The sequence below is a fragment of the Pleurodeles waltl genome, chromosome 10 (genome assembly GCF_031143425.1).
Source record: "Pleurodeles waltl isolate 20211129_DDA chromosome 10, aPleWal1.hap1.20221129, whole genome shotgun sequence".
Lineage (NCBI taxonomy): Eukaryota > Metazoa > Chordata > Amphibia > Caudata > Salamandridae > Pleurodeles > Pleurodeles waltl.
Genome location: NC_090449.1, coordinates 81,755,150 through 82,013,713, shown reverse-complemented (window position 1 = coordinate 82,013,713; position 258,564 = coordinate 81,755,150). Strand labels below are relative to the sequence as shown.

Below are 258,564 nucleotides of genomic sequence, written 5' to 3'. Positions count from 1 at the left end.
GGGCCTCTATACCTGTACTTTGCAGTATACTGCGGTGGGGTAGAGTGCTAAATGGCCTGCATTACAGAGACAGCCCTCCTACCACACCAAGACCCCTCCACTGCGCGCAAACTCCGCAGAATGAGGTAGTACTCACCCCCTTGTGTCTGCTGTGATGCCCTCAAGCGCCCATCCAACTCAGGGAAGGCCACCGCCAGGATCCGGAACATCAGGAGGGTCATGGTGCGACAGGCACCCCTCCCACGTTGGGAGGCCATCCCCAGCTGAGCCTCCACCGTCTTCTTGCTGCAGCGGCGAATGTCCTCCCATCTCTTCCGGCAGTGGGTGCCCCGTCTCTGGTGGGCCCCCAGGGTCTGGACGTCCTTGGCGATGGCACGCCAAATGTCCTTCTTCTGGTGGGCGCTGACCTACATGACAGGCACAAGGGAAGAAGAGAAGCCATTACCAACTGCACCATAGATGTAAGTGTCCACCCTCCCTACCCTTGCCATTTGGCACATGCAATCATGTTCCCTGAACTCTGCCCCCTTCCTTCTTACAACCAGCCCTCTCCACCCAGGCCTAGCCCATACAACGTGCTCCCTGTGTACTTACCTGTTGGTCTGGAGGACCGTAGAGTAGCGTGTACTGGGGGAGGACCCCGTCTACTAGTTTCTCCAACTCCTGAGCAGTGAAGGCAGCGGCCCTTTCCCCAGACGCAGCAGCCATCGTCGCTTCCAGACCGAGGTCACAGCAGCACTTGCAGTGTAGGTCCTCTCCTGTCGAAGGTCAGGTATCTAGTGATTGAACAGATAGAAAATGGCGGTGACGTCCGCGGCGGTGCGTATCATCACCGCCGGCGCACTTGTTCATTGGCTCCTGGGACCCATAGGGTCCGATGTTAACCAATGCAGCATTGCGCTCCGGTCTACGACCGCCTACCGTGACGGTGTGCAACGCCAACGCAGTTACCCCACAATCCCATTGTCCCAGTGTAGAGGTCAGGCATCCGCCATTTCAGGGGCCCACATGGGTTCATTTACTTCTGCGTCACACATAGCTAGGCCTACACTCAACACACATGCAGGAAGGGTTTTGTGTTTGGTGTCGTCTTCTGTGTAACTGTGGGTACATACCTTGCTAAAATTTGACTCGGTCGTCGCTGTTGTCCTTCCTAGGCACCGTCAGCGGGGACATTTGAGAATATGGCGGAATCCTCCGGTGTACCGATCGCTGGTGGACCTGTTGACAATGGAGGAGCGACATGTCATCGTCACCTACCGGTTTGACCGTGCCACAATCCAGGAACTATGTACCCAGTTGGAGCCAGACCTGATGTCACCAATCCGCCATCCCACTGGAATCCCCCCTGACGTGCAGGTGCTGTCAGTGCTCCATTTCCTTGCAAGTGAGTCTTTTCAGACAACAGTGGCCATGGCATCAGGGATGTCCCAGCCTATGTTTTCAAACGTCCTGTCCAGAGTATTGTCTGCCCTGCTGAAACACGTAAGGAGATACATCATTTTCCCTGAGGTGGAAGATTTAGCTACAGTGAAAGGTGACTTCTATGCCCTTGGACATATCCCCAACATCATAGGTGCAATTGATGGGACCCATGTAGCTCTGGTCCCCCCCCACAGGAGTGAACAGGTGTACAGGAACAGGAAGAGTTATCATTCTATGAATGTAAAGATGGTCTGTTTGGCAGACCAGTACATCTCCCAGGTTAATGCTATGTTCCCTGGTTCAGTGCATGACGCCTACATCCTGCGGAATAGCAGCATCCCTGATATGATGGGTCAACTCCAGAGGCACCGTGTGTGACTATTAGGGGACTCTGATTACCCCAACCTGTCCTGGCTATTTACCCCAGTGAGGAATCCCAGGACCAGGGCAGAGGAACGGTACAATGAGGCCCATGGGCGGACTAGGAGGGTGATCGAACGCACCTTCGGCCTCCTGAAGGCCAGGTTCAGGTGCCTCCATATGACAGGTGGTTCCCGATTCTACTCACCGAAGAAGGTGTGCCAGATCATCATCGCCTGCTCGATGCTTCACAATCTTGCATTGCGACGCCAGGTGCCTTTTCTGCAGGAGGATGGTCCAGATGACGGTGTTGTGGCAGCTGTAGAGCCTGTGGAGCCTGTGGACAGTGATGAGGAGGAAGCTGAGGAAGAAGACAACGACAACAGGGAGTCAGTCATCCAGCAATATTTCCAGTGACACACAGGTGAGAACATTTATATTTTTAGCATTACATTCACTGTCACACGTCTTCCTCTATCCTGTGTGTAATTTCATAGCATTATTTGGTAACTGAGTTTTTCCTTTCCATTACGGTTTCACAGGTGTGGTTACCAACGTGTGTCATCTGCATGCATCCTTCAAGGACTTGTGATGTGTGACATAGGTATGTTGCCTTTAGAAATAGAAACGCTTTTTTACACTGTCATTGATAATACATATTACCAAATCATAGACTGACTCCAGATTGTTTTGTGGTTCAAGGGTGTTTATTGAAGTGCTCAAAAATGGAGGGGGGTTGTAAAAGGGTGATGGGTGATGGTGGAGGAATGTCCATGGTGGAGTCCAGTCTAATAGTCTCATAGGTACACTGCCCATCTGGGCATAGGAAGCGGAGCTGGGGCAGTTTAAGTATGGACAGGGTAACAAAGTGGGACAGTGGGAGGACAATCAGGGTGGTCTCATTTCCTGGCGGGGGTCTTGCCATCTTGCTCTGTTCTGTTCCTGGATCTCAGGGCCCGCTTGCGTGGTGGTTGTCCGTCTGCAGGGGGTGGGGTGCTGGTGTGGTGGTCCTGTGGCGGGGCGTCCTGTCCACTAGCGCCGGCGGAGGTGGAGGGCAGTTCTTCGTCCTGGCTAGTGTCAGGGGCCCTTTGGAGTGCCACGGTGTCCCTCAAGGTCTGCTGTATGTCCTTCAGCACCCCTTCGATGGTGCCCAAGGCGGAGCTGATGGTCCTGAGCTCCTCCCTGAACCCCAAATACGGGTCCTCCTGCAGGCGCTGGGTCTCCTGAAACTTGACCAGGACCATCGCCATCGTCTCCTGGGAGTGGTGGTATGCTCCCATGATGGAGGAGAGGGCCTCGTGGAGAGTGGGTTCCCTTGGCCTGTCCGCCCCCTGTCGCACAGCAGCCCTCCCAGTTCCCCTGTGTTCCTGTGCCTCCGTCCCCTGCACCGTGTGCCCACTACCACTGCCCCCAGGCCCTGTTTTTGTTGGGGTGGTGGGTTTTCCTGGGTTCCCTGTAGTGATGGACACACCGCTGATTGACCTGTCCTGGGTACGGAGGTTTGGGCCCGCTGGATGGGTGCTGTGCTGGTGTTACCAGAGGGTGGAAGGTCAGTGTTGGGCTGTGCCTGTGCAAGGGGGACCGACTGTCCCGAAGCCCACAATGGTCCGGGCTGGTCATCAGGATCCAGTAGGGCAGAGCTGCTATCGTCACTGTGGGCCTCTTCTGTGGGTGGAGTGGAGTTGTCTGGACCCTCCGGGGTGGTGGCGGTCCGTCGTGATCCTGCAGGGGCATAAGGGCATGATTATTGCATGTGTGTGTGTCATGGTGTGCAATTGGTGGCTCACCGTGTACCCCAGTGCAAGCATTCCTGTGTGAGGGCTTGTGTGATGATGGTTGGGGGGGGGTTCTGGGTATGTGCAGTGAGCATGCTTTAGTGATGGGTGTCCATGCTTAGTTGTGTCATGCAGGGCTTGGTGTTGGTATGGGTGGTTTGTGTTATGCGTACATTAGTGAAGATTTGGAGTGACAGGGGAGGGGGTGAGGGTGGGGATGTGTGATAGCATGCAGGTAGGGTGGGAGATATGAAAGTTAAGAATTGACCTACCAGTGTCCATTCCTCCACCGACTCCTCCGAGGCCCTCTGGATGCATGATGGTCAAGACTTGCTCCTCCCATGTTGTTAGTTGTGGGGGAGGAGGTGGGGGTCCGCCGCCAGTCCGCTGAACCGCAATGTTGTGCCTGGAGACCACTGAACGCACCTTCCCCCGTAGGTCGTTCCACCTCTTCCTGATGTCCTCCCGATTTCTTGGATGCTGTCCCACAGCGTTGACCCTGTCGACTATTCTGCACCATAACTCCATCTTCCTGGCTATAGATGTGTGCTGCACCTGTGAGCCAAACAGCTGCGGCTCTACCTGTAGGATTTCCTCCACCATGACCCGGAGCTCCTCCTCGGAAAAGCGGGGGTGTCTTTGGCGTGACATGGGGTGGTGTGGGTAATGTGTGGGGTGGTGTATGTGTTGATGAGTGTGGTGATGTGTGGTGGTGTGTGGTGTTTTGTGTGTGGAAGTAGTGTGGTTGATGGTGTTGTGTGCCTCTGTGTGGTGGGATTGTCTAATCTGTGCTATCTCTCTGGCCTTCGTCTCAGATTTTTGGTCTTAGGCGTTTGTGGGTGATGTGGGTGTGTGTTTTATATTGTGTTGGGTGTGTGGGAGTGGTGTTTGTATGTGTATCAGGTGTGTGTATTTGGAATTGTCCAATGTGGCTGTGTTTTGGAGATGTGTGTGTATTTTGAGCGCGGCGGTGTGTACCGCCAATGGAATACCGCGGTTGAAAGACCGCCGCGTGGATTCGTGGGTCGTAATAGCATGGGCGTGTTTCTGTTGGCGTGGAGGTGGAGGTTTTGTTTTCACCAGTTTATCACTGACCTTTTGTGTGGCGGACTTGTGTGGGTGTCTGAATTTCGGCGGATTCCAAGATGTGGGTCATAATAGCTGTGGCGGAATTCCGCAGCGGTGTATCGGCGGTTTTCAGCACGGCGGTAAGCGGCTTTTACCGCCACTGTTGTAATGACCCCCTAAGTTTGGCTTTGGTATAATCCTAGACTGAATGTCCTTATTAATAACAAAGAATATATCCTCCCAAAGTTGCGAGAGTTTGGTACATAAATAAAAAATATGCACCCAAACACCCACTTCATGCTGATAACATCGAAAGCATTAATCCAGAACTGCGGGAAAAATCCTATGAAGTGCTTGAGAAGTGTAATATGCGATCCATCTCAACAAAAATAATATTCCTTTGTAGTTGGCTGCCCTCAAGGATTTAAGACCTAACTTGGAAATAAGCTGACATTCAACTTCTGAGATCCTATAATGAGTTTTTTCATTCAGTTTATCGAGAAATTCAGTTTTTAAATCCTGGGATGAATACTTATGCAACACCTTATACCAGTTGCCAGTGCCCGAGAGTTTGCTTTTAACTAAGGACTGAATAACTAATTGGGCTGCTTCTGCCTCCTCCTGAAGATTACCTGTTATATTTGCATGTTGTTAAGAAAAACTGCTTGCATTGTGCCCCGCATCACAATGTAAGCTCTTCCCATTTAATAACACTATGTCCTAAAAATAAATCCCTAATCAGAATGAAACCTTTTGTTGAAACACTATGACCTAAAAATAAATCCCTAATCAGAATGAAACCTTTTGAATTCCAGAATCTGACTGTTGCCCTCGACAAACTCAGCCCAAAAAATCTAGAATCTGTATTTTCATATAACTATGCCAATCTGGAATCTGATACCTTTTAAACAGGGCCACAATTCAACTTTGTAGCTCCTGCACTGTCTTATACTTGGTTTTCTTGGGAAGCTTCACTGATTTTATAAAGACCGGCAAATCTATGGCAGAGTCCTGCAACATGGTTCTCAATAAAAAATCATCCAGGACTACCTTGCCATATTGTCATGCAATGCTGCCTGGTAATATGACTGAAAATGAGGCAATGCTAAGCCACTCTGAACCTTATCGAGCTGGAGAATAGAATATTTCACTCTCGGATGTTTCTTATTCCACACAAAGGCTCTAATCAGGGCATCCAGTGCTTTGAAATGAGAGCTGTTAATTTTTTAAGGTAAATTACTAAACAAAAATAAAAGAGTGGTAAAACGGACATATTGATGAGCGTGACCCTGCCTATCAGCGTCAGTGGCAACAGAGATCATCTTTTTAAAAGACCTTGAACCTTCGTAAGCATTGTCGCATGATTTAATTGAAAAAGCTGAAATTAACTGTCAGTAACAAAAATACCTAAATATTATTTTGTGTTAGACTACTTGGGGCCACAATAAATAATAACAATTCAGTTTTCCCTTGATTAATCTGTAAATGCTTGGATTAAATCCAAGCTACGTATCCTCTCAGCTAAGGGTTCAATAAAAAATGTAAATAAAATAGGCGCCAATGGGCAACCCTGCCTGGTGTCTCTATTGATATTCAGAGACCCATAAACGTAATCATTAATTATGATCCTCGCCTGCACATGCTGATACTTATTTCTGAGCATTGTTATAAATGGTACAGGAAACCTAAATTTAGGCAAACTATAAAAGTCAAATGCCTTCTTGGGATCCCTCATAACAATTGCAGCACTTATTTGATTGTTTGTAAAATAATCCATTGCCTGAATTAAATAATTAGTATTTTCTGCCATAAGCCTTTCTGAAATAAACCCATTCTGATCCTTATGAATTCGAATTTGACCAGCTGGGATAATGTGGGCAGCCCAAACTTTTGTTAAAAGATTATGGTATGCCTTTAATAGGCTTTTCAGCAATATGGGTTGACATTTGTAGGAGCTTTATCTTTTTTTTTTAAAACTGACTATAATAGATTCTTTAAAAAAAAGTTGATCGAATCTCACCTCCTTCCCTAATTAAACTGAACTGCTCTACTAAAAGCAGGATCAACTCTTTTGCAAAACCTTTAAAATATTCACAATGAATGCCACCATTTCTGCATGCTTTAGCATTGGGCATCTTTTGAAGCACCTCTGTGACCTTTCGGGGTATTATTTTAGCTAAAATGATATGCTTTAGGGTATCTGACATTTGAGATTAATGAATTCAACTATAATGCTGTTCAATACTAGAGAAAGGGACCGTTTAAGTGTCATCGTATAGATTTTTATAATGTTGCAAAAAGACTTGGGCAACCTCCTCATCTTTGGTCACTGGCTCCTGAGTGACAGGGTTAACAATTTGATTGACCCTATGTTTAATACGAGTTGACCGGGCTAAAAATGTCCCTATCTGCTGATTTCCCTCGTACATCCGTTGCTCAGTTCTGATGACGCAGAAAAAGAAGGTCCGACATATATTCATACATACCGTGTAATCAATACATATAATGAAGTGTGATTTTAGTAAAGAAATTAATGTACGAGGGAAATTGTGCCCTCGGGGTAGTTCGTCATCATTGTAAACGAGCTTTATTAATCATGAAGTATTGAAAATGTAGTAATCCGTCATAGTCGCAAATGTATGCCATGATTTCTTGTTTGAAAAACTGTTTTGCTTAGCTTAAATTTAGTACAGGCTTTGGCCTAGTTGCCTGGTTTCAAATTCTAACTGCGTGGTTTGTTTTTTTCCTTGAACTAATGAAACGTATATTCTTGCTTGAAGTTGTATTTTTCCAGTAGAGCTGACTGGTACACTTATCTCCAAGGTTTCGTGCTAGGCCGGTTTCATCCCCTTTGATACAAGGTCAGTCTCTGCAGGTGCGGACAATGAAGGTACAGATAGTAAAATAATTGGCAAACCATGATAAAATTTGTTTTCCAAGGCTCCAAGGACAGTGTATGCATAAATGAGCGCTAGTAAAAGACAATTTTTGATTGGACAATTTGAAGCCAACCTATGAACCCTCCAATGGAAGACCCTGCAGAATTTGGAATGTTTCTTACTTAAACCCACCGGACAAAGAGAAGTCAGCCATTTTCCTCGATGCCAGTTTGAAGCCTGATGCCAGACTCCATTTTGGACGACACCCTGATGCCCTTTTCTCTATCTGAGAGAAAGAGACTTTAAGAATTGTCACCCTAGAGACTTTAACTTTGATTTGCCCCCGTCTTGCCCATGCAGTAACTTTGCTACATTCTCCTTGCCGCTGCAAGGAAGCTTGCCCTTAACTTTGCCCCTTTGAAACTTGCCCCATGCTGATCAACCGGTACCTGAAGGACGAAGACTTTTCTTGAATGCTGATTGTATTTGGTAAATATGAAAGGATAAATGTATTATGCATTGTGTTTTTCCTTTTAGGTACCAACTGCTAATTTTGATAGGGTCCTAGCTAGAAGTTTTCCAAATTTGTGTTGACTAAATTCGTTTTGCATGAAGCCCCACATGCCGATGCTAATTAGAGGTTAGTCGAGGTATTCATTCAATGTATCATGCTAAATTGAAATCTTGTTATGCTGACCAATGTATGCAATTAGTCAAATACAGTTAGTCATATTGGTGATTTGCATTGCGATAACTGAGTGTATCATTATTCAGATTTTACGTAGATTGCGTTTCTTCCGTCGTTATGGACAGCTAGTAATGTTCATATACATATATAAATTGGTTTTGAGACATATATATATCGTGCTAGCTTTGTTAATATAGGGAAATAAATTCACTAACTTTTAATAAACTGGTGTGGTTATTCATGACTTTAAGGTCATGGTGCGCCGAAATCCCAACTGTTATTGATTTCTGATGTGCTCTATTGATCTATTAATTGAGTATTGATTACCGATTACAGTAGTCATTGATTATTGATCTGAGTGACTCGACTATTTTAGGATGAGGAGAGCCCGACTCGGTTAAAAGATTCACCGACCTCCAACGTGTCCAGGTACAGGTAATTTATAAGGGCTGGACGCGTTATCAGTTCTCAAATTATTTATTTCTTCCAGAATGGAAAAGTCCCTAAGATTCTGCTTTACCTCCTGCAACTGCTTCCCGGGAACATGCCCTGCTTCCTGTTTCTAGGATGGCACCCAAGGCCACATTTACTGCCTGTTGTAATACTTCAATTCTAGAAGTATGCAGCTTGCTCTTACTTGCCTTATAAGCTCTGATATTACCCCGCAATGTCGCCTTCAAACACTGAGTTATAAATATCCTGGTTTCCTCAAGCCAGTTCTCATCCATCAGAGATCTATTGAATTGCCACTGGGCCTCTCTCTAATAGAGATTTCCAACACAACCGAATGGTCTGAAAAGGCATTTCCCCAAATAACCAAGTCCTCACACCTGATTGCCCTAGAAGTGTTAAACAATCCAGCTGTGATTCAGTCGTAAAACTAGATCCTAGATGCAGCCTCTTTTAACCTAATAGGCAGTTGTGACATATTTTCCTCAATTTTCATCAACTTCTAACAAAGGACTGCAATCTCTTGTACTTCTGAGAGCTTAAACTCCCAAAGTTCTCGGAGGATGGTTTCTAGAATGTCTTTGACTGACTCTGACTCTGAACAAGTGTCTGTGGGCCGCTGAGAACAAACCTGCCCCAGTTCAATTCCAAGTTGCTCAGAAGTAATCGAATCACTGCGTGCCTCTGTTAGAGGACCGAAATTGCCCCATCAGCTGCTCTGAAAGCATGCAGTAGACTCTCTTGCAGTAGCGAGGTGGAAAACTCAGTTGCGAGCACAGCGGCAGGCAGAGACACTGAGCGTGCACTCCCGTTTCAGTACCTGGTGATTGTGTCAGTATCTAGTCCGGGTTTTGCAAACTTTAAGAACAAAGGATACTCTTTCTGCCTTCTCTCACACATTGCTCCATTCGTAGGCTTGGTGCAACCTCTGCGCTGGTGCCCAACTACTCCATTCGTTACCCTGCCAAATTATGAACCGATGGTGTAGGAGTTTGCCCTTGCAGAACACCAACTGCAGACACATTTAGTCCTTCATGTTTACTCTCCCTCTCACTCCCTCTTGCCCTACTGACATATGCCGGTGGTACAATTTGGGAATCCATTCTAGTGTGTCGAGACCAGCTAGCATGGACGGCTTCTGACCTTGCCTGTAAATCACACTTTTTCGCTCGCAGGAAGGAGAGCGGCGAAGCACTAGAAGCAGTAGAACCCTTGACATGCAGCTGTCCCCTTTTCCCAGTTAAGCTCATTTATTGTTGTACTAAGAACTTCTAGGAGTTAGCAATGCGATGGCAGTTTGCACTCGTCTCCCAATCTTCATGGAGCCGCCTGCCAAGTTCTGTAGCTTTAGGTATCCCCAGGGGCCAGCTCTGAGAAATCTGCAACTTCGAACAGCAAGGGAGAGTGAGCCCGACTGACTCCTCGCAACAAGGATGTACTCACCTCCAGACACGGAGCAAATTTTGCTTGCCCGCTGACCAGGAGATTTAGAAAGAGTGGAGACCGAATTATGGAACGCCCTCTCTGACTGACCACAGCTGCTGTTCTGCTGGCATCCACAGCTATGGGGCTGACCTTCTAAAAAACCGCCCTTCTGAGTGGGAGACAGGGAGGAACATGAGCGTGACACAGGCCTACAGCCACTTTAACCAAGCACATATTGCTTTTGACAAAATTAGCCATCCCACAAAGATCTATTTAATCCAGACGAGAGGGGCACAGGCTTCTCTAAGTTTATCTTTAAAAATTGATAGTCCACTGTTGAATGGTGAAGAGGTAGTGACTAAGGTTTGGAGTTGATTTATTGGACTCTTCCTCCTCCTAAACTGCAGTCTTCATGTTGTCTGTGTGACGGAAGCACAAGAGCACATAGACATGTTGAAAAGAATCAGGGAGCAATAAAATCCCAGTGGAGCAGTATAGAAAATAGGGTCTCTAGTTGGAAGTGGTTTGCACCCTGTCCAAGTAGGAACCCTCACTCTAGTCAGGGTAAGAGAGTTACACAGCTAAGATAACCTATGCTCACCCCCTTGGTAGCTCGGCAGGAGCACTCTGGCTTATCTCAGATGCAATGTATAAAGTATTTGCACAACTCACACACATACAATAACACAGTGAAAACATTACAAAAGAACTCTACACCAGTTTAGAAAAATAGCCAATATTTATCAAGGCAAACCAAGACCAAAACTGCAAAAATCCAACATACACAAGTCAAAATATCTCTTTTTAAAAGTTTAAGCAAGTCTTAATCCATGGGAATCAATGGATGTATCTCTTTAGCACAAAGTACCTCTGAAGCATCAAAAACAAAGACAATGTGGGCCACAGGAGAGGTGAGGTGCCGGAAAAGCTATGTGATGCGTTGGTTCCTTACCGCACAAGGAAGGTGATATGTTGATTCTTTCTTCGCAGGTGAGATGAGGAGTCGGTTCCTTACTGGTAAGGGAGGTGATGCATCAATTTGTTTCTCCCAGGAAATGCGATGCATCAATTTCCAGAAACACGGACTCTGTTCCTTACTGCAGTGCGGGGTAGATGAAATATTTGTGCTCAGGGACGATGCTTGGAAAATCCAGACCCACTATGTTGATGGGACCATGGTGAAACAGGCATTGTGTTGATTCTGCAGCCACAAGACAGGCCCTGCGTCAATTCTCCAGCTGTGGAGCAGGCGCTGCGTCGATTCTTCAACCACGAGACAGGCGCTGCATCGATATTTCCAGCGCAGACCGTGCAGACCCCCAGCTTGATCTTCCAAGGGTCCAGAGACTGGAGTTGGCACCACTTGGCAAGTTAGGACTCTCAGCAGAAGAGCCCAGGCATTGGCAGAGGAAGCCTTTGATGTCCCTAAGACTTAACAGGAAGGAATTTCAGTCCAAGCCCTTAGATAACCTTTGGAAGCAGGATGTAGAAAGCCAATTCCAACCTTTCACTCTCAGGACAGAAGCAGTGAACAGCATTCCGGCACAACAAAGCAACAGGCAAAGTGGCAGTCCCTCCTACAGCATCCAGCTCTTCTTTCTGGCAGAGTTTCCTCAGTCCAAAAGATTTCCAACTATGTGGTCTCAGATGTCCAGTACTTATACCCATTTCTGTCTTTTAATTAGTGCGAAAGACCTTGCATTAACCTGCCCTGGCCCCAGATACACTCCAGGGGCTTGGACGCTACTTTGTGTGAGGACAGACACAGGCCTGTTCAGGTGCAAGTGTCAGCTCCTTCAACTACTCTAGTTCAGGAAGACCCATCAGCCTAGTGATGGGCCATCAGGATATACATGGCACACCTCATCTCCCTTTGTGTGACTGTCTAGAGTGAAGGCACAAACAGTTCAACTATCATCCTGACCCAGACATGTATTCAGCAGACGGGCAGCGGCACAGAATGGTTAAGCAAGAAAATGTCAACTTTTGAAAAGTGGCATTTTCAAACTTACGATTCAAAAAACAACTTCACCAACAGATGTATTATTAAATTTTGAGTTTAGAGACCACAAACTCCAGATCTCTATCTGCTCCCAATGAAAAATTACACTTAAAATATATTTCAAGGCAAACCACGTTACCCTGTGGGAGAGATAGGCCTTGCAATAGGGAAAACCGAAAACAGCAGAATCTCACAATGAGGACATGTCCTACCTTATAAATACACTGTACCCTGTCCATTGTGCTACCTGGGGTCTACCTTAGGGGTGACTTACAGGTAATAAAAGGGAAGGTTTGGGCTTTTAAAACTTCACACACAGACAGTGCTGCAGGCCCAATGGTAACATTTGATTTACAGTGCCTGGGTACCCCTGGTGGACTGTAGTAAGGTCTTACTGGTAAATCAGATATGCCAATCATGAAGAAACCAATCACCAATACGATTTACACAGGGAGAACTTCCACTTTAGCACTTGTCAGCAGTGGTAACTTGCCCAGAGTCCTAAAGCCAGCAAAAAATGAAATTCAGCAGAGGATCAAAAACAGGAGGTAAAAAGCACAAAACAGAGGGCACCACACCAAGAACTGCCAGGTCTGACATGAACCATGAAAACTCTTAGAGTAGTACGGTAGCAGAGAAAGTGGTTTTTGGTGAACTTTTAAAAAAGATACAAACCAAAAAAGGGACACCAATAGAGGATAACTTTCAGTCAAAATAGACTGGTCTGTTTCATCAAATGTTGTAGAGAAATCAAAATGAATCAACTTCGAGAAAGCCAGAGGGTTTACCCCACTGAGTTCCCAGAGTCCTGGATCACTCTAAGTTTGTCAGCCACAGCAGCAAGATCATACTCCAGGCCCCTGGCAGAATAGAATCCATTCTGATAAAAGTCCAAAACACTGCAGCTTTCCAAATAATAAGTGAGTAGTCGAGTTTAAAATTCCTCTGCACTTTTTCCTACAGCTTGCAAGTGGGTTGTAGAATGCTAACTATTCAGATACCTAGAGCCTATATTTCTGTTTTAATAATAGGCAAGGCTTTCAGGACCTGTGACACCTGAACAGCAGAAAAGAAGCCATTTACCATGGGAGTAATACCAGTCATTATTTCTGGTGCCAAGGCATAAGAAGTGGCACAGAACACCGATCATCCAGGGAACTTGATTTGTTCATCACCTACCAGTAACAAGGATACTAAGGAACTATGGCCTACATTATGACTTTGACAGTAAGTAGCGCCTACCGCCGCGGCGACGGCCGCCATAATACCGTCGCTGTGGCTAACATCCATCTGCCAAATTATGACCACAACCAGATTTCCGCCACAAGAAGTGCAGAAATCCAGCTGTGGCCATGATGGCGGATGGTGTTAAGGTGCCGCTGCTACCACCAGCAACACCACACCAGTAGACCGCCGTCAGCCCCGGCGGTGTTCCCCAGGCGGGCACTGCTGGCGATAGCAGCGCCCCGCCCCGTCCCCTGCCGGAAGACCCCCTGGATTCAGGTAAGTTGGTTTTCCGACAGGGAAGGGGGGTGGGGGTGTTGTGTGTGTGTGGGTGTGTGCATGAGTGTGTGAGTGTGTGCGTGAATGCGAATGTATGTGTAGTGTTGTTTGCGTGCATGTATGCATGTGTGAGAATGCGTGTAAGTATGGATATGTGAATGCGTGACTGCGTGTCAGTGTGAATGTGGTGCAGATTTGTGCATGAATGAATGGATGCATGCGTTTATGAATGCGTGTATGCCTGTGTGAGTAGGTGTGTGTGTATGCGTGGTGTGTGTCTGTGTGTGTGTGTGTGTGTAGGGAGGGATTGGAAGGGGGAGTGTGTATGGAGGGGGTTGGGGGGCGTCTCGGGAGTTGTTGGGGGGAGGGGGCCTCCTATCATTGACAGAGAAGGAGTTCCCTGTCACTGATAGGGCCTACACCACGAAAACCATGGTGGTAGGCAGGGTCAAAATGCCTGAGGCGGTACAATAGTGGCCGCCGGGCTGGAGATTCTTATCTCCAGCCTGGTGGCTGCTACCGCCAAGGCGGTCAGAGTGGTACATTGGCGGTATGTACCACCAGCCTGTTTCGGTACCACAGTCACATTACCTCCGACCGCCGGGGTCAAAATGACCTCATATCTCTAAATGTGGCCACATTGGAGCTCTGCTGCACCTTAAAGCCTAAATGCATTTTACTGAGTTTCTGAATACAAGTTAAAGCAAGGTGAGTATGTGATAAGTGGACAGAAAAGACCATAACACACTGAAAAGGGTGATCACGAGCACTTCTTTCCTTAGCACCCTTTCACATGTCTCTTTGAAGCAACCATATAAGTATGTAACGTGCCTATGTTTGGTGTTTTTCAAAGTATACAAAAAATTGATATATTCAAAATGTGTCTCTTGAGTTTGATGTTATAAGTTGACAATAATATGAACAAACTGTCCCGTATTGTTAGAAAGAATATCCACTGGTTTCGTGGTAAGGTTTCAAAAGAAGCCTTTGGGATACGTTTATTCATTTGAACTTTACCTGCATAGTGGATCTTTCCGTGTGAATCACTGTTGTTATCTACTTTCAGAAAGTGGGCATTTTTCTGCTCTAACTGCTCTGTGGGCCTTGCAGCCTGTCTCCAATACATGTCTGGGGTAGGAGACAGCTACGCTTTGTGCATCCCCCCTAGACAGCCACAAACATAGGAAGGTTAGGTGTGTCTGAGCACTCATCTGAATCCATATTCATCTTGATGGGCCTTCCTGTGCAGGAAGGGTAGAGGAGAGCTGGCACACATCAATAGGGAAGTGCCTGCTCTCACACAAAGGGGTGATTACTGCCTATTGATAGTCTGGAGCTAGGGCTGGGGAAAAAAGGGGAACCTGTGCAATTCAAAGAGCTGCTTTGAAGTCACTCCTACTTCAAAGGCACATTTGGGAATGAGATGATGCTCTGCACAGCTTGATGACGACGCATTGCAGTAGTTTGACGCCAGTGCAGGACCCAACTGTGAGACTTGACGATGACACTTCTTCCGACTGCGTGGATTGGAATCGATGCATCACCTTTGCCTTTGCTCCTGGACGCTTACTCCATCAAATTTATTTTTTCACTGAACCCTGTGTGGGTTGTGTAGCAGGCCTACTCTCCATCGTGGTCAGTCTGTACTTTGGATTTGCACCGGTTCCTAACGACCTCAAGTAACCTTTTGACCGCTAGTGACTTCAAAGCACTATTTTTAGTTTACTGTTTAAAAATTCATATCTCGAATTCTACTGATTGGATTTTTGTTGTTTTGGTCTTGTTTTACCCTGATAAATATTCCCTATTATTCTAAGCCTGTTTGGAGTATTTTTGTAGTGTTCTCATCGTGTTAATGTGTGCGTGTATGTTTGTGTGTTTGAGTGTGTGTGTGTGTTACAAAAATACTTTACATATTGCCTCTTTAGATAAGCCTGCCTGCTCTGTGCCAAGATACCTGATAGTGAGCACAGGTTATGGCTAAATGTGTATTTAACTTACCCTGACTAGAATTGGAGGTTCCTGCTCGTACATGGTGCATACTCTGACAACCCAGAAACACCAGTTCTGCCAGAGCCTCTGGCATTTAAACATAAAATATGTAGCAGGAGTCAATATTTCTCTGTTGCTGCGCTCCCAAAATGTGGAACCACTATCCCACCTACTCTACGAATCAATCGCTCCCCTTCTGTGGTCAGGAATTACGCCAAACCTTTCCATTTACCCAGAAATTCCAATAATCTGTACTATTACATTTTGTGTCAGCTACTCAGGAGTGTCTATCTTTCAACAGGACTTTCCATCATGCTCTTACCTGCTTGTTTACTGGATTCATTTACAGTGGCGGCTGGTGTTCAAGGGATAAGGGGCTGCACCCCTAGCCTTTTCTGGCCTCTCTAGTGAAGCACACATTTAATTACATGATGAAAGTAAAACATTTTCTGCACAACATTTTCAGAGTGAAAGTTGTGCACTTTGAAAAGCCCCACTGCGCCTGCGTCAGTATGTGGCTGAAAGCTGCACAGTAGGGCTGACAGGGCTTGCCAACGCAAAGCCCTTACGTTTTCTCAAAACGCAGTGACGTCCCTGGCTTATCTCCTCCTCCACCAGAAGCCCTGATAGTAAACAGCCTGGAGCGTTTTTTGTTCAGCCCGGCTTTCTCAAAACTTCATGTCACTCCAATATTATTCTCCACCCTTTCCTATTTACTCAAAGGGTGGGGTGTGATCAGAAGGGTCTACGTACCAGAGTTCACATTTTATTAAAAGAATGTGGCATTGCGCAAAGAAAATCCCAGTCTGTGGCAGAGAAATGGAATAAATACAATAAATAACTCCATCCAGGGCTCTCTGGGAGACAGGAGTGTGACCTGAAGACCTCAAGTCATAAATATGCCAAAGACAACCCTGCACACAAGTAAGTTGCAGCTCTATCTTTTTTTACAGACAATAAGAAAAGAATCTGTTCTCTCAGCTCTCCTCTCCCTTCACTGCCTCTGTAGGTGATTTTGTCTCTCAAAGGCAGTAATGGTTCCAGTAATTTATCATGGCTAGTTATTGTTTTATTTCTTCTTCAGACTAATGACGTGATATGTCATATTAAACATGTAATCTGCAGCTCAAATAAACGTGTACCTTTTATCACTGAAACTGCTGGATACTGGATGGGTGAGGCAATGTGTGTTTGTTTGAATGTGTTTGCAGGGCTTGAGTGGCTGAGAAAATGTGGGTGTCTGTGTATTAGAGTTGTGTGAATGGCAGTGGATGACAATGTGGATGAGTAAATGAGTAGGTGACAAAAGGCAGTGGGTGAGTAGGTGAATGGAAATACGTTGGTAGTGAGGCTTTCTCACAAGGTGCAATTCCGTCTTGTATTTGTGCCCCACCACTGCTTTCAGTCACCAGCCACCACTGTTCATTTATGTAGTCTAACTGCCAAGGTGATCCTCAAACTACTGATATTTGTAAACATTGTGCCTTACACCAATACGTAATAAATGATTTACTGATTTTACTTTCCATCTATGTTGTATTTTAGTAATATTGTTTGCTTTCTATATTTTCTTTTGTAACCCAATGTTTTATGATTTTGTTGGGGTATGAAGTGATCTGACATCCCCTTAGACAATAAAATCATGTTCTGAGGTTGTATAAACACATTTTAACAAAGGTCCCTTTTTCAAAATGAGAAAAAGGTCAGGTTACTTAGAGAACATTAAAAATACGAATAAAGCAGACCATTTGAGTCGTACTAGAGGTAAGAGGGATACTACCTAATCAGATGATGCCTTTTGGTGTCTTGAGTCCATAGAGTCCCATTTTTAATATACACCACTCATGAGTCGAATGGTTTCCCTGAAGTCGGGCTGAGGCCTAGATTGTACCGTGGTAGCGGAGGTAGGACCAAGCTCCCTGTTTTTTTTCATATGTTTTTGCAACAACTAACAGCGAGGTTTTATTTACACAGGTTTGCAAATTAGTATACTAATGAATTTTTGCGATTACACACTTCCAGCTGTTATGCTACACTTAAAGCAAAATGGTTAATGTTTATTTAGAGCAAGAAAGTTATGTTTCTCATGAGATGTCTAGGTTGTGCTTGAGTGTTTGTGATCAATGTTGAGAAGGCAAAATCTGAGCCGAATCATATATGTACTTAACCATGTAAATTGACTAGTAGGCTAAAAACCATCTTCAAACTCCCCTTTTGCAGCTGAAAAATACTTAGATCGCTTGAGACTGGTAAGGGTCTTCTGTTCAATAGCATACCTCTAATTATGGAACTATTCCCTATCTATGAACCTATTTCATCAGTCAGAACAATGCAAAAACATAACAACATTTTCACATTAGTGATACATTCATAATTCACATATTTTTCAGTTCTTTACTGATTTTGCTGAAATATTGAGACAACATACAATATCAGTGAAGGCTGTGTTGCAAAGTTCTTGTTCATATAGGGTCCACATATTTGCAAGCAGATACTACAGATCTGTATCAGTCTGTATTTCTTGATAAAGCCATGGATATTTGGTAAGCACTCTGTGAGCTCACCATTAGTCCAGCCTTTTTAATATGGCTGACAATGAATGTTTTAAAGAAACATTTACTGGTAAAGAGTTACCATGCAACAAACAAAGATACAGATTGCAGATCTCCTGCACAGTAAACCAATTCTCATGTAACAATCAAAAACTTTTATTTGGCATACAGCTTTGACAGACGGGAACACCAATCAACAGTGCACATGTCTATAGGCACATTTATGTGATTTTGTTGGACATTAGCTACATTTTCTGAGTATTTGAACACATTACAACATTGTCAAAGTCATTATGGAGCAGCCTACAGATGCTAATCATCTGTTAACCATTTGCTCTACATTGCCCACCCCATGCATATAATCAAAAAAGATGAGTAGAAATGAGCATGCCTGCTCTACCACACTTTGTTTTCTCTGTCCCTTTGTGTTCTCTGGCTCATACTTGGTCAGCAGCAAGAACTGCCAATCTGAATGAAAAAAGGGGTTCCAGTACCCTTTGTGTTGGCTGACTAAGAATGAGGATCATGGGGGTTGTGGCCTTAATAAAACCATCATATTCTTGCAACTGTCTTACTTCCTCTTCCTCTTTCATTAAAGACAGATGGTGCTAGAGCTCCCTTGTGGCTCGGTGGCTGGATGTCCTTCTCATCTAAGTTATGGGTCAAAATCTTCACATAAAAAGACAATAGTTGTGGCTGCTTAGCATGGTCAGCCAACTCAATTTCTCCAGATTCTAAGGAGACTCCTTGAGCAGTAGCATCCTGTCAAGAATGAGTGGTTCAGCTTTTGATATATTTTGTAGAATCATGTACCCCTTTTACCACCTGAGACCAGACCCAATTAAGCTATGCTGTGTCTACGAAGTTTTGAATTTAGGGCCATTTGGACTGAGATAATTCAGAAATATTCTAAGGACCTTATGTCATGTAGGTTTAATGTTTTTTTGTTTGTTCTGTCTGCTGTAAATTAAAGTTTATTAAAAATAATAAGAATTTCATGCACCAGAGGAACATACAAATGAGGTCTTTCATTTTCAAAATAAAAGTTAAAAAAAAATATTATTAATATCCCTTTAAGTTTTGGATTTCTTTTTAAGGTGGTGCAAAGTCAACCCACACACTTTCTGTAGATATGTTCATAGAAGGTGACCTGGTTTAGTCTGTGATGACATTAATTTGCAAATACATAGGCTTTAAAGGTAGTTACAGTGATGGTCCTGTGAGTATTTTTATGGTTTGGCAATGCATTGTATAGGTACAAGATGTGAATGGAGGGTGTTTTGGTTCTTCTATTAGTTTAACCATATTTAACATATTAGTCTTTTTTGCTTTCAATAGACCAACTATAGATGTCGGGTGGATCCAGCCATTATGTCCCCAATAAACACTCCACTGTCATGTTGGTGTGTTAAAGAGCCAACATAACACAACTCAATACACATAATGCAACCTAACTTCAGCGCAATCCTCCTTAAAACTTTACAATTCACACTTCTCCCTCTTCCCCCAGCAATACAGTGGCAACAAGAATCTGTGTAGGTATGGGTTAAAAAGTACAAATAACTTGTGACATATGATTATGTGAAATAAGAAACCTTTGCACAGTGCTTAGCTTTTCCCAGTTTCATCTATGAATTAAAAAAGTTGCCACTCCATACAAGAGAAATATAAAATAAGAGAGGTTCCATGATTTAAAAAATAACTTATATAAAATTCATGACACTGTATGTTAACTACATTCAATAATGTTATACCACAGTTAAAACCCCAGTACAAGGCAGTGTTGTGCTCTGAAAGCTGAATGTTTACAGCCTCTTATATTTCACAAATGCTAGGTATAAAATATAATGGGGCCTCTTATTTCATGATGCATGAGTGATTAAGAATATTGTGAGGGCAGAGCAGAATACATTTTTTCCCCATAATTTAGTATTTACAACTAGAATGACTGAGTTTGTTTACTGTTGTGAGTTACCATACAAAGTACTTGTACTGGGTTGTATTCCTTTGAGGAGCATGGTACATTTGTTATTAGATGTGTCAAAAGAAGGCACTTAGTCCTTGCTTTAAACTTAATGTTGTCTGCAAGCATGTGACAATTCTGTACCAAAGATGCTCATTTAGCATTAGTTCATGCCCCCAATAATTATCACATAAAGAATCCCTTTTCAACTCTCTCAGATATTTCTAGCATAAACTCAGAACCTACACTAGTATATCTCCCTGAGACTAGACTGTAAAAGATGGGTGTATTGTCCAAGACCCATTATAAGAAGGGGCTTACCCTCTGCGTAAATGATCACAACTTAGAGTTCATGAGGCAAATATCAAAAGAGAATGAAATAGAAGAGATAAATGTGAAGAGGAACAAAAAAGAGAAGATAGAGGAGGAAACATTAAATATAATTTGGAAAAAATGACTGCGTAAATGAAAGTGCGCATAGAAACAGTTATGACCTGTTCTTGTTGCATGGACTGTTTTGTATACTCCATGTATGAAGTTGCACCACCTTTCCCCTCTCAGTGACTCCTCTCCCTCCTTCATGTCCATCCCTGAAACTTCACTAACATGCCCACTGGGACCTTTTTCCAAATTTCCATGCTTTCAAAATAATAGTTTTTAGAACTTGGAATGCATACAAAAGCCTGCTGGCTGATTTAATATTAAAACAATAAACTCATGCCAGGATTAACAATCTCCTCTTCCTGCCAGCAATTAACTCTCACTGAGTACCAAAAAGTTGGATTGATGTGCAGTTCCGGACAACAGAGATCAGACCTCAAATGGCTGAGAAGACAGTGAACCTGTGAGAAGAATTTACCATTCAGCTAATTAGGGGGAAGTGCACGGAATGCCCTGCTAGGCACATGCCCCTGAGGCTATCCTTCCATTCATGGGTAAGTGACACCACCAACGGAGGATGAATTCAGCTATTGATATAGCATTTCAGAAGCACTGCAGATGGTTAATTCCTGAGATCCAACAGTGCAATCTCGGATAGGTTGAATGGTAATACTGAGGTCCGTCCCCTGGCATCAAATGCCTACAATATGATTGGGAGCCTGAAGCAAAATGAAGACTTTGATTAGCTAAGTAAACCCATTAGCTCAGTATCAAGCAATTCTACACCATACTAGCCCTTTGTCATTTTTTGACGTACCCTGCGGTTGTACACCGGCAGGAAGGTTAATAGACTACTCAATAAAAAATAAATCACATATGACCAAGTGTGGCAGTACTTTGTCTGGAAATGCTTCTAGTAGTTTGGTGCAATAGTGGCATCCATTAATTTGTTCTAAGAATAGAATCAGAATGTTATCAAGCAGCATTCAACAAATTCTGAATCAATGTGGAGAAGTAGAAGTGAACTGGCATGCTGAATACTGTTAGACCCATCATGATGGAATTACAAAGATGAGTGCCACTTCCTGTAGGTTTTTCTGTGACTCCTGCAATGAGAAATAGTTCCAATTGTTTTTTTTCTAGAAGGAAAGTCTTTTAGTGCAGCAGTGTCATCCCCAATATGGTCTCTGAGTTTTCTAAATCAATAACGTCAGGAGAGAGCTGATGAGGAGAATGTGCAGGAGCTGCAGACAGCCGTAAATGGATCCTGTAAAACCAAAGCAGAAAGTACAGAGATGAGACCTTGTCAACTGCTGGTATTATCTATAGGCATTACCAATCTTTGCAAGGACAAGTGTGAAGTCTTATAATTAAAATCATTAGTTTCCGTTCACCTCCTGTTGCAGTATTATTACCCCACATGCCTTGGAATCATTATTTTCTGTTGTCCACCTGGCGCAGAGTATGATCTCAGTCCTTTTTGTTATCTACATTTTCCCCCATCACCTTTTCAATGACTTGGTGATAATGCAGTACCACCATACCATGGTCATTGAGGCCTGTTAGTTGACTGACTTCAGATGAGGCCTTCTACATTGAATAGTTTGAGTGAAACTACAAGGTAATGAGAAGCTATCTGTTGATTCTTGGTTCACCATAGTTGAGAAGCAGAGCTCTAATACAATACAGGCCTCAGTGGTTTTGATATCACCATGTGCAGCACATTGATTATCTCAAAAATCCAATGCAGTAATGCACTAGAATTAGATCACACGCATATTCTCTCACAGACATGCAAGCATAGATGCCTATGCACACAGAGACAAATATTCGAAACTGCATAAAGTCATGATGCTGTGATCAGTGACACTATGAGAAGGTCTAGTGATTTCTGTTATATCCATTCATCCTTTGGTCATTCGTGGATTAAAACATCCAATATCACAGATGGCAACCAATGTTAGGGCCAGCAAACAAGAGCACTTTAATAAAGTGATTATAGAGGTTGCTGAGAAAATCAGTTCAATAAAACTAATAGTACAGAATAATGATAATAATAATCATGGTTTCTAGAAACTATATAAAGAGCAGAAGATTCTGAGAGTGCTTGAATATTTTTGGTGCCAAATCCCTTATGAGGGAATCCTAAAATTCTATGAAAGAAGCACAAAGGCTACAAAAGCACATCTTCAAGACTAAAATGACGTGCTTCAGCATGGTGACCAACCAAGCAACAATTGCCAGAAGAAGCTTTTGAAGATCGTTAAAAAGTTCACTAATCCTCCAACATTCCCATGCACTATTAATAATAAAGAGAATTGTGAGTTATTCACATATTTCTTAGATGCCAAAATAAAAAATACTGAAGCTGTTCTAACTACCACAAATAAGCAAATATTAAGACAAAGATCTTATGTACTGCAAACCTGTAGAGATTTGGGAACAGATGTATCATTTTTTCAAGTAGCGATTACCTAATTGTGATTATCTGCGAATCGCAATTATGTAATCGCTATTTGAATGTATGAAACGCCAGGAGTTTCATTTAGTGATTCCCAATGGCTTGCAAATCAACCTACCTCATTAATATTCAGGAGGAAGGTTGCAATGTGCGACCCATTGTGAATGGCGATAATCACAGGGATGGTGGCCTGCTGGGCTCAGCAGACCACCATGTCTGTGATTGCTTTTAAATAAAGCAATCTATTTTTTTTTTAAATGCAGCCTGTTTTTCGTAAAGGAAAATGGGATGCGTTTAAAAAAGAAAAATGGAAGCTTTTCTTTTAATTTTTTAAGAGCAGGCAGTGGTCTGTGTGATATCTGCCTGCTCTTAAAAATTGTTTTCGCATGCATTGAAGTAGGGGGTAAAAAGCAAATGCTTTGCGACAGCATTTGGGTCACAAAACATTCCTACATACCGCTGCGATTCAGTATTAGGAAGGGACGCCCTTGACACGTCCCTTCTTAATACCAAATCAGTATGTAGTTGCAATTCCAATTTGCGATTCGGTAACAAGTTACTGAATCGCAAATTGGAATTCATACATACCAAAATACATTTTTGCGATCGCAAACAGCATGATACATCTGGCCCTTGGTTTTCTGTAAAAGAAACATCACAAACTGATCTGGTTAAGATTATACAGATATTAGGTATTCCACTCATCTATTCCTGCCAAGATTGTTAAAGATATAAGCTTTAACATCATCTCTGACTTGACTAATGAGTCAACGTCTCCCACCTGCAAGGTATAGTAGTTCTTAACAGATGTGTTTCAATGGCGCAGTTCTGAGTTGGTTTTCATTTTCTCTGAATACCTAGTCTCAGCAAATTAAATTATCAAATTCTCTAGCCCTTTGCCACTTCATCAAAGAGTTCTTCAAGGCTCCATACCTTCCTCAATGCTTTTTAGTTTGTATATGGAGCCCCTCATTTCCATTCTGAGACAGTCAAATAAATCCTTTCATCCCAACTCTGATGAAACTTGGCTACATTTGACAGTCTCCTTTATGGAAGATACTGAGGACCTCTCAAAAGCCCTAAGGGACCTCCAGCCTGGCATGACAATACATCATCTTAAAATAAACCAGGAGAAAGCTGAAATCCTTCCACCATGTCCTCTTCAATGCTCCAGTCTGGTGCAGCCATAGCCAGATGGAACAAACCCTCAGTTTGTAAACCTTTTATCAAAATGGCACTGGGACCAGTGCCCATTTTCTCTCTTTGACCCCACCCCTCCCCAGATAGGAAATAATAACCATAGTTGCCTGTGAATCCTGGGAAGGAGGTTGCCGGTATCATTTCCCTACCACCATGACCTCTTCAATGCTCGAGTGTGGTAAAGTCATAGCCAGATGCAACAAACCCGCTGGATTGCAAGCCGTTTTGTAAAAATGCCACTGGGACTAGTGCCTATTTTCTTTCTTTGACCCCACCCCTCCCCAGATAGGGAATAATCTCCATAGTTGCCTGAGAATCCTCGGAGAGAGTTAGCGGTACCATTTCCCTACTGGGCACCAATAGTCCTCTGATTGAGGAGACAGAGGGGCTAAGGACTGGTATTACTACCTCTAGCTCCTTCCTCGCCAATCCTACCAGCCTAAATCAACAGTTCCTAGCCCCTCTATTTCCAGCCCCCACTCCTGAGTCAATTTAACACAACTCCTTCATTCCACAATGCTTCTCTGTTTAATAGAAGACAGTGAAACTGCCTCTGGCTTTGCGCTCAGGCACAGACACAGACACAAGTCTGTACCCCAGAGAGGTACCAACTTGGCATTAGAAAAAATCCAAAGAAAGTCTGGATTCTTGCTTGCTCATACATACACACATCTATGCATAAGCAAGGAGCTGAGCAATGTCTGAATTTTTGGTTTGCCTAGGTAAAAAATCAAAACGTTGTACTGCTCCATGTTGGGGTATGAACACACACATTGGTGCCACAGCGAGATGCCAGAAGCTGTTTGCCTTTTTGTTTAGCTTAATGAAAAGCACAGAAGGCATCTCACTGTACCCTGGAAAGAAGCCAAAAAATGTTTGGATTTGTTTCTTACACTACTAAAAAAATCCAGTAAGTACCTTACTTGTTGCTGTCACACAGAATTGTGTATTGCAAACATGTATAGTATTTGTAGTTTGTTCAAAATCTCACAATACCCAAAGTCAACAGTCCAGCTGTGGTTTACACAGTTTTTCCATTACATACTGACCATTTTTACTTTGATAATGAAAACTCTAATGAATACAAATTTGTGGTGAATACAAAGTATGTATTTTTTAATTGTTCCCAATAATCTAAGATTAGGAATTGTGTGTCTTTGAACCATTTTACATTCTGGATTACTCTACTAATTCTGAGGTAGTTTATTCAGTTTTTGTACACAATCGTATAATCGGAAGCCAAAATATAGTGAAATTAAATAGATAGTAGCAAGTTTCATATCTTTCTGTGTTCCAGCACTTCTCTCAATTAAAATGATACACAACAAATGTGAGTTGGTCTATTACACTGTACAAGAAAAGGCCAAGAACGGAACTGTTAGAAATGACCATCTTTTGCGGGGTCTTCCCCTCAGATTTTTGTATTCTGTAGCTGAACCCGTTTTTTGGCATAAAGACTGTTAACTAGTGGTAGAGAACTTGTGCCCTCCATTTTAAACATGGTAAAATTGGCAAAGTACCTATTGGAACATTTAATTTGCTTATAAGTCCCTAGTATATGGTATGGTATGGCATGGCATGATATGGTATGGTATGGTATAGCATACCAAAGGCCTGTAAATGAAATGCTACTCAACACTCAACTCACAATGTACCACCCACTAAAGTAGCACTGAAACACATTACTCATACCTGCCACTGCATCCTGTAGTTCAGTTTTAAAATGCCATTTCAACCTGGCAAAGAAAATCTTTTGTCAGGCTCAAACCTTCTTTTTAAAATATTTTTAAGTCACTCCTAGGGTCTAAATGCCCTCAGGGCAGAGTGCACTATATTTAAAAAGTAGGACAATGGTATATAAGTTTTACATGTCCAGGCAGTGAAAAGCCTCGAAAGTTGCTTGCTGTTGTGGCAAGGCCGGCTCTCCCATAGAAAAGCACTGGGTTACATTATAACTCCTTATGATGCATAACCTCAGATTGGAACTGCAAAGAAAATCATTCAATGATTCATTGAAATGAGAATTTAAAATCAAACCTAATGGTCAAGTCAGATTTTAAATTGCTATTTGGAAAATGCCACTTTTAGAAAGTTGTTTGCTGTCAGGACTTTGTTTCTCTTGACCTCTCCTTTGGCATTATGCACACACACCTTCGGTATCTAGCAGCTCCCTAACCCCAACAGTTAAATCATGCTATTGGAAAAACAGGATTAAGGTCTAAAATAACTTAGTTCACATTTTGTAGTTTAGAGGGTGACCTTTATGCCTGCATGCATGGTAGCTAGTTTAGAGGGGGGCCTTTACGCATGCACGCTTGGTAGTTATTGCTTTACTGCTTCACTTGACTCCTGCCACAGATCTTGCTGCCAGTCCTGGGAGGGAGCCTCAAAGCTGGTGAGATTCCCAACCAGACATGAGGCAGCCGAGCGAAATCTCAGGGGACTTCAAAGTCTCAGTGGCCATTTTGGAGCCTCGGAACTATAACTAGCCTGGTTCCTGAACATTTAATGCTTTACACTGAGGAATCCTCAATGCACCTCTTCTTTCAGGCTCCAGATTCTGGAATGGACGTCTTCTTCTGATAAGTACTCAAGTTTGAGCACTTCCCACTTCAGTAGTAGGCCAGTTGCTGCAGTCCCGTTGGGGAGGGGCTTTTACTACGATTGCTTAGGCAACCGGTTGCAAATCTGAAGCTCCGAACCAAAGGTTTCACCTGAAGAGCCCCACAGAACGTGGCAGAGATGTTCAGCTCTGAGCCCAAGGCCTGACTGGAACCGACGCTGAGTGAGGCAGAGCCCTGCAAAGTAGTGCCATGCATCTCCAAATTGAAAGCTATGCCGGATTTGAAGCAGAGCAATACAGAGCCTTGGAGAGCTCCACCACACAGGTCCTCACAGAAGGAGGGATACTATTATCAAAAAGACGGGTACCCCAAACTGGTGTTTCAGCTTCAGGCACACCCTCAGTTTTTCAAAAGCAGCGCACCAAGTTCATCACCACAACTAGCATGATAACCCAGTACTCAAAAGAGATGCACTAAAACACAGATGTGGGAAGGATCATGGCAGGGATATGCTCCTGCACAAGGAACAGTGAAGGGAATTACCCTTTGTTTAAAAAAAAAAAAGAAAGTTCATCATGTTATACATGCAACCAGTCAGCTAGGCAGGTCAAGGGAGATATGGCGTGCACCAGCAAATTCTGTAGGTATAATGGAATTTAAAAAAAAAATATATATATATATATATATATATTTTTTTTTGTACTTTAGATATAGATTGACATAGGTTGACAAATGAACAGTGCCACAACTTTGTGATCTGTGCTAATATCACATAATTGAAAGTGCGGACTACATTCCCTAAGAAAACCCGTACATGTTTGGTTCTGTGCAATGTTTCTTCCGGAAGCATTCCAGAGCTCATTTTTGTCCATTTGAAAATGCAACAAACTACTGCAAATGAGTTGAAAATGAAAATATTGGCACATTTTTAGCTATATCTTAAGCTGCAAAGAGATATGAATTAAGTGTTTGAACTAATACATTGCCATGAAGGTGCCACAGTACATTCTGATTGGTTCACGAAGAGACCAAAGAGATGAGCTTGCAAAACCCAATGCAGATATTTTGAAAGCAATGATCCAGCACAGGGGTATGCTAACACCTGACAGTGAAATGGTTTAAGACAACCTTCAGTGCTGCAGCTCATCCAGTATACAGCCACGAAATATCAGCCTGCATAATCCCTATTATAATCACTCCTAATTTGCTTCCGATAGAAGCAGGAAGTTCAATAAGTTTGGGACATACATTACACTAGTCTCTGCATAAGGAGTGAGCAAAATACCTAAGACGTACATTGGTCACATTAGGAGGTTCCCACTCTCTCCAACACAAAGACTCCCTCAGCATGGCAAGTCCAGTTTTAAAAAAAAAGCATGCATAACCTCAGATTGGAACTGCAAAGAAAATCATTCAATGATTCATTGAAATGAGAATTTAAAATCAAACCTAATGGTCAAGTCAGATTTTAAATTGTTATTTGGAAAATGCCACTTTTAGAAAGTTGTTTGCTGTCAGGACTTTGTTTCTCTTGACCTCTCCTTTGGCATTATGCACCCACACCTTCGGTATCTAGCAGCTCCCTAACCCCAACAGTTAAATCATGCTATTGGAAAAACAGGATTAAGGTCTAAAATAACTTAGTTCACATTTTGTAGTTTAGAGGGTGACCTTTATGCCTGCATGCATGGTAGCTAGTTTAGAGGGGGGCCTTTACGCATGCACGCTTGGTAGTTATTGCTTTACTGCTTCACTTGACTCCTGCCACAGATCTTGCTGCCAGTCCTGGGAGGGAGCCTCAAAGCTGGTGAGATTCCCAACCAGACATGAGGCAGCCGAGCGAAATCTCAGGGGACTTCAAAGTCTCAGTGGCCATTTTGGAGCCTCGGAACTATAACTAGCCTGGTTCCTGAACATTTAATGCTTTACACTGAGGAATCCTCAATGCACCTCTTCTTGCAGGCTCCAGATTCTGGAATGGACGTCTTCTTCTGATAAGTACTCAAGTTTGAGCACTTCCCACTTCAGTAGTAGGCCAGTTGCTGCAGTCCCCTTGGGGAGGGGCTTTTACTACGATTGCTTAGGCAACCGGTTGCAAACTCCTGGCCTAAAGAAACATTGTATCTCTTGTCACCTGTGAGAGACCCTGGTGTGAAACACTGTTGATGGACTTTCTAGACAGCAATACTAGGTTTTGTTTGAAGCTATGCAGCAAAGCTAGGTTATTTTAAGTGTGTATCGTATATTTTCTTCTCCTCAAAAGCTATAGGAGCTCTTGATTTTTGTGCAACTTGTGTGTTATTGTGTGATGGGAAACACTAAGGCCAGTATTTATACTTTTTTAGCTCTGTATTTGCGCCACTTTTTGATGCAAAAGCGGCGCAAACTTACAAAATGCAATTGAATTTTGCAAGTTTGTGCCGCTTTTACGTAACAAAATGACACAAATGCAGCGCTAAAAATGTATAAATACGGGCCTAAACGTTTGTGCGCACTATTCCAGTGTACTAGTGGAGATCACGCATTCTACATAACATGTGTTGAGTTGTGATATGTAATGTGTGTTCAGATTACGCTCTGTGATAATCATTTCATGTTTATACCATAGTGTGGTCAAGAGTCTGATGCCCTAACACAAGAGTGCTCTGTATTTTAGGTGCTGTAACCTGTTTGTACCCTTGAGAAGTAGCTGAGCTTCCCAGTAAGGTAGCGTCAGTGATGAACTGTCCTGCCATTTGTGCTAATACTTTACCATATTCATTAGTCCTTCTGTATGACCCGTCAGAACCTCTGAAGGATAGGTGCTCAGCACATTTATTATTTTGGTAATTTATTTGGGCTTTTTTTTTAGCTCCTTTTAGTTTGTTGTTAGTTCCCAAACCTCTTTCCAATGCATTCATCCCGACGCCATCACGTTCTATTGTTTCCAGTGGGGGTGTGGTAGATGCAGGGGAGGGTTGCTGCATGCTGCTTCTGCAACAGTTGGGCTCGGATCTCGTGGTTACTCGTGGATAGTGGCCTAAAATGCAACACGCTCTGACAACCAGTTTAGAGTTAGCCAAAGGGTGTATCCCACCCACTGGCTGGCAGCCGATGAAAAAGTGACTTCACCAGAATCTAAAATCAGAACATTCCTGGATCTATGAAGTTCAGAAGAAAGACTGTCTAGCTGTCTGAAAATCCTGAAGGAAGACTTGACCTTCTTGCCTTAAACCCAGGGCACCAAAACTGACCCAAAGGGTCAATTGGCTGACCGCCTGTTTGAGGTACAGGGACACATCAACCTTCCAGTGGCTTTTCCTGCTTTTCAGCTGACCAAACTGAAGTTGACCTGGTCTTCTGTTGACCTCTGTAGGAGTGACTCTTAACTCCAAAGTACTGTCCTCAAGGTCCTCGATCTTTGGCTGGAGTCAGAGTGTATTTCACCCTGCTCAGCTGAAGGTTTTGACAGATCTGAAGCTCCGAACCAAAGGTTTCACCTGAAGAGCCCCACAGAACGTGGCAGAGATGTTCAGCTCTGAGCCCAAGGCCTGACTGGAACCGACGCTGAGTGAGGCAGAGCCCTGCAAAGTAGTGCCATGCATCTCCAAATTGAAAGCTATGCCGGATTTGAAGCAGAGCAATACAGAGCCTTGGAGAGCTCCACCACACAGGTCCTCACAGAAGGAGGGATACTATTATCAAAAAGACGGGTACCCCAAACTGGTGTTTCAGCTTCAGGCACACCCTCAGTTTTTCAAAAGCAGCGCACCAAGTTCATCACCACAACTAGCATGATAACCCAGTACTCAAAAGAGATGCACTAAAACACAGATGTGGGAAGGATCATGGCAGGGATATGCTCCTGCACAAGGAACAGTGAAGGGAATTACCATTTGTTTAAAAAAAAAAAAGAAAGTTCATCATGTTATACATGCAACCAGTCAGCTAGGCAGGTCAAGGGAGATATGGCGTGCACCAGCAAATTCTGTAGGTATAATGGAATTAAAAAAAAAATATATATATATATATATACAGGGAGTGCAGAATTATTAGGCAAGTTGTATTTTTGAGGATTAATTTTATTATTGAACAACAACCATGTTGTCAATGAACCCAAAAAACTCATTAATATCAAAGCTGAATATTTTTGGAAGTAGTTTTTAGTTTGTTTTTAGTTTTAGCTATGTTAGGGGGATATCTGTGTGTGCAGGTGACTATTACTGTGCATAATTATTAGGCAACTTAACAAAAAATATATATATACCCATTTCAATTATTTATTATTACCAGTGAAACCAATATAACATCTCAACATTCACAAATATACATTTCTGACATTCAAAAACAAAACAAAAACAAATCAGTGACCAATATAGCCACCTTTCTTTGCAAGGACACTCAAAAGCCTGCCATCCATGGATTCTGTCAGTGTTTTGATCTGTTCACCATCAACAATGCGTGCAGCAGCAACCACAGCCTCCCAGACACTGTTCAGAGAGGTGTACTGTTTTCCCTCCTTGTAAATCTCACATTTGATGATGGACCACAGGTTCTCAATGGGGTTCAGATCAGGTGAACAAGGAGGCCATGTCATTAGATTTCCTTCTTTTATACCCTTTCTTGCCAGCCACGCTGTGGAGTTCTTGGACGCGTGTGATGGAGCATTGCCCTGCATGAAAATCATGTTTTTCTTGAAGGATGCAGACTTCTTCCTGTACCACTGCTTGAAGAAGGTGTCTTCCAGGAACTGGCAGTAGGACTGGGAGTTGAGCTTGACTCCATCCTCAACCCGAAAAGGCCCCACAAGCTCATCTTTGATGATACCAGCCCAAACCAGTACTCCACCTCCACCTTGCTGGCGTCTGAGTCGGACTGGAGCTCTCTGCCCTTTACCAATCCAGCCACGGGCCCATCCATCTGGCCCATCAAGACTCACTCTCATTCCATCAGTCCATAAAACCTTAGAAAAATCAGTCTTGAGATATTTCTTGACCCAGTCTTGACGTTTCAGCTTGTGTGTCTTGTTCAGTGGTGGTCGTCTTTCAGCCTTTCTTACCTTGGCCATGTCTCTGAGTATTGCACACCTTGTGCTTTTGGGCACTCCAGTGATGTTGTAGCTCTGAAATATGGCCAAACTGGTGGCAAGTGGCATCGTGGCAGCTGCACGCTTGACTTTTCTCAGTTCATGGGCAGTTATTTTGCGCCTTGGTTTTTCCACACGCTTCTTGCGACCCTGTTGACTATTTTGAATGAAACGCTTGATTGTTCGATGATCACGCTTCAGAAGCTTTGCAATTTTAAGAGTCCTGCATCCCTCTGCAAGATATCTCACTATTTTTGACTTTTCTGAGCCTGTCAAGTCCTTCTTTTGACCCATTTTGCCAAAGGAAAGGAAGTTGCCTTATAATTATGCACACCTGATATAGGGTGTTGATGTCATTAGACCACACCCCTTCTCATTACAGAGATGCACATCACCTAATATGCTTAATTGGTAGTAGGCTTTCGAGCCTATACAGCTTGGAGTAAGACAACATGCATAAAGAGGATGATGTGGTCAAAATACTCATTTGCCTAATAATTCTGCACTCCCTGTATATATATATTTTTTTTTTTGTACTTTAGATATAGATTGACATAGGTTGACAAATGAACAGTGCCACAACTTTGTGATCTGTGCTAATATCACATAATTGAAAGTGCGGACTACATTCCCTAAGAAAACCCATACATGTTTGGTTCTGTGCAATGTTTCTTCCGGAAGCATTCCAGAGCTCATTTTTGTCCATTTGAAAATGCAACAAACTACTGCAAATGAGTTGAAAATGAAAATATTGGCCCATTTTTAGCTATATCTTAAGCTGCAAAGAGATATGAATTAAGTGTTTGAACTAATACATTGCCATGAAGGTGCCACAGTACATTCTGATTGGTTCACGAAGAGACCAAAGAGATGAGCTTGCAAAACCCAATGCAGATATTTTGAAAGCAATGATCCAGCACAGGGGTATGCTAACACCTGACAGTGAAATGGTTTAAGACAACCTTCAGTGCTGCAGCTCATCCAGTATACAGCCACGAAATATCAGCCTGCATAATCCCTATTATAATCACTCCTAATTTGCTTCCGATAGAAGCAGGAAGTTCAATAAGTTTGGGACATACATTACACTAGTCTCTGCATAAGGAGTGAGCAAAATACCTAAGACGTACATTGGTCACATTAGGAGGTTCCCACTCTCTCCAACACAAAGACTCCCTCAGCATGGCAAGTCCAGTTTTAAAAAAAAAGCAAGGCTTTGAAACTAGATGTTAAGGGAGTGTTCCTCAGGTATTGTACACCAGTCCAGCAACTATCAGAACAAACACCTCAGAAAACACCTTCATATAAGCATTTATAGTACTGATCTTCCAAAGACCCTGCCAGCTGTGATTGCCCTCATTGTTATCACGAACTGACCTGATAGATGAAAAAGTGAACCAATACTTCTGCAGTTCACTTTGGGGTATGATTCCTTCATTTTAATGTGAATACCATATATTGTTTGTAAGGAAACAGGCTTTTTGCAGGTTCCCCCCACTTTTTTGCCTCGATTGTTACTACTAGGTACTGGTGTAATGTTTCTGCAGAGCTGAGAGCCCTGCTAAACAGGACCCACCCATCTGCTCTGGCACTTAAAATAGGGTATGCTTAATTGGCGTACCCCCAACAAGTACCTAGTATATGGTACTAGGGGTACAAGGGGCCTGTAAGTTAGAGTTCCCCTCAGGAACTGCAGCACTTGTTGCGCCACCATGAGCACAAGGTGATGATAAATTCCATTATTTCAGCTTCAACGAGCCATTAAAGGTACAATAAATAAAAACACAGTTATTGAGCAGAAGGTAAAACATGGCTCCCTGTCTGCCGCTGCAGACTGGAAGGACAGTTTAAAACTGCAAACTCGACTTTGTTGTTTAAGGTAATGGCAAAGCCTAAACCCCTCTTTTTAATATATGTAAGTCACCCCTAAGGTATGCCTACCAAGCCCTTAATCAAAGTGGAACATGTACTTTTTCAGCAGGAAAGACCCTAAACTGTTGTACTTATTGTAAGAAGGCTAATAGCCTCATTGGCAAGAACAGACTTACAGGCTGGCATCTCAGCTTTTGCTTCCTTCTGAATGGGACAGGTATCAAAAGAAGTAGTGCAATAAATCCCAATTAATAATTACCATAATTTAATGGTTGCATAAAATTTAATGTCACTGGTAGGCAAAGTGCAACTTTAGAAGTTACCACTTTAGTTGCCTAAAAGCTTTCAGTGCCAGTTTACTGATGAACACGTCAGTCTGTCATGCAGACAGCTTTCTGCACTCCTGTGGGGATGCGCTAACAGCTGCCATGAAAGGAGACAATTGACGCTTGCCTTTGCAGCAGGTGTTACCGCCCCAAGGCAGGAAGCCACATGGGTATTAGCCCAAAAGGTGAGCTTCAAAGGAGAAGCTGCTTTTGAAGGGAAAAGAGGGAACACTTGGGAGAGGGGCAGCTCCATTGTTTAGGCAGATTAGCTGGTACCCAAGAAGGAGAGGTGAACCTGGTCAGAACCAATGGGAAGGCTAGATTCAATATTCCCATGGTCAGAGCCAATGGGAAGGCTAGATGCATTACACCCTTAGTCAGAGCCAATGGGAAGGCTAGATAGAATACTGTTAAAGAAATCTGAGAAATTGTTGATTGCAAAAATAAACAGAGATTGGCTGAAAGTGTGAAATGGAATTTAGTTACTTAAGATGTAAACCAGGTAGCTGAGGAATGTAGGGGTAAGGATTGGAAGATGGTGAGTAAACTAGTTTTCCTGGAGGTGTAGCCCAGATTGGTAGCCCAGTCTCTGGGTTGGGGGAGGGAGCTCTGGATGATGATAAAAGGGTACTGCTAACTTGGGAGTGGACAGAATGGTGCAACTTGGGATAGCCACATGCAAAACGTCCTAGGAAGGGTTGTCAGGAGGGAGGGAGCCTGGAAGCCCGTTGGTTACCAACCACATCCTATCCTTAGATCATTTTCTGAGCATAAAGGGGTCACCCTGGCACCCAGAACTAAGATCTCGTCTGAACCGGGAGAAGGACCAAAGAAGGACTGCCCTGCTGCACCATAAAGAGAGGCTACACTGGCGTGAACTGAACCTGCTGAACCTGGTTGCTAGCAAAGTAGGGGCTGTGCCTACAGTGTTCTGCTTGTGACCCCAGCCAAAACGGAGACATCCTCCAAGGGTTGGTGGGCTGACCTCCTGTTCACAGCACAGGGCCAAAACAGCTGAAAAGCCAACTGGGGCAAGTTGGTAGTCCAGGATCTTCAGACCACCACCATGCAGCACCACAGACCAGGAGCTGACACTCAAAGTCGCATTTAAGTTTGATGAGCCTGGGAGAGTTGTCAGAGTCCAGCCTGGTCACCCAGAAACCAAGTTATCGCCCATGGAAGGGTTTGACTGTGACTGTGATACTGGGCGAATGGTAGCTTAGGGGCAACTGGACTTCTAGCAGCACCAAGAGGACTTTGAGAGATGTCGACCCTGTGACCAAGACTGCCCTACCCCCTTTGTGCATTGAGGAGTAACTGCAGTAGGACCCCCTTCAACCACATTGCATCCACAGCATCCTTGAGCATCGTCAGCATTCTTCATCCCTTGCATCACAACCACTTCCATTGGAAACCACTGCAATGGATAAAAGTGCCTGAAGCTGACTGAGGACTGCTTCACCTGCTGAAGTAACTGTTTCTGAGGACCTTGTTGTCCCCTTGACTGTCTCCCTACTGGTTTTGGTCACCTAAAGTGACTCTGGGTGACCGCAATAAAACTAGCCCAACTTTTTGCTGAAATAGTTTCAAAGTGTCAAATTTGTTACATTTTCCAATGCCTATTCCTGGGTGAGTGAAATGCTTTGATTTACTCTACCTTGTAAATTCTATACATCGTAAACCCTCTTTTTCGTTGTGGTGTCTAAAATACGTAAAAATGTATTCTGTTTTTATAAATTGGTGTCTGATTTCTTGACTGTCTCGTTAATTCCTTCTTTAATTGATTTGGTGCTTAACACTTGTTCCTTTGTGTAAGCCTTGCTGCTCAAAGCCACAGCTATCCAGGGTTGAGCTGAAGGTTCCACAAACGAAACCTACTGTTCCTAAAGGGGTTGATAAGTGTGTAGTACATGATAAGGTTGCACAACCACACCATATAATACACCCTATTTCCTCACACTGTTTATCTCCATGCTCCACTTTCAGGTGTTATACACCCTTTATCTTTAACCTCTGTGTACCATATTTACTCTTGCTCTTATGTATAGTGTTCTTCTACTCTGGAGGGTCTTGTTTGTCCTATATAAAATTACATATTAGTACATATAAATAAATCCACCTATTCATCCCTTCTTGTTTGAGCAATGGAGAGCAACATGTTGTTTTCTTACTTTGCCTTCTGAGAAGGTAAGGGAGATAGATTTGCTACAAGTAAATTCGAACAAAAACAGGGAGATGTTTTCAAGCTCTGCAATGGATACCAAGGAAGAGCTGGACAGGAAATACCAGGGAATGGTCCTGCAAGTAAATACTGCAGTGACAGTCAAAAGAACAAGATCAGACTTAACTCTTCAATTAAAAAGGTGGCAACATAATCCCACAAAAGAAATGGTAATGTGATGTAACCCATATGTATCATTTCTATAAAAGGATTCCCTTTTTGTTGAAGCAATTACTACTCGCATTTTGAAGCATGGAGATGGTGGGACCTCTAATGATTCATCTGTGATTCACAAGAATATCTTAAGTAAAAATAATCTGATTCTCCCTAGAAAAACATTCAGCCATCCAATTTGGGATTATTGAGGCCAGACTTCTAGGTCATCTCGATCTGCTCCAATACAAAACGCTTACGTACTAAATTAAAGGTGGGAAATGTCATAACTGAACACCCTTTCGACAATAACTGGGTGCTACTTTGTGCAGGATACACCATCTACACTGTTCTTTCCGCATGCAAAACAGGCTAGGAAAATAATCTGCATTCATGGAATTCTGCAATGACCCAGGAATCCTTGCGGAGGTAAACTTGCTTACCGTCTTCTAATCTTTACCCCTACTTTCCTCAGCTACCTCATTTACATCTTCAGTAACTGAATGTAATTCCACACTTTGAGCCAATCTCTCTTTATCCTTGCATTCAACATTTCCTCAGATTTCTTTAACAGTATTCTATCTAGCCTTCTTATTGGCTCTGACTAAGGACGTAGTGAATCTAGACTTCCCATTGGCTCTGACCAAGGGCGTAATGAATCTAGCCTTCCCATTTGCTCTGACCAAGGGCATAGTGAATCCCCGCTGTATCAGCTTAAGCGCCGTTGGCAGTGGAGCAGACTGAATTGTCTCCTTCCATTTCTTAACTTTGATCTATAGCTCCCAGGTTGATCAAAACAGAAGAACAAACTCATAAAAGCTACAAGAATACATTTCCATGCCACGATGGTGGAGTGGGGACACATGATGCCAAAGAAGCCAAGAACGGTGACAGAGAGAAAGATAAATCATCCAAATGACTAAAAATGGGTTAGAGGCAAATAAAGTGAGATGGAAAAGGGTACAAAAGAAGAATGGAAAAAATAAAACTGGAAAAGAAGACAAAGGAATGAGGAAGAAAATAAAGCAAAACGAAGAATGGAAAGAAGGGCAGCAAGAAAAAAGATGAAAGCGCAAAAAAAAAAGAAAAGAAAATTTGAAAATGGAAAGAAAGAAATCAGGTAAAGAGTTACTTAATGAAAAGAAGAAATGATTAATAGAAAGAAGAAAAGCAAGAATAAAATGATGGAATCAATACAAAAAAGTGTGGAAAAATGAGAGGAAGGACAAGAGGACTCTAAGAAAAGAAGGAACAAGCAAGTAATATAAGAATGGGAAGACAGAATTAAAGAAGGAAAGAAAAGGAAAAGGAAATATAACAAAGTACAAAAAGCTAGAAAGAAATAGACACGCTGAAAGAAAACTGCGCAGACGAAAAGAAAGAAGGAATGAAAGGAAACTGGAAAGAAGTAAAGACAAAATAATGGAAAGAAAAAAGACAAAGGAAAGAAGAACAAAAGAAACTAGATAAAAAATACATGAAATATATGTTGATAATGCAAGATATGCAGTTTTTATTCGAATTCTTTTACAATCATGATGTGAAAAGCACGATGTTGCACTATTTTTCTGAAACTTTCTTTGAGGGATCATTTCCCACTGGCCTTCGTAGGATAGGTCAGGGCCACTTGCTTTGCTGCAATACGGCTCAAAGGGATATTTAATTTTTCTGGCTACTCCCTCAGCTCTGACCTTGAAGATCATGCTCTTTTTCGCCCCCAGTGGTCTTTTGGAGAATCCACCTGGTGAGTTTCTGACTAACCACAAAGCAAAACAGCACTGATCAAGAAAATGGGCAACTTCCAGTGTCTCTAAACTTAGTGAAATAGCTGAAACAATATTTGACGTCTGCTCAGGTTGGGAAATATAAACTACAACAGATGTGAATGTTTGTCTTACCTGGGTGTGGTGAGACAATGGAGAAACCACGGTTTGTAGATCCTTGATCATTTGTGCTTTTAGTTGTACTTGCTGTCCCTCCGGTCACAATCGTACTCATAGTAGAATTAGTAGTAACATTAGTAGCAGATTTAGTAGTAGTAATAGTAGTAGGCCAAGTGCTGGTCACATTGCCTGATGTGCCTCCTTGGAGCCCAATACCCAGCTTGTCCAGGTCTGACTGCTTCTGCGCTGTTATCCAGTTGCTCACAACTGGATTATTTTGTTCATCCTTCAAATCGCCAACGTTTGGACCAAGCAAATGTTTCACATCTTCAACTGTAAGATTCTAGAAGATGAAAAATGATGTGTCACTTTAGAATATTATGGAATCCACTAATTACTACACTTTTAAAGCACACTGTAATTACAGTAACAGACTCTTGGTTTAAGAAATGTCCCCGTAGTTTGGTAATATCAATGACCACAATACAACAGAAATATTGACATATCTTTCAGACTACCACATATCCTACGTGCGATTTGGGCCCCTTCTGACACTGACCACTCCCCTGAAATGTTTCCTCAGCCCTGAAGTGGTCATTCTTCCATAAACCTTCAGCAAAAGGACATGTTAAGAGAAATATCCCCTGACTTTCCTAAGATTAGGAGAACATTTGATACGATACACATATAGCTACTCAAAGGTGGTTTCTCAAATCCTCCTGATGTAACATGTCCTAAAAGCAGCTACACTGAATACCATAAGTGATCCATCAAAATTGCTGACTCTGCTGCCCCGTTCCATAGTCTTAAAAACAGCAAGCACTTGGACCACACTCAGTGGTTCAATGACAATATCTGTACCCTGAAACTTACACTAAGACAGGTGGAACGGAAGTGACATATTTGCTATGATTCCTAGGGTGAAACTATTTATAAGTAAAAAATATGAATCTAAAAGAAGGCCATTACTGAAACTCAAAAGCATAACTACTAAGATTGTATTATAAATGCAACCAAGAACCAGAGACTATCTCTTCCAATCTTTCTGTGATAAACTAGCTGAATTTGTTGATCAAATGTTCACCTTAATTTGCACCTCATAAACTAGATCAGTATCAAATTTCGTATCTTCCAAAGAAGAGGGGAATATCAGAATTAAATATGAATAATGTATGTTCTCCTCCAACTCCTTAACTCAATAATTTTAAATGTCTACCCATTGACGAATTATCTCAGTACATAACATCTTGTATGGTAGTCTCCTCAGGAGATGCAATTCCCACAAATATTCTTCATAACAATGTTCCAGAAATCACCACAACAATTTACAAGATTATTTTGTCACTACAATTTGGAATTGTACTAAAGACTTAAAGCAACATTACTCACGGCTGACACAAAAATCCTTGACAAAAATAGAGGCTAATCGCCTGTGCAACTATTTGAAGATCAATTCACTCCTGGATGACTCACAACTAGGTTTCAGTCCTTACCTCACTGAAGTACAAAATACGGATTAAGTACTGTTCTGAATGGTCTCTTGTTGCCTGCCCACAATAGTTCCACAAATGTCCTATTTTATTTGCACTGTCTGCAGTTTTCAACACCGTAAGCAATAATCTTCAAATGTTCTGACTGTCTAAACGCAGGATAATGGACACTGCCTCTACATGGCTTAATGGCTTAAATCTTAGTAGCTAATCACTCACAAAAGGTTATGTTAAGCAACTTTATTTTCTCTCTTGCAACTACAAACTATAGTACACAAGGGATTTCTTTTTCACCCTATTTATACCTTATTTATGTTACATCTCTCCTAAGTATTATCAGAAATTTTGGATGCTCGCTATAACCTTATGTTGACAAAGCACGTCAGATTGTCTGTGTAGCTGGATCAGTGCATTCTATTGCAGCATTTTCAGACATTTGAAAAACATTACATAGTGGATGAATTCCAATTGGCTCTAAGTAAACATGGACAAAATAGAGATTTGTGTATTAGGCAAGGACAATGCATCATGGCTTGCTATCCTTTGGCCTACTGGATTAGGCCCTTGCTCTGAGGCCATACCCTATGTAGAATGCCTTGGCATTAAACATTATTGTAAAGTGAAAATTAATGTCCAAACCTATTCAGATGTGTCACTATGCTCTTTGCTTTCCCATAAACTCATACAACTGTCCCCACTATTATCAGTTGATACTAGAAAAACAATTATGGCCACCACAAAAGTTGATATTGTAACTTGCTGAAGAGTGCCATCTGTAAACAGAAACTAATGAGACTTCATTATATTCAGAGTGAGGCAACTATACCCATCATTCAAACCTCATTACACATGTCAGCTAAACCTATCCTTTATAAAATCCATTGCCTCCCCATCTATAAGAAAATTGCTTTCAAGTCTCTCTGCCTTGTTCATAAATGCCTACGTGATTGTGTACTCAAATTTCTCAAAAATAGATTAAATCTGTACAAACCTACTCACCACCTCCATTTCTCTCAAGCAACTTTGTACCTGGTAACCTGAGGTAGAAAAACGTTAACTGCTGACAGATCCTTTTCCGGTATAAAAAAGCTTTAGTAACCTCCCTTCGAACTGAGATCCATATCCTCCCACTTTTGTTTTAAGAAAACAACTAAAAACCTATCTGTACTCCTTATTATTCTGTTAGTTGCTCTCTGTCAAAGGAATTTCAGCGCCGCAAGATCCTTGGGTGGACACAGTGCTTAACAAATAGTCATACCATGACATAAAGTTGTAGCAAGATTGGTGCTGTTCATAAATTGTGTGTGGATCATGGAATTATTCTTTTTTTAATCCAAATGTTATATTGGTGATTTAATTATCTATTCAGGGGATGTTGAAATCTTGTTGCAACCTATTCCCCTTATTCATAAGGAGGCAGTATTGGTGTCTGACTATAACGTTAAATCTTTGAAATGTGAATTCATGCATTTGAGAAGTTTACTTAAGATTTTACTTTAGATCAACCTTGAAAAATCAAGTGTCTCAGGACACTGGACAGAGCATGTTTCATTCTCCTCTGCTCTTAGAATAATGGGGCACTGTATGCTTCATTGGTTTTGCATTGGCCTTCCTACATAGTTCACTCACTGCCTGCACTACTTCACCGCTCTTGAGATGGACGTAGCTAGTCGCTTGCATAAGCTTTCTCTCTCTCAATCCATCACTGCTCTCTGCCCTCTCCTGTTGACACTGACAACTTTTCTTTTAATCTATCTTTATTGTTTACAAATCAACAATAACAACCGTTGCAGAGCTCTATGCCGTGGAGAGATGGGAGGAAAGGAACGGGTGAGAGGTTTGGGGGGTGAGAGACAAGGGACAAAAGGCAGCATAGGGTCAACATATAGAAAATGATCAACAATCTTGGTGCAGTCAGAATCATATACACATTATATCATTGAAAATTGTGTTTAGAACAGATAATTGTATATGATGTACAATTGCCCCGGTGTTGGGGCTAAGGGGGTAGGATGATGGGAGGCCTGGGGAGTGGGCTGTACACTATAAGAGAAATAGTCGAGCCTTGGAGCACATTTAACTTGGGAGGTGAAGCCATGGTGGTTAGTGGCATCATGTGGTAATATGTCAAGGTGGTTACATGTTGAGGGGACCAGGGATGTACTACACTGGAGTGATATGTGCAATGGGTTGTGGCGCATGGTTGATGTATTGTATTCGGTTGGGGAGATCATGTGTAAAGGAAGTAACCTTGTAGTCTCCCTCACAGTGGCGGACATTGTTTTTGGCTTCTATGTTAATGACAAAGGCATCCCAGATCTCGCAGCCGCCTTGAGCCAGGCCCCTATCTCTCAGAGAGCGCAGCACGTGTCTCAGCTCGTGCCCATTGCAGCACGTTGTCGTCCGGGGTAGTAAGCGCCTTCCACTAAGTTCGCTATAAGGCCCATATTTATACTTTTCTTTTGTGCCGCATTTGCGTACTTTTTTGATGCAAAAGCGGCGCAAACTTACAAAATATAATTGTAATTTGTAAGATTGCGCTGCTAAATGATGCAAATGTGGCACAAAAAGTATAAAGATGGGCCTAAGTTGTTTAAATAGTACAAAAGCCAGGTCGATAAACCTATGAAGGTGTTTGGCCCCCTTATCCTTAGTGCAAAGTACTAGGAGGCAGTTTGCAAGGGTAGGGAATAGTGTGTGTCCGGCTAGATCTCCTGTTATTGTAGTGATCTCATGCCAGATACGCTGCAGGGGGGGAAGTCCCACACCATGTGCTAGAATTTCACCTCCATTGCCCCACAGCGTGTGCATTCCGGAGCGGTCAGCGGGAACATGCTTTTGATGCGTTGGGGGACAGATGTGATTGATGGCGGCAATTAAATTGGGTGAAGCTGAACCTGGGGTTACGGGAGATGCTCTTCACGTTTTGAAATGTCCTAGACTATGATTTTAGGGTAAACAGGTCAGGGAGAACAGCGTTCCAGCGGGCCTGTGCACTCGTCATGCCAGTCTCTGTGCTTGTAGTGAAAGTGTTGTATATTATGGAGGTCACGTTCCTGGGGCCTATTCCCAATATTAGGATGTGGAGGACAGGCAACGTTGGGGGCTCAGTAACAGCTTCCAGCCATGTGTCATGTATGAGCTGCTGTGTGGTGCAGTATGTTAAGAACTGTCCTGGACTGACATGTAGTTCCCCATTATGTCATTATAGAATAAAAGGGAGCCTTCTTGTTAGACCTGACAGCCTTAGGGTGGTCACCCCTAACTTTTTGCCTGCTTCCCTCCACTTTTTAGATACTGTTTTTGCTGGTTTTAAGACTCTGCACACTTTACTACTGCTAACCAGTGCTAAAGGGCATATGCTCTCTCCCTTTAAACATGGTAACATTGGATCATACCCAATTGGACTATTTAATTTACTTATAAGCCCCCATTAGAGTGCACTATATGTGTCCAGGGCATGTAGATTAAATGCTACTAGTGGGCCTGCAGCACTGATTGTGCCACCCACTTAAGTAGCCCCTTATCCTTGTCTCAGGCCTGCCTTTGCAAGGCCTGTGTGTGCAGTTTCACTGCCAATTCGACGTGGCATTTAAAAGTACTTGCCAAGCCTAAAACCCCCCTTTTTCTACATATAAGACACCCCTAAGGTATGCCCTAGGTAACCCATAGGGCAGGGTGCTATGTTGGCAAAAGGTAGGACATATACCTGTGTAGTTTACGTGTTCTGGTAGTGCAAATCTCCTAAATTCGTTTTTACACTGCTGTGAGGCCTGCTCCCTTCATAGGCCAACTTTGGGGCTGCCCTCATACAGTGTTTGAGTGGTAGCTGCTGATCTGAAAGGAGTAGGAAGGTCATATTTAGTATGGCCAGAATGGTGATACAAAATCCTGCTGACTGGTGAAGGTGGATTTAATATTACTATTTTAGAAATGCCACTTTTAGAAAGTGAGCATTACTCTGCACTTAAATCTTTCTGTGCCTTACAATCCACATCTGGCTGGGTTTAGTTGACAGCTCCTTGTGCATTAACTCAGACACACCCCAAACACAGGATACTCAGCCTCACTTGCATATATCTGCAGTTTGAATGGGTCTTCCTGGGCTGGGAGGGTGGAGGGCCTGCCCTCACACAAAAGACTGCCACACCCCCTACTGGGACCCTGGCAGACAGGATTGAACTGAAAGGGTACCTGGTGCACTTTTAAGCCACTCTTTGAAGTCTCCACCACTTCAAAGGCACATTTGGGTATATAAACAGGACCTCTGCCCCTACCAACTCAGACACTTCCTGGAGAAGAAACTGGAACCAGAACCTGCATCCTGCCAAGAAGAACTGCCTGGCTGCCCAAAGGACTCACCTGTCTGCTTTCTGTGAAGGACTGCTGCCTTGCTGCTCTCTGGCTGTGGTGAAGAAGTGCTCTCCAAGGGCTTGGATAGAGGTTGCCTCCTGTTCACTGAAGTCTCAGGACCAAAAAGACTTCATCTCTACAAGAAGGACTCCTTGTGCGGTGAAATTTGACGCACAGCCTGCCAGAAACGATGCACAGCCTGCACCGCAGTGAAAATTTCACTGCACGCCGATCTGGAACGACGCAGCCCGACTTCGCAACGAGAAGATCAATGCAGCACCAGCGTAGCGACCAGAAATCCAGAGAGGAATCGTCACAGCGCCTGCCGTGGGGGAGAAAATTCAACGCAACGCTCACCGAATTGATGCAGCTCCTGTGGCTTTGTCCTGCCAGTGCAGGAAATCCACGCATCGTCCCCAGGGCATCTGAAAACCCCGCAACCGGAAGAGGATCCACGGCTGAGTGCCGGAGATCTCCGCACAGCCGTCCCTACATGAAAACTAAATCATGCATCGTAGTGTGCGGCCCGAAAAATCAACGCACACCCCTTTGTTTCCCACGCTTCTCCTCCTCTGTGGTTCTTTGCGGAGATTTTTCACGCGAACAAGGTACTTTGTGCTTGAAAGAGACTTTACTTGCTTTTAAAAGACTTAAGACACTTTATATCACTTTTCAGTGATATCTCAATATTTACTTATTGCATCTTTAATCGTTTTGACCTGCATTTATCAAGATAAAGATTATATATTTTTTTTAACACTGTGTGGTGTATTTGTGTGGTGCTATATGGTGTTAGTGTATGATTTATTGCAAAAATACTTTACACATTGCCTTCTAAGTTAAGCCTGACTGCTCAGTGCCAAGCTACCAGGGGGTGGGCACAGGATAATTTGGATTGTGTGTGACTTAGCCTGACTATAGTGGGGGTCCTTGTTTGGACAGAGTGTAACCTGACTGCCAACCAAAAACCCCATTTCTAACACTTCTCTAAAGAAGTCTCCCACTGTTGTGAGTTCTGCTGTTGCCCATGGAGTCATATCTTGATGTGTGTAAAAGTTGCGTGCGCTCGGTATGTGAAGCACTGGGATCTGTGGTGAGTAAGGTAGTGTGGGATACGTTAGCAACATAAAAGGATGATGGATGGAGTGCTGAACAATGCAAGCACTCACTCGCAGTCACAGATCTGGGTTTAATCCATCGTTCTTTTCCTCACAATGCCACCCCTTTTTGGACCAGCCAGTTATGGGCTACTTGTCATGCACAAATCAGTCCCTAGAGACGTGGGCTACGTCCATCACATTGGTGCCGTGTGATGGTGGACACATGCAATCTGTTAACCACGTAAATACATTGATCCAGCCTAGTCTGTTGAGTACTGATGCTCTCTCCGGCGTGGGAGAATTATGTAACCAGCGCAGAGATCATTGCAATTACGTGGCTGCATAATACAGCTCAAAATCACCCATGGCAAGCAGGTGTTGCATTGCGGATAGGGCAACACAACGTTGATCCTGTTGACACTGACTACTAATTGCTCGCCTCTTTAAAGAACACAAACATTGCATATTTAACAGTGACCACCAGTGAACAACTCATCACACCCAGCAAACTCTCCCTGCAAAAGTCCCTCTCCTACCGTCACTGTGTCAGGATTTAACTTCGTGAAGGTGTGTATGTCCATGTTCACATTTTGTAGAGCCAGAGCCTTGATGACACCAGCAGGAGCACCACCTGAGAAGCAATTATTAGCATGGATTTAGTAGAGGAAAAAACATATATAACAAAAACATTCAAATACGTTATTAACGAACATATAGCATCATATGATAAGGTGGCCCTTCTAAGGTGTACTGTACAATTCCACCCTGCTTCTTGCAGCAACGTAAAGGATCTCACATAAAACAGATGTATACATCTGTTATTAAACTTCTCAGGGAGTTCCAGCGGATTCTTCCAGTGATGCCTGGACTCTACTTCCATCGGTGGTGACTTTACTACATTTTAACAGGGCTCTAGTCTCTGAGACTAACTTTGAATTCCTATGACAAGTATATTGGTAGAAGAAACTCCCACCTCCCTTCGTGGTCACTCAAAATACAGTGGCAACATACAGCTTTTGTTGGAAAACCCTAAGATCGGAGTTTGTTGTGGAACACAATTAAAAAGTTATAGAAGCTGAAGTTCACCTTAACATGCACCTATCTATAGACCAGCGGAATTTTAGCTTTTTGCTCCAACCGGTAACCAGGGCATATTATTTTATTTCTAATGTGTATACACATTACCTTGAAGTACCACAAAGACCCTTTCAAAGCCTTTGGGTTACAAAAAAGCTAGCTGACAGCAACAACAAATGTGCATCACAATGATTTGAACGACACCTAAACTACTGATAGCACAAGCAACAGAAAACATCATATTTCACACTGTATTTCCCCTTCGAGTGGCAAGACCGTGGAGTGGTGCTATGTAATTTCTACATTTAGGTGCAATTGTATTTATCCGTTTGTTTATTTAGGTGTTTTTTTTTATAAGTTCCTTCGTAACTTTCTTCCTTTCTCCCTTCCTTTCTTTTTTTCTCTTTTTCTTTCTTCTTTTCTTGATTTAGTTTCACCATAGACATACCCATATTTACACATTAATACCTAAAGAATCTGGGTTTGTTCCTGCCACATACAGGTTGGCAGGTGGTTCCAACTCTTAGGGCCTATGACAGCAAACAATCTATAACAGCAGGATTTAGCAAACAATCTATATCAGCAGGATTTGAACTTGGGGTATGGCCCACAGAGTAACTGATGGTTGGTACTTACCGATGCTTGGTTTTATAAGGTTATAGTAAGCTGGGTTCTGGTTCTGTAAATCTTCAAAAGCGGCTGCAGCTTTATTGTAAAGCAGCATCTTTACAGACGCATTGCAGGCGGAAGTGTCCAGGGCCATGGCATACCTGTAACAAGACATGAAAGGGCCATGACAGAAGGAAAATTAGATAAATCATATTCCAATTTTGAACCCCATCATCTCCTGCTGCTTCTCTCACTTTCTTGCCTTACACCACCAAACTTCTGGTGGGAGCACTAGATTTCATGCTACTACTGAAGACAATGGACCATCTAATCTCTCACCACAGGTGGGAGGAGGTCAGTGATCTGCAACTAGAAAGCCAAAAACTGCTTTCTGGAGGGATATTCAGGGGACTGGTTGTGTTTATTTGCTGTACCATCAAAGCACACAATGATTGGTTTGTCTACTAAGTATTACTAAATAAAGCCAGTGACTTTTGGATGTATGTCAGTCCACCCTTGGAAGACGTAGTCTGACCATAAGCAGTGCTGTATTTTAGGGGGGCTCATATTTTAGGTTTGTGTTGACTTTGGTTGGCTTAGATAACATTTTTATACACCAAATGGTACAGGCGGGGGAGAAACTAGCAAAGGGGTAGAGAGAGGAGAAAAAATGGAAAAAAGGCAGGTATAAGAAGTAGAAACAATCATAGGGAGAAACAACCAAAAGAGAGAGAGGACAGAAATAAATATGAGGCAACAGAAAAAGAGAATTTCTAATGGGCAAAAATGTGTTCGCCTCATGCCTTGAAATGAAGGTGAGTTAAAAATTCCTGGTGAATTTATTTTGTAAGGCATGAGATTTTTTCGAGGTATATGTGTAATAAGAGATGCTTTGTTTTAATGTACATAATCTTATGAATTGACACAAGCTCCTGTCTGCAGTACAGACATGCTCTAGGGGATGTATGATATTATGAACATGCCTGGTCTTAAGGAGATGAACAAGCAGATGTCCAATCTTATCATATGTCAATGCTTGGCAAGACATGGCACCACATGCTATGGCATGGAATGTGTAGGGTAGATTGTGTACGCTGAAAATAACATTTAGATGCCAGAATAGCAGGGGCAAAAATATTGTGAAATTTTGTGCAGACAAAATATTGAGGCCCAAATATCGAAGACCACAATACCATCAAAGTAAGTGCATATACCTAACATTATTCTTAACTCATAGTGCAGAGCAGAGGGTTCTAAGGGAACACTATAAAGAGTTCACTTAAATAAAGAACCCAAAAAAGGTTTACACCTTAAAAACACAATGCTGACAAACAGATTTAAGCGCCAGGTTTTATCTGATAAATCTATTTTTGATGGGAGTCAATTACTGACTCACAGACATTCAATTTGGCGAATCATTTGCCCTGAATCCTATAAATACACTAGATGGCCATGAAGATGCATTCAGGTATCTCAGTTCTGTTCCCTTTCAGTTGCAGGCTACATAAGCACATCCAGTATTAATTGGTTATTCACCAACAGCGTGGAATGAAAGTTAGGGTCAGCACCACCCGAATCCCGCTACAGGGTGCCATCTGCATACATGTATACGCAATAACTAAAGTATTAGATTAGTGCTCCCAAAAGTAAAAAATAAAGGTTGCTAAGCAATGGTAATAGTGCACACCCATGATGCACAGGAAGTGATTGTTTTGGAGGTTCATGTGGCACTAAAGCCACCATTTGTGAACTATAAGGGACAACCCACTCATTGACTTTCCTCAGTTACCAATCTCCAGGCCTTGAGAAATGGACCAATATAAGCAGATGCTCCATTTTACAGTTACAGACATATCAGATACAGACTTGCAAAGTAACACAAGGGTGATGCAAACTCTAGATGAGGTTTTCCAAGGCACGCAGGGCCACCTTCCGTGGCCCTGCAGTACATGGTAATTATGGAGTAACCCGAGACACTGCAAGTCGTTGTCTTGCTTACTCTGCCCCAGGGAGATGTTGCATGGGTGCAGTGTAGGTGTTTCCGTGATTTTTCATGTGGGGTTGACCTCAAATTGTGTCAAAATGTTATGCCCTCCCAGGCGAGGCATAATGAAGAGAAATATCTTAATTTCTTCTAATTTGTTCCTCTCTCTACTTGTGCTACATTCTGCAGCACACTTAGAAAGAGGAAAAAGCCTCAAAGAATTGTTTTTTTGAAGGAAAGTGTCCCTTCCTGCACAAAAACAATCCTACCTGCAATGCAGGCAACCTTGCACCATGGCGCAAGTATGCCTGCGTTGGCGCTAAGCCGCCAAAGTGCGCCAGCGCCGAGGACAGAGCAGGAATACACTATGGGGGTTATTACAACTTTGGAGGAGGTGTTAATCCGTCCCAAAAGTGACGGTAAAGTGACGGACATACCACCAGCCGTATTACGAGTCCATTATATCCTATGGAACTCGTAATACGGCTGGTGGTATATCCGTCACTTTACCGTCACTTTTGGGACGGATTAACACCTCCTCCAAAGTTGTAATAACCCCCTATATCTTGATAGACATGGCACATTCCTGCCCTTTCCCTTTCACGCAGCTCAGCGCAGCAAAGTTGTGTTCCAAGAAAACATCATAAATATGGCCCTCAATATCTCGTTGATCAGTACATCCAACAGCCCAATCGTAATATGTAATCCTGGATGATGAGTCATGCCATAGCATAAAAATGGATGTTCGACCCTATGATTGTACATAAATATACACTCTGTGTAAAAGGCATTTACAACCCAGTTTTTTAGGATATGGTTGCACTTCTATATCATAAGCATCTCTTTAGGTCTTGTCTTCAGACAACTTTTAGCTGTCTGTTGTCAATGAGCTATTGTGGGCAATACTAATACTTAGGCCCATTTTTATACTTTTTTAGCGCCTCATTTGCACAGCTTTTTAATGCAAAAACAAAATACAATTGTATTTTGTAAGTTTGCGCCGTTTTTGCGTCAAAAAATGACGCAAATGCGGCGCTAAAAAAGTATAAATGTGGACCTTAGGGTCACTTTGGGTCAGCCCAGTGCAAACTCATTGATTAGCTTTCTCATCAGGCCCCTTTGCTTCCTTCCTCTTCAATGGCTTTCCTTACTCTTTGTGTGTCTTTTCTCTCCCCTGGAGCACAGTTTCTTTACCACAGTTACATTCTGACCACCACACTGTGAAATCGCATCCAAAGATCAGAGGTTTCAAATATGGGTATATAATATGAAGCAACAAACCTGATGGCTCCGGGTTTGATACCGTTGAGCTGAGCATCATTTAGAAGACACACGTAATCATTGCCGATCGCATTCAGGTAGGATGAGTTCAATGGGTTTCCGGAACTAGTGTATTTGGCAATAATTGCTGAAGCCTAAAAAACACAATAGTATAATTCTGCAGTTCTTGATACTTTCAGTGTTCTTTCTAACACTGCAAGGTGCTGTATTAAGCACTGAGAACAATTACATTGATAAATATACCGCGTTAGATGCACTGCAAGCCACGTTGGCGCAAACTCCCTTGACACTTTCAGAAGATTGATCAGTTACCAGCCGCATCAGAATTATGGCATTTGGGGAACTCCTTGGATCTGCTTACTTTCACCAGGAGAATTTTGCCCCGGAAAGCAGCTGAAATCTCCGGTTGGAAATGAATTACCAGGGGAACTGAATCTTAATTTTTAACTCATCTGCTAATTCCTCATTTCTGAGGGGATCTTCAGCCTGTAATCCACTGTTGATTTCAACTTTCTAACACCCCCGGGGGTTGGACAGAACTGGCCCAAAATCAGGGACATAGCAGCGAACCCGTCAGATTGTTCAGCTTCTTTTAGTCTGAGCAGGATCTTATGCAAATCTTTTGTATTTCATTTACCATTCTTTAATGTCTCTCGGCCATGTTAGAATGGTAAATTAAAGTACAAAATGCCCGTGTTGTGTCAGAATGCATGCAAATGCATACGCATGCATGGGGTGTGAATTTATTTTGAACTCATTTTGTTTTGACAGATTGATCCGGAAGTGCTTAAAGAAAAATCACAGTAGGCACAGTTGCTCGTAAAGATTATTTGGAATGGCAGTCACCAGCCCCTCCAACGCCTACACTCTTTGCCCTATAGTGTATCCCCAAACATTAGGTGAAGAGACAGCTAAGGGTGAGCATGCGCAAGCGATAAACCAAGGGGGTAAACAAAACAGAAAGAATACTGACCTTACCCTGCCCTCTTGCATGGTGGGTAGCTACAATTCCAACATTAGGCATGCACCTCTATTCTTTTGGGAGAGAGTACAGAAGATCAGAGTTGTAGTTGAATTGAGGTTGCACCTTATGTCTGGAACATCTAATTAATTGGTGGCTTCTCTGATGAATAAGACAAAATTGTAATGGCATAATGCACCGCTTGTATGGGTACACACATCCCATCACAACACTATAATGGAATATCCTGGAGTTTCCCCCATTCACAACTCACTTTTTGTACCATTCTGTTTAGAGAGTATTTAGTAAACCTTACTAGGGGCCTGATTACAACTTTGGAGGAGGTGTTAATCCGCCCCAAAAGTGACGGTAAAGTGACGGATATACCACCAGCCGTATTACGAGTTCCATAGGATATAATGGACTCGTAATACGGCAGGTGGTATATCCGTCACTTTACCGTCACTTTTGGGACGGATTAACACCTCCTCCAAAGTTGTAATCAGGCCCTAGGTCTATCACTGTTTTCACAGTCCTTGTACCCTGCCCAGGTATGCATGTGCATCCTGACTTTTCCTTTCTCAGTCCTTAAATGTCATGGATACATCTACCCTGATACATTTGTTTTCTTAGTTCTTCTAGCAATCCAGTCACATATCTTCACTTTCATTCCCCTTCTTCTGTGCGGAGAAAGTCTCCAGGAGCAAGCCTCCGATGTTCTGTACACCTATTATATATTTACATGTTTAATGAAAATTACCACATTGTGAGGAGGTGCTGTCCTCAATAAACCTTCGAGAGTTTCCACCGATGAGATGTTCCATTTCTTAACGTCATTTTCATTGCACCTAGAGGTGACAGCTCCTAGGCTGGGCAGCAGGTTTTTCGGATATCCAGCAGGATACATCTGGAGATAGTATTACAGTAAGCAGTAAGTTAGCATGTGTCATTTTGGATTATGACAAAATTGTCAATCTGTCCACTGTATGTGGCCCCAACATTGAGGAGACATCCTTGTTCTACCTAAATATTTGTGCAAAGAAAGGATGTTGGAAACTAGACATGGACATAAGACATCAAATGACCCGGAGGGAAGATCAGCAACCAATTGTTGCCCATAACCGAATATAAAGGTTAGAGAAAACCATAAACTAGTGTCCTTAATATGAACACAATGTAAAATTTCAATTTCTCTTGAATTTCAGTCCCTTTGTTTTGCCTTAAGATTACCCATTTTACAATGAATTTGAGAATTATATACAAATCTAAAACTTGTTATCAAACACTAATAGGGGCTTTCTGATGTTTTGCTTATCTACAAATAGTAGAAGCTCACCAAGTGAACATGTTTTAAATCAATTGACTTTACGTGATGGGAGGCCCAGCTTCTACAGTATATTCCTCCCCATTCTAGATGTGCTCAATGACTCATTTGAATTGGTTCTACATACAGCGGAAGGATCTCTAAGCACATCTCCACTTTGCCACCGTCTTCACTGTCACTACTGAAAGTGACATGACGGTTCTTTTACATGAATATGATATTTCTTAGGGAGCAGTACCTATACGCCTTGCCTTCCTTTATGTTCATGATCCTGTGGGTGGGTTGTCACTTACTCTTCATTAGCTCTGTACCTAAACAGAATCTGCAGAAAGCTGCGAAGTACAAGTTGGGACTGACCAATTGTGGTGCCCACTTAAAAGGAAGCTATGGTCTGACTCATCTTTAAACGGAGAAGACACGGGTGATGGTAGTATTCAGAATTTTTATAACATTTTTGCATCAGACAAGTGGTAAACATTAGCCAGAGGGTAATACAACAGCTTGAACTATTACATGCAGTTGGTGATCTTACCTTTCAGTTTTGCACATATGCACCCACATGCTAGTTATGGTATAATACGTTCTGGTGGCACCTGCAGCAGATAATAGGTGTTTGGGACTTATCTGAACAGTATTCACTTGAGGGATACATTTTCTTGTTTTATTTTGCTAAAATTGTTCTAATTCTCCATGGCTGTTGGTTGGTGCTACTGGTTACTGCATGACAAAGATGGTATTATTTTATACTGGTCAGTGATTGATGCATATTTAATGTATTACCTAGAAATTATTATAATGGGATCAGGAACTCTGTAGTAAGTGGGAATATTTTATGGTTTAGATTTAATGCTAATTGCTCAATGTAATTGATGTATATCATATTGGTATGTATCTTCAAATAAGAACTGAAACAAAAAGCAGTATTGCCTATATGACTGTCGCCTTGTAAAAACCCACTGCTTGCCTGGATGAAAAATATATTGGCTGTATGAGAAGTAACATGGAAGGAAATAAATCACTGACGTACGTGCAGCTGTTAGTGAGCTTTATTATGTTTACTATTAAGGTGGCCATTTGTCGTTCATGATAGTAAGAATTACTGTAAGGAATAGGGTTAGAGCTAGGAACAGTGTTGAAGCATTTGAGGTAATGGTGTATGTTAAGGTGACTGGTCAATTTAATGTAACGTTTATGGAGTTGAGGAGTTAGTAGTTCAAGGTGGAGGTTTCAATGTGAGTTATTTGTCATAGTGAAAGTCAATGTGTTGACCTATGTCCGTAGAGGCATTTTACTTCCTTCTTCCTCGTATAGGTTTTCCACTGCATTTGTAGACTTTGTCCCAGTGTCCATAGTAAAGATTGCATTTGTGTAGTGAGTAGGGTGGGAGCTGAGCTTACCTTATCCAGCTTTCCTTTCACCACGGCCAGTTGTTCATCTGTAAAGCTCATTTTAGTGAGGTCCGACAAGTAATTCAGCATAGTTGCATTGTCTAGGCAGGCATCAAACTCTTGTGAGGTGTAGTACGTAGAGAGGAATGGATCTTGCACGTTGTCTGCGGTGATCTTCTTGTCCTTAGGACAAACTGCTGAAATATGCAAGGAAAATAGAGGGTTAGAATACTTTTTAAACAGTGAACATATGTAAAAGAGGGTTTTCAGTGTGCAATATCTTTACTATTTTTAATACAGTACACCCCACAGAACATTTTGAACAATTTACATGAAGACATATAAAAGAAACATGTACCTTCGGTCTGAAGGATACAGCAGTGCCTTGGGAACAAATAAAATCTGTGACAGATTTGTTTCAGAGTCCTTTTGAACTGTAGTCACAAAGGTTCACATTTTACTGCCCACAATGCTAGTCAGTACTTAATCTACATGTTAAGGTTCTAATCTTTTATTGGCCAACCTAATATTTCATGCTTCTGAGGTTAATAAAGGAATACCACTGAATTGTATAACAATGACATCCATCAATCAAGAAACTATTCACTTTGTGCTGTATGTCATATAAATGGTCAATTTAATTAGAATAAAAAAATACCAACTCAGTTACAGAGGAATTCAGTGATGGAAAATTTGAAGTAAGCAAAAAAACACTCACTTTGATGCATGCTTGAGTATCTTGGTAGTCATTAAACATAGCAATAACTGTTCATCCAAAGTGATATTCATCTAGCACCTCCCATCAAACATCACATTATTTCATTACCTCACGCCAGTCTCATGGACAGCACGGATAGGGACTCTATGGAGCACATCACGTTTACACAGGCTCCACAAAACAAAAACCTATCAAAAGAAAACCATTCAGCCTCACACAAAGTAGTCAAAAGTCGCAAGAAGAAACCTGGGAACAATAAAAACTCTAGTGCAAATCTCAATTCACCTTGGCCTGCATCGATGCTAGAAACAAAAACAAAATCACTCCAGCTTCTGTAGAACTGATGCAAAGTAAGCCAGTCAAAACAAACAACTTTTGAAAGCTATCCTAGTTTTACATCAGTCCTATACTAGCTTCCTCCACCCAATTAGCCAGAAAAATACAGAACCATTGCAAGACTGTCCAGCTTTCCAATATTCTTTTCAATCCATCTTGAAAATTCCATGAATAAAACAGCTTTAGTTTGGAAACCATCAATAAAATCTCCAGTGTATTGACCACTAACTGAAACCACCTGCAAAGACAACATTCTCCCCACTTATATAAAGCCCTATCCATTGAGAACCCCTCATCCCCACAATTCATAATTAAGACCTTCTTAGCTGCAGAATATTTACTCTCTGCCATAAAAGCAAATCAACCAAATATTGCTGTATCTCTAAATATTCTCAGTTCAGCAAAGCTGATCTAACTGTGCCATTTAGAGGCTGGAAGATTCAGAAGCTCCATTACCCAACCCCATACCTCTCTGCCCCTGTTCAAGTTGGGAAAACCATGGGCTTTCTGACAGCAGAACCTCCACTGGCTCTCCAAATGGAAACCTGTGACCCGACAGACAGTCCGGAGGCTGCACTAATAGATCACAGTGGCATTCGCCGTCGTGAGTGTGTGCCATGGTGGACCATGCTAGTGAAAACTTACAATCTCTCCCACGCAAAGGAGGAAATTGACTCCCTGACTTTTCTTTCAGCAAATCAGTGCTGACTTTTATGGTTTAGCTTGACAGCCCAGCTGTCGCAGGGCTATTATGTGAGCATCACTAGAGAAAGGCTTTGGCTCCGCCCACATGGTGGGAGCCAGGATTGCATTTTTGATTGGGCAGAAGCTCTGCATTTGCACAAAAAAGTGCATGCACTCCACCAGCTGTGATGATTTATGCAGCTGCCTAAGTTTGAACTTTCAGGGACACACGCATGACTTTGGAATACCAACAAAGTGTCCATTATAACTATATAATTTATGTTGTTTATCTCTAGTAGCAACACAGATGGGAGGGGGGCAGTCATTAACCTATATGTATTTTTAGGTCTGGCTTGAAGTACAACTGCCACTTGACCTTTTAAGCTACACCAATATTATTTTACAGTTCTTTTCTTCCGCACATATATATATTTATTCACATGCTATTTACTTGTAATGTTTCACATTACCACACAAAATTGGTTTTAGGTCCAACCTATTAGCATTGCTAGTGCTTGTTGCCAAACTGTAGCACATGGCAGAGTGAGCTTTGTTTTACAGTAAGGTACCTTTGTGAGGCATACTGCAGTAAAACCTTGGTGGAAAATATACAGAAACTTTGGCTGAATTCATTAAGTGACTTTCACCAATTACTGATAAATCTACCCATAAAAAATGCTAGAACCTCCATTTGGGGGAAGGGGAAAGGGGTGGCTGAATAATAACAAGAAAATGTTGCCTTCTTGCTTTAAGGATTGCCATCAGTCAGATGGGGAAGAGTGTCTCCATCTTAATCTCTAGACCTGAGAGCTGTTTGAGGGCATAAAGAAGCGAGGCTCTTGCTGTGTTATTCTTTTTAAATAACAATAACTGTTAAAAAATATTGTATTTTGAACACATTCCCAGGATCTTTGCTTTATTTAATTTCCAAAACAAATGCACTGCTGCCCATAACAATTATTTTTTCAGAACCATAATCACTACATTGTTTTGCTTCCTTTTAAATTCCAGATGGCTTTATGCTTCAAAAAGCTTTCCAAGTTGCTTCTTTAATAGCTTCTGAGCTCTTATTTATGTATCATGTTTATCAATAAATTATTCTCTCTTTACCTAAATTTCTTTGTGAATGTGTACTTTCGTATTCTATAACTGTAATGTCTTGGTGTTACTGTCCATGTACTCTATCATGGTTTCTCAGAGGAAGGTCTTTCTGCTTGTGGTATAGCTACCATGTGTACGCTGGTAATGCCTCAGAGGACCTCTTTGCTTCTTGAAGATCTGGATCGCGTAGAATTTGTAGGAGCTTTGCACATCTCACAGTGAGACTGCTGCCTCTCTCCCCAATCCAGCTGGCTGCAGGTGCATTTTCACCCCCAAAAGTCCGAGGTGTGGTGGGTCATTTAACCCTGATTTACACATTGGAAAGAACTAGCAAACTGTTGCCTTCATGCAAACCTTATCAAAACCTGATCTGTCTCTGTTCACACCCTTTATGTTTATTTGTATTTATTTATTTTTAAGCTTTTTCCCAGAGCCAACGTGCAGCCTTTGAAAAACTCAAGAATGCCATGCAGTAAAGTAGAAAATAGTTGTGCTGGATATAGTGTGCTAGTTACAAGTGTGTAGTGAGGTTGAATATTATAGACATGGAATGCATTTGCAACACACTAGAATGTAGTCTCCTCCTTTGGGCCAAGGGCCACTGTAATAGAGATGTAATGAACAACAGCATGATTAAAAATCCCCACCAGCTGTTTCTTTAGACCCTGCTGAAAAGCACTATAGACCCTTCATTGTGACATCTACAGATTAATTTCACCAAAATGGGATGGGCTGCAGCAGTGACATCACATTCTCTTTGACCTCCAATGACATCAAAGGCAAAAGCAGTGACATGAAAGGCTTTTGTCACCAAGAGTGGCTATTGTACTCGTTAGAAAACAATTGCAAACAATTGTATTGAAAGTGCAGGGATCCATCAGGGCACTAAACGTGTGATGCTAAGTGACAGAACCATGCAGCTGCTAAAATTAGCAAGAGATGATGTCATGCTTGCAAATAATCAGTAGTCAGGTTAGCTAAATCATGGAGGTAGAACAAGTTACAAGAAAGGCAAGCAACAACCAACAGGATTACAATTTCCTACTTTGTGTTACCCTAAAAACACTCAATGGCTGCTTGCATTTAATAGACATCAGGAAATATTATTTATCATCTAAAATATATCAGCTATTGTGTGCCACAAGGATGCTTTAAGATGTTCTAAATTGTTAATCATATGTATGCTGCATTCAATGAGTCCTGTAATGCTCTAGATTCCTTTGAAATCAGTTCAAAGTACTCTCAGAGACTATAAGTGACAGGTGCACACAACCCCTTCATTATGAAGACAGAGGTTTGTACGCTCCTTGGTACTCTCCTAAAAAAAATCCCACCTCCATATCATTAATCTCAGGCCACACTTACCAGTGCTGCTTCCCGTGTGGTTTGAAGGCGCTAGGCTCTTTATAATTTTGGCCACCTGATCATGTGATAGGCCTGAACTCCGTGCTGTATTTGTTAACCAAGGAAGTAAGGTTGCCTGAAAATCAAAAAAAAAGGAAACTCGAAGATTAGATTGCTGATGGTCATTGGCTGATACCTCATTCATTTGCTTTAGTAATGATGTGAACTCATGATTCTTTTTGCGGTTGAATCATCACTTCCAAACCTGAAGAGTATTACCATTCTTGTTCTGCCTTCTACACTCAAACAACATCTGCAGACTGTGTTAATTGAATCATTTAAAAACGTAGGGACTGATTCACAAAGGTAAACTTGCACTTTTGTGTAAGTTTACATTTTGTTTGGTATTCACAAACTATGAGTTAATAGTAAGTTCACAACCGCAGACAGGCCTATCTTTTTATGTGCAGAGTTCTCCTCCCCGACTGAGGAGACTCCACAGTCATAAACATACTATTAACTCGTAGTTTGAGAATAACTAAAACCACATAAACTTACACAACAGTGTAAGCTTACCTTCAAGAATCAGGTGACTTGTATTAATATTTGGTGACGCTGTTGGATAGCGATTTGAAAACAGGAAAAGAAAGAGAGGTGTGTGTTGCTGAAATATAGTATAGCTCCCACACTTGTGGCACTTAGCACAAATACACTTCTGCCAGGAGATGTGACACACTCCTGACATTCTTATGAATGTCCTTGAGTAAGTTACACCTACTACTGGGGAAAGGTTTTGTGAGTCAGACTCTTGATCACTTTGTGTTTCCGCCCTTACCTCTGACCAAGGACTTACTATGAGCAGTTTTCACAGTCAAACACAAAGAAATTAAACAAAAGCAGTGTAGTTAGTAGCCTTTTTCAGGTTTATTTGCTTAAAATGCTACGTCTGTTGCCAGTAGTAATCTTGTAACGGGGAAGTGCATCCAAATTTGTGCTGATTGGGAGTCTGATTTTTCATCATCAGACCTTGAGCCAGAGAAAGAGAGGCAAACATGGAAAAGGGAGAAAGAAGAAGTAAGCGAAAGATTAAAAAATGGTGACAGGGAAAACAGTTATGGACAAAGACCTCCAACAGTGAGATGAAGGGATAGGAAGTGCAGAAGGGGTGGGAGAAAGAGGCATGTGGTGGAATCCAGGCTAGGCATATTTTTATCGTCAATAAGCATATATGCTTTGTGCTTGGAAAATAAAGCTGGAACTGTCCTATCCGCATTTAAATCCAGCCTATTTTGTCAAAATATTATGATGTAATTAAGCAGTGCCAAATTACTTGACAGTGCATAAAGAACCATTTAAGAAAAGAAAACAGATATTTCATCTCTGGCACCTCTTTACATTCTATTGAAAAAATTAAAGCTCAACATACATTCCCACTGCTAGTTAGCACATTAGGCCCCTCATTACAGCCCTGGTAGTCTTCAGACTGCCAGGGCTGCGGTGGAGGTCTGACTGATGCCAAAGTGGTAGTCCGACCACTTTGGCGGTGGTCAGACCGCCACATTATGACTGTGGTGGCTGGGCCATAGTCAGACCACCAGCATCGTCAGTTTCCCTCCACTGGAGGGGCAGGTGGTGCTAGCGGTCCTAATTCGCAAGGACAGCGCTGCATGCAGTGCCGCCCTGGGGATTACGACCCCCCTGTCCACCAGCTTTTCCTTGGCGGTTGCACTGCCATGTAAAAGCTAGCGGAGACAGGGTGATGGGGCCCCATGGTGGCCCCTGCACTGCCATGGACAGCCCCGTCACGCTTTACACTGTTTGCATTACAGTGAAAAAGCATGACAGGTGCTGTTGCACCCTACGCACCACAACATTGCTGCCGGCTCAATTATGAGCTGGTGTCAATGTTGAGGGCTGAACCCAGCTGGGCCAGCGGGCAGAAACACACTGACCCAATGGGGAACTTGTAATGGGGCCCGCAGAAAGGCGGCCGCACTGGCGGCAACCTGACCGCAGAAGTTTGACGGGTAGCCTTTTCCACCCGCCAAACTTGTAATGACCCCCTATATTATTTGTAGATATATAACCAGCACTAGACATTAACTAAAGCTATATCATTTTATAAACTGTCATTCTTTTAGATATTTAATGTGGACAAGCAGTTATTGTGAATAACATATTTTTTAATTTATTTAATTATAGGCTCTACATTGTTTTTTTGTACTGGAAGTGTCAATTGTAAGTTTATTAGCTGTAAATCACTATTTAAAAGCTCATGCACGCATGTTAATAGCTAATAAAAAATAGTTTACAATTGACTCCATTTTCCTTTCTGTAATTGCACAGTCAAGTATGATTGTTTCAATATTTAAAATTAAAGAAAAAGTTATAATTGTTTTGTTTTGGACATGCACAATTACTAAAAACAATTACCATTGTATTTTGTGTTATTTGTTTGGAATTAAATGAATTACTCAAAATAACAGTAAATTCCAGAAATGGATCAGGGTACCTGTGTCTGCTCTTTTAAGCTCATTAAGCCTAATTATTATTCTATTACACATATTATAATTATATTACACGCATAATAGAGGTCTACATCATAAAACATTTTCCATCACTAGGTGTGACATCCTCATGAAAATCCAGGAATCAAGGAGAAAGTTAGGAGTAATACAAGCCTACTCACAGAAAAATATTTGAGATTCATGCCTACATTATGTGTCTTTTAGTGTCTAATGATTTTGCGTTCCTTTTCTGGCCCTGATTACCTCTATGAGGCTAATTGCATATTGGATGGTTAAATCCTGGTTGAAGAATTCCAACCTGGGCAGTACTTACACATGAATTTGTTATTGGCCCATGTAAAAAATGTGGATAGTGGACCATGTGAATTTCCTGCTCCAAAGCACGCAAATTGGAATTTTAGGCTATTTGCCACCACTATCCTCACCAGATCTCACCTACCGCTAACTATTTTCCAATAGTGTGGATTCTGCGGTTTGCACATGGCTACATATCACCCAAAATGGAATCTTGTTTTAGGTGCAAAGAGGAGTTTGTAGCAAAAACTGATTTAGCATTGCGAGAAATTGGGTTGTTGGTTGACTGGAGTGTGAGCCCTGGTCAAGCATAAACCACTGTCCTTGTCAGGGTAAGGCAGAAGCCAACTCCAAATGAACCTGACCCCCACACTCTGTTAGTTTGCACAGAGTAGGAAGGCCTAACTTAGAGGCAATATGTATAGTGTTTGCGCAACACTTCAAATAGTCAAACAGTGAAAAAAACACACATAAAGATCTCACACTAAGTTAGAAAAATAGATCGGAATTTAATAAACAAAGCAAGACCAAAATGGCAATAATCTAATTACAAGAAATGGAGTTACGAATTTTTAAAGGATAAGGTGTAAAATAGCATCTAAAAGCATAAAGCGCCAACCGAGGCTATCTGCCTGCGCTGGATCTGGTCATAGTCAAAATTTCAGGCCAACCATGATGGAGAGCAGGTCTGATACAGTCCCTGATTAGTACTGCTTAAGTTTTAACTTCTTAAGTGTTGTGGCAAGAGTATTGTTTGTGTTGGAGAGGGTCGCAGGGAGCATGGAGAGTGTTGCGGACAGTTGTAGGTGTGGCATGAGATGTCGATGCTGTTGTGTGAAGAGATGAGCTTGCGGTGGCTCGTTCTGGATTTTGGTGCGAGCAGCATGGTCTTGGTGCAAAGAGGCCTGTTTGCAGTTGTGAAGAATCCAAAAGCTTGATTTAATAGCCCATAAGCCACACCAAGGGTCCAGGACCTGAAAGGCACACTTGAGAGTCAGGAATTCACTGCAGCTGGGTCCAGGAACTAGTTGAAGAGCCTTTTATGTCCCTGAGGCCCAGATCAGGAGGCCAACAGACTAGCCCTCGATGTCACTCTGGAGTCCTTGGTTCAAGATGAAGTTGCAGGTGCAGTCCCTCTTCCCCAGGCAAGAGAGCAGCAGGCAGCAGGTCAGTACAGCAGGGCAGCAGTTCCTTTAGAGAAGCCGTCCCATGGAGTGGTAGGACTTGTAGCAGCTCAGCAGTCCTTCTGCTTGGCAGAGTATCCACAGGTTAAGAAGTGCACTGAAGAGTTGGTGTCTTAGGTCGAGTATTTTTACACAGTTGTGCCTTTGAAATGGTAAGAAGCTTCTACAGGGATACCTTTGTAGTGCAAAGATGCCCTGCCTCCCTGGCGCCAGACTAAGTGCAGACGCTATGTGGCCCTTGTGTGGAGGCAGGACACTGCCTATACATGTGTAAGTTGGGCTGAGCCCAGCTCCTCCATCAAATCCTGCCAGTGATGTCCCATCCCGTCTCACCTAAGTTCCCATTGTGTCTGGCGGTCTAGGAGGAATACACAAAGCCCAATTGTCATCCACTCTCATTCATGCGACCCAGAGACAAGCTGCAGGTACCACATGGCTAATGCAAGGAAAGACAAGTTTCTAAAAGTGGCAGTTTCAGAATTGTAATTTAAATTATAACCTCACTCTAAGTTAGAATTTTAAATTGAAAAGTGATAACCAGTTCATGTTTGATGTCCAGAGACACCAAACATTAACTAATTATCTCTTTCAATTTGGAAATTAGACTTATAAAATGTAATAAGGTAACTCCAATATTATCCTATGGGGGAGATAGGCCTTGCAGTACTGAAAAATTGAATTTAAGAGTCGTTCACTTCCAAGACATGTAAATCTTAAAAGTGCATGTCCAACAATTTAAATACACTGCACTCCGCCCTTTGGGCTGTCCAGGGCCTACCCTAGGGGTGCCTTATATGTATTAAAAAGGAAGGTTTGTGCCTGGCAAAGGGTTTATTTTGCATGGCCAAATGGGCAATATTAACTGTACAGACAAAGGCTTCAATGCCATGCCTGAGACCTGTTTAAAGTGCTACTTAAGTGGCTGGCACCATCAGTGCTGCAGGCCCACTAGTAGCATTTAGTTTACAGAGCTTGGGCACATGTTGTGCACTTTACTAGGGACATATATGTAAATTAAATGTGCCAAATGGGCCAATGCCAATTTGACCATATTTTGAGTAAAGAGCACAAGCGGTTTAGTACTGGTTATCAGAGGAAAGTGCACACAGGCAAAAAAAAAAGAAATTAAGCAAAATGCAGGCAGAGGCATGTAAAATGTTTGGGGATGACCCTGCGGGAGAGACAACTCCAACAAGCATCATCAGGGCCATTTTTAACTTTTTCTGATACAGCCAAGATGTGATGGCTGACGTATTACTATTGACTTAAAATGAATGTGACTATGTCCAAATTGTCTTAATCTGTCAAACCTGTAGTAGTAAAACTCTGCTCTTAATATGAATATCAATATGTGGTTGATCAAACTATTATTTTATTATCATAATATAAGAGGGCATTCTGATTGCTTTAGCAGTACACACTTGAACCAGATTCTATCAGCAAATGATAATATTTGCAAGGAAGAAAATCTGAAATCATGGCTTTTATCAGTGTTTCCTTCTGCTAATGATTACCTTTTAGAATGCCACACAGACAGTTTTGCTGACCAAGTCATCCTCTGTACTAGTAGTAGACATGACATACCCCAACAGCAAGTCATTATTGCATGGTGCGCCCCATCTAAAACATCACACCAGGTAATATGCAATGGTTAAAAGTGTAAATTCTGTACCTTCGGGATTTGTTTGAGGGTGTCTGGGCTGAGCAAGCTCACAAGAGGCCCCAGATTCTGAAGTGTGGACGTCGACCACTGTGAAGGGGATCTGAAAGACAGAAGAGAAGTCAGTGAACACAGCGTCCGATACACCTTACAATCTACAACATTTCACTAAAGCAAATCATTTCTCAGTTTCAGGGGGCCTTTTTGTCCATTTTTTAGTGATCGCCATTTTAAAGCTGCATTCAAAACCTCTGGCCATCTTTAATCAAGAACCACATGAATTAATGTAGTTTATAATTAATGAAGATTACCAAAGCATAATAAGGATCAGAAACCTTCCAAGAGTTGCTGCCTCTAACACAAAACGTTTGTACCTTAAATTATCTTTTCATAAAGAGATACATCCTACCTTCTAAGAGTTGCTCTGACTGATTTCAATACATACTGCCTGATTAATAGCTTGGAAGATGGGTTACTCTGTCACAAACGTTTCAGACATCCAGACTGCTTCATACAAGTGTATTATATTCTATGGCACTTGCAAAAATGCAGATGAAATATCTGTAATGTTTTTGACAGAGTATCCGTATGGTAAACCTTAAATCAGGCCACAGTTTCATATAGTTTACCCCATCGCAAAATGAGGTTATGCACACCTTCCAGGTGATGCCTGTCTGGTATTAAAATATTATTTCTCAAATAGTTACCCATCATAAGCTAAAGGTTCCAATTTATGTGACTATGTTGCTTTTTAACTTATCCTTAGACCTATAAAGTGAGGTTTGTCACACTTTGACATTTGACCCATCTCACAAAAATATATTTCTTCTTTAATGAGCATAACTATTGTAAAATAAGGCTTGACACACTGTTTGAACATAACCCAACATTACATGGATAGATTGCTTCCAGGAGCAGCAGCATCTGATCAAGATATAGTGGGAGGGATTAAAAATGCTGATTAAGTCTGATTTACTTATAAAAACTCAGGAGTGAAGGTCACATGTAAAAACATTTGTAGTAATTGGTCCATTATTTCGTAAAGGTATTCAAGAACCATCGCCATAAGATGAGGTTCAGAACACACTGCATGCACTCCTCTCTAGATTTGAGAATCCTCTTTCTAAAATCATCTTAACCTTTGTGGGATGCAACTTGGCAACATTACAAAGGGTGAACGGTAATTGAAAAATTAAGAAATAGAGTAAGTGATGCACAGAGAGAGAGTTTTTAAGAATGGCATCTATTACGTTCAATTGATACATTTGTTTGCATAAAATGAAAGATAAAATGAGAGAAAGGCACATTTGTTGCAGGGAGGTATGCCATAAAAAATATGAAAACACACGAAGAAACCATAGTGGGGTAATGTGCGAGAATTGAACAATACACATTATAATTCCAAAGCTTTTTCTTGACTTCCACATTTAAATATATGAGACACATAAATAGATCTCAATTCAAATTCAGAGAAAGAAATAGAGGTCCTGTAAGTGAGAGAGAGCGAGATCTAAAGAATAGATGAAAGCGGAGACAGAAGGTGAGACAAATAGAAAGAAAGTACATGTGTGAATGCACAAATGGATGTAACTATTTGGCATCAATAGTGCCAGAGGCTATGTAAGTGTCATAGGTGGGAAGAAACAAGGAGTGAAAAAAATGAACTTTTTCTCACTTAGAATCTGGCATGTTTCCATAAGAAGTGGAAAGGTAATAAAGATTGTGCAATTAGTTGCACAAGGAAAGAACAACAAATAGCTAACTAACCCGAACTGGGTGTTTCCAGAGACAACCGCTTGCTGAATAGCCCTGCCTTGATCCTCTGTTAGGGATTTGCAATTCTTTAACTTTGGCAGCAAATTCTTGGCAGAGGCTTCAATGTAGGATGCATTGAGGTCACACACCAAGCGGCCAAGTACTTGAGCATTTTCCATCGACACATTTGTGCTGGAGATGTTCTACAATGAGGAAGAAATGCAGTTAGTGAAAGGATAAGAACATTTTCCCTGTTCAATTTTCAGCATTTTTCCCAGACAGCATTAGAATCAGCCCCTAATCCCGAAACTTGCAAGTGCAGGTTACACCCCCCCCCTAACTACGGTAAAACGGGTAAAATGCCTCTACCATACCCCATCAGGGGATCCAGGAAGCCACAAGGAACCTGTTCACATTCCTGGTCTGGGGTAGAGTAACCATCTTATTAAAGAAAAGATTTGTCTTCTGTTCAAGTTTCAGGCCTGTGGAGATACCAGATAGTGTGTCAAGGGCACACATGTCAAGGTCTACATAATCTTGCTCTGGAACTTTAGAAAGTTGTACTCTCCTAGAATATCTTCCCCACTTGTAGTATATATTATCAAAATTTTGAAATAGAAACTATAGTGACTTTTGCTGATGACCACCTCTGTTTCCATTACCCTCCTTGTAGAAAATGCAGGCAATATTCGCCTAACAGGTTAAAGACTTAAAACTACTTCTACTGGTCGTGCCCAGTTAAGTCTACATTGAGAAATCTAGTCCAACTAAGCACATTTCAGAAAAATTCCATGAATGGAAAGTTTATTTGATATAATTTGATACACTTTCGAAGGGCTTTTGATACACTTTGCCTTGAAATGCACATTTAATTGAAAATTATTTTACTTAGAAATTACTTTTTTGTTGAAAATTGTGTTAATATTCAACGAATTGCCCCTTGTTTTGCAGTGATACTTTTTTATATAGCCTCAACATTAATCATTAGCTTATTGCCAACTCTAACCTTACCTTAAGGCCTAATTTATTAGCGTTTACCAGAGGGAATAGTCTCTGTTGGCATGGAAGAGGACATTACCACTGCAATCTCTGACAGCCGACCACCAGATCTTTGACATTGTTTTTTTCCTTACGAGAAACAAACTCCCAAACTGGGGGTTTCTTTCTGAAAAACAAAGCACTTAATGAACTCCATACCCTCAGAGTTTTCTCTGAGGATGTGGGCATCATTATTGTTTTTTTCATGCCCCTCATTGCCAAGTGCTCCCTACTGGTGACGGACAGAAAAAAAACAGCATAACCCATCCTAAAGAAGATAGTGTATTGTCCTTCCTCCAACAGTCCCTGCTCATTGGCCGGCTGAAATAAGTATTTAGTCAAAGGACCCCTTGAGAAGGTCCATCAACGGAATACCTAACTTCTGCCTGCCTTTATACAAGTCAGATGGACCAAGGGTTTGGCAGTAGGGTACTCTGCTATGTTTGTGACAGAATACCCTGTATTTGCGACAGAAAACCGTGTCCACCATAGTCTGAATCTAGTCCTTTGGCTCTTACCTTTTCCCTTCTGTTATCTAACTTTAACTGTGTCCTGAACCTTAAATCTGACCATGACTTGGAACCCTAACCTTGTCAATAACTTCAATTTTGGACAATTGGAAATGTTTCCAATAAAGAATGTAATGAAATGACAAGAACCTAGGTAATCATACAAACCACTAGACAGACCAGAATGCCTTCATTTTGAAACTAGTCAGTAGGTCCCTCAAATCATGTAACTTCAAATTTCTCTGTTGTTCACACCATCCACTCTATATAATTTTGCCACTTTGAATTGGAAGCTATTATTTCTTAGGAGTTTGGGGTTGTGCTATATATGCCCAAACCAATCTTGCTAAACACTGGATGACTGTCCTCTTCTTACCAGGCATGATAAGGCTTCAGACAGGAGGCGCCTACGCTGATGAGACTTAGGACGCAGGATCTCGAAGTCAGCTGTACCAGCTCTTCTGAAGTACTCTTTGCAGTTCCCAAAGGCTGAATAGTTTGAGGAGCTACAGGCATAAGATAAACAACTTTTAAGACGGAAGGAAAACCAACTCCACAACTGATTCCTAAGTGTACTGTATTTTCTGAACATCTGTATCCATAAGCCAAGGATGGGAAAGCCTGTTAAAATAAAATCAGTGCTTATTCCTGGAACCATGAGGTAGACATTAATGGCCATGGGCCTACATGGATTCTATTGTGTCACTCATGAGTTTAAACACCAGCCACTTCTAAACTAATATGCTTTAGCATAAACCTGTGACTTTTTACCTGAGAAAAAGCAACATCTCTGGTGGATAATTTTCAAAACCATTGAGGGTTCCATTGCTTGCCACCTTCTTGGTTAAGCAGGATAACTGAAATTAGAAGAGGCGGGCATTTTATTGTTAGCATTGAAGGTGAAGATTGTGAGGTTGGAAAGAAGATAGATGTCTGTGACAAGACCAACCTGATCTTCATCCAATTGGGCATTCGTATCCTTCATGGCCTTTGCCAGCTGCCGGCAGGTATTTAGGTCCATATTGTTGGATGCTGCGCAGGTGAAGCCTTGCAGGACATAAGGCGATAAACTGAAAGTCAGAAGAGAATGTTTTATTTAAATGACTAAAGGTGACATGTTTAAATGTAGTTCAGATAGAAAATATGGCAAGAGACAAAGAGAGCAAGTGTCCACCTGTGTTTCTTTTCATGTATTTTGTAGGACCACTAGTCCTACCAAAGAACACTGGTATGGTTTCCAGGAAAGGAACTAACTTGATTTAGAGAACATAACACATGTCATTGCTGCACCAATATGTTATCAGTTGTGGAAGTCACAGAACACAACATGTAGCCTATGATGTTCCGCTCTGGTGAAATGCAATGTGCCAGAAAGAACTGTGGAAAACTGGCCATTGCTACAGTTAAAGTGGTTTTTGTTGGACCACCTATATACTTATTTTATTAGTGAATAGAAAGATCAGTTCCTTACCTTTGAAGGCTAGCTCCTGATTTTATCACTTCTGGAAAAAACATGGAAGCCTGAAGAAGAAAGCAAAGTAAAAACCAATAAATGTCACTTCAGTGGGTGACTTTGCTTGCTGCAGTGACTTCGACATGTTGAGGTCTTCAGATGCACCTCCTGGGCAGACTCAAGCTACTACTTGAGTTCATATATTTCTTGAGATACTGCTGCCCATGCTACACAAACTCTCTCCCTCACACAAAAAGCCTCATTACGAGTCTGGCAGTCAACAGACCACGAGATTTGGGGTGGCGGTCATGTACGCCACTGGTTTGGCAGTCCAACTGCCAAATTAAGAGTTGGTCGGACCGCCGTCTCCACCGGGAACAATGTTCCCGATGGGCTGATGGTGGTGCAGGTCGTAATCACCAAGGACCTGCTGATTATGACCTGGTTCTCTGCCAGACTTTTCATGGCAGTTTGACCTCCATGAAGAGGCTGGTGGAGAACAGGTGCAGAGGGCCTCAGAGGGTCTGTGCACTGCCCATGCCTACGGCATGCCGAGGTCGCCCTACCCAGCAGCCTTGTAATGTGCACTTTCTGCTGTGCAGTGCACATTTCGAGGGTGCTGGTGCCCCCTCCGGGAGGAGCATTGCCTCAGGCTTGATTATGAGCCAGCGACAATGCCGCTGCCACTTTCCTGCTGGGCTGATGGGCGGAAACCTTGGTTTCCACCCATCAGCCCAGTGGGAAAGTCGTGTTAGGGCCAGCGGGGAGGTCGCCAGTAAGGTCGCAATCTCCCCGTTGGAATTTCGGTGGATGGGTCTTCACATCCGCCAAACTCGTAAGCGGGCCCTATTTTCTTAAATTGCTCACTCTGGGGGTCATTCTGACCTTGGCGGTCTTTTCGCAAGACCGCCGAGTTACCGCCGCGGTGAAGACCGCCGACCGCGGCGGTATGCCGCTGTGCGCATTCTGACCGCTGGGAGCGTTCCGCCGGAAAACCGCCAGCAGCCACACTGGCGGTCGGCGGGAAAGTGGAGACTGGTCAACCTCCACCGCCACGCCAGCAGAACACCGCCCACAGAATTACGACCCACATTTCTGTGTGGCGGTCTTCTGTTGGCGGTCTTCTGTTGGCGGTCACCTCCCCATGGCTCCTGTCACCTCCCGGAGGACCAACGCACAAGGTAAGTTGATCGTCCGTGAGGGGAGGGGGTGGGGGGGTGTTGTGTGATGTGTGCGTGCATGGGGGTGTGCGTGTGAGTGTGTAGAGGGGGTGTGTGAGTGCGTGCATGCGGGCGGGGAGTGCTGCTGTGCCTATGGGCAATGTGTGTAGTTCGGCGGGTGCGCATGTCGGCATGTATGTGTGCGGGTATGTGTCCCCGTTGTGTATGTGTGTGTGTAGGGGGTGTGTATATGTGCATGTTGGGGGTGTGTGCATGTCGGGGTGCGTGTATGTGCATGTCGGGGTGGGGGTGGGGAGGGGGTTCGTACCACCTCTGGGGGGTGGCAGGGGGGTGGAGGGTGTGGGGGGAGGACTCGGGGGGCAGTGGAGGGTGGGGGAGACCCCTATCAGTGCCAGGGAAGGAATTCCCTGGCCCCGATAGTGCCTACCGCCATGGTTCGCATGGCGGTTCCCGACCGCCAGAAACCGCGGCGGTAAGCAGGGTCATGATACCGTTGGCGGTCTTGGGTCGACCGCCGGACCGGAGTGCGCAGACTCCAGCCCGTCGGTCATGACCGCCGTGGCTGTCGGAGTGGGGAAGTGGCGGTCGGTCGCGGCGGTGACCGCCGCGGTCAGAATGCCATTTTTTATACCGCCGGTCTGTTCGCGGTCCGACCGCCGCCTCTCCGCCGACCGCCAAGGTCAGAATGAGGGCCTCTGTGACTTAATACAGAAGCTGATCTACAATTGCCTGCTCGTCAAAACGATATGTTTTATCTCATTGGGTCAACATTTTTTGTAACCATCTTAACGCAGTCAAATTTGACAAAATTTAGAAGCAGTGAATGAACTGCCATGTCAAACTTCGGAAGCACTCCCTTTTCAGCTTCCACTGATTACTTATTTGGGTTCTGATCCTATAGCTGTGCACTCTTCTCTACACCGATGGTGATTGCACTTACTTGATCTCTGCACCATTGCTTAGAGTTGAGATCCTTGACATTGGGTATTTCGGTTTCGAAGATTAGGCTCACTTTTGGAATTCTGCATACAAGGCTATTGTCGATATTTCTGATCAAGTCCCCAGGGCCGGAAACAACGGATGCAATCTAAAATAGAAAGTGGCACACAAAAATTGAAAGCTATAATTCTGCCAGTATTACCAAACAAATTACAGTACTGTCGAAAAACTGGGTTCAAAAATCTATTTATAGGATATTTACTTCTGGGGTTTATTGGGGTTAAATCTGAGGTGAAGGAATATTATTGATCTTAACATTTTATCAGGAGATGGATACCTTCAGATTAGAACTATTAAGAGAATGAACTTAAAGATGATAAACCCTCACAACAAAACCTGGATTGTTTTTTGTTCCCAGCTGAATTGGAATTACTTCCCAACTCAGAATGAGTTATTATTGTATTAAACATCATGGATTTTACTACGACAATAACAATATTTTACCATTTGAACGATTGTATCCTGTACAGGGAGTGGTGCATGGGGCAACTGGCTTGTAACCAATGGATTCTTCATGTCTTCAAGGAGGCGGTCCACAGGCAGGTCCTGCAGCTGACTTATGGAAACACCACTCACGAGACTTCCTATTTCCCCAAGGTTGTTGAACTGAAATAGGAAACAAAGTAAAGAGCGAGTTCCCCAACTCTAGTGTGTGCACACAAATTATGAGTAGGGAAGAGAGAATGAGACAGAAAGAGTTCTTGTATGAACGTGTTCGACACACATGTGTCTATGTTTTATGAAATACGGGAAGTTAGGAACGAAGATGTGCCAGAGCATGGAGCTCTTACGGACACAGAAGCAGAAATTATGTTTGTCTACTGAACACTGAGGGCCTGATTCTCAAAGGCAAGCTTATACTTTTGTGTAGGTTTACGACTGTCTGCGATTCACAAAGGTAATTTGCAAGTATTATCTTTATGACTGTGGAGTCTCCACACATAAAAACAGGACTGTCCTCTTTTTATGTGAAGAGATTCCGTCTCATTACCGGTTGTCTTAAAATGGAATGTCACCAAAAAATACCATGTTTTTGCTGTATTCGGAAATTACGCAATGAGCTTTGTAGACCCAATTTTTTTAGACTCCTCTCAAATATGCGGCTGCTGCAATTAAATGTGCGAGCACGGAATACTGAGGCAGAATAATACTGAAGCCATCTCAGGCCTCTTCAATCAATTTACAGCCACTCCCTGCCACTTCAGCTCACTCTTTCAGCTTTCTACTTTTTCCCTTTGTGACGCTTTTCCGTTTTACTCTTCCTCCGTCTTTCCCATATGTGTCTTTAGCTCGCAGCAAATGCTTGAGGCAGAAGGTTAAGCCCCGGCCCTCAAAAATAAGTGCCGCTGCTCAGCACCGGAAACAACAAGCACAAATTAAGCACTGAACGTTTCTACTGATTTTATCAGATCATCTGACATGTTATTTGGTTGGCAGCTATGGTAAAGTCACTGTTAAGCTCCATGATCTTTAGTGTTTTAAATTCGTAATGGGAACTTTATGTTTTCAAAATAATATGTATTTATGATACTTGTTGTTACTGAAGGCAGGACAGGCCGTACCGGGCATCGGATGTTTCCCCCGGGAGGCTGGAAGGGTGGAGGGCTGCTTTTGCTGCTGAGGGCCAGTTTTATAGCCGTGCAGCAGTTCTATAAGCACTGCAGAGTTCCTTGTATACCGTGCAGTTTTCAGGCAACAATAAAAGTGCCAAGGTAACTCTGGTGATTAATGTACCTCCTGGAGAGAGATGGGGTTTTTGTCTAGTGGCAGTTTTGACTCATCAGCACAGAGTGTTAATGTGCCTGCTGCAAACAGCATGCACTATGCAGATCACAAAACAGTATTTTACGGGCATAGCTCAGTGGGAAACTGCTTTTGTCACAGAGATCCTTTTGTTACTGTGCAGTTTATAAGTTACAATAATAATCTAGCACAGTGAGCTAGGAACTGCCATCAAAGAGCTGCATGCAACAGGTTAGAAATGTATGTTTTTTATCAAGTCTTTTCTTATCCTAATTTTACTAAAAAGGGTTTGATTGTGTAGAAAGAAATTATTAGTAAAGTCAACCCTAACCACTGTGTTTATGTTCTGAATCCTGAGTTTATGCTTCCTTAGACCACGCACTCCTAAAAAATGCCTTCGAGTATTGATGGCATGTTAATCCTTCACCTTGTAGTTCAGTTTTCTATACACTGATATATTTATGTCAAAACATCCGATCCACAGGATCTGATGTGCTGTTACTATATCAGAGTGGAGTATCTGGGCTGCTGGATTTTTCCACTTTCAACAGTGAATGGATTTGTTCACTGTGGATCTCACGGATCCATGGTCCAACCACAAATGTCTCTGCTACAAGAAGGTGTGACATACTCCCGGATATCCAAGAGTTAGTTAAGATTAAGGCCAATATATAGTCCAGTTATGGCTGGTGACTGAACAAAATAGCAGGGCGAACACAAAAAAAAAAATATTTTTTTTTTAAACGTACCTTGAACGAACCGCCGCTCTCCACTGCACTGCAGGCTGCCCTGCGGCCAATCCTGACACTACTCAGGGCAGCGCTATGATTGGCTGGAGTGCCCTGGCTGGGAGCTCCGAGGCAGAGTGAGAGCCTCTGCCTGCTATCTCCAACCTGGCAACAGTGCCACATTGGAGAGAGCCCTGTACGCATGTGTGTTTGGCCAGCCCAAGATAGCCGGCCAAACATACATGCAAACTGAGGGGGAGTACTGAGCACTCCCCCTCCGTACCTGTCATTCCACATGGCCCGCTCCTTTGAAAATAAAATGATAATAAACATAGTTTGTTATCGTTTTATTTTTTAAGGTTTGCAGCTGCTGCTGTTGGTAGGGGGGGATGCTCTTCCCCCATAGTGGAGGAGATGCCCCTGATATAGTCACTCTAAATTGACTGCCAAATGTTTTAATCCATCATAAACTTGGAAGGAGAGTGTGTACAGAAAAAGAGAAGCAAAACTTTCGGGCTCACAATATCAACATTTCACACACAGAATGGAAGTTTGCAGAAAAAGGGCGGTTCACAATAACTAAAAAAGGGTGCTAAATGGAGAACAAAAATATACATTATTATTTCCATGTAAAGTGTTTGGTGATAATGCATCTGTGAATGAGATTCAAAAGAAAGGAAAACAACTGCATGCCTCATTACCTGGTGGCCAGCTTTGGCCAGTTTGCTCATGATGCCAGTTGACTGTCTGGGGCTCCAGCCTTGAACTCTGCTGAGGGTTGGAAGGCAAGCCTCCAGGTCTTTATCACTGATGCCATCGATTTGGGATGGAGAAAGTCCCACAGCCACAGGCCCCAAAGCTTTGATGGTGTCCACAGAAATGTTGTTGAGTTTGTTCACCAGTGAAATGGCAATCTGACAAGGGCCAGGAAAAACAAGAAAACATGTTATGTCTATAAAATTTGAAGCTCAGCACCAGAGTTCCACATTTCACAAAATCAAAGGAAAGCCGTGAAGTTTTTAGCAGCGTAGACAGGGAATGTTGTGTGTAGTTCCTGACTTTGACATCTCATACCTAACAGAAATGTGACTGAAGCAGTCCAAAGCAGCAACTCTTAGGCGAGCTTTAGAGACATTCATGGCAATCAAACCCCTTTCAAAAACAAAAAAATAAAATATTTCAAAAATTTTGGGCTGCAGCATGCAAAACAAAGAAGCATGTTTGGAGATGCCACTCTAGCTGAATTAGTCACACATCCCAATATTTCGCTGGATAGCTAGCATCCAGAACTAAAAGCTAATTCTATATTAAAGGAATTCTTTAGGTGAGGGGACTTCTCCTGGTTCCACCCTCCTAGCTATTGATCCTTGGCAGCTGTCCCTCCTCTGCAGTCTCATAGCAGGAGAGTGCCTGTGATCTCTGCGCTAGTACCCTCTCTTCTCCTTACTTTCTGTTCCAATAACTCTTCAGCTATTGCGATCACCTTCCCGATGGATGGGAACATGGAGGTGTCCAGTACACCTCCATTAACATCTCCCCTCAATCTAATGGCTCTGATCCCTACTTCCCGAGATACAGCAAGAATCATTCAAACAAATCAATGAAGTATATGAGAAGTGCAACCTGCAAGAGGGGACATTACTAGCACTGCAAACATCTCTTCTCTGGTGATGACTAGTGGCGGAAGAGATGTTTAAGACTGCCTCTTAGGATAACAGCTCATGCCAGCATGTGTTTTCCAAGATGGGTGAGAGATGCTCTTAGAAGAAGAAGACCTGTTGTAGGAGGGGAATACATTTCAAGGCTGATGGGAGAGCCTTTTATAACAATAGATCCCAATTCCATGTTTTGTGAAACAAGCTGAGATAGGAAGCATTCACTTGGCTTTAATGATTATGATTCATTTTGATTCTTACCTACATTTCCTCACACATCTCATCAGCTCACATAATTATTCCCTTTCTGAGGTGAGTCAAAGAAATCTGATATCATATTAATCTAAAGTTAATTGCATTCCTTTCTGCAGATATATTAGTGAATCAAAAGAATCAGAAACACCATGCTTTCAGAACACAAGAGGCTGCAATAATCATGTAGGGTTTGTAGGCGATGACCTCAGATCTCGAATGCTCCAATCAAACATTTATCAGTTTTGGGCAGGGTACTAATTATCACCATAAAAAGTCTCCCATCTCTGAACGTTCAAGTCGCTCCTGCCTTCGGGAGCACGTTAGCACCACAAGAGCGTTACCTGTGTCACTTGTGGTGTTGGCAATGGTGCGGGTCCAGTTGCGTTGGTGCTGGCGTTTCTCTGGCCTGACAGGCAGTTCTCACTCAGTCTCTTGGCCAGAAGTAGGGCTTCTTGTGCACTGACGTTCTTTAAGCTTGAGGGGCTGAGGAAGCACATGTACTTGCCAGGAATACTACCATGTGGGAGGTATGCAAGGGGAAAGGGTTAAGATGCATCTGCATTCTCCACCTGTCTGCCAGCATGTAAAATAAACAACAAATCACAGCTCATGACTCTTGTCCTCAAGTTCAGACTATTTATGGACCTATTCACTAATGAGCCCCACTGCCCTATTCCACGAGCAAAACACTGATTCAAGACATAGCACATGCATTCACAGGGTAGCGCCAACATGTTCCACTGATACATCAATTAGGAATTAGAATATCCATGATGCCACTAGATTATGGAAAGTAAAAGCAACATTTCAAGGAAAAGGGATGGGAAAATCCACAGCAAATGTCTATTATCTGTTGGTTGCAAAAGTCAATGTTTTCTACTAAACTCTGTACCAGAGTGATGTTTGCATCACTACTGATTGAAGTCTGGCATGGAAACTGCAACAATCCTTGGCAAAGCCAATATGTCTTAGCTTTAAAACAAAAAAGAATAACAACTGTGGGAGAAGGACAAATGAGGAAATGAGTGGCCCAGCAGCGCTTTGCAACTGCCGGGCCTCAAAAATAATAATGACAATAAATAAAAAATACAATAATAATCATGTGACGCCAGGGCGAGAGGGGCAGCAGGGCGAGAGGCATTTGGGTCATGGGTGTCATTTAGGGGACGTCATTTAGGCGTTGCTAGTGGACGCAGCTGTGGCCCTTAGCTTTCCCTTTCCGACCTTGGGTGCCAGCATTGCGGCCTGTGGTCCAGGGATCGCAGGGCAGCATCGGCAGAGTGTATCCAGCGCTTGCAAAGAACGCTCTTTACTTTTAGGATATGACTTTAAAAGGGAAGGCCGCCCGGTTGTGTGAATTCATTAGACCAGGGTTGCATGCCGCTAATGAGACTCCCTGGATGTCTGCATCGCTTGCACGATAGCTTTTGTGTAGGAAGGTGGACCATAGTGTATTGAAAACATCCAGAGAGGGATTCTCCGGCCTTTCCATGTGTGCTGCAGAATGTAGCACATATGGAAAGAGGAATAAACGAGGAGATATAAAATATTTCTCCTCCTCGTTATGCCTCCCCAGGGGGGGCATAAGGTTTTGGCGCATACCCAGGTTTACATGATTAAGTAAATCTGGGGCAGTGTCAAAATCCATGGGTGTTGCGTGGGAAAACCCACGCAATGCCCGTGGAACACTTCCCTGGCGCCTCCCTGCTGCAGAGTAAGGCAACTTGTGGTGCTTTGTCTTACTCCATATCTGTGAGGCCATTCAAAGCCACACAAAGATGTAGATTTTACTTGTTTTGTGTTTAAACAAAGTACGTTTCAAATACGCAAGACATCATAAACAGTAAATAAACATCATAAAATCATAGCCAGAATCCATCTTCCCTGACATGTTTCAATCGCACTGCAGCTTTTATAAAACATGCAACACTAAAAATAATATTTTCAGAAAGCACTTGTAAAAACAGGAGAGCAGGTCGAAGTTGAGTGCCTTAAACAGAGCAGCAATATAAAAAGTTCCTAGGTCCGGCATAAATCTATGAAACATTAGAAAGTGGTTTGTGCCCTTTGGAAAGACCTGGTGGCAGCCACAGGGTCCTAATAAGTAATCCTCTTTCCAGCGACGTGGAGAGGCTAGCAGCTGATGCAACAGGTTAAACCTTGATCTAGTGAGCTAAAAATGGTTACAAATCTGAGATAGGGCTCCATTAATTTGGACTGTTTTCAGCATAATGTATCCACACACAGTGGGTTTCTGTAATACCTCGTGTTCTGCGTCCATTAACCTACATCTCTTAAAATTCTCTCTCATCCATTTTGTGATCTGTCTTTACCATTGTCTCTGGATTACTGAACAACTCATCCTTCCATATATAACGCATCGATTCCTTGATAAATTTGAGCCAAGGAATGGGGAGGGCATGATCAAGGGAGAGGCAGTCATTCAAGATCCCCTTATTCAGCTTAGTTTCCTCTCTAGTCCAAATGTCAGCCTAGCGTACAAGTGGGCGAAGATCCAGGGTCTCAGAAAGATAACTAACCCCCATTTCCTTGTGCATAATGAAAGAGGGGGTACTTTGAGGGATACAGAGAAGACGCCTTAAAATGTATTGCCAACAATCTTTAGTTGATTAAGGGGGTCATTACAACCTCGGCGGTCTGCATGGCAGACCACTGAGGTTGCAGGCGTCAGAATACCGCCATTGCTGGCGGTATTGCTGGCTCCCTATTTTGACATTTCCGCTGGGCCAGCGGACGGTAACATAGCTACGGTCCGCTGGCCCAGCGGAAATGTCACATCAACATTGCCGCCGGCTCGTAATTGAGCCGGCGGCAATGCTGATGTGCAGCGGGTGCAGTAGCACCCATCGCGCATTTCACTGCCTGAAATTCAGGCAATGAAATGCGCGACGGGGCTCTGCCTGGGGGCCCTGCACTGCCCATGCCAAGTGCATGGGCAGTGCAGGGCCCCCAGGGGCCCCCTGAGTCCCCTTACCGCCAGCCTCTTCCTGGCGGTGCAAACCGCCAGAAACAGGCTGGCGGGAGGGGCAAGCAGCGCTGCCCTGGTGGATTAGCACTGCCGGGGCTAAAATGGCGGTATACCGCCGGCCCCGGCAGTGCGACCGCGGCTCTACCGCCGCGGTCCAAATACGCAGGGAGGCACCGCCAGCCTGTTGGCGGTGCTCTCGTCGTTTTAGCCCTGGCGGTCATAATACCGCCAGGGTCATAATGACCCCCTAAGTCTAGAATACCCCCAAATGCCATTCCCATCTAAAACCTAAGAGGTGCATTTGGCCTGGTTAACCTGGATTAGTGCCCTAATCAATCTTCTACCCAATCTGGAGGCAAAGCTGAATAACTCTGCATTGACCTTTGTGAATTCTGTTTATTTTCCCTCGTAACAGGGGATTTTAGCTCAAATCTGAGTCAAACAGAATACCCAAATATGAGAGGGCCGTCACCTTAGATAATATGTGAGTCCACACATTAAAGTTAATAGATTTGGTTGAGCAGGGTCATGCCAGTATTACAGCAGATTTACCGATATTGATTGTTAAGACAAGCTCATCCATGAACGTCACAAAAGTGTCCAGAAGGATTTGCAGCCCCCTTGCTCTCTGCATAAAGCAGAAGTGGAAGGGAGTGTGTTCATATCTGTGTAGCCTGTCTCAGGTGTAGATAGGGCTGATGGAAGGGCAGTGGTAGCCTAGGAACAGGGACGTGAAGTCCCTGGGATTGAATGCCAATGATGTGCTTGGTGGCGAGACTAGACAGAGGATGGGTAAACAAGATGGATGGGAGAGTTGAATAACTAGATTGATTTTAGATCAACCTGGAGTGAAATGTGTCTATTTTGTTGATACTTGGAATTAATTTTGATTCAGGAGTCCTTGTTCAGCAAGTAGTAAAGCATCGGCTATGACTATCATAATTCTGGAAAACAAGGAATAATGCAGTACACTCTCATATATGGACACTTTCACTTGCTGGCTGACTATTGGACCGCACTACAGAAGGAAGCTCCTGGCCTATATTGATTTATGTGGCTGTGTACTACACACATCATTTACTGAGACTAATTACTGAAGAGCTAAGTAACTTATAGACTTGTCATCCTTGTCAGTCGACTTCCCCTACACATTTTGTCTTTACCCACCACTTTTTGTTGACTCTAGGGCCCATATTTATACTTTTTAGCGCTGCATTTGTATCACGCATTGACGCAAAAGCAGCGTAAACTTACAAAATAAAATTATATTTTGTAAGTTTGCGCCACTTTTGCAATAAAAAAATGACGCAAATACGGCGCAAAAAAAGTATAAATATGGGCCTAGGACTTTGTGCACTTTATCAATGCTAACCAGTGCCAAAGCACTTGTGCTCTCTCCTTTAAACATGGTAAAATTGACTTACACTGTATTGGCATATTTAATTTAACCCTGTAGAGTGGTATATCATATACCCAGACCATGTTACTTAAACACTACAAGTGGGCATGCAGCAGCTATTGTGCCACCCACAAAAGCAGCCCCTTAAAATATGCCCCAGGTCTGCCAGCTCAGCCTCAACGCAGTTACAAACTACCAGTTTGCCTTGGTAACATAACCCCATGCCAAGTCTTAAACTCCCCTTTTATTGCATATGTCACCCCTAAGTCAGGCCCTAGGTAGCCCATAGAGAAGGGTGCAATATAACTAAAAGGTTGGACATGTACTCTTAAGTTTTACATATCCTGCTAGATAAAAAATCTTAAATTCATTTTTCACTATGGTGAGTCCTATCTCTCCCATAGGATAACATTGGATTGCCTTATTACATTTAATAAGTGCTAACGTTTGATTGGGAACAGGTAAACATTTTGTGTTTGGTGTCTGAGAAATTGTACTTTAAAACCCTCTTTAATGGTAAAGTCAGATTTTATGTTACAATTTTCAAAGGGCCTCTTTAGAAAGTTGGTGTTTTCCTGCCCTATTTGGTACCTGCAATGTGTTCTTGAGTCACATGACTGGGTATAGTTGTCAGTTGAAATGTGTTTATTCCTCACAGACAGCCGCACAATAGAGGGATTGGGTGTGCCTGGATGGGCCATCACTGTCAGGGTGAAGGGGGCAGTGCTGGGCACAGCCCCACTTGCAACTGAATAGGCTGGACCCTGCCTTCACACAAAGGACTTGTCAACCCTGCAGACAACCAAATGCCAGGACAGGAGAAGCAGGAAGCTTCAATCCCTTCAAAGGGAATTTTCTAGAAACGTCTGCTTCAAAGAAGGCAGCAGGTATTAAAATAGACCCATCTGACCCACTCTTCAGTTGCCTTTTTGGACCTGTGTAAGGACTTTCAGAGGACTGCCTGCTGCTGGGGCCTGCTGTCTACTCCACAAGATGGCTTTGCTACACCTGGAAGGACTTGGAAGGACCTCATTATTGCCTGAAGCCTGCCTTGAACCCTTAGAGGCCTGCCCTACTACTTGAGTGCTGAGTGACTTTTGAACCCAAGACGACCACAGTGACTCCAAGGGCTAGTTGGCTGGCCTCCTGATCAGAGTCAGAAAATGTTCCAACCATCTTGAACCAGCACCTGGACCCAGCCTGGCTGATTCCTAACTCCCAAGTGGTGCCCCTCCAGTCCTAGGCCCTTGGTGATGGTGTGAAACGTTCCAAGATCGCCAAAGCCAAACATGGGATGTTTGGCAAATTTTTGTTGCATGTGGCACACCACACAGAATAACTCCTTCAGTGGCCTGGGGTAATTCTGTTTGTTAAGGAGAGATCAAAGGAAAACTGTGTTCATTCATTGGGGCTACATGTACCAGGTACCTACCACATACATATGTATGTTTGATGTATCTATTAAAGCAGTATTCGGAAATTACTTAATTAATATCATATTTATTTTACTCTTATTTCTGTGCAGCTTACTCTTACTGCTGCTGCCCTTGTTGTACCTATTCTGTGTTTTATAAATGTTTACAATAATTATTCCTCCTCTCCACTTGAGGCTGTACATAGGTACCAAGGGTTGTGCATGGTACTGGGATTGGGACTGTGCACTGGGGCTGTGTTTGGTCATTGAGGGCTGTGTCTGACCACATGGGGCTGTATCAAGACATTTTAAACTGTGCCCTGTGCCTTGGTATGTAAGGCTGTGTCTAGTTGATTAGTGTTGTGTATCGATGTTTGATGCTGCCCTATTGTGCAAGATGACTGCTGTGTGCTGGCATTCAGTAGATTTGTATAGTTATGAAAGGGCTTTAACTCTGACCTTTCAAGGCTGCACCCATGTCACATTTCTGCTGCGCCCTAGTTGATATGTGGGTGGTAGCTCAAATTGTTCTTTATCTGTGCTATCATCAACTAATTTAGCTATTTTCTTAACATTGCCCCTTTTATTTAATCTTACACTTGTTGTTTTTTTTAACTTTAGTTCTGTTACTTTCTGTTATTTCATTAAGCTAAAGGTCACTTGTCCACGTTCATGTGATTTTTCTTCTTGGGACGTCAGTTGGTGTTCAAAAAAGTGTATTGTCCCTTCCGCTCCCTCTGGTATTTTGGTGATGCAACGTTCATTAAATGGACCAGATAGTAATGGGAAGGTTGAGGCAAACAAAATAAGAGGTGAGAGCAACTAATTAGGCGAAGGGAGGAATCAGGACGATAAACACATAAAGATCTATGAATACTAGAAAGATAAGAGGTCCACATGAAGCACATACATGTGTACAAAATGTGGGTTAGAAAGAATAGGTGGGAATTGTCTGGATGCAAATTACATTGTCTTTTCCAGGCATTTACAGCAGAATACAAAAGTAAAGTCAGAATATATTTATTGATAAAATATTCTTGACAATGTTCAAGCAGGGTGCAGTAAAAGAAGAACAGTATATACAGAAAATTATTTCACACCCTATTAAATTTCAAGAAAAATTTAGACAATTACACAAGAATGTAATCTTATCTATTTGTAAAACATGTACAACCATGTTAACGTCTCAAGATAATCGGAATCACACAGCTCAGGGGCGGCTCCTTCGTTATGGCAAAGGAGTGTCGCCCCCCTGGCCAACAGCCAGGAGATGAAAAATAAAACAATAGTTTTCTTTCGTTTCATTTTTCATCCACTGGCTCAGCCAGCAGTGCAGGGGAGAGGCGGGCTGGGCCATGGGAGGTGGAGGGGAGAGTGCACTAAGTGCACATGTGTGTTTAGCCGGCTGTCTGAGACCCGCCAAACAGACATGTGCACTTACGTTTCTCCAACCCGGCTGTACATACAGCCGGGCTGGAGAAGAAGCACAGACCCCAGGCTTGTGTCTGAGCGGCAGTGATGGCCACTCAAACCAATCCTGACACTGCTTACATGCTAATTTTAGCATGTAAACAGTGCCAGGATTGCTGGGGAGCCTGTGCTGGTGTCCTAGTGAATGCTGGGACATCACATGGAAAGAAGAGGCGCGCGAGGTGGCAGGAGACAGAGACGGCGTTTTATTTTAAAAAAATAATTTATTTCCCCCCCTCCGACACCGTCCCTTCCCCCCTCACCTCCGTGCCCCCCCACCCCTCCCCTTGAGATTTGCGGCAGCCACCACTGACACAGCTACTGTTTTCACACAGCCATGATAGTTCTACACCACATATTATGTATAGATATGCAAATGTTGTCAGCCTCAACATCCGGTTTTGGGAAGTGATTACACTCAGAAGTCAGAATAGTTTAGGTTGCTCTCTCACTCTAAAGTTACTTAATACTATATAAATAATTAATTTTTAAAACATTGACATTTTATTAGTAGGTGTTATTGGAAGGCTATGTTTTCAACTCAATCATAATTTATTTCCATTACGTACACGCTATTGCTAATTGTAATATTATTTTTATGTTATGCTCCTGGAACCTGGCCATCGGGGGCAAAAGAAAGCAAGAGTGGGAGCCCACTCTTGCTTTTTCTTTTTTTTAAAGCATGGCAAAATTTGCAGATTTGCCACGATTTTTGCAGTGATTGGAAAAATATATATACTTTTAAGCCTTTCAACAAGGCAAGAGGGTTAGGGTAACGGTAGTCTGCCCCCTTTGATTTTTTTGTGTGTAATTCGGTTCAGCAACTTGGGCTGTAGTTGTGTCTAAAATCCTTATAGGAATTAAAATGGGAAACACACTTTTTTGACCCCTCCCCTTTTTTTCTCTGCCTGACGGATCTACCAAACTTCCCATGCACAACAACATTCTCAGGTACACTTGTTTTTTGAAACTTTTGTGAAGGTTCATCAAACGGGGACAAAGATATAGGCAAGTCCAAAAACACTTTTTCTATAGAAACTAGGTCCTAACTATAACTACCTACTGGCGACCGTCAGTAGGTAATCTATATACAGACACACACACACATATCACACAGTGGCGGTTGCCACTGTGTACTTATAGTTAGTATCGGGTTTCTACAGGGAATTTGTTTTGATTTGCTAATACCTTTGGTATACTTTCAACAAAAACAGTACTCAAATTAGCTCTACCCTGGAAAATTTTAAGGTCATCCGTCAAGCGGGGACTGAGAAAAAGTGAGGTCCCAAAACATGCTTTCACTTTGCAATTTTCCATATGAATATTGAATAACAATATCACAGAAACAGCTATATGGAATTACACCACATTTTGCAGAAAACTAGAGCTTTACCCAAAAGCATGTTTAATACAATTTGGAGTAAATCAGTTTAGTAATGTTTGAGAAATTAAGGTTCAAAATGTATGTGTCTATATAGACACTGTAGTCCCTTGGGAGTGGCAGATCAGAAAATTAGATATGACTGGCAGCCTGACATCAGCAAAGATGTTTCACAACCACTTTAGGACTCTGTGGCTCAGTCCCTGAGGCTTGAAAAACAAAATAACATATTGGGGGCTGGGAAGGCATTCCATGACCCCTTGGCTTTGTAGGGAGGGTCTCGTAGGGGACCCTACCTGCGGGAAAAAGTAACCCCACCCCCAACAGGACCCTATCCCGGGGACACTGTGTTCCCTATCTGGGAGGGCACAGGCAAGGAGCTTAAATGTAACTGCCTGCCTACACTTTCCCAGGCAACACAGGTATGCTCACGCTCTGCAGAAACAAAATGTGCTCCAGCAGGACAGGAGAAAACTAATAAAGCCAGCTCTTGCGGCACCTAGGAGAGGTGCTGGCAGGGGAGAGAATAGGACTATGGTGACCATGGGCGTCCCCCAGTAGCCACTCAGGGCTCTCAGTGTTTTGAATGCCACAGGTGGGATGGAGAATTGCTGTCATCCAGGATGGGTGTTGGCTGGGGAGCTTGCGTGGCTGCATAGGCCATGATCCTGTCAGCAACCCCCCTATGTCCCTCCAGGGGGGAAGAAAAGGCCTTAAAATAAATGACCCCCTGTGGAGCGACCCTTGCTCAATGGGTCGCTCCCCTCATAAGAAAATATATATATTTTTTTTAACTCCCTGGTGTCTAGTGGGTATTTCTGCAGCCCGACCGCTTTACGACAGAGACATGAAAGGGAAGGAAAGGCCTTTCCTTTCCTTTCATGCTTCTGCCTGCCCCACTTCCCGGTCGGAAGAGAACTAAATTCTTTGCATGGAAGGTTCATTCCACTTCATTGTCATTGGCCCGTTTCATGTATCACCTACTCAACATAGTTGCCTAAAGTTATTCTATATGAAGGTCATTTGTAAGCATTGCAGATTGTTGACCTCTTCCACGACCCACAGCTCGGATGACCGATAAGCATATTGGCTTACCCTTACTACTGTATTGCCCTGACTGTGCGAGCCCCCAGTGCATAAACCCCTCAGTTTTTTAACGTTGTATCAGAAAATTTAACATACAGAATAAAGATTTCTTGGAATTAGCGAGGAGGGATGATCACACATTCCTAAGTGTTCAATTTGTCCATGAAGAGTGGAAAATTTGTTGTACTGGTGTTTTTCTAGTCCAGTCTTTGACCATTTGGAATGCAGATGAAAGTCTTGCCTTCTGGAGACTCATAGCTTCATGACATATTTGTCTTTGCCCACTTCTCATGGTCAGGGCATTGAGATCTTAACTCATACATTGTCTAATTCCTGGAGTCAATGCAGTGGAAGCCACAACAATTTGAGCAGTGGGGATCTTTATGGAGGGATTTAGAGAGCACGAGTGGGCTCAAATGTCTTTCTTAAGTCCTTCAAATAATTCAACTGAAAAAATTGCATTTTCCGAAAAACAAAACGAGATGGCTAAGGGAATCGTGAATGGTAATTATTTGCAAAAAATATTTAGCAAAGCACTTTCTTAGGTCTATGGGTCTGTGTTTGTTCATGTAGAATAATTATTGCTTTGACTGTGTAAATAGTAAATGCTTCTGTTCTCATCATAAAATTAACATTACAATTAATTTTAGAAACTGCTTCTTAAACACACCGGAACCTCCTCTCATTTAAAATATGTCAATTATCCACAGTATTTCAAATATCCTCTGCTATCCTAGTAGGCGTAGTTATGGTAATAGATGCAACCATGTGTGGTACCTGGATAGGTTAACGCCGGGAGCAGAGGTTAGCAGTTTGGTGTAATAGGTGTCCAGATCGTTGGATAGATTGAGGCTGCTGAAGAGCTGCATGTTGGCGGGATCTCTGGCCAGAACTTGAAGCTGATGGAGAGACACAAGGAACAATGAATAGACTTTCATAAAGTTTTGGGTCGGCTAATTGCACATGGCTCAGCTAATTCTACGGGGCCATTATACAGCTGAGAACTGAATAGAATGAGGAGTGATTCTGCCCCCCACCAACAGCCACCCACTTCACGCATGCATTACCACTAATTACCCCATCTTAAATGCCCCCTGCAAGGCCAGAAAATCGGTTGTATTTTGGCCTTCAAGCTGCATTCTCTGCAGTGTCGCCATTGCTCAATGGTGTGAAATAAACAGAAACATGTGAACATATGTGCTGATGCCCCTGAAACCTTTAATCCTAAAGGACTGTTGCTGTTATCACTTTCTCTAACATGTTCCCCCACATGCTCCTTTGCAGGCACCTGCTTTGTACAAACACAGACCCATGGGTCTTGAAATATTTGCCTCCTATTGCCTAAATCAGGAGTGTGATTAATGTTGGGAATGGCAGATGTACATTCAACCCACAGCATCTTCATGTTAGCAGAAACACAAAGCCATAAGACAAGCTTAAAGTAAAAAATAAAAATCTCCTCCCTAACTTCTTGTAATTAAGGGCCTGATTTTGACTTTGGCGGTGGGATTTACTCTGTCAGAATGATAGAATAAAGTACTCCATCGCCCTAACAGAGTAGCAGCTTGCCAAATTGAAAAATGTCTGCTGTATCAGTGGACACTTCTTGCATTGGCAGGACCCGCTTTCATGAAGGCTCCTGTCAACGCATTGACCGTTTGAAGGATGGCTCTGTTAACTTGACAGAGCTACAGGGCAAACTTTCAATGTTTTTTTCTATTTTCAAAAACAAAATCCCAAAACCGGAATTATGTTTTTGAAAATTAAAAAAAAAGCAATGATGCCTCGAAATGGGAATTTTCTCCCATGGAACGGGGGTCATTCTGCAGTTTTCACTGCCGCATACAGCACATATTTTGCCTGATGATGAGGGAGTATGAAAACTTGCCATTTGTTCATCCACTGTAGATGTACACAAATGGCAAAACCTCCTTTGGCCTTCAACTCTGTTGGGCCATCAGAGTTGAATGTTGGCATCAGACCTGGAGAAGTCTCAAACTACTGCGGGCTTTCAGTTTGCCTGTTGCATCAGAGTACCATCTCCGCCAAACTCTAAATTGGGCCCTAAGTAATTATTTAAATCTTGTTTTTTTCTATTTTGTTCTCCTTTACTTCCTTACAAATGTTATTCGGCATTCTGCAGAATAAAACAGTTTTAAATGTCCCCTTTACTTTTCACAGCTGTGGTTTTGTCTGTGGTTTTGTGCAGAGCTGGTAATGTTCTATTAAAGAAAATAAAAGTTTGAAGATAATAAAAACCAAAATCTTAGTTGAAGATGTAACTTATTGAGTCCAATTTTTGTTTCTTTCTGTGGGCTGCACTTACATCAGACTCGTTGGCAAACAGAGCCAAGTCTTCCACGCTGGAGCATGTCAAGAACGAACCCATGGAAGTCACAAACCAGTCGGTGGAGTTCTGGGAAGGGCGCGACACGTTGAGGCATCTTGGTTTGAAACCTGCAAAACCACCACGCCAGAGCGTGGGCAAAGACAAAGAATAAATTATTCTTCTGGCTGCTACAGAACTTAAATTGACTCAAAGTTTAGGGCATGGGCTCGGGAATACCACGATTATTTTGTTCTACTTTTAAAGACCAATTTGTAAAGTTATTTGCCTTGCATTATACATATTTCTGGTTTTGACTTTGCATTGCAGTTGAAAGAATGAACCCCCAGAACTTTCCAGCCACCCCCATCTCTGCTAGCTGTGATTGGCTCTTGAGTGATCAAGTGATTGAGGCGCCATGCAGTCTTCCATGTGGATAAAGGGCATCTTTTTGAAAGATATTTTCAAAGAACAAGGATAAAGTATCTTCTTAAACCTGTTGGATGCTGGGCGGGAGAGATATTGGGATAATTATTTTGACTATTTTAGGGGCATGTGGGAAAATAATATTACCACTCCTACACTGTGGTACATATTTGATGTGTACAGCCCCAACAGAAGTTCAAAATAATAATTAACTGATGAAGAGGTTACTCAAGTGAAATCAGTAGAAGCACGGCGAGTAAAGCTACTATCACGCCCACTGACACCTTAATTACCAGGTGGATATTGCTACGGGCTACTCCATCCTGGTCGCTGTATCCGGGCCAGGAATTACCTGGTGAGCGAACTCCAGACTCTGTGACATTGAGCCCGGAGACATCGGACCCAACCCGGAGGTTTGTGAGATGTTGAGGTGGATGCAGACACCAACTGCTTCCGACAACCACCCACTCCCCCCCTACACTGCAGGGGAAGCTGCAGATGGTTCCCCATCTCTCCATTCACCAGGAATGTCTTCCCAACTGTCTCCTACAGTATGGGCTTCAAATATCCTCAGAGCACTCCTGGAATTGTTTTTCCCCTGTGAAGGGGAAAAACAAGTGGAACTGAACTCTGCATTTCTGGATCCATGTGCTATTCTCATTTGCGGGAAATAATTCAGGGATTTAGTTGGGGAAATTTATGAACCTTTGAAACTTTTTCATGTCATGCAGAGACAGGGCCGGAGGCTTTCTATTCCACAGGGCATTTTCCCGGTGAGCTAGAGGCATTGGCCGACTGTTTTGAAAACCCAGAGGCACCTGGTGCGTCTTTCACCAGTGCTGTTAAAAAGGCTCCCGCAGCCCCTGCGGTGCGGTGGGGGAGAGGCTCCAGGGGTCCCCCTCAGCACAGTACTCTCGCCTCGGAGCTCCTGCATGAGTCCAGAGGGGTGGCCCCACCATGTACGGTGCAGAGAGGCCCCCTCCTGTTTCGTTACGCCACTGTCTTTCAGTTTCCCCCGCTTCCCAGAAGTTAACTGCAGCAGGCACAGGGACATAAAATAAAAATCTGTCATCTGCAGATGCTTTTCAGGAGACACACTAACCCTCTATGCTACTTTTATTAAAAACTGAGACTAGAGAAAATACAGGTCTCTCCAGCAGATGTGTTACCCTCCAAAGTTATTTTACCATTTTTATTGTTCTCTGAGATTAACTGGGCACACAAATATCTCGACAGCAGTGGCCTTAACCCCAAATATATTTTAAAATGCAGAGTTTGCAACCATTAAGCAGACAAGATTTACTGCTAGGTTTCTCCTTGTTGTGAACCTCTTTGTGGCAGTTTAAAAAAAAAAAAATGTTTAAATTGAGGGCCAGATTTTGTGTTGGATTGCATCATGATTTTGGCACAAACCATACACAAAATCTCATTTGTTATATCTCATAATGTGCTCAAATGTACTCATGATAGACCTGCAAAACGTGTGTGAAGAGTTAAGATCTGATGTCACTTCCTGTGATGTCACTTCCTGTGAGGTCATGGTTTGCGATATCATTTCCTGTGATGGTGTGGTATCGGGCTGTGATGTCACGCACCATGATGTCACTTGCATACTGCCTAACTTGGTTAGTCCCCCCACTTCTTTTTTTAGGTTTAGGACTTGTGACCTTGTTGAATGGATGGGTGAAGCGCAGATGTGAGGAAGAAAGGACAGACAGATGGATACAATGGTGAACAAAACTGTTGTAGGACGGTTAGGACTTAATCGTATCGCCCACTTGGCGATCTTAGACGTTTAGTTCAAAGTGGGGAGTATTTTCATTTTCTGGCTTCTCCCTTGTTTATGCATGTGTAAATACTAACACATGTGATCATTCTTGTAACGCTTCAACTATCTCCACTTCTAACGGGAACTCCGTCAATTGTTTGAGAATTCCAAAATATCTGCAACTTAACTACGTTGGTAGATTTAAACATTTCCTTTGCAAACCTGGCCTCCCCCTGTCATTTCATTGTTCCCCCTAATAATCATGTACGTTCTACACTTTTTCATATCACAGACTTAGGGACATATTTATGGAAAAGTGGTGCATCATTCATTCATGATGCACCACTTTTCTAGGTCCCGATTGCATCCCCCTAACAGCACTATGTGTGCGCCATATTTACAATACAGCACACCATGGCGGTCATGTCCACATTACAGTCATAATTTATGGCGCTATTGTGGCACTTTGCTGGATTGGTGCCAGAAATTATGGCCCTAATGCAGCAAAGCATTCAGAGGCCTATTGTTTTCAAAGGGATCGTCATCTTAACGCCTGGCTTAGGTAGGCGTTAATAAAGACGCAAAAAATGGCATATTGAAATCTAGTATATTTCACTGCACCATTTTTCTGGGCCTCCCTATGTAGGAACCCTCCCTTGCATACATTATACCTGGCACAGGCATAACGTTAGAACTCCACCCTTGCATAAGTTATGACTGGCACAGGCATAATGTGGTGCAAGGGTTTACAAGACGGAACAATGCTTGCATTGGGCCACTTTGTAAATATGGCATGTGGGAAATCCCCGCCACATTTAGGTAAAGTAAATGACGCAAATGTGGTGCAAAGTAGCGCTAGGAGCATCATAAATATGCCCCTTAAAATTCTTGCCTGTCTGCAACAGGCTGCCGAGCACACCCTCCTTACCATCCCGAGAGAGGTAGGGCTTGATCACAGCTCCATAAAACGTGGTCCGTTTTTCAGAAGTGAGATTAGCATAGTCCGCATTTACAACTTTGACGCTGTCAGAGAAAACAAAAAAATATAGTTCAAGTTAGTGAGTTAAGGTTCTAGTTCACAAACATAGCAGAGGAAGCAGAACAGATGTTTAACTAGAAGTTTCCAGCTAAGGAGACAGGAACGGGAAAATTCCAGTCTCTTCATTGAGGTCTATCATCTTAGTTGCAAGTGAGGGTTCTTAGAGTACTCACTGGGATTAGCATTACCCCGGAGTTATGTTTACTTAAATTTAATATTCGTTTGGTTCTAAATAATGCTCTTCTAGGTTGACCCTGCTACCCAGTCGTTTTACTGCAAAACGAACAATTGGAGCAGTCTAATACACCATATGTGGTATAGGTTGATTGAAGTAATAATGTTGTTTTCTTTATATTCTTTTCATTAATGTCAACATCCAGCTGGCACATGTTTCGCTCTGACCAGTAACCTGTCCAGCTTTATCAAGGTAGGTGGAAAAATAAAGAGTGCTGCCTAACCACACATAGTTTTGTACAGACTAAGAAGGTGCCACCATCACAACACCTACAGTGTAAATGTCACTTGTTTCACATTTAAAACATTTGATTTATATTCATAGATAAAGCAGGGAATAGACCCTTATTTTATGAAGTAGTGCGAAAGTTTGAAGAGCATGATGTTTTTCTGCCTACAGGGCAGCAGTGATGCTCGCGGACCGCCCTCCTGGAGGACTCGATCAGGCGTTTCTGTAGTTGTTAGTATAATAATATGTAATGCGTTATATAGGTGATAGAAGTAGTACTTCTCGAGGACCGCCCTCCTGGAGGACTCTATAAGGCATTTCCGTAGTTAGTCAAATGATATGTAATGCGGTATACAGGTGATGGAAGTAGTGATTCACGAGGATCTCTCTCCTGGAGGACTCTATGAGGCAGTTCCTTCGTTGTTGGTATAATAATATGTCATGTGTTATACTGGTGACATAAGCAGTGCTTTTCGAGGACCGCCTTCCTAGTGGACTCCATGAAGCAGTTCTGTAGTTGCTGGTATTATAATATGTAATGTGTTATACTGGTGATAGAAGTAGTGCTTCTTGAGGATGGCCCTCCTGGAGGACACTATGAGGCAGTTATTTAGTTGTTGGTATGATAATATGTAATGTGTTATACTGGTGATATAAGTAGTGCTGTTTGAGGACTGCCCTTCTGGAGGACTCTATGAGGCAGTTTGGTAGTCGCTGGTATAATAATAATGTATTACACAGGTGATATAAGTAGTGCTTCTCGAAGACTGCTGTCCTGGAGGACTCTATGAGGCAGTTCGGTAGTAGTTGGTAGAATATGTAATGTATGGTATAATAATATGCAATGTATTATACAGGCGATCTAAGTAGTGCTTCTCGAGGACTGCTCTTCTGGAGGATGCTATGAGGCTGTTCGGTAGTTGTTGATTCAATAATATGTCATGAGTTATACTGGTGATATAAGTAGTTCTTCTCAAGGACCGCCTTCCTGGAGGACTCTATGAGGCAGTTCGGTAGTTGTAGGTATAATAATATGTAATGCGTTATACAGGTGATATAAGTAGTGCTGTTCAAGGTCTGCCCTTCTGGAGGACTCTATGAGGCAGTTCTGTATTTGTAGATTCAATAATATGTAATGAGTTATACTGGTGATATAAGTAGTGTTGCTAAAGGACGGCCCTCCTGGAGGACTGTTTGAGGCAGTTCAGTAGTTGTAGGTATAATAATATGTAATGCGTTATACAGGTGATATAAGTAGTACTGCTCAAGGTCTGCCCTTCTGGAGGACTCTATGAGTCAGTTCGGTAGTTGTTGGTATTATAAGATGTAATGAACCATACAGGTGATCTGACCACTGATGAGATTTGTTGCTAAGAATATTATAATAAAAAAATGGTAAGGATGCAAGGATTGTGATGTCTATACTACGCAAATACCAGATATTCCAAATTCTTCCCTAGGGAATTTGTTGCATTGGGAGGTAACGCAAACCATGCAATGGAGTCTGAAATTATTGAATTGCCATTTATAGCACTTAAAATATGCACAATATTTGTCAAACAATGAATCTATATATGTAAAATGTGTTTTGCCAGAATAAGTGGGCGAACGAGGCAAGTGTTTCAATTTCATGGTGAGACTTGTTGAGCTGCTGCTCTTTACCAACTGCAGTATTTGCCCTCCTCTACCGATTTGCCTTTTGACTTTTGCCTATTGAATTACTTGGTTACTATTTGCTCTCTTCTTCACAACATCCCAGACCCTCCCCCTGCCTATTGCTAGCTCAGAAAATTATTGACATTATTTTATCCATTATTTGTTCAACCTTTGCCTTTGTCTTCTTAGCCTATTAGTTGCAAAGTTATTAGTTATGATATATTGGATAGTTCTGAGTACTTTTAGTGCTTTAACCTCACATGTGCCTATTGCACTGCCTGCTCTGCTCTCTTTGGGATTCCACCCTGCCTGCTCTGCTCTCTTTGGGACTCCACCCTGCCTGCTCTGCTCTCTGGGATTCCACCCTGCCTGCTCTGCTCTCTGGGATTCCACCCTGCCTGCTCTGCTCTCTTTGGGATTCCACCCTGCCTAGTCTCTGCAGGTCAAGTGCAGAACTCTACCTCACACCAAGGAAGGTCAAAATGTAGCAAAATGTTTATTTGAATTTACCTTCATTTAATTTAACTTAATATTGCTTTTGAATTTTATTCAATTATGAGGAGAGGATACAATTTAATTTAACTTAATATTGCTTTTGAATTTTATTCAATTATGAGGAGAGGATACAATTTATTACAAAGTAGTGTATTGTGACAGGAAGGCAACATGTTGGCATAATATAAATCTCCAATATTAAATCATGATTCGTACATTAAGAAATACTTTTCCACGCGTCGCTAGAGGAGTCCCTCTTTGGGGTCCTCTGGCCTAGGAAAGGGGGGTACTTGTCATATAAATCTGTAAAATGTTTTTTCTTGTATGGTGGGTAGGACCCATCAAGGGTACTGAAACATGAGATAAAAGGGTTCAACTAATACATTCTAATACATAACAAGTAAGTAAATACCCTTAAAAAGAATGGGCGCTCTATATTAAATTCTTTTAATTCTGCAATTCAGATCATCATCAGATCTTCCAGTTTACCACTGATGCCATTCTGACTGATGACAACGTTTGGTATCTAGGTGTGTAATGCAATTGATCAAAATTAATCAGTTCCCTTAGCACTGGCTTATAGGCAGAAACAAGACTATGGACATCATTTAGAGTTTGGTGAGAGCCTACTATCCTGCAAGGTGCGGGAGGTCATAACCTTTGCCATCCTTGCTGACTACTGACACCTTATTTAGAGGTCTCTTCCACCCTGGCATATTCTCCAAGGATTTGAGGGTCATTTTTCCTGTGAAAGACCACCAGGCTCCCCCAGCCATTCGAGAAAAGGGAAATGTTCCATGAGACCATCCACCTTAAATACGACAGCTGGTCTGATGTATTTACACAAATGGCCATATGTCCATTGGGCCATCAATGTGAGGTTTCAGCTGGTGGAGCCAGTGGATGAACCATTGGCAAAAATATGGTAGTCTTCTAGACTGTAACAGAGTGAGCAGACTGTCAGTTTAGCAGGCAGATACTCTGACCATGAGTGACATAAGTGAATTTACATCAGAATAATTGGACAAGTAAGAATGAAAGTCAAACAGCAGTTCAAGGAACACTTAAATAAAGGACAGCCATAGTTCCACAGGGGTATTCCTGGAAGACATTTGTGAATTCCAAAAAAGTCAGAAATATATTCGAGAAATTGGTGTAAACCCACAGAAGTGAATATCCTCCAGAACATCTCTCACAGTTTTTTAATACATTTACTAGAGCTTACAACCAAAGAGAACATGCTTTAAAAAATGAAAAGGAACTCACATTGCTTGATATGATTCACATGTGATATTTTTGGGAATCAAGGAGAGATGCGATGCGCTGACATTATTGATCGCCATATTCCATGGGCCCCGGAACAGATCAGTCCAGTTTGAGGGACCATAGAAAGGAAACTGAGTCGAAAGAAGTTGGGTGCTTCTGTTATTCAACAAGGTCTCAACCTCCGGGCTGAGTGTGCGGTTGCGCTGCAAAAATTGACAACAGAATAAAATGTAATGAAGAGTAAAATGAGTGTTTAGCTCCTGGGTAAATATAATGCAATGATCTACCTTGGACAATACTTTGAATTATGTGACTTCAGGTGGATTGTAGTAAGGGCGTCTAATTAGTCAACATTCAAAAAATAAAAGCTCTCTATTTTAAATTCAAGTCTCAGAAGGGTTACACACATGAAAACAAACAGCTGTATGAAATGGAGCTTGGAGATGACTCACAATTTGACATTTTTTAATTAGCTGATTGAATATTTTGTTGTGATCCAGGAATTATTGTATTCCAAAAACATATATATATATCTTGGAGTATGTGGATGATTGTGGCATTTTCTGCTTTTGCACTTTAAAGACATATGATTATTTAACATACATTACCAATTATTCTGTGTAAATGTTATCAGGAATATTCATGTAAAAATATTCTAAATTCCTCATTTGTTTTTGGTGCACGAAGGCCTGACCTGGCCATAGCTCTTTGGATTTTGCTATCCACAGTGGTTGGGGGTTGTGCCTTTTTTGTAAACCAAATGAATGAATACCCACTTCTGTCAGCCTTCCTCTTTTGGAACTTGATTACCAAAAGCTGCAGTAAGTAATATTAACCCTACTCTAGTTCACACTAGACAACTTATGGAACATGTAATTCGGTGAAAGCTGAATTTAGTAAAAGTTTGTCTACTTTCAATTCTGTTACATTTGTACTAACAACAAAAAGAGTAAGTACATTTTTTCACTTTACGAAAATCTTTAAAAAAATGTTTATTATTTTATCAAAAAGTGAGTCGAGAGCAACGTGCATCATGAATCTGAGAATTCTTAATGGCATTTTGAGTTGGTGCCCATACCTTTCAATGAAGAACCTTCACATTTTGTGATATATGAACCAACTTAGTCTTAGTATTGTTAGAGCTATCCGTGCAGACAACAGGAAGATTTGTTAGAAAAGAGAGATTAGCACTATTTTTAGTGAGCAAGAAGCCACTATTTCTAGAGACAAGGCTCCTTTATCTTTAAATCTCCTTTGTCAGTGACTTCTAGAATGCTTGCTAAGTAATCAGTAATCATTAATAGCTCACCTTCATCAAGGCAGCCTGCAGACTAGCCCGGTATTCCTCCATGTCCATTGGGCTCTGAAGCTGGTCGCAGATGCTGCCCATGAGTGTTGTGTCATTCAAGGCCCCCGAATCAATGGTGAAGCCTACTAGCTGTTGTACTGAGAGGGTAACCAAGATGTCATCCTGGAAAGACAATGTAGATAATTAGAAAATGTCACATGCTGTTAATAGTTATAGCTGTGAATCCAGCCTTTGCATTTCTTTGATGACTAGGGCCCTCATATATCATGCTATTTAATGGTCTGTGAAGCTCCAGTTCGTAAAATCAGAGTCTTTCTGACAGCAAAATGGCATTTTTAAATTCCCCAAACCCAATTAGCGATTCAGTAACATGCTATCAAATCTTACCGAATTGCTAATTGGATTTGGGAATAGGTACAGAATCTGACTTTGGAAGGGGCATGATGAAGGCGTCCCTTCCAAATACTGATTCCTTTAGGGATGTATTAATGTTTTTTAACCGAAATACAGTCGCAAAACATTTGTTTTCTACCACCTCCTCGATGGTAAGCCATTTGCAAATAGGAAGGGGGTACCAGGGGACTCCTTCCCCTTTGTGAATTGTCCCGAAAATATTTTTTACGAGCAGGCAGTGGTCCATGAAATCGCTGCCTGCTTATCAAAAGGTTTGTGTCAGTTTTCTTTTTCGAACCATTCAGTTTTAAGGAAAATTAAATGGGCTGCATTTAAAAAAAGACTACCTTATTTAAAAGCAATCACAGACATTGTGGTCTGCTGACCCAAGCAGGCCACCATGTTTTTGAATGCAGCCAATCTTACCAGGTGACAATGTATGACCTACTTCATGCAAATGAATGATGTAGGTTGTAGTGTGACCCACTATGAATTGGTAATTTGAGAACCAACCTATTAAAACATAGGCCGGTTCTTCAAATACCAGTGAATTCATTAGAATGTGCTATGCAAATTGCCACCACTTCTAACAAATCCATTTTGTACATTCCATTTATTTGCCGCAATTTACTATTCCTTGAATTGAATCTTTGTGCATGAGGGTCTTAGTTTCTTTGGTGGTACAAACTCTTTCTATGGACCTCCTATAAGATTCAATAAAATTCATTCAAGAAGACTGAAGCCATGACACCTCCAAGGCTGAGCAACTAACTGCCAATCTAAGTCCAAGATGAACAGCGAACAGTAACCGTTGTTCTCTGTCTCATACCCTCTTCCTCCACACCTTATATAAAAACACAACTACATCTCCTGTGTGGAACAGCATGGCATCCTCTAGTTCTCAGGCACAATAATGTTCATTTATTTACTCACCACAGTCAAGTTCTTGTTGAGCGCCATTAAATCTTGGATCTGGAAACAACTTGAGAAATGCCCAAAGCTTTCATTTAGCCAAAGACTGCCACTGCCTCCCTTAAGGCAAGCAGAACCTAAACACAAATGGAAAAAGGCTGATTTCATGATCCAGATGTCTTTCAATAGAAAACAACGCAAGCAGACTTTTACAGGTGTAGCAGGATATTGGAGAGCCTCCTAATAGAACTGTTACAATGACAGGAGGTGAAGTCAGTTTGCCCATGAAAAGAGAATCCTAGTAAGGCAAACATAGATGCAAAAGGTCACAAAAACACTTTTGTGCAGCATCATAACTTTTCTTTTATGGCTACTATAAAGGTATTAAAAATACTCATGGTCTATATAAGGAGCTAAATAGTGTGTCACAATTCGATGTGTGGCTATCGGCAGTGCTTTAAATGGTCCGGTACTGTCCGGTACTGAGTACCGGCACTTTTTTATTTTGAGAGGGAGAGTACCGGCACATCTCAAGAAAAACGTAATTCTTTTAATTGGAGAGTACCAGCACTTTAAAATAACACCTGCATATAAAGAAATGTATTAATAAAATCTACCATTCATGACTGCCAACAGTTTTAGGTCATTTTAATATAGTAGAATCTCAAACTTGGCATACTGAGTCCAGTGTTGCACTGCTGAAGTGAGAGTAGAACTGATAAAGCAATAATATTTTTTTTGGGACTAGTTGGAAATCATGTATTCATGTATAATTTATAATGCACAACAAGTACCAAGGATGCAGCGACTAGGTGCAATTTACATCAATAACTAAGTAAAGATGCAACAGTCAAAGGCAGTCATGGAAATCCATCATACTGGAGAAGGGAACAAACTGCACTGAGGAATTTAACAAACAGAAGTACGTATTATAAAACCTTTGAAAAGAAAAGAGAAGCAGGACAGACAACAATGTAGAGAGAGTTCAAAAGGAGGAAGATGGGAAGTGTGGAAAGGAGAACTTGAGGGTAGGGTGCTGTGGAGAGGAGGAGAGACTTGAAGTAGATAATGTATAAAGGAAATTGGCAAGGTAAAGTACTTATTTTACTGAGCTGTCCTCTTAGCATTTTAGAGGATCCAATTGGACTTTATTACGGTTTATACTGTAATAATACTATTTATGAATATATTTGGCCAGGCGAAATCATACTACTTGACGCCCATATCGTCTCACCAGATCCTAAAATTGGTTTAATAATCTCTCTCTTGTCTGATCTACAAATGGCCGTAAAACAAAAAATCTTCAGACCCCTCATCCACCCACCCACTGCACCCCCGCAACCCAGGGCTGATCTTGGGAGCAGACGGGGAAAACCCTTCTCACCTGTTGCATTCTTCTTCAGCCTTAAGAAGGAGAGTATACTGGTGCAAATATCAGACTGTCTTTGATGGTCCATCTGATTGTGCTTCATGTCTAATCCTTTCACACTATCCAGAGTTGGTATAAACAACAAAAACAAACATACACGTGAGACTAACATATTTCTTTTGGATTATACATAAAGTCATCTTCTGCACAGAAAACAGGGAAACTAACAGAGTAAATACTTGAATGGCAATTTTATATGTTTGTTTGCACCTCCCATATGAATCCACACTTATATACAACATCCAATGCTAAATGCAAACATGGTCAGCATAAGCTTTTAAATGGTAATAGCAACTGGAGAGAATTAAAGTGATTTTAAGCCTTTGCATCTCTGAGGCCAGTTGTTTTCGTGTGATCAAAATCAACAAATTTAAAACCACTCAGAATATAACACTATATTTGTCCATATCATTTCATTGCCCAAATTTCACTAAAATTACTTTTTGTTGTGTGATTACATTGTATGACATTTCTTCTATAGTTTCCTCTTTACATGGCCTGTTCACTTTTCTAGTATGCTTTTCATATAATTCAGAATCACCTAACATTTCCATAAGAATTTTCAACACTCATTAGTTTCATCACTCAACCTTCACCGATTAACAACGTGGTCTTCATTCATTTATAGATCTGGTAGCAAATAGTTTATCTCATGGAATGACTTTCTCAATTACCATTTTAAATTACATTTATGCTTTCATAAGTAGTATCCATCAAATTTTGGACAGTCTATAATTCTTCCACTTTCTAGATTATTTTAATTGTTTATGCCACACACTGGTTCATATTACAAATAAACATTCTTTAGTAACTGTATACAGCAGAATTGTCCTTCCCCCAAAACATCCTTATCCTAGATTGGGGAGGACCTTGTGTTATAACCAGTTTGTATGGCTACTAGCAGTCTTCTTTTAGCTGTGCCATACTCTGAACTGATTATGGCAACAACGTTGTTATTCAGTGCATGTACCGGTTTTACATGATTTTGAGTTTGACATGAATTTGCCACACTGAATTTTGCATTTAAATATTTTTTAATTTACTTTATGCGATCAGAACAGTCTTACACCCGATTCTTGTAGGTGCTTGGGGAAGGGAGGAAATCAATCATATTTCTTCCCCTCCCCTCTGATATGTGACACATTCAACAAAAAACATACAAGCACACACCCACACATGGCCATAATAAAGCATGTGTTTACTATGATGACTTTGATTCTGGAGTAAGTTGTTTAGAGGATCAAAGCAAATGTCTATGATTTGATAATTATCCCGTCCTTTTCCAGTCCAACAGAAATCAGGGCCTTAATTAGCAGCCTCTTTGATTTCCCTGCAATACTCACACTTCGCGAAATCCCGGACAGGTCACATTGTTAAACAGAAGGCATTTCAAGCTGGTTGTGTTGATGGCAGTGAGGAAAGGCTGGAGTGTTGTTTGGAAGAGTCTCCCCAGGGCAGAGTTGTTAGTAATATCCGTTCTCTGGAGCTCTCTTGCCCACAGTCCATTGAGAATAAATTCGTTCCATTTTGACTTGTGTTTGTGAAACTGTCCAGAATATAAGAAACACAGATTTAGATACTGAAATGCTCATCGATAGGAAAGTAGGCAGTAACACACTTTAGAAAAACTGACTAACTGGGGCACTGCTCCATTGCTCTCAAAGACATCTTTATGTAGTGAGCCCTCGGTGTGAGTAAAGTTATGCCTCAGTACACAGCTCTCCAAAAGGATTTGTACTAACAAAGGACTGAAGCAGGGCTGTGTTCTTGTGCCTTATGTATTCTTTTTAAATACTGGTGAAATGTGTCAGGTGGTAAGCAGTGGCCTAAATAAACTGGAGGGGGGCCCCTCTGCAAAGATGGTTGAGTGGGCCCTCCCCCGGACTCACACAGGCCAGGTGCTGTGATGAGGGACCCCCCCCAACTGTAGGGGCTGCGGGGGGCCTTTGTTAGCCAAACGTCCTGTCAAAGTAATTTTATGTGCAAAATATATATTATTTGATTATGCTGATGGAGGTCTACAGACCTCTTAAAATAAATGATTCTATACTTGTGCCACCATCAGCATATAATTAAGCCAGAGCCTAGCGCACAATAGTTTGCCAGTGAATGGGGTAGGTTGCATAACAGAACATCAATAACAAAAATATCCTATGGCATATCCTGATCTAAATGTTGTTTACAAAAATATTGCTACGTTGGATGTACATTTTCTGAACTAAAATGGAGTGATAGTTTTGTAGACGATATTGAGGAAATTACTCGCTTGCATATGATATTTAGGAGGCAATATTTTTGTAAAATGATAATTAGGTCACAATATTATGGTACCACGCTGAAGTGGAAAACTTGCTACTTCAACAATAACTCCATTGCGTAATGTGATTTCAATTACATTTCTCAGTTCATGAACGTATAGTTCATAGGTGTTCACAGACAGACTTAGATTTTTCCTTTCATGTAGAGTACATCGAACTATCCAGAAAGTCTGCAAAGCCACATCTGTATAGAGTTTAGGATAATGTCACTGGCCACTGAATCAATTACACCATATTTGAAATATACATTCTGACTGTGATCTGCATTGGATTCCGTATTTGAGGCGCTTGTTTGGAAAGAGATTGAAAAAATCATACTAACTTGAATTCAAATTATTTATATGACAACTTGACACAATATCTAATTTTTGTATAACCACCTTCTCGTTTTCTGATTCTAAGCAGGTCTCTATTGATAACCTTTACTTGCACCTTCGTCACACATATGATGAACTTAGGCCCTCCAAGCAAGACTGGGGCAATTGATGGAAAAATAAAATTCTTGGTGGGGTGGGCGGATGTGCCATTGACTTCTCCTCCCCGTGGCCCATTGTAAGCCAAATAACGACACTGTGGTTCTTGAGGGCTCTCGGTTTCCCAGGTGGTTGTCTCTTTCTGGGAGGCTTTTCAGGGGTGTGGCTAGAGGGGAGATTGACCTCTTGGTGATCCTAAATTCCTAGCTCTACCTCAGGTTCCCTGGAGAACAGCCAAGAGTCATACTGACCAATACGCTATGAGGTCTCTGGTGGTGCCAGGGGTGTTTAAAATGTAACTTCATCATCTGGTCTTTCTGCACTATGCTGACCCCATAGGAATTGTAAATAGGATACGTGCAATTTTAATTTATCAAGTTCACATTTGCTGTGTATTTTCCTCTATTGTGCGTGGTGCAATATTATTGTTCTGCAGTGGTTGTTATGTCACCTTATTTGATGTGAGGTGATTTTGCTTCGTCCCACCCCAAAAGTGGAGTCCATTACCTTTGAGAGTGGAGGTGGCGGGAAGCATTTTGAGCCCTATCACCATTGTACGAGTGTGCAAACTAGCAGCTCTCTAATGGAACTTTCATTGCGCCTTCTTCACACTTGGTATGAAATGAGGCCACAATCCTCCTCGTTGAATCTCCCAAGTATTTTAGACCTCTTGTGTCATCGGATTCTTGGCCTTCCTCTGGGCCCTTTGTGATTGCTGACAACTTTTACAGAGCCTTGTTTGCAATATTGAACAGGGGCCCCTAAATGCTTATATTGTGCTTTATTAGTTATTATAAACGAATAATATTATTTTTATTGTTGAAGATTTATTATTTGTATTATCAATACCTTATAATTCATACTTTAATCATATTTGTATTTAAATATTGATGAAAATATATTAAAGGTATATGTTTTTAATATGATTTGTAAAGTATTTTATGGATGGCTATATGCTTTTTTATAGCATATATTTTTAATCTATTATATTCTTAAATGTAACTTTTTATATATTACAATATTGTTAGTCACAAATGAATACATATACTTACTTATATCAGCTCAATATTCTGGACTACAAAGTTTTGGGAGTGTTATTTTTGAACGTGGCATTATATGTTTGTATAGTTTATATTTTTGTTGTTGATATTTTGGCAGTGATATTTTTGATCCACAATATTTTCGTGGTTGCTATTTTGCCATGCAGCTGTCATCCCTGGCCCTCGTTGGCCTGTACTATTTTTTGGTCCTAGGAGGGCACTCGACAGCTGCCCAGAGCACTGTTTTTAATTGTGAAAGGAAAGTAGGTCAGCTGGTCCTGGCATCCTTCATCCACGAAAAATATGCTGAAGGAGACCCGGGACAGCTAACAGCAATCCCTACTCCTTGTTTACAACAGCCAACAAGGCACGGGGACAGCTGTCAGCAGCCCTGGTCTATCTTGGCCCATGACATTTTGTGATTCAAGTTTCTTGGAACAGGTGACGGTTCTTCTTTGTAATTGCAGCATGTTATTACAAGTGGTGCATTTTTCTGCGGAGTCAGGTATGGTGCATATCATTCCCCATTCCAAATTAAAATGTGTAACTGCATAGGGATGGAGGGGTAATACCACATAGAAATAGTAATTTTGGGCACAGTTTACCGCCTCACCATTACTGTAAGGCTCAGATTGGATGATAAATGCCAGCTCCACAACCACACCGCACCAATCAGGGGTACTGTGAGAAAGTAGCCTCTTTCTAGCCTTGTTACCCCCACTTTTGGCCTGTTTGTGAGTGTATGTCAGGGTGTTTTTACTGTCTCACTGGGATCCTGCCAGCCAGGGCCCAGTGTTCATAGTGAAAACCCTATGTTTTCAGTATGTTTGTTATGTGTCACTGGGACCCTGCTAGCCAGGACCCCAGTGCTCATAAGTTTGTGGCCTATATGTGTGTGTTCCCTGTGTGATGCCTAACTGTCTCACTGAGGCTCTGCTATCCAGAACCTCAGTGGTTATGCTCTCTCATTTCTTTCAAATTGTCACTAACAGGCTAGTGACCAATTTTACCAATTTACATTGGCTACTGGAACACCCTTATAATTCCCTAGTATATGGTACTGAGGTACCCAGGGTATTGGGGTTCCAGGAGATCCCTATGGGCTGCAGCATTTCTTTTGCCACCCATAGGGAGCTCTGACAATTCTTACACAGGCCTGCCACTGCAGCCTGAGTGAAATAACGTCCACGTTATTTCACAGCCATTTTACACTGCACTTAAGTAACTTATAAGTCGCCTATATGTCTAACCTTTACCTGGTAAAGGTTAGGTGCAAAGTTACTTAGTGTGAGGGCACCCTGGCACTAGCCAAGGTGCCCCCACATTGTTCAGGGCCAATTCCCTGAACTTTGTGAGTGCGGGGACACCATTACACGCGTGCACTACATATAGGTCAATACCTATATGTAGCTTCACAATGGTAACTCCGAATATGGCCATGTAACATGTCTAAGATCATGGAATTGCCCCCTCTATTCCATCCTGGCATTGTTGGCACAATTCCATGACCCCAGTGGTCTGTAGCACAGACCCTGGTACTGCCAAACTGCCTTTCCTGGGGTTTCACTGCAGCTGCTGCTGCTGCCAACCCCTCAGACAGGTTTCTGCCCCCCTGGGGTCAAGCCAGGCTTGTCCCAGGATGGCAGAACAAAGGACTTCCTCTGAGAGAGGGTGTTACACCCTCTCCCTTTGGAAAATGGTGTGAAGGCAGGGGAGGAGTAGCCTCCCCCAGCCTCTGGAAATGCTTTCTTGGGCACAGATGTGCCCAATTCTGCATAAGCCAGTCTACACCGGTTCAGGGGACCCCTTAGCCCTGCTCTGGCGCAAAACTGGACAAAGGAAAGGGGAGTGACCACTCCCCTGACCTGCACCTCCCCTGGGAGGTGTCCAGAGCTCCTCCAGTGTGCTCCAGACCTCTGCCATCTTGGAAACAGAGGTGCTGCTGGCACACTGGACTGCTCTGAGTGGCCAGTGCCACCAGGTGACGTCAGAGACTCCTTCTGATAGGCTCCTTCAGGTGTTAGTAGCCTATCCTCTCTCCTAGGTAGCCAAACCCTCTTTTCTGGCTATTTAGGGTCTCTGTCTCTGGGGAAACTTTAGATAACGAATGCAAGAGCTCATCCGAGTTCCTCTGCATCTCTCTCTTCACCTTCTGCCAAGGAATCGACTGCTGACCGCGCTGGAAGCCTGCAAAACTGCAACAAAGTAGCTAAGACGACTACTGCAACACTGTAACGCTGATCCTGCCGCCTTCTCGACTGTTTTCCTGGTGGTGCATGCTGTGGGGGTAGTCTGCCTCCTCTCTGCACTAGAAGCTCCGAAGAAATCTCCCGTGGGTCGACGGAATCTTCCCCCTGCAACCGCAGGCACCAAAAAGCTGGATTACCGGTCCCTTGGGTCTCCTCTCAGCACAACGAGCGAGGTCCCTCGAATCCAGCAACTCTGTCCAAGTGACCCCCACAGTCCAGTGACTCTTCAGTCCAAGTTTGGTGGAGGTAAGTCCTTGCCTCACCTCGCTAGACTGCATTCCTGGGAACCGCGACTTTTGCAGCTACTCCGGCCTCCGTGCACTTCCGGCGGAAATCCTTTGTGCACAGTCCAGCCTGGGTCCACGGCACTCTAACCTGCATTGCACGACTTTCTAAGTTGGTCTCCGGCGACGTGGGACTCCTTTGTGTAACTTCGGGTGAGCACTGTTTCACGCATCCTTGTAGTGCCAGTTTCTGGCACTTCTCCGGGTGCTACCTGCTGCTAAGAGGGCTCTTTGTCTTGCTCGATGTCCCCTCTACCTCCTGGTCCAATTTGCGACCTCCTGGTCCTTCCAGGGCCACAGCAGCGTCCAAAAACGCTAACCGCATGATTTGCAGCTAGCAAGGCTTGTTGGCGTTCTTTTGGCGGGAAAACACTTCTGCACGACTCTCCACGGCAAGAGGGATCCGTCCACCAAAGGGGAAGTCTCTAGCCCTTTTCGTTCTTGCAGAAACCTCAGCTTCTTCTGTCCAGTAGAAGCTTCTTTTCACCCACAGCTGGCATTTCCTGGGCATCTGCCCATCTCCGACTTGCTTGTGACTTTTGGACTTGGTCCCCTTGTTCCACAGGTACCCTCGACTGGAAATCCATTGTTGTTGCGTTGTTGGTTTGTGTCTTTCCTGCATTATTCCTCTATCACGACTTCTTTGTCCTTAGGGGAACTTTAGTGCACTTTGCACTCACTTTTCAGGGTCTTGGGGTGGGCTATTTTTCTAACCCTCACTATTTTCTAATAGTCCCAGCGACCCTCTACAAGGTCACATAGGTTTGGGGTCCATTCGTGGTTCGCATTCCACTTTTGGAGTATATGGTTTGTGTTGCCCCTATCCCTATGTGTCCCCATTGCATCCTATTGTAACTATACATTGTTTGCACTGTTTTCTAAGACTATACTGCATATTTTTGGTATTGTGTACATATATCTTGTGTATATTTTCTATCCTCTCACTGACGGTACACTCTAAGATACTTTGGCATATTGTCATAAAAATAAAGTACCTTTATTTTTAGTATAACTGTGTATTGTGTTTTCTTATGATATTGTGCATATGACACTAAGTGGTACTGTAGGAGCTTCACTCGTCTCCTAGTTCAGCCTAAGCTGCTCTGCTAAGCTACCATTATCTATCAGCCTAAGCTGCTAGACACCCTATACACTAATAAGGGATAACTGGGCCTGGTGCAAGGTGCAAGTACCCCTTGGTACTCACTACAAGCCAGTCCAGCCTCCTACATTGGTTGTGCAGCGGTGGGATAAGTGCTTTGAGACTACTTACCACTCTTGTCATTGTACTTTTTATAAGAGAAAAATCTACAAAACAAGTTCAGTGTGTGTACACATTGCTAAAAAGTTTTGCATTTCCTCTTTTCACTCTTTTCTAAAGTGCTGAAAAGTACTTCTAAACTTACAAAAAGTTCTTAAAAGTTTAAAAAGTTTTTTTTCTGTCTTTCTAAAAAGTTCTGAAAACTTTTTTCTCTTTTTATTTCTATCACTTAACTCTCTCTAAAAATTTCTGGCACAGGCCAAAATGTTGACCTGTCTAAGATTGCATATGATCACCTTAGCTGGAAAGGAGCAAGGAGTCTCTGCATAGAGAGAGGTTTGAGTGTAGGGAAGATTCCTTCCTTGGAATTGTTACTTAACATGCTTAGAGAACAAGATAAGGCTAAAAGTGCCCCATCTGTTGAAAAGGTAGCTAATGGTTCCCAATCTGATCCAGGGACTCCCCCAGGAAAAGATTCAGGAAAGAAACTTCTTAGCCTGCCCATTACTAGACAGTCTAGCATAGTTGGTAATGATGAAGAGCCACACCATACAAATAGTGTTGTCTCACATCATAGCAAGAGCATTTATTCTCACCACAGTAGAAGTGATGTTTCTGTTAGCCAAGCTGCTAGGGTGCCCTCTGTAAGGGACAGGTCTCCTTCTGTTCATTCCCATCATACCTCTGTGTCTAGGAATGTCCCTCCCACCAACCCTGATGACAGATTGTTAGAAAGGGAACTCAATAAGTTGAGGGTGGAACAAACCAGACTGAAGCTTAAAAAGCAACAGCTGGATTTGGATAGACAGTCTTTAGAATTAGAGAATGAAAGACAGAAGTTGGGTTTAGAAACCCATGGTGGCAGCAGCAGTATTCCCCATAGTCATCCTGTAAAAGAGCATGATTCCAGGAATCTGCACAAGATAGTTCCCCCTTATAAGGAGGGGGATGACATTAACAAGTGGTTTGCTGCACTTGAGAGGGCCTGTGTTGTACAGGATGTCCCTCAAAGGCAGTGGGCTGCTATCCTATGGCTATCATTTAGTGGAAAAGGTAGGGATAGGCTCCTTACTGTGAAAGAAAGTGATGCCAATAATTTTACAGTACTTAAGAATGCACTCCTGGATGGTTATGGCTTAACCACTGAACAATACAGGATAAAGTTCAGAGAGACCAAAAAGGAGTCTTCACAAGACTGGGTTGATTTCTTTGACCATTCAGTGAAGGCCTTGGAGGGGTGGTTACATGGCAGTAAGGTTACTGATTATGACAGCCTGTATAACTTGATCCTGAGAGAGCATATTCTTAATAATTGTGTGTCTGATTTGTTGCACCAGTATTTGGTGGACTCTGATCTGACCTCTCCCCAAGAATTGGGAAAGAAGGCAGACAAATGGGTCAGAACAAGGGTGAACAGAAAAGTTCATACAGGGGGTGACAAAGAGAACAATAAGAAGAAAGATGGTGAAAAATCTCAAGATAAGCATGGGGATAAGGGTAAAACCAAAGATTCCACTTCAAATCTTAAACACTCTTCAGGGGGTGGGGATAAAACAAATTCTTCCTCTTCTTCTCAACCTACACAATTCAAAAAGCCTTGGTGCTTTGTGTGTAAAAACAGAGGCCATAGGCCAGGGGATAAGTCCTGTCCAGGTAAACCCCCTGAGCCTACCACCACGAATACATCAAGCTCTAGTGCCCCTAGCAGTAGTGGTACTAGTGGTGGGACTGCTGGCAACAGTCAAGTTAAGGGTGTAGTTGGGTTCACTTATGGGTCCATAGTAGAAACTGGGGTAGTCAATCCCAAGACAGTTTCTGTCACACCTAGTGGCATTGGCCTTGCCACACTGGCTGCTTGTCCCCTTACAATGGATAAGTACAGGCAGACAGTTTCAATAAATGGTGTTGAGGCCTTGGCCTACAGGGACACAGGTGCCAGTATCACTTTGGTGACTGAAAACCTAGTGCACCCTGATCAACACATCATTGGACAACAGTATAAGATTATTGATGTCCATAACTCCACTAAGTTTCTTCCCTTAGCTATAATTCAGTTTAGTTGGGGTGGAGTTACTGGCCCTAAGCAGGTGGTGGTATCACCTAGCTTACCTGTAGACTGTCTCTTAGGTAATGACCTAGAGGCCTCAGGTTGGGCTGATGTAGAGTTTTATGCCCATGCAGCCATGCTGGGCATCCCTGAGGAATTGTTCCCTCTCATTTCTACTGAAATGAAAAAGCAAAGGAGAGAAGGCCTGAAAACTCAGGATCCCTCTCCATCAACAGGTAAAAAGGGTATCACAGTATCCCCTAACCACCCTACCATTCAGGATACCATTCCTGTGGTGGGAGAAACCTCTCCTGGGGTGGCACCTGTTCCAAGGGAATCATCAGCTGGCAAAGCTGGACTCCCTGAGGTAGAAGTACCTCTCTGTGGGATAACTAACATTGGTGACAAAAAGAGCACCATTTTAGTTAACATGGAGCATCCCCCCAACCCTCCCAGAGAAACTTTAGTGCAGAAACCCTGCACTGCCTCACAACACTTAGGACAGCATCCCTGCCCTAGTGAGGAGCTCATAGGACAGCATCCCTGCCCTGCTCCAACTCAAGAGAAACAGCATCCCTGTTCTCTCTTCCAGCCATATGGACAAAGTTTTTGCCCAGCTATGGCTTTTCTGAGACAGCATCCCTGTCTGGCATTTCCATCACTACAAATAGGTTCAGTGGACAATTCCCACTGCTCTAAACTAAAACTTACTGATAGAAACTCTGAAAATACATCTTCACATTGTTGCTTAGCTAAAAAACTTCAAACAGGGTGGTTTACATCCCCAAAGGGAAGTAACCATATAGTGGACGATAAAGGGAGTAACCAGTCTATTGCAGAGCTACTCTCTACTTATCACCACTTAGACAATAAAGTCTCAACTGGCCAAGGTTAGCCTTATTGTCCTTCGTTTGGGGGGGGGGGTTGTGTGAGAAAGTAGCCTCTTTCTAGCCTTGTTACTCCCACTTTTGGCCTGTTTGTGAGTGTATGTCAGGGTGTTTTTACTGTCTCACTGGGATCCTGCAAGCCAGGGCCCAGTGTTCATAGTGAAAACCCTATGTTTTCAGTATGTTTGTTATGTGTCACTGGGACCCTGCTAGCCAGGACCCCAGTGCTCATAAGTTTGTGGCCTATATGTGTGTGTTCCCTGAGTGATGCCTAACTGTCTCACTGAGGCTCTGCTATCCAGAACCTCAGTGGTTATGCTCTCTCATTTCTTTCAAATTGTCACTAACAGGCTAGTGACCAATTTTACCAATTTACATTGGCTACTGGAACACCCTTATAATTCCCTAGTATATGGTACTGAGGTACCCAGGGTATTGGGGTTCCAGGAGATCCCTATGGGCTGCAGCATTTCTTTTGCCACCCATAGGGAGCTCTGACAATTCTTACACAGGCCTGCCACTGCAGCCTGAGTGAAATAACGTCCACGTTATTTCACAGCCATTTTACACTGCACTTAAGTAACTTATAAGTCACCTATATGTCTAACCTTTACCTGGTAAAGGTTAGGTGCAAAGTTACTTAGTGTGAGGGCACCCTGGCACTAGCCAAGGTGCCCCCACATTGTTCAGGGCCAATTCCCTGAACTTTGTGAGTGCGGGGACACCATTACACACGTGCACTACATATAGGTCAATACCTATATGTAGCTTCACAATGGTAACTCCGAATATGGCCATGTAACATGTCTAAGATCATGGAATTGCCCCCTCTATGCCATCCTGGCATTGTTGGCACAATTCCATGACCCCAGTGGTCTGTAGCACAGACCCTGGTACTGCCAAACTGCCTTTCCTGGGGTTTCACTGCAGCTGCTGCTGCTGCCAACCCCTCAGACAGGTTTCTGCCCCCCTGGGGTCAAGCCAGGCTTGTCCCAGGATGGCAGAACAAAGGACTTCCTCTGAGAGAGGGTGTTACACCCTCTCCCTTTGGAAAATGGTGTGAAGGCAGGGGAGGAGTAGCCTCCCCCAGCCTCTGGAAATGCTTTCTTGGGCACAGATGTGCCCAATTCTGCATAAGCCAGTCTACACCGGTTCAGGGGACCCCTTAGCCCTGCTCTGGCGCAAAACTGGACAAAGGAAAGGGGAGTGACCACTCCCCTGACCTGCACCTCCCCTGGGAGGTGTCCAGAGCTCCTCCAGTGTGCTCCAGACCTCTGCCATCTTGGAAACAGAGGTGCTGCTGGCACACTGGACTGCTCTGAGTGGCCAGTGCCACCAGGTGACGTCAGAGACTCCTTCTGATAGGCTCCTTCAGGTGTTAGTAGCCTATCCTCTCTCCTAGGTAGCCAAACCCTCTTTTCTGGCTATTTAGGGTCTCTGTCTCTGGGGAAACTTTAGATAACGAATGCAAGAGCTCATCCGAGTTCCTCTGCATCTCTCTCTTCACCTTCTGCCAAGGAATCGACTGCTGACCGCGCTGGAAGCCTGCAAAACTGCAACAAAGTAGCTAAGACGACTACTGCAACACTGTAACGCTGATCCTGCCGCCTTCTCGACTGTTTTCCTGGTGGTGCATGCTGTGGGGGTAGTCTGCCTCCTCTCTGCACTAGAAGCTCCGAAGAAATCTCCCGTGGGTCGACGGAATCTTCCCCCTGCAACCGCAGGCACCAAAAAGCTGCATTACCGGTCCCTTGGGTCTCCTCTCAGCACAACGAGCGAGGTCCCTCGAATCCAGCAACTCTGTCCAAGTGACCCCCACAGTCCAGTGACTCTTCAGTCCAAGTTTGGTGGAGGTAAGTCCTTGCCTCACCTCGCTAGACTGCATTCCTGGGAACCGCGACTTTTGCAGCTACTCCGGCCTCCGTGCACTTCCGGCGGAAATCCTTTGTGCACAGTCCAGCCTGGGTCCACGGCACTCTAACCTGCATTGCACGACTTTCTAAGTTGGTCTCCGGCGACGTGGGACTCCTTTGTGTAACTTCGGGTGAGCACTGTTTCACGCATCCTCGTAGTGCCTCTTTCTGGCACTTCTCTGGGTGCTACCTGCTGCTAAGAGGGCTCTTTGTCTTGCTCGACGTCCCCTCTACCTCCTGGTCCAATGTGCGACCTCCTGGTCCTTCCTGGGCCACAGCAGCGTCCAAAAACGCTAACCGCACGATTTGCAGCTAGCAAGGCTTGTTGGCGTTCTTTCGGCGGGAAAACACTTTTGCACAACTCTCCACGGCGAGAGAGATCCGTCCACCAAAGGGGAAGTCTCTAGCCCTTTTCGTTCCTGCAGAAACCTCAGCTTCTTCTGTCCAGTAGAAGCTCTTTGCACCCACAGCTGGCATTTCCTGGGCATCTGCCCATCTCCGACTTGCTTGTGACTTTTGGACTTGGTCCCCTTGTTCCACAGGTACCCTCGACTGGAAATCCATTGTTGTTGCGTTGTTGGTTTGTGTCTTTCCTGCATTATTCCTCTATCACAACTTCTTTGTCCTTAGGGGAACTTTAGTGCACTTTGCACTCACTTTTCAGGGTCTTGGGGTGGGCTATTTTTCTAACCCTCACTATTTTCTAATAGTCCCAGCGACCCTCTACAAGGTCACATAGGTTTGGGGTCCATTCGTGGTTCGCATTCCACTTTTGGAGTATATGGTTTGTGTTGCCCCTATCCCTATGTGTCCCCATTGCATCCTATTGTAACTATACATTGTTTGCACTGTTTTCTAAGACTATACTGCATATTTTTGGTATTGTGTACATATATCTTGTGTATATTTTCTATCCTCTCACTGAGGGTACACTCTAAGATACTTTGGCATATTGTCATAAAAATAAAGTACCTTTATTTTTAGTATAACTGTGTATTGTGTTTTCTTATGATATTGTGCATATGACACTAAGTGGTACTGTAGGAGCTTCACTCGTCTCCTAGTTCAGCCTAAGCTGCTCTGCTAAGCTACCATTATCTATCAGCCTAAGCTGCTAGACACCCTATACACTAATAAGGGATAACTGGGCCTGGTGCAAGGTGCAAGTACCCCTTGGTACTCACTACAAGCCAGTCCAGCCTCCTACAGGTACCAAAGAGAGAATCCTGTCAGGCAAACATCATTCCTTGGTGACATCAGCTTGACATTGTAGTATTTGGGCACAAGCAGTTAGTTATTGGTAATTTTAAAGTCTGGTCTTAAGACCAAAAAATCGTCTTAGTTCAGTTACCCTAAATTTAATTTAATTTAATCTGGTATCTTCAGCAGTCTTTTCAGCTCCAGCCTTTCCTTCGGTGCTCTGATGACACACAGCTGTCCTGCTGCCTCGTGCTAAAACAACAGGAGGCAGAACCGCTAACAGTGATGAGGCCTGCTTGGTACTGCACACAGCTCTAGCATGTTTCAATGCCTTTCATGTTGCCATTAACTACATCAGGCTTGTTGACTGAGATCGTAAATGTAGATTCTAACACACTGTACTTCCCGTCCTGTCCTTTCTCTTCTCCAAACACCTTTGTTAGTCACTCTTGACTACCAAATCAGTTTGCATGGGTAGAGTGATGCTCACTACTGAGATCACGTGCACAAATTAGCAAGCCAGGAACCTCTTCTCATTCCTTTCTTCGCAGAGTGTTCGTTATCCAGCCCAGTGCCCGCTCACATATTTCGTCCGTGTTGAGCACATATTAAGTAAACCTGCACGGGTGCAAGGATTATATTTAAAGTCGAACTCTCTAACCACGCTAAAACATCTTTACCACACCCCAAGGGGATGCTTAAGGAAGCTATCCATCTCCCACAAAGTCTTCCACAACTGACAGCCTTCCACTGGCAAGTTCGGATTAACAGCTATATTGCTGTAGTTCAATCAAACATTTACTTAGTTCTTTTGAATTTGTTATGTGAATTTTGGGCAGGTGAGGCCTGCCAATCAGTTCAGGTTCCATATTATCAAACTCAATTAAATCAGTTTTGTGGTTGCCTTGACATATTTGACACTTTAGTACATCTTAATGTGCATAAATGTTTGCCAAAGCAGCAATCTCATTCTTAGGCTGGACATCTTTTTCACACTTACATCTACAAAAAGGTGTTGGTGCCTGTTGCACCAACATAAGTTTTAACAACATATGTTGGTGCAAGAGGCTGCAGGCCTATATTTATAAGACACTAAGGGGGTGATTCTAACTCTGGCGGGCGGCGGAGGCCGCCCGCCAGAGTTCCCCCGCCAGAATACCGCACCGCGGTCATTAGACCGCTGTGGGTATTCTGGGTTTTACACTGGGCTGGCGGGCGACCGCCAAAAGGCCGCCCGCCAGCCCAGTGTAAAACTACCTTCCCACGAGGACGCCGGCTCTGAATGGAGCCGGCGGAGTGGGAAGGTGCGACGGGTGCAGTGGCACCCGTCGCGAATTTCACTGTCTGCAATGCAGACAGTGAAATTCATTGTGGGGCCCTCTTACGGGGGCCCCTGCAGTACCCATGCCATTGGCATGGGCACTGCAGGGGCCCCCAGGGGCCCCACGACACCCCATACCGCCATCCTGTTCCTGGCGGGCGAACCGCCAGGAACAGGATGGCGGTATGGGGTGTCTGAATCCCCATGGCGGCGCAGCGCGCTGCGCCGCCTTGGCGGATTCAAAAGGGCAGCGGAAAACCGGCGGGAGACCGCCGGTTTTCCACTTCTGACCGCGGCCAACCCGCCGCGGTCAGAATGCCCTGCGGGGCACCGCCAGCCTGTTGGCGGTGCCCCCGTCATTTTAGCCCTGGCGGTCGACGACCGCCAGGGTTAGAATGACCCCCTAAAACCATTATTATAAAGAAGTGTTAGATGTGAAAATGTGGTAAGCTGTAAATGTGCACAAATGTTTAACAGCTGTATAGTATTCAAATCTGAAATGTATTAATGATGTTTTTCCATATGGGCTGACCTCTGACCTTGGGCAGGGTGTGGAGAGAACTCGAGGGGACTATGGGTGACGTATGAGGCTCCCATTATGTTTTGCTGCAGCACACATGAGCTAGAAATAGCTTTTAAAGTGGAGGTCCTTTCTGAATCAGAAACAGAGTGATAATTGTTATGAACATTAGGAGTGGAAAGTACAAAAACTTTAGTGTAATTGTTTTAAAGGATTGTAACCACTCACGGCTGAGTTCACCTTTACAACAGCTACTCGAAGGACACTCCAAGGGAGAGAGCTTATTCCAACTAAAGAAGAGAAGATACCTGTTTGCTGCAAGCATTTAGAACTCCATGATAGGAGAGTTTGGAGAATGCTATGTATCCCACATTAACTTCAATATCTTGGACTAGAAAGTTGCTCCTACCACTAAAGATGACACACAGGTGCTGGCACACAAGGACATATGGGTACGGGTGCTGCCCTTTGGGGTGGGGCCTGCTACCATGTAGAACTTCTCTGCTGAATGGGGAGTCTGCAGAAGGCCCTGAGGCAGAGAACACTGCATCTACCTGGAAGATAACAGGTGACCAGCGGGCACTAGGCAGCTCTGTACCCAGTCCTTGTTAAACGTCTCCCCTGTATATGGAGAGTGAAGAAAGCCCTGCAAGCTGGGGAGGTTGGAGCTGCTGCACAGGAGATCCTGTATCCATTGCACCTGGATGGTTAGCTGTGGATCTAAGTGGGAGTTTGTGGGAGCCTTCTCCTACATTGAGCCTGTGGCTAGGTACTTTGGAAGACTGTCCTGAACATTTAGAGATTTTTGCAACATGAGGAACAAAGTTAGAGAACTTTTCAAGGACTGCCCAAAAGATTATAAATCTTACAATACAGTTTGAAGGTTTTTCCTAAACAGAGCATTAGACTGCACAGTTTGAAATGACTAAGGGGACGTGAAAAAGTGTTTGGCCTTGAGGAGCCCAAGGAGCCCTGTTTGGCTATTTCCAGCCTTGCCTAGTATCTACATTCGATTTTCTTCATTTTGCTTTCATTTTAATCGTCACATTTCTTTCTCTTTGAATCATTTGTTATATATTTGTAATGTTGTGTTCATTTTTCTGCACATCTAACACGTGCATTTTTCTCTGACAAAGACCTTGCTGCATGTGCTAAGCTAACCTAGGTGAGCCAAGGATTCTTCACAGAATTCTGTTTACCTAATAGGAAATATATTGTTTACGCTTTGTGGGACTGTAGCCTCTTTCACCCTTAGTTTAAAATCCGGCTTCTCACACCAGAAAGCTCCTCTCTGCAATCTCTGTGGTCTTCTCTCTTCCTAGATAATCCGAGCACTGAGTAACTCTGCAACTCAGTGGAGAAAGATTCACTGGCTCAATCACCCGAACATCACTTCCTCAAGTCACTTAGGAAGAGAAAACAACACCTCTGGTTCGATGCTTAAATTGAAAACTCACTTGGTCAATATGGCTTTCTGAATATTCGATCGTAATGCCATTATACCATATTCTTCTTCAACCTATCACCTTGGTCTTCATCCTTCCCTCGAAAATTCTTACTCATCATAAATATAATCCCACTCTCCATGTCCCAGTCCAGTCCTAGAGTTCAGTGGCAAATTAATTGCATCCGTTTGTTGTAAATGTACAATATATAAATACATGATTAGAATAAGGTAGGGATGTGCTGGGTGAGTTACTCGTTACCCGGGCCAGCTCCCCTTGTGGCAGTCTCCTGACCAATTTGCCTGCAGCCACTCTCTGCTGCCTTGGTTTGTGCCACTCTTCTGCTCCTTTCTCCCTCTCTTCTGCTAACTTTTCTGCTCTCTTCTGCAGGTTTTTCTGCTCCCTTCTCCCTCTCTTCTACTCGTTTTTCTGCTCGTTTTTCTCTCTCTTCTTCTCGTTTTTCTCCTCGTTTTTCTCTCTCTTCTGCAGGATTTTCTGCTCCTTTCTCGCTCTCTTCTGCTCATTTTTCTGCTCCTTTTTCCCTGTCTTCTGCTAATTTTTCTGCTCCTTTCTCCCTCTCTTCTGCAAATTTTTCTGCTTGTTTTTCTCTCCTCTGCTCATTTTTCAGCTTGTTTTTCTTTATCTCCTGCTCCTTTCTCCCTCCCTTTTGCTCGTTTTTCTGCCCCTTTGTCTCTTCTGCTAATTTTTCTGCTCCTTTCTCCCTCTCTTCTGCTTGTTGCAGCCACAGCGGTGGTCGCTTCGTCTCCTACATTACCACCAAGACCTGGGACGACCGCCCCCCCCCCACCTCTGAACAGCCCCCTCCATGGCAGACTTCAAAAATAAACTTAAGACCTGGCTGTTCGATGTAGACTTGGCACCCTCAGCGCCTAGATACCCCTAGGGGTGACAGTGCTTTACAAATTCCGATTGATTAATTGATTGATTCTCACGTTTTCAGAATGACCAACAATCATGAGCTAATTCCCACTGAAATTATTTCTAGTTAAACTGTTCTCACTGATGTTCATTGTGGATGTAGTAGAAACCTGCTTGGATTTTACTTAACGGTGCCTTGACAATCCCAGAGAGTTTGACTGGTGTCTTTACAATCCCTTCCCTAACAGCAGCTGTGCTGGCATTACTACAGAGCAGTTTCAGATCATCAGTTGCCACATTGCAGCATCCCAGACATCATGAAATCACTGACCTTGCATGATGTTTACATGGGATTTCGGGACGTGTGTTGCTGATCTATCTCAGGAGGTGCAATCTCATCCCTGGGTCAATGAAGGCTGGCTATGAACTTTACTTGCAGTATCGATTTCCCTCTGAACTTGAAGCTATCTATTGCACTCAGCTACTGACGTGCTGACCATGGACATTACATTTGAAATGAAAAGAGGTGTCTACAACATCAGAGACAGAACCTTAGAGCTGTTTCATTGTGATCATAGGACAGAAAAAGTAATGAAGCTGTAATTGGTTCTGTAACACCTATAACTGGTAGAATACATTTATGTATTCATTGCCAAATTCTTTCACTGACTCCTATAAAACACATCTAAATCCTCCCCACTCCCACCAGCTATCTTAACATTTTTTCATGTCTGAACCTCCAAATGTTGGGCTTGGTCAGATTATCTCCCGCATAAGAACCTGTTTTCAAGCATTCCTTCTATTTAACATACTTCAGACTTCTGAGTTTGGGTCATTATAGACAAGTCTCTGAACATATCAGTCACACAGACTATGATAAGATCCCACTCATTGCATGGACGTGACTCTCACATCCAGCTGCGGTTTCTCCACAAGGGCAGGGAAGCATCACCCCCGCCCGCTGCCAGCCGAGCGTAAAAAAAATAAAATGGCAGTGAAATGATTTCTTTGCCATTTTTTTTTTACCAATATGCGGACCACAGCCACCAGTCTGCCCCGGGTGCCCCGAGCCGAGAGACATGGCTGGATGCTCCAAAGTGTGCAAGTCAGTTTGGCCGGCTCTTTTGCTATGGCCAGCCTGACGTGCACTTTGAACCTCTCCATCCCAAGCTGTCTTATACAGCTGGGTGGAGAGCACACACAGGCTCCAGGGCATGAAGGAGCTTCCGGCTAACCCGCTCCATCCAATCCTGGCACCTCTCTCATGTTGGTTAATAGCACCCGGGCAGCATCTAGATTTATTACGGGGGCTCTTCCACCCGTGCCACAGCAGACTACAGTTTCAGAACACCGAGGAGGATGTGCAGCAGTGGGCATGTACATTTTATTTGTATTTTATTTATTGAAATGTTAGTGTAGTTGTTGTACTATGGGCTTTTGGAGGGCGGTGGTGTTTTATTTTGGGGCTTTGGAGAGAGGGGCTGTTTTATTTTGGGCTTTTGAAGGGAGGGGGGGTATATTTTGTTGTTTGGGAGGCGGTGGGGCACTTCGCTCGCATACCACTTTCAAAGGTTACTAGCCACCCTTCCTCACATCTATTCTTAGAGCAACAGTTATCCTCACTAGTTCTTCATACTCTGGAAGCTAGTCTCAGGTTTTGCCAATCTTAAGAACCACATAGACTTTAAAACAGTGTCAGTGGCATAAAGGCACTCTCACACAAAACCAGCCAGTGACACTGTACATTTCTACAGAGTCCCCATTGTGGCAATCAGCATGCTTACCTTAAAAACATTTACTAGCTGTCCAAACCTCCATTAACTGCTTTGACCGTGAAGCCTACCTCTGATTTGAAGCTGGGTAGAGTTAGGTCAAACTGAGAACTGTCGAATCTTGAAAACATCAGGACTGACATTTGGGGATCCAGATGCAGCACCGTCTCATTGTCGTAACAGGATTCTAGTCGAATCACGAACTGTCCATTCAAACTGGCAATCACAGCATTCTGGAAATACAAAAAGAAACGGCTTATAAAAAACTTGGAGTTTATAAATGGTGTAGAACTCTCAGGCTTCACATGTGTCCAATATCCAGGGGTCCCAGCCAATGGCAATGAATTGTTGCAGGTCCTGCATCAAACGTCAAAGAGGTTGCTGACATTAATAAAGATATTTGATATCAAGAATGCTGAAATCCGTAAATACAGCAACATCTGAAAATGTTTATAAATATCTAAATAATAAATATCTAAAGATAAATATAAATCTTGGTGCTTAATGATGCATGTATTTGGGTCAACAAACAGTGCAATAACGGTATCCTGTCAGAATATCGTAGCCCAATAGTATGTTTGACAACAGTATCATCACTTTAGTACTGTTTTCAAAAATATCGGCCCACTGGAATAAGTCATTGGTAATCAACACCCAATGGAGCAATATCCTTGTAAAACATATTTAGGACATAAAATGCCTGTCATGTGATATATTTGCTATTGTGGAAAAATATAAAAGACTACAATTTCGGCAGATAAGTGCTTACAGAAGAATAATAGATGTACTATTCCTAACTCCACATCTATATACCTTGAAGATATATATATATTTATATATATATATATATATGCATATATACATATATATATATGCATATATATATATATATATATATATATATATATATCCAAGAAAGAAGTGACTCAAACAGATGATCTCATTAAAGAACAAAAATATATTTCTACTACAACGTTTTTTTTTACAAGCTGAAACGTTGTAGTAGAAATATATTTTTGTTCTTTAATGAGATCATCTGTTTGAGTCACTTCTTTCTTGGATATTACATTTTCTTGTGGCTCTTTGTATCCTTTGGGATCCAGATTTTTGCCCTGGTTGACTGTTGTTTTCTTGTGATCCTGCATCTTCTAGTATATATGTATATATATATATATATATATATATATATATATATATATATATATAGTCAAAGTACCTGTCTGTGGAGTTAGGTATAGAAATTCTATACTTACTTACCATCAAATATTTCAGTTTTGATAGTTTATCCTCGATTTTCCCATACCATGATATTCTGTCCTTGATAGTCAAGGGGCACACCCAACCTGCAAAAGGCATCAAGTCAACCATGTTGTCCATTCAGTAGTTTAATGGATGACGGGATGCTTAAAGTGCACACTTGGAATGCTAGGAAGTTGTGCAGACTGGGGGATTGTGTGAAGTGACTGCCTTCTATTGCCTATGCAGTGTAGAGAGAAAAACAGTTCTCTTTACCTAGTCCTACATTTGTAACAATCACCAACAATAGACATTCTACAAAGTTGCTTTGATTGATGATGTCACTTGGGATTTTGAGATCTATTATGACATCATTTACTGGATGACACCATTAAATATGCCAAAGCTTTCCCATTTTCATATTAAATTTGTTGTAAATTCTAGTGGGATTTTTCAATATTTTCAAAAATTGTAAAAGTCAGTATTTTTCACTGTGTACCCCTTTACGGTCCGTAAAAGGGACAGGCATTGTGCTTTTTCTGTGCTTATGAATAATTTTGCTTTTGTTTCCTTCCTTTTGTTCATTACTATAGTAAATTCTACCACCAGTTCTCACATAAGTCATACTCCCTTTCTTTGTACCCTTTCCTTGAATTTCCTCTTTAAAGTAATGTTTCATTATTTTCCCTACCTCTATCACACTTTCATTTTCCAGCACTCAAACTCCTCTTCACAGCAGTCCAGTCGGACCTCAGATAAAGGATGTCAATACAAGGATATGTTTGCATTTCATTAAGATGTGATTATTTGTTTCTCAGTGTACTGTGCACAGCTCAAAGATTAACTCCTAGATTTTCTGGGCTAATGTAGGCATTGCAGTAGGCAGAATTTCAGATTGACCCCTTCTAGGTGCATGAATAATGCAAATGTTGATAATAACCACTGTTCGTTTGGTAAGAGTGGATGTGGCTCCTAGAAGCATGGTTTTAGACCATCATGATGTAAAAATAAGCACAAGAATGCTAGCTGCAATACATTATGGAAGGACCGTGATTCAGCAGGTATCTGTATGCACAGTGAGCTTCCTTGCCTCAATCCTGATACCTGATCATTCGAAAAGAAAAGCTTCTTCCTTCTCTCACTGAAGATAGATGGAAACATGCTTGTGCTTCTTACCCTTAACTAACACCATACTCAGAGTTGGCTGTTACATAGCAATGCACAGCGTGCCAAAGTCATAAGAGAAAAGCAGTGTTCTAAAAAATGGAGTGGACCTAGGTCTTGGGACCTAGTGGATTGTCACAAAGGCATATTAGGGACTTACTATGACCAGAGTGGGTCACAGTGTGAGCATCAATGACAGGACAGTGCTCAGAGGTAGAGGCTGCACTTGGACTGCTTTGACACCAGAGGTCACCAAAGCAGTAGGAATGCAGGAAAATCTCGTGTTTTCCTATTTCCACTGAAAAGCAAATACTCAGAGAGGACCCACAGGCTACATAGAGCTCCCGTCATGCTCTGCGGCTGAGGTACATCTGTTATTCAACAGCGTCCGACAGCATCCAAGATGGCGGACGAGGCGTTCAGCGGCTCTGCACGAGCTTCCTGACCGTTGCCAAAAATTTCTCCCTAAGAGCGCATAGCTCCAATATTAACAGCCCCACTTGTTGGAGAGATGGAGGCCGGGTGCATGAGATGGGCTGTGCCAAAGTGATAAGGAAAGGGGAGAGCCAGCAAAGATGTAGGCTGGCAGTGTGGCATGCGGCTTGATTCCTCCTCCTCTCGCTTACCAGCCTGCAAGGACCTGTGTCAGAATTCTCAGCTTGCTTATAGGTGAGGGAGTTCTCCATGGTGGTGAGTCTCTAGCGGAGTGCGTGGGATGGACGAGATATCTGCATGGACACAATATTTTTGATAAAACTTGGGAAGAGAAAGCACTTACCCGTGCGGCCACTTTAAGGAGAAAAGAATCTTTGCAACTTCATCATTACTATTGAACTGTTCATAGGCATAGTAAGACTTGGGTAGCTATCTACAAATATTGGTGTTCCTGAGGAGGAGGAGATGGAAGGAGAGTGTAAAGACGCTTTATGTCCTGAAGGAGGGGGGGCTTAAAATCCTCTAGGAGCTACAAGCACCTAGAAGGTCTGTCTGTAACACCAGTAGCGTCAGCACCTACGAAATAAAAGCAGTCTTACAGTACTGCATGTCAAAGACCTGGTGGGGGTGGGTGGAAGCGCAACACAGAGTCATGCACTAGGCACCCCTCAGGGCAGAGCAATACCCTGGAGTTGTTGCGGAAGAAGCTCCTGTAGCTCGAGCACTGGCGCTTACCTACGGCAACCAATGAATCAGTTCTCAAGAGACTCGCTATCGAAGAATCAAGCCACCCGCAAACCTTTGTGCACCGCAAAACATCATAGCCATGCCTCAGGAACAAAAGGTAGCTGGCTTAGGACCCTGGGGTTGGACCCTTTAAACATCTCACCGATCATTCTCCTGATAACATAGTGCGCAAAGATATAGATGGACCCCTCCTATGTACCCTCGAAATTAGCCCATTTCAGGAAGAGAATTGGAGACTCTCATGACAGCTGAGGAAAACGGCTTTAGATCCAGAAGCTTCACAATCCACAGTCATGAAGAAAAGCGAGGAGAGAGGGGGAAAATAGCAGAAAAGTCCTTGGACCCCTGATACAGATGGAAGTGCTTTGAGTCTTCTACCTAGTGGTGCATCCAGAACGGGGTCCCAAGGCACTGCGCAAGGAAAAGAGCATGGGGTTGAGACATAAGGCATTCAGTCCTGAATGGGGGACGGAACAGGCAAACTACCATGCCACTCCTGGTTCAGCATGCCAACCACAAGCAATCTTCACTTTTCCCCAGTCGGCCTTGAGTTCAGCTTCTGGGTACCTTTCGCAGGCCACTAGTGCACAAGAGATCAATGGGTGAGCTCTACAAGCAATATCTCATCCCCCCAAATTGGGATCTACAAGTAGGGAAGTAGCATCCCAAGTGGTGGAGTTGGGCAACACACAAGATTTATCATCAGACGCTAATAGTGTCCTTCTCCAGATCTTGGGTGAACTAAGGGTAATAAAAATCTCCCAGGAAGAAGAACAAAAGAACAGGTCAGCAACTTTGTCAAATCCACACTACTGTGCAAGAGCTTACAGTGCGAATATCAGAAGTGAAGCAGTGGGTCTCAGACCTGGAAGGTGTATATGCTGGTGGTGTTCGCTTGGCGCAGCAAGGAATTTAAAAACATGATCCGCAGCTTCCAGAACACTGGCTCAGGTTGATTGGGGCTCAAGTAATACTGCTTCAGGAGACACATCTGGAAGCTTCTGCCAACCTACAGATTTTCCTCCTATGCTTTTTATGCGTCTGTAAATGTGGCAGTCGGGGCGGGGGGGTGGAGATTCTTTTGGCTCAAAACTTCCCAGGTGAGGTGATTCAGGTTGTGTGGGACCCTAAAGTCAGGTGGATTTTGATTACTTTATGGGTCTATCATCAAGTAATCCGCCTGGTCAGCTTTAATGGGCCCATAGTTAAATGAAACGACCCCCTCAGAAGAGGTTTACAATGATCTGATACCTCTTAAGGGTTTTGTTTTAATTGAGGATGAATTTAATATTATTCAAGATGTAACCTGGAATTGCTTGCTCCTGCATATTTATCGGAATAGGCCAAAAATCAGCTTGGTTTTTTGCCAAGCTATCAAGAGAGCTAGGTTTGGTAAATCCTTGGTGGCTTGATCACCCTACAGAGTGAGAACTCACATGCTACTCTAAACGTTTTAATTCTGTCTTGCATATCAACTTATTTTTAACCTCTAGAACTGGCATGCTTTCAAACCCCTATTCCGACCACTCCATTACCTTTGTAGAGCTTAAGATGCAGGCTCTTGCAAGGGCGACCACAGTTATAACTTGATAAATCTTTATTAACTGAGGAAAACTGTGTGGCAGCCATGCAGGTGAGGCTTGAACAGTTTCTGAAGTGGAATGAGGACACAGCGTCTACTGCTGCCTTGTGGGGGGCATGCACGCCCTTTATTTGAGGAGAAGCAATCTCCAATCTAGCTCGAATTAATAATTTGCGTTTAGAGGCAATCTCTTCCCTACAATATGAGTTAGAGAAAGGTTGCAAAGCAGGTACTTTTCTTCATACAATTAATTCCAAAGCGAACTTGGATGGTGCAGGTCAAAGATTTATGCAATTCTTTATCTCTAAGGAATGAATTAATCAAAACATATGTTTTCAGCAGCCCTATGAGGAAAGTGAATATACAGGATGCTTTCTAGCTGCAAAGGGTCATTAAATCTATTTTTGATGCTAAACAGAACCACATTGTCACAGAGCCTGTGCAGACTAACAAAGTTTTCTTAGATCACTATGCAGATCTTTACACCTCTACTCTCAATCCGTTGACTGGAGCAATTGATGACTTTTTGCATCCAGTAGAATTACGGGTATTAAATAGGGAACTAGAAGATATGATAAGGGGCTCCGACTACAATCACAGAAACTAAGAATGCCATCAATCTCCTGCCTAATGCTAAGGCATGTGGTACTGTTGGCCTGCAAACCAAATTTTATACGGTATTCTCCGTCCAGCTGGTGAAGCTTTTAACAAAGCTATTCTATGCGTTTCTAGAAGGAGGGAAAATGCATAGTGAGTTCACTGAGGTGGTTATTGTAAGCTTTCTGAAGAAGGACAAGCCTCCTACAGACCCTGGCTCACATCGCCTCATCAGTCTGTTAAATTGTGATTATAAATTATTCGCTAAAATGTTGGCGTTAAGAATTGCATCCACCAAGCTATCAGTGGTACATGGCGACCAAAATGTTTTTTTGCCAGGCAGATCAATGACAATCAATACAAACTTTCTTATTCAAGCAATTGACTATTATTCTAGGAATAAGATCGAGGCCGCAGTCATCATGCTAGATGCTCAGAAGGCTTTCGACTGTGTCCAGTGAGATGTTCTGTTTGCCATTTTGCTTTGCTTTGGGTATCCCCCCAAGGTAGTTCAACTGTTGAAAAATCTATATGTCAAGGCGGTGGCTAAAGTTATGATTAATGCACTGGCGGTAGGGCTTATTCCAATAAAAAGGGGTACCAGAGAAGGATGCCCTAAGTTTCCAGTTCTTTTTGCTTTGTTTTTAGAAACCTTGGCCATGGCCCTTAGGCTAGACCCTCAGATTCGGCCCCTGCTTCCTGGAACCTCAAAACTAAAACTGTTTGCCGACTATGGGCCAGATGTAGCAAATAAAAAATTAGCGAGTTGCAAAGTGCGAGTCCATGCGACTCGCAATTTGCAACTCGCAAATTGGTATGCAGTACGGTGTCTCAGACACCGACTGCAACTCGCTATGGGGTCGCAATGACCCACCTCATCAATATTCATGAGGTGGGTCGCAAATTGCGGCCCCATAGCGAGTATAGGCACTCGCAAACATGGAGGCCTGCTGTCGTCAGCAGACCTCCATGTTCGTGACTGCTTTCAATAAAGCAGTTTTTTTTTTTTAAGTGTAGCCCGTTTTCCTTAAAGGAAAACGAGCTGCACTTTAAAAAAAAAACTAAACCTTTCGTTTCGGTTTTTTTTCCGGCCAGGTAGTGGTCCCTTGGACCGCTACCTACCCTGAAAAAATATTTTTGGGTCCATTCACAAAGTGGAAGGGGTCCCATGGGGACCCCTTCCAATTTGCGAGTGGGTTACCATCCACTTGAAGTGGATGGTAACTGCGACACCATTTGCGACCGCGTGCATACCACTCAGACTCGCAAATAGGAAGGGAACACCCCTTCCTATTTGCGATTCTGAAATGCATATTGCGAGTTGGTACCGACTCGCAATATGCATTTCTGCATTGGGAAACGCGTTTAGCGACTCGCAAACGGCAATTTTTGCCGTTTGCGAGTCGCTAAACGTTTCCTACATCTGGCCCCAAGTGATTTTTTTACTTAGCAAGTAATGCTCACAATATTTTTGAATACCTTTAGTAAAATGAACACCTTTTCTGATATCAGAAGCTACAAGATTACCCAGAATAGGTCTGAGTTTCTTCTTTTTCATTGTTTACCTTCGAATTTGCACATTGTCATGCAAGAGCACTTTTTGGCTACTAGATCAATGAGGTATCTGGGCATTTTCAGTTACCATAAATTGTTGGATTTATACAAACTAAACTATGTCTCCATATTAAATACAGTGAATGCATTACTAACTAATTGGCATACTCTACCTCTAACATTCATAGGATGCTATTGCTTAGTAAAATATCAGTTCTTCCCTTGTTCACCTTTATATTTTTGAATGTGGTGGTTGAAGTCTGTCAATCTTTTTTAAAAAAATCATCCAAATCATATGCTACTTCCTATGGCAGGGGAAAAGGGAACGTATTAAATTATCTACAATTCAGCTCAACACAGAGGGCTAGTCTTCCACATACGCGAAAGTATTGCCAAGCAACTTTCCTGGACTGGCTGAGCCGCGCCACGCCACATGTGAAAATAGCTCAAGAAATTGTTTTTATTTGTAATGTATGCTCAAAGAAGTTGGCGTTCAGCTCTCCCCTTGTCTAAAAATTCCAAAGCTTCTCAAACGCTCTTGATATAAGATACCGCACATTTTCACTGGAAATGTAGCCAGCTCCAGAATGAATATCGTTTCCCCCGCTGCACCCCCTAATGTTACTAAGGGAATGTTGGCTGACTGGATTACCTTTCAAACAGTGTATTGTTTGTGGTCAAAACAGTATACATGAATTTTAAAGTACTGACTAACTACTTTTCTGAACAACCCTGTGCATAACAGATCAGACGCCATGAGATATCAGAAAGGGAAAAATAAGAGGAGGGTACAATGATCTCGTGAGAAAAATTGATTCATCTTTCCAGATACAATAAACTGCCTTTTGAAATTCACAAAAAAGTCACAATCAAGTTTGGTTTCTCACACTCTTCTTTGACATTGCATCCATATGTGATTGATGGTGTCCACGATTACAGCTTTTAGACAAAGGCAATGGCACAAAGAACATGGGTGTGTGTACAGCCTGAATGTACCGAGATACATGTCCCGGGATACAGCTAGAGAGACAGTTTTCCCAGGTGGCGGTCATATTTTGCATGACAGAAACCTAGACCACCAACTAAAATGAATACAGTAATATTGGAGTCAAAGTTATAAAGTAATTGATTAAGATTGTGTATAATACAGAAATGAGTAATTACCATCGGGCCTATATCACAACCATTGCTAAGAAACTGGATAACATAAAAGTAACAGTCTACAAGGTGAAGTATCAATTCCACCATATTTCACGTGGGGGACAATACTCTGGTAGGAAAAGTGTCAAGGCCGAGATTGTCGCAAAGTTGTAGGTGCCGATTTACTAAGGTTTTGCATCAGGGTTGCGTCACTTTTGTGTTACAGCCTGGACGCAAAATACTTTTGGGCATTTAATAAGCTACACAGAGTCACTGGGTTACCTTGCATTGGGAAGGCATTACATGGCTGGAGCATGGGGTTCCCAAGCATCCACCCATGTATTTCGCATTTTGGAGCAATCCCAGATTTAATAAAGCAAGTGAACCTGGGAGTGCGTCAAAATGCTAGCCTTCCTCAGTGAGGAGTAACAAAAAAATATATATTTATGTCTATGTCTGCAGCATTCCCCAGCACACAACAAGGAGAAATATGCCTCTGCGGATTATTTTTGTGCATGAAACTATCCCTTTCTGCACAAAACGATTCTGCCCATAACACAGGCACCCTTGCACCATGGCGTAAGGGATGCCTGCATTGGTACTAGGCAGCCTCGTGTGCGCCAGCACAGGGAAAGACCTAAAGAGTGTCATATCTTAGTAGATATGTCGCTTTCCAGCTCTCTGTTTTCCAATAGCACTAGTCCTATTCTAGGATGGCCGCTTACCCTTTGTTACCCCCCTGGCACCACCTGTTGTTCTCAGTAGGCTTCTTAGTTTAATTCTTGAATCCAAACTCATTCAGCATGATGTGTAAATCATAAAATTTCCTTTGAATAGATTTTGGATTTCTGTAATTCACACTGGCTGTTTGGAATGCACTTTTGGATGTGTTTATAATGAATTCCTGAGAATAGAAACATGGAATAAATAACATTTGGGAACTCAGTTGACTGAATTGATTATACATTGATTACAAATTGTTTACGCCTTAAGATGAATGAGCTTGGATTTATGGGTCAAACTAGGAAACCCACTGGGGACAGGAATAGTGCTATTAGGACACTGCAAATTTAATTTACACCTAAGATCAGAAGGTGACACCCCATGACTACACCATTTATGTTATGTTTGAAACAGTGTGAGTGATTTTACCTCAATAAGAGTGTGCTGATTCTCACTTTTAAGCTTCTCATTTCTCTCCCATTCAGGCACCTCAGTACAGCAGCATGCCTAGTTACACTGCTTTGAATACATTATAAGTAAATCTGCCTGTATCTTTTAGAGATAAGCAGAAAATTAAGAGAAACATCATATGATGGGCTTCCTTCTAAGGTGAATATCGGAGGCAATAAATACTAAATTGGACCCTGCCCCATACTTAAACTGAGCACACAGTCTCAGCATTAAAATCTGAGATGCGTAAGACCTGAGAACCCTTTTCTGCGACTAGTAAATGAAAAGTCTCCTGGAAACAGCAAAAAAGAAGGTTGCTCATTCCATTACATAGCCCAAAATGCGTGTTTTAGCCTACTACTCTGAGTAGACCCTAACAAGAGAAAAAGATAGGACACCACAAAGCTGGGGACACAAAGGACCAATACCTGTAAAGGATGGGTGTGGAAATCGGACAGGGGTAGTGAACCTGGAGTAAGGAACTTTATTTCTGTTTTTGTTTAACTTTTTTTCCTGTTCTTCCATCAGGAAGTTACTTAATGTGGTGCACTTACCTGTCTTTTCATTACCAAATAAAAAAAACACAAACTCTGGCTGCTCGCAAAGCTAAGTAGTTTCTAATATCACCCAAGCTCACAAGCATGCTGCCCTTGTCAACATTACAAAGACACACACGATTGTGACACCTGCTCAGGAAGGGGGTTTTGGTGGTGGTATTACTCACAACATCATACCCACCTCTAACATAAGACTGAGTACTTAGCGTTCCTATTATTTTCTTGTCTTTGGTTCTAGAAATGTGAAGAAGACCTATCGGAAACCACCAGACAGTGTCCCCATTTTCCCACTTCCAGAACTTGTGCCCACCTCAAGGTGGTTTAGGTTATCCTTGGGGATGACACATTGCAGGGTGAGTTGGATCTATCCCGTTACTGTAAGTATTGCTACATCTACATTGTGTAGATTAGTGTATTGATACTAGGGGAGCAAGAAACCAAAGGGAGAAATCCAAATCCGGCCATGACCAGGGTCTCCAATTGAGCAGCGTGTAAGAGGGGGATACTAATAGTGCTTGGATACAGGAGGGATGAAGTTGAGGTTTCCCCATATGTACGTCCCCCCTAAGGGTTCTGGATTCTTCATAATATTAACTCATAGTCAGACCAGCTATCTCCCAGTCCCTGTATTCCCCTGCAGGACTATCGCTCACTCTCTGATGAAGAAACACTTCTTTGTGTCCACCTTCCCCGGGCGAAGCCACTTCCTGCAGCCCAGCCCATGATCAGTAAGTGCAACGTCTGAATAAAGGACTGCATGCAATGACATTGCCATTTTGCATACCTGCACAAAAGAGGTCGACTGTCATCCTATTCACAGCATCCTATGTCCTGACCTGCTAAAGAGGCAAGAGCTCAGCTACAACCTATAGTTGTCCATAGACCCTCTGGGTTTAATCTGCTAAACCACCTGGTCATTAAGGGATACCTGCTGCTCTCAAGGACACCATAGTCAGAAAAGAGGATAATTTTTGTATGTTGAAAATACACCTTTTGACTCCTAAGAGGCTCTCTACACCTGTTCAGAAGACGAAGCTCTTGCCAGAAGCAAGATACCTGGGCTGTCTCACGTAAAGCTACAGAGAAAATAATTCAGCTGAACCCAAGGCACTATCTAGAGTTACCTGCAGTGAATGCAGAGGACGTGCAGTAGGTGTTGGTGTTGAAGACACACAGGTTTACTACACAGGTCCACTCTAGAAGTCTTCTGCTCTCGGTGCCTTACCAGGAGTGTGACGGAAAACAGGTGAGACATATGTCTCTGTCTGTGCACTGTGATGCAGAATAATACGATTTTTATAAAATGTAAAACATAGTATAATAATATTAACAGATTCAACAACTTTTTAATTTGCAGTACTACTGAATTCTGCACATGTTAATGAATGCGGGTCGGAAGTAGGAATTCTGTGCCAGGAAAATGAGTTTTCATAACTGTCCTTCTTTTTGGTTGAATTATCAATCATCCACTTTTCTTACACACACACAGTAAGATGGATAACTCACCTCTGAGCAGGCGTATTCAGCAAAACTAAACTTGCAGGAAGACTCCCCACTGAGAAACAACTGCACAAGGTTTTGTAATGTGACGCTGGAAAGAGAAAGCAGGTGGAAATCATAAACTCATGGAGCAACATGTCTGTGAACAATTATCAGTGTTTCCTCAAGATCTGATAAGTCCCAGTTCTCTCATTCATACTCAATGTTGTTAATTTGTATGTTACTGTTGAAAGATACTAAGCTGAAGACAAATACTAATAGAACATGTAAGGTTACCAGAAATCAAGGTCAAACAAAACCATACATACAGTGTTCTTCCTGGAACAAATACTCACAATACAAAGCTACCCACAAGTACTCAGCGCACCAAAATTTATGCAGAGTTTGATGGTCCAATTAGATTTAGAGGAACTCCTGAGCATTCATTGAGAAGACTATGGCTACTGTTGGCCACATCTTGCAAACCCGCGAGGCTGTCTCCGTGAAAGTCACATGTAACTAAATTCACCAAGAGTCACTATTATACTCTTTGTCCACAAAAAAATCGTTGTTCTGCAAGGTCTGGTTTTACACCATAAAACCATAAAAAATATAAGCACTTCAATAAGACAAACTATATTAATTCACAGAGACAACAAAACATATTAAAAATGTATAACCCCAAAAACACATTTACAATAAATACTATAGACATTAAAATACATTTAAAAATAAAAACAAATTCTATAAAATATAAAAAATAAATTCATGCTATGAAATCTATTTAATCAATATTATGAAAACTATTGGAATTTAAGCATATTAAATATACTATTCCCATTCCTGCTCTAGGTCATACAACAGGAGTCTACAGTCACTGCGATAGTAGGGAAAGTGTTGGACTTCGGAGGGCTTAGATTTACTAATCCTTCTCCAATCTGTGCAACAATAGGTAAAGTGTTGGACTTCTGAGGGGTTAAACTTACTATTCCCACTCCAGTCTAAGCAAAAGTAGGGAAAGCGCTGGATTTCAGAGGGGTGAAAGTTACTATTCCCATTCCAAGCAGTGCAACAATAGGGAAAATGTTAGACTTCAGTTAATTTTACTATTCCTATTGCAGGCTAAGCAAAAGTAGGGACAGTACTTCACTTAAAAAATATTACATATAGAAACATATTAAACTCCTAATATAAAATTATTAATTAGCATGAAAAATATATATATGTTTGTTAATACTATTCAATAAGTATCAATTAATAAATGATTGTTATTCAATTATCAATTAATTAACTTCCCACTGTATAGCCCTCTAAACCCAGCAGCCCACACCTAACATATAACTAAAATCAAGTAAATATTTAATTAATAATACATTCCCACCCTAGACCCTTTGCAAACCTAGTAGCCTGCAACTAAAATAACTAAAATAAATCAGTATCCCATAATTTACCTATTTAAAATTCAATTAAATAATAATGTTTAAATAATAATTAATAATGTTTAATTATCAATTAAATAACTTCCTATCTACTGAATACCCCTATAAATCTAGCATCCAGAATATAAAATCTATGTATAATAAATTAGTATTCCATATTTTACATCATTTAAAATAAATTAATTAATAATTAATAGCAAATTGTAAATTAGTTATTACTTAACTTCCCACCCAGGCCCCCTAAAATATAATATGCATATTTAAACCTCATTTAAATATTTAACAATAATAATTAATTGTTAATTAGTTACTACTTAATTAACTTATCACCCTATGCCCTACAAACCTAATAGCCCACGTTACATATAACAAAAATAAATCAGTATTATGTAATTTACATAATACATTTCAATCCTGTAATTAAATAAAATGTATTAAATAATTCATAATTAATTATTACCAAAGTAATGTCCCATCCTATCCCCTACAAAGCCAACAACCTGATACAACACCATAAATTACTATCACAAATTAAATAAAAATGAATCTAAATTACTAAAAATGATGTGCTGTATCTTGAAATAAATAACATTGATATAAAAAATTGTAACACATAAAATTATTCTATCAGCTAAAACACATTAAAATAATTAAAAAACAACTATACTACTGAAAACGACAGTAAAACATTGATTTTATTAAAAATTATATTACTTATCTAAAAAAAACGATATTCTTGTCAGCGATATTCTTGCATCATGATATTTATGTTACACAATATTTTGTTTCCAGTATTTCTGTTTCCCTATATTTACAACTCGATACTATCTCTGCTCAGTTTCCAATGATAAAGTGTCACATTGGAATGTTAAGATGTTATGGTATTCAGTTTTAATTGAAGTGTTAAATGCAGTGTGCCTCCAATTCCTTCCACTCTGGAGAACTCAGAATCCTCTAGTTTCTAGAGGAAACTCTAAATAAAGTGCAGAATTCAACAGCTGAATTTCCTTCACTATAACATCCCTGTGGAAGAGGACATTCTGACAGTAGATTCCACTCCATATTTAAAGTTTCCTTCAAAAATTGGGGGATATTCATTCCCTACAGCTATAAGGCGCTTAGGTCTTCGAGATGGGTGGCTTGATAGGAATGTGGCATCATGAGCTTGCACCACACCTGTCAGGAGTGGATGGTGTGATCTGTTATATATGTTTACCCTGTTATGGTGCCCTGCATCTTGATCTAAGTTGTTTATTGTGACTTTCTTCTAAAAGGTGTTAAATTTGTCTTTCACTTCACCTAACCCATGTGACAGTGATGGTAGGTATCCCTTAGAAGGGCTTAATAGATGGGCTGTATCTTGCAACATACTGTCTGAGCTTTGGCTTTGTTGTCACAAATGGCAAATGTCCCAGTTCCAATCTGTCTCTATCTCATATTGCCTTAACATAGTGTCCATTGTCCTCCCTGTCCATATATCTTTCTGTTTTACTCCTCTCCTATCCCAATGTCATCATGTCCGTGTGCATTCCAGTTCCTGTATTTCTCTGTATTCATCTTCCTCTGTCTCCCTTCCTAGTGCATCCCACTTTCTCTATGTTTTATTCATACATATCTGAGACAGTGCTCTGCACAAGCTACCTATCTAGTCAGCAGCTGGGGAGGTGCTAAAGAGTTATGAAAAGAAAAGGGAAATGGGGTGGGAAGGAAAGAAGGAGTATAAAAAATGTGAGGAGAGATGTAAGGGGAGAAGGAGATTGGGTTAAAGCTTGAGGTCCTAGTAATGAAGTGAGGGAAGTAGTCTGTGGGCAGGGAGCAAGTGTGGACAGAAAGGGTAGATAGGCAATAGCTAATATGTCAAGATGTTACGAAGTAGGTATTATCTACCGGAAGTTTGCAATACAATGTGTTAAGGAGCACTGGGAGGAAGAGAAAGAAGGTATGGATTGGGAGGTGTTCTACTACAGATCGAGTTTTATTTATCATCCTGCCAAAATATTGCATCCAGAATATTCAATGCCATAATGCTAACAGTAAGTTGATATAAGTAAAAATAGGTTTACTATACTCAACTCTGCATCTATGTACATTGATGATTTAAGAAATTGGATTAATATTTGGTGGGGTGACTACCCGACTCATGGAACAATCACAACCATTGTCAGGGTGTATCCTTAAAGTCAGTAAGTTAACCTGCGCTCAACCCCCTGGAAGCTATGGCACAGAGCAGACAGGTGTGAGTCACAGCAATGCGTAAAGTATTTAGAAGTACCAAAACAGTAATAAAGTCGAAATGCAAAACAATAAAAATCCCAAACCGAATTAGAATAGGATTTAATTTAGAGCAGTTTAATAAACAAAATGGCATGAAAATTACAAAAAACTAAGTGGAACCAAAGATATGATTTTTAAATGTTTTAAGTAGGAATAGCACCAGGAAGCAATTTTCAGCAATGAAAGTCAATGGCTGCAGTAGTCCAGGACTTACGAGCAATTTGACTCAAACCATAATGAAACGTGAGTCGTATTCACCTATCAGGATTGTCTTATTAAAAATGTTACCTGCTAGCTTTTGTATTTTAAGTCCCAATCCACCCCAGGAGTACTCTTCTAAAGCCCCCAAGGCAATCACTGTGGGCCTTAGAGACCCAAAGGGCATTTGGTAAAGACCAAAAAGGAGGGTCCAGTCTTGGTCCCATTGCCTCTGGTCAGCTAAGCAGTTGCAGCAAAAAGCCTCTTGTAGTTTGTTGAGTCCTTATAGCTTTAATAGAATGTCAGCCCTATGACTCTTAGGCCCATATTTATACTTTTTAAGTGCAGCATTTGCTCCACTTTGTGATGCAAAAACGGCGCAAACTTCCAAAATACAATTGTATTTTGCAAGTTTGCGCTGCTTTTGCGTCACAAAATGATGCAAATGCAGCGCTAAAAAAGTATAAATATGGGCCCTAGAGTCCACTTTGTGGTCCTCGGCATGAGAAAGCAGGTTTAGACTTTTCAGGGCTTGTCTCAGGTCACAGACAGCTGGCTCAGTCCTCTTCTAATCTTTCTCAGGTTCAGCGGTGTTCTGAAGTGGGTTCCTGGGGGAGCAACATTTATGCCTGGCACAAGTTGGTGGCTGGGAAATTGCTTCTGGGAAAGCCCTAACCAATGGCCCAAATGGTTCCAGCACTAACCCTACCCTTTTTGGACATTTTCAAGTTTGTTTAAAAATGTCCATTTTGACGAGTTTCCTGACCTGCAGGAAATTGGATTCAAGTGTAGGAGAGGCCTGACGATGTAATTCACCAGTTAAAGCAAAATGTTGGGGTAGATGCAATCTCTTGTATCAATTTCAGTTCATAGTTCTATTACTATTATTAATTCATTTGCTGCTTCCTGTGTTTGAATGTATATTCCTGGGCAACTGAGTGATAGGAGGAGTAAATATGCATGTTTGCATTCTGTTTGTTAATATATATTATAAACTCATTTTAATTTAAAAAAAGAAGTGGAGCTTCTTCCTGCCTTTAGCCAGTAACAGTAGGTGGCGCTCTGTTGACGACTTGTTGTGGTGCATTGTGGGAGGCAGATTAGCTTTTCCAAAATAACCATGTCGCCCCCATACACCTAGCACAAACTTTATTTTAATTATAAATATGTAATCATAGCATTGTGATATCATGATATATCTAACAGCCTTGGCGAGATCAGAACTACATTGCTCAATTACTACAACTTCGGTTTTAGCTCGGTGACAAGTCCCATCTTATTCAATCTTCAGCCTCATGACACATTGGATTTAGGACTACTTCACACTATCTGGAGGATAAGCATATTTTGCATAATTTTAGGTACATCAACAGGTCCTATTATAAGCATAGGCCAAGTCCACACTCACCTTGTTATGTTTGTACACATAGAGGTTACTGTTAAGGACAAAGAAGTACAAAAAAGGTTAAAAACTGTACATTAACACGTATTTAAGATTCTTTTCTGGTTGTGTTAGTTGTTTTCTAGAGCATTAATCATCTCACCTCTCTAGTGAATATTGTTTGTTAAAATGAATGTGTATTGAGGGACTCAAATCCCACAGGCACAGTTACTATATTGAACATTTGCGGGTTCATTACGCTTTGATACCATTTAATATCCACACAGTCTATTTGGGTGACTTTGCAGTATTCCCATGGACCCTGGTGAGGTTTTGCAGCATCTCTGCAGAAGAGTTCCCACTCCCATCCCTCCCCAATACTGCCCCTGCTAACTGAAGTCCGGCTGCTCTTGTGGTTGTTCAAAGCTCCCTACAAGTCTCATCCCAGTGCCCTCTTCCTTCATGGTAAGGAGGCCATTATGACTTGGCAGACGGAAAAGGCTGCACGGCAAACTCCAACAGTCAGGTTACCACCAGTTCAGTCCCATTCCCACGGGCCCCATTAAGAGTTTCCGGTTGGGTCAGCGGGTGGAAACAGAGTTTCCACATGATGGTCCAGCAGGAAACGGTCTACAACACTGATGCAAGCTCATAATAGAGTCTGCGGCAATGCTGTAGTGCGTAGGGTGCACAAGCACCCGTCACGATTTTCACTGTCTGCTATTGCGACGAGGCTGGCCACAGGGGCCCCTGCACCCCGTCCCCACCAGCCTTTACATGGCAGGGCTACCGCTGTGTAATCGTCGGTGGAGAAGAGACTCATAATCCCCAGGGCGGCGCTGCTTGCAACCCTGCCCTGGCGAATTAGTACGACCAGCACTGCCAGCCCCTCCGGTGGAGGAGGGCTGGCAGTGCTGGCAGTCCGACAGTGGCGCAACTGCCACAGTTGTAATGTGGCTGTCGGACCGCCACATTGGCTGCGGTCCGACTGCCACCGTGGCAGAGTCATAATGAGGCCCTAAATCTTTAACCCTGATGCAGTATCTCTCTTGCCGCAACTCCCTACTCCTTGTAAAATTACCTTCATGTACATTGATGAGTTGTTTTGTAGTTGGTTTTGCACTTATAAGTCACAAAGATACCGGCATACATATGTATACTATTTTATGTTGAATGTACTATATAATCTGAACCACGGACTAGTATTTTGCTTGGCTTTCTTCCAAAATGATAAGTATTTTTATATCGATCTGCACTTACATCAACTCCACAATACTGAATACCACTATATTGTAAAGGTAAGTAGATCTGAAGTTAAGAATAGTAAATCTGTACTCCCTTATGTATGCTTACCTTAACAGTATGTCAGTAGTTGATATTCTTGAGTTGGTATGTGTGCCAGCTTACAGTGTTAAACTCACTAGTCTGCCATACAACCATCACATTTTTGGATTGATTGCTACAAATCTTGGCCACTGACAGACTAACATCATTCGTTGACCACATTCATGCACTCCTGTCCAAATTGCTGAGGCAGCACAGCTACTTCACCTCATTCCTGGCTAGCACAAAGACTCAACATTCTATGAAGAGTTGATTTTTTTGCTCATGGCACTAGGAGATGACCACAACCATTGACAATGAGTTAAAATGTTATATGTTTAATGCCACTGTACCAGCCACAAAAGACAAACAGTCTTCTCATATGTGGAATGGGAGGGTGCTGCTCCATTTGGAAGAGGCAAAGGGGGGCATTAGGACTTTGGCGGTTGGAAAAGGCCGCCCGCCAAACTCCAGCGGTCAGGTTGGCGCCAGTGCGGCTGCCTTGCAGAGGGCCCCATTAGGAGTTCCCCGCTGGCCTAGTGGGGAACAGCCCACAACATTGACGCCAACTCATAATTGAGCTGGTGACAATGTTGCAGTGGGTAGGGCGCAATAGCACCCGTCGCACTTCCACTGTCTGCAATGCAGACTATGAAAAGTGCAATGGGGCTGTCCATGGGGTACACTGCACTGCCCATGTCAAATGCATGGGCAGAGCAAGGGGCCCCCATGGGGCCCCCTGCACCCTGTCTCCACCAGCTTTTAACTGCCATGTAAAAGCTGGAGGAGAGGGGGGTCGTAATCTCCAGGGCGATGCTACCATGGTGGATTAGGACCGCCAGCACAGCCAGTCCCTCCAGTGGAGGGAAAATGGCAGTGTTGGCGGTCCGACTGTGGCCCAAATGCCACGGTCATAATGTGGCGGTTTGACCTCCGCGAAAGAGGTCGGACCACTGCTTTGGTGGCGGTCAGACCATCACTGTGGCCCTGAATTAGGGTTGTTAAAGGGGCCAAAATGTTTAGTCCCCATCTGTTAAAGGATATCAACTATTTTCCAGATGTAATCTGTCTACTTCCTTCAATTAGCGGGACAATGCATCTTTGGAAATACACAATAAGTGTAGTGTTTGGGTATTAGAAAACACAGCCATATGAAACAGATAATTAGTCCAGTCTTGTCTGCGAAATGGCCTCTTTACATGAGATGTTCAACTTTGTTCTTATTTTTGAGGTCAATACAACTTATAGAGATACAAGTTGTCAAGTTGTTGAATGTCGGAGGGAGCCACACTAGTCCGAAGTAGCGATCCATTTAGTTTTTGTCTGCAGGATCACATCAATTGTTTTTGTCTAGTCTGTAATACTAGTACTATCCTGTATTTATCAACAGTCAGTACAGCACAGTTGCTATTTCTAAGTTCTCTAAATAACATGCATTACTACTATGTAATTCAATGGTACTCATTCAACCTCGTAAAACTATTAGTTTGAGATGGCCTTGCCGTGGTTCAAATTTTTGAACCTCAGACCGTGCCTGCCAGATGTAGCGAGCACCACATTCAAAGGGCCATCCTACTGGGTAAGGACTCAAGAACATGTGAATGCGGCATCAGTTTAGTTTTCTTTGTAAGTGAGCACCACAACAACTAGGAAAGAGGAGACAATGCATGACCTACACAGGTCCATGCCTTCTGCAGGTTGCACTGTGTTTCGTGTGTAGCCAGTGGAGTGAGGGTGGGCAGATTCTTATTGTTTTTGTGCCTCAAATGGAATTCAAGAAGGCCTTAACGGAAGTTCAGGATTTATTTTCTGAAATCGGTGAAACAAGTGGGAAACATTTTCAGAAACAAATTGACGAAAAATGGCTACATTAATCTGGAGGAGGGTGTTGCTTGTTCCTAACCAACCTATTCACACTGAAAATGATATGTGACACCCAGGGTATCTCTTACCCCAGAAGAGCAAGCAATTGTAGCTAATTTTGCAAGTGTTACTACAAGTGATACATGACCGAATCTGCATGGACACCCTTCCTCTGATGAGCACAATTCTAGTCATATCACAAAAATGTAAATTTGTAGGAAGCAAGATGTGCTGGGTAAAAGTTCAGGCTTCCTCTCATCAGGGAAAGAAGCATACAAACTGCACAAAACAAACTTTCCTAAAGCAGGTCACTTAATTCAGAGGAACAAAAAATCATGATGGAGCTTTACTAATAACATACCTGAAAATGCAAGCGACCACTCCTAATCCTATAACTACGAGGTCCTACCACCACCTGCCTCACTAGTACCCTGCAGCCTCCAATGCAAATGGTGTAGTAGAGGAAACCAGATCATTACCATAAAACAAAGGGCCAAAGGCTTATGTGCCTCTGTTTCATGCATCCCTCAGTTTACGGGCATTCACAACATCCTTTTTACCAATGTTCCAAGAAGCTATGGACACAAACTCGGGAAGCCTACGGAAAACACATTTAACCAAGAGACAAGATGTACTAGGACTGATACAGTTACATGACCTAAAGAGTACTAGAAAAGGGCACTTCAACGAGGAAGACCAAACCCTCTATTGTAAAATCAGTGGATCCGGGCACGACATCCACTAGAAACTCTTCGAAGAAGAGACAACAAGGTTCTAATTTGAATTTAGTTATTTCATAATTTTCTCCCAGTTTTACCCTTAGTGGTATTTTCACTTTCGTCCCGTAATACCAATGGCGCTTTATCCCTTTTCCCATTTTTTATTCAGTTTTTCATTGGCAGGGTTTCATCCATATATCTTCTCGCATACACTTACATATCATTTTCATTTCCTGGTCTTTCCCATTCCATAATATCTAAGACCATTCCAAATAATAGTTTTCATCCTTTGTCTGTTTTTAATGCTTTTAAATGTCTCTCATTTTTCTCTGTGCGAAGTATGGTCATAGTTTTTTCTGATGCCCTAGAGACCTCAAAATCTAAAGGTTTTTAATAAAACAAAACTTGGCAACCTCAATGGCAACTTTAAAGTTTGTAAAAATGTGCATCATAAGTATTTAATGTTGCCAGGGTGAAGTGTTAATGAAAAGATTGTAACAAAGAATCAGAGACTTACCACTCACAGGTGTCACAGTGCACTAGAAGGAGACAAAATGAAAAACATTATTAGACCACCCATTAACCTCTGACTTTTCAGGAGCGACATCAGCAAATGTTAAGAGTGGCCAAGCTTTACCACTGAGATACATTGTAGTTGGATGCTCAAATAGTGAAACATGGGGGTGTGTCGTACTTGCACAGTTAACAATGTATTAGGAGGCAAGATAAAATGCAGGCAAATAATCTATCTCCGACCCACCCAGATTACCGCCTAGACATTACTCCACCCATATATGCTAATCAGGTATCGGTCCTGTATGATACTCACATCTCCACTTTGCAATGCATGTATCTAGTGTAATCCTTCAAGCTTTTGATCTATCAACCACACAGTTTGACATCAGATCATTCAAATTGTGGTCCATGCATCCGTCCTGTTTATCCTTGAGGTTCCAGTTTGTCATCAACTCAACTACATTATCCAATGTGACATCATCTGCCTAGTTTCTCAACCATCCATCGATTTATCACCATGTGCATTTGAAATCCATCCTTCCACGCATTCATACATTCACATCCCTCCATTCATCCATCCATACATGCAGTTTGTCTTCTATTGATTGATCCTCCTAGTATTTATCCACCCTAACATACAGTGATCAAGGTCATACACACACAGCTATATATATATATATATATATATATATCCATGTATAATATATCAAACTTTACCGGTAAAATAACAATGTAATTGTAGTAATTGTACTCCTGATCTAATTCCACGTGATGTAATGCTCTACACCTGCCACTCCACCTTTGTTCAGTTGTTTGTACATACAGAGACGCTCTACTTGAGCCAAGCCACAGAGAGCCGCCAGATGACATTGAAATCAATGTGTTGGTTAGTTTTGTTTATTCTTCCAAACATCATCCTGTAGGTGTAAAGCCTCTCCCCACACTTACCTAGGAGTGGTTGGATTACACCTTAAATGTTAATGTCAGTACGCATTTAATCTGGTTGCATTTTATTATTAATTGTGGCCTCTCAGATGCAAATGACACTACAGGATGCACAAATAAAACTCTATATTGTGAACTAATGGCTGCCACCTGCTCAGGTTTGTTGTCTGGGTTGTACTCTGATAAATGCTGTTAGACCATAGTTGGTGTGGTACTCCCCCATACTTTTTGCCTTCATCCCTCCTGTTTTCTGTGTTAGATTTTATTTCCATTTAAACTTTGTGCACTTTAGCTTGGCTAACCAGTGCTAAGGTGCTTGTGCTCTTGCCCTAAATATCGTAAAATTGGCCTACACCAGAGTGGCACATTTGATTTACTTTTAAGTCCATAGTATGTGCTACTAAATGTACCCAGGACCTGTAAAGTAAATTCTATTAGTGGGCCTGCAGCATTTATTGTGCCACCCACTAAAGTAGCAATTAATACAAGTCTAAGGCCTACCAGTGCAGCCTGAAGTGCATTTTCAGACTGCCATTTCAACCTGACAAAATAAGCCTTTTGGCAAGCCAAAATATTCAATTTTAGTATATATAAGTCACCCCTAATATAGGCCTTAAAAGCCCAAAGGTTAGTGTGCATGGTATTTCAAAAGTAGGACATATGGGTAACATTTTAAATGCCTTACTAGTGAAAAGATCCTAAAGTAGTTTTTCACTACTGTAAATTCTATCTCTTTCTCTTGACTAACACTGGGCGACCTTTTTACATTTAATAAGTGCTAACTCTGGTTTGGGACTACCAATCTCCACAACAGGGAAGAATTTGAGGCATAGATTTGCTTTGCTGGGACTGGTGTTAGCAAGGCAACATATGGCAATCCAATGCACTAGTCTTGAGATGTCCCCACTTCACAAATGGTTGCAGGCTTGTGGGAGTGGGCTGTAGCTGAGGAAAGCAGCCTGAAAGGGGAGAGAACTGTGGAGAATGTGATCTGGAGTTGTGGGGAGAGATAGTAGAACGGTTGGAGTAGGAGGAGTGGGAGGACAATGATCTCCACCCAGAGCCCTATGGTGCTAACTAGGGGACCCCCTAAATGGTAGAAGGTCCTCTGAGAAGCACTGAGATGCAGCAAGAGTGTGGTGGCTGCTAGTGGCGACGGTCGCTGGGGTCATCTGCTGGGCCTGTGCTCCTGGACTGAGCTGGTGTATGTTATTGGTTATATCAATGTACTATGAGCAAATGTTACCTCCCTGTGCTGCTTGGTGTGGGTTTTATGAGAACTGTGTATTACATGTGTGGAAAAATGCTAAAATGTTACACTGTTTGAATGTTATTGTTGCACATGCCTTTATTATGGAAACCTGAAATAAAAACAATATAAAAAAACGTTGGTTTGGAAGCAGATAGATATATGCTGTTTAGACTCAAATGGATTGTAATGTAAAATCTTCTTTAATGGTAAAGTTGGATTTTAAGTCACTGTTGTGAAAATGCCACTTTTCTAAAGTTGGCATTTTCTTGTTCTAACCATTTGTGCCAGTGTCCTGGGTCACATGACTGGGAATGGCTCTGCTGTGGGGTTTGTGTATTCCTCCCAAACACAAAGGAGATCAGATGTGGGCAAGATGGGCCATCCTGCCAGAATGTCAGGGGGCGGAATTGTGCCCTGCCCCACTTAGATTTCAAAGGGCTTGCGTCCAGCACACACAAAGGAACCTGACACCAGCCTGTTGTCGCCCCAAACAGATTGGAGCTTTGACAGGGAAAGGGAAGAGCTTTTCAAAACCAGATGCGGGAGTAGGACAGGGTTCTCCCTCCAACACATAATAAGGCTGGGACCAGGTATAAATACTGGACCCTCAGAACAACTCCTCTGTATACTCCTCGTCCTGCGGAAAATTCAGAATGACTGCCCTACTGCCAGAAGGACTGCCTTGCTGCTTGAAAAACTGCCTTGATGTTTGAAGGACTGCCTCACTGTTTGAAGGAGAAATGGACCTGATCCTTGAACCAAGGACCACCAATGTGGCTCCAAGAGCTAGTTGACTGGCCTCCTGTGTGAACCACATTGACATTATAAGTTCCTGAGGCCTTGCATCCTGCTCCTTGCCTCTGCTGAAGTGAGTCCAACCCCCATCCCCAGGTTGTACCCAACATGTCCTCGGCTCTTGGAAATGGTGTTACTGGTACTGCTCCTGTCTAACCCTAGAAGCTGGGACATAGAACATTTTTAAAGAAAACCTTCCAGTAGAACTGACAGAAGATTGACCTGCTAGCTGATCCTCCCAAGGTGCATCGCTGGTCTGCCTCATTCCACGGTAGCTCCTGCTACATTCTTCTCTGCAATAGCAACTCCTGTCCACCAGGACCTCAAGGTGAAGGTATCTGACCTTGTGGAACCCACGTTGGCTACAGTCTGCAGCTTTATCTCACTGGAGGAATTTGCCTCATTTAAGTCAGCAGGAAAAATTCTTCAACGCAACCTTGTCCAGTGACTCCCTGACAACAACGTCCCCTCCTTGGACACCCCCTCCTGCCTAGCCCAACTGAATACCCTCTACAAGACTTTTGAAGACATGTTTCTATATCCACAGGTAAGTTGAGACGGGCCCAATCCACCCTTTGTATCCGACCCATGCTCCATTGGAGTCGGCCATAATTTTGTACTTTTATCCATTCTCATGTGACCAGATACCTGCAGTTAGCACGTCAATCTTTTGGGTGTTATTTTACACTAAAATTTAAAAAGTTAATAACTCTGGTTCTACTGATTGGATTTAATTCATTTTGGCGTCATCTGATTTATTAAACTTTACTATAGTTTGCTAAATTGGTCTTGGATTTTTCTTGAGCTGTGTTTTACTTTATTACTGTTTGTGTGCCGCATAAATGCGTTGGCATATGAACAAGACAGAAACTGCACCTCTTTTCTGTAAAATCGTGAGTGGGATGTACAGATATTTCATTAGGAATGCAAAGGCGATGTCATCAATTGCTGACAGTTTTTCCCTTTGATTTTTTCGACTTCACCAATTTCTAAAACAGAATATTTCTGGAACTGAAAAAAGTGCCACAGCCTGATATATTGAGCAATTCCTGACTGCTAGAAAGAGTTCAACCCTGGTTTGTCTGGAACTTCTGCTCAAACATTTTATTCCAACACTGGTAGTGCCGGATCTTGCTGACTCATGGACCTAAAGTAGCCTGCATGACCACTGTGAGTAGAGGGTGCAGGAAGTGCTAACTTATAGAAAGTTTTTGCTTACCTTTAAGATTTCTCAGTAGACCAGCTGAAACTGGATGTTTGTTGTGGACCTGATAGCAGAAATATGGAAATTGTCATGCAAGTTGGAAAATTGAACTGCTGTCTAAGAAGCCAGTTCTGAAGATATGCTAGTCTTTCGCTCAAGTTAGAAGCCCGACTTACACAAAATGTTTTCACTTGGAAGGAATCTCACTACAGGGACACCAGGACAATATTCCAAGCCTACAAGAAAATGAAATCATTGGTTTCAACAGAGCACCTTTTCCTGCTCTGGGCTTTTTAGTGTGAAGTTTGAAGATACACTAAGAATGTTTAATAAAGGTATATAAAATTATTGGGCATTTCAAGGCTACAAGTTCCATGTCAATGCCATTGAAATTCTTCCAAAAAGGGTCTGAGGTCAAAGGTGATAACTTTCAGTGGGATAAACCATACATTTTCTGTGCACTTTTCATTAGGATTAGTTTTGAACACATTTTCCAGTCATTTTTCTACAATACTGCTTCTGTTTTCCTATGAAACCATAGACACCTGATCCCTTTATTCAATTTTCTTCTTTTGCGCAACATTTTTTATATCTAATTTTTGTTTTTTAACTAACTTGTCCTGCCCACTTTGAGCTCTTTATTTCTTAATTCTATAATTGTTTGGCATGGTGTTTGTTGAAAATGGCCTTTTTTGCAGGCTAATCCCCAAAATGTTTGCCTCGGACCTCCTGTTTTTGACTTTGTGCTACATTTTGTTTTAGCTGACTTTAGGACTCTGGGCACTTTACCACTGCTGCCAAGTGCTAAAGTGCAAGTGCTCCCTGTTTTAAGTAGTATTGGTGATTAGTTTATCCATGATTGGCATATTTGATTTACAAGTACGGTACGTCCCTAGTAAAGTTCCCTATGTGTGCCCGGGGCCTATAAATCAAATGCTACTAGTGGGCCTGCAGCACTGATTGTGCCACCAACATCAGTCGGCCTGTAAACATGTCTCAGACTTGCTTTTGCAGTGTCTGGGTGTGCAGCGTAAAGCGGCAATTTCTACCTGGCAAGTGCACCCACTTGCCAGGCCAAGCCTTCCCCTTTACTACTTCTGAGTCACCCCTAAAGTAGGCCCAAGGCAGCTCCATGGACAAGGTGCAGTGTATTTAAAAGGTAAGACATGTACTGGTGTGTTTTACATGTCCCGATTGTGAAATACTGCTAAATTTGTTGTTCACTATCTCTCCCATAGGGTAACTTGGGGATTGCCTTGCAATATCTTTTAAGTGTAATTTCCCATTAGGAGCAGATAGATATATGGACATTTGGGTCTCTAAACTCACAATTTACCTAAATACATCTTTTGGTGAAGTTGTTTTTTAAATTGTAAGTTTGAAAATGCCACTTTTAGAAAATGGGCATTTTCTTCAACCATTCTGTGCCTCTGCCTGTCTGCAGAATACACCTTTGTGTCAAGATGACAGTTGGGCTATTTGAGTATTCACTCTAGACAGTCACGCAAAGGGGCTGAGGTGTGCCCTTCATACCCTGATGGGTCTTCCTGGGCTAAAGTGGTAGGAGAAGCTAACAGTTGCACCTGAATAGGGCTGTGTCTGTCCTTACACAAAGCAGTCTCCAACCACCTGGAGTGTGGCTGGGGCCAGGGCAGGAAAGGCAGGGTCTTGTGCACTACAAAGACTTTTCTTTGATGTGTGCCTACTTCAAAGACACAAATGGGTATAGGTTCTGGACCTCTGACCGCGCAAAGTCAGAATCGTTTTGGACTGAGGCCATTCTGCCAGGAAGAAGAGCTGGATGCTGTAGGAGGGACTGCAACTCTGCCTGTTGCTTTGCTGCACCGGCCTTCTGCTTGCTGCTTCTGTCCTGGGAGTGAAAGGACTGGACTTGGCTTTCTACATCCTTCTTTCCAAGGTTCTCCAAGGGCTTGTACTGAGCTTGCCTCCTATTAAGACGTCTCAGGGTCATCAAAGACTTCCACTGCCAGCGCCTGGGCTCTCTTTCTGAGAGACCTGACTTGCCCACTGGTGACAAATCCAGTTCCTGGGACCTTAGGAGTGAGTTCTGGTGTACCCAAGAAGAAACAAGCACATCGACTCCAGAGCGACTTCAGAATTGGCACCGCTGTCTGACTCTGTGCTGCTGCCGTGGTCCCTGCTGAGTTTAACCACCAAAACCGACGTCGCAGGCCTGATGCTGCTGCAGCGCCTCCGATGTCCCACTGCAGCATGTGTCCCGAAAGCTATCACTAATGTCCATGACACCTGACTGCCAGAGCAACTGTGACCCCATGGTGAGCTCGCAACACCGCAAAGTTGATTTCTTGTGTCTTGACCTGCTGGATGCATTGACCACGCTGGATCATATTGAACCAACGCCCCGCCACCAACTCCGCATCACCTCCCCTGCAACCATAAGGAACCCAAGCCTCACCTCACCTCACCTCCCCTGCCTCCCAGTAAGGAACCAACATCTCACCTCTCTAGTAGCAGTAAGGAACTGATGTCTCACCGGCTCCAGTGACGCCTCACCATCCCTACTCTGTGCAACGTCTTTGTTTCCTTGTTTTTCAAGATATTGTACCTGGGCTCCATGCGACATCATGACCACCCAGCACTCCCTTACAAGTGGTGTCAGACTGATGGAAACGACTCCGTCAAGACATGGTGGTAGAATTTTCACAAAGATTTTATCTTTGAAAATTTGTATCTTTACTTGTGAATGTCGGATTTTTGTTGTTTTGGTCTTGTTTTACTCAGATAAATATTGGCTATTTTCCTAAACTGGTGTGGAGTACTTTGTGGTATTTTCACTGTGTTACTGTGTGTGAGTGCAAATACTTTACACCTTGCCTCTGAGATAAGCCTGACTGCTCATGCCAAGCTACCAAGGTGGTGAGGAGGGGCTATCTTAGCTGTGTGGCTCTTTTACCCTGACTAGAGAGAGGGTACCTACTTGGGAGCAAACCAATGTCAACTACAGACCCCATTTCTAACAGTGTTGCACCCATACAGCAGATTCCTTAATGAAATAGAATTTCCTTTGTGGCCCAGATTGATTGGGTCTTGTGAAAGCGGAGTCTCTTTAAGGCTCTGGTCTACTCCTGTACAGCCTAACACTCAGTATTTCTATAATAGCAACCTTAATTTCTTTGGAAGAACTTGTCAAGCTCCTTATTTTATAAGGCGAAACAAAATCTGGACCACCATTCAAAAACAACTAGCCTCTTCTCGTGGTGTTATTCTAAACCAGGACCAGAACAACTTTCTTCTGTTAATGCCCCCAGAAAAACCTCAAGATTCCTACTTCACTAAATTTCTGAGGGAACCTGCTGCTTGCATCTCCAAATGCCTTCTTCATCTAGTCAATTGTTCACTTTCCAGGGGACTGTCTGTGATAACCTGTAAAAAACGATGTGGATGCACCACTGCTAAATGAAAACTGCTCTGTGTCCTAAGGATTCGGGCAATGGTTGCTCAATGTCTCAACTTTCCCATCCTGCCAAATTGTTGAAGAGCAATCACAGGTCTGTTTCAGGGATATGCATGGTAAATGACATCCTTCTCTCCTTTCAATGAGCCTTTCACCCAGGCGTGGCCACCTCATTCTGGCTCTATCCATATTGAAGGATCCATGGATGGACCTCGGTGGTGGTGTTTGGGGTTCGAGACTGCTGATCACCATCTCCTCCTCAGTCTTTTAAGCCAGTTCTTGACACTAAACTATTGGAGATGCTTTCAAACAAGTGGTCTGCAATCAGACATTTTCAAGCTAAATAATCATCATGTGGACCACTGAAACAGAGTATGCTTTCTGGGTCTACATAAACAAAATGTAAATTTTTTCTTGATATTCCAAAGTGAGAGTGCCAGGAAATCTATTATTTTGTCAGCCTGTGCCTTTCTAAGATCAGAAGAATGTCCACCAGTTTTCTAAAACTCACCTCAAATAAGATGGTCGTCTTATGAACAAATTCTTCGCTTTTCTTTGTATCTCCAGACTTTGGCCACAATTGATGGACAAATGCCAAATGCCTTCCTTGGTAGAGAGATTTGTTGTATTTGTATTACTATTATTATTATTAGTAGTAGTAGTAGTAGTATTTGTAGTAGTAGTAGTAATAATAGTAGTAGTAGTAGTAATAGTATTATGAATATTTGCTGAAATGTCACGTTAAGGCAGTCTCTTGGAGGTTATCCTAGCAAATTAGACTATTAAATGTTTTCTTCCATTTTTCTCCCTAGCTGTCCACACTGATGTGGCAAATACTTTCAGTCCACTGCAGCTATAATATGGAAACAGTATGTAACTCTGCTCGCATGCTAGGACCCTATCCAGACTCAGGCTGAATGCCACACATATTACCCCAATCCAAGCTTCCTGTCCATTGGTTGCCTCCAAAGGAAATAATTATTATTAAAACAATTTTGTGGACATAGAGAATCTTCAACAAATCAACTGTTAGAAATTGGGTGTCTAGCTGGCAGAGGTATACAACTTTGTCCAAGAAGGGACCACAATCCTAGTCAGAGTAAGTCACACACAATCCAAATTATCCTGTGCCCACCCTCTGGTAGCTTAGCACTGAGCAGTCAGGCTTAACTTAGAAGGCAATGTGTAAAGTATTTGTGCAATAAATCATACAGTAACATAGTGCAAACACCACAAAGATACACCACACAGGTTTAGACACATAGATAATATTTAGCTGAATAAAATAAGGTCAAAATGACAAAGATCCAATAATCAAAAGTTGAAATATTACTTTTAAAACCACTCTTTGGAGTGGTTTTAAAAGGGATATTTAAAAGAGTCTTAATCCTTAGAAATGAACAGTTGTCTCTTTGTAACACACATTACCTGTCAGGCATCAAAAAGTATCATGCAAGGAGACCACCGAGGAGGAGATGCGTGGAAAAATAGGGTGTTGCGTCGGATTTTCCGATGCAGCACAGACAATATATTGTCTCTTTCCATGCTGCAAGGGGTTTGCGTCGTTTTTCGGCAAGCAATCTTGGTTCCTCGCTGCAATACAGAGATCTTTTGACGCCCAGGGATGATTCAGGGAAAATCCTTGACGCACTGAAAGTAGACACGGGCGCTGCGTCCAACCTGTCAGGGATGCGTCAAATTTTCCACTGCAAGGCAGGCGCTGCGTTGAATTTCTGGTTGGGAAGTCAGGGCTGTGTTGTTGTGATCGACTGTGCAGGCTTTGCATGGATTCCAGCAGGCGGTGCATCAATTTTCGATGCACAAGGAATTTCCTAAAGAGACAAAGCCTTTTTGGCCTTATGACTTCAGAAAACAGGAGGCAATCTCAATCCAAGCCCTTGGAGAGAACTTTTGGGGAAGGCAGAGGCCTTCTCACCCCAGTCAGAGGTCAGTGTCTGAGTTTGTGGGGACAGAGACCCAGTTTATATACCCAAAAATGCTTTTGAAGTGGGGAGACTTCAAAGAGTGGTTTTGAAGTTCACAACTTCCCCTTTCAGTACAGTCCTGTCTGCCAGAGTCTCAGTAGGGGGTTTGGCAGTCCATTGTGTAAGGGCAGGCCACTAGCCTTTGGAATGTAATTGTCATGCCCTCCACCCTTCCAGCCCAGGAAGACCCATTCAATATGCGGATGAGTGCAGGTGTGGCTGAGTGTCCTGTGTTTGTGGTTTTCTGTGTGAAATGCACCAGGGAGTTGTCAACAAGCCCAGCCCAGACACTGATTGGAGACAGGATTTAAGGCACAGATGGTTTTTAAGTGCAGAGAAATGCTCACTTTCTAAAAGCGGCATTTCTAAAATAGAAATATAAAATCCAACCTCACCAATAAGCAGGATTTTCTATTACCATTCTGGCCATACTAAATATGACCTGGTTACTCCTTTCAGATGAGAATCTACCACTCAAAAAATATATGAGGGCAGTCCTTATGTTAGCCTTTAAAAGGTGCAGGCCTCACAGTAGTGTAAGATGAATTTAGAAGTTTTTCACTACCCGGACATATAAAACACATATGTACATATGTATATTTCCTGCCATTTACCTACATAGCATCCTGCCCTACGGGTTACCTAGGGCCTACCTTAGGGGTGACTTATATGTAGAAAAGGGGAAGTTTAAGGCTTGGCAAGTACTTTTAAATGCCAAGTCGAAGTAGCAGTGAAACTGCACACAAAGGCCTTGCAATAGCAGGCCTAAGACATGGTTATGGGGCTACTTATGTGGGTGGCACAATCAGTGCTGCCGGCCCACTAGTAGCTTTTAATTTACAGGCCCTGGCACATGTAGTGCACTTTACTCGGGACTTATAAGTAAACCAAATAGGCCAATTGGGAGCAAACCAATGTTACCATGTTTAAGGGAGAGAGGATATGCACTTTAGCACTGGTTAGCAGTGGTAAAGTGTGCAGAGTTCTAAAAACAGCAAAAAGAGTGTCACAAAAGTGGAAGGAGGCAGGCAAAAAGTTGGCCCACCCTAAGGCTGTCAGGTCTAAATCAACCCTCTGTTTACAGGGCACAGATTTCAGGAAATCAGAGAAAACATGGATCCTTGGTCTGCAGGTAATCAAGGTATGAGAGCAGTTTTTGCCATCAACCCTTCTTTCCCATTACAACCATGAAATTTTGTTGTACCTGACCTAAATAAATGATAATGTTAACACTAACAAAGTGCTTCACCTCCTACAAAACAAGCTGCGGCAATGCCACACAGCAGTAAATCTATGCTACAATACACAATGCATCAAAAAGAAATTAACAGACTAGAAGTACAATCTCTATTGTTCATCAAGCACGATGTCAAAATGCACATTAATTACACTATTGTGATAACCAGAATCTCTAAATACAAGCAATCCAACCCTCTATCACCCAACCATCACAATACACACCAACCTACACATCACTAAAATATATTGACAAGGCAACATGCTGCTGGAGATCAGTATGAAACGCAGAATGCAGTATGAAATATTGTCATCACAGTGCCGTCAACAAAAACACTTAGGTGCTTACTTCTCACCCTATCCAATGCATCAAAGCACGCTAGAAATAACCATTCCCTTCCACAACTAGACAACATCCTCTAGGAAACCACTGATCTATCAGGCATTGTGCAACTCAAATCTGATATACCCTGCATTTGTCAACAGTCACCCTAAGGAATGTAAAACCAAAAACCAAAACCGTCCACCTCTTACTACGCAGTAACACAGATGCAGGCACAAACACCACACTCATAGACACTGAAGGCATAAAGCACACAAAAATAATTAAGATATAGTGAAGGTGCCAATTGAACTATAAGCCTGCCCATTGACTTCTCTGCAGACAGTCACCTCAGGTGGTGGATCACCCTAGGTTAGAACAACCAGCACACCCAAAGACAAATAACTTCACAGCACATTAAGTACAGTAAGTCTCTTCAAAAGTAGGTTCTATGTCAGGACCAGAGGCTTCGGATTATGCTAATCTCTTATCTTTACTGCAACACTCAGCAGCCAATAACAACAGTAAAACATGAAAAACCTCATTTCTTATAAACATGAGCCTCGTAATGACCCTCCAATCAGGCTGCACTATCGCCTATACAGTACAAAGCAAGCAAAGTCCGTCCTCTTTCTGTGCTGCTTCTCACAAGAGATAAGTGCCTCGTTTTTCTTGCTGTGTATTTTTACGTTTAAACTGTGATATTTTCACAAATGTTTAATTATGTCCTTCAACAAGGGCGGCAATTGCCTTCAAGCGGTGTTTAACGTTCCGTTTAGCAGCTTTGCCGCGTTGCTAGGAAATGATCTTTCACGTTGTTTACTTCCGAACAGCCAGTTGGGGGCCTTGGTGGAAACACGGCCTTTTCGGATTAGTCAGCTTTCTGTGATGGCGCTTGCGCGTGCGCAAACCTTGAATCCCTCGGGTTTGCAAACATGCGATCGGCAGTCACTGGAAGTCTTCTGACTCCATGCTCCCCTCATACACCCGTTGGGGCCTTGCTTGAGGGGATTAGGTGCCAGGCCCCCTCAGTTTCCCTCATTTCCCTTGAATATTATTGCTAGTATTACTTTCTTTCACCGGCAAAGGTCTGTTTCACCTTCTTGGCATGAGGGCTTTCCCCCCCTTGCTGATTTTTACAGCATTACATTTGGGACCTCTAATTGTTATTCCTCCAGACTGCCAGCATGGCTCAACAAGATGATTATTATGGGGAGTATACTGAAGGACATCGCATGGAGGAACGCCTGGTTGAGGATCTTGACTACCATGTGCAAGACTCTGTAAATAAGGCTTTGGTGAAGGCTTTACGCCCTTTTGCTCAGCCTATATTTAATTTTGGCTGCAGGTGATTTGGCGCAGGCTCGGGGAACCCCACCCCAAATGAAGTCGAAATAAATTAGCCTGGCCGGTCTGATTTGGACCCCCTTTGAGCATACCATTAACTCTGTATTAAATGATCACGAATACCGCACCTTTTTCGATCAGGGAACTGATCCAATGACACAGTCAGGACACAACTCCTCAGACACCTCTTCCACATCCGATTCTGAAGATAAGTCCTCCTCAGACAAGCGCAAAGGCAAATGCAAATGCAAAAAGTGCCACTACGACAACTCTGATCTTTCTCCCTGTTGTATTTCAATAGCGATTAGATTAAGCATTAGCAGAACACATCTTGTATTTAGCAACTATTGTGAACATTTGGCAGAATCCATTTTGTATTCATGGCAGCCATTTTCTCAGCCATGTGCTCGCCATGTGCTCTGTCCTACCTTTCTGTTAACTACTCTTGAAAATCTGTCTAGTGACAAGTTATATTTAGCATCTCCCACTTTCGCACATGCCCAGTAAGATCTGCAGCTGTTAGTAATCAGTAACAGACAGTAATGTTTCAACTAGTCCTTGAAACTGTTAGCCCCTCCTACCTGTCGACTGTGCATTTCCATATGACCTTACATGTATGTAAGTCTTGCTTCTATAATTGTACCACCTTCTTTTAGCCCCTGCGTAGGTATAAAAGGACCATGCTCTCTTAGTTCAGTGTGCTACTTCAAACATTACCGAAGGGTGCTGTTGGAACTGTAGTACCACCTCATGAGGTTTAATAAACTTTGGGGGTCATTCTAACTCTGGCGGGCGGCGGAGGCCGCCCGCCAGAGTTCCCCCGCCAGAACACCGCTGCGCGGTCCGAAGACCGCCGCGGTGATTCTGTGTTTCCCGCTGGGCTGGCGGGCGACCGCCAGAAGGCCGCCTGCCAGCCCAGCGGGAAACCCCTTCCCACGAGGATGCCGGCTCCGAATGGAGCCGGCGGAGTGGGAAGGGTGCGACGGGTGCAGTTGCACCCGTCGCGAATTTCAGTGTCTGCTAAGCAGACACTGAAATTCTTTGTGGGGCCCTCTTACGGGGGCCCCTGCAGTGCCCATGCCATTGGCATGGGCACTGCAGGGGCCCCCAGGGGACCCACGACACCCCATACCGCCATCCTGTTCCTGGCGGCCGAACCGCCAGGAACAGGATGGCGGTATGGGGTGTCGGAATCCCCATGGCGGCGCAGCAAGCTGCGCCGCTATGGAGGATTCCTGAGGGCAGCGGAAAACCGGCGGGAGACCGCCGGTTTTCCCTTTCTGACCGCGGCCAAACCGCCGCGGTCAGAATGCCCTTGAGAGCACCGCCAGCCTGTTGGCGGTGCCCTCGCGGTCGATGACCCTGGCGGTCAACGACCGCCAGGGTCAGAATGACCCCCTTTGTCTTTTATTTCAGTTTCTGTGCCAACTTCTTCCTATATGATCTGAGGACTTTGTGCAGAGAAGGGCGAACCCCTTGCACTAGTAGGCCTTGCTGGGGCTTACTTCAACATCCCCCTCCGGCGAGAACTTGCTCTTCGATCCTGACAATATCATTCACCCCAAATCAACTGAATGGACTCTGTGTCCGGAAGTGGCTGCTTATGTAAAGTCCAAACTCAGGAAGAGTTTTGAAAAAGACATTCGTAGTACTCTACGTTCGGAGTGCCCTCGACCGGCTCTCGAGGGAAAGGTAGCAGAGACTCCCGAATTAGACCCACACATGATTACTTTTCTTAAGAAGTTCTCCAAAGACCCAAATAAGGGTATTGATAGAGCTTGGCGGGGTTGCCAAGATGAACTTCTGGATATTTCAGGTCCTCTAACCAAAATCTTGGACCTAGCAATCCAAGCCAAAAAATCGCAAGAGCCCATTGACCCGGACACTTTGCTGGAATGGGCACAGAGGCCCATTTGCCTGCTGGGTAACGGTAATTGTTCAATGTCCACCGAATGCAGGAAATCCTTTTTTGCTCCACATCGACCCAAAGCTGACAGAATTGGCTTCAGCGGATGCTGGACCGGCTGCCAAAGGCCTTTTGTTTGGCGATAGGTTCATCAAGGATCTTGCCAAATACGTTGCTACTTTTTCAGCGTTAGACAAGGCCCAGACTTCTATTAAAAAAGTGTTTAACAGTGGCCTTTTTCATAGGGCCGGGCGTTTCAGAGGTCAATCGTCAGGCCGCTTCTCCTCCCAGAACTCTCACCCCTATCAAAGAAACTGTGGAGAATCCACTTATCAGTCCAATCCCAACTTCTATCCAAACAGAAGTCGCAGCTACAAGGGTCGTAATCCCAGAGGACCTCGCAGAGGAGGATACTACGGACAAAACACCCCTCAAGCAGGTAAGTCTAATATCTTACACAGAGGTTGTTTTGGGGAGAAGAGTGAGTCAGTTTGTTCAAAATTGGCTTTTGATTACTCAGGACACTTGGGTGTTGGACACGATTTAAGGCTACCATCTAGTGTTTTATTCCGAACCCCATCAATCCTAGACTCCACTTCCTCTCCATTTTTCCCAACAAGAGATTTTTATAGATCAAGAGTTAAGGACTCTGTTATAAAAAGGTGCGATTGTCGAATCGGATCCTCACCCAAGAGGTTTTATAAGTACAAATTTTCTGGTTCACAAAAAGGGAGGGGGTTCTAGTTTAGTCCTCAATCTGAAACATTTCAATACCTGGATAGTGTATCGACATTTCAAGATGGAAGATATCCATCTTCTCAGAGACCTTTTACAGGAAGGAGATTGGATGGTCTGTCTGGATCTCAAAGACACGTATTTGACCATCCCGATATTTGCTCCACATCGCAGATTTCTTCAATTCCTTTGGAGAAACCGATGTTACGAATTTTCAGCCCTCCCTTTCGGTCTTTCTTCGCCTCCTTGGTGCTTCACAAAAGTAATGCGACCGGTGATGCAGTGGTTACGGGAAAAAGGGGATCGTCTGATGATTTATCTAGACGACATTCTCATTATGGCCCAAGAAGAACGTCTTACTCGTCTCCATTTCTCATGGGCGATGCCGCTCCTTCAAGATGTCGGCTTCATAATAAATGTGGAGAAGTCTCAACTTCAACCAGTTCAGAACATAGAATTCTTAGGGTTCAGGATAGATTCCATTGCAGCTCTGTTGAAATTGCCATTGACCAAAAGACTTGCTATAAAGAAAGAGTTGAAGAAAGCTTTGTTGGCTCTTTTGATTTCCTTGAGGGTACTTGCATATCTGGTGGGCCTCCTAGCATCATCTGTTCAGGCCATTTTCCCGGGACCCCTTCACTATCGTGCCCTACAAAAGCTGAAGATTCTTCATCTTCGGAAGGGCTTGACGTACTCCGAGTCGATTGTTCTGTCTCACGAAGCCCGGACGGAGCTTCAATGGTGGCTGAATCATATGGACGCTTGGAATGGCAGAGCAATTTTCGCCTCGGTTCCAGAAGTGGTCATAGAGTCAGATGCCAGCAGATGGGGCTGGGGTGCCAGGTGTGGCCAGATAGAGACGGGGGGTCCTTGGTCTCCGGAGGAGCTTCAACTGCATATCAATTGCCTAGAGCTCCTGGTGGGATCTTTTGCAGTGAAGACTTTGTCCCCTTCCAAATCGAAATGTTGTATTCTCCTGAAAATGGACAATATTTCAGCAGTTCATTATATATCAGCAAACTTGGGGGAACCCGGTCCAAGATGTTGGCAAAAATTGCCAAAGACTTCTGGCATTTATGCCTAGCTCATCAGATTTCTGTGTCAGCGGAATATATTCTAGGGAAAGTGAATATAGTGGCGGACTGGAATTCCAGGCATCTGAGAGAAGCCAGCGATTCGCATCTCCATTCCAGGATATTTCAATTCCTGAATCATCTCTGGGGCCCATGCAAGATAGATCTTTTTGCCTCCCGTTTGAATATGCATCTCCTGCTCTTCTTCAGTTGGAGACCGGATGCGAGTGCCCTCAGCTCAGATGCTTTTCTCCAGAACTGGAAAGGGGACGTGCTCTTTGCCTTTCCCCCGTTTTCCATGATCCATCGAGTTCTCTTGCAAGTCATTCAGCAGGAAGAGGAGTTGATTCTGGTAACACCGTGTTGGAAGGCACAGGCTTTGTTCCCGATGGCACTGACCTTGTGCTGTGCCGCCCCAATTCGAATCCTCCCGTCATGGGACCTATTATTGGATCCAATGGGGAATCCTCATCAACTGATTCTAGAGAATAAATTGTTTCTCATGGCCTGGAGAATATCGGGGGACCCTCTCACGGTCCAGGAATTTCAGAAGACACTAGATTCTTCCTTTCCCAATCCTTGGCACCTAGTACGCATAAAAGATATGCCTCCACCTGGAGGAGATGGTTGGATTGGTGCGGTCAAAGGAATGTGGATCCCGTGGGGTCCTCAGTGCAAATGATAGCAAACTTTTTGTCTCACGTTGCAGCAAAGGGACTTGCATAAAGGAAAGTGAATAATTTTAGGTCTGCCATTTCAGCTAAGCATCCTCATTTTGAGGGTAAACCGGTAGGGGAACATCCACTAATTTGTAAGCCATTGCGCGGTGTTCGTATGCTTCACCCTCCTCTCCCAAGATATTCATCTCTTTAGGATGACAATGTCATTTTAAGATTCTTGGTTGCTTGGCCGGCCAATAAAGGTCTTTCAAGAAAATAATTATCAGCAAAATTGACTATGCTGCTTTGTTTAATTTCATGCAGAAGAGTTTCGGATGTCAAAGCCTTGGACATTACAGGTAGAGTTTTTACTCCTACGGGGGTATCTTTTCGCATCTCTAAATGTACAAAATCAAATTCTACATGTATTAACTATCCAGCTTTTAGAGATAACTCCAAACTTTGTGTGGTAAATTGTTTAAAAACGTATGAAGACGTTACTAGAGAGTTGAGAAGAGAAGTAAATGGGCAATTGTTAATTTCCTTGCAGAAGCCTTTTAGCCCAGTTTCCTCGGCGACACTCACAAGATGGGTCAGATGGTTGTTGCAAGAAGCAGGAATAGATGTTTCCATTTTTGGAGCTCATTCTGTTTGGGGAGCTATGGCTTCTAAGGCTTTCAATTCAGGTTCCAGATTGGAAGATATAATAACAGCAGTTGATTGGTCATCAGATTCCCCGTTTAAATTGTTCTATCATAAGCCAACTGTTGATGTTGTTTCTCTTGTGATCGCTCAGTTTTAAACTAGCATAATCCAAAGCCTCCGGTCCTGACATAGAATCAAAACATTTCTAGCTTACGCAACAAGAATTTTCAATTCTATTAAGGACACGGAGGCGAGGATTATCCCACCCAGGAGCATTTGATTATTATCATATATAAATTCAAAGTATTTAGTCCCACCCTGTATGGATTATAATATGTATTCAGTATTATTTTACAGTAGATTGTTCAAGTATATAGAATGTTATACAATATCAGGATGTTATCGTTCTCCTTTCTTCTTTATAGATGAGAAACCGACCTGATAGATGTTGGAACACTCTGCTAAGAATTGGAAGAGTTAGTGTATTCCTGCACCGTTATGCAAGACCTTCTAGGTTCCTGTTTGGGAATATGTTGTTGTTGGACTCAATTCTCGAGGACAAGTTGGTTCAGGTTCTCTTGCCATGGACGTGCAAAGAAAGAGGACGGACTTTGCTTGCCTTGTACTATATAGGAGATAGTGCAGCCTGATTGAAGGGTCATTACGAGGCTCATGTTTATGGGAAATGTAGTTTTTCATGTTTTACTGTTGTTATTGGATGCGGTGTGTTGCAGTAAAGATAAGAGATTAGCATAATCCTCGCCTCCCTGTCTGTAATAGAATTGAAAATTCTTGTCGCGTAAGCTAGAAATTTTTTGAGCGTGTCTGGACAAAATATCTCACATGCAAAAACACACAGGCATGTAGATATGCAGTAAAAGAATATCTGTTCCTAGGATTACCTCAGCTGAAAATTGGTACTTTGAATTCAAATGTGCCAGCATGATATGCAGGATTTGCTCTTGCAAGAGGTAAGCCTTCCATTACAAGAGACAGCTTCTACTGCACTGACACAGAGGTCTGACGTGCTCAACCAGCTGAATGTCAGTATTCCCAGCCTCTCTGCACCTTTTTTACTGCCATTTTAATGTTTAATACCTTTTAAATCCTAACGCAATATGGGGTTTGGCCATTTTAGATCTGTATTATTCAACTTGTTGAATTGCTTTTACAGTTGCGGGGAGCTTTAGGCAAAAAGGGGGAAGATAAAGCTAAAGAACTTGAAGGTTGTGAGAGGCATTTTTGACTAAGAGTGGTTAGCGCTCTAGTTTTGGTTACCTGCCAATAACCAGGTTGGGCCTGCCTACTTAAGTGCGGCTCTGGCACAGGCAATTTGGAGGTATTTCGGTATTTCCTGCCTCTCTGCACCTTTTTTACTGGCATTTTAATGTTTAATACATTTTAAATTATAATGCAACATCTTGTTTGGGCATTTTAGATCTGTGTTATTCAAATTGTTGAGTTGTTTTTACTGCTGCAGGGAACATTAGGCAAAAAGGGGGCAAGATAAAGCTAAAGAACTCAAAGGTTATGACGCCCATTTGTTTTCTAAGAGCAGTTAGCACTCTAGCTTTTTTTGCCAGCCAAGTGCAGTTGTGAAACGGGTGCACCTAAGGCAAGTCTGTCTGTGCCCGTCTGTACGCGAACGGGCACAGGGGCCAGGGAGGCTGCTTCTCAGCCAGTAGGTAAGCATGACTACTCAGCCTCCGCCCCGTATGTCCTATGCCCGTGATGTCAGAAAACCGCAGACACTCAAGGCTTCAGAAGGTCTGGATAAATGTGTACATTGTCCCTTCAGTTTTCTGTCTCAAGTCCCACACGTCCAGTTTCTACCAACACTCCTGTGAGTTTAAATTAAGATACTGATTGTACTTCGTATAACCAGTGGAAAACAATAAATTTATCTAAAACTGGTGACTGCTAATTTTTTCATTGTCTGTTCTCTGGGTAAACACCAACAGGAATTGATTGATTTTTTAACTGATCAAAATCCAGCTGTCAAGTTTCTTACAGAAACCTGGTTAAATGGAAACTCTGGTACGGGCTTGGTTGCAGCCTTGCCGGCTTGTTATTGAATTGCTCATATAGACCGCACAGACTTGAAAGGGGTGGGATTGCAGTTATATGTAAGATCGAGAAACTGATTATTTCTGGATTTGAGGCTTTGATGTTTTCTACCGTTTTCACAAACAAACTTACCATGTCAGGAACATTAGTCTATGGGCGTCTGGGTCCGGTCGGTAAATGGTGTTCGGATCTTGTGGAAGGGCTAGCCCCTGATATCTTGAAACATGCTAATTTTACTGTCTTGGGAGATTTGAATATACATCTAGAGGATAATTCTCACACTGCAGCTATATCTCTAATCGATGAGCTGCTGACATTAGACATGAAGTTAATAACTAAGTTCTCCACAGATAAGGCAGGTCATCTATACAAACCTTGTAATTACACTGGCTGACATGCCTCTGCCTCTGCTCTGGTCTGATCATTTTGCAGTTCCTTGCTGATGCTGGACAAAACTTGATATCCCTAAATAGAATGCAATTTTGAAGGATAACCCTCCTTCACTATGCAATTTGGTGGAACTAGGCGCCCCGATGATTGATAATTGTCTAAGGACTTCTTTAGACATTATAGTACCCATGACTATCAAGAGGCATTGTAGGTCTTTGCCACCAGCACCATGGTATGATGATTCTTCTACAAGGAGAATAAATATTTCAAAAAGGTAGAAAGAACATGGCGTGAAACCTATAGCCAGGAGGATAGGACAACCTATAAGAATGCCCTAAAATCCTATCATGAAGCCTGTAGGAAAGCTAAAGCTTCTTATTTTACAAATAAAATCACTGCAACACAAAACTGTTCTAAAATGTTATTTAAAGTGGTGTCATCTCTGTCAAATCAAACTAAGGTGGTTCCAATCATCCTGCTTTCCCTTATACAGTGTGATGAAGTTGCTGAATTCTTCATTAAACAAGTAGAGGAAATTAAGGCTACGTTTTCCAAAACAACTGTGGCTACCTTCCAGACAAGTTTTCCCAAAGTTAACACTATTTTGAGAAATTTCAACCCCTGGACACACTGCCTGTCAGGACCATTCTTTCCTCTATCAAATCAGGTTCCCCATTAGATCTGTGTCCTCCAGATATTCTCAGTACGCTTTCTGAGCAAGGCCTGGAGCAGATAGGCCTGCTACTGAATCAATCACTGGCAGAAGTGATAGTCCCCAAAATTTGGAAGACGACCTTAGTTACCCATTTAAAAAAAAGTCTAATGCTGACCCCCGTATATGGACCAACTATTGACCTATATCTCTTTTACCCACCCTTTCTAAAGTGCTTGAAAAAGATGTGAATGTACTATTGACAAAACACTTTGAGCTGAATGACCTACTCAATCCATCTCGAGCAGGTCACAGTACGGAATCTGCGCTTCTCTGTGTTTTGGAATATCTAAGACATCAATTGGAGCTGCTACACTGCTTTTTGTTAGATCTCAGTGCAGCATTCAATTCTGCTAACCATAATACACTTCTGCAAAGACTGGAAGGAATGGGAATATAGGACATTGCATTAGATTGGATAAAAATTTCCGAGATAATCGCTCCTTCCAGATGCATTCCAATCAGCACAGATCAAAGCCACACATTTTAACGTCAGGTTTGCCACATGGCTCCCATTGCTTTTTAATGTATATGTGAGACCTTTGGCAGACATTGTAGAGAACTGTGGCCTTTCCCTTTTCTCATATGCAGACAATACACAGGTCAGGTAAAAGACTGGTATCAAGAATTTAATAAGACGAGGGTGCGGCAGGAACTTAGGCCCCATTCAAATACAAGTTATTACTTTAACAATGCCTGTAAGGAAATGCCTCCTTGGCATGGTTGCCCCCTGACTTTTTGCCTTTGCTGATGCTATGTTTACAATTGAAAGTGTGCTGAGGCCTGCTAACCAGGCCCCAGCACCAGTGTTCTTTCCCTAACCTGTACTTTTGTATCCACAATTGGCAGACCCTGGCATCCAGATAAGTCCCTTGTAACTGGTACTTCTGGTACCAAGGGCCCTGATGCCAAGGAAGGTCTCTAAGGGCTGCAGCATGTCTTATGCCACCCTGGAGACCTCTCACTCAGCACAGACACACTGCTTGCCAGCTTGTGTGTGCTAGTGAGGACAAAACGAGTAAGTCGACATGGCACTCCCCTCAGGGTGCCATGCCAGCCTCTCACTGCCTATGCAGTATAGGTAAGACACCCCTCTAGCAGGCCTTACAGCCCTAAGGCAGGGTGCACTATACCATAGGTGAGGGTACCAGTGCATGAGCATGGTACCCCTACAGTGTCTAAACAAAACCTTAGACATTGTAAGTGCAGGGTAGCCATAAGAGTATATGGTCTGGGAGTTTGTCAAACACGAACTCCACAGCACCATAATGGCTACACTGAAAACTGGGGAGTTTGGTATCAAACTTCTCAGCACAATAAATGCACACTGATGCCAGTGTACATTTTATTGTAAAATACACCACAGAGGGCACCTTAGAGGTGCCCCCTGAAAGTTAACCGACTATCTGTGTAGGCTGACTAGTTTTAGCAGCCTGCCACAAACCGAGACATGTTGCTGGCCCCATGGGGAGAGTGCCTTTGTCACTCTGAGGCCAGTAACAAAGCCTGCACTGGGTGGAGATGCTAACACCTCTCCCAGGCAGGAATTGTCACACCTGGCGGTGAGCCTCAAAGGCTCACCTCCTTTGTGCCAACCCAGCAGGACACTCCAGCTAGTGGAGTTGCCCGCCCCCTCCGGCCAGGCCCCACTTTTGGCGGCAAGGCCGGAGAAAATAATGAGAAAAACAAGGAGGAGTCACTGGCCAGTCAGGACAGCCCCTAAGGTGTCCTGAGCTGAAGTGACTCTAACTTTTAGAAATCCTCCATCTTGCAGATGGAGGATTCCCCCAATAGGGTTAGGATTGTGACCCCCTCCCCTTGGGAGGAGGCACAAAGAGGGTGTACCCACCCTCAGGGCTAGTAGCCATTGGCTACTAACCCCCCAGACCTAAACACGCCCTTAAATTTAGTATTTAAGGGCTACCCTGAACCCTAGAAAATTAGATTCCTGCAACTACAAGAAGAAGGACTGCCTAGCTGAAAACCCCTGCAGAGGAAGACCAGAAGACGACAACTGCCTTGGCTCCAGAAACTCACCGGCCTGTCTCCTGCCTTCCAAAGATCCTGCTCCAGCGACGCCTTCCGAAGGGACCAGCGACCTCGACATCCTCTGAGGACTGCCCCTGCTTCGAAAAGACAAGAAACTCCCGAGGACAGCGGACCTGCTCCAAGAAAAGCTGCAACTTTGTTTCCAGCAGCTTTAAAGATCCCTGCAAGCTCCCCGCAAGAAGCGTGAGACTTGCAACACTGCACCCGGCGACCCCGACTCGGCTGGTGGCGATCCAACACCTCAGGAGGGACCCCAGGACTACTCTGATACTGTGAGTACCAAAACCTGTCCCCCCTGAGCCCCCACAGCGCCGCCTGCAGAGGGAATCCCGAGGCTTCCCCTGACCGCGACTCTTTGAACCTAAAGTCCCGACACCTGGGAGAGACCCTGCACCCGCAGCCCCCAGGACCTGAAGGACCGGACTTTCACTGGAGAAGTGACCCCCAGGAGTCCCTCTCCCTTGCCCAAGTGGAGGTTTCCCCGAGGAACCCCCCCCTTGCCTGCCTGCAGCGCTGAAGAGATCCCGAGATCTCTCATAGACTAACATTGCGAACCCGACGCTTGTTTCTACACTGCACCCGGCCGCCCCCGCGCCGCTGAGGGTGAAATTTCTGTGTGGACTTGTGTCCCCCCCGGTGCCCTACAAAACCCCCCTGGTCTGCCCTCCGAAGACGCGGGTACTTACCTGCAAGCAGACCGGAACCGGGGCACCCCCTTCTCTCCATTCTAGCCTATGCGTTTTGGGCACCACTTTGAACTCTGCACTTGACCGGCCCTGAGCTGCTGGTGTGGTGACTTTGGGGTTGCTCTGAACCCCCAACGGTGGGCTACCTTGGACCCAGAACTGAACCCTGTAAGTGTCTTACTTACCTGGTAAAACTAACAAAAACTTACCTCCCCTAGGAACTGTGAAAATTGCACTAAGTGTCCACTTTTAAAACAGCTAATTGTCAATAACTTGAAAAGTATACATGCAATTTTTATGATTTAAAGTTCCTAAAGTACTTACCTGCAATACCTTTCGAATGAGATATTACATGTAGAATTTGAACCTGTGGTTCTTAAAATAAACTAAGAAAAGATATTTTTCTATATAAAAACCTATTGGCTGGATTTGTCTCTGAGTGTGTGTACCTCATTTATTGTCTATGTGTATGTGCAACAAATGCTTAACACTACTCCTTGGATAAGCCTACTGCTCGACCACACTACCACAAAATAGAGCATTAGTATTATCTATTTTTACCACTATTTTACCTCTAAGGGGAACCCTTGGACTCTGTGCATGCTATTCCTTACTTTGAAATAGCACATACAGAGCCAACTTCCTACATTGGTGGATCAGCGGTGGGGTACAAGACTTTGCATTTGCTGGACTACTCAGCCAATACCTGATCACACGACAAATTCCAAAATTGTCATTAGAAATTGATTTTTGCAATTTGAAATTTTTCTAAATTCTTAAAAGACCTGCTAGGGCCTTGTGTTAGATCCTGTTTAGCATTTCTTTTTAGAGTTTAAAAGTTTGTAAAAGTTTGAATTAGATTCTAGAACCAGTTGTAGATTCTTAAAAAGTATTCCAACTTTTAGAAGCAAAATGTCTAGCACAGATGTGACTGTGGTGGAACTCGACACCACACCTTACCTCCATCTTAAGATGAGGGAGCTAAGGTCACTCTGTAAAATAAAGAAAATAACAATGGGCCCCAAACCTACCAAAATACAGCTCCAGGAGCTTTTGGCAGAGTTTGAAAAGGCCAACCCCTCTGAGGGTGGCAACTCAGAGGAAGAGGATAGTGACTTGGAGGACAATTCCCCCCTACCAGTCCTATCTAGGGAGAACAGGGTCCCTCAAACCCTGACTCCAAAAATAATAGTCAGAGATGCTGGTTCCCTCACAGGAGAGACCAACACCTCTGAAATCACTGAGGATAGCCCCAGTGAAGAGGACATCCAGTTAGCCAGGATGGCCAAAAGATTGGCTTTGGAAAGACAGATCCTAGCCATAGAGAGGGAAAGACAAGAGATGGGCCTAGGACCCATCAATGGTGGCAGCAACATAAATAGGGTCAGAGATTCTCCTGACATGTTGAAAATCCCTAAAGGGATTGTAACTAAATATGAAGATGGTGATGACATCACCAAATGGTTCACAGCTTTTGAGAGGGCTTGTGTAACCAGAAAAGTGAACAGATCTCACTGGGGTGCTCTCCTTTGGGAAATGTTCACAGGAAAGTGTAGGGATAGACTCCTCACACTCTCTGGACAAGATGCAGAATCTTATGACCTCATGAAGGGTACCCTGATTGAGGGCTTTGGATTCTCCACTGAGGAGTACAGGATTAGGTTCAGGGGGGCTCAAAAATCCTCGAGCCAGACCTGGGTTGACTTTGTTGACTACTCAGTGAAAACACTAGATGGTTGGATTCAAGGCAGTGGTGTAAGTAATTATGATGGGCTGTACAATTTATTTGTGAAAGAACACCTGTTAAGTAATTGTTTCAATGATAAACTGCATCAGCATCTGGTAGACCTAGGACCAATTTCTCCCCAAGAATTGGGAAAGAAGGCGGACCATTGGGTCAAGACAAGGGTGTCCAAGACTTCAACAGGGGGTGACCAAAAGAAAGGGGTCACAAAGACTCCCCAGCAGAAGGGTGATGAGACAACCAAAACTAAAAATAGTAAAGAGTCTTCTACAGGCCCCCAAAAACCTGCACAGGAGGGTGGGCCCAGAGCCTCTTCACAAAACAATGGGTACAAGGGTAAAAACTTTGATCCCAAAAAGGCCTGGTGTCATAGCTGTAAACAGCATGGACACCAAACTGGAGACAAGGCCTGTCCCAAGAAAGGTTCCACTCCAAACTCCCATCCAGGTAACACTGGTATGGCTAGTCTCCAAGTGGGATCAACAGTGTGCCCAGAGCAAATCAGGGTCCACACTGAAGCTACTCTAGTTTCTGAGGGTGGGGTGGATTTAGCCACACTAGCTGTCTGGCCGCCTAACATGCAAAAATACAGACAGCAACTCTTAATTAATGGGACTAGAATAGAGGGCCTGAGGGATACAGGTGCCAGTGTCACCATGGTGACAGAGAAACTGGTTTCCCCTGGCCAATACCTGACTGGAAAAACTTACACAGTCACCAACGCTGACAATCAGAGAAAAGTACATCCCATGGCAATGGTTACTTTAGAATGGGGAGGGGTCAATGGCCTGAAACAGGTGGTGGTCTCCTCAAATATCCCAGTGGACTGTCTGCTTGGAAATGACCTGGAGTCCTCAGCATGGGCTGAGGTAGAACTAAAAACCCATGCAGCAATGCTGGGTATCCCTGAACTGGTGTGTGTGAAAACCAGAGCACAGTGCAAGGCACAGGGTGAACAAGTGGAGCTGGAGTCTGGAAGAATGGCCCAGCCTACCAAGAGAAAAGGAAAGTCAGTTGGGAAACCAACTGCAACACAGCAAAAGAAAGGGAACCTCTCTTCTCAGGAAGAAGTTCTGCCCTCTGAGGGAACTGAGCCTTTGGAGCTTGAACCTTATCAGGTTGAGCTCTTGGGCCCAGGGGGACCCTCAAGGGAAGAGCTGTGTAAGGGACAAGAAACCTGTCCCTCTCTTGAAGGCCTTAGGCAGCAAGCTGCTGAAGAGTCCAAAGGCAAGAAAAATGGAACACATAGGGTCTATTGGGAAGATGGGCTCCTGTACACTGAGGCCAGAGACCCCAAACCTGGTGCCACTAGGAGAGTGGTAGTGCCTCAGCTGTTCAGAGAGTTCATCCTAACATTGGCCCATGACATTCCCCTTGCTGGACATTTGGGACAAACCAAGACGTGGGAGAGGTTAGTCAACCACTTCTACTGGCCCAATATGTCCAACATGGTTAAGGAGTTTTGCCTCTCCTGCCCCACCTGTCAAGCCAGTGGTAAGACAGGTGGGCATCCAAAGGCCCCCCTCATTCCACTTCCTGTGGTGGGGGTGCCCTTTGAAAGAGTGGGTGTGGACATAGTTGGTCCACTAGAACCTCCCACAGCCTCAGGAAATATGTACATCCTGGTAGTAGTGGATCATGCTACCAGGTATCCTGAAGCTATTCCCCTTAGGTCGACTACTGCCCCTGCAGTAGCCAAGGCCCTCATTGGTATCTTTACCAGAGTGGGTTTCCCTAAGGAGGTGGTGTCTGACAGAGGTACCAACTTCATGTCAGCATACCTAAAGCACATGTGGAATGAGTGTGGAGTGACTTATAAATTCACTACACCCTACCATCCACAAACTAATGGCTTAGTTGAGAGATTCAACAAGACATTAAAAGGCATGATCATGGGGCTCCCAGAAAAACTCAAAAGGAGATGGGATGTCCTCTTGCCATGTCTGCTTTTCGCTTACAGAGAGGTGCCACAGAAGGGAGTAGGATTCTCACCCTTTGAACTTCTGTTTGGTCATCCTGTAAGGGGACCACTTGCCCTTGTTAAAGAAGGCTGGGAGAGACCTCTCCATGAGCCTAAACAGGACATAGTGGACTATGTACTTGGCCTTCGCTCTAGAATGGCAGAGTACATGGAAAAGGCAACCAAAAACCTTGAGGCCAGCCAACAACTCCAGAAGTTTTGGTATGACCAAAAGGCTGCACTGGTTGAGTTCCAACCAGGGCAGAAAGTCTGGGTTCTGGAGCCTGTGGCTCCCAGGGCACTCCAGGACAAATGGAGTGGCCCTTACCCAGTGCTAGAGAGGAAGAGTCAGGTCACCTACCTGGTGGACCTGGGCACAAGCAGGAGCCCCAAGAGGGTGATCCATGTGAACCGCCTTAAGCTCTTCCATGACAGGGCTGATGTGAATCTGTTAATGGTAACAGATGAGGATCAGGAGGCAGAGAGTGAACCTCTCCCTGATCTTCTGTCATCAGACCCAAAAGATGGCACAGTAGATGGAGTGATCTACTCAGACACCCTCTCTGGCCAACAGCAGGCTGATTGTAGGAGAGTCCTACAACAGTTTCCTGAGCTTTTCTCCCTAACCCCTGGTCAGACACACCTGTGTACCCATGATGTGGACACAGGAGACAGCATGCCTGTCAAGAACAAAATCTTCAGACAGTCTGACCATGTTAAGGAAAGCATCAAGGTGGAAGTCCACAAGATGCTGGAATTGGGAGTAATTGAGCGCTCTGACAGCCCCTGGGCTAGCCCAGTGGTCTTAGTCCCCAAACCTCACACCACAGATGGAAAGAAAGAGATGAGGTTTTGTGTGGACTACAGAGGGCTCAATTCTGTCACCAAGACAGATGCCCATCCAATTCCAAGAGCTGATGAGCTCATTGATAAATTAGGTGCTGCCAAATTTCTAAGTACCTTTGACTTGACAGCAGGGTACTGGCAAATAAAAATGGCACCTGGAGCAAAAGAAAAGACAGCATTCTCCACACCTGATGGGCATTATCAGTTTACTGTTATGCCCTTTGGTTTAAAGAATGCCCCTGCCACCTTCCAAAGGTTGGTGAATCAAGTCCTTGCTGGCTTGGAGTCCTTTAGCACAGCTTATCTTGATGATATTGCTGTCTTTAGCTCCACCTGGCAGGATCACCTGGTCCACCTGAGGAAGGTTTTGAAGGCTCTGCAATCTGCAGGCCTCTCTATCAAGGCATCCAAATGCCAGATAGGGCAGGGAACTGTGGTTTACTTGGGACACCTTGTAGGTGGAGGCCAAGTTCAGCCACTCCAACCCAAGATCCAGACTATTCTGGACTGGGTAGCTCCAAAAACCCAGACTCAAGTCAGGGCATTCCTTGGCTTGACTGGGTACTACAGGAGGTTTGTGAAGGGATATGGATCCATTGTGACAGCCCTCACTGAACTCACCTCCAAGAAAATGCCCAAGAAAGTAAACTGGACTGTGGAATGCCAACAGGCCTTTGACACCCTGAAACAGGCAATGTGCTCAGCACCAGTTCTCAAAGCTCCAGATTATTCTAAGCAGTTCATTGTGCAGACTGATGCCTCTGAACATGGGATAGGGGCAGTTTTGTCCCAAACAAATGATGATGGCCTTGACCAGCCTGTTGCTTTCATTAGCAGGGGGTTACTCCCCAGGGAGCAGCGTTGGAGTGCCATTGAGAGGGAGGCCTTTGCTGTGGTTTGGTCCCTGAAGAAGCTGAGACCATACCTCTTTGGGACTCACTTCCTAGTTCAAACTGACCACAGACCTCTCAAATGGCTGATGCAAATGAAAGGTGAAAATCCTAAACTGTTGAGGTGGTCCATCTCCCTACAGGGAATGGACTTTATAGTGGAACACAGACCTGGGACTGCCCATGCCAATGCAGATGGCCTTTCCAGGTTCTTCCACTTAGAAAATGAAGACTCTCTTGGGAAAGGTTAGTCTCATCCTCTTTCGTTTGGGGGGGGGTTGTGTAAGGAAATGCCTCCTTGGCATGGTTGCCCCCTGACTTTTTGCCTTTGCTGATGCTATGTTTACAATTGAAAGTGTGCTGAGGCCTGCTAACCAGGCCCCAGCACCAGTGTTCTTTCCCTAACCTGTACTTTTGTATCCACAATTGGCAGACCCTGGCATCCAGATAAGTCCCTTGTAACTGGTACTTCTGGTACCAAGGGCCCTGATGCCAAGGAAGGTCTCTAAGGGCTGCAGCATGTCTTATGCCACCCTGGAGACCTCTCACTCAGCACAGACACACTGCTTGCCAGCTTGTGTGTGCTAGTGAGGACAAAACGAGTAAGTCGACATGGCACTCCCCTCAGGGTGCCATGCCAGCCTCTCACTGCCTATGCAGTATAGGTAAGACACCCCTCTAGCAGGCCTTACAGCCCTAAGGCAGGGTGCACTATACCATAGGTGAGGGTACCAGTGCATGAGCATGGTACCCCTACAGTGTCTAAACAAAACCTTAGACATTGTAAGTGCAGGGTAGCCATAAGAGTATATGGTCTGGGAGTTTGTCAAACACGAACTCCACAGCACCATAATGGCTACACTGAAAACTGGGGAGTTTGGTATCAAACTTCTCAGCACAATAAATGCACACTGATGCCAGTGTACATTTTATTGTAAAATACACCACAGAGGGCACCTTAGAGGTGCCCCCTGAAACTTAACCGACTATCTGTGTAGGCTGACTAGTTTTAGCAGCCTGCCACAAACCGAGACATGTTGCTGGCCCCATGGGGAGAGTGCCTTTGTCACTCTGAGGCCAGTAACAAAGCCTGCACTGGGTGGAGATGCTAACACCTCTCCCAGGCAGGAATTGTCACACCTGGCGGTGAGCCTCAAAGGCTCACCTCCTTTGTGCCAACCCAGCAGGACACTCCAGCTAGTGGAGTTGCCCGCCCCCTCCGGCCAGGCCCCACTTTTGGCGGCAAGGCCGGAGAAAATAATGAGAAAAACAAGGAGGAGTCACTGGCCAGTCAGGACAGCCCCTAAGGTGTCCTGAGCTGAAGTGACTCTAACTTTTAGAAATCCTCCATCTTGCAGATGGAGGATTCCCCCAATAGGGTTAGGATTGTGACCCCCTCCCCTTGGGAGGAGGCACAAAGAGGGTGTACCCACCCTCAGGGCTAGTAGCCATTGGCTACTAACCCCCCAGACCTAAACACGCCCTTAAATTTAGTATTTAAGGGCTACCCTGAACCCTAGAAAATTAGATTCCTGCAACTACAAGAAGAAGGACTGCCTAGCTGAAAACCCCTGCAGAGGAAGACCAGAAGACGACAACTGCCTTGGCTCCAGAAACTCACCGGCCTGTCTCCTGCCTTCCAAAGATCCTGCTCCAGCGACGCCTTCCGAAGGGACCAGCGACCTCGATATCCTCTGAGGACTGCCCCTGCTTCGAAAAGACAAGAAACTCCCGAGGACAGCGGACCTGCTCCAAGAAAAGCTGCAACTTTGTTTCCAGCAGCTTTAAAGATCCCTGCAAGCTCCCCGCAAGAAGCGTGAGACTTGCAACACTGCACCCGGCGACCCCGACTCGGCTGGTGGCGATCCAACACCTCAGGAGGGACCCCAGGACTACTCTGATACTGTGAGTACCAAAACCTGTCCCCCCTGAGCCCCCACAGCGCCGCCTGCAGAGGGAATCCCGAGGCTTCCCCTGACCGCGACTCTTTGAACCTAAAGTCCCGACACCTGGGAGAGACCCTGCACCCGCAGCCCCCAGGACCTGAAGGACCGGACTTTCACTGGAGAAGTGACCCCCAGGAGTCCCTCTCCCTTGCCCAAGTGGAGGTTTCCCCGAGGAACCCCCCCCTTGCCTGCCTGCAGCGCTGAAGAGATCCCGAGATCTCTCATAGACTAACATTGCGAACCCGACGCTTGTTTCTACACTGCACCCGGCCGCCCCCGCGCCGCTGAGGGTGAAATTTCTGTGTGGACTTGTGTCCCCCCCGGTGCCCTACAAAACCCCCCTGGTCTGCCCTCCGAAGACGCGGGTACTTACCTGCAAGCAGACCGGAACCGGGGCACCCCCTTCTCTCCATTCTAGCCTATGCGTTTTGGGCACCACTTTGAACTCTGCACTTGACCGGCCCTGAGCTGCTGGTGTGGTGACTTTGGGGTTGCTCTGAACCCCCAACGGTGGGCTACCTTGGACCCAGAACTGAACCCTGTAAGTGTCTTACTTACCTGGTAAAACTAACAAAAACTTACCTCCCCTAGGAACTGTGAAAATTGCACTAAGTGTCCACTTTTAAAACAGCTAATTGTCAATAACTTGAAAAGTATACATGCAATTTTTATGATTTAAAGTTCCTAAAGTACTTACCTGCAATACCTTTCGAATGAGATATTACATGTAGAATTTGAACCTGTGGTTCTTAAAATAAACTAAGAAAAGATATTTTTCTATATAAAAACCTATTGGCTGGATTTGTCTCTGAGTGTGTGTACCTCATTTATTGTCTATGTGTATGTGCAACAAATGCTTAACACTACTCCTTGGATAAGCCTACTGCTCGACCACACTACCACAAAATAGAGCATTAGTATTATCTATTTTTACCACTATTTTACCTCTAAGGGGAACCCTTGGACTCTGTGCATGCTATTCCTTACTTTGAAATAGCACATACAGAGCCAACTTCCTACATTGGTGGATCAGCGGTGGGGTACAAGACTTTGCATTTGCTGGACTACTCAGCCAATACCTGATCACACGACAAATTCCAAAATTGTCATTAGAAATTGATTTTTGCAATTTGAAATTTTTCTAAATTCTTAAAAGACCTGCTAGGGCCTTGTGTTAGATCCTGTTTAGCATTTCTTTTTAGAGTTTAAAAGTTTGTAAAAGTTTGAATTAGATTCTAGAACCAGTTGTAGATTCTTAAAAAGTATTCCAACTTTTAGAAGCAAAATGTCTAGCACAGATGTGACTGTGGTGGAACTCGACACCACACCTTACCTCCATCTTAAGATGAGGGAGCTAAGGTCACTCTGTAAAATAAAGAAAATAACAATGGGCCCCAAACCTACCAAAATACAGCTCCAGGAGCTTTTGGCAGAGTTTGAAAAGGCCAACCCCTCTGAGGGTGGCAACTCAGAGGAAGAGGATAGTGACTTGGAGGACAATTCCCCCCTACCAGTCCTATCTAGGGAGAACAGGGTCCCTCAAACCCTGACTCCAAAAATAATAGTCAGAGATGCTGGTTCCCTCACAGGAGAGACCAACACCTCTGAAATCACTGAGGATAGCCCCAGTGAAGAGGACATCCAGTTAGCCAGGATGGCCAAAAGATTGGCTTTGGAAAGACAGATCCTAGCCATAGAGAGGGAAAGACAAGAGATGGGCCTAGGACCCATCAATGGTGGCAGCAACATAAATAGGGTCAGAGATTCTCCTGACATGTTGAAAATCCCTAAAGGGATTGTAACTAAATATGAAGATGGTGATGACATCACCAAATGGTTCACAGCTTTTGAGAGGGCTTGTGTAACCAGAAAAGTGAACAGATCTCACTGGGGTGCTCTCCTTTGGGAAATGTTCACAGGAAAGTGTAGGGATAGACTCCTCACACTCTCTGGACAAGATGCAGAATCTTATGACCTCATGAAGGGTACCCTGATTGAGGGCTTTGGATTCTCCACTGAGGAGTACAGGATTAGGTTCAGGGGGGCTCAAAAATCCTCGAGCCAGACCTGGGTTGACTTTGTTGACTACTCAGTGAAAACACTAGATGGTTGGATTCAAGGCAGTGGTGTAAGTAATTATGATGGGCTGTACAATTTATTTGTGAAAGAACACCTGTTAAGTAATTGTTTCAATGATAAACTGCATCAGCATCTGGTAGACCTAGGACCAATTTCTCCCCAAGAATTGGGAAAGAAGGCGGACCATTGGGTCAAGACAAGGGTGTCCAAGACTTCAACAGGGGGTGACCAAAAGAAAGGGGTCACAAAGACTCCCCAGCAGAAGGGTGATGAGACAACCAAAACTAAAAATAGTAAAGAGTCTTCTACAGGCCCCCAAAAACCTGCACAGGAGGGTGGGCCCAGAGCCTCTTCACAAAACAATGGGTACAAGGGTAAAAACTTTGATCCCAAAAAGGCCTGGTGTCATAGCTGTAAACAGCATGGACACCAAACTGGAGACAAGGCCTGTCCCAAGAAAGGTTCCACTCCAAACTCCCATCCAGGTAACACTGGTATGGCTAGTCTCCAAGTGGGATCAACAGTGTGCCCAGAGCAAATCAGGGTCCACACTGAAGCTACTCTAGTTTCTGAGGGTGGGGTGGATTTAGCCACACTAGCTGTCTGGCCGCCTAACATGCAAAAATACAGACAGCAACTCTTAATTAATGGGACTAGAATAGAGGGCCTGAGGGATACAGGTGCCAGTGTCACCATGGTGACAGAGAAACTGGTTTCCCCTGGCCAATACCTGACTGGAAAAACTTACACAGTCACCAACGCTGACAATCAGAGAAAAGTACATCCCATGGCAATGGTTACTTTAGAATGGGGAGGGGTCAATGGCCTGAAACAGGTGGTGGTCTCCTCAAATATCCCAGTGGACTGTCTGCTTGGAAATGACCTGGAGTCCTCAGCATGGGCTGAGGTAGAACTAAAAACCCATGCAGCAATGCTGGGTATCCCTGAACTGGTGTGTGTGAAAACCAGAGCACAGTGCAAGGCACAGGGTGAACAAGTGGAGCTGGAGTCTGGAAGAATGGCCCAGCCTACCAAGAGAAAAGGAAAGTCAGTTGGGAAACCAACTGCAACACAGCAAAAGAAAGGGAACCTCTCTTCTCAGGAAGAAGTTCTGCCCTCTGAGGGAACTGAGCCTTTGGAGCTTGAACCTTATCAGGTTGAGCTCTTGGGCCCAGGGGGACCCTCAAGGGAAGAGCTGTGTAAGGGACAAGAAACCTGTCCCTCTCTTGAAGGCCTTAGGCAGCAAGCTGCTGAAGAGTCCAAAGGCAAGAAAAATGGAACACATAGGGTCTATTGGGAAGATGGGCTCCTGTACACTGAGGCCAGAGACCCCAAACCTGGTGCCACTAGGAGAGTGGTAGTGCCTCAGCTGTTCAGAGAGTTCATCCTAACATTGGCCCATGACATTCCCCTTGCTGGACATTTGGGACAAACCAAGACGTGGGAGAGGTTAGTCAACCACTTCTACTGGCCCAATATGTCCAACATGGTTAAGGAGTTTTGCCTCTCCTGCCCCACCTGTCAAGCCAGTGGTAAGACAGGTGGGCATCCAAAGGCCCCCCTCATTCCACTTCCTGTGGTGGGGGTGCCCTTTGAAAGAGTGGGTGTGGACATAGTTGGTCCACTAGAACCTCCCACAGCCTCAGGAAATATGTACATCCTGGTAGTAGTGGATCATGCTACCAGGTATCCTGAAGCTATTCCCCTTAGGTCGACTACTGCCCCTGCAGTAGCCAAGGCCCTCATTGGTATCTTTACCAGAGTGGGTTTCCCTAAGGAGGTGGTGTCTGACAGAGGTACCAACTTCATGTCAGCATACCTAAAGCACATGTGGAATGAGTGTGGAGTGACTTATAAATTCACTACACCCTACCATCCACAAACTAATGGCTTAGTTGAGAGATTCAACAAGACATTAAAAGGCATGATCATGGGGCTCCCAGAAAAACTCAAAAGGAGATGGGATGTCCTCTTGCCATGTCTGCTTTTCGCTTACAGAGAGGTGCCACAGAAGGGAGTAGGATTCTCACCCTTTGAACTTCTGTTTGGTCATCCTGTAAGGGGACCACTTGCCCTTGTTAAAGAAGGCTGGGAGAGACCTCTCCATGAGCCTAAACAGGACATAGTGGACTATGTACTTGGCCTTCGCTCTAGAATGGCAGAGTACATGGAAAAGGCAACCAAAAACCTTGAGGCCAGCCAACAACTCCAGAAGTTTTGGTATGACCAAAAGGCTGCACTGGTTGAGTTCCAACCAGGGCAGAAAGTCTGGGTTCTGGAGCCTGTGGCTCCCAGGGCACTCCAGGACAAATGGAGTGGCCCTTACCCAGTGCTAGAGAGGAAGAGTCAGGTCACCTACCTGGTGGACCTGGGCACAAGCAGGAGCCCCAAGAGGGTGATCCATGTGAACCGCCTTAAGCTCTTCCATGACAGGGCTGATGTGAATCTGTTAATGGTAACAGATGAGGATCAGGAGGCAGAGAGTGAACCTCTCCCTGATCTTCTGTCATCAGACCCAAAAGATGGCACAGTAGATGGAGTGATCTACTCAGACACCCTCTCTGGCCAACAGCAGGCTGATTGTAGGAGAGTCCTACAACAGTTTCCTGAGCTTTTCTCCCTAACCCCTGGTCAGACACACCTGTGTACCCATGATGTGGACACAGGAGACAGCATGCCTGTCAAGAACAAAATCTTCAGACAGTCTGACCATGTTAAGGAAAGCATCAAGGTGGAAGTCCACAAGATGCTGGAATTGGGAGTAATTGAGCGCTCTGACAGCCCCTGGGCTAGCCCAGTGGTCTTAGTCCCCAAACCTCACACCACAGATGGAAAGAAAGAGATGAGGTTTTGTGTGGACTACAGAGGGCTCAATTCTGTCACCAAGACAGATGCCCATCCAATTCCAAGAGCTGATGAGCTCATTGATAAATTAGGTGCTGCCAAATTTCTAAGTACCTTTGACTTGACAGCAGGGTACTGGCAAATAAAAATGGCACCTGGAGCAAAAGAAAAGACAGCATTCTCCACACCTGATGGGCATTATCAGTTTACTGTTATGCCCTTTGGTTTAAAGAATGCCCCTGCCACCTTCCAAAGGTTGGTGAATCAAGTCCTTGCTGGCTTGGAGTCCTTTAGCACAGCTTATCTTGATGATATTGCTGTCTTTAGCTCCACCTGGCAGGATCACCTGGTCCACCTGAGGAAGGTTTTGAAGGCTCTGCAATCTGCAGGCCTCTCTATCAAGGCATCCAAATGCCAGATAGGGCAGGGAACTGTGGTTTACTTGGGACACCTTGTAGGTGGAGGCCAAGTTCAGCCACTCCAACCCAAGATCCAGACTATTCTGGACTGGGTAGCTCCAAAAACCCAGACTCAAGTCAGGGCATTCCTTGGCTTGACTGGGTACTACAGGAGGTTTGTGAAGGGATATGGATCCATTGTGACAGCCCTCACTGAACTCACCTCCAAGAAAATGCCCAAGAAAGTAAACTGGACTGTGGAATGCCAACAGGCCTTTGACACCCTGAAACAGGCAATGTGCTCAGCACCAGTTCTCAAAGCTCCAGATTATTCTAAGCAGTTCATTGTGCAGACTGATGCCTCTGAACATGGGATAGGGGCAGTTTTGTCCCAAACAAATGATGATGGCCTTGACCAGCCTGTTGCTTTCATTAGCAGGGGGTTACTCCCCAGGGAGCAGCGTTGGAGTGCCATTGAGAGGGAGGCCTTTGCTGTGGTTTGGTCCCTGAAGAAGCTGAGACCATACCTCTTTGGGACTCACTTCCTAGTTCAAACTGACCACAGACCTCTCAAATGGCTGATGCAAATGAAAGGTGAAAATCCTAAACTGTTGAGGTGGTCCATCTCCCTACAGGGAATGGACTTTATAGTGGAACACAGACCTGGGACTGCCCATGCCAATGCAGATGGCCTTTCCAGGTTCTTCCACTTAGAAAATGAAGACTCTCTTGGGAAAGGTTAGTCTCATCCTCTTTCGTTTGGGGGGGGGTTGTGTAAGGAAATGCCTCCTTGGCATGGTTGCCCCCTGACTTTTTGCCTTTGCTGATGCTATGTTTACAATTGAAAGTGTGCTGAGGCCTGCTAACCAGGCCCCAGCACCAGTGTTCTTTCCCTAACCTGTACTTTTGTATCCACAATTGGCAGACCCTGGCATCCAGATAAGTCCCTTGTAACTGGTACTTCTGGTACCAAGGGCCCTGATGCCAAGGAAGGTCTCTAAGGGCTGCAGCATGTCTTATGCCACCCTGGAGACCTCTCACTCAGCACAGACACACTGCTTGCCAGCTTGTGTGTGCTAGTGAGGACAAAACGAGTAAGTCGACATGGCACTCCCCTCAGGGTGCCATGCCAGCCTCTCACTGCCTATGCAGTATAGGTAAGACACCCCTCTAGCAGGCCTTACAGCCCTAAGGCAGGGTGCACTATACCATAGGTGAGGGTACCAGTGCATGAGCATGGTACCCCTACAGTGTCTAAACAAAACCTTAGACATTGTAAGTGCAGGGTAGCCATAAGAGTATATGGTCTGGGAGTTTGTCAAACACGAACTCCACAGCACCATAATGGCTACACTGAAAACTGGGGAGTTTGGTATCAAACTTCTCAGCACAATAAATGCACACTGATGCCAGTGTACATTTTATTGTAAAATACACCACAGAGGGCACCTTAGAGGTGCCCCCTGAAACTTAACCGACTATCTGTGTAGGCTGACTAGTTTTAGCAGCCTGCCACAAACCGAGACATGTTGCTGGCCCCATGGGGAGAGTGCCTTTGTCACTCTGAGGCCAGTAACAAAGCCTGCACTGGGTGGAGATGCTAACACCTCTCCCAGGCAGGAATTGTCACACCTGGCGGTGAGCCTCAAAGGCTCACCTCCTTTGTGCCAACCCAGCAGGACACTCCAGCTAGTGGAGTTGCCCGCCCCCTCCGGCCAGGCCCCACTTTTGGCGGCAAGGCCGGAGAAAATAATGAGAAAAACAAGGAGGAGTCACTGGCCAGTCAGGACAGCCCCTAAGGTGTCCTGAGCTGAAGTGACTCTAACTTTTAGAAATCCTCCATCTTGCAGATGGAGGATTCCCCCAATAGGGTTAGGATTGTGACCCCCTCCCCTTGGGAGGAGGCACAAAGAGGGTGTACCCACCCTCAGGGCTAGTAGCCATTGGCTACTAACCCCCCAGACCTAAACACGCCCTTAAATTTAGTATTTAAGGGCTACCCTGAACCCTAGAAAATTAGATTCCTGCAACTACAAGAAGAAGGACTGCCTAGCTGAAAACCCCTGCAGAGGAAGACCAGAAGACGACAACTGCCTTGGCTCCAGAAACTCACCGGCCTGTCTCCTGCCTTCCAAAGATCCTGCTCCAGCGACGCCTTCCGAAGGGACCAGCGACCTCGACATCCTCTGAGGACTGCCCCTGCTTCGAAAAGACAAGAAACTCCCGAGGACAGCGGACCTGCTCCAAGAAAAGCTGCAACTTTGTTTCCAGCAGCTTTAAAGATCCCTGCAAGCTCCCCGCAAGAAGCGTGAGACTTGCAACACTGCACCCGGCGACCCCGACTCGGCTGGTGGCGATCCAACACCTCAGGAGGGACCCCAGGACTACTCTGATACTGTGAGTACCAAAACCTGTCCCCCCTGAGCCCCCACAGCGCCGCCTGCAGAGGGAATCCCGAGGCTTCCCCTGACCGCGACTCTTTGAACCTAAAGTCCCGACACCTGGGAGAGACCCTGCACCCGCAGCCCCCAGGACCTGAAGGACCGGACTTTCACTGGAGAAGTGACCCCCAGGAGTCCCTCTCCCTTGCCCAAGTGGAGGTTTCCCCGAGGAACCCCCCCCTTGCCTGCCTGCAGCGCTGAAGAGATCCCGAGATCTCTCATAGACTAACATTGCGAACCCGACGCTTGTTTCTACACTGCACCCGGCCGCCCCCGCGCCGCTGAGGGTGAAATTTCTGTGTGGACTTGTGTCCCCCCCGGTGCCCTACAAAACCCCCCTGGTCTGCCCTCCGAAGACGCGGGTACTTACCTGCAAGCAGACCGGAACCGGGGCACCCCCTTCTCTCCATTCTAGCCTATGCGTTTTGGGCACCACTTTGAACTCTGCACTTGACCGGCCCTGAGCTGCTGGTGTGGTGACTTTGGGGTTGCTCTGAACCCCCAACGGTGGGCTACCTTGGACCCAGAACTGAACCCTGTAAGTGTCTTACTTACCTGGTAAAACTAACAAAAACTTACCTCCCCTAGGAACTGTGAAAATTGCACTAAGTGTCCACTTTTAAAACAGCTAATTGTCAATAACTTGAAAAGTATACATGCAATTTTTATGATTTAAAGTTCCTAAAGTACTTACCTGCAATACCTTTCGAATGAGATATTACATGTAGAATTTGAACCTGTGGTTCTTAAAATAAACTAAGAAAAGATATTTTTCTATATAAAAACCTATTGGCTGGATTTGTCTCTGAGTGTGTGTACCTCATTTATTGTCTATGTGTATGTGCAACAAATGCTTAACACTACTCCTTGGATAAGCCTACTGCTCGACCACACTACCACAAAATAGAGCATTAGTATTATCTATTTTTACCACTATTTTACCTCTAAGGGGAACCCTTGGACTCTGTGCATGCTATTCCTTACTTTGAAATAGCACATACAGAGCCAACTTCCTACAATGCCTGTGACTCTATACCCTCATATTATCTGGATCTGTTGTACCCCGAAATGAAGCCATCTCTGTACATAAAATATAGGTAGGGTGTGCTGCCTCTAAGAGGCATTTTGGTACGTACCCGTAGGCTGGCGGCTGGACTGGAGTACTGTGACTGTAGTCCTGGGGGGGAACAATGTTGCCCACTTTTCCCTGTTCTGTAGGAAATTTGATGTGGCACGGCCTCAGTGGCTTTACCCACTTTTCAAATCTAATGGAGCGAACTGTACTAAAACTGCATTAGCACTTTGGGCAAGGCTGGGTGATATCAGTGCACACAATTTGGTAGCCTCATATATATGGGCTGCTTGGCCCTGTTTGAAGGAGCTACCAGCTAAACTAGGTTTGACTGAACTATAAGGCCTCAGTTTGATGTTTGTGAGATGGAATTACTTGCCACCATCTGTATAAATGGGGCTGGCTTCTGTAGCCTTATTTAATGCCTTGCTGCAATAAAATTATTGTTGTCATTATTAATTGCTATATGCACAAGCACTTTCTCTCTGGGTCCCCCTTGTAAAGATTCTGGCATTGATGGGGGTCGTTCTTTTTTATAGTCATGAATGGTGGGACTGTACTTGCATAGATACACGCAGCTTTTATGATTAATAAACTTGCTGGGCGGAGTTGCTTGCTGCTGCTATGTTTTTTTTAACTATGATTAATTGATTTTATATGCAAATTAAGTTATTTTTATTGTTTATGTATATTATTTTATATTATTGTAAGGCTTATAGCTGAAACAATTAAATAAATACAGATGCTTAGATTGTTGTAATCTGTAATTCCCGCCATTGCTTGGAAAACTTATTGGTAGCCATGCGTACTATAAACTACATATGATAAGAATAATAATAACAAGCAATTTGAAGAGTGCTCTGGGTTTGGAGTTGACCTTATGAGCCATATGCGTCTGGCAACTTGTGTCTTCTTGTTGGGAGACACAAGGGCAGGGTCCATTTGCGTTACTTGCTAATGGGTGGGACGACCAATGAAATTACCTGATTTGTTTGCTTTGTTTGACAATACACAGCTGCAAATTATCCCCTGGTAATGGGCACACCCTGCTATTGTCTTGGTATAAATAGAACCACTGTGGCATGTGGATCTTTGACTGCAACAACATTTTATTTACTTTACAGTAGAGAGGAGCGTCAGTGACTCACTAACCAAAGTTTCTATACACTTCTTGTTTGCAGTGTCATACCAGGGTAGACTGAGACACGCGATGACTCTGTGGTGTGGATCCGTGATAGACAAAGAAAAGACAATGTGAAGGGGTTGTGCAGATGAACAGAAGGGAGCGCCCAGACGCTGTTCAGGAATCAGTCCATTGTCAGGGCAAATGGCTAAAGAAGATAGACCTGATGATTGCCACTCAGGAGAACATCAAAGAGAGAACGGCACCAAGGGTCAGGAGACGACTGAAGGGGGGGGGGTCTGAATGGTGGGATCACACCATACCCCGTGTGGGGACAGAGGTCTGTGTTACACTCAAGTGCCCCTGGAGACACGGAGGGGAAAGAGATGTGGGATCCACAGGCATGAGTGGAGCGGAGGAGAGAGAATAAATCATTTGAAAACCTAAAGCACAGAGAGAAGCTACGACTGGTGCTACAGGTGCAGTGGCACTGGGGCAAAGGGCCTATTACACCTCATTTATGTTTCTCTACTACCACCTGACAAATTTTGATTCTTACTACCCCAAAACACGCATGACCCATTTTTTATAAGGCATTTTCGCCCCAGTAAATTTATGCTGGGCTCCTAATAAAAATTATATTTGTGATATGTGTGGTAGCAGACATGTATATAGCAAGTTTGAGCACTTAAGGGTTGCGCTATAAATGGTGGAGGAAGTCTGTAAATTGGGGTGAAAGCTTAACAAATACCATCATTTTTTATGTACTTAGCCGAAGTGTTTCTCTGCATAGTTTCCATGGGAACAAAAAAGAGAAAAAAGTAAAAAGTGGTCATACACATGCCCTTCATATTCATTCTTGAGGAATGTCCACATTGCCGACATTCCTCAGGGGTTAAGTGTATAGGATGAGGAATAGCATCTTTAAATTTAGAATTTCGCATACATTTCCGAGTCCTACTTCTTGCAATGTTGCAAACCCCTGAAGGTTTGGAAATTTGGGAAATCTACACAAATCATAGGCATAAACATACAATGCAAGATTTGCTGATTTTGTGAGAAATGGTTCCTCTGCGTTAACTTCTTATCCCACACTCTCTGTGGTTCCACTTTAGTTAACAACGCAAGACACTAAACATAGCACATCTACTAAGCTAGACAATGACTGATGCTACCCTGGAGGGTACTGGGTAGATGAAATGAGCTACATCCTTGCAAACAGTCACTCATTTGCTATTTACTCCACGGACATCAGTCAACGGAGACCTCACAGGTTGTAATTGCTAGAAAATTGAACTGGTGACAGATTACTTCTCCACTGGTGAGTGAGCAATTTTACACTGCTATTTACAAAATAACCAACTAGTGTATGAAGTTATATTCGGTTTGCGCAAATGTCAATCTAGCACTGCTCAGTCAGTGCAGAACTGAGAGATCACCATTGCACAACTCTCCAGTTATCAGTGCAATTCATGTAATCTAGCCTAAAATAATGTCTGAGTGCCCTAGGATGGCTAAGAAAGTGGGTGACTCAGAACCTTCAGGTTCAAACGAGTGCTGAAGCAACTCAGTCTTCTAAGGTGACTGATTATACTTGCAATGAATTTCAAATGAACTAATACATTTTTCAAGCTTTGAAAATATAGCGAAAGTAACATTGATTAAAAATAAAATAGGTAGGCTTACAGTGTCATTGATGGTGGCTGCATAACTGCAGTGCGGGGATATTCCTATGAACGGAGAAAACAGGGGTTAGGTTCGCATATTAACCATAATGCATGAGCAAATCATTCTAGGCGTAGCAAGGTTTAATTGAATTCAATTCAGACGTACTTGTAAAGCACATGTCTACCCTCCCGTGGCCTCCCAGCGCTGTGAAGCACCAGAGCACTGTTAGGTCTTAATCAACAAACGACAGATAGATGTTACAATGACTGACAGAAGTTACAACTCCCGGTGTAAAATCACTGGTAATCATAACTTATACCAGTAATGAGTTGTTTATACGTCTGTTTTCAACGTGCATGTGCATGAGAATTTACCAAACTTTCCAAACAAACATGTGTAACTCATGCTTGTCAATATGAACAAGCATGCGTGAAATGTCCTAAAATACACTTATGTCTATGTTTGAAGACAAATAGTTGCAACTTTTAGAACCTTGTAAAGTTCAACAATTTACATTTAGGAAAAATGACACATTAGAAGTAACTTTAGAAATCACTTCTTCTATCATTCAGAATATTTGCTTCTAATATGATCTTTCTTCCTTCACCACTACTTAAAATTCAGGATCATTGTCTTTTTCCGTACTTTCTATGCACTTACATCAGGATCATTTAGATGTAACTTATATGTGCAAGTAAGTTTGGGAAAACCTCTCACAGATGTCTGAGAATATCTACTAACTTAAAGGAGTCGGTGTTCACCAAAAAGTTGTACGTTATGTCCCATACAACTTTGCTAGGAAATCCTACAAGTTGGAGCTATCCTAGACTTAGCTACACGGCTTAGGGGCAAATAAATTGTTTCATATCATTTCCATCCTATGAGGCCTCCCAAGGTGCCCCCTGGATGCCAGAGCACAATCTAAGATAGCATGCCTTAAATCATAAAGATTTTCAACTAAACTGACTCACCTAATTAAAGAGAAACTTCCCCACACAAAGAGAAAGATGCACCAGGAACAAATACTGATTGATGTTGGAAATCCCAAAGGTAAGAAAAATTGAAACATTGACCCATGCATTTTCATGTGAAGTGCCTAGAGTCTGAAACAATCTATCAGAAGATAACAGATTGACTGCATTCCTGTCTTGTTTCAGAAGTAATTGTTATGGTCTGCTTTCTTTCAGGGGTACAGATAAAGTTATGAGATACTGCCCAGTAATGTGTTGCTGTAGTTATTCCTCAACAGTACTAGGAATTGTACCACAGATTAAAGTCATCCTCAGGTATGAAATGTTTAATTCCCCCGAATAGTCTGATACTGTGTACCTTTGGCTATGCAATGTAGGTGTGCTGGAAGATTCAGATTCTTGCCACCATAAAATCCAGGGACCTCACATACTCAACAAAGACACACAATGGAACATGTTGAAAGTCAAGTGAATTTTGTCCTGGGATGGGTCACTGATAAGGGGATGATGAAAAACTCTCTTTTAGTAATGGTGTCATTGGTCAGCAACACGTCTCTCTAGATTTCCTTAGAGAATTCTGCTTTTGAAGCTCCCAGAAGTGCTTTTAGAGAAGGTGTGTGGGTCCAAGGATGTAAGCAAATGCATCTTTTTGCATGTTCTCCCCCTCTTTTTGGGACTGATGCTGAAGGTTTTTCAACTTTGAGAGTGCACTGAGGCCTGCTAACCAGACCTCAGTGCCAGTGTTTAACCCTGAACAAAAGTATGTTTAATTGGCTATCCTCATTTGGCAACCACTCCCTTACTCATACGTCCCCAGTGTATGGAACCATGGTACTCCGGGCATTCAAGGCAGAGTGTCTACAGGACTGCAGTGCTGTTTGTGCTATCCTGCATGTACAAAACATGAAAGACACCTCAGCTTGCCACTGCAAACAGAAAGGGCACTGTGCCACACGTCTACCTCAGCTTTGCCATTACCCTTAACAGCAAAGGGACCCTTAAGTATAAATGTCAGACTCCCCTAAAGCAGGACTACCAAGTCCTCTGTCAGGGATCAATATATGCTTATGTAAAACATGTGTTTTTAATATGTCTTTCCAGCGATGCTTCCAAATTTTCATTTTGCTGGGGAAGGTTAGGAGCCCCATTGGCTAACACAGGGTTAAACAGTTTACACTTAAACACGTCTAACTTCTGATTGGGACCACCTAACCAGGACAATTAAGGTACCAAATTAATAGTGTCACTAATAATTGTAAGCCAAGTCTATAAACTTGCTACGCTGAACTCCAGCTAGTACAGTGGCCTCAGAAAGGCCATTCTCACATAGCCAGGTTTCAGACTGCCTGGGGAGACGTGTGAATGACTCCCAGGCCCAGCAACAAAAGCATTAGCTGTGGAACAAGGTGGGACCTCCTCCCCCAGGAAGGCTGCAGAGGGTATTGCCCAAAAGGCAAAGTGGTCCTTCAAAGATGAAGCTGCCTTTGAAGGACCACTGGTAACAACACTCCTGTGCAGGATGTCTTCCTGCACACATCTAGGAGACAGTGCCAAGAGGGAAAAACAGCATTAGAACCGGTTTGCCCATGGGCGTATAGCACACTGGTGGCCACACCCGAGGATGGGCCACCTTGTTCCTCACACACAAGGAACGGTCATGCCATTTTGGAAGGGTTAAAAATGGGCACTCTGGGATAGCCAGAGAGGAGGGGACCCAGTAGCCCATTGGCTAGTGAATGCATTGTCCCCTTGGGTCATGTTTCTGGGATAAAATGGACATCCATGGCACCCTTACCCTGAGATCACATTTGGATTACAAGAGGGGACCAAAGAAGGCTTATTATGCTGGCCTTTGATTGCACAAAGAGAAGCTTCACCGCCAAGAGGACTGCACCTGCTGCACTTTTGGGCTAGTGAGCTGGTAACCTGCCTGTTGCTCCTGACCTCGAGACAACTTGATTTCCCATCTTCACCAACTCCAGTGACTCAAAGGATCAAGTGGCTTGTCCCCTGGAACCTGTTACAGGGACACAAGAGTGGAAGAGCCCAACTTGACAAAATGGACGCCCCTGTGGAAGTTTCCCTGCTACCAGTCACCGGGCACAGCAATAAAGGGATCTGAGCTAGCCAAACTCCGCATCTGAGTCTACTGGACCCAGGAGAGCTGTCAGAGACCAGATTCATTGGACTAAAGGGCACATGTACCCATCATAGGTTTTGCGTTCAACCATGGTGTATCCTTGCCAGTGGCACAGCCGCAGCTTTGCAACCTCTTCAACAAAGAGGACTTTGAGGCACGTCGATCTACGTGACCAGGTTTGCTCCACAACACCCATGGAACGAGGAACCACCACAGGGACACCACCGTTGCTGGCACCACTACCGGAGCATCCTTGTGAGCTTCTTTGCCTGTATCCCACAGTATCAAGACCACTCCATTGTTTCCTATAGCGGTCTTAGGTTAAAGTTGGAAACTTGCTTAAAATCATTCTGGTGGCCAGGTATCTGTGAAAAGTATCCTTTCTGGCCCTCTAGATGCCATTCCCATCAGATTTGGTTACCCAAGATGGGATGGAATACTCCGACTAACTTTTTCCAACTTTCCAAAAGTTTTCAATTTTACGTTTGCCAATGCTTGTTTGTGGTTGCATTAAAATAAGTATTTAAAAGTTTGAAAATCTGTAACTCCGGAACCCTCCGGCCGATTCTGATGATCAAGGACTCTAACAATTCATAAAAAGAAGCTCTATTTTTTTTATTGTTTTGTGTCTTTTTATTGGTGTATGATTTTCTAATTTCGGGAGAAGGTGCTTTTAAATGCTTAGGACTGAGGGCCTGATTGTGACCTTAGTGGAGGGGATTACTCCGTCCCAAATGTGACGGATATCCTGCCCACCGTATTACAAGTTCCATTGTATTCTATGGAACTTGTAACACACCGGACGGGATATCGGTCACATTTGGGACTGAGTAATCACCTCCGCCAAGGTCGTATTCAGGCCCTAAGTCTTTTTACTTAGCCTTACTGCTCACAACCACAGCTACCCAGGGTTGAGCTAGGGATTAAGTAAACAAGACTGTTCTTTCCCAAAGGGGTCAATGCGAGTGTACTCCACGTTAAAGGTACCTAGTCCTATCATAAATTGCACCCACATCTTCACAAAAATGAATATACATCATCTGCCTTTGAAATAATAGTCCTTCTATTATTTCATCGGAATCAGCAGACAAAGCAGTGCCTCTCTAACGTACCTCTAACACCGTTGGAATGAAAAGAAGGGATACATTCAAAACCAAATGCAGGTCCCAGGATGACTTAAAGCATCCTTAATTTCAGAACATTCAAACAAAGAAGCATCCTACAGCAAATCCCTGGCAACGTTGAGAAATTCGTTTTCTGTGTTTTGGTGATTATTAACATGCATTAACTTTAGCAGCATAAACGAGGTGCATGGTGGGTTGAAAATAACTTTCTGAGATACAATTACATGACTTTTGTTCGGCTGACTAATGTCTCATTTAAAGCAGCGTTGCACTTGTTGGAACTGTAAATAGCAGACAAGCAATGTAAATCAATTATCACCATCCTCAGCCTTCTCTTACCTAGGGCTAGAAGCAGTCCAACTAGCCTCCACAAAGGCGACATCACTAGACACCGCTGGACCATCTCTTCCTTCAGATGACACTGAAAAAGCAATAGATTCAAGTTATGATTATAGGTGTAATAATAACGCATTGGCACAAGGCAGGCTACCATATGATGATAGTTAACCTATAATCTTGCATTTATCTATAGTGATATGAAGGCTTCTGTACCCTCACTCTTTTCCTGGACAACCTTCAGAGGCATTAATGGTTGTGCTCAGTTGGACTGAGAGGGAAGGTAGAGTACATTCCACAATTCAAGGGTTCTGTCTGTGTTGCTAAAGGAAGATCCACTTCTTGCACCACGGATGCTCCTCAGAATCTATGATGTCTCTGATAGCGTTTGTTGCCTTGCAAGCTCCGTTATATGGTACAGCAAATCTGTTTGTATCAGCCATTGAACCATACAGATAAAAGGAACTGAATACACAGAATGTTTGTTCCTAGCAGGCATTATAACATGAGGATAAGACCTATCTATAATGATGGGTATGATCAAGATACAAGGGATCAGATTACCAAAACGCCTGTTTATGACAAGAATTATACCATGTATATATGAAGAGTCCATTACTCAACATATATGGTCCCGTGCTTCCCATGCCACTGGATTCAAGCCAGCCTGGCTGATGAGGGGTGAAACCCCGAAACCGGTCCCAGGATGCTTGTTTCCAGTCCAGGGAAGACCTGGCCTGGCAGTTCGGGCTGGACTGTTTCCATGGGGAACAGGGTCAAGACTGATTTGCATATGGCTGGGTCCAAACTGGAATGGCATGGGCAGCAAAAAAACGATGGATTATACCCAGATCTGTGACTGGGGGAGAGTGTTTGCATTGTCAGCACTCCGTCCATCATTCTTTTGTGTTGTTAATGTCGCCCTAAGTGGGAAGGGTATGCCCAGACATGGGTCCCGTGCTTCCCATGCCACTGGATTCAAGCTAGCCTGGCTGATGAGGGGTGAAACCCCGAAACCGGTCCCAGGATGCTTGTTTCCAGTCCAGGGAAGACCTGGCCTGGCAGTTCGGGCTGGACTGTTCCCATGGGGAACAGGGTCAAGACTGATTTGCATATGGCTGGGTCCAAACTGGAATGGCATGGGCAGCAAAAAAACGATGGATTAAACCCAGATCTGTGACTGGGGGAGAGTGTTTGCATTGTCAGCACTCCGTCCATCATTCTTTTGTGTTGTTAATGTCGCCCTAAGTGGGAAGGGTATGCCCAGACGTGGGTCCCGTGCTTCCCATGCCACTGGATTCAAGCTAGCCTGGCTGATGAGGGGTGAAACCCCGAAACCGGTCCCAGGATGCTTGTTTCCAGTCCAGGGAAGACCTGGCCTGGCGGTACGGGCTGGACTGTTCCCATGGGGAACAGGGTCAAGAATGATTTGCATATGGCTGGGTCCAAACTGGAATGGGATGGGCAGCAAAAAAACGATGGATTAAACCCAGATCTGTGACTGGGGGAGAGTGTTTGCATTGTCAGCACTCCGTCCATCATTCTTTTGTGTTGTTAATGTCGCCCTAAGTGGGAAGGGTATGCCCAGACGTGGGTCCCGTGCTTCCCATGCCACTGGATTCAAGCTAGCCTGGCTGATGAGGGGTGAAACCCCGAAACCGGTCCCAGGATGCTTGTTTCCAGTCCAGGGAAGACCTGGCCTGGCAGTTCGGGCTGGACTGTTCCCATGGGGAACAGGGTCAAGACTGATTTGCATATGGCTGGGTCCAAACTGGAATGGCATGGGCAGCAAAAAAACGATGGATTAAACCCAGATCTGTGACTGGGGGAGAGTGTTTGCATTGTCAGCACTCCGTCCGTCATTCTTTTGTGTTGTTAATGTCGCCCTAAGTGGGAAGGGTATGCCCAGACGTGGGTCCCGTGCTTCCCATGACACTGGATTCAAGCTAGCCTGGCTGATGAGGGGTGAAACCCCGAAACCGGTCCCAGGATGCTTGTTTCCAGTCCAGGGAAGACCTGGCCTGGCAGTTCGGGCTGGACTGTTCCCATGGGGAACAGGGTCAAGACTGATTTGCATATGGCTGGGTCCAAACTGGAATGGCATGGGCAGCAAAAAAACGATGGATTAAACCCAGATCTGTGACTGGGGGAGAGTGTTTGCATTGTCAGCACTCCGTCCATCATTCTTTTGTGTTGTTAATGTCGCCCTAAGTGGGAAGGGTATGCCCAGACGTGGGTCCCGTGCTTCCCATGCCACTGGATTCAAGCTAGCCTGGCTGATGAGGGGTGAAACCCCGAAACCGGTCCCAGGATGCTTGTTTCCAGTCCAGGGAAGACCTGGCCTGGCAGTTCGGGCTGGACTGTTCCTATGGGGAACAGGGTCAAGACTGATTTGCATATGGCTGGGTCCAAACTGGAATGGCATGGGCAGCAAAAAAACGATGGATTAAACCCAGATCTGTGACTGGGGGAGAGTGTTTGCATTGTTAGCACTCCGTCCATCATTCTTTTGTGTTGTTAATGTCGCCCTAAGTGGGAAGGGTATGCCCAGACGTGGGTCCCGTGCTTCCCATGCCACTGGATTCAAGCTAGCCTGGCTGATGAGGGGTGAAACCCCGAAACCGGTCCCAGGATGCTTGTTTCCAGTCCAGGGAAGACCTGGCCTGGCAGTTCGGGCTGGACTGTTCCCATGGGGAACAGGGTCAAGACTGATTTGCATATGGCTGGGTCCAAACTGGAATGGCATGGGCAGCAAAAAAACGATGGATTAAACCCAGATCTGTGACTGGGGGAGAGTGTTTGCATTGTCAGCACTCCGTCCATCATTCTTGCCCAGACGTGGGTCCCGTGCTTCCCATGCCACTGGATTCAAGCTAGCCTGGCTGATGAGGAGTGAAACCCCGAAACCGGTCCCAGGATGCTTGTTTCCAGTCCAGGGAAGACCTGGCCTGGCAGTTCGGGCTGGACTGTTCCCATGGGGAACAGGGTCAAGACTGATTTGCATATGGCTGGGTCCAAACTGGAATGGCATGGGCAGCAAAAAAATGATGGATTAAACCCAGATCTGTGACTGGGGGAGAGTGTTTGCATTGTCAGCACTCCGTCCATCATTCTTTTGTGTTGTTAATGTCGCCCTAAGTGGGAAGGGTATGCCCAGACGTGGGTCCCGTGCTTCCCATGCCACTGGATTCAAGCTAGCCTGGCTGATGAGGGGTGAAACCCCGAAACCGGTCCCAGGATGCTTGTTTCCAGTCCAGGGAAGACCTGGCCTGGCAGTTCGGGCTGGACTGTTCCTATGGGGAACAGGGTCAAGACTGATTTGCATATGGCTGGGTCCAAACTGGAATGGCATGGGCAGCAAAAAAACGATGGATTAAACCCAGATCTGTGACTGGGGGAGAGTGTTTGCATTGTTAGCACTCCGTCCATCATTCTTTTGTGTTGTTAATGTCGCCCTAAGTGGGAAGGGTATGCCCAGACGTGGGTCCCGTGCTTCCCATGCCACTGGATTCAAGCTAGCCTGGCTGATGAGGGGTGAAACCCCGAAACCGGTCCCAGGATGCTTGTTTCCAGTCCAGGGAAGACCTGGCCTGGCAGTTCGGGCTGGACTGTTCCCATGGGGAACAGGGTCAAGACTGATTTGCATATGGCTGGGTCCAAACTGGAATGGCATGGGCAGCAAAAAAACGATGGATTAAACCCAGATCTGTGACTGGGGGAGAGTGTTTGCATTGTCAGCACTCCGTCCATCATGATGAGGAGTGAAACCCCGAAACCGGTCCCAGGATGCTTGTTTCCAGTCCAGGGAAGACCTGGCCTGGCAGTTCGGGCTGGACTGTTCCCATGGGGAACAGGGTCAAGACTGATTTGCATATGGCTGGGTCCAAACTGGAATGGCATGGGCAGCAAAAAAATGATGGATTAAACCCAGATCTGTGACTGGGGGAGAGTGTTTGCATTGTCAGCACTCCGTCCATCATTCTTTTGTGTTGTTAATGTCGCCCTAAGTGGGAAGGGTATGCCCAGACGTGGGTCCCGTGCTTCCCATGCCACTGGATTCAAGCTAGCCTGGCTGATGAGGGGTGAAACCCCGAAACCGGTCCTAGGATGCTTGTTTCCAGTCCAGGGAAGACCTGGCCTGGCAGTTCGGGCTGGACTGTTCCCATGGGGAACAGGGTCAAGACTGATTTGCATATGGCTGGGTCCAAACTGGAATGGCATGGGCAGCAAAAAACGATGGATTAAACCCAGATCTATGACTGGGGGAGAGTGTTTGCATTGTCAGCACTCCGTCCATCATTCTTTTGTGTTGTTAATGTCGCCCTAACCAGACGTGGGTCCCGTGCTTCCCATGCCACTGGATTCAAGCTAGCCTGGCTGATGAGGGGTGAAACCCCGAAACCGGTCCCAGGATGCTTGTTTCCAGTCCAGGGAAGACCTGGCCTGGCAGTTCGGGCTGGACTGTTCCCATGGGGAACAGGGTCAAGACTGATTTGCATATGGCTGGGTCCAAACTGGAATGGCATGGGCAGCAAAAAAACGATGGATTAAACCCAGATCTGTGACTGGGGGGAGAGTGTTTGCATTGTCAGCACTCCGTCCATCATTCTTTTGTGTTGTTAATGTCGCAGTTCGGGCTGGACTGTTCCCATGGGGAACAGGGTCAAGACTGATTTGCATATGGCTGGGTCCAAACTGGAATGGCATGGGCAGCAAAAAAACGATGGATTAAACCCAGATCTGTGACTGGGGGAGAGTGTTTGCATTGTCAGCACTCCGTCCATCATTCTTTTGTGTTGTTAATGTCATAGAATGAATTATGCCATGCACATGCAAGGAATCCATCATCAAGCATGTCTGTATGTAGTAGACATTGCGGCAGTCAGATGCAAAGAGTCAGACACCCTACATGTTCTTGGTTGCAAGAATTTTAGTGTATATGTACAAGGAATTCAAAACTCAAAATTCCTCCAAATAGGCAATGTATCTTAGAGTTACAAGGGCTCCAGTAATCAATATTTCTATTCATGATAGGCTTTGCAGATGACAGATGCAAGAATCCTAGCCCCTTACCAAACTGTGTACTCGAGATATTTTAGGAAAAGGCAAAGGGACCCAATAAGGTGAAACGTGGCACATATGTTTTGACATCATTTGTGTTGAGATATGATTAGAAGAGAGAATGTTTGGCCTGGTGAAGGATTTCAGAAAATTAATTGTGCCAAAATAAGGCTGGTGACATTCCACTTATGTGCTTCTACAGCAAAATCCTGGATTCATTGTATATACAGCAGGAACTGTATTATTTAGAAATTGCTTTATTCCATATCCTATGTCTTTAGAGTTGATTTTCAAGCACATTTAAGTCTGAAGGGGGATTACTGTTCTTTCCCTAAATCTACTGCTATATCTACTTCCTCCCTTCATGCTCGCCTTTGTGTCTGCTTTTATACCATTGAAAAGTGCATGGTGTTTCAAATTTTATTCTTGGTCCTCTATTTGTTTGTATTTACTCCTCTGATTACACCTACTAGGGTTGTCTACATCAAACCCGTTTCGAGGACTATGAGGAAGGCAAGGCCTACTGGCCCACCAACATGGGGGATGTGGTTGCTTGCCATTTATGTTCCAGGTTCTGCCCTACTATGGATCTGCTTACTGGGCCACATACATTGGCTTCTCCATTTGACTCTCAAGGTATCAAGTGAAAGCAGTCACAGGTTTATCAGTGGGGAGTGCTCGAGGTCAGCATTGCGCATTCATCTTAATGTTAGTCAAGTGGTTGTCTTTACAAGAAAGAAAGCACTTTAATCACACAATCCACTAAATATTTGTACAATTCAATGATCAAGTAAGTCAGAATCCTTGAGGACAATCAGCATGTATGCAATTAACCCGCCCCACTTGCTCTCTACTCCCTCTTAGGAACTCACACAGAGCTCTGGTTTCCCCTTCTAGTGAGCTCAGGAGTAGATTGAATCAGGCTTCTGTCCAGTTTACATGTGTCCACAGTCAAAGGCTCTGTTTACTTTGTTGTTACCCCCCACAGGATAGAGTCTACTTTTGCACGGGGTGACCCACCTACATTCCTGGCATGAATCACAGTGTGTGCCAAGTCCAGTGGAGGGTCGGAGCCAGGCATGGGCCACGTCTAGCATCACATCTGCCCAACCTGGTTTGGAATAATCCCGCCACAAGAGTCTTGTGCAGATGCAAATAAAGAACCACTGCAGCAGTTTTGTCAGATTTAGTGATGTGATCCTGTCTGGACTGAAACCGGTGTTGCCTTCAGGTGTGCAGTAGCAGTCTTTGTTATTACTGTCCCAACTTGACCAAAGGTAGGTGTAACCCTGATGAGCTTACAGCAATCAGGTAATTATAGCTCTCATCTGGGCTGACAACAATAAGGCAGTTGCAGCCTGTTTCCAGACCGGCTACAATAAGTCACCTTCAGCCCTTGTCTGTTTCAACAGTGATCATGGAGATGCAACCTTCGTCTGGGCTCACAGCAGACATTCAATCGCAGCCCTCGTCTGGGCCTATGGTAGTCATGCTGTTGCAACCCGCGACTTGTCAGATGAGGAGCACAGTGCAATAGTTTTTAATACAAACTCAGATTAGTTACCAAGGGGATATAGACACCGGCGGGGGGTTCGGGGGAGGGACCCCTTGTTCGCTCTTGAGTAGTCTACTTTTCCTGGATGTCCCACAGCCCCTGGGAACATGTTGGGGCTCACCACTCCTAGACAGTTGCTTCTTGTGCAGGGCCAGGCAGGCTCCTTCCCTCTCTCAGCAGGGAGGCAGGCTTGTAGGTGCTTCAGGGCAGGCCAACAGCTTCTCCGGTAAAATGTCCAGCCTTCACGTGATGTCCTCTCACTTCTTGGAGACTGACTGTCAGGCAGACACCTGCCCTGGTTGAACAGCAGTCCTTTGAGTACTTCCTTAGTCATATCCTGGAACGGGAACAGAGTGTAGTGAATTATTTCCCACTTCAATACACAACTTCTACGCAGGATGTGGATCCATGTTGCAATTGTAGAACCTGTTTGTGGTGCTTCTCTTTTTAAGTGCCTTCTCCATGCTGCTCTCCAGACACAGCCTTTGTATAGTGTGATGACTCTTACAGCAGAGCAGTACTGTGGCCATTTCAATCTTGGAGACCTTAAAACAGATGGTGGAAGAGGTGTGAGGATTTGATTCATGGCCACGGTTAACCCAACTAAAGGAATAGTCTGGGGCAGACAAAGTGGCAGGTTTGCCATAGAGACTTTTTTTTACAGAGCATCCAATCCCACCCACACACCCCTCCCATCCACTAAATTTCCAATCAGCAGATTCTGGCTAACCAAAAGGGCTCATGGAATTTCTAAATGCAGCCCCGTTTCCATTCCTGTCCATTCAGTATCTGGGCTTCCTTCCTAGGTGTGCAGGAAATACACTTCTACTGTCTGAAAGCACAATCCTCCCTCTTCATCTTGCGCTTTGCAAGGCCTGTAATACACAATCAATTCCACTGGCCCCCATTACACTGACCCACTCACACACCATGCCAGTGTTACGCTTGCAAAATGTTTAACATGCTCTCAGGAGATCAGCGCAACAGACTGGCTATGCATATGGAAGCAGAACTCTGCAGAGGTGGCCAGTAGGTCTCACCTTCAGTGAAACAGAGCCACACTATTGGCTTCTCTTAACCACAGTGCTGTCCCCACCACTCTTGGCTTTCTACCCACAATCGGGATGGTAACCCATTCTTAGTAATGAGGGCAAGCCTGGTGCACCCCTCCAGGTCACAGGCAGGTCCAAGACCTAAAATAGTGTTGGACGGGCCAAGGCCTCTCCACAGAAGCTTAGATTAATGTGATGCCAGGGAAAAAATAAGTCAGGATACCAGTAGGGCCCTCAGGGCAGAGGAACTTCCCTGTATACCATGTAGGTGACATTCACATCACGACAGTCTGTCAACCTTTGATTATGAAACTGACTTGTCAGAAATAAGTATCACTAATATCCAAAACATGTCATTTTCCGGTGTATAACATTAAAACAATCTAGCCCTTTCTTCTCAGTCTCCTAATTCACATTCTCATTTGAATATAAGTCTTCCACTGTAAGCTTTATTTCAACTGCAATCAAATTTTCATTCGTCGGTCCATACTCTATTTGGTCTCAGGATTTCTGATCCTGTTACACCTTATTTATATAGACCAGTGATGGTTGTTTATTTTTTTTCGTTTTCAAGTTCTTTATTTATGTGCAGCATCTAACAGTCCTAAGGTATGTCTATGGAGCCCTTGTGTTCCTTGACGTTTTAGATCTTTGACTTTGCTGGCTCCAAAGCTCTGGCACGACCTGCTGGTTTCTGTGAGACTTTCCCCTACTCTGAGCGTGTTGATGTCATGGATGAAGGCTCATCTGTTGTTCTTGGCTTTCTTTGATACAGCTTCCTGTGTAGTTATTCCCTCGTTGCTTACTGTACTGTTGTCTGCAGCAAGAGCTTTGGACAACAGTGCTAGATTTTTCAAATAAATGACGATCTATCATGCTATGTGTGAGTAAGGTTATAATTATTGTCTGGCCTTGAATTTCTTGAATTCAAAATATTCTCCCACAATGGCTGGATAACCTGGGATCTGCTTCTCTAAAATGTTGAGTGATTTGGAACCATCACATGCTACCAGAGATTACTTCTGGTGAAGTTCTCTTCGCAAAGCCTGCTAGGTAGAAGACGTAAAATCAATGCAGCCACGAAAGCGCTTTATTCTATTTTCCTAAGTGGGGTGTGCATTTGTAGTGGTGTAGAGAGTTGAAATGCCTTAAAAAGCCTGTGATTTGTGGAGCAAGCAACACCCTGATTGCATCAACAGAATTTCCTATATCGAAACTGAGACTGGTGCCCTGATGTGTAGGAGTAGTTATGACAGAAATAAAATTATAATTTACAGAGGGGGCATGCACTGATCAGTAGTTTTGAACTACAGATATTCATGCCAACACAAACTCCTTCAAAAATTGCCAGGCATTTGTGACTTTGAGCCTGATTCAGAACTTAGCGGATGAGTTACTCCATCACACTGGTGACTGATATCCTGTCCACTGAAATCTGAATCCCATTATCTTCTATGGGATTTAGATTTCAAAAGATGGGCCAGCCATGACTGAGTTCTAAACTAGGCGCTTTGTCTGTGACGTGAATCTGTCTATCTCAGTATCTAGCTTTAAATTAAACACTTGAACCATTTCCTGAGGGTCAGGAACCTTTTCCTGGGGGTCAGTGATATAGCACTAGAACAGTAAGAAAGACCACCCTTTGTGTGTGTAGTTCTCCTTTTTCAGTTAGCACTCTGAACTATCTGGAGGGTACACAATCATTCTGCTTAGTCAAGAAGTGCCTGGAAATTACTCCTTACTACATTACTGGCCTAACTAATGTTTAGTATTGAGGGAGTCTTGAAACAGTGACAAGATGCCAACAATAATTGAAAAAGGTTCTTGTATTTTTCCAGAATAGAGAGAAGTGCTGTTGCTGTGGTATGGGCGATGCCTACCACACATGTTCTATGCGCTAGGACTTGTTTGCCAGGATTGAGTAGGGCTGGCGAGCATCCCATGCAGATCCGGGCAGGTCGGATGTTGCTTCATTTAGCTCTTCTAGACCTCTCGGAGCGCTGCTTGGTCGAAAATGAGTCCTTATTTGGGCTGCCAATCAGTGGCTCGCGCAATTGTGGCGAAAATAACTGGACAAAATTATGCAATTACCAGCTCAGCTAACACAGGTAGTTTTCCTCAAAGACCAAATTGCTTAATCTTTACGAAGATGTGACCTTTGGAAATAGGTGGCTGGGTCACCCACACCAAGCCTCCTGCTTTACAAGGTTTTGCAACTGAGCACAATTATGCACCTTCTAGTAATCAGGCCTGTCATAAGTGCTGTGGGGCTCGGTGTAAAATTGGTGGGGCCCCGTGAACTATTCTGCAAAAGAAACTAGGCAGGATTAATTAAGTGTTTCACAATGTTATTTTACGCCCCAGCTCTTCTCTTTCAATTCTCCTCTAGGCACTTGCCATCCCTGTACCTTCACCTCTCAACCTCCCCCTCTCTCTCTCTTGCCTACACCTGCACATCTCCCATACACATTAATGTGCATACCTGGCAAGCTGCCCACAGCCATGTGTGATGACCTCAGGCAAATCCACATCTTAGCCAAGAGTTATTTGCATTCTGGGACTTGTATTTTAACTTTTTCATCATAGCAGTACACAAATCCTAGCTTGCAAAGTGCTGGTGGTTAAAAAGCCAGGATCCGGAAGGGGATATATTACAGATAGGGCTCTTGCGTCTCTCGTCAGTGTTTTTAGATGCTGGTTTTCTCCAGTTGCCTACACTTGATAGATCCTGGATACACGTTACCTTCAGTCAGTACTGATCCCTGTATCCCGTGTCAGTGGTACAGCTGGGAACTTCTCCGCTTGCTCAGGTGCTGATGGAAGCAAGCGAGCACGCTGTAGTCACACACTGCTGCTCCAGATCTGTGTGCACCAAGGCAGGGGCGCCCAGAGTTCACACCAGCAGAGAAAGTGGCACATGTAAGCGTCTTTGTGGCAGTGCTTAATTTGTAAATAGAAAAGTGCCGGTGCTCAGAGCTCTCCTCTGAAAGACGCGGCTGCTGCAGTTAAAGGTGTGAGCACAGAATAGGGAGGCACCGTAATCCTGAAGCCATCTCGGGCCTCTTTAATCCATTTAAAGCCGCTCCCAGCGCTTCAGCTCACTCTTGCAGCTTTCTGCTTTCTTCCTTTGTGACGCTTTTTCGTTTGTCCCTGTCTCCGTCTTTCTTATGTGTGTCTTTTGCTCGCAGTAAATGCTTGAGGCAGAAAAATTAGCACCGGGCCTAAAAAATAAGTGCCGATGCTCAGCACCGGAAACAACAAGCACAAATTAAATACTGCTTTGTGGAACAGACGTGGTCTAACCGACTGAGCTGTCGACCCCGGAACTGTGGAGCAAGATTCGAGTCACGGCGTCGGCGCTGCTTCCTGTGATCGTGAGCAAATTGCTTAATATCTCTGCCAAAAACTGACTTTGTAGAATGTAATCTGGTGCTCATGTAAAACTGCAAAAATACACACACACATAGGGAAGCTCCACTCTGACCTGTTAGTAAATAACATCTCCTTTTCCACTGTTTCCCGTCAAAGATCAAACACAAATGTCACATCCTGTTGTTTTAAATATTCCTCATGTTCTCTTGTGAGCTGTTCTGAACTTCAGTGAGGGGCCCTGGATTACCTAGGGGACTTGCTAAAAAGTATCCCCGTTGCTGCACCCGACCATGTTAGTGATCTCTTTATGTACCAGGTGTCTTGTTTTGCAAGCCACCCTCACAAACCTGCTGGTGTCCTTTGTCGAGGTTGGGTATCTTGCAGTTGTCTGATTTACCATTTGTTGCTGACGTCACTCCTGCTTCTGCAAGGCCTGTTAAACACGCTGAAGATCACACGTTTCCAGCTTGTGCCAACAGGATGAGCGAATATGCAATGCAAATAGACAGTTTTTGAAGGAAAGGCAAACAGGTTGATCGCCCTGTACCAGGGTAAAATACTTTCTAAAAAATAACATTTCCCTTTGACTGTGCTCCCCACTGAGTGAGGTGCGGATTCAGTATTCCTAGAGGCTGGGTGGCCAAAGGGCCAGCTGAGCACATCCTCTGTGGACCAGGGCAGAAAGAGGTACAGAAACATGGATGGGTCAGGAAGTTTTGCTCACCATAAACCAAAGGCATTGATTGTGTATGTGGTGCACGAGCCAATTTGTGAAACAGGACACCCTGAGTTTCTCATAAGTCACACACACATACACCTGTGAAGACGCGGACATCAATTAAATTTGACGGAAATTCCAAGTTACAGCTCATGAATTCAGAGTGAGGGCTTTGTGGTAAGTTATCTCTTCGCTTGATGTAGCCGGAGCTTCCTAGGCGTCCAGCAACGCAGGATACCACTGACCATGCCGGATTTTATTTTTTGTTGCTATGCTACAAGATTTGGGACTTCTACCTAGCTGCATTTTATTAAACTATTCTCTCACTCTACTTCTTTCCAGGTGTCATCATAGTTGCGTCAAACCGCAGCCAAAGAAGCAGAGGAAAGCTGGGCCCTAGAAACATGGGGCCATATTTACAAGGCCCATCCGCCACAGGAGCGTCACTTTTAGTGACGCTCTGGTGGCGCCATTCACTGCACCATAATTACAAGGAGGCGTTAAGCCACTTTTTGTGGCTAAACGCTTCCTTTTAAATATGAGTTCCTCTGACGCAGTTTTCTGCTGTAGAGGGGCGTGCAACGGGTGTTGCTATGGGCGTTCCACCGCGACACCCATTGCTTTTAACGCTGCTCCAGAGAAATCGTAAATCTGTGGCAGCGCCAAAAACTATCTCCAACCCAGGGGTGGCGTTAGCCTGGCGCAACAAGGAGGAATACTTGTATTGTTTTCAGCATTCTGTAGCACACATAGCAAAAGAAAAAGGCCATGAATGATTGTTTATGTTCAGGAAGGTGTCCCTTCCTGCACATAAACGATCATTCAAAAATGGTGATTTGGTACTTCTATGTGTGCTGCATCTTGCAACACACATAGAAGTGCCAAATTGCCATTGTAGATTGTTTATGTGCAGGAATGTGTCACTTCCTGCACATAAACAATCATACTCCTCAATGCAGACACCCTTGCACTATGGTGAAAGGATGCCTACATTGATGCTGGCACCTAACCAGCGCCGCCGGTGCAGGGGGAAACACGGGTGCGCTGTATTTGTGTAAATACGGCACAATCCTGCATTTCAACAGAGGCGCGGCGTTGCAAATTTTGCCGCAGCACTGTGCCACTTTTTGTAAATCTGGGCCATAGTATTATGTAGATGAATATCAGAGGGCTCCTTTTCACCTCCTCCTCTGGGGAGTGTGGCAGTCATCTCCTTGAATAAGGTGACAAGTTCAGGTTGGATAATATGAAGCCCATCAATCAACTGTTTTTTAAAATAATTTAGTGATTGATATCTGCTGCCAAGAAGGACCCTGTCATGTTTTCCTTCTCTGTTCTGTGTTTGCAAAACTTCAACCATTTATGGCATTTTAGATTTGGGACTGTGCACAAGTCACGAGTTAGATTTCATATTCATAAAGCATGCAGGGGCGACAACATAATTCGATACGTATGTATGTGTAAATACAAATATATGAAACATAGTATTGACATAAATACTCCATTAAATTAAAAGTATACGTGAGCTGAAATAGGTGACGCCCTTTGATGTTGGTGTTGTACGTTCTTTTCCTCAGTGTTTGAAGATCAGGGGAAAGGCAACCTGTCCCAGCAAGAATTCCCTGCCGTGCAAACATAAATAGATTTAAAGCTTGCTATTGTTGGGAACAGCAAACAAAAGAATAATAGACGGTTCTCTGCTCTTCTTTTTTCTCAGAGAACATGTGAAACAGCCAGGATTTAAAGGGCTCTCTGTGAACCGAGATTGAAGGGTCTACAGCATCACGCAGGTGTTCTCCTACTAACAAACTGCCATGGTGAGGGGGCACAAGGTGGGCCGGGAGTAATGCAGACGGGCCACTGGGCCACCTCCCCCACCCACACCATCCCCACTCATAATCTTAGTGAACAAAACTTTGCTCATTATTTAATGGGGTTGTGATATTTCTAGCACACAGTAGAAAAGGGGAGCACCGCATCTGGCAGGTACACAGAGTGAAGTATTGCAAAACTGCCTGGAACAGTAACTCACATCGACCTATGGGAGCCATGTGCAACTTCCTTCCTTGTGGTTAGCAGAACAAGGATGTGGTCATCTTCTGCTGTCTTACAGGCACAGCGGGCAGAGGAGGGCGCGGGACCAGTTGTTGATACTTTCGAGTAAGTGGGAGCCCCAGGAGGTCCAATCGCTGACGAGCACATTAGAAGTCGGTCAGATTTTCTAATGTTTGGCCTTCTTATGGACTGTTGTTCTGATTTAAATAGCACTTGGTAAAACAGCATTGCGGTGTCATACCATCCTGCATAAGAGATCCTACCAGTGATACTGTTACAGATTGCACAATAATGCTGAGGTCCTGCGGTCTATATGTTGACACTGGTTTCCTAAAGAGAATTAACTCTTTGAAGCTCGTTCGCTTGGACTGGTGATGAGAATTCCTCTAGTGGTGATATGGAATTGCATCCATGGATATCAATAAGACGTGTCCAGGAGGTAGCAGCTGGGACTCCTGACTTGCTCTTGGGTAACCCAGCATCACCCTTACTACCTTGGTTGCTGGGGTTAAGGCAGCGGCAGGAACAGAAAGTACAGAGGGACTTGAGTTCCCCGCTTAATTTCTACACTTTTCCCTTATTAAGCTTCCTCCAGACCCTCAGCAACAAAGAAGATACTGGGGGTCTAAGGGTAGGACAAGTGGTCAATCCTTATAAATAATCAGGGAGTCAAAGAGTGCCTGACGTAACTTCTGCTGCTCTGGCGTCTTGGTAAATCAATTTCCATGTACATGTCTCACTTCGAACTCAAATGAAGCGTATTAGATGCAGATATGATTTAGGTCTAAACTGCTCTCTTTGGATTTGAAGAGCTAGATTCTAATTTTGGTTTTACCACTAGAAAACATAGCTTACAGTTGTTAAAATCACATTCTCACACTGTGCTGCATTAGCCTTGCCTGCCAAAGTTTGAACTTCTTACAGAGGGCCTGATTTAGAACTTGGCTGATGCGTCGCTCTGTCACGACTGTGACGGATGTTCCATCCGCCGAAATCAAAATCCCATTATATCCAATCGGATTTACATTTTGGCAGATGGGACATCCGTCACCATTGTGACCGAGTTACTTGTCCTCCAAGTTCTAAATCAGGCCCAGAGTATCCCAGGTACTGAGTGGTCCATAAAATTGGGCACACCTTGGTCACTGGGATTAGTTATCGAGCAGATTGCACACAAAGATTAGGCTGCTAATATTTGTACATTAGACTTCGCCCTTGATGTCATTCAAAAATGTCTGAGATTTCTTTAGGCCAATACTAACTAGTGAGTTACATTCTGAGGCTGAAGTAGTTTGGATTACCGTAACTTTGGACTCTGCATTTTGTTTAAATATCAGGAACGCTCACGTTGGGGATGTGGTAAGACTCGCTTTTCCTCAATGACTTGTCCCTGTTCACATTTCATTGTACAGTTTCTTGTTGGCTTCATTTCATCCTCAATTGTTTGTGTCATCGTGCACATTTAAGCAGGGTGACCTTCTTTATACTTAATACTTAATTGCAGACATTAACTGTAATTACAATGGAACTGCTTGGATCCAGGATGACTACACTACAACAAAATAGATACTTACGATTGGGCCCGGCTAAGACATTAAATTACAGCCATTAAATGTCATGTTGGCTGTGCTTTCTCCAAGGGTTTACACCGGGATCCCTGTTACCAAAAGGGTGCAATGACCCTGTTTGCGCTGTTGTGCACTTTTAACTAGGTGCACCGCTTGCAAACAGGGAAAGTGCGTCCTATTACACATAATGAGCTGCCCCCTATCATTGAAGCAAATCTATGGCTGCTAATTTCTACTGCAATTCATGACGTTGTAACCATGCAATTTGTATAAATTCAGTTTAGTAATCCCTAAGTAATTTATTAATATCTAGACTCATTCTTTGGTGAACCTGAGGCCTGTGAGAAGCAGTTGTGGACCCTGGGTCACAAACTTAATGTGGAGCCCCTTTCCGGTTTACCTCGTCCATAATAGAAACAATGTTCTTGGTGGCAGCCTCGGCATACGATTGCACGCAGAGGTGGCGGTGGCTGCCTCGCAGTGGTATATAATTATATTTTGTAGTGAAAATAAGGACCCTGAAAACTGCAGGTCCTGGGCAAAACAGCTTCAGCTTCCTCCCCGGCAAACCACTAGATTTATAGAGTTTTAAATATAGTGCTTCCAAAATATCATAATAAAAATATCAACCACCAAAATATCATGAAGGTAAATACACACAGGTTAGTGTAGATCACCTACACAGAACTCCCCATAAATGTTCCTGGAAGCTGCACATATCTTCAAAGTATGCAGATGTGGAGTTAAGAATACTGCATCTATACCTACATATACTCACCTTCATGACATTATTGATAGTCAATATTCTGGCTGTGAAGTATTGGTAGCATAATATTTTGGTGCTCAATATATTATGGCGTACAAACCATAACAGGGCACACCCCTCCCAACCCCCCACTTGTGACAGTTCAAGTAATCCTCACCCCTTTTCTAGGTTCATTGCTACTGTTCTTGTCAGCCTAATTGAAATAAAGAGCAAACACAGAGAATTAGAGACGTACAGCAGGCTTGTGAAACCCCTAAACAGCAAGGAATAATACTCGGGGGACAGTAAAATTCCTCTGATTTAGAAATCTGATTCATCCAGTGGCCATTCACAACAATAAAGCGTTTACATTAACAATTATGCATTTATTTCTAATGTCTAATGCACTGTGAACATTAGAGCCTTTAATTGCAGACTGTAGGTGGGGTTGAAGTGAGTTATGTGAGGCTAATTAGGAGCTCAGCATAATTTATCATCCTAGCCTTTGGTAGGAGTAACTTTCCACCACACCTAATTTAGCAGAGCTAATATATGCCTAATAAAGTATGCAAAACGTTTGCTTATTATCAGGCTCCAATGTGGTCTCAGAGTTTCATCTTGTTTGTCCCCCAAACTTTTAAAAGTGTCACACCACCAAAGGTGAAACTGATTACAGAAACCAGACTTGTGACTTCTGACTGAGCTGCTACTTAAAGCTGACTCTAGGTGTGTTCAACACAATTTGTACCTGTGCAGTAGGTTTATAGGTGTCAAGAAATGAAGAGTTTTTACTTTACAAAGAGTAGTCTCTATCATGCTAATTACTTTGTGATATAATGTTTATTTTACATTCTTTAGACACCATTACTTTAAACTCACCACCTCCTCCTACTATTCTCTTTATCCTTTTTATACATGAAAAGAAATGTAAAAAAGTACATAAAAACCCTGTAGAGCGTGTTATTATATGATTTATAGTGATATTTTTCAATTTAGTCACATAGTTCTTAATATAGTGATATACTGATTGTATACTTATACTTCTATTGATAGTTTATCAACTTTTTTATCACAAATGTCCAAAAAAAAATCAAAACTCAAAAGAATTCTGACCCTACCCACTGAACTAGCATGACAGCTCTTCTGTAACGGCATGCACTGTCAAAATCTAGACCAGCTTCTTCTGGTCTAAACGTGGGTGATGTAGCCAACGGTGCCCTCAAGTCTCAGGGAGACCTGGTGGCATGTGGAAGTATCATGGCAATAACACTCTTGCAGATACAACATCCCCCAGGAGGACACCACATGCATTATGTGAGCATAAAGGTGAACAAGCATTATCAATGCCAAGAGGCCTGGCTTATAAATGACATTGTATCTTCAGCCATTGATGTCACTAGCCCTGTCACTGAAGCACACTTATTTTCATGTGCCTGTTGACATGTCACTTTTATTGGCCGATTGGCTTTAACCTATGCATTTCACAATAAATAATCCACCCTGCTTCCTTTGTAATAACCTTTCATTGTACAAACATCTCGAATAAGGCTTGCTAATGAACCTAACAAGCAAATATCCTTCATCAATGGCTTATCACCACAACCACCTAGCTACTGTAGTGAAGATAAGCTTTCCCACAAGGCAGCCATTAAGTTTCCCTTAATAAAATTACACATATTTTTAAAAATTACAGTTGTCAAAACAATGCCTTCTAAGAGGGTCTTGTAAGGATTACCATTGTGCAAATCTTTTATCCACCAGGTTTATTTGAGTGGATCACAACATCAAAGATTTTACCATGTTCTGTAATCTGTGAGGTTCCACATAACAAAATACCTAACTACAGGCTTTAGCACACCCCTAAGGTCCTATTACCTTTAACCCATGACTAATCATAATAAACACATAAAATCAGTGGAATCTGATAGAAATCTTCCCAATGAGTCAATAAGGGCCAAAACCTTAACCACCAGTGTCTTGACATCATAACCAACCCACTCCTACTGAAGGATGCATAAGCTAGCAACCTTCATGCATACTGGTATGAAGTTACAAATATGAGGGACATTATAGTTGGTAAAGCAACTACAACCCCTCTATTAAGGGTTTAAAAAGGATTATCATACTCAAAATCTTGTAACTCCAATGTTTATCACATTAGGGTAGTTAACAGCGCCATAATTCTTGCCTGGTATGGTAATCTGTGTCATTTCATGTAAAAATGCCTGTCTACAGCCTGTAACACATTGTAATAATGCACAGTTGCAGGCCTATTACCTTTAACATATGCTTTTTACTATAAATATGTAAGGCCTATTGTCTTTATCATAACTTTATAATAAACAGTTCAGGCCTACATCCTTGATCATTGGCTTGCAACTATAACCAACCCAATCCTGCTTTATTGAGCACATGCTTTGCCATGAGGAAAAAGTGCAATACAAACACACTTTTTCAGCAGAAGAGCACAACCTCTGCACAATTAAATTCTGTTCTCAAGGAAATGAAAATGTGGGTAGAGCGCAAGACCCTCCCTCACTACTTCTTGAAGCTTGTTTTCAGTTTATCACAGAGGTCGAGTCACTCAGTCTTTTTTCTCACCTACCCGATTCGAATGATATTAAATTGTGTGATCCCTTTCTGAGAGGACATTTTTGCATGTTAGGATAAAATTGGTGTCTCCTCAGGGAGACGGTTGTCTGTCACTGATGGACCTACATAAACTATTCATATTCCCTATGGGTCCCTGATTAAGAACATGTTCTGCTATTTACATTTTAATCTGATCAGGCCATATAATGAGTCCAGATAAATGCTGCAGTAATTTGATGAAAAACTGTTGTACTATGTAAAAAGAAGCCAGGATGCCCTAAAATAGTTCCAAAGCTCTAGTGTTGATGTACACTTTACAGTGCGATCTATCAGATGAAAATAATCGATTAATTGAAAACTTCATGACCTCAACTTGAGATCTCTTCAGTCAGAAGACTTTGTAGCTGAAAGCATAAAAAAGCAGGATTTGGCAGTATACACAGATCTGGGGCCCTAGCTGTGTTCCCTCTGGGCACTTTGGTCTTACCAAAGGGGCCTCAGACTCTTGTGCGGCCCCTTCTGTAATACCGGTAGCATCAGCTCTATCTCGCGAGGGCCTTCCTTCATTTGCATAGCGGCGTGACCTCATGTAAATGAGGGAATCCCTGCCTCTGTGCCCGTACCATATTATGGAAGTGGGCCCAAAGGCAAAGAAGCCATCAGTTGTCGCACTGATAGTGTTCCACAAAAATGCTGGTACACTATCAGTGCACCCCTGAGGGCTGCCTTTTGGAGGGGACAAATGGGGGTCCCAAGAATCCCCCATATCATCCCCTGCAGGCGGGTGCAGTCACTCACTGCACTCACCTGCAATGAGATCTCTCTGCGCTCTCCAAAGTTCAGGCAGGTTCTGCCTGTACAGTGTAAAGACAGAGCGGATTATTAAAGCAGTTGCTCTGTATTTCACTGAATATATTGCTCTGTCTACCCCAGGTCTGTGACTGTCCTGGGGCCAGGGCATTCATTGTAGGCCAGCTCACGGTTCATGTTTGCACTCAGCGTACCTATTTAAAGGTGAGCCACTACATAAACAGAAGAGGACCCTGGAGTGGTCTGGATAGCCTTCTGCAGAATTTATACTTAAACTGTACTTCTAACTCTTCCTTTCTTTCACAAAAAAAACCTTCACCTCACATTGAGGTCTTCTCAGTTTGGTGTGCCACAGAATGTTCAGATATTGAATTATATTCTGCGGGGTGCTTTGGTGCCAAATTTCTTAGGGTTACTACTGAAAAACGTCCTGGTCGTAGTGCTTAATTAGTAAAATAAAAAAGAACCAGTGACAATAGTCTTTTTTAGAAGCCTACCCCCTGCCACACGGTTGCTAAACATAAAATGCAGCCTGGCTTACTTTATACAGTGTGCATTTGATGTATGTTATCAAACGCTGTTAAGTTGTCCTGCTTTCTACAGGTCATCTACTTGGTTAACACTCGATCTGAACCAACCTTTTAATGTTGTCCCATCTTTGGTGCTTGGGGTCAGCTCAAACTCTCCAATGGAAGGTCAGGTGAATCTGCTGGCCCATTCTTCGCCCTCCCTAAATAGCAGGCCAAGCAGTAGCTGGATTTATGCAGTAAAATTGGGAGGTTTCCCCTGTGGAGCTGTGCATTCCTGGGAACTCTCACCACTGAGGACCAGTGCTGCTGAGTGTTGATTCTACCTCATTCCTCTTTCATCTACACCAGTGGTTCCCAACCTTTTGACTTCTGTGGACCCCCACTTTATCTTTACTGGGACCTGCGGACCCCCACTGAATCATGATTGAATTTCAGAGACCCCCAAGTGAGCCATTACTGAAAGCTGAAGACCTAATCTGTTAATATTATTTAATTTTTCAAGCAGTCGCGGACCCCCTGAGAAGGCTTGCGGACCCCCAGGGGTCCCCGGACCACAGGTTGGGAACCACTGATCTACACTTTCTGCTATCAAACTCTTGCAGGTTCTTTTTATTGCTGAGATTTGCCTTGGTCATTCGTTTGCTCTTTTTCTCCTCCACCATCTAGCACTTCTTTCTGCCTTTCTTTGTCTTGCTTTGATTTAAAAATCGTATGGTGAAAAATAAGTTGCTGCCTCTGAAAAATGTGTGCCAGTGCCCACTAGGCAGAGATTAAGCACTACCTACTACCTGGTGCAACCAATATGCAAAAGAGGGAAGTGATAAAACGTTCTTGTAACAGATAACCCCACTGCCTTGATGTTATCTCAAAGCATGTTGCCAAAATCATTTCGAGATCAGGGTAATGTGTATATATTATTCTCCAACCCAAGGCACGTGTATTACTAGTTGTGGTCATTCCATGTTGATAACAGTTGAGTGAGTGTGATGGAAGGGTTCAGCAACACACTAGGGGTGATTAGACAATATTAAGAACTGCATCTAGCCAGCAGAAGTGCTTACAGACAAGCTGACATAGTATGTCTATCCATCTCTAATAAAAAAATTAAAACCTGAACTGCTTTCTTTGAGGTCCTGTATCAGTTCTACTGCCTTTTAATGCAAGTTTTGCATAATATCATTTTTTGCAACACTTTTTAAAGAAGAAGTATACTTAATTTTCCCAGTTAATTTAGTAATGGAGCTGCATAATAAATTATATCATTGTAGAATATGTCTCCAGAAGCATATCTGGTTTAACCACAAGATGCCCTTTCTTCTACATCCTGGCTATCAAAGTGACTGACTGTGCTCATGTGTGAGCTTGCATGCATGCTTCACTCTGAGGGTGCCCTATGCGCTGCTTGGTGCGTCTCCTCTCTCCTCTGCCAATGTCCTGGGGAGCTGGGCCAAAGCGATTCCAACGAGGATCTGAGCATGGGTAGAGGTTTGCAGGATGCCCATACTTTAATGTGAAGTTCTGGGTGTGAGATGCTCCGAGCAAAAGGCGTGGTCGGTGCTACTTCTTCTGCTGAGAAGGGAGCAATGAGGTGAGTGCGGGCTGGAGACCGGATTGGGAGTAGAACCCTACTGGAACCTGTAGAACCCTGGGCCTACAGTCTGCAGTTCATTCAGAAGGTCTTGGCAAGCTACCCTATGCAATGAGCACCAACGCTATCCGGAAGAGTGACAGAGGCGGCATTGGAAAAGCTATTCAGAAACTGCTAATCCACTGGTTTTAAACCTCATAGGGTAACATTTGTGCAGTGATACAAGACCTACAAGATACCACCACAGTTTGACAGATACACCACAGAAAGTGCTCAATAAATGCAGTGGGACTGTATAGAAGCCTTGACAGACCTCATGCACCAGTACTCTGTGGCACACCCTGATCCTTACAATGCGAGGAGGTGGGGTGAGATTCAGGAGAGCTCAAGAGTTAAAGGCTCTCAGTGACTTGAACACATATGGCTTGCAGTGCTGCTTGCCATTGTCTGCTAGTAAATTGCAGCAACATCTTTCAGCAACCAAAGGACAAGCAGGCCTCATTGAACATGGCCAAAGCCACCGTGCCATACTGACAATAGTTAATTTACCATTATTCAGGAGGGCAAGCTAGAACCTCACAGGACCATACAAGCCAACATAGGTTCACCTAACATCATTCAGGATCAACTCATCAACAGATCAATAGTAGACTTACTATTGACTGTCCTAAGTACAAAGTTCTGGGAGCCTACAAGAACCAAGTAGAACACTAAGGGTAGCAGGCACCTGGGGTTAGTGATTCTGCAACCACAGACCTCCTTTAATGATCCTAATAACCTTACAGGCAAGGGATGAATATATGCTATTCAGCACAGAGCACGATCATCTGTTTGGAAGCCAAAAAATAATATCTGAGGAATAACCAGTCTGCTTAAAAGTATCTCGCTTCTCAATCTCAGTCAAGCCATATACCAGAAACAGCAGCAATAAAAACTGAGGAGCAGAGATGTGGCAACAAGGATTCAGGTGTTCATATCAGCACCAGCAAGTGATGGAATCACAACTCTTAACCCCCATCCAGCTGCCCTCACCTTACTTCATGAATACAAACTAAAATTCGAAGCACTTAATCTAAGGCATCAAGGGTCAAACACAACTGTATGCCTTGAAATAGACATCAGAAGAATTCAACAGTGGAACCGTGACAAAACAGCAAAGCAGAGACCGGCATAGAGCACCAACTTGTCTACAAGAGCAATTCTGAGCCCTGAGGCATTGGGTCTCAAGGGGTTCTCCTATCCAGTGTTGAAAATGAATACCACTGTCAATGTGGTACCCCTCAGACCCTTACCACAATGAAGGGGCCAGTCTCTTATAGGATAGCAATCAGATGTGCCTCAGGCTAGACTCCTTGACGTCTTTAATGAAAACCACAGAAGCGCCGGTCAACCTTCAGTTCACCAAAACTGAGGTTCTAATTGACATTTTTCAAAGAATCACCACAGAATTGAATGACATTGACAGGAACCCATTCAAAAAGCAGTCTAAGCGCCTGATTACGAGTGGGTGGGTGTGCTCGGCTTCGACCAGTGCTCTGAACACCTGTTTATGCACGGGTCGGAATTATGTGTATGGTTGTATTTAACGCATCACAGAAATGAAACCTTTTGGTGCCAAGTGTTTGCCACCCAACTGGGGAAGAGAAGTACCAGTGACCGTATTAAATAACAGGAAAACAAATCAATGAACCGTAGAAGTAAGGACCTGAAACAGACAGCATTTGAGTGAAGAGTACAATGCCCTCTAAGGCAGTGGTTCCCAACCTTTTGACTTCTGTGGACCCCCATTTTATCAATACTGGAGCCCGGGGACCCCCACTGAATCATTATTGGAACACAGGACCCCAAAGGAGTCATTACTGATAGCTGGGACCTAATATTATTAAATTTTTTAAGCAGCCGCAGACCCCCTGAGAAGGCTTCGCGGACCCCCCAGGGGTCCCCGGCCCACAGGTTGGGAACCACTGCTCTAAGGGGAACTGACAAAAATGACACTGTGAATAATGGGCAAAATGAATCCGGCCTGGTCCCACTCCCAGTTAATCACAAAGAGGGGAATAACAAGGTCTCACTTGAGATCTACAGCCTGTACCAAGATACTGAGAGAATGGGCCACAAAATCAGAGGGCTAAACAGAAATTCAAAAGCACCCAAAAGTTTCCTCGGCATAAATGTACCTAACTACTCCTTCATGAACGAAATCCCAGGGCACACTCTGCCAGAGACGAGATGTGGAATGGAATCGAATTTCCCCTATAGGGAGTAACACGCACCCAAAGGGCATCTTGGCGCTAATAGACAAAAACAGATTCAGGGTAGTAGACAAAAAGGTGTAAAAATAAACAGCTAACATAATAGACATCTTGTTAGTGATTGTCAGGAGATTAAATATGAGCTGATTGATTTGACTCTCAATGGTAGTTGATTACTACATAGGGGCCCAGAAAGATCGACTGGCAGGAGGCCTGATCACATTTATTTCCACTCACAGGGATCTCACAGTCGCTGCAGTCCATTTTTTATTCAGACTATGTTCAAATATCGAAATTCAAGATTTGTGGAGCCAAAGAAAAGCTAATACTATGAACCATTTACAGTTTTCCAGACAAAATGTGGAAAACAGTGACCCAAAAAGTTCACAAATAAACAGTTTACACAAAACCCGAATATGAACTTCCTACTGACAGGTGACTTTCACACCATATTTAAACCTTATAACATAACTCTGGCTTTAACTGAGGGAAGTAATGAATTATGAGGTGCTCACGGAGTGATCTCCATTTTAAAGAGAAGAAACAGGAACGGTGATCACTTTCGGTCCCTACTCCCAGCCTCCACACTAAGAAGTCTTAACAGAAGGATCAATTTCAGCACCACACAGCTGGGTGAGAAGGGGGGATCTTCTGCTGTATACCCTTGCACTGCTTTCATTTTTAACCAAGTTAAGAGTAGTGACTGATTGCCACAAGCTGCCTGATTTGATTGGCAAGTCAATACGCCTCCTGCTCCGGCAAAGAGGGAATCCAGTCCTAAAACATCTAAATTGTTCACTGAAAATAATGAATGGCTAGAAAGAATGCAAATCAAAGTGAGGGAATGCTCTACCTGTCCACATAATTCATCATTATCTCTGGAAAGGGAGACCCTACCATCTTGGAGTGGTGTCCTAAAAGATCTCTCCAAGAATACCAGTGGCTCTAGAAAAACTGGAAATATATCTATCAACACAAATAACAGTAAATAATTAGTATATGAGATACTGAAGGGATTTGAAGTGCAATGTTAAGTAATTGTTCTGGAAAAGCAACAAGATTCCTGAACATGAGGAGCTGAGACTGGCAGTAAAGGAAAAGAGGAAGACCTATAAAAAAGGAGATGGCATACAAAGCTCCAGTGTAAGTCTAAGCAATGGGAAGCCATAGTCAGTGGAGAGATGCTCGAATGTACTGTTCACATTACCAGAAACCTTCTCCCAGAACAAGAAGCCAAGAATGCACCACTGCTCCAGTGCGCTGATGATGCAGTCATTCTCAATGTAAGTCCAATAAGGTCACATCACACCCTGAAAACACTGAATACGCATATGAAAAAAGCAACCTGGTTCTGAACATCAGTAACACAAAGGTTATAGTATAACGAGGTACAAAATGTGTGTTCACTTGGAAGGTTGGAAACAGTAAAACAGACCTGTTTGACTCCTATCAGTACATGTTTTTGTGGCAAGAAAGAAGGGCTGGTCCAAAACCCCAACTGCAGAAAGTAAAAGCAACCTTTCTACAGCACATATAGAGAGGGCTGTACATAATTGGGGTAAATCCAAGGTCCTCTTTAACCATAACTGTGAGTGCAGCAAAATGTATCCCAATAATTGCATATGGTGCATAACATTCAGGAGCAAAGTGAACTTTGGGCTTCAAAAAACATGAGCAAAGCTCCCAGATATACCTTTTCTCTACCAGTGTCCACCTGTGCAACTAAACCTAGAACTAGTTAGACATGTCTCCTACCATCAATGCACAATTTGTAAATTATTGCCACCGACTCAGGTGGGTTACTAAACTAATTTAATCAAATATTTAATATCAAAAGAAGTTGGTAAAATATCCCCCAGCCAAACGTCCATGTGGTCAGAAACCTAAAAATAAATCATGGCACAGCTAGATATGGGGGATGAATGGAGTAATATATTACCATTCACAGAATTCAAACTACCGGATTCAAAATCCACTTCATTCCTTTGAGGACAATGTGGAAAGATTTTCGAAATACAGAAGGGCCCAACTCACAGCAGAAGCATACACTAGACTATTGCTAGAGCAGGTCCTTCAAGCTATCTTTAAAAATATTGGGGAAAGTGTATGAGGTTGTGAATCATTCTTCTTGCTGCTGTAGATGCAATGGCTGGTGATGCAAGACCTCCATGCAGATGCTGTAGCCTGCGTTAAGAAACCCAAAACCAATCTGCATCCCACCTGCACCTCCTCTGGGCTACGCAGAACCTTAAGACCACCCCCGATGCCATTCGATGCCTGCGGACGAGGACCATAAAACAAACCACGATGCAGTATGTTTGAACATTTCATCAATGAAGCTCTTCATTTGCTCACAACCACTGCACCTATCATTCACTGAGCATCTTGTGAAGCTTGAAGGAGATGACCCGGCTGGTACCCCAAAAGAAGCAGAATGAATGAAACTCGAATATTCTTTGTGTGAAAATTGCACTTTTTAGAACCAGGTATAACATTTTCAAACTGACCTGGGTGAGTGTCAGAATGAGGAGAAAAACGAACGACTTATGATGGCCTAAAGACTGACACCCTTTTAAACCATGCAGCAAAGTTTAACACTGACCTCAGTGAGTGTCAGAATGAGAAGAACTGGCCACTGATGATGACATAAAGCCTGACACCCTATTGACCCATGCAGCAACGTTTAACACTGACCTGAGTGAGTGCCAGAATGAGGAGAAGAACTAACCACTGATGATGACCTAAAGACTGACACCCTTTTGAACCATACAGTAAAGTTTAACACTGCTCCCCAGGAGACTCCGAACCATTACTTATTAAGGACCGAACACCGTCAGTCACTGGTTTTAACTTTTTTTTAACGTTTGATTCTGTATATGTATTCATGAAGTTATGATTTTAATTGACCTTCAATGAACTGAATTAGATAAATATTTACTATTTTTAGACTATTTTAGGCGCTCTTTAAATAAGAATCTGAGCTTACCAAGTGGAAGGATCCCATTAACGCTAAATAGTAATAGTGATGCTTTTTTGCAGGTATCACCGTGAAGCCTTGTAATCAGTAGGACCTGACCAGCTGCCAAGTGCAAAAGAATGTCATAATTAATTAAATGGCTCTAACAGGATTATTTTAATTTATTTTCCAAGAGATGGAAGATCAAGTGGTCTCAAAAAAGAGTGTGCATGTTTTCCCAGCCTCAGACCTGGATTCAGAGAGTGCGCTGACACACTATTCTGAAATAGTAGACTCAATCAAAACAGATCAGCACCATGTTTGAAGATTAAAAGCCGAAAATTGATCCTCCAAATTCATCTTAATCCTTCTGTCTGTGGGTGCCGCAACAGGCCTTTATCGGAAGAAGGTAAGAGAACCCGTTCCATATCATGAACATCCGCATCAATGCCTTAAGAAGCCTGTCCCTGTCTGCTTGACAGAAATGCATCCTCCTTGTTCGAAATCCCACACCAGTATTTATCCTGGTTAAGCCACAAGGAAATTAATCAGATGACATTTGGGAACTGAACTGACATGTATTAACTGACTCAAGACAATAAATTCTCTCTAACAAGCATTGCTGGTCAAAAGCCTAATAAGAGAGAAGAGGTCAGCCAGTACAGGTGGGAAAAACATCCCTTCCAAACAAAATGAAGCAGGTAGATTAGAGAGGAGTCATCTTGTACTAACAAGCATTGGTGAAGCCAATAGATTTATCCTTTAAAACTTATTGGCTTTGCCAACGCTTTTCAGACATGTTGTACAGCATTGCACTACAGCATTGCAGCTGCAGTGAAGCATGTTCAATGTAAAATAAAAGAAAAAGACAGAATGATGCAGTTGCCGGGTCATTTTGTAGGCACTCGCATGGACGTGCTGCAAAAGGGCCCAGCCTTTTTATTATTTTACCAATGTGAGGCGGATCGGTAAATCAATAAAGTAGCAGGAAACTGCTGTTTTAAAACAGTGTAAAAGCACTTTCATAAGCAATATTTCAATAGATGAGCTGGTTGGGGAGGTCGTGGGAGTGAAAAATCACTGAGGGTGGGGGAAAAGCAACACGAGGGAGAGAACACTGATGAAAAAGAGCATTATGACGCAAGGAAGAAGAAGCACAAGGCAGTGGAGTAACAATAGCCCCTCCAGCCCCCGTGGTGCGGGAGACTCCAGAGCTCCAAGGGGACCCCACCAGCACTGTGCACAGGCGGAGGGCCTGAGAGCTCCTGAATGAGTCCGGAGCGTGTGGGGGAGCCCCCCATGTATTTTGCAGGGGGGCCCCCTCAAGGTTCGTTACACCACTGCCACAAGGGTTGGTGAGCACAACACGAGTGCAGGTGGGGGTGGGAGGGGCACATGGGTGACAGAGAGAGATGTGTGTGAGTGGAAAAAACACATGAGGGAGGCAATTAGAAAACACATTCACTCCCTTGGAATGCTTAAGCAAAAATAAAAAATAAACTTCCCTAAAAGCAAGCAGAGGAAGCACAGAAGCCAGCCAATCAAAGAGATGGTAAAGAGGCAATGCTCCTGGGGAGGGACAAACAAAAGGTTGTCAGGCTAACACAAGGAAAAGCATCCAGTAGAAAACAAGCAAATCAAATTTACAGTAAGGCTAGCCAATGGTAAGTAATGGATGGACTGTAAGCCCCTGTATGCTCTCCTTGAAAAGACCACAGTATGTGTTTTACAAACAGACAGCTTGCTCTTCTGATAGGCTTCACCTGAATATAAGCATGTGTAATGCAATGGGTCTCACGTTTGCTCGAGTTAGAGCTACAAGCTTTGTAAATTCCTAACTGGACTTTTCTTGTCACTTAAATTGAAAATGAAAAGTAAAATCCTTGACGTAAGCAAGCCAATTCAAAGCGCCATGGCGCATGAGCATGAGTGCGAAGGAAAGACACAGAAGGAAAAAGAAGTTTGCTTGCAGTCAAAATTATAGTTACCTTAGCGCATGAGTTATAGTTACTTAAAATAACTCTAACTATAACTGCTGAATTTCTATGGTTTTGTACCAGTAAATTCAGATCCTAACTCTAAAGGCCCTGTAACCTTTGCTTTTTTAGTGAATTCCAATTTTTTTTTTTACGTAAAGTAATTTTAATTACTATGCGTTATTTCAACCCCCGCTGCACATGGCCTTCGACCTTGCTCGGTGGGGGTTGGTTGCAAGGCCTGGCCTGCAGCCAGGTCTTGCAGCCAGGCCCTTATAACCACCCAACCCCACACCATGCATGTCCTTTGGATGTGGGCAGTGTTGGAGTGTGTCTTTTAAAATTAATAGTAACATGAAAAGCTTGCAATATATTGTGTAATGAAGCTGCATAGAAAATGTGTTAACATAGAAAATAATGCGTGCGTTTGAAATGTGCCCACGGGGAGTGGCCACCAATGTATACGAAGACTAATGAAACTTATTAATGATGAGTCAATTATGTACTAATGTTATGAATTTGTATTGGCATATTATAATTAGAATCATATGTTAGGGGTTTGTTAGCTAAATTACTAGGCCTTAGTTAGCGAGGGTCTGGGCCTAGCTGCCTGGTCTCATATTAAACTGTGTTTTTCCTAACTTGCAATGTGCTATCTTCCTGAAGGACACAAAACTGTACTTTTCCAGAAGCTAGAGATGTGTGTGTAGCCGTAGTAAATTCTTTCTCATGGGACCCAACTTGCTCAAGGAGACATTCTTGCTGAATGCAACAGTGTAATTCGTAACAGGTGCAAGGCTGCCTGGAGTAGGAGAAAACAATGGGACTACTGACTGGAGCGTAAAGTGTAACTTTTCTTACCTGACATTCCACCCGATGAAGACGTCAATAACATGGGCCAATCAACGGCATGAGAACTGTGTTCTGTGGAAAAGTCTAGTGAGGTGTGTGAAGAATTATTGGGCAGAGATAATTGTGCACCAAATATTATCCAATGGGGAATTAAGGGCTAGTTCGACAGTTTCGATATAACCGCATGACCCGAGGAGAAATCGGACATTATTAGCTATTATTCTGACATTATTGGCCATTATTCCCACATTCTGCCTTAAGCCATACTTTGCCATTGCTCTTTTGTGCCTTTGCTGTTTATTCTTCCTGATACTTTAAACCATCCTTTATCTAAGTCCTTACCGATGCTTACTTCTCCTCCATATGAGGGAAGAGCCTTATTCTTTAGCTATGCCATACTGAGACTTTGCCCTGTCCTATCCTTGCTGATGGTGAATCGGCTGATGTCCTGAGGACGAAGACGGATACTGTTTGCTGATTTGTTGGAGGGGTAATTATCTGATGAAAATTGTAATTGTCTGTTTGCCTTTTCTTTCTAGGTACCAACTGCTCTTTTGATAGAGGCCATAGTTAGATGTTTTCCAAATTTGTGTTTGCTAAATTGTTTTGCATGAAGTCCAACATGCTGATGCTAATTCGAAGTTAGTTCAGGTGTACACAAATACCGGATGCAAATAGACAAATGACTGAGTTCTTGCTTTGTTGAACCTTGCACTCTGAGACTCTGCTAAACTGCTTCCTATTAATGATGTGTTAATGCTTAATTAATATTCTCTATGTGTTGATTAACTGTGTTCAAATTATGAATCTGAAGAGTTACTAATGAGATTGATTGCTAATGAGATTAACGGAGATGACTATTAGATTGTAATCAATAGGGAATAAATATCCTAACACTTAACTAGATTTGTGTGGTTATTCAAGGCCAAAAGGTCATGGTGATTTCATTTATTGATTCTTATTAAATGTTATTGATTATCTTGATGATTAGTTACTAAGAACATCGATTGGGTTATTGATCTATTGATTTTGTGATGCCAGAAAGATATCTCATACTGGGAAGTCTCCGAACGTGGTCAAAAGGTTCATCGACCTAGGCGTGTGTCCTTGTAAGTTTACTTATCAAGGTTCTGACGCGCTATCAGCAGTACAGGTTGGCCACAGGGCCTGTCTCTCTCAGTGGATCTGTGACTGTGTGCGTGAGTATTTGAGTGGGCCTGAAAGTGGGTGTGGATGTGTGAGTTTGACTGGGTGTGAATGGGTGCATGAGTGTCTGCATGGGTGTGTGAGTCTCTCAGTGCATGTATGAGTGAATTAATTAGTGTTTGAATTAGTATGTGTTTTTCTTTAAAAAATTTCAATATTTGCGAATAATTTGCAAAAAATCACGAATTCTTGTGAATATGGCAAATGGTGATGCAAAATTATCTTAAACCCAGAATTCACACCTCAAACAGAACTATATCATTCACTGTGACCCCTTATGCCACTTTCAATTTGGATTTTCACCTGCGGGGACTGTATCCCGTGAAATAAAATGTCAGCTGCAACTTTGTAGTAAGGTTGCGAGCCGGCAGCTGCAACGCTTCTTTTTCCATGCGTATTTGTGAAAAAATCGCACATTTCATCAATTATTTGCAAAATATTCATGAAATATTCACGGCCAGAGATATACAAATGTATTTCCCCTTTAATATCTCAAAAACTACCTGAACAGATTCACATCAAATAAGCAAAAGCATAATCTGAATACCAACAGCTAGCTTTCTGCCAAATTTGGTGTAATTCCGTCCATAGGTTCGGCCTGCAGTCATGTCTAAAATCCTATAGGAATTAACATGGGAAATGCAACGTTTTTTGAGCCCCCCTTTTCTCGGCCCCCGCTTGACGGATCACCCCAAAACCTTCCATGCGCAACAAGAATCACAGCAACACTTTTTTGGGGAAATTTTCGTGAAGATCCCTCAAACTGTGCCAAAGATATAGGCGAGTCAAAAAACTTTTTTTCTATGAAAACATGATACTAACTATAACTATATATATATATATGTATATATATATTCAAATGAAGAAATTCACTGCACTCCATAAAGACCAATTTTGCAGTCTTTATTTAAGTTACACAGCCACCAACGCGTTTCAACTCATCTAGAGTCTTGCTCACAGTTAGCGAATCCCTTTTCACTTTTCTCTTATATACCATAATTCCAAGTTGCCAGTAATGAGGCATTCTGGATAACTTAGTGTGAAATGAAAATGTTTGAATATTAAAAGAAATACAAATTAAAATGTACGTCTAGTAGTACATACATTAATGATGGTGCTGAAACTCTACTCTAATGTTTTCATTTGATTCAACATGACAAGTTCATGAGTGTATATGTACCCATTTTGTGCAAAATTGTATGGACATTGGACATGAGTCTAATACACTTTTCAAGTAATTTGAGCTTAGTACAAAACTGGACTATGTGGAGTGCAGGGAATTTCTTCGTTTGAATACATGTTCACGAGGATGGTCTCCTCCGTCACTAGCACAGGCAGATGAGTGTGCCACTCAAACAATTGACTGAACGAGTGAACTCTTAAATATTTTATGGGATACCCGATCCCACATCAAGACCGCCATAACAGAGCCTTGGCAAGTCGGTTGCTCTTTTTCTTTGAATATAGATATATATATATATATATATATATCTACATCTATCTATCTCTCTCTCTCTCTCTCTCTCTCTATATATATATATATATATATATATATATATATATTTAAACACTGAACTCGGCATAGCTCATCTGCTCCAAAATGTTGGTGGTGCCGATATCAGACGCACTCCAGTGACAAGTTTACCATCATACTTGAAAGACACTACAGAGAATTTCTACAAACAATCTTCGATGTAAGCTGGGAATCTGATATGCTTCTCATGACCCTTGATGTTACAGCCCTATACACTAGCATCCCACACCAGGATGGAATAAGAGCAGTAGAACATTTTTTGAGAGCAAGACCTATCAAATTTTATAAGCATGGCAAATTGGTAATTACGATGACTGAATGGTGTCTCAAACATAATATTTTCCTCTTTCATAATGAAATCTTTGAACAAAATTGCGGGCCTGCGATGGGGACCTGTTTCGCCCCGAGTTATGTAAACTTAAATATGGGGTGGTGGGAAGAACAGATCCTCGAGATGTGGAATTAACATTTTGTGATGTGGCTGAGATACATCGATGATATCTTTATTATATGGAAAGGTGATATGGATAGTGCTAGCAAATTGCCCAAGAAATTAATGACAATGATTTGAATTTGAAATTTGTAGGCAATATACACACTCAAGAGATTGAATTCTTAGATGCTAAGATTAAGATAGATAAATTTAGAATGGTAACTACAGTACATAGAAAACCCACTGCAGGCAATAGTATACTACATGCAGCTAGTTTTCATCCCCAACCATTAAAAGAGAGTATTCCATTAGGGGAGCTGTTGCGAGCTAAAAGAATCTGTAGTGCAGAAAAAGACTTTGAAGTAATACAGCAAGAGACATTTGAGGGGCTTAAATTGAAAGGATACTCAGATTTAACATTAGATTTGTCAAAAAACAAGGTGAAATTATGTTCTATAGACTCCCTTCTATTTGATGTAAGAGAAAAGGAGAAGAAGAAAAAAAGTAAGACAGGAACAGGTACCTAGAGATTTATAACGACATATAATACAGCGCATAGTCAGGTTTAGAAGAATATTGAGTAAACACTGGCATGTATTGAAAAGTGATCCTGTGATAGGGATGGAAATATCCAACAAACCTCAGATAACATATAGGATAAGTAGATCCATGAGGGATATATTGGTTAAAAGTGAAATTAGGAAATATGATAAAGATAGTACGTGACTGCAACTACAAGATGGATTCTATAAATGCTCTATGTGTAAAGCTTGTAAGAACGGTGAAAGTATAAAATCCTTGATGGTGGGACAGAAAATGATACATAAAATCAGGGGATGATATACATGCACAAGTGATTTTGTGGTATATATTTTAAAATGTAGTTGTCCCAAAATATATGTAGGGAGTACCAAATTACAGGTTCACAAACAAATTTTACAGCATTTGAGAGCTATGCAAAATAAGAATGATACTTATCCTGTTGCGCGCCATATTCATGATATACACAATGGAAGGTTGGTTCAAATCAAATATAGTGTGATTGAGGGAATAACTAAGAATATCAGAGGCGGTAATAGAGAGTTGAAATTAAGAAAATTAGAATCAAGGTATATAATTATGTTGGATACAAAAGAACCGATTGGATTGAATAGCAGCGAGGAAATGTTTATACATTTGCAGTAAATTCTACTGTCGAAAAAGTATGTAGATGATTGCATAGTAATCTTTTGTTATTCCTGCAATTAATTAAACAGGAGTGATCTTGTGTGATAAGTGTGATATTGTATAAGTAGTATTGATATGGAAAGTGTAAAACTTAGGATAGAAATCACTCATACTGCATTTTAATTGTGGGAATGCTAATGTTGGAATGTGCATTTATCGCACTGAAGTGCAATACGATTATTGTATAATTATCTACCTCGCTATGGTGTTATCATTTGGGATTTGGCACGAAATTAGCGATATTTCAATTTTGATTGCATGGCTCTACCACATCGTTATGTTTATTTTGGAGCGATTTAAGAGGAGTATTTCAGAGAAGTTAAATGAATGATCTTTTTTACAATATTATCTTTGGGAAACAAATTGATACTGGCTAACAGGGTAAACAACTAAAATGTAATGAATTTCATTAAATGAAGGGATATGTTTGGACTGTATGGTATAAAAAGAGAATTCAAGATGGCGACCGCGAGGTTGACAAAGGCGGAAATGCCGAAATGCATTCCTTAGCATGTCAATAAAAAGTATCTTTCAGCAGCTGTGGAGTGCCTAATTCCTATCTTTAATATTGAAGAACAAGTGGATGGATTTATATATATATATATATCTATATATATATATATATATATATATATATATACAGATAGATTGTTGCCGTGGTATGGAGGTGCTCATTATAATGAAGACTAGGTCCTCTGTACAGCCTGTCCTTCCTGTTTCTTGGTAAAGAAGCAAGAAGCAGAAATAATGAAATACAGCCACATAATGGCAAAATGACAAGTTAGCAAACAAAAAGGCTAGTGAACTTTAATGAACTCTGTTCATTAGACAGTAACTTGGCACACTGCATTAACCACAAAAATCATGGTAGTATAGGATGGAAGACAAGGACCTGCAGATACGCAGATGTTCTCAGATGATGAGTGACGTTCAGGGCACTGCATAGACCTGAGTCCTGAACACCATAGGAAGAGATAGTACATGTTCTCAGAGGTTTTCATTGGACTGAAATGAACAAAGGTGAGATATTTGCACACAGTGCTAGTCAAAGAACTCTGCTGCATTGACATCCACTGGTCTCAGGGACAAGCAGTATTATTACATCCTTATACGTGAGATGGAAGGAACACTAGGATATGATGGTCAATGCCTATTAAGTGATGATGAGATGACGCTAATCCCTTATCAGCAACTGTACAAGGGATGGGTCTGATTGATGTTTTCACTGGTACTCCTGGTGGTAATACTTTGGATAAAGCTGCTACATTCACGGATACAGACTGGACTACACTCCTCCTTCCACGCGCCTTGAGCTGCGACTGCAAATTACTATCTGGAAGGGTCACCCTAAATACTTCCATTCCAAATATTGCTTCATTATGGGTTTCTAAACCCACTTTGCGATTCAGTAACATGTGACGCTATCACAAAATGGAATTAGTACATAACACAAATGGCATTTTACAGTGGCAAACCCTGTGATTTTGCGAATCAGAGGCTCTGCAACTTCAAAATGCTTTTGTTCATCAGACACCCAGTCTTTAAAAACAGAATGTGTTATAGAACTCAATATAACATTCAGACACAGAATAGAGAGACAACAAAGAAATGTAGACACATGCACTCCCCATTGAAATAGAAGAAGGGGAGAAAGAATTTCATCTGCATCAAAGTTTAATCAGTGACAGTGTCTTCATCAAAGAGAATTGAGAATCCATGTGCTTAGGGAAGAGAGCCGAGCGAGGTGGGAGGGTTCAGCCTGGATTAGGACAACTATGTCCTAATCTAGGCACTATGTCCTAACCTAGACACTTGTTCTGTTTTGTGGGCACGATGCTACCTTCAAAAGAGAACTTCTACACCTCAGGTGGTAGTCTGCAGGGTTACCCAGAAGAACAAACTATATGCAACAAGCAAGAGAGTGCAATTACTGTAAGAGACCATATGCCAACAAATACCTTAATTTTCAGAAGCAGCTGGTGAGGCAGAAGAAGGAGTGCCAGCTACAGAAAAGGTCAATGCAGAAAACAACACCCAATTACTGACACAAAAGAAAACCAGTAAAGAGTTGTGCAATACAACTGAGGAGTTGGAGAATTACGTAAGGTGCTCAAAAGGCAAGCAATTCGATACTCTCGGAACAAAAGAAGGTGGCACTGTGCAGGGATCTCAAAGGGCTCATCAAATCCCTGTTAAGATGACACCATAAGGCAAAAAGCAGCAAAGCTATGTGATCATGCTCGCTTGACATAAAACAAACTAAAAGCTCCAAAACTAACTATCATACTGTCTATCCAGAAATAGGAGATATTAAAATCTGGGCAAATGGAATACTCTTTAATCGTAAATCACCACAGGTTGCACACCCAAAATAATGACTTCTTTATATGGATAAAAAACAAATATTATTCAAAGGTTTTAACAATATTGTCCAAGCACAATCATATTAATCTATCCATATACATGTACAATGTAACATATTAGATCTAAGGGCACAGCTATGTTTATGGATGCAGTTTTTGTGGCTCACATAAAAGAGCATTTAAATACATACCAATTCCATAAAAGTGAATTTACAAATGCCTATGCTCATTGGGGTGTCCTAAGAGCAAACATTAAATTTGAAATCACAAGGTACCTAATTAGTAGATGAGCTAAAGTATAGAAATTTGAAGATGAAGTAAGGGCCAGGGAAAAAAGCATGATGCTATCAGATGATACAAAACAGCAACATACTAGGAGAGGACACAGCAAACGTAATTTGAAAATATAGCAAAACAATAATATTTGAAAATTAAAATTAAAATCAAGCTTATGAATATTAATTGAGCAATATGAGATTGACAACAATGGTTCTTTATGGCCAGTACTCAAGTGAACCAAAATATGATTTTACAGATCACAGACCAAGAGTCCTAAAGGGAAACACAGGGAGTGGGGTAATAATAAAGATGGATCTACTATAGCATTTCTATATGAAATGGTACAGAAATAGACCACTATAAACAAAATAATTATTAATCAGTTAAAGAAAAATTGTCTTGCTGTTTAAAAGTCTCTTTCAAGCAGTAACTAGAAAGGGGCATCTGAATGGGGAAAAATCTGAGACTCACAAAAGTTGAGCTCTCTATGCCCCAATAGACTAACCAGAACATTTTAAAATGTAGTTTTAGTTGATCCAAAGGGAAGGCTCACTTGCTGCAGTCAGCATGCCTGCAGACAAGAAGGCATCAACAGGGAGTGGAAAGCTGGATCAAAGCAAATGTTTCCACTCTTGTGGTGGAGGGGATGAACATTGGCTAGGTGGATCATGCAGAACAATGTGTGCACTAAATGTGAATAGCAGGAGGATTTATAAGGCAGCCATCTGTTCAAGCTGATATCAATGTTATCAATATTGCAGTTTATGAGGAGGGTCACATTACGTTCATCTGTGAGGAACGAACGGCAAGTTGTCAAGGAATGTCGGTGCTGCATCCTCCGTATGTTCCAAGTGAACCCTATAGCATGCCTGTTTGCGGCATATGTTCTGTGTTCAGACTGCAAAAGGAAGCAAAGACATAACTTTTAACCCAGGCCTGAATCAAGTGCACTAATTTTGCTGCAAACGAAGGTACACCTTGTACTGGTCTCGCTGGGGTCTGGCCAGTTATCACTTACGTAATCCCAGACATCAAGGAGTGAAGCCAAGAATAGTGGAATGAGTAGACCTGCACACCTTGTAGGATGTTTGGCTTCTAGTAGTGGGTGTCATAACATTAGGCATCTTGCACAAACTTTTGTGGTCCTGATGGTTATTTTTTTGCCAGTACCTGTATAGACCACTCCCTCTGGCTTCTGATCTGCTTAACATGGAGGCACTAAAGATAGCTAGATCTGGATGGATGTTCTGTTGATCAAGAGACTTTAGCCAAAGCCAGAAAAGGGCTCCCTCGGTTTTCAGTCTACTTATGGCATTTCTGCCTGGAAAGTCATAGGGTTGTCATCTCTTGAACAGTCTAACAATTAACCACAACTATTGCTAAGCCAGCCAGCCTTAGGAGGGTCATCCCTAAAGTTTCTGCCTTCACCATTTTACTTGCTGAAATTAGTTTTTAAAATCTGGTGAAGATAGATGCTCTGAATGTAAACGAGTGCAAAGTAAGGCCAGTCTGTGAGTGCATGAGGTTGGCTTGTAGTTGGTGATACTCTTCGGTGAGATTTCTACCTTTTATCTTAGAAATACTTAGGGAGATTGAAATGCTACTGATTCTCAAGGTCAACTGATCAGGTGGGCTCCACAAGCCCCGATTTGCCGTCTGGAAGATCTAGATCAGCGTTTTTGGGACATCAACAATCTGGGGAAAAGGGCACTCAGCTGTCTGATTTGATTGAGCCTGTGTCGGATAATTTCACCTGGTTTACAATGACTGGTCTTCAGTACAAACAAATATAGAACTTTGCTATGCAAAACAGTAGAATTTAATTTTTGCTACATTTATCATTTCTTTTACATTTTTGTCAGGCAATGAGGGAAGACAGCAGGCCCAAGTTTCGGAGGTACAAGGAGGGGTTGGGACTGCTACATTCTCTTACTGGCTGACCTTAGGTCACTCAATCTCGTCACAGAGTGGGAGGGGGTCAGTGAAACTGCTGATCCCACTCTGTGACGAGGTGTCACTGATTCACACTCAGCCCTAAGCACTTCAAGGCTTAAGACTGAAGCTCCCAGACCCGATTTGTAATGGGGGGGGGGGGTCTCAAGGCACCTTTGCTAGGCTGAAGAGGTCGCACCCACAAGGCTGTGACTTCTTCCACCCAGCAAAGTTCAGCTCAGGCATCTAGGAGTCTGCACAGCTCGTGCACGTCAAGCTCCTGGCTGCCTGCCCTGAACCAGAAGACTCAGTCAGGATGACTTTTGTTCAGCCTGACAGACACACTTCACATCGGGAAAAAGGTAGGTGGTGTGGCCCCTCAGCCCATACGGACGGGCAGCTGCTGAGTACCATTCTACTGAAAGGTAATTGAAAAATCAGTCACCACAGGACTAAAACCCAACCTGCCATAGATACAACTCCCAGTCAAGCTGCAGGCCATGCTTCAACACAATCAGTTCATCCCCCTTTGACTGCATCAGTCCAGGCTTGTGAAGAGATTTAGCCACTGTTTATTTATTTCATTCACAGTTTATGTGTAGCGCTCATGCAGCTCTACAGGTGTTTCAAAGCGCTTCAGTGGGAGGAGTGCAGGGTAAAGGTAGGGAATCCAGATGATCATTGATTCATGGTCCCAGTGGGGCAAGATGCCCCCGAAAACAAGTGGGTTTTCAACCTCCGGGGTAATCAAAGGAGGTCTGCTATGAGCCTATGAAGCAGAGGGAGGAGGTTCCAGAGGAATGATCCTAGTGTGGAGAGCACAACTTGCTGCGGAGAACTGTGACTGGTTGTTGAAATTAGTGCCAATTTTGGGCGCTGAAGACCTGACTGGAAAATTGAGCCCTTGTAATCCCAGTCACAATCCCTGCTGCAATCGCCTAAGGGAAAATTGGCGAATATACAACACGCTTAGGGACGTAGTCATCAATCGAACAGCAGGTGCAGTTGCACCGGGGCCAGGCACTGTGGTGCTCCATTATGCCTCAATAAATGTTTTTTTTCCCCTGCAAAGCCAGGTGATGGGGGGAAACGACTTTATTTGCATTCGGGCCCATGGCGGCCTGCTACACCACTGACCAGGCTGGGGTCTCTGAAAGGCCGAATTGGCCGGGGAAAAGCCATTAAACAGATTAGCTACTGTTAATCATCGACGTCGTCATCCCAAATTCGATTTTGCTGAACTAACTTCTTTCTTGTTTTAAAACTGCCCCCATGTGCTCTTGTCAAGTAAACATTTTGGTGCCCAGCGCAATATTGTGGGGCCAGCAGGTAGTCATCTTGACTACGGGGCTGGTTTAGTGATAGGGGGTAATGGAGATCCTCCGGCGTCTGCAAAATGTGCCAAGTCGGCGGGGCAGGAGAATCCGCTGGTGGAATTTCCTCCACCGTGGGTGAGGTTGGGCGGTGGGGATTTCACTGGTGGATTCGCCAGCGGGGTTGGCACGTACTCCAGAACTTGGACACATTTCCATTGCAATCAGTGGGGGCTGTAAAAGTGATGGGGTTCCCGGTTGAATGTGCTGAGAGGCCCCTGAGGCTCCCATATGTCACAGATTGTCGTAGTCCTGGGGATGAATGGGAGAAGGGGGTCTTCCGCCCCGACTCCTTGCACCCCGGGGGCTGCTGGGCCTGCGTTACCCCTCGGATGAGGCTCACCTCCAGAAAACTCCCGATTCATTAGCACGCCTACGCGTGAAAAGTGTCAGAACTGGTGCAAAACAAAATGCATCGTTCATAAATGTAATTCTCACCTTCGAGTGCCAGTGTCAATCTACAGTTCGTCGGCAGATTTTTGATATGACACATATGCCATGCATCGATCCACGGCCAGGAGCCGGGTACATATGGTTACATATGCTCTAGATGGAAGTCACTGGAGTGACAAAGATTTAGAATCCAGCGCCTCTCCCTTGCACCCCTCACACAAGGCACTTACCTCTGTCCCGGGAGCGGCTGTCAGCGAGACTGTCCTGGGATGGGCGCAGCGCAGCAGTGCGCTCGCCGGAGCCCAGATGTTATAATCCAGGAGTCATCGGGTGGGGCCCGGGACCGCTGCAGACGGGCTCACATCACTGACACGCCCCGCAGTTCCTGCCTCTGAAACCAGTGGGGGGCGGAAGAGCGGTGCGTCGGGGCAGGGGCGGCACGGTGTGAGCGCGGGGTCTAGGCGCACGGTGGGGGTGCACTGAGGTGCGACACCCCGGTGACAGAAGGTGGTAATGAGAAGCGCGGGGCTCATTAAAATAAAAGCGCAGCTTCGAGCTTTGAAAATTGTGCACGAAGCTAGCAACGTTACGAAAGAACCTGGATTGCAGTCAGATAGCTCGGAGCAGGGACGGCCTGGCGCCGTACTGCTCTTGCCACCCTCACCCCTGCCTGCCAGAGAGCCGCAGGCCCCGGGAAGTGATGCGCTCTCAGCGCTGGATGACAGGTGCCCCAACCACTTAACTAGATCTGGCATCGCCCACCATGTGCATCGGTATAGCATGGAAGGATGGGGTGGGGTAGTAACAGAAAAAACACGCATCTAACCATATTCCAAACGATAGAGCCTTTACTGTCAAATACACATCTATCCAAAGCCATCGTCATCCATTCATCCATCCATCCATTTCCATCTTTCCTTCCTTCGCATGATCCATCCATCCATGATTGAAGCCACAGTTGTTTACTCTGATCCGAAAATAACGCATGTTGAAAACATCATACACGTTCTATTTAAACATCCCTCATTTCACTGGACTGTATGCTGACGGCCCATAACCTAAAACACGCGTTGGCAATAGCAAACGTGTTGATTTTGGGTATTAGACAATGGTACCTACATTTAAGCAATCCAGAGCAAAGGTCACGTGGAGTGCAGTGGTGCGCGCTAGTTTCCCACAGGGAGAACTGTTCGCACTGCAGCTGTCCAGGGTATGCCTGCACTATGTGCATTAGTTGGACTGGCGAACACATTTGTAGGTGGTTGATGCGAGGGATCTCGGGGAGAAGGGAGAGGGGGCGCGTGCGCAGGATCCCGTGTGTGCAGCAGTGCAGGGTCCGGCTGGAGATCCGACCAGGACCTGGGAGGGAGAGAACAGTGCAGAGTCCGCGGATGGGAGCGGAGGCAGCGCTCGGCTCCCAGAACAGCAGCGCAGGATTCAAGAGAAAGCAGTTCGGGTTTCACATGGGCCTGTGATGTGCAAGGTGATGGGGAGGGGCAGCGGCATAAGGTCAGGGGCTGGGGACCAGAGACAGTGCACGGTCTGGCGCAAATAGTACAGAGTCGCGGGAGGGAGAGCTTCATATGAGCCAGGGAGGGTGGCAATCCAGGTCTGAGATTTGGGGAGCACTCCAGGGTCCGTCCAGGGGAGAGCAGTGCATGACCTGGAGGTCAGTGGGCGTGTGTCTGTGCGTGTGACATTAATGCTTGGTGTGGAAGTGAGATAAAAGATAACTGCAGGATGTCCAACTCCCTATGGGCAGCAACCCACGACTGCACTGTCCTCCGGCCTAGGCCTCCCCCCAGCCAACTCCCAACTCCCCACTGCACAAAACCTCTAACAGTGCACAGTGGCTTGGGGGTGGGGGAGGGAGGGGCTGTGGTTTGGCCACAAAGCCTGGCCAGGCCCTCCATCCATCCACCTGCAGACAGCCATCTGCACTGCTGTGCATAGTCTTTAGCTTCTGGCCAGGCACTGCTATCAGCCCTCTGATGGTGGTCAACCTACAGCGGCACAAGGCCTTTGGCCGTGCACAGCTGTGCGCTGGCCTCGGTTCCTGACCTCTGTCCAGGTCCTGTGCCCATCATGCCACACCATCATATAGCACGCATGGTGGGTGGCCACCGACTACAGTTTGTTGGTTCTGCAGTACCACACTGGTGCCTCGCTAAGTACTTCGATTCCATTGGATGGAGCTGCAATACCAGTGACCATAAAGATATTTGTTAGGATTCCCACAATCTTCCTGCGGTTCAGGGTGTGCTCCCCTTGGTGCCATATGTGCGCTTCATTTTTGTTTTCACGACTCGAGAACCGCGTCCTTGAGTACTGTAGTGACTGCTCCAACATTTTCTCAGATGCTGCGGTAAGTCAATCAGATAATTGCAGTACTGATATCACTATACTGAAATAGACGACAGGAGAAGAAATTTCCAAAGCCAATTAGAAGTGACTACTTTTTAAAAATTTTGGGTCCACCAGAGTACCACGTGCCAGCACACCAAGAAGTGTGCTGGCCCCAAGCCAGCAGTGCCATGGGGATCTTCATCTGCGGGCCTCAACATTATGAGGAGGTGTGGGTGTGCTGGATGGGACTGGGGCGCCCACAAATAAAAAAAATAAAATAAAAACACACATGTGTCCGAGGCCTCAAAAAAAGAAGAAAAGCGATGTAGCCACTCATAAAATATTCACTGCTCTAGAGAGCACCACATAATGCCCTGTGAGGGCCTTGTATTTCCATTTCATCTTTGTTGTGGTGCCACAAGGATGGACAGTGACACAACAAATGATTTATTTAAATGTTGCAAGGGGGCTCCACTTTGCCCCTGGAACCAAGCTATATACTACAGTATATAAGGGCAAAACCAGTCTTGGGTTCCTTGTGTTGCAGTTCAGGTAGGACCTAGCCTGACCCTGCTTCAATGAGAACAGTTCAGCCAGAACTGCCAGGCCAGGTTCTCTCTGAAGCAGAACACAAGCAACCCAAGAACAGTTTCACCTTCATTAGGGCTTGTCAGTAGGGTATAGCTTGGTTTCAGTTGCACAGTGGGAACAGGACCCATGACTGGGCATACCCATCCCACTTACAGAGTCACACTGAGTATGCAAAAAGCTGATGGTTGGATGATTGAATTAATCTCAGCTGCTAGTACTCACTCTGGCCCGCATTCAGTCCATTGTTATTTTGCTCACCATGCCATCTTAGTCTTCATTGACTCTGACATCTGTGTCTAGAGATTAATGAATCACAACATAATTGAATTATGGGTTTTTGTGAATGTTATGACAGAATAACTGTGCTTGAGGAACAATAATCTTTCAACAGTCATGGAATTCTCTGACTTGGGGTATCATATAGAGAGGGAATCCATGATAACGTTTACACAGGTGGAAGTATAAGTAAGGAAAAAAATCAAATTGTAGAAAATAGGACACCCATTAGGCTTGTCTACTATCCCAACATTCAGCCTGTTGGAGTGTTCAAACATTTCTATGGTCAGTTGCTCGAAACTGAGCTCCAAGTATAAAGTATCTCCATTCAATAAAAGCTGCCTTTATAGCCAGGTGTTCTTTCTCCAAAAGCGAACAACTTCTTTCTGCTGGGGAAAATGTTTTGGAGAAGAAGGCCATTGGATGTTCTCATCCATCTTGACTGAGCAGAATCAATGTTGCTCCCATACCTAGGTCTGAGGCACCAGTTTTGAAAATAAAGGGATTGGTAGCATCGGGTCGTTGTATTATGGGAGCTTGAGTGAACTCTTTCTTAAGCTTTTTGAAGTCTTGGGGGGCACTTCTACCTCAGCTGAAAGTTCTTGTTCTTTTTGAGCAGATAGATGATCCGAGTAACCACCTTAGAGACAATCTTGAGGCATTTCCAATAGCATTTTGATAGACAGGAAAAAGCTCTGTCTTTCTTTTAGCGAAGTAGAGTGGGCTAAATCAGAATGGCTTGAATCTTCTGATTGTCCACAGCTATTCCTTCAGAGGAAGAAACATAGCCTCCACAGTCTACTGAATCTTTCCCAAACAGGCACTTTTCAGCTTTGGCTAGCACTTTGTTTTCTCTCGGACGCTTCTGGGCTTGCTTGATATGAGATGGATGATTACCTGGATCTTTAAAAAACAAGGATGTCATGTATGTAGTTGACCATCATCTGGAGAATCAAATCCGAGAAGAGTGTGTTAATAAAATACTACAAAACAGCAGGTGCTTTGCAGGGGTTGAGTGGCATCACTCAGTGCTCAAAGTGCCCGAACAATGATCTGCATGCTGCCTTCCTTTTATCACCGGATTGGAATCAGCTGATAGGTTCCTCTCACATACCATTTGGTGAATATTTTAGCCCCTTGAATAGCCTATAGAGTATCGGAATTGGGGGCTGGGGGGGGTAAAAGGATAACGGTTCTTGACAGTCACTAGATTTAAACCTCTGAAATTGATGCATGGGCAAAGTTCTGAAGTTTCCTTTTCAACACAAAAAAACGAAAAAGGTGTTGGCAGTGGACTTGGATGGAGGAATCATCCAATTTTCTGGTTTAGCATTAAGGTACTTCCTTAGAGCTTGCAATTCCAAGGAAGACAAGAAACAAATGCTTCCATAAGGAACTATAGCCTCTGGAAGGATTTCTATTGAGCAATCAAAAGGATGGTTGGGCGGTAACTCCTTGAAAGATGGCTCTCGGAACACATCAAGGTATTCATGATGTCAGAGATTTTAGACAGTTGTGAAATCACCTGACATGAACATTTATGAAGAACAATAGAACTTCCAGTAGAAGAGAAGCTATCAGCTGTACAATGACGCACACAAAACGCTGAGCCAAAGTTTTTGAAGACCAGTTGATATAAGGATTGTATCTCGCTAGCCAATTCATGTAAAAAATTATAGGATAACAAGGGAAGGAAATGAAATCAATGATAAGTTTCACATATCGGGCAGCAATTCGGATAGGTAAGAGTTGATTTTCCTCAGTGATTAAACCTGAAGCTACTAAAGTTCCATCAACTGCTTCTACTGCAACTGGAACTTTTATTTCTTTAAACTGGCATCTAATGTCCTGGATCCCACTGAATACCCTTATAGACACTGGATGCTCCACATTCTATAGGAACTGGGACCAATAGATGTTTAGGCTGAATTAGTAGTTCCCCTTGCAGTAGGACAGAACTTGAACATTTCAGAGGAAAAAGCAGGGGTGTTTGATTGATTCTCGCCTCTATTTCCTAAACTAGGGGTGAGCCTTTTAGTACAGATTGTACAGTAAAAGAACCTCAGAATCTGACCTCTCTGTCTGCGGTATAAGCATAGCCCTTGTGCATGCCCCCTTAATATTTCTTTGTCGGTCAAAGAGCCTCTAGTAATACCCACTCGCGTGGGTTCATCATCAGAATTAGAGGCCTTAGAAGGTGTCTTACATGCAGGTCTGGAAGGGTTTGTGTGGATTGGGATTATTTTAGGAGTTTTATTCACCTTTCTTGTGGATGACTGTCGATCTGGATAGTTAGTTGGGGAAGTTCCTGTAAGGACTCTGTTCTGGCAACTCCGACAAGTATGCAAGTCCATGGAACCTTGACGTGGTTGCAGAATCTCCTCCGAGGCAATGCAAGGAAAGCTGGAAAGTTGTCCAAAAGAGGACTCACATCAGCATCTAAAAGGCACAGGTCATGCCAAACGTTCTCAGTATTGTTCCTCACAATAAACTCCACCTTGGAGCTGTCTCTGGTTTAAACATGGGGCTTAAACGTGAAATTGATCTAACAAGTGTCCAGGTAGGCTTTTAGCTTCTTACGTTTTTCATCAAATTTTAATTACCCCAGTCTGACCAAAGAATGATCCAATGAGCCATATTGTACAGTGGCAATAGACTGACACCGCAAGGCAGTTTCAGTGGTCAGGCTTCAGACTTGGAGAGTCGAGTTGTTGATTAATGTTGATTATTCTTGGACCTGATTAGTTTTTAGATTCTATAGGTATTATAACCTGCCAAGAGCAGGTCTTCTGAGCCCGTTGGAGGGTCTTCTTCGTGCACAGGAAGGACCAGCTACCTCCAGCAACAATGTCATATGCAAGAGTGTGACTGGTAATTCAGCATTTCATTGTTCCAGATCCAGGGTCTGGTGGCTTACATGGACTGCAGGGGGCAGAAGGACTAGGGTGGGCTGCAAGAAAGCAAGAGACACAGGTACATAGAGGGGAGGTGCCAGCAAACAGAAAGCCTGCTGGGAGTGAGAAGGAACATTGAGGGATTGCCGGGGCAAGGCACGATGTCAAACAGCTGGGCTGCTAAAGTCTGGAGACACATATAGTAGATGCCGAGGAGTGCTTGGCTGGAACAACAAGTGAATGCAGGAAGGCAGGGGGCAAATCCATCATCATGCCTTCACACAGCCAACATAATATATCAGCAGCAATCATAATTTGTTGACAACCCACATCATATTCCAAAACACCAAGTATTATACTGAAACATGCCCACTGTCATATGCCAACACACCCACAGTCATGTGCCAAAAAAGCCACTGGCATGCACTAACACACCTTTTGTCATATGTGAACAAGCAACATCATACTCCAGCACACCCACCATCATGTCAGTACATTGATTATTATACTGTAACATACCCACCACCGTATCTTAGCACACCAAAAATGATTCATTCATGCAACCAACATAATACACAAACATATCCAGCCTCATATGCTAACACTCCCATCATCATATGCACCCACCTTCATACAACCACACAATGAACATCATACACCAGGCATCCACTATCATGCATCAACACAGCCAACATTATATGCCAACACATCCACTAACATATCTCGACATGCTCAATATCACAAGCCAAAACATCCCACAAACACTAATTAAAGGTCCACACACCAAGCATCAGAACTGCACACCGCCACTATCATACATCAATGGATTGACCTTCAAATGCCCACAAACCGTCATCATCATATGCACAATAATTAATTCATACAACCAACATAATAAGCCAACACACACTGACTTATGTCAACATCCCCACTATCAAGTGCACAAAAGTCACCATCATGTGCCAAAATACAAAGGCAAATACAAATACAAAAAGGTCATTAAAATTCTCTATAAAATCTAAAGTTGAAGGTGAGGTTAAACGTGACTTATAAGTAAAAATGGTCTTTTCCTTAAAAACTAATTTCACAATGTGTGACAACCTCACATTCCTAAGCCAATCCTAACTGAGCAGGTAGAATGTCCCACTGACACAGTCTGGTGAGCATTCGGCCTAGAACAGAGATTCATTACAAGTAAAGATGTGGGTACCAGAACTCAATCATATTCCATGTTATTCTAGCCCTGCTACATAACAGAGGACACAAAATTGCTCTGCAAGGGCATCACTTCTAAGGAGATATAGATAAAAAATAAAAATATGAAGAAGCCTTAAACGGGCACCGGACTACCTGAAGAAGTCCCACCCAAATTTATGGGTCCGGGTGAAATGTCAACGTTTGAAGTGATAGCCTAAAAGCTTGTTCTGTCTATCATCTCATAATATAAAGACGTCCTTATGTATAAGTCAAAAGCAGGTGTTAAATGTAGGAAGAATAGATTTCTTGAAATAATTTATTAGGAATAATAACAGGATGCCTACATCTCCCTTAATAAGGCTTCCCACTTGGCGTAGTGAGAAAGATGGAAATGCAGTCAGCCTCACTTTTGTCACTCCTTTGTTAAAGGTAATCTCCTCACTGATATTCTTACATCAAAGTCAATGGTAAGGATTTTGGAGTCTGGTTTCATAGTCATACTCTGTTTCATTAGTTCAGATCTTCTCTCAGTAAATTTGATAAGGTCTCTAAATAAAGTGTCAAAAAAAGCTGTCATGTTCTCTTTTGAAAATACATATGTTCAGAATCATAGAATGAGAAGCATGGGTAAAATGTCTACATTTTTAGTCTAGCAGTCTACATATTCTATGATTAAGTCGAGAACCCACTCCTCCAAATCATCCTTTTGCACCAGCATTACTCCTAGACCATACGCACTGGCAACCACATTTTTTCCCACCCACAAATAGTTTCATACTCGGAGAATAAACAACTCCAGCTTGCTTCTCAGGTGTTCCTTAAATATTTAAATTAGATGACCACAGCAGCTGGAAGCGCGCCACTCTTCATCTTCAATTAATGTGGGGAGAATCTACGCTCATCAACACTGCTCCATCAACAAGGTGTTGTTTGTCACAATTGTACAGAACAACATGTGCGGTTTCAGTAAGAAGTGTTTAAACATAAATAGACACAGCTCTACTCTGTGCCTCAGTTTACCATCCCTCTTACAACTGTCTCACACACATCCGACATCCCATAACTCACCCATTCTACACACCACCATCCCTTACCTACACACACATACAAAACATAATATACCGACTACCACAGTAAGGTGCATGTTTTTGGTGGTAACACATTTTTGGATGAGCCCACTAAGGTACCTAGTCAATGACTGATGCTCTAGTGAGAAATATTGTTGTAATTCTTTGCCTAAACTGTTCATTAAATAAATACCACTAGACTCTCGGACTCATATTCCGAGACAATAATCAGACCACAGATAGATAATAAGCTTTACAGACCAAAGTTATTATTCAGCAAACAGAATGTGTCCCGCAGCCTGAAGAAAAGTGATGAAACTGAATGTAAAAAATCTTGGAAGAGAAAAACAACCTAGAGCCCACCTAAAACCTACTGCATGGGCTTATAATTTCACAATGTATTTGTTGTGGTTGCAATGGGTGAATGTTCAAATGAGAATATTTATGAGTTATTATAATTTGGCTAGTTAAAGCAGCTCATTGCCAGACAAGGCTTTCTCATGGAGTATGTACATCCTTGGCCTGTACACTGTTTACAGTCATGTTTTATTGATGGCACTTATAAAGAGTCGCCCAACATCCTCAAAGGGTCTCTTGGTGCCGGTCTTAAATCTGCCTAATGAAACAAGTAGCGTTTGGCTGAAGGTTAACAATGAGAGGGGCTGCTTAATGCCAATAGATGACTATGGACTAGATTGTACTTATGGACTTTTAGCAAAAAACTTGTTATTGCTTTGCAGCAATCTCTGCAACACCTGAAGGTCGATTTTTGCACATAGGCAAGTGAATCTGGGTTGGAGGTCTATTGCATGGAAAAGGCCTTTAAACTAAACATAAATCTTTAAAGGTTATAAGATCAATGACTGGTAATCAGTGTAAAGAACTTCAGGTTAAAGAGACACGGCCTCTGTGGCACATAGGTGGCTCTGACCACAGCATGCTCGGTTCATAGGAGGTTGTATGGCAAAGTGGTGTAGAAGGCATTACAGCAATCAAGACAAGTGTTTGGCGCAGGGTACATTTTATTTTTAAAAGATTAGCTCAAACAAAGATTCAAGTGTATTTATTTGAAAGGAGCATTTCTTTATAACGGGGCTGATTGAGGTTTAAATGAAAATTATGTTTTAATATTTTTATTGAACCTTCAGATTTTATCATAATTCATAAAGACCAGTACAAAAAACATATTCCCATTTCTCATTTCTTTACCGTAATGTCCAGGCAGTCATCGCGTTTCAAGTATAGTAAGTGAAAATCCTTGGCCAACCCAGTGCCCTGCAATATTTTTTTATATTAGACACAGGTGAAAATCGTGGGCCAAAAATATTAGGAATTTCTAGGTCACACTGAGAGGATTGACACTTGGAACTAACAATACGTTCTTTATTTGGTTCACACGTAGGTAGATATTTTTTATCCAGGTCTGGATAGCAGCGAGCAACAATATATGGTCTTTTTTTGGCTTAAGAGATTTGAAAAATCCAATATATAACCATGTGTTACCTGCATGCGATTAAATGGACACTTGCTGATATTTGGCCAGATCGAACTGGCTTCAGTTGCCTGTTAAAGAACAGAGCCGGTGGGAATATGCAGACAAAATGACTTCAGACAAATGTTTTTGTCTCCCAAGAAGCAACATCCACTGCCAAGCAACCTCCGGTGTGTCCCCTGCCTAGAAATAGCTACACAACTATTAAGGGGTGGGCAAAAGGTAAGGCTCATTTTTAGGGTAATAGAGATTCCCATAAAACTAACGAAAATATTTTGATGGCTGATGTTTGATGCTTGTCTACGAATAGACCCGAGTATAACCTTTAAAGTGTTGAAGTGAAGTTATTTTTTACAGCCAATGACTCATACTTGTTAAGCAACTGCAATGCTTACATCAATAACAGGTAACAGCCACAGCTACAAACTTCCTTTTTCTTTAACTGATATTTTTCAATAGTGGCTCCATGCCCAGATAAGTCACATTTTCACACTCATTATGACATAGCGAATCAGTATTAAGAGACATTCACCATAAAGGAAAAATTATGTTTGCAAAATTCACAAACCCAGAGTTTTACAGTTGGGACACTTTTGGCAAAGTTCAAGAGTAGAAAACAAGCAGGCTCAAATACAACTTGATGGGCACCCAGTGTTATTTGTGCATGATTTAAATATGAATTTATGATAAAGAGCAAAAATGTCTGCAAATGTGTTTGCATGTGTTATTACAACCTTGCCCACTGCTTGATATAGGCTGTCGTCTACAAAGTCATGGTAGCTTCCCATACAGGCAGGCAAGAGTATTCTACTTGTGCTCATCTACTAATATGTGCTACTGTTACAATGCTTGTAAATACCATTTGCACTTCTTGGGACCTCATTATTAGTACTCCTGTAATTCCAAATGGGCCATCATGAAAGTTACCAGCCCCATCAGAATTACAATATATGCAGATTTGCTGCTGATCTGGTGTGTTTCACCTGGGGAACTTAACCGGCTTGAAACAAGGACATCTTCAGTTGCATCTATGGGGAATCGTAGGGACTTGGGGCCAGATGTAGGAAGCCTTTTGCGCATCGCAAACTGTGAAAAACGCAGTTTGTGACGCGCAAAAGGCCTAACGCGATGCACAACCTCAAATTGCGAGTCGGTACCGACTCGCAATTTGAGGCTGCGACTCGCAAATAGGAAGGGGTGTTCCCTTCCTATTTGCGACCGCATCGCCATGCTGAGTTGGTTTGTGACCGCGAATGCGGTCGCAAACCAACTCGCAGTTACCATCCACTTGAAGCGGATGGTAACACATTCGCAAAAGGGAAGGGGTCGCCATGGGACCCCTTTCCCTTTGTGAATGCCATAAAAAATATTTTTTCAGAGCAAATGGTTTCGGAAGTTTTTCTTTTTGCAGCTCGTTTTCCTTTAAGGAAAATGGGTTGCAAAAAGAAAAAAAAACTGCTTTATTAAAAAAGCAGTCACAGACATGGTGGTCTGCTGTCTCCAGCAGGCCACCATCCCTGTGAGTGCATGGACTCGCTATGGGGTCGCAAACTGCAACCCACCTCATTAATATTCATGAGGTGGGTCTTTGCGACCCCATAGCGAGTCGCAGAAGGTGTCTGAGACACCTTTTTGCATAATATTTTGCGAGTTGCAATTTGCGAGTCGCTGTGACTCGCAAATTGCAAGTCGCAAAATATTGTTTTGCTACATCTGGCCCTAAGCACTGGGAATGGGTGCAGTATTCCTGATTGCCCTTGTAATTCCTTATATCTTTAGGGAACCTCAAATTCCCACTCATAATGACATGGGATCGCCTGCTACAAATGCTGAAACCCCTCCACCCCCTCCATGGGTGAAAGAGAATACTGGGACAATGTATAGCTATCTGACAACGGTGCTCATAGTTGTGTATTTGTTACAGTACAAGAGTTAGGCGGTCATTCCAACCCTGGCGGTCAGTGATAAAGCGGCGGCCAACCCGCCAACAGGCTGGCGGTCAAAAAAATGGAATTCTGACCCTGGCGGGAACCGCCAACACAGCCCACCACTTTAACACTCCGACCGCCACGGCGGGACAGACAAACAGCGCGGCGGTCACCGCCAACAGGCAGGCGGCAGACAATGTACCGCCCACAGTATCACAACTCACCAATCCGCCACCTTTTCCGGGGCGGGAGCCCCGCCGATAAAAACACGGCGGAAACAGACTACGAACGGGAAAACGCTCACCTCTATACACTCCACGAGGACGGAGGACAGCATGGAACCCGAATTAAACATCCTACCAGCTCTTGTCTACCTGCTCATCTACCACGAGTACGAACTCCGGCGCAGAAGACAACGGTGAGTACTGCACCTACGACACAGGGGAGGGGGGAGGACGAAAGGTTACAGGCACACACATACGCCCCCCCCCAACTATCAACATACCAATGCAGAGCAACAACTGAGTGACACCCCCCCAAACCCCCCTGAAAAATGCAAAGACATAATAAAATTTTACATTCAATTTATGTATAAATTAGGTTCATTGAAGTCATGGAAAATTATCGTTATGAAATATCAAAGCAAAAATCATGAACAGTGCGAAAGCTATGTACAAAGTCAATAAGTCCTGCTCAGTGTGTCAAATATCCACAGTCCGTGGGCCAATGTCTACCAAACACATGGGCAAAGCCCACACAGGAGACCTGAGTCCGTTGGAGAGAACACTGCTGGGGCATCAGATGACAAAACTACAGGCACCTCAGGGGGAAGGGAAGGGGGGCACCTCAGCCACAGGGGTCCACGACACCAGAACCATGAAGGGGCCACCATGCCCACTGTGCCATCCTCGGTAGTGCAAAGCCACAGTCCATCAGGTGGATTACAGACTCCACTGGTCATGGAGGAGGCAGGGTGCCCAGAGTGCAGCGTGAACACCAGCTCGACACAGAACCGGCACTGTCAATGGGCCAGCGGTGCTTGACAGGAAGGGCCCAGCGGAGCGGTGCTTGAGATGAAGGGCCCAGCGGAGCGGTGCTTGACAGGAAGGGCCCAGCGGAGCGGTGCTTGAGATGAAGGGCCCAGCGGAGCGGTGCTTGAGATGAAGGGCCCAGCGGAGCAGTGCTTGACAGGAAGGGCCCAGCGGAGCGGTGCTTGAGACGGCGGGGCCCAGCGGAGTGGTGCTTGAGATGAAGGGCCCAGTGGAGCGGTGCTTGACAGGAAGGGCCTAGCGGAGCGGTGCTTGACAGGAAGGGCCCAGCGGAGGGGTGCTTGAGATGAAGGGCCCAGCGGAGCGGTGCTTGACAGGAAGGGCCCAGCGGAGCGGTGCTTGAGACGGCGGGGCCCAGCGGAGCGGTGCTTGAGATAAAGGGCCCAGCGGAGCGGTGCTTGACAGGAAGGGCCCAGCGGAGCGGTGCTTGAGAAGGCGGGGCCCAGCGGAGCGGTGCTTGAGATGAAGGGCCAGCGGAGCGGTGCTTGACAGGAAGGGCCCAGCGGAGCGGTGCTTGACAGGAAGGGCCCAGCGGAGCGGTGCTTGAGATGAAGGGCCCAGCGGAGCGGTGCTTGAGATGAAGGGCCCAGCGGAGCGGTGCTTGACAGGAAGGGCCCAGCGGAGCGGTGCTTGAGACGGCGGGGCCCAGCGGAGCGGTGCTTGAGATGAAGGGCCCAGCGGAGCGGTGCTTGACAGGAAGGGCCCAGCGGAGCGGTGCTTGACAGGAAGGGCCCAGCGGAGCGGTGCTTGAGATGAAGGGCCCAGCGGAGCGGTGCTTGACAGGAAGGGCCCAGCAGAGTGGTGCTTGACAGGAAGGGCCCAGCGGAGCGGTGCTTGAGACGGCGGGGCCCAGCGGAGCGGTGCTTGAGATGAAGGGCCCAGCTGAGCGGTGCTTGACAGGAAGGGCCCAGCGGAGTGGTGCTTGAGACGGCGGGGCCCAGCGGAGCGGTGCTTGAGATGAAGGGCCCAGCGGAGCGGTGCTTGACAGGAAGGGCCCAGCGGAGCGGTGCTTGACAGGAAGGGCCCAGCGGAGCAGTGCTTGACAGGAAGGGCCCAGCGGAGCGGTGCTTGAGATGAAGGGCCCAGCGGAGCGGTGCTTGACAGGAAGGGCCCAGCGGAGCGGTGCTTGAGACGGCGGGGCCCAGCGGAGCGGTGCTTGAGATGAAGGGCCCAGCAGAGCGGTGCTTGAGACGGCGGGGCCCTGTTCAGCGGTGCCTGTCTTCACGGCGGGGCACTGTTCAGTGGTGCCTGTCTTCACGGCGGGGCCCTGTTCAGCGGTGCCTATCTTCACGGCGGGCCCTGTTCAGCGGTGCCTATCTTCATGGCGGGGCCCTGTTCAGCGGTGCCTGTCTTCACGGCAGGGCACTGTTCAGCAGTGCCTGTCTTCACGGCGGGGCCCTGTTCAGCGGTGCCTATCTTCACGGCGGGGCCCTGTTCAGCGGTGCCTATCTTCATGGCGGGGCCCTGTTCAGCGGTGCCTTTCTTCACGGTGGGGCCCTGTTCAGCGGTGCCTATCTTCACGGCGGGGCCCTGTTCAGCGGTGCCTATCTTCACGGCGGGGCCCTGTTCATTCACGGCGGGCCCTGTTCAGCGGTGCCTTTCTTCACGGCGGGGCCCTGTTCAGCGGTGCCTGTCTTCACGGCGGGGCCCTGTTCAGCGGTGCCTATCTTCACGGCGGGGCCCTGTTCAGCAGTGCCTTTCTTCACGGCGGGGCCCTGTTCAGCGGTGCCTTTCTTCACGGCGGGGCCCTGTTCAGCGGTGCCTTTCTTGTCTATCAAGGGAGCCAGACCTGGCCAGGACTCCCTGCTTATTCGCCCTCCGACCGTGCAGTTGCTGGACCCTCCTGTGACGGAGTCCTGGGCCCGTGGGTGTCCTCCGTCACACCCGGGATGGGGCTTGTGGGGCCCTCCTGGTCCGCTCCCCTGCTGGCGGACTTCTCCGTCCTGCTGCCCTTGCCCTCCTTCGATGAGGCTCTCTGGCCCTTGCCTGCCCTTGATGTTGTGGCAGGTGACGGGCCACGACTTTGCTCCTTGGGGGCAGCCGTGTCAGCCTTTTCACGGCGGGCCTTGGTTTTACGGGTTCTCTTTCCAGGGGGGGGGGCTGGCTGTTCCCTTGCTGCTGGCCGATGTATCTGTGCTGGGAAAGGGTGGACTCCAAAACCCGTGCACAATGGTCAGACTTGATGCAGGGCTGGTGGTGGCTGAGGTGCTCTTAGGACTCTTACCAGATGGAGGGGGTGGGTCAGTGATTGGAACGAGCTCAAGGTTCGAAAGGAACTGCACTTGGGAAGGACAGGGACGGGTAGGTGTAGTGGGTATGGGAGTGGAGGAAGAGGATGTGGTTGTAGGAGAGTCAAGTGTGCTGTCTTTGGGTGCAGGTGCTTGTGACGGAGGCTGTGGTGAGGTGGATGGCTGTTGGGTGGGTGGCTGCCTGCGTTTGTGTGTTTTGGAAGAGGGGGTGACAGACACAGTGGGAGAGGACACAGGGGATGTGTAAATGGCAGTGGGGGTGGTGACTGCACGTGTGCGGACTGTACTGGAGGGTGTGGTGGTGATGGAAGTACTGGCTGATGGTGGTGTGCATGCAGGTGTGAGTGGAGACGTCACAGGGAGGGGGGAGGGAGACGAGGAGGAGGGGGACACAGAGGTGGTAGTGACTGTTGCCATGGCTGCATCTGGATGTTGCTTGGGTGAATGCTTGTGGGATCTGTGGTGCTTATGTCTGGATGAGCTGCCCTTGGGTGTTGAGATGTGTGCAGGCTGGTCTGATGGTGTGGATGGAATAGGCTGAGGGACAGGAGACTGGGAGACGGTGGAGGCAGTTAGAAGAGGGAGGCTGGAAACAGGGACAATGGCTGCCGTCAGTGCTGAGGCCAGAGCATTGAACGATCGTTGATGGGCAGCCTGACCCGAATGATTGCCCTCCAGGTATGCATTGCTCCGATGCACCTCCCTCTCTACCCCCTGGATGGCATTCAAAAGGGTAGACTGCCCAACAATGATGGTCTGTAGGAGGTCAATGACCTCCTCACTGAGGGCAGCAGGGGTAACTGGGGCAGGGCCTGAGGTGCCTGGGGCGAAGGAGATGCCCGCCTTCTTGGGCGAGCGGGAACGGAGCGAAGGCTGAGGGGCTGCTGGGAGGGCGGAGCTGGAGGGCTGGGTGGCGGCTGTACCTGTTGAGGCGGGGGCACGGATGTTGCCGCCACCGCTAGGGAGCTCCCTTCCGAGGACGTGTCAGTATCGCTGGTGTCACCACGGGTCCCCGTTGTGGAGCTCCCCTCGCCCTCCGTATCACTGGTGACCTTGGTGTCTGTAGCATGGCCCACCGGGGCCTTGTGAGTTGCAGCTCCCTCGTGCTCCGATGCCAATTCTCCTCCGCCTGATGATGCTAATGCACACATGCACAAGAAGATGAAGAAAAAGGGGGGGGGAGAAATAAAGACAGGTTGAGTGCATGCATTGTCAACACCGTTGTCGGAGAGGACAGACACAGGAGCCTCCAGCACTACGCCGCGCAATCGGGGTACACTACTCAGTACTTGTGACTAGGCCTACAGGTCTATGGACAACAAATGCACACATGGGTGATGCTGGACCATGGATTGCTGTACTTGGCACCCTACAGAGGTGGGGGGCGGGGGCACAGGGCCATGCCTAAAGGAGGGGTCTACACTACAGAAAGCGCCCTGGCCTAATGTCACCCACAGCCCTCCTCCCCCACCCAGGCACCTCCACTGCGCGCAAAGATAGCAGAATATGCTGATACTCACTCCCTTGTGTCTGCTGTGATGTCCTCACGCGCCCATCCAAATCGGGGTAGGCCACCGCCAGGATCCGGGACATCAGGGGGGTCAAGGTACGACTGGCACCCCTCCTACGTTGGGAGGCCATCCCCAGCAGTGACTCGGCGGTCTTCCTGGTCCCGCGGCGGATGTCCTCCCATCTCTTTCGGCAGTGGGTGCCCCGTCTGTTGTGGACCCCCAGGGCCCGGACTTCCTTGGCGATAGCACGCCAAATGTCGACTTTCTGATGGGCGCTGACCTATTTGACATGTACAGGGTGGGAAAGGAATTTTCAACATTTTTCTGCATGTTAGATGTGATTGCCCCCCCCTCCCCAACCCTGCCATGTGGCACATGCTCTCATCTGTCGTGCCTTGCACTCCTCATTCGCTCCCCACCCCACCATCTTACATCCACCATACACAACCCAGGCATAGCCCATTCAACGTGCACCCAGTGTACTTACCTGTTGGTCTGGAGGACCGTAGAGTAGCGCATACTGGGGCAGGACCCCATCCACAAGTTTCTCCAACTCTTCTGAAGTGAAGGCAGGGGCCCTTTCCCCAGTCGCAGCAGCCATTGTCTCTTCCAGACCGAGGTCACAGCAGCACTTGCAGTATAGGTCCTCTCCTGTGGATGGTCAGGTCTCGAGTGGTTAAGCAGATAGAAAATGGCGGTCACGCCCGCGGCGGTGCGTACTGCGACCGCCGGCGCACATCGTCATTGGCTCCTGAGACCCATAGGGTGCAATGTTAACCAATGCGCCTTCGCACTGCGGTCTTCGAACGCCTACCGCCACGGTGTGCCACGCCAGCGCGTTGACCTCATATCCCACTGTCACACTTCTCAGGTCAGGCAGCCGCCATTACAAGGGCCCACATGGCTTAATTGCTACTGCGTCACACAGGCCTAGGCCTTGCATTGCCACTCATACAAGCCTTTCAATGCATAGCGATTCGTGTACTGTGCAAGCTGGGTGAACGTACCTGTGGGTTGCTTCACTCTGTGCTCCATGTTGTCCTTCCTAGGCACCGTCCGCTGGGACTTGAGAGGAGAAGGATGAATCCTCCCGTGTACCGACCGCTGGTGGACCTGTCGACAATGGAAGAACGACATATTATACTTCGATACCGACTTGACCGAGCCACTATACATGAACTGTGTGCCCAGCTGGAGCCAGTCCTGATGTCCCCCATCCGCCAACCCACAGGGATTCCCCCTCTGGTGCAGGTTCTGTCAGTACTCCATTTTTTGGCAAGTGGGTCTTTTTCAGACAACAGAGGCCATGTCATCAGGGATGTCTCAGCCTATGTTTTCTAAGGTTTTGTCCAGAGTGTTGTCTGCCCTGATGAAATACATGCGGAGATACATTGTTTTCCCTGAGGAGGGTGATTTGGCCACTGTGAAGGGTGATTTCTATGCCCTTGGACATATCCCCAACATCATTGGTGCCATTGATGGGACCCATGTGGCTTTAGTACCCCCAAAAGACAATGAGCAGGTGTACAGAAATAGAACAAATTACCATTCGATGAATGTCCAGGTGGTCTGTTTGGCTGACCAGTACATCTCCCATCTAAATGCCAAGTTCCCTGGGTCAGTGCATGACGCGTATGTCATGCGAAATAGCAGCATCCCTTATGTGATGGAACAGCTACAGAGACACTGTGTGTGGCTAATAGGTGACTCTGGTTACCCCAACCTGCCTTGGCTATTGACCCCAGTGAGGAATCCCCGGACCAGGGCAGAGGAACGGTACAATGAGGCACATGGGCGAACTAGGAGGATTATAGAACGGACCTTCGGGGTCCTGAAGGCCAGGTTTAGGTGCCTGCATATGACAGGTGGATCCCTAATGTACTCACCAAAGAAGGTGTGTCATATCATCGTGGCCTGCTGTATGCTTCACAATCTTGCATTGCGACGCCAGGTGCCTTTCCTGCAGGAGGATGGTCCAGATGGTGGTGTTGTAGCAGCTGTGGAGCCTGTGGCGAGTGAAGAGGAGGAAGACGACGGGGACGACACGGACAACAGAGACACAGTTATACAACAGTATTTTCAGTAGCACACAGGTAAGAATCACCCACGCCATTTTACATTTACTTCTGCCCTCCTGCATCTCTACTTTCTGTGTTTCCCCCCAGTTCCTTTTAACTGATTTTTTACTTTCCCTTCCCTTTTCAGAGCTGTATGACCCACAGCGTGACTGTTGCTTTGTTTGCCCATGGACTAATGCTTATTGACATTGGTATGTTGTCATCACAATGAGACTGAACATTATTGCACCGTTATGTGTAATACATTTGTAAAGAATACAAGCAGACTCCTGATTTTTGAAGTGCAATTGGTGATTTATTTTAAGTGCTGCATATAGGTCCATGATAGTAAAACGGTGATGGGTGGGGGTGGAGTAATGTCCATGGCAGAGTCCAGTTCTCAGTCGCACAGGTGCATTGTCCATATGCCTGTGGAAGGATGGAGCAGGGGCAGTTCAAGGTTGGACAGGGTGACAATGTGGGACAGTGGGATGACATCAGGGGGTATCTTATGCTGGCGGGGGTCTTGGCATCCTACTCTGTCTTCTTGTGTGATCTCAGGTTCCGCTTGCGGGGTGGTTGATCTTCAGCAGGAGGTGGGGTTCTGGTGGCCTGTCGTTGTGTGGGGGCCTCCTGTCCACTAGCGCCGGCGGAGGTGGTAGGCTGTTCGTGGTCCGGGCTAGTGACAGGGGCCCTTTGGGGTGCCACATGGTCCCGCAATGTGGTGACTATCTGGTTGAGGGCCAGGACGATGGTCCCCATTGCGGAACCGATGTTCCTGAGTTCGTCTCTGAACCCCATGTACCGTTCCTCCTGCTGTGCCTGGATCTCCTGGAACCTGGCCAGTACCGTCGCCATCGTCTCCTGGGAGTGGTGGTATGCTCCCATGATGGTGGTGAGGGCCTCTTGGAGAGTGGGTTCCCTGGGCTGGTCCCCCCCCCTCGCACAGCAGCCCTCCCAGTTCCCCTGTTTCCCCGGGCCTCTGTCCCCTGGACTGTGTGCCCACTACCACTGCCCCCAGGTCCCTGTTGTTGTTGGGGTGGTGGGTCAGCCTGGGTGCCCTGTAGTGGCGGACACACCGCTGATTGACGCGTCCTGGAGACAGAGGCATGGGCCCGCTGGGTGGGAGCTGTGCTGGTATTCCCAGAGGGGGTTGGGTCTGCTGTGGCCTGTGTCTGTGTGTGGGGAACCGACTGTCCAGAGGTCCCCGATGGTCCGGGCTGGTCATCAGGTTCTAGGTCGACAGAGCTGCTGTCATCACTGGGGGCCTGTTCTGGGGGCGGGATGGACAAATCTGGACCCTCCTGGCCGGTGTGTTGGCGTTCGGGCCCTGCAGGGGTAAAAGAGTATGGTTATTGCTTCTGTGTGTGCCATGGCGTGCGATTTGTGGGTGCCCTTGTCCCCCAGTGCTGGCATTCCCTTGTGGGAGGAGTTGTGAGGGTGGTTTGTGGGGGGGGATGGGTATGTGCAGTGGTCATGCTTAGGTGATGGGTGTCCATGGTTTGTGTTGGCATTCAGGGATTGGTGTTGTGTTGGGTGGGTTGTGCTGGTGAGACATTGGCACGGAGGATGTGTGCTGGGGGGTTGGGGGTGAGGGTGGGGATGTGGGTTGGCATGCTGGTGGTTGGGGGGGGTAAGGTAGTTGAGATTAGACTTACCAGAGTCCATTCCTCCGCCTACTCCAGCGAGGCCCTCAGGATGCAGGATGTTCAAGACCTCTTGCTCCCATGCTGTGAATTCGGGTGGAGTGGGTGGGGGTCCGCCGCCAGTTTTCTGCACAGCGATGTTGTGTCTTGACACCATCGACCGCACCTTCCCCCGTAGGTCGTTCCAGCGCTTTCGGATGTCTTCCCGGTTTCTGGGATGCTGTCCCACAGCGTTGACCCTGTCGACGATCCTTTGCCATAGCTCCGCCTTCCTGGCTATTGTGGTGTGCTGCACCTGTGTGCCGAATAGCTGGGGCTCTACCCTAATTATTTCCTCCACCATGACCCTGAGTTCTTGGTCCGAGAACCTGGGGTGTCTTTGGGGTGCCATGGGGTGGTGTGGGGTGGTGTTTGTGGTGATGAGTGTGGTGTGTGTGGTGGTGTGTGGTGTTTTGTGCGTGGATGTAGTGTGGGTGATGATGTTATGTTCCTCTGTGTGTTGGGGTTTTCGATAGCTGTGCTCTCTCTCTCTCTCTCGCCTTCTCTCCGAATTTCTAGTAGTGGGGGTTTGTGGGTGATGTGGGTGTGTGTTTTATAGTTGATTGGATGTGTGGGAGTGGTGTTTGTATGTGTATCAGGTGTGTGTATTTCAAATTGTCCAATGTGGCTGTGTTTTGGAGCTGGGTGTGTATTTTGACCGCAGCGGTGTGTACCGCCAATGGAATACCGCGGTTAAATGACCGCCGCGTGGATTCGTGGGTCGTAATGGCATGGGCGTGTTTGTGTTGGCGTGACGGTGGAGGTTTGGTCATCTCCAGTTTATCGCTGACCGCTGATGAGGCGGCCTTCCGTGGATGTCGGGTTTTTGGCGGTTTGGCAGTTGTGGGTCAGAATGACCGTGGCGGTTTACCGCGGCCGCGGCGGTAGAATGGCGGTCTTCTGACCGGCGGTAAGAGCCTTTTACCGCCGAGGTCAGAATGACCCCCTTAATGTCTAACTTATTTCTTCCTCTTCTGATGGTAGGGGTAATATATACATTGAACGCACCATTTAGTCATCAATCTAATGTTTTCTATCTTGGCTATCTACGATGATTTCAAAATTGGACTGACCTACTGCATTTATACCACTGATACATATCTTATACTTCTTTTCACCCTGTGATATGTACAGGCATTTTTATGTCAGTTCATCTTTGTGACTTTCTACTGTATTTTAGGAAATTGTACTTGTGGTCCTTCTATGCATATAAGTATATATGCTAATTGTTTTGACTATTTCGCGAACCACTACCCCATAACATTTACCTACATCTAAGGGGGGCATTTAAAGTTTGGCAGATGATGTGCCAGGTATTAATTGCAGAGCCACCTGAACCTTTGATCAGTGGCACGCTTGCACCCGGGCTGTCAGTCAATGCATTTCCGCACATCCGCTCTGTGTAGAGCAGTTGTTCTAACAAATACTTCTCTTGTTCAGCACTGATAGTAGATTAAACGAAGGCAGTATTTGCTAACTTGACTCCACCTCAGAACTCTGTTGTGTCCACAACGATGGATGTTTATTCTCGAACTGAAGTTGAAATCACAAATTCATTAACCTTGCATTGACAGTGAAGCAGAGTATGATTCACAATATAGACAGAGAGGAGTAGGTTGCAAGCCATAAAGGCTTGCAAAGAAACTAGTAGTTACAATTTCCAAGCAAATCAATTAAGCAGAAATCGAAATTCACTTGAATACAGCATACATCAATTTAATCAAAATAGTTTAATTACTAAGGCGAACAATTGCATTACTAAAGGCAACGTGCAAATTAAAGCAAAGCAATGCCTCATTAAAGGGAACACCCTAATGCCAAGTTAAGTTTGTGGGCAGGTCAGGGAAATTCATTAGCAACTGGTGTCAGCAAATACAGAGTTAAAAGAAGAACCAGATACATGTTCCAATTAGAATGAGGAGGAATGTGCTTGCTGTCCAGAGTATCTCTGTCTGAGGAGCACCGGTCTCAAGATGAGGAAAGGATGTCCACCTGCAAAAGTGGACAGAGGCAAGTGATCTGACTAACTAACAAGCTTCACACAATGAAGGCATAAGTTCTATGTAAATGGAAAATTCTTCAGGTTCCCACAGCACAAGAATCAATCAAAAGTCAGTGTTCTCTCTGAACTTTGTGTCAGTCTTCTTCTCACGGACAATACAACGCCAACTTCTCTTCTTATCGCACGCTATTCACGCCCTTAGTTTCACATTATCGGCAGGTACTGGAGTCACTGTGCAAAACAACTAATTGCTACTCTATGGCCTTCAAAATGTAAGCTAACAAAGCATAACATTTCAAAATGAGCAAAGGGTGATTCTGGTACCTGAAACAGGAAAAGTGTTAAGCACAGCAAGAAGAAATGCAATGCTTCTTTTTAACATAAAGTTTGACTCCTATGCCTATTCGCCAGTTCTAACTTGCACAGATGCCAACTAAAGTTAATCAAAATATATTGTTCATTCAGTCTACTAAACCTAAATATAAAACATGAAAAAAATAATATGTTAAATCATATGCGTAAATAATGAACAAAAAAGTGTAAATCATGTAGTCTGTGGTTACAGATATATATATATATATATATATATATATATATATATATATATATTATTAAGAGCAAATAAATGATGATGACACTGCGCCATCAGCACCGCAAAGGAAAGCCTGGCAGTCCCAGGCAGGAAACAAAAGAAATTGCACCCATGAAAGAAATGGCTCACAGTGGGCCAGGGACATCCATATTTTATTTTCCAATAACAAACTCTCACTTTGTCAGTTTGTTATTATATAACAATAACTTTCCAGAGTAGGCTCATGAAAATGTGGGCAGCTCATGAAAACTTTACTGTTTGTAGGAGAGCCACCAGAGCTCTGATGAAGGTGATTAGATCCTGCCTTTCGGGCAGCGGTCCTTTCGCCGGGACAGCACAGGTCATCGCGTTTGCTGACCAGATGGGCCAGCGGGCTACCTGACTTACTCTAAATCAGAACCCGGGTCTTTCATTCTGTTGCTGTGTCACTGAATTTTTTAACTTTATTTACTGCCTATTATTTTTGTAGATTTGTATTCTGGCCCTGGCAGGTTTGTCTGTTTCTGAATTGATTGTATTCTTGTGTCTTTTCCTCTCTGTAAATTACCTTTATGCTGATCCCAAGCTTGTACATTCCTATGAAACCACAAATAAATAAATAAACGAATAATTAAATAAATAAATAAATAAACAAATACATAAATCCTAGGTCTAAATAGGTTGGGTGAAAATACATGTCATTGACGTCTGAGTTTTCAAAGACGGCAGAAATGAATATTTACAAAAAATTGTGCCTAGCCAATGACCATTCTGCAGTAATGACTGACTCACACTGGGAACCTTTCTGCTCCAGTTTACTGTCAAGTAAACCTTTGAAGCCATTGCTTGACGTTTTCTACCACTGAAATGACAAGGTAGACTAGAGAGGTAGTGAGAAAAGTCAAGGTATTTAAGGAATGAACTCTACATGAACAATTGGAGTACATGTGCCTGGCTGAGGAAGAGTTGTATTATTAAGATACAGGGCCTGATTACAACTTTGGAGGAGGTGTTAAAAAGTGACGGTAAAGTGACGGATAAACCACCAGCCGTATTACGAGTTCCATAGGATATAATGGACTCGTAATACGGCTGGTGGTATATCCGTCACTTTACCATCAATTTTGGGACGGATTAACACCTCCTCCAAAGTTGTAATCAGGCCCACAGTGTTTTACCTTTAGAAAAACATCCTTTGCTTGGTTAGCTAGATTCTATGCTCAGCAGTTCAAACTATGTAATATGTTATGTGTCCTGTATTAAGATGGAGAAGATGCCATGATCACTGAGGTACTATGCCGTGGTTCATCATGTTAATCCAGCCCCTAAAATATATCCTACAAAGTGTACAGCAGCTACACATGCACCAGGAAGTAATCTTTGACACTGACTTACCATGTGCTTCATAAGTCAGTTTTGGCATGCAATCATCGACTATGCAAGAGGATCATTCTGAAGTCGCAGCCAATATACGGAGGAAATTGATGTAGGTAGAAAATCACACTGTCGACCTTATCTCGGCCCCAAAGCAGCAAGATGACATGGACGTATTCTTATTTCTCTTTTTTTGCGTTTACAGATGTTTTTTGCGCCGTCTTGGAAGGAATGAACAGTAGCGGCGTCTTTGTGTAACAATATATCAATATATTCTAATAGAAAGTATAAGAGGGTGTCTATTTCTGCTGTTACCCTAAGCATTAAATGGACAGATAAATGTTTTATGAGCCCCCCAGCATCCCCTTCCCTACTTTCTGGGAAACATTCTTGGGCAACACAAACATAATTACGGTGTAGAACCAATAAATGTTTCTTTATGATGAAATTTATGCTCCAGCTGACAAGTCAAACAATACATCAGATAAGAATGGTAATAGGAGTTTGTCTCTTTGTGGGCAGATGTACAATGACAAAGCCTTGAGAAGTGTGGCATGTAATCTTATATTTACTTTGGATGTTGGGGCAAGAAGTCAATCTAAGGCATCTGACCAGCTCTAGCGTAAGACTGCTGTGTCTGGAGTAGTCAAGTCACTGCATGTGATGGCGGATCTAAACAAAGGCTTCGCTGTAGAGATGACTTTTCAGAAATTTCTTGAATTTGAGGAAGTCCTTTTTGAATCTCTGATGTGTTGGAAGAGAATTCCACAGAGAGGAGCCATTCTGCCATATTCCTTGCATCTGGTCTGAAGGATGGGAGTAGCTTACGGTTGTCAGACCTTACCCTTCTCTCTGGTTAACGCCAGAGAGTACACAGCTCGATGAGACAGCTTGGGCACAAGCTGCATAAGGGTTTGTGAAGGAGGCAGAAGGTTTTGAATTAGGATCAGCCTGCTATTCATAGCCAATGGAGAGACCTAAATGCTGGCGAGAGCAAACATCAGTCATGCTGCTTGATTCATTACTGTTTGTAGCAGGGGGACCTGTATCCTAAACATGGATTGAGAGGCAGCAGGATTCTTCTGAAGGACAGGGCAGAAAGCCTCATTGAGATAAAATGGTAGGTTACAGAAGTTGAACTGGCTTCATCCCAACTCTTCAGTTTCACAGAGATACCTGTTTTCTGATCCCTGCACTGGTTGGACTACAAAAAAAACATGCACAGAGTTGCTGAAGTCAGAATCAGCAGTGTCCGGACTAAAAAGAGGAATAATACCCAATCAAATCCAGCTCAATCCAAATCAGTCCACCCCACACCAATCCAATTCACCCACTCCAATCCACCCCACTCCAGTACAATCCACCACACGCAAGTCCCATTCACACCACTCCAATGCAATCCACCCCACTCTAGTGCAATCCACCTCAATCCAATCCAATCCACCCCACTCAAATCAATCCATCCCACTCGAACCAATCCACCTCACTCAAACCCAATCCACACTTTGCAATCCAATCCGCTCCTGTCATTCAAACCCACCCCATTCGACCCCACCTTACTCTTCCCCACCTTACTCCTGTCCACCCCACTCCACTTCTGCCCACCCCACTCCACTACTGTCCACCCCACCCAACTCAGTCCAATTCACCCCACTCCAATCCATCCCACCTCAGTTCAATCTACCACACTCCAATCTGCCACACACCAATCCACCTCAATCCAATCCAACACAAATCAAATCCACCCCACCCCACTCCAATCCACCCCATCCAATCCACCCACTTCATTCTAATCCAATCTACTCCGATCCACCAGACTCTGCTCCAATCCAATCCAACCCATCCCAGTTCACTCCACCCCTCTCCAATCCAATCTATCCAGCCCAAACCATTCCAATCCAGCTCACCCCACTCCATACCACCCATTCCAGTCCAATCCACCCCACCCCAATCCAAACCAACCTACCCCAATCAAATCCAACCTACACCAATCCAATCCATCCTTCCCCAATCCAATCTAATCCACCCCAATCTAAAGCACCCGACCACAATCCAATTCACCCCACCACAATCCTATCCACTTTAGCACAGTCCAGTCAATTCACCCCATCCCATTCCAGTCCACCACCACAATCCAATCCACCCAACCACAATTCACCCCACCCCATTTTAATCCACCAAACTCCAACATAATGCAATCTACTCTCATCCACCAACTCTGTCCTAATCCAATCAACCCCAGTTCAATCCAACCCCACTCCAATCTAATCTATCCAGCCCCCCCCTATAATACAATCCACCCCTTCCCACTCCAGTCCAATCAAATCCAAATTCAATCAGCCCCACTCCATCCAAACCACCCCACACCAGGCCAAGCCAATCCACCACACTCCACCCTACTACAAACCACCCACATCTTTGAACACCTCTGCCTCTCTGTTGCACCACCCCAACCTCATATTCTTTGTCCGAAGCATAATTCTTATGGTGGCTAATTCATTAGCTGTGTTTGAGAATGAAATAGTTTTGAAAGCTTGATGACTTTATACTTAAGTGTGGTTTTGACGCTTGCTTCTCAATCAGACCTATAAGTTTGCCCATAGTGTTGGGTTAGAGTTATTTGTAGAGTGCGTATCTCACTCTGGAGCTTATCCAGGCACTAGGGGCAGATGTATGAAGCAGTTTTACAGGTTGCAAATGGCCCATCGGGCCGTTTGTGACTGGTAAAAGGCTACTGGCCACGTACCATCCCAATTTAGCGAATCAGTAACTTGCTATCGACTTGCAAAATAGAGATTGCAAGTCGCTATTAGGAAGGTGCATGCCGAGAGCATCCCTTCCTAATAGCGAGTCTCATGGCCGTGTAAGAATGTTTTGCGACTGGGAAAGCGGTCGCAAAACATTCTGAGTTCCCACCAACTTCAAATTGGTGGTAACCCATTTGCAAAGGGAAAGGGTCCCCAAGGAACCCCTTCCCCTTCGCAAATGGAGGTGCAAGCATTTTTGAAGAGCAGGCAGTGCTCACAGGTACCACTGCCTGCTTTTCAAAAATAAAAATAAAACTTTTCACACACTGTACTACAACCAAGTTTGCGAGTTCCTAGTGATTCGCTATTAGGGAACCACAAACCACTTTTTACATACATCTGGTCCATGGTAAGGAAGTGCCTGTGCTGGCTGAGTCTGGTCAAGGTGAAGAGCCAAGTCTTCAGTTACTTGCAGAACTCAAGGACTGAGGAGGTGGCTGCGATAATGCAGGTGGAGATTTGTTTTCAAGTGAAGTTGACCTACTTTGATTTTGGCGCTGGCCTTTGTTCGGCTGGAGCACTCGGTTGCATCTACAACAACCCGCACCAGATATGTCAATACCTTGATATGTGTAAGATTTCTAATTGGGACTGTGACATTGGTGATAGTTATGTCAGGTGTCGAAACTACTGTTTTTAATGGCAACAGGTTTGATGACCAGACAGGTCAAGACTGTTGATGAGCATAGCCACACCCTTGAATCCAAGAGTTTCCAGGTTTATAATTGTCACCATGGCTCTCCAGTATGTCTGTAAGATTTTTATAGCCGGACTCAATACACTGACCGAACTTCCCTTAGTCTCTTTCACTGCAGCTAAACTGGGAGCACACGGACAGCAAAGGGATGATGGGAATGCCCCTTTTGCAGTCTACCAAGTGGCAGGGGGCACTGCGATTGGTGAAGACAGTCCTAAAGTTTGTCTTGCAAAGAAAGTGATGGAGTCCAGCATCAAAGGGGCATTGGAGGCATGTTAAAAACTATAGGGTCTAAGCAGGGTCGAACTGAGACAGAAAATAGGCTTGGGTACCAAAATAAAAGTGCCCTTGATTTGCACATCTGCCAAATCGGGCCAATTTTGAATGTGTAAAGACACAGTGTGTCGATATTTTCCAAGGTAAGGGGGTTTCATATATTTGTGTTTTCAGCAGGCGACGTTTGTGGTAATATCACTGAAAATCAACAGTACAAACTGACCTACCTCGCTCTAAAACCGGCCAACAAACTGCTAACAAATGACTCACGCGTTGATCTTCCAGGCCAGCCCGTCAGGCGCTGCCTGATTGTCCTATTGGCCGATCCCACCCTGGGTCTGATGGGTTGAAGAAAGAGGAGACTCCATAAGGACCCTGGACACAGTACTGACACCTTGGAGTGTGGAGTGTGTCATCACTCCTGGGTGAGTCGTATTGCAGCATGTAGGATGTCCCTCAGGGGTGCCAGTGTGGAGTGTGCCATCATTCCTGGGTGAGTCGTACTGCAGCATGTAGGATGCCCCTGAGGGGTGCCAGTGTGGAATGTGTCATCACTCCTGGGAGAGTCCCATTGCAGCATGTAGGATGCCCTTGAAGGGTGCCAGTGTGGAGTGTGTCATCACTCCTGGGTGAGTTCTATTGCAGCATGTAAAATGCCCTTGAGGGGGTGCCAGTGTGCAGAGTCCTGTTACAGCATGTAGAATGCCCTTGAGGGGGTCAGGGGGTGCCAGTGTGCAGAGTCCTGTTGCAGCATGTAGGATGCCCTTGAAGGGTGCCAGTGTGAAGTGTGTCATCACTCCTGGGAGAGTCCCATTGCAGCATGTAGGATGCCCTTGAGGGGTGCCACTTTGGAGTTTGTCATCACTCCTGGCTGGATGGATCCTATTGCAGCATGTAGGATACCCTTCAGGGGTGCCAGTGTGGAGTGTGCCATCATTCCTGGGTGAGTCGTATTGCAGCATGTGGGATGCCCTTGAGGGGTGCCAGTGTGGAGTGTGTCATCACTCCTGGGTGGGTCCTATTGCAGCATGTAGGATGCCCTTGAGGGGTGCCCTCTGGAGTGTGTCATCATTCCTGGGTGGGTCCTATTGCAGCATGTAGGTTGCCCTAGAGGGGTGCCACTTTGGAGTGTGTAATCACTCCTGGGTGGGTCATATTGCACCATGTAGGATGCCTTTGAGGGGTGCCAGTGTGGAGTTGGGGAGGCCAGGGAGTGGGGCATTTACACTGTGCTGATGTGACTCGATACACAAGAAGCTAGACTGATTAATATGTGATGTTTTTCACATCTCCTACTTATGAGGCCTCTCTGAGAATGTTTTCCAACTCAGACCTCTTTGCCAGCAGGCTGACTGCCCTCAGGATGTGGAACCATCCTGGTAGGTTTTTCCAGTTTTCCCACGTGCAGCCTCCGCGTGTAAATCTGAGAAAAGTGAAAGGCGGCATTGTTTCCTGGGAGCCTCGTTTAATTCTTGTTTCATCTCTTTTTGGCAGCCGTGATTCTCTCCACATGACCCCCTGGCATGAGAATCCTTCCATAATAGCTGGGTTACAGGACACTTCCCTGTCACCGGGTCGGGTGCTTTCTGATGTGCAGTGGGGACGGTGTTCAGACTTCTGTGGTTTATCTCTTCAGGGAGGCATGGCCAAGACAGAAGGCAAAAGGACTGAACACAGCAAGAGGCGCTTGAAATGAGAATAAACAGGCAACGTGGCTCAGAGAGTTTTCGGTCACGAACTCCAGTCTTGTCAAGGCCAACTCAGCTCTTCACCCCGCTCAGGACGGTTGAGCACCGTTCACCTAAGTAGTACAATCACCTGCCACTTGTAGAGCTTAGAAGCAGTAGACCTGTTTTATGAAGCGCCACATATAAACCGTGATTAACACTAATAAGAGGCACGCTGGAGGACGTGAAAATAAAAGATGGCTTTAAAGTCCTGAAGTACAAAATGAATATGACTTAGAAAGATGAACAAAAAACAACGAAGCCAGGTGGCAGATTTCAGTGGTGTTTCTTTTATGTACTTTTGTGAAGCGCTTTTTTCAGCCTCTTCTAAGCACATCGAGGAAAAAGAGAAATTGGCAAAGGCAGAATAGATAAGCAATGGAAACACAGGATACCACCTAGAGCTCGAGTGGTGTATGTATTGGGTGTCTTGGGTACATCATCTTCTAACCCTGTAGCTCTCCTCCCTGCTTTTTGGGGGGGGGGGGGGGCACTGGTGATTCAGTTGGCTCCTCACTATATTCCGTGCTTCAGCTGCACCAGCAGGAGAGTTTTGCACCTCAGCATTGCACTAGGAGTACTTTATTGTCACTTGGTGAATACAGTACAATCGTAAGGACTTTGGGGAATATATGCACACATTGGGGCCTATACTCACACCTTCTTATAAACCTAACTATGTCCCAAAAATGCAAATATCGAACAGAAGCAGTAGTCCTATTCCGATCAGGCGATCACTACAGTTCCAGATGTAGTGTCTGTTCTTCGCTGAAAGCTGCAGCCTTGTTTGTGGTTGCAGCAATGCGCTTCGCACCAGATGTTTACTAACCTGTACTGCAGGCTGGACCCTTCCATCACCTCCACATTGTTTCCAAGTATTGAGTAATGTTGAGCTGAAAATTAAAAGATTCACCCTCTATATGACGGTGCGGCTCTGGTGGTAAGATTCTTACCAAACTTGGCATTAGAAAAGAACTTCACCCAAAAAGTGGGCTTTTTGTTATTTGTGGAAAATCTATTCAGTAGTTTGGTTGGGATATTAGTACCTTAAAGAGCAGGAATGGCTCCTCCCTAAAAGCGGAGGAGTGTCACCCACCTGCTCAGCGCCACCCTATGAAAAATAAAATGACAAAAAAACAATGGTATTATCATTTTATTTTCATTCTGACTGAGCCATGCTAGTCGGGGGCGGGACCGCCGGGCCATGGCAAGGAGGAGGAGTAGTGGGTGCTGTAAAGTGCACATGTCGGTTTGGCCGGCCATCTTAGGTTGGCCAAACCGACATGCACACTTACATTTCTCCAACTCAGCTGTGTTACACAGCCGGGTGGAGAAATGGCACAATCTCCCTGTGCCTGAGCCAGCGTTAGACCAGCCCACTCTGGCTAATCCTGGCACTGCTCTCTTTCTTGGTATAGCATGAGAGCAGCGTCTGGATTGGGAGCCAGTGCCCCAGTGACAGCCTGTGACCTCCGGGAAGAGAGGAGCAACAGAGGCAGCTGGCAGCGGGTACGTGACAGGCAGGTAAGTTTCATTTTTTTTTTTTTTTTTTTTATTATTCCCCCAACACCCCCCCCCCCCCCCCCCCCCCCAATTTTAGATTGCCGGCAGCAGTCACTGATAAAGAGGTGTCGCATTCCATCCACAACCTGTGTCCAAACGATGCTATGTGTGGCGAAATGTTGTTTGTGTTGGGGCTAGATGCACATGCGGTTGAGTGCAGGCCTTGTGTCATGAATGGGAATATGGATGCAAACACTATAATATTTACATGGGATTTGCACTGAAAACACATGGTTAAAATGAATTTATGGTTTTAAAAAAATCAAAAAAAAAAAATCCTAAATGTGCAAGTTATGGTCCCCCATACAAACCATAAATTGTGACTCTTTCAAGAAATATTTTCCACCAAATGAATAACATTTGTTACGCAACACAACAAAATAAAGCATACATTGACACTGCTCAGGTAATTTTAAATAAAAATAGCAACGAGAACATCAATAAATAAAACATCAGATAAACACATACATACATTAATGGGCAATGATTCCAAAACAAGCACTGGCAAAGCAAATAGGGCTGGTTTTAATGTGTTTATGCAATCAGGGTAAGTACGTTAAAGCCTGACCAGACAGAAAACGAAAGGTGGCTCCCTTGCCTTCAAATTAGT

The 258,564-nt window shown here is 44.0% G+C and overlaps 1 protein-coding gene across 2 annotated transcripts; it reads right to left on the bottom strand.

The window, feature by feature from the left end:
* Positions 1 to 18,251: 18,251 nt before the first annotated feature.
* On the bottom strand, positions 18,252 to 227,111 carry LOC138261134 (otoancorin-like). Of its 2 annotated transcripts, none has more exons than XM_069209811.1 (33): positions 226,826 to 227,111; positions 186,177 to 186,258; positions 181,621 to 181,664; positions 139,149 to 139,170; positions 134,754 to 134,781; positions 129,462 to 129,546; positions 117,842 to 118,003; positions 99,505 to 99,707; positions 98,117 to 98,220; positions 96,754 to 96,869; positions 95,428 to 95,589; positions 94,119 to 94,321; positions 90,128 to 90,222; positions 87,006 to 87,136; positions 85,457 to 85,578; positions 75,282 to 75,453; positions 73,732 to 73,944; positions 71,004 to 71,165; positions 70,501 to 70,647; positions 68,398 to 68,447; positions 67,876 to 67,996; positions 67,698 to 67,783; positions 67,303 to 67,432; positions 65,392 to 65,582; positions 63,637 to 63,727; positions 57,980 to 58,094; positions 53,785 to 53,969; positions 51,824 to 51,970; positions 50,103 to 50,236; positions 46,865 to 46,998; positions 45,688 to 45,782; positions 38,224 to 38,551; positions 18,252 to 21,730 (listed from the first exon to the last, which is right to left on the bottom strand). In XM_069209811.1, the coding sequence occupies exons 2-33, from the start codon at positions 186,238 to 186,240 to the stop codon at positions 21,660 to 21,662; spliced, it is 4,113 nt and encodes a 1,370-aa protein (XP_069065912.1). In that variant the 5' UTR covers positions 186,241 to 186,258; positions 226,826 to 227,111; the 3' UTR covers positions 18,252 to 21,659. The 2 variants fall into 2 exon arrangements, with proteins under 2 accessions (XP_069065912.1, XP_069065911.1); XM_069209810.1 differs by having other exon boundaries at positions 53,785 to 53,972; positions 226,826 to 227,110.
* Between the last annotated feature and the right edge of the window lie 31,453 nt (positions 227,112 to 258,564).

Bases quoted from the DNA above. Each gene is read 5' to 3' on its own strand.
- LOC138261134 (XM_069209810.1), bottom strand. From the start codon at position 186,240: ATGGTCCAGCGGTGTCTAGTGATGTCGCCTTTGTGGAGGCTAGTTGGA. The intron at 85,579-87,005 runs GTAAGTGCAGCC...TCTCTCCATCAG, and splicing joins TGTTTGCCAACGAGTCTGAT to CTTCAAGTTCTGGCCAGAGA. The intron at 63,728-65,391 runs GTTAGTTAGCTA...TCTGTCTTTCAG, and splicing joins TCTGGAAACACCCAGTTCGG to ATCCCCTTCACAGTGGTCGA.